Here is a 255,387-nt window from a genome sequence, read left to right on the forward strand (position 1 = left end):
CAGCCCCTCAGCAGCTGAGTTTCCCTGGACAGCTTCTCTCATGTGTGCTGACTTTGAGACTGAAGTCTGTGAAGTGTTTTGGTCTCCTGGCTGGGCAGAGCTTAATTGCTGATTTAATTGAAGAAGATACAATGCATGTGTATGGAAGAGGGGGGGGGGACCTCAAAGCTTCTTAAGCTTTTCTAGAAGTCGTTTTCCACTTGTGTATTGTACCCTTCTTTTCCCTGATGCAAATAAGGTGCTCCACCTTGGGAATATTGGCCTAGAGTATTATGGGTAGTATGCCAGGTTAATTATGAAGGGGGCAGGAAAAATAGCCTGTGCCGTTTTCAACAATATCAAAGGGATGCTACCTAATGATTTTCCTATTAGCTCTTTTCCCAGCCTGCCAGAGTCACTGCAGAAATGTCATTTACAAAGGCAGTTTGCAACTCATTACCCTGGATTTTCACTGTAGTTCTGCTCCAGAGAGCGTGGGCTTTTGCTGTGTGCCCCAACCTAATGAATTGCCTGATTCAGTTAGCACTGCCATCCTTTCTGACAAGGTTAGTTGCTGACTGACAGGAAGGGGCCTGGATTCAATTCCCTTTTTGTTTTCGACTCATGCTTGTGTCAAGTGCAGGCTCCCTCTGGAAGCTGCCCTGTGATCCTTTCCCTTCGTTTTTCTGCATTCTGAAGGAAGCAGCCCATACTATGAGAAGCCCTGGAGCAAATGGGGGGTGGGGGTGTGTGGCAGCCCTCAGCAGTCCCTACTCAATGCCTCAAGTCCCACGTCAGATGGAAAATTCCACCGCTCCCCTGCTCTGTGGTTCTGGGCTTTTCTTTCTCATCATTGGCTTGGGACTTGCTGTCACCTGAGCTGGGCTTTGTGACCCTCCAGCAATAAATACCTTGGAAAAGCTGTGGTAAGGGAAGAAATGTGCATTGTGACCTAGGAGAATAGAACAGATTTGCCACGTGTGGGAGGGCAACTGTGCCCTTATTTCTGGGAGGTCCTTCTCTAATGTCTGCCCTGTGCTCTTTGGCCTTTGCAAGGCACCTGTACACAGCCCTAGAAAGAACTCCTGTCCTTTTCCACCAGCCAGCCGTGTGCTTTTCCATGCTGTGGGTCTGCAGCTCCTCTTATGGTAGGAGTATTTCCTGAAAAGGAGAAATCAAGGCTGTTCCTCTGTTTTGTATCACAGTGCTCCCACCTGAAAGCCAAACGGGGCTGCTACTCGTTCTGCTGCTGGAGCTGGAGGTGTGCTGTGTTTGCCAGGTGCCCTCAGTGTGGACAGGATCCTGGGACTCCAGCCTCCCTCATTTCCAAGCATGCAGACACGTGTCCACCTCTGCTAAATGCCATTCTCTGAGCTCACTTTTAAGAAGTGGCTGCCACCCTCCTGTGGCTGCAGCTTGCATCCAGGGCAGCTCATGGTGTTCAATCATACTGTGCGTGTGCTGGGATGTGGTGAGGAGATCTTCCAGTTCTGGCCGTGGATCCTTTTGATGGATGTCATGAGGATTTGATTTGGTTGGACCACGAGAGGGGCAGCAAAGTCAGATCCATTTGTTTCTGCTGCACGTGATGCCTTTTTCCCTCTTAATTGGATTCCTGCATCCCCTCTTTCCTCCTGGCCTCATTTCCTACCGAGCCCCTGTCAGGGGGACCCAATTGTGGCCTTATCAGATGCTCACTATGCTCTAATGAGCCGTTTCCCTTTCCCATTTTGGCCTGTGTGCCAAACCAGGGCGGTGCTCTGAACGCTGACCGTGGCTCACCACGCTGCTCTGCCCTGCCGACCCTCCTTCCTGGCTGTGCCACGTGTTGCTGAGTTGACCTGAAGGTTTTCCCAAGTGCTCTTTCAGCCCCGAGTGCTGCCTTCTTTCTTCTGCATCAGCTGGCATCCCCACGTGGGCACAGTGTTCTGTCCTGCAGGTGGGAAGACACTGTGCTGAGGGACAAGGCAACTTCTCTGTGGTCAGAGAGGAAGCAGCAAAGCAGGGAGCCAAGCTGTTATCCCCTCCCTTGGCATGGGGAGCTCTCACTGTTGGCTGTGCTCCTGCCAAACTAATATCCTTCTGTCTTCCTCCTTGGGCTTATTCTTTCCCAGAGAGCCCAGGGGAGAGAAGGGACCGGTGCTCTGAGGCTGTGTGTTTCCCCTCGGACTGCACTCTGCAGAGGAGAAATGTGAATCCAGAGCGTGGGCAGCCCTGGGCTGTGATATCTGGGTTGTCCCCAGCCTGAGCTCAGGCTGTGCTCTGCTCAGGTCATCGGGATTTGCAGAGAGAGGTGAGCCAGTTCACTCTGTTGGACAGAGGCTCTCTGGCAGATGGTTCCATCCTAGCTCTGGGCCCCTTCATCTCAGCCTGGTGCTGTTAGCATTGTGCTCGAGGACCAGGAGCCAGCAGGCAGCCAGCAGGACTGTCTCCTTACACTGCTGCTAGACCTGTTGTGTGTGATCTGAGTTACAGGTGACACCTTGCTCTCTATCCCTTAGGCTTGCTGGGTGACACAGTCCCCTCTGATGGGCATCACTTCAGGAGCACCTGGCACAGCCCCTTCTGTCCCGTGGAGGTGTGCAGAGCTAGTAGGATGTGCCTCGTGGGCACACAGTTTGCCTTACAGGGCCTTGAGGGCCGGTTGTCATCACATGGGGACATCTCTGCCGGGCTGAGCTGAGGCTGGGCATGGAGCTGCCTCCATCCCTCCCAGGATGCACGTTTTGTTCCCTGTAGGCAATGCCTTACGTGTCCATAAGCTGCTGCTGTGGGCACTGTGAGCTGGATACCAGCCTCTGAGCAGAGAGCTTTGTATGAGGCTGGAAATGCTGCATGCACACTTATAACTGATGGTTGAGCTGTCGGGGGGGGGTCAGGATGAATCCTGCTGTAAGCTCACGTTGCCTAATAGCTGGGGAGAGCATGGCTGGATGTTTCTATGATTTCCTGGTGGTTGCTGAGGGGAAGGATCTCTTTGCCCTACGTGCCAGAGCACAGCAGCTCGCAGCACCCGCTGCAGTGGGGAGGGCACAGTGGGTGCCTCCCGTCGCAGCCGGGCTGGGCACCTGCTGCTCTTTCTTGGGCCTCTGAAGAATGAGACCAAAAAGCCTTCATGCGGGAGTTTGCCTCCTTGCTGTGCTGCTCACCCCCTCGCTGGCTGTGCCCTTCAGAGCACAGAGATGTTTTAACAATTGATTTCGTGCGCTTTACATAGCAAGAACCTGTATCCAGGAATCCTTACCAGGCAGCTTCACTGTATTTTGGTGTATGGTTAAATACATTGCTGCTGCACGAGAGGACTCTACATCTTAGCAGCAAGAGGGAATCTCAACAGCTGAGCAAACGGCCGGGTCCTGCAGTGCGAGCAGCTCCAGCACACAGCTCTGCAGCGCGGCGCAGCCAGAGCTGGGACAGCAGCTCCGTACAGCACCCAGAGCTGCACGGCATGGAACAGGGACTGCAGCCCAGCGCCGTGCTGTCACACTGCTGCTGTCACACTGCTGCTGTCACACTGCTGCTGTCCCATCTGGGCCAGGCACTGCTGCCACAGCCTTTGGCAGTGAGCTCAGATGGTTGCACCGTGCAGAATCCGCTCGGTCTGAGCATGGCAGCGTGAGTTCACCGTGCAGGCAGGATCAAAGCTTCCCTCATCACGGCCTTTCTCTGGCTCCTGCCTTTTCTAAAGCATCCAAACTATTTCTTCTCTCCGCTCCGTTAAAATCAATCTGACGTTTCAATTGTACGTGGGTTTGATAAATAAAGACATGTTACCAAATGCTGCACCGAATGATTTTTTTTTTCTTTCTTTTAACCTTTTTGTGAACTACTTAGGACAAAAAATGTTACAATGCTTGACTTCTCATTTAGTTACATAAATAATTTTTTTTTTTTATAAATATCTCTTTATAAACAATATATAAATAGCTTTACAACATAAATACATTTATGCATGACATGAATTTACAAACAGCAACGTTATACAGCCGGCTTCATCAGTCTCTCAGAAAAGCACTGTCCCTTGTCTCGGTGAGTGTTTGTATATATAATATATATAAGATAGAGAGCGCTTTTTAAAAAAATAACAGAACCAAAACAGCTGGTGCCATGACTCCTCGTACCGAAAAGAAAAACACAGCCACATCTTTTGTCCGATCCGGGGAGGTCTCTGCTCTTCCGGGCGGTGCCTGGGGGGCGGCCATGCCCGGTCCTGGGGGAACAACGGAGCCGCTCCGGCGCTCTGCGTGGAACGAAGGAGAGCCGTGAGCGCCCGCCCTGCAGGGCCCCGCTGCCGCCCGAGATGCGTCCCCAGCGGGATGTTCTGGGTTGGGGTGCGGGTACGGAGCTCGGGCGCTGTGCCGGTGCTACGGCAAGGGGAAATCTCTCGCCCTGCGCTCGCCGGGGTTGGGTGCTGGTGGATGGACTGAGGGACGCTGACTGCTTGTCCCGGGTCCAGCAAGGACGAGGGGGGCCGCCGGGGGTTTGCAGCCTTCTCGTCCTGCCCGCCGCTGCCCGCCGCGCTAAAGCTTTATGGGCACGGGGAGATCCGGGAGCAGAATCCGAACGGAGCTGGGACTCGGGGAATCCTCCACCCAACCCAGGCCGAAACTTTCTGTTCCTCGCACCCGGTAAGGACGCGGGCTGAGAAACCGCCCCGAGCCGAGCCGGGCGAGTTGGGAGAAAGTTCTCATCAGAACCCAACGAGAGAGGGCGATGCCCCGGCGATGCCGAGGGCCGGGCGCCGGTACCTACGGGACGCACAGCCCTGCGCCCGGGTCCGGGCCGCGCTACGGGCGGGGGCAGAGACCGAACCGGGGCAGAGCGGCGGCATCCTCGGACCCCTACGGCGCGGAGGAGCCGCCCTCGTTCCCGGTGCCCGTCGCCGCCCCCCCCGTCCGTCTCTCCCCAGGCCAGTGGGCTCAGAGGATCTCTCCGCGGCTCAGCGCACGGCCGGCCTCGACGAGCGGAGCCCCACGGCAATCACTGGCAGCGCGGTGGACGCGCCCCTCGCCCGCCCCCTTCACGGGCACGCGGACGGGCGCTGCCCTCCCGGCGCTCCCCCGGCGCAGCCCCGCGCCCAGCACCGCCCCGCGCCCAGCACCGCCCTCGGGCCGCGCCGCGCCTCGCACTCACCGCCAGAGGTCCCTCAGCAGCCGAGGCCGCTCATGGCGCCGATGCGGTCCAGCTTGAGGCCGAAGCAGCCCTTCCCGAGCCCCTTCTTGTGCAGCCCCTTATTGCGGCGGCCCGACGGCTCCTGCAGCAGCCGCGCCCAACCCGCCCGGGGCCGCGTTTCTGCCCGTGCCTCCCGCGCCTCCCGCGGCCCCGTGCCGCCGCCTCCGCCGCCTCCTCCGCGGTTCCGCTCCTTCTCCTTCTCCTTGTCCCGCTCCGCGCCCGCCGCCTCGGGCGGACCCGCCGCCGCCGCCGCCGCCGCTGCCGCTGCTCCACGGGACGCCTGCGGAGAGACGAGCGGTCATTGCGGGCCGGTCCGCGCGTCCCGGGCTCCGTGCGTCCCCACTCCGCGGCGGAGCATCCCCCGCCTCCCCATCCCCGCGCGGCCCCCGCTGGGTCACTGCGCCCCGGAGTGGGGCTGGGGCGGAGCTCCCCCAGCCTGCGGTAGGGGCACCACCAAACTGGGATCGGAACACCCCCAAACTGGGGTCACTGCACCCCTAAATTGAGGTGACTGCGCCTCCAAACACGGATCGCCGTGCCCACCCCCCCGCCTCCCACCAGCCCTCAGCCCCTTCAGATTTGGGATGGTCCCGCTGCCCAGCTGCAGAGTCACTGCCACTCTGTGCTGATGCCGCTGTCCCCCCACTCTGCAAAGTAGGGAACAACTGGGACCCCCACTTTCCCAGGTCTGCTGCTCACAACTAGTTAACACGCTCTGGGCACTCCCAGTTCTGCCTCTTCCTCACTGCCCCCACTGTCCTGTTCGGGGCTGCTGCTCACCCCCTCTCTCTCCATCACACCCCCAGCTCCCCATGCTGACGCTCCCCACCCATCCCCCCGGTGTCCCACTCCGGCTCCGTGCCACATCTCTGGCACAGGTGTCGGTGGCCTCCAGGACATCCCTTCTCCATCCCCGAGGGACACCATGGGTGCCCACCCCCGGGCTCCGACCTCACACCTACACCCGGGTCTGACTCCGGCACCGTAGGGTGACGTGGAGACAGCCGTGTCCCCGCTGGCTGCGGTCCCGCAGGGTGAGGGCACGCAGCATCCCCTCCAACCACAGTTCTCCCCGACACGTGGGTCGGTGGTCTCCTGCCACCCAAAAAACCCCATGGGAAGGAGGGCCGAGCGGTGCCTCCCCCTCACCCTAAGGACTCTTTTGGGACACAGCAGCGGGGCAGAGGCAGCCTTACCTTCTGCGGGAGCTGGGACGCCGGCTTCGCCTCCAGCCCGACGGAGAGCAGAGCGAGCAGCAGTCCTCCGGCCAGCACGGGTGAGATCTGCATCCTGCGGTGCAGCGGGAATGGGGCCGGGGGGCAGCGGGGAGCCCCGGGAAGAGGCCGGGACGGAGGGAGTCAAAGTTCAGCGCGGAGCCGCGAGGTCCCTCCTGCCGCCCGCGCAGTGCCGAGCCACTGAACTTGGGCTTTCTGCTTCATTCATTTTATAACCCAACCTGCTCGGTGATGTCATCTAAACAACCAGGTCCAGCCCGGCCTCCCACTGCACAATAGCAGGAATTTAAAGGGGGGGGGTCCCCTCTCCCCTGGCAGGAACAAATGACACATCAGCCCAAGGCAATGGGCTCACGGAGTTGCAGAGCCGAAGAGCAAAGTGAGGGGCATTTGGCTGAGCTCTCCCAACCCCCCCCCAGGGTGGCTGTCGCCTTATATCCCCCCACCCCATAGCCCCTCTGCTACCCCCCCATCCCTGCTGACCCCAGGAGGGGCACTGGATGGCTGCTGCACTCTATGGGGGGCATCCTGGAGGGGGATTGAGTCCCCAAAGCAGAAATGAATGCAAAAAGCACTTTTTTTTTTTTTTTTTTTTTTTTTTACCCCCTCCATCTAGGCTTAAAAATCAGAATGAAACTCCCAGACCCCTGTTTGCCAGGAGAGGGGGACACTGCCCTGCACAGCAGTGACATGGGGACACGTGGGGACAGGTGACAGTGGCGCTGCTGGTGGCACACAGGTGGATGCTGTGGCTCAGAGCGGGGACCTGGTCCTGCTTCCTGTCCCTGCCCTCCCACTGGGGGTCAGAATGCTGCCCTCACCCTGGGGCATATCACAGCTGCTGGTGGCTTCTTCTGCAGAGCATGTCAGTGTCACCCGGCCCCTGCAGGGACTGTCCTGGTGCAGCGTGGCTGTGAGTGCTCCCACCTGCTGCTGGGGCTGTGATGGAACCCCGGATGCTGGTGGCAGCTCAGAGCACGCAGCTGAGGGCAGGATTTAGGATTTGTGGTGCCACTACTGCTGCCATGCATGGTACCGGAACAGCACCGACCCCGTCCCTGGCACCCCAAAGCACAGGGATGCTCTTAGTGATACAGTGCCCCCAAATCCTATCTGTGGGACCAGGGAAGAGCTCTAGGCTCTCCCCAGGTTGGTGCTTTCCCCATTCTCTGGGGCTCCCTGGTGCTCTGCTCTGCCTCCAGCAGGATCAGGGCTCTTTGGGGGGCTGTGGTTTCCCCCCCCTGCAGCCGCACTGCTGGGCACGAGCTGCCTCGCAGGGAACCATCCCTTCAGCTCCATGCGGCCAGGAGCTGGAAAGAGAAGGTCTCGGTGGTTTTTCCATTGTGCCTGCCAGGTGGAGACAACTTGGGCTTTTTGGAGAGCGAAGTTGCACTCGGGCACTCGTCTGCATGCAGGCAGATAAAGGCGATGGAGGCAGCCGGCCCCGCATACCAGGTGACCACATGCACAGGCGTGGGGCACAGAGGTCCCTTCTGTGCTTTTTGGGGCTCAGAACTCAGCCCCATGCAGCCCTGCGCCAGAGCATCCTGCACATGGCACAGCACAGCTGGATCTCACCGCCGTGCTCTGCTGGGTTTCTGTGAGCATGTTTGCTTTGTCCCAACGCTTGCAGCCTCAGTTCTGGGGGCTGTGCTTTTAAAATCCAATTAGTGCTGTTATTCAAATCACCCTGCCCTTAACCAAAACCAGACCGCATCCACCCGTGCTGCTTCACAGCAGTGAAAAGCTCTCGGGTGGGAGGGTAGGGGGGAGAAGGGATGGAGAAGGGGTTAAAAGCAAAGGAACCTTTTTGCTTTGTGGGATAGGGGCTTGGAAGCCTTTAACCCTTGGAGGTATGTGCTGTACCACCCTGTGGCTGAGATCTGGCAGAACTCAGGACATGGGTGGATGATCTCTCCCACAAAGCGTAGGGGATGGCACTGTGCAGGTGGATGTGTCACCGTGTCACCATGCGTGGTGACAGCACGGCTGTTCCTGCAGAGGTGCTGCCTGATTGTGCTGGTGATTCCTGGGGGTCCTGCGTCCTGTGAGACCCTGTGGATCTCAGCAGAACTAGGGAGCCAGGTTTCAGGAACATCCTGCATCTCAGTGCTGATCTGGGGCTCGCTGCCCCGATTTGGGTTTCTGTGGCTGCCATGGGCCAAGGAGCAGCTCCCAGTGGAGGGAAGTACTGCTGCAGCATGAGGACGATGCTGTGCTCCTTGCATGAGAAATCTGTGTCCACAACAGCGCAGGCAATTGCCCTCTGGCAGTCCCATTGCCTGGGAGCGAGCCGCAGGCTGGCATCTGCCAAGAGACCTCTATGGGGGCTTTGAGGTGACACAACAGCAAGTTTCATCAATTCACCTTGTTTTACAAGATTTCAGCTCTGGCCCTAGAGCAGAACAGACAGCCCTGGTGACACAAGGTGCAGCCGACCCGTCTGGCTCCACGTGATGCCCCAGGGGAGGCTGCACAGCCACGTTTGGGGGAAACACCACCCCAAGGGGGCTGGGTGCTGAGAGAATTCCCGTCGCAGGACTCCTCCTGCGGGCAGTGGGCACCTCCTCGCCCACTGTGGCCCGGGTTCTCCATGCCTGAAGTGCTGATGGCAGCCCTCGTCCTGTTTGAACATCCCCGGTGTTTATTTTGGATGGTTCTGCTGAATGAGGTATTACAGGAAACGCTAAGTGGTTTTACATTTCCCCTGTCTCCTTTGGGTCTAAGAAAGGGCTTAGATCCAGGACACACACGTGTCCAACAGCCTCTCGTCCCCATGTGGGATTGGGATGAGGATCGGTTCTGATGAATGGGATGGGGACACACTGACTGCCTTTGCTGGATCTGAAGGAACATTCCAGTCTCCTCCCCAGCACCCTGGGCAGCAACCGTGTGGGGACAAAGGAAAATCCCAGGCAGAGAATACTGGTTCTTTGCTGGTGTTGGAGGCAGAGCCCGACACCATGTAGGATTTGCCATGTCAAGGTACCTGGGATGCTCCAGCATCCTCCAGACTTCCTGGGCGTTTCTTTCCCAAGGGGATGGCTGTGCTCCAGGGCTGGAGTGGGAACTTCTCAGACTTCTGTTTAATATATAAAAAAAACTACAAGTTAGGCAATTAGGATGTGCTGAGAGCATACGCCATGAGTCTCCTAATGTGTCAGCTGTGGAGGATGTGAATTGCATCGCCTCCAGCTGCCGGCAGTGAACGTAGGAGCAGGTTGTTGGGATTTTCCAACCTACATGCCACGTTATTCTTTGTCTTCCCTTTCCCAGACGCTGCTCTGAAAAAAAATGGGGGAGGGTCTGGGAATACTTCACTGCAATAAGGCCCCCAAATCAGCCCCATTCTGGTGGTTTTGGTGCCGAGCATCGCTTTGAGAAGAGCTCTTGGCCAATGAATGGTGGCTTGGAATGATTGATACTGGATTGTCACCACCACACTGGTCCCAGAGAGTAGGAACGAGGCCACAGGGAACTGAGCTTCATGCAGAGACCATCTGTAGACCACAGTGGGGACAGACACCCAGCCCGCTCCCAATGTCCCCTTGGTACCACCCAATACCCCCAGTGCCATGTCCTGATTAGTTGTGGATTGGACACTTCCTGGCTCAGATGAAGCCCTGAAGCTCCAGCTGCTCTGCGACGATTTCCAAGGAACTGCTGGGAAATCCCCTTTGGCATCGGCCCATGGGGTAAAACCATGGGTGCACTGTGGGCTGAGGTGGACGTGAGGGGTGCGCAGAGCCGCGTCCCTGCTGCTCTCAGGGTTGCAGAGGTCAAAACCCTGGGAGTGGCTCCTCCTGGGGCCGTGGTCTCACTGGAGCCAAATTTGGGCTTTCTGTCCTTATTTTGGCACGGGGCCTGGACGTCTCCCATGGGGGGGCTGAAGGCAGGAGCCAGTCCAGAGCTGTGGACGTGCGGGGCTTCACAGCCCCGGCCTCCTGCAGCCAGGCAGAACAACAATGCAAGCTCGCACGGACATAATGGCCAGGGCTCGCTTGAGATACAAAAGCTCAGGGCTTTCACATGAGGTAATACTGATAAGTTACACTCTCATTCACCACTCTGTCTGCCAGCCGGCAGTAGAGCTGCCGTTCCCTGCTTGCCTTCGCTGGGACGTGCCCGGCTGCTGTGCCCTGCTGCTGCCTGATGGGAATGGGGCCGTGTCCTGCCCACACCCCAGCACACCGGAACCCTGGGATTTATCACTCATTTTTTCTCTGAGCATCCCTAGGAGGGTTCATCTTGCTTCTGGAATGGGTTCAGCCATCAGCAAGTGAGGTGGGTGCTGAGGATGGAATTGGAAGGCATCCAAGAGGCAAAGCTTGAAGACCCCAACCCTGCTGCTTCACCCAACACACGGCTCTGGCTTTCCTCGATGTCTCCTTCAGCTCTTTCTCAGCTCTTGCCTTCTGGGGTCTGCGTATCCCTGGACAAACAGCCACAGCAGACCCCTCCCCGGCCTGGGGGGAGCTGGAGACATTCCTGCAGGTGCTGCTTTGTCTGAAGGAGATGGAAACCCACCGGTCCTGATCTTTGGTGATGCATTTCCCAAGCAGAGGGCTGGGAGAAGACTGGAGAAGCCGAAAGACAGGTGGGGCAAGACCATGATGGTTGTGACACAGTGAGCAGATGAGTATCTATTGAGGAGAGAGATGGCTTTTAGCTCATTTTTGGCTACACATCTGTCTACCTCTCCCTGAGCCCTCCAGCTTGTGCCCTCAGGCATAGTGCCCACGCTGTAGCAATGGCAAATGATCATAGAATCAGAGAATCGTTATGGCTGGAAAAGACCTCTAAGATCACTTAGTCCAAGCAATGATGAGGCTCTGGCCAAACTCTTCAGGTGCTGCTGCTATTGAGATATTTCCAAAAGAGCTCAGAGACCACAGACCCACAGCCCCGCTTTGCCCAGGTGGGATTTGGGAAGCAGGACTGCTTGACTCTCACCCAGGGTTTCCTCCATGCATCACCCCAGGGCGGCCCTGTCCCCATGGCCAGTCACCCCTGAGTAACACTGATGTAAATGAGCACAGGGTGGGCCTTTGCTCTAGCAGCAGAGGAGCCAAAGCCTTTGTAAGGTGATGAGCCACACAGTTTGCTCCTTGGCTGAGGTGCTGCAACACGTTGGTACAGCCACCAGTGAGTGCCCGGGGGAAGATGGTGAGATAATGGTGTGCTGTGGGAAAGCAAGCCGGGACACCGGGCTGGGCCTGCTGCTACAGGACCCCAGGGAATGAGAGCGCAGGGGAAAAATCTGCCCTTTGAGAAAGGCCGGGAGGCACCGCGGAGGTGAGCTTTTGTCTCTGATTGACAGCTGTAAGGGCAGCAGAGAGAGAGGAGTGAGGCCTTTCTCTGCCAAGGGAACACTTGGGAACATCCCGTGTGAGGTTGTGGCTCGCAGATGCCCCTGCTTCTTCCCGCCATGGTCCATCATCTCCTATGGAAGGAGCAGGGTGTGGTGAAGCTGTGGCAGCCGGTGGTGCCACCTGTTGCGCCAGGGAGCCGGGCCAAACTGCCAGCCTGGCTCTGTCCCCACAGGGGTGACGAGGAGTGGAGCCACAGCGTGATTCAGTGGCACAGAAGGGAGCTGCCTGCATCACATGGCTTCACAGCAAGGGAGGCTGTGGGCTCCCATGACCCCCAGCCCCATCTGAAGGGATGGCTTGGGGCAGCCCTGCACTGCTGCGATGCACCGCTGCTGTGCTGCTAGCAGAGTGCATGGCAGTTGCTTTGCTCTGGCAGCAGCTGCGAGGGAGAAGGAAAACACAGAGAGGAGCACCCCGTGTGACGGCACGTCCCCCGGTGCCACCTCTGGCTGGGAACAGCGTCCTCCCTCTGTCTCTGGGGCTGGAGGACCATCAGCTGTGCTAACACAGAGGGGTGCTCGCCTCCCTGCTGCGCGGCGCCCGCTGCCTTGATGGTGACATCCCAGCTCACGGAGAGATGTGACAGCCCTGCAGAAGGCATCTCTGCCTGCTGCTCTCGGCCCGCACAGCAAAAGCCCTCCGCTTCTGGGCAGCTTCCTCGGCCAACCGAGGGGGGCTGGAGCCGGCGCGCTCTGCGTCTGCACGTATGCCATAGGAGCGTCCCCTTCGGCAGCTCCGTCGTGCTCCGTCGAACGCTCCGCGCGGCGAGGCCTTGCGGACCCTGACGCGACCCGTAGCCGCTCCGACCCGGAAGCAGACGGCGGGCGTACGGACATTTAAACGGCGCGGAGCGGCGCGGCGCGGCCGGTGAGTGGGGGCCGGTGCGGGCCTGGTGCGGAGCGGCGCCTCCGGGGGCAGAGCGGGGCCGGTCCGCGGCCTGGCGGCGCTCGGGCCCCGCGGGCAGCGCCGTCGTCGCCGCGGGTGGCGGTGGCTAGGGCCGCGCGTCGCGGTGTAGGGGCCCGGCCGTGCCGCCCGGCGGGGAACCGGCGCTGTTTGCTGCGCCTGATGCTGCCGCGCGGGGCCGGCCGGCCGTGGCGCGTTAATGTCAGCGGCTGCAGGTGTTTGTTCTTTATAGATAAAGATGGCAAACTCCCATCTGCCGGAACTGCCGGTCGGAGAGCCGCCGGCGGCGGCTTTGTGAGTGTTATCTGCCCCTATTGAACCGGCAGCTGGCGAGGTGACGTTAAAAGAGAACTCGCTACAGACCTCCCCGCGCGAGGGTTTTGTAACAGCCGGTCAGCGTGTTAGAGGAGCCCAGCTATTGGCCGGCACCGATGGAAAATCTTAGGAACGAGGATTGCAAACCACACAAAGAATTTTTCCTATTTATTCAGGGATTTTTAATTTTTGCTTTGCATTGTGCATTCTGTTCGCATCCGTCCTTAATTACTTCAGCAAAGCCCATCGCGGTGCGCTGCTTCCCTGGGAGCGTCAGAGCGGGGAAGAGGCAGTGCTGAACTCTGCCCTGCCAGCAGCGCTGAGCTCGGAGGTGTGAGAAGGGAAGGTTGAATGGGCAGTGTCCTTGTTTGAGCTTAAAGGCTGATTTTGGTGGAGGAAAGGTGAGACTGAGGCCTTGAAGTCTCACCGTAACGTCTGGGGTGAAATTGAGCTGTTCTGATGCCTTGGGGGAAAAAACAAGAGACCTTTTTAATGGAACCCTGCAGGATACCGTGGTTGCCCTGGTGAACAGCCACATTGTGGTTTTCAGTTCCTCTTTGGTGGTAGATACAGCAGAAAGAAGTCATCGATATATCCCGTCCAAGTCAACGATATATACCTTAGCAGTTTAGCAGTTTAGCAGTTTAATAGGTTGTTTTGCTCCAACAACTTACACTGCAGCAGCTGAGGTAGGGATACAGGCTGATGTACTGAAGTCCCATGTTTGTGCTTGCAAAGGTGGAGAGGTCATACGCTGTGTAGAGACTGGCGCTGGATGGGATCGCAGCTAATGCCTCTCTTTACTGAGAATTAAGAGCTCTTGCAAGATACTGAGGTGTGCAAGGGAGTGTGTTTCATGTCAGTCACAGTGGGGGCAAGTTTGTGGCTAGAAAGACAGGCTGAAATGGTCAGTGTTGGTATTCAGAGCAGCTGTTCTATATAATTCTGCACTCTGTCACTGCGAAGGTGAGGTAACGCGCAATATGTGTTCTTTACTCGAACCTGTAAGGACTCAGTTATTTCTGAAGGCTTGAAGTTGAACACAAGATCTTCCTGTTGATGACCTCTGGACTGACACATCTGGTAGTCTTGTGAGCTACTCCCTTAATTTACCTGGTTGTCGAAAGGCAGGGAAGGGAGGATTAAAGGACTCAGTCTTGTAATGGAGGTGTGAGCACTGGGACAGAAGTCCTCACTTCCTGTGGCACGTGCATTGTGGTCGCTCCTTGGTCACCACCAGTGGTTTGGTATGGGGCAGGTGTTAACGGCACAGTGAAACCCTTTCCACCAGTGGTTTGGTATGGGGCAGGTGTTAACGACACAGTGAAACCCTTTCCCCCAGTGGAGCAGTTAATCGAACTGGTATTTGTGAAGAGGTCAATATGTTCTCATTCAGTACGTTTGTGTCTTTAGCGTAGGTAATTATTTGATATTTTGTTTGAAGAAAATGACCCTCTTTTTTCCCCGTGTCTATTTATAACTCTTTGAAGTCTGGCCCTGTTACCGCACTATGGATCCACTGGGGCATGCAAGAAGTGCTCCTGCCCAAGGTGCCAAGGAAGGATTAAGCAAGCCCGCCGTTCCCCAGAAGAACGCTTACGCTCGGCTTGTGCAAAAGCACCACAGCGGTCGGTTCCGGTCTTACATGAACCGAGTTGCACAGAAGATGCAGTTGGAAGAAAGCATGTCCAACGAGCACAGCTCAGACCTGGAGCTGCCCCTGCGGAGAGGGCTGGTGAAGGAAAACCTGGCCAGGAATGGGTTGAACGTGCGCAGCTATTCCCCAGTCAGAGCATCTCACCTGGAACAGCCTGGAGGGTTTGAGAACGATAAACCCCAAACCCTTTTTAACAGATGTCTTCATAGGAAAAATGCCAGCGTTAACTCGGAAGGAGACTTGGAGGTGGAGGAAGACTGCTATGTGCATCGGCACGGGGCTGCGGCTGACTCGTTAAATCTGAGTGATGCCATGGGTAGGCGAGTGTCGACCGGCCTGAGACACAGCGCAGCTCTGCAGAAGTCTTCTGGTTCTGATGAAAAGGATGAGGAGGATGTGTGGAGGAGGAGACATAAGAAACGAGGCAGGTGTCCTGCCAACACTGATATGGCGGCTGGACACTTGTTGACTGAGCACTTTAGTGGGGATGTGCTGGCAGCAAATGCCAGGAGAACCAGTCTCTTGTCTGCAGGTCAAGTCCAAGGTGAGTTCAAAGTAAAGAACTGCTTTGTGCCTTTGCTGCAATTACCCTGGAATTGAATGTGATGTTTTAGCCATGAGTGAGTTAACAGGAGTCGCTTCTACTCTGTCCAAGTGAGTCAGCCCCTACTTACCTGTGGGTGGCTTCGTTCTGATTTACAAGTAAGCCATAGTCCATGTGCAAATGGCTTTGTGTGGAGCCAGCTTGGTGTTGGCAGGACCTCATCCCCCTGGCGTCGGTTCTATGTGGCTGTGTTGCTTCCAGCATCAGCTCAGGACTAGGAGAGCCCAGTTTCTGTGATGTGCAGTCCAAATTAATAAGACTGCTGGATGTGAGCTGGCTCAAGGCAGAGGCACAGCTCCCTCTGCATCTCCTCTTTAGAGTGCTGGTTGGCTTCTGCGGAGTGTCCGAGTCTGTCCGATACTCAGCCTAAGATGCCTGCATAATATCTAATCCCTGATAGAGTATTGGCTGTAGTAAATCTTGCTGTTAGTAACAAAGCAAACACATCTTGCAGTAGTACAGTGAATGTCTCTTAAATGTGATGGTCAGGGCAAAAAGCCAACTAACTTACAGAGATTTGAAAAAAGTTATTAAAACACTCCACAGCATTAACAAGCAACCAAAGCCAGGCAGTTCAAATTTCATCTTCCTATGTAATGGGTTAAAACTTCCTCTGAATGGTATTTATGGCAAAATACTTGGACTCCCTGATCTTATGAGCTACTATGGAGGAACTCATAAATGTCACTGCATTAAATTCTCTGTAATAAGTCTAAAAGAAATGGATTTCTCAGCTGGGTACAGGGGGCCTGAGGTCTGTCACAACTTTTGGACTGGAAATCAAGTATATGCTTAACTCAGTCACTTGCAAAACTATGCCCCATCACTCAAGGGTGGCAGTGTGCTTTTTACAGAGCTTGCTAGATTCTCAAGAGTGTGGCAGTAGATTATGTGCTAAAGATGGTAAACTCTGATGTGTCCTTGCAAGGCAAATCATAATGAGAGATTAACACAAGTAGGTTATGTTAGTATTTGTAGATAACCCTGATTTTGGGGAGTGTTTTTTTTTTTTTTGCATGCTTCATTGTAACACTTCTGTATTTATCATGCTAGGCTGTTACGATAAACTTCATTGCCTTTTGCCTTTAGGGGTCTAATAGCTTTTGGAGATTAGGGAAGAGCAGCCAACAGATTCCATGCTGATGTTAATTGAGACTAGTTAGCTTGTTGTGTTAAGTGCTGTGCTTTACAGAAACCGAATCCAACACCACACAAACTAATTGTGTGGGTACAGCAGGAGGTGTGAGGTGCACACAAGGAGCCATCCAAGCTGATCTGCATCAGGGCTGCTGCAGGCCTGGGCTCTCTGCTCTTCCTTCTAACTCACTGCCAGATGCTGAGGCAGTGAGAAGTTCTGCAGGAATGCAGGTTGTAAATCTCACCGACAGCAGTGTTTTGTACGTGTACTGTCTGCAGCACCCTGAAGGATCGAGGCAAACTTCTAAACCAACATTTGACACTCTAAAGTTTGGCCTGAATCCATGAATGTGTTCACTGTGGAGCATCGTGGATTTGTTTTGTTCGTGGGGTGAACTTCGGTGGTTGGTTTGGGCATTGTTTCCTGATTCTTTGAAGCTGGTTTGGGATTTGTGTCTTTCTGCCGTGGGAGGAGTGCAATGCTGTCACCTTCCCAACCCTCGTGGAAATCTTTCTGGTGTTAGGAAAGCAACAGCACCTGCCCAAAGAGGAAGTGTGAGAAAGGTGTAAGTGGATTAGGAAGGCTGCTCACCGTGAGTGTAGGGATCCCGGGTTTCAAGGAAATGCATTTGTAAAAAGCATGTTCGATGGGAAGTCTGGAGAACCTATGGTTGTAGCTGTGAAAACGATAGGTGCCTGCATGGATTTCAGTCAAACGGGAATAGCCTGGCTTTAAAAACAAGCACCTGCAGTTCCTTCCTGCTTTTTTGGGAGGGAGGTTTGCAGACCCTTTGAAAACTAGTCATTTATTTAGAAACTTAGTACAGAGACCGAGAGTAGAAAATGTTGGCCCTTGTGTTTGACCTCCCAGGTGGAAAACTCACCCTGTGGGGAAGATTATTGGAAAACTATTTACTTAAGTGACACCCTTCCTTTTCTTCCCCGTGCATAACTGAGCCTGGTTACGCTCCAGAACGCTTGCAGGGATGTAAAAACAGCTTCCTGGGGAGGAAAGAAATAGGAAAAAATAGATGTAATTTGATTCAGCTAAATGTCTTCTGTTTACTTTGAGTACATTTTAGCACTCCTGTCTAAGTGAAATGAAGGCTTTGTGATATGCGAGCACTTAGATATAAGATCTCAGACATCACAGTACCAGATTAATATTTTCCCACTTCAAAGCTTGCCTCTTTCTCTTGATGCTGATATAAGTCATATTACGTTGTGCAGGCAGGTGTCTGGTTTGATCAGTTTAAATCAAGGCTTGTGAGGCTGTGGTGGCAAGAATTGCTTCTGTCATAGCAGTGAGGCATATCATCTCTTCAGTAGTGAGATTTCCTCACAAATTGACTCTGCTTGGGCTGTAGCACGCTTTCTGAAAGGCTCTGAGCTAATCTCAGAGCCCAGCGTCTCTCTTTGTATTGCTTTGTTTCATTGTCCTCGTGTTAACAGCTCTTCAGCTCAGGTTCAGCTGTGACCCTAAAACTGAAAGTGCCAACGTGGAGGGCTGAAAATCTCCTTTGGGGCTCTGTGCAGCAAGGAGCCGGTCCCTGTTCATGTCCTTTTAGTGGTGTTGCAGTTGCTGTAGCCCTGTGGGGATAAGGGGGAAAGCGGAGGGGTTTGTGTGGCAGATGAGCGTTGCTGAGCCCTGCAGCTCGCTGCCAGCAGTACTGTGCTGTCTGTGGGAAGCAGTGAAGAGCCCTGGCAGTGGTCTGCTAGTTCCAAGAGAGCCTCATCTTACATGGAGCAAAGCTGCTGGGGTAGGAATGCACTGAAATAATTCACTGGCTCTTCCAAAGAAGCACGTCTTGTTTGCTTCTCCTCTTACCTTTGTCTGCTAACCTGCTGCAGTAGGACAAGAAGCTGAGACCCAGAGTCTGCATCTGGACGGCTGCCTTGCAGGAGGAGTAGATTCTAAATTGCATGTACAACATCGTTGCCTTTGTCATCCTGTACTCTACGGTCCCCACTCTTGGGGGGTACAAGTAGATCTGTAGCAACTAATTGAGAAGCTGATGGTGACAGTCTCCTCTTTGGCACCTGTTGTTATAAAGTACTGGTCTGTCAATGCCCTGTCCAGCTGTACTGACATGGTAACTGGAAAAAGTAATGAATGATAGGTGGAAAGGCTTCCTCAGGAGCTCTGGATTTGTGTGAAATCAAGCAACATGTTTAAACCTTGAAAATAGCACTGTCTTGGTGTGAGCTTTATTAGCAAATGGAACCTGCTACTGTGCAATAAAGATCCCTTGTCACAGCAGGCTGAAATGTTCTGTCACTCATCAGACTGGTTCCTTGTGCACTGGGTTTGCTGTTTCTTTCTTTGGACCTTTCCTCCCTCCTTAGCTGGTGCTCAGCTGTGGATTTGGGATCCAGGCTTAGAGGTACAGCATCTGGCACTGTGCTGGTTGATGTCCTCAGGATCAGCATCTACTGCACAGCTCCTGCTGGCATCTTATATATATATATATGTTTTATATAAAAGTGTGTCTGTGTGTCCTGTAAGGTATTTCATTCCTTAGAGCTTCCTGAAACCAAAGTATCACTAGAGGCTTTGTAAAATCCTGGAATAACTGGGATGAAGATGTTTTCTTCTCTGTTCAGAGAAATTCAGAATCCTATGTGGCTGATTTATTTCTTCCTTGGTTAAGAGAGGTCTCTGCTGTGTCAGGATGCCCCTTATCTGCTTTTCTGCCTATGGGGCTTTCATCACAGAGTCCTACCTCTGAGCTCTATGTGGCTTTGTAGTTTTTCAGCCTGTACCACCAACTAATCACAGAATCACAGGATCACAGAATTGTAGGGGTTGGAAGGGACCTCCAGAGATCGTGTCCAACCCCCCTGCCAAAGCAGGTTCCCTACAGCAGGTCGCACAGGTTGGTTCTTGGTTCTTTGGGGGACTTTTCCACCTCTCTGCTCCAAGCTCCCTGGGGTTATGCAGAGCATTAATGTAGGCTGTCACCATCTGCTGTGTCCAAAGCTTGGGTTTGAACAACCCTCTGTTTTCCCTTGTCTGAAACATGTGACATTGGGAACAGCACATGGCATTTGTTGTGAAGGATCCTCAGGCTTCTGGAAGACAAAGCTGCATACAGACACGTTCTGTGGCTTTTTCCTCGTGTCTGTAAGCATAACTGTTGTAAAGCCTCCTGTTCTGAAGCTTCTTAAACTATGATAAAGCAGAATATCACTCTGAAATGTCGTTTTAAGTTATGTGTATAGATTTTTATCTAATAGAATTGTCCTCCAGTTTTTTTTCTCCCCCTCAATCTCCTATCCATTAGGCTGGTTGTTTAAAATTTGGTTTTCCTGAACAGAAAGTCTTTCATGAAGTCTCCTGGGTTGTTTTCTGGTTTTTGATCAAAGACTGTAAGGGTTTTCCCACTTCAATCCTGTGTTTGTTATCAAAATCTGTTTTCAGGCAGGCTACTGACTGATGTCTCTATCATAAAAGGCCTTTAAAGCCTCCTTTTCCCCGAGGACAGAAGTATGGACTCTTCCTGCAGCATCTGTCTGTCACATGGCTGCTCCATGAAGCTTTGTCTTAAATATCTGTGGTGTGTCACTTTGTTGGTAAGGAGTTTAGATCAAGCTGCCTGTTGACAGCGAGGTTTTGTTGCTTATTGTATGTGTGTTCTTCAGCCCGTTTCTGAACGATTGTTGCTGTTAGCACCTTCCTGAGTCTGCAGGGAAGTCTGAACAAATCTGCAAAGGTGAAGGGCCTCCAAATGTGGGGTACAGCATGATCTTTGGGAACGCCGTCTCCCAACCAGACTGTTTCAAAAGATGTCAGAAACTCCAGTGCATGAGAGTGGGGTGGTTTTATTGATGCAGAAAGCTTGGGTGGAGCAGGGTGCTTGTGCCCCTTTGAAGGCTGATTGCCATGAAATAGGCAGGGCTGTATCTGTACCTCCTTGGGAAGAACATCAGCACCAGCTTTGCCAGGTGCCCCCCTGAGGCTCCTCTCGCTGAGAGCTTTGCAGGGTTGTGATGTAGTAGAGCTGTCTTGCCCATCTGCCAGGGTCAGCATGGCCCCTGGGCAGAAGAAGCCAACTCCTGGGTAGCAAAATGCTTTGCCTGTAATGGCATGACATTTCATGGCTCTCTGATTTGTCACATGTCAGACATTTATTAGCCCAGTCTATGATACTTAACCAGCTTGGGCAGCTTCCACAAAGGAGTGTTTCTGGCAAGCAGGCTGGTGTTTAGCATCACAGCTTTAAAAACAGTTGTTGCTGTCAGATGGAGTCGTGTTTGTGGCTGCAACCCTGACACTTGAGAGGTTCAGTGTGGGTAAAGGAAATGTCCTGGGATGTTTTTCCTGTATGTTTGATGGGCACAACTGGTCAAGAAATCCCAGGTGAAATCCCAGGGGTTTTGCCTTTCCATCCTGCTCTGCAGTAAGTGTTGTTTGTGTTTGTTCCTCAGAATGAGCTCTGAAGGAAGAACCATAGCTTTTCCCTTCTTGCAAGGCAAAAATAAGATAACGTTACCTTTAGTGACGAGTCTTCCAGCTCTTGTGTGGAGCAATTCAGTGTTTAAGAATGCTGCTATCTCCCTATCTGGCACCGATAAACATGAGCCAGCGACCGAGTAAAGGCTACAGAACCGGCTCAATAAATGGAGAATGCTGGTTGCTGTGGAAATCTTTTACATGTAGCAAATCTTGCCAAGCCCCATGTGACATCTGCGTGATGTTAATCATTGTAATAAGATATGGGAGAGGAGGGAAAGCTGAATTTACTGTATTGCTCCATCAGAGAAACACTTGAAAAATAGAATGCTCCTTTCTTTAATGGTTTAGCAACGTCATCACAAACATAAATTTCTGCGTTGCTTTTGATAGGAAAAAATGCTGCATTCCCAAAGCTTGTGCAACTCTGTTTTTGGCTAGCATCAGCTGTAGTATGTGAGTTAATATCTGATGCGTCCTCTCCTGGGGAGATGAGATCCTGCCTTGCAGTGGCTGTGGTTTTGGTGTGTGATCTCACAGCTCTGTCTGTGCCTGCCGACAGTTCACCTGCTTTTCTTAGAACTATGTCTTTTCTTCTTTTTCTGTCTTCATTCTCTGGGATCAGACCTTGATTGTGTAGCTCTGGTTACTGGGCTTGCCAGTGCGATGCCTGTCCAGAGAAACAATAGTTAGTCCAAGAATTGATGTAAATTTTTAATTAGTTTTAAACCCATAATGCAGCTTGTCATCAATTTATGTGAGCAAAGTCCTGTTGAGTTCCCTCGGTATCAGTTTCTTTGCAAAAGGGTTTGATGATAGCTGTGTGGGTATTGATGGTAGCATGTTAGGATAATAAAATCACAGTGCGTGTGTAATGGCTTAAAAGCTGCTTAGCCGGACTAATTAAATGCAGCTGTAAATTGAGAATGGTTACCAACAGGTGTGGCTGGTTCTTACAGTGTCATGTTCTGCTCTGTTCCTTCAATAATCAGGAGGAAAACATGCAGGTATGGCTGAAATTTTTGTATCTTGGATGTCTCAGAGACAGCGGGGAGTGTTGAATAATGGGGGCAGTTACTGGCAGCCGTCTGCATCACTTGGTGGACTGGGATCAGGCAAAACAAAAGCCATTTACTGGGCCTCCATGGAGCAGCGCAGGGAGCGCAGCTTGGGAAGCAACAGCTTGGAAAAAAGTTTGGAGTTTTTGATGGATTAATCAGCTGAACATCTCCCTCCTGTGAAATGTGACCCAAAGGGTAATGTATGAGTATGGGGAATTGCAAGATGGAGTATGGGCTGCGTGTGTCTTTGGTGCAGCAGCAGCAGCAGCTTCTGGAGTGTTGTATCCTGTGGTGATGCCCTCTGTTTGGGGAGGATGGTGATGAATTGATGGATGCCCATAGGAGGGCTGCGAGGAAGATTAAAACGCTGGGAGCGTGAGTGAATGATGTGAGGAACCCTGCTTTACTTATCAAAGAGATGCTGGGGGGAAGGGAGCTCTCATAAATTGCCTACAAGGGGAACAGATGTTCCATAATAGGCTACTCAGTTGAGCGGATTATGATATAATGCATTTGAGGCTAAACAAATCCGGGCTTGAAATAAAGTGCAATTTAGCAGTGAGGGTAAATGACCGCTGGAACAGTTTTACCAAAGCTTGTGGTATGTGTGCTGTTACTGGCATATCTGAAAACCTTGATAACAAATTCTGTACACACAAAGCAAGCTGTGGCTCAAACAGGAGTGAATTTCAGAAAGCCCTCTCTCCTTTGCTCTCCGTGAGGTCATCCAGCCCTGCACCCCCATCACCTCTGTTGCTCAGATAGTCTCTGCAATGTCACCTTTGCCTCAAGTACCAAGGTAGAACCAACATCAGATGATTCCTCTGCTTGCTGTCTGCTGGTGCCCGGTGCCCCAACCTCTGCTCTTGGCCCTGTCCCTGGTGCTGGAGGCCGCTTCCCTCCTCAGGCCCCCAAAACCTGGTTCCATGTCCTTCGGAACTCACGGCCCCAACTCCCTCTTGTGGGGAAATCCAAGCTGCTGAGAGCGCTTGACTGGGGCAGGATGGAAAAGAAAACGTTGGGATCCACTGAGTAAAAATAATGTTTTCAGTGACAAGAGCAAAAATTTCCAAGGTGCTGATGGAAAATGTCAGTGCATTGTCAACGCATCTGTGAGCTGCAGCCCACAGATGTATGGGGCAGGTCATGCCTTGGGACTACTTCTGGCTTTCTACGGATAAAAGCTGGCAGCAGTAGTGTGTTTTGTTTCATTCGTGTGTTTTTAAGGCACTTTTTCCACCACAGCACTAAGGACTACACGATGTGTACCTACTAGGTTGAATGGGCAGTATGGGCAATAGCTCTTCAGCAGGTTGTCTTATTCTGCAGCACAAAGGGTAAGCTCAAGATATGTCTGAATCTAGAAGCAGTTCTTTCATTTCTTCAGCTGTTATCACCTAGTGTGTTGGCACCTCCTGTCAGGTGCCTTTCAAAGCCTCTTGACTTCCTCTGATCTCCGAGCGACTTGCTTGAATCCCAGAGAAATCAAAGAGAACTTTAACCGCATAATGTTTTCTAAGTATTTCTCTTGAAGTGTTGAACAAGCCTGTTCACAATCAGGGCTGCTGGATAAGAGGTCTGGCGAAAGATAATTTGGGCAAAGGAAAGGATAGAGGTCAGGGAAGCAGCCCTGACCCACATCCTGGGATAGGAGGGGTGGCCTGGGGGAGTGGAGGAGCGCAGTCATCAGGCGGAGTAGGTGCTTAGGAGGTCATGAGCAGGGTGGAGCAGGTTCACAGAGAGTCCTGAAAACCAGCGGAGCTGCATCCCCTCCCTGACAACGCTGCTGTGCTTCTGCACGCAGCTGGAGCACAGTAACTATTTTGATAAACTTTTAGCCTATTGCTACTAAATGAGTTTCATCACCAACCCCTAGTTCAGAGCCTGGAATGGTATCTTTGGCTCTTGTGCTTCTATAGTTTTCCTACAGTACAATCCTTGCTGAGGAATTGAATAAAACTGTGATTACTGCCTACTGAAGGCAAAGTCTTGCAGGCATGAGGATGTATCGGAAGTGTTTTGCAGAGGACGCATGCTGTTGCAGGCACGTGATCTTAGTGTTTGGGAGCAATTTCCACAGCACTGTTTTCCTCAACAGAAAGAGTCCATTTTGCGTTTTTTTTTCTTTTTTTTCCTGAAGCATAGGCACTTTCAGGAAGCCAAAGTCAGTGGAACCTTTTCATTTTTCCTAGATCCGTATTCAAATCTAAGGAAATGCAACATAACAGTTTTAACTGAGAATACACAGTTTAAAGTAGAAAAGGAGTGGCCACATGAGCTTCCCACAGCTCTGTGCTGAGCTGGGTGTGGGTCTGGGAATGTGCTTCTGTCTCTGCTCTTTACCATCTATGTATCTATGGACATGCCGCATCACTTACTTACTGCCTCCATCTCTTATTGGGGATGTTTCTCAATGACATACTCCAGTGACTGAATTCTGCGAGCCAATTGTAGGGGCACAGAAGCAGCTGGTGACCCTACAAACTTGCTCACAAGCCATGACTGTGTATTTTCCCATCCTGGGAGTCACTCTTGGATATTAAACTTTTCTGTGCAGATTTTGACACTTTCTGCCAAAAGTGTTTGGAGTCATCCTTTCCGGAGATGCTGGACAGGAGTTCTCTAGATTTTTCTCCTGGGTGCACAGATGATTCCCAGCCAGTTTGTAGCCCAGTGTGCAAACACAGTTGTGTTCTCCAGAGGAACTGGTTGCTTTGAATTGCTTCTAAGATCATGTTTAAGTGGTGGGACGACTTGCTTTATATGCTGCTTTGTCTTGCTTTGTTTTATCTAGGCTATGGAAAGTTATAGCTTGGGTTTATGCCGTGCTGGGCCCTGATGGCCCATCCTAACGGGTCAATTAAGGGAACTTGGTGGGCATGGGAACTAGACCTGGAGCTGAATTTCAATACACTTTCCTCTCAGTTCAGGATATTTGCGTATAATTTACATTTTTTTGAGTCCACGCATTGAAGTGTAGGTCTGCGTTGTTTCTCCTCTTTAAATGACTGTTTAATTAACTTTAAACTTAATTATGCAATCTGCTATCTGCCTAAATCCCTACAGTGCTGTGATGTCACCCTCCTCTTCCACTTCTGCCATGATGCTCCTCTTCCTGGAAATTTGCCCTACTTTTAAATTGTTAAGGTAATTTGAAATCACCTGTATCCTTAATTTTTTCTGAGCAGGTCCTACAGTCACATTGTAGGAAAGGTTTTTTATGATAAGGGTAACGAGGCACTGACAGGGGTTGCCTGGGGTGGTGGCAGATGCCTCATCCCTGGAGACACCCAAGGTCAGGTTGGATGGGTCTCTGAGCACCTGATGGAGCTGTAGGTGCCCCCGTTCAGTGCAGGGAGTTGGACCAGATGGCTGTTAAGGGTCCCTTCCAACTCAAATGGTTTTATGATTCTACAGCCTGTAGCTCTGCGGTGCATTCCTGGATTTTGGGGGTTGTGGTACAGCACAGGGGTGTGGCAGAACCTTCAGTTAGGGATTATTTGAGTTTGTTTCATCAGAAAAGAATCTTTTTTATTTTCTTGTGATAAGGAGAACGTGCTCTCAGACTTTTTCTTAGACCACGGGTTGAACATCTGAAGTACTGCCTGCCAGACTTATCTCTGCAGCAGTGAAGCCTCAATGAACTGATAACATATCTCTATGTCTTGCCTTTCCATTCCTAAATTTCTAATGAATTCTTTCCAGTGACATCCTTATTTCTCTCGATTGCTTTGTCCTTAATCTCAGGCCATCTACTTTATTTAACCTGTTTGCTCTGAGATACTGTAAAATGCATTTGAGACATTTCTGTTTTGCGGCCCTGAGTTCTGAACTCGGGATTCCTGCTGAAGCTCCCAGCATAGGCTGCCATGGAGCTGAGCTCATGGGCAGCATGGGAGATGGGATTTGGTCCTGCTTGTGTTCCTGAGCCACGAGCACAAGATTCTGCTTGAGCTATCTTCCAAGGAGTATCCTTTTTCTTCTTGGTACAGAACTCTTTCTCTGAACAGCTACACCAACAGCTGTCTGTGTTTTTCCTTCTAAAACAAAATAGAACAGAAAAAGTACTTGGCTGTTACCATTAGTGGGACATTTAATCTCTTAAATCCACCAAATATTTTTGAAAACATAAATAGCTAGTTACTTGTGACCTGTCTACGACCAGCTTTTTATTGTCATTGCTCGTATTTGAGACGGCTTTGCTGGCGTTTGTTGTTTTTGCCTGTGTGCAGTAACTTGATCCTACATATTAGAGTAGTCATTGAAGTGCTTAGAGTTCTTGCTAGTCACTTTTGTATTATGGCACATACTGAATGTCACTGGTGCATTAGGAATTAAAAACAATATAACAAGCGTTTCAGCTTTTGAATTTTGAGATGAAATTTTCAGAAGCTCCCGAACAGCAGAACATATCAAATAGCCACTCCATCGCCTATTTTAGACCACGAGAGGGGAAGACACGGGGATCCTAGCAAAACCTGCCTGATGTTAACACAGCTTCTGCTGGCAAAGTATGCTTCTGTTAGAAGAGTTTATTTGACTTTGGAGAAACAAATGAGCCAGTTGCCTGGTACAGCCACATCAACATTAGCTGTGTGCCTAGCTGGAGCTACCAGCCAGAAACCGCATCCCTCGAGCTGACAATTGTTCCCTTGGGATGGGTCGTTCACGGGCTGGTAGCTGCCGTGCCTTCTGGTCCATGGGTGTATCCTCTGTGGTGTAGTGAGTGCATAGCTGGGCTGTCGTAAGGAACTAAATGTCAGGGAACCTCTTGGAAGGTTTGGAGGAAATTGGCTTAGGTCATTGAAATGTGTCAGCAATAAAGTGAAAGGTGGTAGGAATAGGGGCAAATATTTGGTAAGCATGTGTTGAGAGTGTCTCGTTAGCTGATAACAAATTGTTCTATTGCGCTTTATCAGTTCTGGGGATGTGCTTCTGTTTCTCTTCACGCTTACGCTAGCTGGATAAGCAGTGGTATTTGAAAGATTCCTTTGCACATCTAGATCGTGATCTAATGCTGGGAAGCACTGGGAAAAATCCCTTTAGCAATAGCAGAGCCAGCAGAAGGCCTGATGCCCGGTTGTGGGCTGATAATGGTAATTAGTAGAAGGAAGTATTTAGTGTTGAAAAAAGTTCATAAGGTTATAGTTCCTTTCAATTCTTTTGAGAAAAAGGAGCTGTGTTGGGGTGGCTGTCAGTGGTGTGAGATCCCTGGAGCTACGGTGCCCAGGTAGGAGCCAGTTGTTGTGGTTCTGCCTGCACCAGGGGAGCTGGGGTAGGTACAAACCACACAGATGGGGACACAGCTGGAAGCTCAGCTGGAGGCTGAAGTGCCAAGTGATCTGGTAAATGTCCTTTGGCAGGAGAGGGAGCAGAGAGGTGTTCAGGGCTGGGCTGAACGGGGCCTGGGTCAGCCTGGACTGGTGCCTGAGTGGTTGGCAACCCAGCCCATGGCAGGGGTTGGAATGAGATGATCTTTGAGGTCCCTTCCAACCTGAGCCATTCTATGACTCCATGGTGTCCAAGGAGTCACACGTGTGCTGATGACAATTCAGTAAGAGGTACGGCCCTTCTCTGCTGGTAGGAGCCAAATAGCTTGTCACGTGTTAGCGTGCAAACTGAAGATGTTTTATTTTTAGTCAGTCAAATTTAGGATCTTGGTCCTTTCTTATATTATCCAATATGCAAATTTTAGTATAAAAATCAGAGACTTTGGCCTTGCTAAGTTCATGATTAGTTGACCATATTTGTTGATTTAGTTGTCCATCTAGATGATCAACTGACTAATAGATACAAATTTAATGAAATGCAGGACTTTTCCAAACATAAACTATAGTGGTTTTCTGTGAATTATGTTGAAATAAGCTGATTTAAAACATCTAACCTCCTTTCGTACTGTAAGGCAGATCAATTATTCTGGGAATCTGTTTGATTATTTTTTTTTTTCCCCACTGCACTTTAGTCTCCCTTCTGCTGCAGGTTTTTTTTTTTTTATTGTATTTATTAAGTCACTGAGTATTTGAATGCCTAGAATGCATTATACTTTGTGTGACATCTGCATGTTGCTCCTTATCCTAGAAGATTTAATCTTACAAATCATGCGTCTGTAGCAACACAGGAAAATGAAAACTCTTGCCACACCTGCTGTTGGTATAGTTTAATTAATTCTGTGATTGCAGTTATATCTGCAATCTGGGGTATTCTGAATATTCCCCATGCTAGCTATAGAGTTTTGCAGTCTGTGGTTTGCTTTATAGGATATTGTCTGTTTGTCCATTAGAGTATTAATGCTCATCAACCAAGGCAGCAGGAAAGCTTATGGGAAATGTTTCTGTCTTCCAGAAGTTTTGAGGGACAGGTGTGTAAAAGAGGCAAATGCTGAGTGTAGCTGAAACAGATGGCAACCTGTGGTTTTCTCTTTCCCTTAAAAAGAGAAACTCAAGAAATTACACTCATGCAGAATCAGGCACGTTCCAGTTGAGCGCTAATTGTGACAGTTGTCTGTGGCTTTATAACAGCAGTGGTTTTGTTTAGCCAGAAATGTCAAGGTCAACACGGTCAGACATTTATCCAAAGTGTCTGTGTGCAGACTGGCTTGCAAGCCAGCTACGTTGAAGCACACTTTGTTCATTTGAGTAAATTGTTTCTCTGAATTTGTGTCCAAGTCTGAGCGGATGAAAAAGACTGCTGGAGAGTGAACCAAAGACTCGAGTGTTGGAAGTGTGTGAGTGCCTCTGGTATCTGCCTTGCATGGAAGGTGCTTCTCATCTGCTGCTGTTGCTGTGCATGAATTTGGGCAGTTGTGGCCCAGGACTTGCTGATGTAACAGCCGTGGTGAGTGCTGGGGCAGCTCTGCTCCACCATGGCCGATTCTGGCTCTCACCTCTCTTCCAGACTTACAGACAGTTGTGCTCTTTTTGCTGCATTTTGATTTTCTGCTTTTTTTTCCCCAGCTTAATTACATGTTAAGATCTAGCCTCCTTTTTATCCCGAGCTCTTTAATTCATTGTAGTATTTTCTGTGACTTGCTGCCATAGAAACGAGGGCTTTAGAGGACCTCAGGAGCTTGTGTAACCCATTGCACTACCTCAAGGAAAAAACTACTCCTGGAGCAGCTCTGACAGACATCTGTCGCACCTATTTTTAAGAACCTGCAGCAAGGCAGATGGCATGACCTCTCTGGTGAACAGCCTCGCACCTCTCTTCTTAAATAGCTTTCTTAAGACCCCACTTCTTTTGTTGCAATCCAGGTAAAATTCCTTCTTGGAAGTGCCTGAACAGCTTCTCCGGGACCAGCGGTGCTGCCGGTTCGAATGCTTTGCTGCTCAGTTCTCCAGCCCATATTTTAAGTGTCTTGCTATCAAACTTAATCTTTTGACCCTTAGGGCATTTGCAAATCAGGTAATTTTAGTTCCTTGTAATTGGGTCTGTACAGGTAGCACTGCCTCCCCTGCATCTGTGGAAATCTCAGTCTGCAGTTGTGCTTGTTGTTTTGCAGCTGAAGCTTCCCTCAGACTCCTCCCTTTCTTGCCACTGCTTAAGTTTAATTCCATAAAGCAATTTCCAATTTAGTTTGTGAAGGATATTGTATTTTTTTTAATTACCTTGTAACTTGGACAGCCCCATAGCAAATAAGTTGGCATTGCACATTTTCTGACTTGCAGGTACAAGCTTGGACCCAGGGAGCGTAGCCAGGAGGGGCTGGAAGGCAAAGCTGTGATGACATGTTCAGTATCCAGGTGGAGGGCCAAGAGGGCAGCTGCACGGCGCTGGGTTGCATTCCAATGTGCTGATCCGTGGAACAGCGTTGGCATACGCTTTGGAAGCTGCTGCTTGCTCTCCTGGCTGTAGGGAAGGGTCTGAGGTGATGGCAGGGAAGGAAGGGGTGAGTCTTTGCAGAATATTTTTGTATGATCGTGACCTATTCTGAGCAGGCTGGGCGTTTGGAGCCTTGGCATTTCTTGGCAGTGCCATTGTGTACAATGCTGCCTCTGGTAGCAAAAAAAGTTCATTAGTCCAGGGTGGGTTGTTGTGATTCTTTTTCTTTGTCCCTGAACTACTTTATTTTAAATGCAAGTTGCAGAGAAGTTTACATTTTCTCACTATTTATCTGGGGGCTTACTGGGGTGGAGGTAGGGGCTTTGGAAGCTGCTTAACAATTTCACATTTCATATGCTCTAATGAATTTCCCAGGATTTTGGAAGGGTTGTATCCAACTTTAGGATCGTAATTTCCAGAGTTCCGTTTATGCTAAAGTAAGTTAGTGGTGGATTAAGAGGCACAAAGAGCCAACAGATTACAAATGAGCTAATGAAGACATCATTTCTTTTGGATAAAGAGCATGACTCACAGTTGTGACTGGTATTGAGACACTGCAGACCATGAGCTTCACCAGGACCATGAGCTGGCACTGAGGTCTTTCCTCAACCCCCCTCCCCCCCCTCGCTATTTCAAACTTGTGTTTGATTTCAGGTGCAGAAAAGAGAGGGTTTGCGAGGACCAGAAACAACTCGGAATCCGCGAGAGCTCCCCAGAACTTCGATAGGAAGAGACAACTTTCTGAATCGCAGACAGAAACAATGAGCAATTCAGACAGCAGAATAAATCCTAGACAACTGGGAACTCCCAGAGGTATTAAAGCAGAGCGCGTACACGCTTCAGGAATAAGCTGCCTTGAAGCATGTGCTAAGTGCTATTAAAAGATGGGCTGGGATGAATGCTCTTAACTCTAAAATGAGCTGTAAAAGCCGTTAATTATTTGTAAAATATGATCAATCCAGGATTTTCAGTGCTCTGAAGCTGGGTGCCAGTATTTCTAGGCAAACCTTTCCCGAAAGTTCAACTTCCAGTACAGAGCATCTGTAGAGTTACACAGATACATCTGCTGTTACATAGATACACAGACAAATTGGGTGGGCAAGATAACATTTATTAATTTCTGTTTGCAGGAGGACCCTATGCTGCTGTCCCAACATCTGGTGACAGAAAGAATCGAAATAAGCCTGCTCGAGGGAAGAAGAAGAGTATATTTGAAGCCTACATGTCAAAGGAAGATGTTTCAGCAGGACTGAAAAGGAGAGAGCTTATTCAGGTGCCTGGAACATACAATGCTGTTGTGCTAAATCTGTGGAAATCACAGGCAGTTGTTAGAAGAAGTCAGTATCAGTTAATTGCTTGGCAAGGCATTGATGTACGCCTTGTAAATGCTTTCTCTGGACATTTTAGAAATGGAATGAAACTTTTTACATCCAGCTACAGCGCAGTTTTTGGTTTGACTGTAAAATTCCTGATCCACAATCACAAATTGCAGGGTTGCATGGTCTGCTAGCCATGATTGTGACTTTTGTGGAGTCTTAATTACTTTTACTAGTGATAATCAGAAACACAGCAGGTGCTGGCAGCCTCTTTCTTAGTCAGTGTAAGTGAAAAGGAATGCCCTTAGCAAGATGCTTCTTGCTAAAATTCTTTGCAAAGACAGATGTTAGTTCTCACCAATGAGGTGCAAGTGCCTTCTCATCCAGCTGTACTCATCTCCTTTTAATTTGTCTCTGTGAACTCTTCCCAGAAGTCTCCTTCCCATAAAAAAAAAAAAAAAAAACCACCACAGGAGAGATGCAGGTAATGATGTGGTCCCTGAAGTGTCATAGGGCTGTGCCTATGGAGGCATTACAGTAAAGTGTTGTAAACTAGAAATTAATATCAAGCAGCCAGCTAGCAGTGCTGAAACTTGAGTTACTTGCATGATTTTCTTTGTGCTCCCTTAAGGACGTAGGGCTGGCCCAACCTCTGATGACAGCATGGCTTAGTGAAGTAAGGCACAAATATTAGATGGAGCACAAGAACCCAGGACCGTACAGAAAATCAGCTGCCTGTGTATTTGTAATTATTTGCCCTGAACAGGTAGCATGTTCTCATTTTACAGATTCTGTGCCCATCAATCAAACGTTGGACTTCGTGCTTCCATTTGCAGCAGCAGATTTGGAGCTGTAATTGGGCATCAGTTCTTCCAGTATCTGGCATGATGTAGGGTGGACCTGCCGCATGTGTGGGTAACTGGATTGTGGAAGGAGTTGTACGTGAAAACAAGCAGGACTGAGGTTTGCTGAGATGCAGAAGTGGAGAATGTCATACAGTAGCAGCTGTAATGCAGTCCTCATTGTGGTGTGGTGCAGAGGACACACCCAGCATCCCAGTGAGGTCAGCCTGGCTGAGGAAGAGGCAGGTGGAAGTCAGTGAGGGCATTCCAGTCACTCACACTGAGGCATCGTTTGCCCAAACGCCCACTGGTGCGTTGCTGTTGTAATGCTGGTTAAGGTTGTGATATTTTCATCAATACATCAAAGCTGCTGTTGGCATCACCTACCTTTTTGTCTGATAGCATTAAGTGCAGAGTGTGTAGACTCCTGGTGAGGTCAGCTGCAGCTGCAGATGAGGCACATCAGACTATGGCCAGTACCTGAGAATTCCACGAAAATGCCAAGTCTCAGAAGGCCTGTGATTACATGCTATCTGGCAAAACAGTCCTTCGTTCTTGTAAGTGCGTAGTGTCTACTCTGGGTCATGTGCTATGTGACTGAAAGAGTCACATACGCTTTCTTAGGCTGTAGCTGTTTTCCTTTCACCCAGTCTCATGTCTCAGGGAAACAGCTCAGGCTGTACAATCTGGATTTAATCACTTAAGGCTGAGTGTCAGATCATGAGCATTTCAACTCAGCGTCTCTCATTTTTGACTCATTCATCCTCATCTCATCAAGAGCATTCATCACTGCCTTCAAGGAGGAATAGGTGAGATCCTGAAATTCAGCGAATGAAATAATGTTAAGCACTGCTCTGTATAGTGGCAAGAGACACAGTCAACAAATATGTTGTGTTAATCCCTTAATGCAAATTTGGTCTGCAAAGATGCTCAGTAAGAACTTGCAGAAGAGGAGAAGATGCATACCAGTCTGAACCTCATGGTCCTGAGCAAACTTAGAATCATTTCAGTTGGAAGGGACCCTTAAAGGCCATCTGATCAAACTCCTTACACTGAACAGGGACACCTACAGCTCCATCAGGTGCTCAGAGGTCCAGCCTGACCCTAGGTGTCTGTAGGGATGGGGTGCCCATCGCCTCTCTGGGCAACCTGTGCCAGTGCCTCACCACTCATAGTGTAAAAAACTTTTTCCTTATATCCAGTCTAAGTCTCTCCTCTTTCAGATTGAAACTTGATTGCTAGCTGGTCAGAAACATGGCTCTGAGTGGGAGAGTGCCAAGATGGTGTAGGGGAATGCCGGATGTGGGTGGCAGGAAAACACAAGATCTAGTAGGAAGGAGAGACCCTGCTGTGAACTCCAGGGATGCTGCTGGGCTCTGGTAATGGAGCAGGGCAACTAAATATACCTGAAAGCACAAACTATTGGCAGATGTGGGAGATCTCTTAGATGAAACGCGAGTGCAATGAAGATTAAGCAGTCCTAGATCAGGAAGGACAAAAGTGTATCTTGATGGGCGTTGATGTCTGCCAGTAGCAATAGCCTTAATGACTTCTGGTACTGTATCTGATATAATTCAGTTTTCAGTAAGTAGCATGGAGAATTGTGCCCTGCAGGATTCCTGGATTCATTTAATCAAGGGACGGGTGCAGAAGTGTCCTTCCACAAGATAAAGGATCCGAGTGCAGGTGCTTGAGAGTGCACGCTTCCCGCTTCCACACCCATAAAGCTGTCTGCAGTGAGCAAACACCAAACGTATCAGGTTGACTGGAATCAGAGGCTGAAGGCAAACAAGATTGAATAACTTCTACACGGTTACGTAACCGGATGGTGTTGGCCATACACAACAGATGAAGTCAGGTTACGTGTTAAGGAGCGTTGACCCAAAGGACCGTGGTCATCTGATGAAGCGCCAGCCAGAACCTCACGTCTGCCCCACGCCTCCAGCGTCTCCCAGACCCTCCCTGCAGGGCTGCTGGGGTCAGGCGGAGCGAGAGCTCGCAGCACAAAGGCACTCAGCTTGCTTTGCCACCTGGAGGGTGTTTTCATTTGGAGAGCTGTTGCTTTGTGTGTATGAAGGCTGGGAATCCCCTGCTTTTCATGGGCTGTCTTCTCCAAGGTGGCTTGGTAGCAGGCAGGCACTTGAATCCCGACCTTTAGTTTGACATGTATGGACCAAGTGAGCTGTAGGTGTTATAACTGTTGCAAGCTGCTAGACTTGAGATCCTTGAAGTACCATCTGAGTATTGTCTGTCTGGTTCTAGCTGAAGAACTTGAGAAATGCTAACTTTTTTGTATCTTGCTGGAGGAGTTTAATAAAGTTAGGAACTTTTTTTGGCTAGTCTGTGCAAAGCTGACTTAAATTGTCAGAAAGTGTTTTAGAAACCTTCCGCCAAACCTCTATCTTCCTTCTCAAAACAAAGGCTCTACTGCCATAATAATACTGATAAATATAGCAGCTATTATTTGTGAGGTATTGTAAAATAATACAACATTCGTGTGACATCATGAGACTCTGCAGCCAGATCCTCACCCCCTAATACACATATGAGAACAGTTGTTCATTGCAGATGGGGAGAGAGACTGGTTCCAGATATGATATCACAGCGTGAAATGTACAACATTGTAAATAGGATTTTCATAGGCACAGATAATAGGGCCCATCTGCTTTCTAAGATAAATTTTGGGAGTTCCTTGCTTTGAGGAAAGAACCGAAGTATTTTAATGCTACTTGACGTAAGAATTCTAATGCTGATCATAATTAGGTAGTGCATATAAAATGCAGAGAAAGCCGTTGCACTGTAAGCATGGTAACACTGCTGTGTGTTTGGAGCTGGCTGTCCATGCACACGTCGCCGCTTCGGCGCCTTCTGGGCCGTGGGCACAAAAGGGGATTTTTCACGCTCAGGATGGGCATCTGCACCTGCCTGATTGACAGCTGTCCCACACTGTTCAACAGGGTTCTCCAGAGTAACTCGAGATACCCCCTCATCTGCTTTGTGCTGTTGGGCAGATCCTGGGTACGAGAATTATTTGACTTATCGTCAAGTGGAGCAATCGTCACTTTTATTTTTTTCCTTTCTCTCTGTAGCGGCTTCCTTTGCTGATGGTGTGTTAGTTTTGATGGCTGCTTCTGGGATATGAGTGGGGAAAAGACCCTTGAGAGTTCTGTGAAGTATCCCCATGCTTTTCTTTCTGTTGTCCCTGGTCACTGGCTAGCCGTGGGGCTGGTGTGCTCATTGATATTAGCTTTATAAGGCACAACACGATGTCACAGCAAAGTAATCAGGTAATGCCTAAGGAATATAGGATATATGGTGCTAGTGTTTCCAAACCCAAACAAATAAAAACAATGGAAAACCTTCATAAATCTGCAAATTCCTTTTCAAGGCAGCAAAACTTCCTCATGTAATCAGCTTTATTTTCCTCTTGTCTGAATGTTTCCTAGAATACATAAAAAATTATATGGTGCAGTAAATTTTAAGGAGGCAATCCCTGGGAGAGAGTTCTATGATTACTTAACACAGAAGTGCAAACAGATGGAATCTGTTCATGTAACAAATTGGCCAGCCTTGTTTCAAATACCCAAATGGAGGAAGTTTAAACTTTTCAGCACAAGGCAAAAACCTGTGTTAAAGCAGATAGCTAATTAACAGGGCTGTGGTTCCATAAGAATGAAGTGCTGTCAGTTTTAACTGCAGCCACCTGAACCCCAGATCCTGGGACCCTCTTGGGATGGAATCACAGTTGCACCTCAGCAGGTCAGCCTTTCCTTCTTTCTCTTCTCCAAATTAAGTGAAGCCAATGCTCTCCTTTTCCAAAGCAGAGCAAAACAAATTCTTTCAATTGTCCATTTTTTTTTTTTTTTGTAATGAAGTTGGTGGATGCTCTGCAGGAAACGTGTGAAGGAAACAGGAGGACTTGTATTCACAGTTCATGCAGTAGCAGCAACAAGCAATGATTCAACATCTCCTCTGTGACAGACTGCAGTAGATCAGCTTAAGCCTATGATGAAGGTTCCTTTTGGCTAGAAATTTCTCGGATGCTAAGTTGTCAAGACTTAAAATGTATAATGGAAATTTGGATGTATCTCTCATGTTTCACAGCAGATATATTACCCGCAGCTCTAATTTAACTGATGTTATATAAAATTAATAAGATTCAGGCGTAATCTTTCTCTGTCTCCTTTTTTTTTTCTTTTAATTTAAGGGACCCTTGAGAATAAATCCTAAGAAGTACCATGAAGCCTTCATTCCATCTCCAGTAAGTGTAATTTTAAAATGCTCTGAAGTTCATAAGTAAAGGTGCATTAATGTAGGAGTTATGCTGTGTATGAAAGGTCACTCAGAGGTGAGTGAGCTGGAATAAATGAACATGATCTGGATTTACTTTTAAACCAGATACTCCCAAACAAATCTTGCTTTTTTATCCTTCAAAGAACAACCGACTTTGCTTCTGCTGAAGCTGGGGATACTGCTGGGTCCCACAGAAGCCAGCTGAACTCAGGTTTGAGGACCACCACATAGCGTAATTGTAAACCGCTGGTTCATGGCTACAGAGGTTTTATAGATTTTCCACTGATTTAAGTTAATCTTCCCTAAACAAATACGCTCTCCTTTCTCGATCTGCTGCATGAGCTAATTTGAAAAATCATTCCAGAAATAATACGCACGATTCCTTTTCATGTGCCCGCTTTTGCACTAGCTGGATATTGGTTGGCTTGGGATGTGCTTCTGTCACGTGGGACTGCTTTGTGCCTTTTCTCCCTTCTTTCTTTATGTGCACCCAAAAGAGGGGCTCTTGCAATTAAAAGTACTTCCAATTGGGAAGGTGACCTCACAGATGGTACAGCTAAAGCTTTTTATCTGGGTCTGACTTGGCCAAAATGTTACTATCAGTGAGAGAGTTTCATATTGAAATGTTTTGTAGCTGTAGGGGATAGGCAGTGAAATGCTGACACTCTTGTCCCTGCTACTGACAGCAGTGATGTGTTGAAGCTTGGATTGAAAGCCTTGAAATGTGTGCAGTGTCAGTTCACTTTATTCATTGCAGATGATGTTTCACAGCCCTCTGTATTGCAGGAGGCTGACGTGGTTGAAACCCAGGGTGCGTGAAGTGGGTTCTTGCTATGAATTAGAGGAAGAAGTATGGAATAGCTCTCTGGTACCTCAGTGAAGTAACACTGAACTTGTAAGGGAGAAAGGAACTGTGATTCCTTTCTTCTTGGAAGTTACAAAATACAAGGTTACATGTAAAATCCAGCTACTGATATGAGTTTCAACAGATGTGAAGCTCTACCTCTGATCATCCCTGGTGTCCTGTGCAGTATACTGCTTGCTGCTCTGCAAAGGAGGGTTAGCTGAGGTTATCTCATTTACCTTTCTACTTTGCTTTCCCTTGTGAGGCTGAATCCTAGAACCATTTTTTTCCTTAGTATCAAGCAGAATTAGCACCTGGGTGAAGGTGGATCTGGTGTGGGAACTGTTCTTGCTCTGACAGATGCTTTAAGAACTTCTCTTTCATGTAACTGTATTTGCCACTGGGGGTAGCAGGAGGGTTTGCAGCCTTAGTGTTCTGCAGGGCTTCCCATCATTACCAGATGCTGCAAGAGCTACAGCTGTGAAGAATCACCCCATGTCCTCTGCTGCTGGCTAGGGCACCAGCCCCTCTGCTTGCAGCTCTCACTTGGCTACAGCTTCAAATGCCAATGGATGTTCAAATGCAACAGCTGTTCACCTTTTAACACCAGAAGTCCCAGCGTGTTTCTTGCTGTGCATGCTCTGTCTGTCTGTCTCTTTGTTGCAAGGCCCAGAGCCTTTCTCTTAAAAACCTTGGGGAGAAGGAAGACAGGAGAAAAGTGCAGAATAAACAAATTGTCCTGAATGCCAGCTTGCGTCTCACAGCACAGAGCAGCTGCGTGTACAGACAAAAAAAAAAAAAAAGGGCATTTTCTTTAATAAATGACTCTGATGAAGTGGTGGATTTAGGTGAGGAGGTTGGGCAGAAGGCAGAGGGTGGGGAGGAATGAGGAAAAAGACCATGTGTAAAAAATCTGGCTTTTTGAAAAGAACAGCTTCCAATTTGAATTATGTTGGTCCAAGAGGCTCTGCAATTTTTCTGCATCTTGTCATGGGAGGCAGCTTTCACGCAGCTGTTGAGCTGCTGCTGCTGCTTTTCTTTCTAAGAGTAATTTGGTCTCTTGGAGGACAGCCTTGGTTTCACATCACGGCAGGGTTCTGTCGTTTCATTGTTTTGGTATCTAAGCAGAGTAAGATATTTATGTGATATTAAGGCCTCGTGTTTTCAGGTTATAAAAAGTTTTTCTTGGAGGCTGATTGTGCTGGTAGTTCTGATTGGATTTACTCGAGCGCTTGAGATTCGGGAGCGCGTATCTGAGAAGCCACTAAGGTTGTGAGTGAGAGTTTAACTTCTGTGAGGCAGTCTTTTCATTGAAAGACAAGGAAGTTTTGCTCTAAAGAAACTCATCCTCTTTTTTGTGTGTGTGTACTTCAAAATGACAGGATAGCTCTCTGTTGGAAAAGTCTGCTCACTGCTCACCTTGAAACTAAATGCTCACGTTGTTTGTTGCCTTCATGCGTTCATGGTATATGAAGAATATAAATTCTTCATATACCAAATTGTGAGAGGATAGAAATGAAAGCAGCAAGAGTGCTATAACTAATTAGACAAAAATAGGGACAAAATTGGCAATACCTTAAAAACTAAAACATCTGCGTTGGCATCTTCAGAAAACTTTGTCTTTGTTCACCCCATTAAGAAAATCTTCTGCTCCAAATCTAGATTAGCAGAATGCCAAACGTGTCTGGGGTGCATGATTGTAGTGTCTGCAATTAGTAGAAGCTCTTGTGCAAGGATGTTAACAAAGAGTATTGAGAAAAGATGTCCTAACACGTCTGCTTCAGCAGATGATACTCACGCTTGCTTCTGTACAGCAACGTACAGTTGGCTTCTGTAGTCCCCATTTCTTTCTGAATTTGTTCTAACATCGGTTGTGCCAAATGTGGGATATACCGTGTTTCTTCATTCAAAGGAACTGCATCCCCAGCCTCTGTCCAGGCCACCTCCACAGGCTGCCTCGCTGGTCCCTTGCCCCTGCTTTCCCCCCTCCTGCAGGACAGCAGCAGGCAGCTCTGCGCAGGGCACTTTGCAGAGACTGCCTTGCAAACGTGATCTGAACAACAGCTTTTGCGGTGCTTCAACTGGGAACTTAATACATGGAGAGCTGTGGCTGCGGAGAGCTCTCTACCCATTCCTAAGAGTAATTGCAGAGGAACTGAGCAGAGTTAGCAGACAGTATACTTGGAGAGCTTGACTCTGCCTTGGATAAATACTGTGCAACTACTGTGCTGGCACATGCACAGCACAAAGAGCTTATTTGCTGAAAGATGTTGCATATTGAAGGGCATGTGGTGAATCCATTTTGCTCCTGTGCTTGACTGCAGGATGTTTGTCTCACTCGGGTGTGCCTTGTTGATGACAGCGTTTTAAACCTCATAACAACTGTAACTTAATACGCTTTGGTCCGACGTTGATTTTTTTTTTCTTCCTCTTTGTCCAGGATGGGACTCGCGATATCTTTATTGATGGAGTGGTTGCTCGCAACAGAGCCCTGAATGGTGACATCGTGGTGGTGAGACTGCTTCCCAGGGAGCAATGGAAGGTCAGTTCAGTGTTTGTGATATGACAGAAAGATCTTACTGCTTTTTTTCTTCACTGAAGTTAGGGCCTAAGCAGAGAATTTCCTACAAATCAGAGTAGTTAAACTGCAGTTTGCACTGCTGTGGATTAAAATATTTATCTATTACAATGCCTGGAAGGAGCAATACCTGGAATGTTGAAACATTACTCTTTGCATGGAGTGAACTTTGTTACCACTGTGTGAAGTCTGATGACAAGGCTGATTCAAAGTGCAGTTGTCAGAGGTTACTTTTGATATCTGGTCTTCGTGCTGTGGCACTGGACAGCTCTGATAGGGTATTTGCAACTGTTGTTGTTATTTCACAAAGCTTTCGTAATGATGAACCCTTTCTACTTTGTGCGTCCTCCGTCCATGGAAAGCTCATTCTGACACAGCTCCAGATTTTGTAGTAATAGCCATCCTCACATGATTGAGGAATGTGTAAAGCAACCAGAGCAATGCAAATGGGAGATAATCTGTTTTTCATTGTAATGGACACGAAGCCCTCTCTGTATTATTTTTTTTCTTTCACTAATCAAAGTCAGTTCTTTTCAAACATCAGAACGATTTTATTTTGTTTGCAGATTTATCTTTAAAACTTTTATGCAAGAAAAGTTCTTTCTCTTCTAGAGATGTAAACTGTGGGAAATGTTAAGATACAGTCAGCACTCATAACTTGGGTTTGTATGTGTGAGCATGACAGCACTGCTACAGTTTGTTTCCCACACTCATAGTTTTCAAATTCTTAAGAATATGAAGGTATACTGTTTGGACAAAAGTAATGAGGGTGATTCCAGCAGGGTGGGAACTGTTCTGGACTGTTTTGGCCTGGTTCTTTTTATGGATTCTAGCTACTTTCTTTGTCTGAGGTTGTGTGATTTTAGACATGCAAATGCAAGGTTTTCAGTCTGGTCATTTATGGAACTTCTTATCTTAAACAATAACAATTGGAGTGATGGTTTGAAATGCATTAGAACGTGTCTCTTCCTTTTAAATCTGCATGAAGTGAGTAAATGAGCTATGTGTATATTGGCACATGTAACTGCAAAACTGTCTTATGCAACAGATCATCATAAGTGGGAACTAAAACATTATACATATATCCATATACAGTCAAGGCATCTGCTGCAGTCCATGCAGCCTCTGAGAACCGATACTGAAGGTTGAAGCAAAAGTTCTTTGGTAGCTATTGGAGAGTCCAAATCAGAGTTCAGGAAAGCTGTGCTGACTGCTGTAAGTTTGGATCATTGTACACACTTTACACACCCTGTGAGTAAATTGCGTTTAGTATTAGACTATTTCATATAGTTCATATAGTTTCATATAGAAAAATGGAATAGTTTGGTGCTTAGATCCCTTGCCAAAACCTGCCAGCACAAGGGCTTCTTTGTAGGCCTGGTGCAGGTTGCCTGAGCTGGCAGTTTTGTAGTTTCACAATTTTATCACTGGCTCTAAACAAAGATAATGCCTGTCTCACTTATCCTCATACCTTCGTATGTTCTACACTAATGGTCTTTTGTGAATAGGTGAGCAGTTTTATAAGAGGAAGGTTTTGAGTATTTTCTCTATTCTGGGCAAACGCTGAAATAAATAAAATTGCTGAAGAAATGGTGTCTGACTGCAAGGAGGCAGTTCAGAAGGCTTCAGTGTTTTGTAGTACGATTATGATCCTCCTGTGGTGAATTTAAGCTTGCCAAATGAATTAGCTGGAACATGCCAGTCATGTTTTTCAGCCACACAGGTGCTGCCCTATGTAGTGTTATTTTTTGTTTCTTGCCATCAGCAACTTACTCAGCGATGACATCCCTTTTCCCCTATTCCCTGAATCTCTTGCTATGTGCTCGTGTTTGTATTAGTTCTTTGGGAAAGGTGCCATGAAGTTGCACTGAAAGATACTGAATTCTGCCAAGTAATTCCTACTGATTAATGATAAACTGTCGCAAGCTATTTTAGGTTTTTCCATTTGTTTAGTCTCATGCTGCTGCAAAGCTGCCACATAGGTATCTTGAGGATTTTCTCCTTCCCATTGGGCCTTTGGAGCAAGCTGAACAACTTCAATTATTTCCTTGAAAAATGTAAATCAGACGGGTGGTATAACTGATGCTCTCGGAGGAGACTTTACAGGCTCAGTACATATCAGTTTGTTAAGATGGAGATGTGTGGGCTGATCGTTTTTATGTTCACCATCCCAACCCATTAGTCTGCGTTCTGCAGGGAGCTGAGCTGCTTTTTTTGCTGGTGTATCCAGCAGAAAGATTTTTTGCTGTATCGTGCAGAAGGTAAGGCTGCAGATGGAGCCGTGCCTTCAGCACGTCGAGCGCCCTGCTCATCCTGTCTGTCTGAAGAGAGGTTTCCTCAGGGGTGCACTGCGTTCTGCTGTGCCTGTGGTATTGATGCCTTATCCACAGGTTCCGTTGTCACAGTGAAACATATGGGAACGTCTAAATATTCTGGACGCTTTATGTAATACCTTCTTTGAGAGGCAAAGCACCATTTTTTCTTCCTCCAGCCATCCACTCCCTGGCTCAGTGGTAGGAAATTGATCAGGCTTGAGTTTCTCAGCATCATGTCCTTCCCAGCTTGTGCACTGAGAGGTTGGATGAGTGCTATGGTCCTTGCTGGGCTTTTTCTGCCTGGTCACACATCCTCTATGAGAGCTGCTCACTGATCAGGGATGGTCAGTTTGTCAGTCCATATTTCTGTGCTTGCTATTGGCTCGAATCAAGAGCCAACTAATTCAATAGGGAACTGAAGGAGAGACTTTGTGTCCTGGGATTTTTGTTATCTTGTGCTCCAGTGGAAGGTAGCCGCTGTCTCCCTGCCAGGGCAGAGCGGCTGGCGTTGCTGTGACCACATTTGGAGGCTGTATTTCAGAAGTTCCTCTCCTGTCCTCTTGTGTTACATCTTGGGAATACTGAGGTACTATGGTAACTTTCAAATATTTAGCTGTTGCAAAGTAAGGTATTTGACTTAGACTGTTTTTCCAGGTACTTAACCTACTCTTAGCAAATGAAGTCAGAGTATCATTGCAGTCAGTTTGACTGTCCCCCTCCTCATTCGGGCTGTAGGGCTTCCCTGAGTCTGTGCCTTGATTCTGTGGAAGAACGTCATGATAAAAGATATCCAGTGATGGAGAACTTACCTCAGACCTTGTCAATTATTCTGATAAGGAAGAAAAACAGCGCTTTTATTTCTTGACTGATTTTCACTACTTTAAGTTCCAGCCGTGGGTTTTATTATGTTTTATGGACTTGTGCTTACATCAATTTCAGGAGCTTCAATTATACAGTGACATAATTACTGGAAGGCAAAAAAAATAATGATACGATGATTACAGCAATATTTCTCAAGCTTGTCAGGGAGGGAAGCAGCGTGTCAGTATAAAGGATAAACCCAACACATCTTTCCTTGCAGCCTCTCTTTGCTCTTTTACCTTCTGCTTAATTGCCAGATAGAATTTGTTCAATTTCAGATAGCTGTTTTGGTTTTTCTTGCGAGATGTAATTTCTTTGGTTGAAGGAAATAGCATAATAAGTCACTTGATATCATTTAGGGCTTGGATTCCTGGCCCGATCTCTGGTGCTTTTAGAATAGTGGTTTATAACGTGGAATGTTTTTCATGACAACCGTCTCACGCTTTGCATGCTGTGGCTGAAACTTCGGAGTCCTGCTCTGAAAACAGTACTCACAAGGACTTTATGCTGCATATTTGACTTGCACTGCTCAAGGTTATCTGAGAGGATCTTTGGGGTTCAATCCCTCATCTACAGGAGAGAGCTCTGGCTCTGCATCTTCTTGCAGCAGTGATATATTCAAATGATAATGTATGCTATGTATGTAATACTAATGTGTATTAAATAATAACATATTATGCTATTATATGCTACAATAATAAGAGATTAACCTACTGTTTTCTTTACCTGCTGTGTTTGGTCTGTCAGAAGGTCTCCATGGCCGAGGCTGTGGTTTATGTATAGTGTGTGCTGCTGGATGACAGGTTCAGCATTTTGGTCACAAAGTGCCAAAATGTTAGCAATAGTCATTTTCATGAGAACACGCTCTGTTCAACAGAGGTGTCAGACAGAATACCCACAGCAACAGATCTTAGTACTGCCTCTTTCAGAGCTGTATATCAGATAAATATTTAAACACTTTCTGTACTGAAGATGTAAACTGCAATTCACTTTTCCCAGCTGTGACTACTGTTGGCATAACTACAAAAAAAAAAAAGCCAACACAGAGTGGGAACAACTTGATTCAAACGCATCACGAATACCATCATGTATAGTTTGAGCAGAGCTACACATCCTGGCGAGCCACGGCTCCAACTGTTGGTGTGAACCCCTGAACCATCGGCTGGCCAGAGGGGATGCTAGCTTTGAGTTTGCCCCAGTGAATAATGATTCGTTTCCACCAAATTCTTCTGAGAGTCAGTTTCTTCTCAAAATCTCCCAGCTAATGTAAGGATAACAGTAACGCAGGAGGAGATAGGGTTCTTACAGGGTTATCACAGCAATACTGTTTGATTCTGACAATCAAGAATGTTGTTTGGAAACATTACATTCATAATAATAATTATATTTAAAAAAAAAAAGTTCTGGAGAAGCCATTATTGAAATAGTGTTTTGGCATGTTAAAAGTGTTCAAGTGGAATTCATGATATCCAGGAGTAAAGTGGGAAGCCTTGGAAGCCAGCTAGGAAGGTGTCCAGAAAAGCAGAGCTGTAGCAGATGTGAGGATTTGATGGATGCTGTAGGGAGGAAGGGCAGCTGGTGTTTTGCTATAGACTTTGTAGAGAGGGCTGTGAGCTGCACACAGGTGTGTGCACCCCCTCCGTGACTCAGAAAATGCCCACACACAAATAGGCAGGAGCTGGAGAAGCCTCACTGTGTGTGTACTTTCTGACTGTGCCATTCTTTGGGTGACTGTGCGTTGTTCCACGATGTGGGGTCTGGTGAGCCTCCCCTGTTTGGGCTGGGTGTGGGATGGTGACTGTGGGCTGATAGCAAAAATACCGAGAACATAAGAAAAGTTGTTCAGCAAGGGATCCGTGGCATGAAACTACTTCTTCTGGATGTTGCTTTCATGACTTCTTAATCAAATATCACTTGAATTAATCAATGTTTTAATGCAGTGAATTTTAATAGAAAGACCTGGTATGTTTTTTGGTAGTGTCCTTCTAATCCTTCCTCCTTCTGTGCTGGATGAGAGTGATATTAGAAGGCAGAATGTTTAGGTGGGGAGGAAGGTAAGTGACTTATTGACTGCATGCTCCCTTAATGGCACAGAATTACATCATGGTTTGGCTGCTCAGATGCAAGGTGTTACCTTCGGTGAACTGTTGAGCACTGAGTAATAGTCAGTAATAATAATCACATGGTTGTTAAATCTCCAGTGCTATAGCAGCAGAGAAGCCCCTAGTGATGGGGTGACTTCAAGCTGAATGGCACCACTGAATTCATTCTGTTCCTGGAAGAGCTGTGTCTTGAATGGTAGTGCTCATGAGGACCTCGGATCCCACTTCAGAATAGGGCTCCAGGCAACATTTAATACCTGATCTCTTTTACTGCTCATTTTTCTCCTCGCTCACATGAATATAACCTAGTACAGCAAATTGTTTCCTTTAACAACTAACTTTTCATCAAATGATTGTTTGAAACACTGTTCTTCCAAGTCTTCTGTAAATATGCACACATCACTGTAGATTATCCTTAATCCAATCTCTTATATAACCACTATCATTTTGGACTTAGTCCTTACTTCCTGTGGAATTAGTATTTCTTAGAACTGTTTGCTTTTTACCACTTTGGAGACACACTTGATGATATCACATGAGTGTTTGGAGCCCACACCTTCTGAAGGAGGGTCAGATACCTGTTGTTGTGATGGTGTTGGATTGGGGAATGTCACACATGTTAAACTCACACAGCTTTTTAATAAATGCTCCTTGAAAGACCGTCCAGATTTTCAATAGTCTGGGCTTCTTTCAGATCCACACGATTAGACATAAGTTTAAATAGTGTAGTGTAGATCCTCTCTGGCCTAAGCTTTGTACAATGAATATTATACTGTGAAGAAAAGGCCAAGTGAGTTAGAGGCATTTTTAAGGAGATTGCCCCTTTGATTTGAGATCCGGAGAAATGAAGAGCTAACATGACACCAGAAAGCTGTTGATCATGAACATCCCTAGATGTTTTGGATAGCATCCTGGGTTCTGAAGAGAAGTGCTGCATATCTGTGGCATGTTTGCTCTTGCTATCGGCTGCCAGTGATTGGCTGCAGTATTTGCATGTGGCCAAAGCTGCTAAGCTGGCTCATTAAGTCTCTCTTATTTCCTTAATTCATGTCTATTTTTTCTTAAAACCATAAATCAGAGGGACAGGGAATCTGAAATAGAGGTCATTTATGTAAATGAACGATTGCAGCAGCTGGTGGTGTGGGGGTGAGAGGGTTTTTTGCTACAGGTTCTGTGGGGCAAGATGTGGAACCTCATTAATAACCAGCTGGTTCTTGAAGATAAGGAAGATATTTATCGTTAGTGATGAAATGTCTTAAATTTGTGGGCAGAAGGTAATTTGTAACTCAGAAAAGTTGTGCCAACCTAGCAGGTAGGTTTAGAATCAGTCTGTTGCTAGCTGCCAAGTGCTGGGATGGGTGAGCCTTCTCCCCAGCAGTGATCCCATGTTTGTGTCTAGACAAAGCTAAGCCCTTCCAGGCTGGGGCCTCCCATCATCCCTGTCGTACTTCCATGGCATCATTTGCTATGGTGGGGGGGAAGGGGGATTCCCTTCTGCTCAATCTTTGAAGCAAATGCTAGGCAAATCACAAGAACTGGGAACGAATCTATTCTAGGTGCAGTAACACAGTGGAAGGTTGTTGTGCTGTATGCATCTAGACTGGTTTTCTTAACACTGCCAACATAAGAAATCTTACTTCAGCTGCTGCCTGACAGTATCGTTAACCTGATTAACATACAGATCAATGCACTGGAATCTGTATCTGTGGCAGCACCTCTTTCTGCAACATCTTGAAGAATTGCAAGCGATTCTTTTAAAATGCAGCTTCTTGTTTAAGAGCTGTCAGTCATAAGACTGGAAGGCAAATTAAACTTCTTCCTGATTATCTTTTCAACAAATTCCTCACTGCTTCAGTAGCTGTGCACTTGACATCATTTCTCAACGTGTGCTTGCTGATAAGACAACTGGTGTTTGCAGTTTTGAAGGTCCCAGATTCTATCTGCATTATCCAGTTTTTGTCCCAGTCTCAACTACATGGAAAATCTTTTAAAAAGATTTGGTAATGACTCAAAGAAATTAATGCTGGGCGCACTGCTGATCTTCTGAATATGCTGAAAATGGCATTGCTTATTATTTTTATTGTTGTTTCTATTGGCTTATTTTTGTTTTCTACAAGTTAGGCAATAACTGGTTCATAAAAGTAGGTCTACATCTTTTATGATTTTGTGATTTATTTGTTTTAGGCTCTCCAGCGTGCTAAATATTCATCCATATACAGTTGTATTATTTTCTGGGGATGGAGTACTTATTTTTACTGTTTTCTAATTTATTCTAAAATAGAAAGTGCCAAAATACATATTTCTTAATTGTTGAGCAGCTCTGGAAGTGTGAAAAGGAAGAGTTGGCACAATGGAGTTGGCACTTCTGTATTTTGGTTGTGAAAAGTGACTGGTGAAGAATTCCCCAGGCGTCATTCTGTGTTCTGTCTGAAAAACATCCTCTTCTGGGTTTCTGCATGAACCGTGTATCCTGTATGGTGCTTGTTGGTGCTTGGAAGTCCCAACTGCTTTTGCTAATTACCTTGCAGCTAGGGCATCCTCATGGTTTTGTTCTCCTTGTTTTTTTTTTTATTTTTATTTGTTTGTTGCTGGGATGAGCATTGACCACTGTTGTTTGTACACTGTGTTTAGGTTGGATATCAGGAAAAGCTTCTTTACAGAAAGAGTTGTTAAGCACTCAAATAGGCTCCCCTGGAGGTGGTTGAGTCACCATCCCTGAATGTGTTTAAGAACTGTCTAGATGTGGTACCCCAGGGACATGATTTAGTGGTGGGTTGTTAGAGTAGTATGGCTATGTTGAGGTTGGACTTGATCTTGATGGTGAAGGTCCTTTTTAGATGTGATGCTCAGGGACATGATTTAGGAGGGTTGTTAGAATTAGGATAGTATGGTTAAGTTGAAGTTGGACTTGATGATCTTGAAGATCTTTTCCAACCTGAGCAGTTCTATGATTTTACGTGCATCTCTTTTACTGAGGCCTCCAGCTCCCTCATGGCAGGGATATATACATATATATCTCTGTGGTCTGTGCTGAGCCATGTAGGAATACCCAAATTTAATGGAGAGCCATTAGTTCAGCCAGGTTCAGTTCCAGTAGCTATGCTTCATGCACAGAGCCATGTTTTGACAGCACTGGCGCTACGTTATCTGCTCTTAGAACTGTTTATTTTTTTTGTTTTTCTGCGCAGTCGTTGAGCTGTGGGTGTAATATGTTTATCAGCTTAGAGTCGCGTCTTGGAAACTTGGTTTACCTCTTTCTGTAATAGTTTATCACTAACGCATGGTAACGTTTCCTGGCAGGATATGCATTGTTAAAGTTCATTAGTAGAAGGGGAAAAAAAATCAAGGAGCGGAAGGCTACCCTCTTGTAAGGTTCAGAAGTTTGTGAGGCAAAGGAAAAATGTTCTTCATGGCACCTGACATCATTCTAGGCCCACCGTGCTACTTTCCCATGGGTGACTCCTATCAGTGACTGCGTTACAACGGAGCCCAAAGAGTAGGTGTGGTGGCAGCTGCAACTGTCAGATGGAGGAAAGGCTGGGAGGGGAAAGCTGGCCTTGTCAGGGCAGTGTCTCCATCTATACAGTAATTTCCTATGAGCTGACCGAGACCTTGGGCGGTCTTTTTGCTACTGTTCACAAAATCGTGCATCAAAATTCATATTTTGTTTCCCCAATTCTCTTTTGATCGCTGAAGGAGTTCTGTGTTGTCCTGTAGCCAGTTTTAGCTTTCCGCCCTTCTGTTCCAGCAAAGCCACTTCAGTGAGTTCACAAGTAAGTGGCACATCGCTGTAGCAGCCAACTTCATTGACATGGGAATGGATCTGGGGCCTGAGGGTTGACTTTGGGAGGTAAGCTGCTGTGAACGTAAATAAACTGTTATCCTGTGCTTCAGAGCTCCACTTTCCAAGCATTAATTTCTTGTAAGTGCTTTGTGAAAGCAGAAAAAAATAATAATCTGCAGTTAAACTAATCTCTTCTAACAATGTATCGTGTGTTCTGAGGATCAGCGCTTGAGCGAAGGGCGTTGTTCAAAATGACAGACAGCAAAACACACAGAACTGTGCAGTGCTGTTAGGAAATGGAGCTCCCAACCTTATCACCCTCTGATTAAACACTGTGGCTTTACCTGCCAGGGATCCATTACTGTAGAAAGCCATAAGTATATGTCAAATACTCTTCATTTGGAAATTTTACATCCTGTTCCTTTTGTCTTCGCAGACTTGCCTCAACACCTCCTGTTGCTCAGCAGGCTGGGGTTGCTCCATCCTACCCCACCTCAGGGATTAAATGTCACGTGTCGTACCCTTCCTCAGCTTTAACTTTGTATAAAATCACTGAGGTTGGAAAAGACCACTAAGATCACAAAGTTCAACCACCATCTAACTCATCCCAATCAACCATTTTTAGGGTCAAGCTAAGGCATTGAAACAGGCTGTCTAGAGAGGTGTTGGAGTCACCATCAGTGGAGATGTTAAGGAAATGTGGAGATGTGGCACTGAGGTACATGGTGAGTGGGAATGGGTTGGGTTGGACTCGATCTTAGTGATCTTTTCCAACCATAATGATTTGGTGATTCTAGCTGCGTTCATGGCTGGACATTTCATGTATAGTATAGGATTATGATATTAAAAACTGCAGTGAAAAACATCAGTGTGGGGTTTTAAATTTGCCACGTGTTATTTATTAATTGCTGCCACCTTTTTAAATTTTCAGGCCTTTTTCAGGATTGGTTAGAATGGCATTAGGCATCCTGCATGCTCTGAAATGAAAAATACTATTGGGTTATCATCAACTCCGTTGCTTCCTGGGACATGGCCAGGGTAGTTTTATTTATTTCTTTGGCCACATACGCGTAAGCTTTCCTTCATGATAAAAAGATGAAAGCTCTCTTCTGCAAACAGCATTAATTACTGCGATACATAGTTGTGAAAAAGTTATGCCCCAAACCAGTGAGATTTTCCCACCCCATACTTCCAAGAATTCTTACTGTGCAGAAGTAAATCCAGACTAGCTGAATGAGTTTAAAATGAGAAAGTTTAGTTCATGTCTCTTTGATAAAAGGTAATGAATACAAATTAGATTTTTTTTTTTAAGAAAATCACTGAGGAATGTTTAAATCATGCCCTAATATACTATGCATGAAAGTATATGTACGTTTCTGTAAGCATTGTAGTTACAGTTGGGCTTAGTCAACCTTTCTGTGTTACAAGCTTAGAAAATTGAATGCAACTCTACTGTAAAACTTGGGTCTGGGCAGAAAACTGGCTGTAGAGGTTTGTTTAGAAGCCAATGCTGTGTGGACAAAATTTGGTGAGTCTGTTTAGTGATTTTTTCCAAATTATGCACACTGAAGTGGTTTCATATCACTTTGAACCCATGGAAGGACTTAACTAAATAATTTTCTTCTAGAATGCAGTTTTGTAACTTAGGACTTCAGGATAAAAACTTGATGTGTATTCCAAGGGTAGCAAACAAGAGGAAGTGTTTAAACTTTTGCAGTTTCTTTGGAAAAGCTTATGCTCACTGGAAGTGAACCCAGTCAATCATACAAGTGCACTACAAGTCACTATTCCAGTGTGATCGATGGGGAAATCTCATCTTAAGCAGCTGTTGGCATGATCCACAGGAATGAGACACTCCCTGGGGGTCAAGAGTACAGTGGTACCTGTATGACAATTTCTGACTGTGTGAGAGGAACAAGAGTGGTGTAAATTCCCAAGAAATGAATAGGTCCTGGAACTGTAGCCTACAAAGTTTCTGGCTAATGTGCTTGAGTAACTGAGACTTCTAGAAGTTCTGTATTTTATCGTTAAATGAAAACGAGACATACTACTTCTTGTATTGGACTGTAACATGCTTGTTTTACTGTGCCTCTGTTGCAATATCCATATGTTTCATATGACATGATGCAAAATATTTGTACAGGTGAGAACAGTGTATCTACGTATAGCTTTGTATATTAATTTGCTTCAACCCCTACTTTTAAACAACCATAGCAAATTTCTGTTTTCCTTTTAGAGATCTGGTGGATTCTGAGGGCTGGTAGGTTTTGCTGTCTGAATGGTTTATGACATTGACAGTTTTGAAGCTACTGATGTTGAAATTGTGTCTTTCAGTTATAAATTCATAACTGTCTGTAATATCATTTGAAGTAGAATTTGACGGGGGCAGCTCCTGAAGTCATGGGTAAAATGAGAGATGCACTTAAATCTGTAAGGATTGAAACTGTTTTTCGTCTAGGTTTTGAATTATCAGCTTTGTTCTCAACTTGCCTAAAGTAAGGGTTTGAACAACACGAGTATACAGAATGCACTGGGCACGGAAAGCAAAATTCTTTTAAGACCTCATAAAAGCCATTTATACGGTAAAGTTTGGGTAGAACATTTTAATTGCACTTGTAGGACTGTGCATAAAGCAGTGAAAGAACTTCTGGGAGGTTTCAAGGCAACTTTACAAAGTGGTCAAATTAGGAAGAAAATTATGAGCTAAGAACTGAATAACTCGCTTAGTTTTATTGTGGTGGAGTCCTATTAAGTTTTTACAAGGAAGCAGGTTTGATCATGCACTTGGTTTGAAGTCAAGTTTGCATTGCATGTAGTCTTCGCTCTTCAGAAGCCCTTCTCAGTTGATTTGAAGGTGCTTCTTGAAGGGAAGATGCCTGTGATGGTGGCTGTGTGTGCCCGTGGCAAGCTGCACAGGTGCTGTGATGCAGAGCAGGGAGCTGTGGTGTGAGCTGGGAGGTCATCGATAACCTTTGTGTGTTTAACAGGACAAATCCTTCCGTTTCATTGTTCCACTGCAAGCAGACGCTTATCTCCGGATGTTTTCAGACTTGTATCCCTTTTAATTTGTTTTGGATCATGGACTGCAAAAGCCATTTAATCATCTGCAAAGCGCAGAAAGAGCATTAAAAAGTGGTCAGAAATGGGAGCGAAGGTTTTGGGCATGCTGCCCCAGCAGCGTGCCTTGGCAGCCACGGTGCCATGCAGTGGTGTCTGTGTCACAGAGCATGCAGCGAGCCTTCCACAGCTTGGTGGAATTGCTTAAGCAAGAATTGTTAATGTGCAACCTCTTGGTGTCATCTGTCCTTTGGCCCTCACGTAGCCTGGCTGAGGAAGTGCAAGCAGGGACTTTGGGTCCCAAATGGAGAATAGGGTGTGGAATTTGAATCCCCAGCTGCCCCAAAACAAACTGCAGTGTGTAGTATCCCTTCTTTAGATAATGCTGTGATGGACAAAATAACCAATTATCTTGCAGGGCAAATAGCTGCTTCATAGGAGCACAGAATCATTTAGATTGCAAAAACCTTCAAAATCATCCAACTTTCAAAACAAGGCAGAGAATTTGAGGTATTAAAAAAACAAACAAACAAAGGAAGTGAAGGACTCAGTGTTTTACTTAAGAGAGCATTAACTTGCTTTTCATGTCTTCTTAGCTTTCCTAATAACTTAGATGCTTTGGGTACTAATAGTCTTTGATGGAATATCGTCTATGGATAGAATAAAAGCAGCAAGTAGGAAGTTTGCCTTGTCAGAGCCAGCAAATACACTGGAGTTGCTGGTGAGAAAGCAAATGAAAGGAGTTTCCTAAAGCTGTGAACTGCCTGGATAGGAGCTGGGAACTTTCTCCTTCCTGTACTATCAGCTTAAGATGAATGGTGAGTCATTGTTCGCTGCACATCGTATTTCGTTAGTGGAGAACTGTCAGAAGATTTGATTAATAATCCACAGTGTTTGGATTCATTGTGATAAAAGCAATCATAACAAAGGACTTTAGTGCCTAGCTTGGCACTGAGGGGAAAATCTTCTTATCTTAGAGGTGTATGTATATAGAAGGACAACTTTTTTCTTTTTATGACATAAATATAGGCTCACTTGGTGAGTTGCAGGCTCGTGGTACTGTTTCTAGAGGCTGCTTTCCAGGCTTTCCTGCAATGAAGCAGAGATTTAGTCCTGTCTTCTGTGCAGTTTCTAGAATATACCCTTTAAACCTTTTAAGTTACGTGATGGAAGTTGGTATGAAAACAGCTTGTTTAAATGATGCATAAATTATAGTGATGGACACAAATTTACTTTCTTCCTAGTTTTATGGAATGATTAAGGTTGGAAAAGACCTGTAAGATACCAGATCCAACCACCAGCCCATCCCCACCATGCACAGCTACCACGTCCCTCAGTGCTGCACTTCCACAGTTCTTGAAAACCTCCAGGGACAGTGATTCCCCATCTCCGTGGCCAGTGCCTCACCACCCTTCTTGAGAAGATTTCTTTTCCTAATATCCAACCCTAACCTCCCCTGCTGCAACTTAAGGCCACTGCCTCTCATGCTTTCTCTGGTTACATGGGAGGAGAGGCTGACCTCCACTTCATCACAATCTCCTTTCTGTCAAGAAGCCTTCATGGAAAGGTACAACTTTTTTCTGGGTGCAGATCTTTGAGTTTTTTCTTTTTTAATGTCTTTTTACTAGTTGCTTATAAATACACACATATAATTTGCACATTTATTATATTGCAGTTTGCTTTTATGGATAATCTTGAAATAATTTCTCCCGAGTAAGGAAAGTTGGTAGATGCCATCCTGTAACAACTTTTACTAAGAGGGGAAAATTGATCTAGTGAAGATTGCATTGATTTCAGCAGATCTGAACTCAAGATGAAGTAGCTTCGAATTGATCAGGCTTGTTTAACTGGTGAGGTGGCAGACACCGTCATTGCCTCTCTTAGTCTGCGGAAGGAAAGAGGCTCCCTCCTTTCTAGTAGAGAAGATTGGCATGCTGTAATTTTTAGAAAGGAATGCTCACAGGTAGCACAGCCCAGATGCACTGTTTGGGCTGGCTACCTTGCTGAGGTTGGATTTGATATCCTTGTTCCGTGATTTCCAGTGTTGAAGTGAGAGCTCTTGTTGGATGACTAACACATTTCAACACTGGTAAGCGCTTTTGAAGACTGAGTGCTCTTAATATATTAAATATTTTATTAATGACATAAGCAGGTGTCAAGGCTGGTTCACAGTCACATGTTATTGAGCTGTGCTTCTGAATTTGGTCATTCTCAGATTTGTTTTGCAGGAGTGTGGAGTGGGGTTAACACTTGACACTGCAGAGGCTGTGGCTTTTTGCCCACATGGCCTGTTAGCAACTTGGCTCTGTACCTTTTAACACAACCAAGCACATAATTCTTTTTGTATTTCTACTTTCCATTGCATTTCATTGCAGTGTTCACTGTGCGTTTTGAAGAGAAGTGGAAGCGTGTTCAGGATATTAAGAGGACTGTGTTGCACAGTGGGCACCGATTCATTCTATTGGAGGTACATCTCTTCCAGTGACTCCAGCTAGGCAGCTCGTCAGCACTTCTGCATAGCCTATGAGGTGTGGGTTGTGATGGTATGCAGCCATGCATTTTTTACTGGAAAGCAAAGTTTATCTGGAGGGGAAGATTCCTGGCCAGTTGTAAGGCAGAGGTTTGGGCTGTCAACAGGGAGGAGCTGGCTTAAGTGTGGCCGTCTGAGCTGCATCTTGTCATGGTGGGCTTCACTGCCCTGAGCCAAAAGATACAATAGACAAAACTGAATATAGATCAGTGGATTAATCATTTCTGGGAACGGCTGTGGTATTAGAATTTGGAAGCATAATTCAGAGATTTGCCAAGTTAGCCAGTGATGGCCACTGGGAGAAGAGTTTGCCCAGGAGGAATGAGTTACAGAGTAGTTCAGAACTTTCTTAATAATAAAAAAATCTTGCACTTTAGTAACCGAGGTAATGGCTTTGTACTGCCATCGTCACTGCTTAAATCTTCAGTGTTATTTTTTCTTTGCACCTGTTTTTACTGATCTCATAACTGGCCATTGTTGCAGAATGAAAGTGGAATTTGGTGGAGCGACCAACTTTTGCCTTTGGATGGGATGCAATCTACCTATCGCAGTCATGTTTCTGTGCTTGTGATCGTGGGCACTGTCAGTATTTCCATTATAAATTTCTGGATTTTTTTAAAAGGAGCTTAATACTCAGTTGTAAAAATTTGTTCTTGGCAGAAAAAGTGTATACAAAATCTCAGCTTAAATAAGGCTTTTTAATGAAGGGAGAGGAAGAGAGCCCAGGCTCCTCTGGAAGTTGAAGTCATAGAAGAGAAACACACCAAAATATCTCTTTAGAGACAGAAACGTAGAACAGAAACCTCCAGTGTTAACTCTTTGTCCTGTGTTCAGTTTTAATTTGAATTATACCTTTTGGTTCACTCTGTGGAAAGGTTTCGGTGGAGCAGCATCCATTGCCAGGCAGGAAAAAGCACAGCAGAAGGTGGCTGGCATTACAGAGCCGTGAGGTCCATGGTGACTTCTGAGTGCTTGCTGCAGGGTTTGCTGTTTGCAGAGGTGGGATGGGTTGTACTGTGCTCATGGTGGGGGGGAAACCTTGTTCTGAAGGTAAGGAGCAAGAATTCGCTGTTGCTACTGGCTGACTTTTCTGATGCTGCAGGAGATGCTCAGAGACCAAGCTTAATCAATGTATATTTTCGCTAGGTTAAATAAACCTGAATACTGATGTCATGAAAATAAGTTGAGGAGCCTGGTGAGGAGGCTGATGCATTTTACCCTTCTAATAAACACTGTTTCAGAGCTTAATGAGGGATACCATATTACTAGAGGTTTACGCAAGCAGACAGAGCTATAGACGTCTAGCTTGAAGCACTTGCTTAAGATTCATCCCCAAGTAATTTGAGCAGATCCTTGTGACGCAAATGCCAGCAGTCATTTCCCTGTCACCGTTTCAGGAGGAAATCTGGTCCTACTGATTGTTTTCACCAGGTGGAGAGAAAACACTGCAGCAATACGCATCCTCAGCAAAATACTGAGCATCTCCCATTTGGTTTGAGGGATCTTTACTGCACCTTGGGCTCCCAGGTGCAAATGCAAGCCCAAGTGATTTCACTTTAACTCCGTAAAATGGGCTCTTTTCCAAGTCAATCTGTGCCCAACCTTATTGTTCTCATCTATTCCCTCCTGTTAATGTTTTATCTTTAATAAAAACTTCCTAAAAGTTCTGTGCAGCAGCGTTGTATGGTGCTGAGTACAGCGTGTCCCTGATTCAGACCGGGGCAAAAGTGCACAAGTAGAAAACAAATGTAGTCATCAAAGTATGAATTCATTTCAGATAAGTGGGGGTATCCAAATTGTCCATAATTCTTATTAATATGTTTGAAACTTCCAAACTTGCTACCGTCAGTTGTAAATAAATTGACACAGCCCTTCCACCATGTTAGTTCCTGTGGTGGAAGGCTGATCTGTATAGCTGTGAGCACCTCAGTACATTCTTTGTGGTTAACAGAAAGTGAGTGGGTGTGTTGGCGCTTCTGATAACCCATAAGCTAACATAATGCTCTGAGCCTGGGTGTGAAGTATTTGGGAATGGTAATCCTCCTGTTTGCACGTTAACCAAATGCTGTCCCCATTTAGTGAGTGGAGAAGTATCCCCTCACTTTGTCTTGGGGCACCTGCCTGCCCATCTGCCTTAATTTGCTTTTCCTTGACTTGTGCTTGCTTTGACACCCGTGAAACAGAGCAACCCAAGACATCTGATCTATGAAAACTGTTTGAGTATTTATACTTGTGGCTTTACCACACACAATCTTGCAGCCACTTTGCTCTTTTCAACCTTCTTCTCACACTTGGCTTCTGTCTTCCTAGCTGTGTTAAATTCAGCTGTAACCTCTTCAGGAGTGAGCAGGTCTGCCCAGCACGGTGTCAGGCACTGGAAGTTCATAGGATGGTTGGAATGGCTTACCTGAAGTCCTGGTAGCAGATGGCAGGATTGTTTTCCTTAAGCTTTTCCATAAAGGACCTGCTGTGTGCCTTAGATAGGGCCGGATTCTGCCAACCTATGGCAGGGATGGGGTCTGCGTGGGCTTTAAGGTCCCTTCCAGCTCATCCATTCTGTGATTCTATGACGGTAGACAAAGATTGCAGACATCTTTCTAATTAGGCATTGAAAACCCAGTTGTCTGCATGCTTGGCTGAAATGATGTCTCAGTCGGGAAACCCAAAGAAAAAGGATCTGTAGCAGGTTTAGGTCACTTGTGTGGAAACCTTCCAGCCCAAAGCCCCCCGCTGTGTATTTGCAGGAATCTCAGAGCAAAGCATGCTGCTGGCAGCTCCCTCCTCCTGCCCACAGGTGCTGTGTGCTTTGTGTCGCAGTGAGATGCTGTTGGAACTTGCTGATATCAAAGGGTGAAGGAGTGCTTTTGGCTTCTCTTCAGAAGTGACTTCGGGCACAGAAAGCTCTCAGCGTGAGAGGTGGCTGGGGTGCCCCTGCAGCACCTGTCAGGAAATCCTTTGCCTTTACACCAAATGGTGGGGATCGATGAAGGAAGCGCTGCTGTGTGTGTGCAGTTCACCGTAATAGCATCACGCTGCCTTCGGAGGTGGCTGTTGTTCTTGGCTGGAGCTGTGTTTTGATGTGATTGAAATCTGCTTTAGGAATCAGTGGAGGTGCCAGTTTCCTCGATGTGACAGAGGTTGGAGGAGTAGCACGCAGTTCTGCCAAGCTCACCTGAAGGACCGGAGGCAGCACGGCAGGATGCAGGCAGTGTGCAGCTGTGCTTTGCTGCCTTGTCCTCCAAGTGCACTGATGACAATGTATGTGCAGGAATGTTTCTGCAGAAAATGAAATGAAATAAGGACGGGGCAGCCAAGCCGTTGACTGAATGCAGCCATGAAGATGAATGACAGAAGGGGCTGAGAAGCGAGGAACTATGTGAAGCACTCCTGGAGTGGGAACCTCGGTGGCACTTCAGCAATGACTTGTTTAGGTTCCTGATGCTCTTCTTTCGCTGCATGAATAAATAAGCAGACCTGGGCTGATGGAACACATCAAAGGAGGCTCCCACTGGGCCATATATACTGTGAAAAGTTCCATAAATTATTCTGTAATATGACAGTTTCCAATTATGGATTTTCATAATAAGAGACTTATTGGCAAACAGTAATGAGAGTTAGCTGTGGAAATTTCTATTGCTTTTCTTGGCCCCGGCAAACTTCCTGAACAGTGTGTGCTTTGTCCCAGGTGTACCATTCTGGGCTTTGAAAGTGTGTCAGAACATGTGCGGGGCTGAGACCCCTGGGAACTGGCACTCAGAGCCCAATCAGAAGGGCTAAATGAGAAAATGAGGGACTTAAGGAGCAAGCTGCGACGTGTTAACTCCCTGCTGAGTTGTTTGTTTCCTGCCTCCATAACTTCAAGTGCTGATCGCCAGTGAGAGATTTTCATAGACACGTAAGGAATCATTTTTACATGATTCTAAGCAAAGCTTCCAATCTGTACGGCCTTAGGAGATATAGAGATGCAAATATCTTGGATAGCCCTCACGGGCACGTTTTGATCAGTTAGTGTTGTCAGCCCACTTTCCTCATATGGGCACATGTGGGTGCAGGCTTGTTCTGCTTGTGAAATGCTGAAAATATCTTCAAAAAGTATTATTGTTTCCAGGAAATATGTTTTTAATACATAGTTGTATTGTGAAAGAAAAAAGAAGAGGCATTTAATGGGTGATGCTTTGGGTTTGTGTGAGCCAGTGGTGTGGATTTGCTTGGCATCGAGGCTCTCAAATGATACACTCGGCACAAGTAGATTCTTTTCTGATTACATGCAAGCACTATGTAATAATCACATCTTTTTAAAGATATTGATTCATGGTATTGTTTGGAAGTCGCAGGCGATCCAGAAGCCTGCCTGCTTCTCTGCACCAGCTTCATGCTGAAGGGCTTTTTGCAGTAGTTTGCAGAAAATGCAGCGATTTCAGAGAATCGTGTCTTTTGAAGATGTAACCTTACGTTGCTCTCCTCCTCTAATCCACCCCTCATGAGTGATTTATTCTAGGGACTGTGCATCATAGGCTTTGTCCTGGCACCCGTTCCCGTGGTGTTGCAGCGCCTGTCCGCATTACCAGAAAAAAGATGGCTGGGAGACAGTTTCTAAAAAATAAGTTAAACCAAAAAGAAAAGAACACACACGCAAAGAAAAGAAAACCAATTCCAGTTAGCAGAGAGGGTTTTGCTGCCAGTGTGGATGGGGCATAATTTGATTTAAATGACTTCTGAAAAACAGTTCTCAAAATTGTTCCATGCATTTTCTTCCTGGCTACTGTTGAAAATATGGAGCCGAATATTTTCTGTGATGTTTCAAACCAATATGTTCTGGCAACCTCAGAGCTGGGCCCTGTGCATTACGCTCTCGTTTCCAGTTTGCTGTGGCCTGGAGTGCACCGCACAGCTCATGAGATGCACCAAAGTGGGAGGTCTTGTGAGGAGCAGGCAATGCAGAGCCCCAAGGTACAGGGAACATTGTGCTGGGGTCCAGCAGGGCGGCTGCCAGCCCGGAGGGCCTCTTTTATGAAAAGGGTTTGCTTGTAGATGGAGGAACTGCGTGTGCCTGATGGGATTTTTGAGCCTGAGTGTGGGGTGAGAGTGTAGGAAAAGGTCAGTTCCTGCATGTTAAATGTTGGATGCTGAACTGCATCTTGTGCACCTCCCTGGGGTCAGAGTTTCTCACCAGGGAGATTTGAGAGGATGGGATAATACTGCTAAATATTCATCGCTGCTTTAAATGTGACAGCTGCCCAGGAGAGCCATGTGTGGGCTGCGAGGTGTTTGCTGCATCACTTCTGCTCCGGGGACTCCTGGAGAACATGTGTGGGAAGGTCAGAGCCATAGCTGTAGTCATTCTGAAAATAGAGGCTTCATTTTCAGCCTCGCACCAGATCCTGGGGGTGGTAGCTGGAGTGGCAAGTGTGGAACGAGTCTGTTGATCTGGCTATAATAATACACAGCTCTTTGTAGTGCACTGGAGGCCCAGGACAGGTTGGGCTTGTCCACCATGGAGATTGCAGTGTTCCACGAGCCCCCAGGATGCTCTGCTGCCCTGCGTCTCCTTGATGCTCACAGCCTCCACGTGTCCAAATATCACACGGCTGCTGTGAGGTGCCCTCGTGCCCAGAGCTGGAAGAGAATCAGGAGCATGCTGATGGAGCTGTCTGATTTACTGAGTTACAGGACAACCGGATGATGAAATGAACTCAAAGCAGTGGGGTGCTGATCGCAGTGCTGTATATGCTACTGCCAGAACTGGGAGAGATGGAGAGCCCAGAGGCAGGCCTGGAGGCAGGAGGGACTTCAGGAGAAATGGGGGCAGAGGAGAGCGGCTCCTGCCTGGTGATAATGAGGTGTTGCTGGATGTGTTTGGAAGCAGACCGGAGGTATGGGACAAGGGCCAGGCAACGTGAGCGTGGAGCTCTTTGGGAAATGATAGGTCAGAGATCAGATTGGGAATGGAGGTGTGTGGGGAGGAGGCAGTTCTTGTTTTGACTGTAGAATTCAGAAAGGTCAGACTTGAAAATATTCCTTTTTGATGCTTTTCCACTTGTTGCTCTGGGTGTTTGTACAAGGGGTATGAGAAGGACTTGGAGGGGACGTACTGTAACCTGTGATGTTTAAGTACAGACCGAAGCAGAGAGAAGATGAAAGAACAGCTCAGGAGTGATGGAAACAGGGTAAAGTAGCGAGAAAAGGTGACTACTTGGCAATGACTTTTTGTTTTTCTGCAGTTAATTCTGTTACTTGGGTCATCATTCCCTCCCTGTGGCCAGACTCATTGCTTATTTCAGGCAGGACTGATAATTACTTGAGGTGCTGGAGGCAGCCTGAGAGGAGAGGATGCAGGATGCTGGTGAGGGAAGGTCAGGAGAAGGCTTTGGGGATTTGCTAGGTTTGATGAATGTATTGCAGATTTGCCTCTGTATTTTGTTTTGAAAACACGTGCATTAGATTTCATTTGTTTCTCTCCCACCTCTCACCTCCTGCAGTGAAGAGCTCTGAAAACACTCAGCAATTAATCGTGCTGTCTCCCCTGCGCAGCTGGGGCTGGCTGCTTCTACGGAGCCTTTGCCTACTTGTGGAGTTTACTCCTTGGAATCTGCAGGATGGGTTTCTTGCAACTGTGTGACACCTGAGAACAGCAGAGTCCACTGGGGAGCAAGCACCCTTTGCTTGTCAGGAGGAGAGATTTTTGGTTTGGATGTTTGTACGATTATTGCGTCCAGTGCGATGTGTCTGGAATGTAAACCATAACGTGCTGTATAATATAAAATAGCAATCCTGCTGGCTGTTAGCAAGTGTTTCCAGTGACTTAGAATTTAAGATTGCTTAAAAAAAGCAAACACAACGCACACACAAAAACAAAACACAAAAGAGCAACTTTAACACTAATGCTATAGTTATTTTAAAAGCAGCACCATAACAGCTCCCACAGAGACTGCTCATCTGCACCGAGTTGTCATCTTTGCCAGAGTGCTGGGTGTACGTGAGATTGCAGAGAGAAGGGAAGGTGCCTGAGACAGGTGGTTTTTCTCTTATTGGAAGTACCATCCTTTCTTTAGCCAAGGAGGAGCTCGAGCAGGCCAGCCTGTGTTTGGTTGCTCTTTTCAGAGAAGCAAAGCTCTTCCTTGTTAATATTTATGGTAGCTTGGCTCTAGCACGTATGTATGAGCTGTGACAGCATCCTCACGCTAGCCAGGCTCGCTCCTACTCCCTCATGTGTGAACATGAGGGAACCTGGTTTAAGTGAAGCCTGTTTAATATGGCAAACGCTGAGAGACTAATAGATGCAGGTGTTCACTGTATTGGTATGAAATGTGTTGTTTGTGTTAGTGTTGTGGTAGCAACGGTCTTTTTAAGGCTGAGATGGTAATTTGGTCTAAAGTCCCTGTTTTCATCTGCCTTTCTTCCTTTTGAAAATAACCCCTTTTAACCTGTTTCTCTTTTTCAAACCTATTGCTTAACTGAGCTCAGCACCAGAGAAGACCAATGACTCTGCCCCAAACTTTGTCTCTCTACCATAACTTGTCCATAGCTAAAGCAGAACTTCTGTTTGAGCAATGTATTTTTTGGAAGGAAGGCATCTTACCTTGATTTGCTGGTCTCGGGAGATAGACTTGGGCTGATGATCTTATTTCCTTAGAACTGTTCCTGTGTTTTGTGCTTCCTGTTCTTTCTTTGCTCCCTGACCTTCATTTCCACGTGCTGACAAATTGACAGCACCTTTCTGTAGCACCTCGAGGAGCCCCTTTGGACCTCACTGAAGGCAGTTAGCACAAGTGAACCGACACTTCAATCTTGCACATTCTGTGGGTTTGATGAGGTGCTGTGTCAGCTTTTCAATGACTTGAGGCGAAGGGCTGTTGTACTCTATCATCTCTGACTTTTGTTCTGTATCGGTATGAGGAGATGCACTGCACAAGCCTGCTGTCTGCCACTGGTGAGATGTTACAAAGCCAAGATTGCTTTTACAGTTTGCAGCAGAAGGGATCCCAGTGCTGACATTTGTGTTAGAAATCTTCCATGTGCTTTCCAGTCAGCAACTTCCAAGGCAGACCCATTCACAGGCATGTGCTGCGTATTCTGAGATATTTGAGTTTTCTTTTGGCTGTTCTCAAACGTTCTGAATTCTGATCAGCCTTCTTCACCAGTTGGACTTGACTGCTCTGCAAGTCTTTGTCATCCACAAGTTTTATTACCAGTGACTTAATACGTAATTTCAGATTATTGTGAATGCTTGGCCAACTGCAGACCTCCGTGGAATCCCACCAGAAACCTAATTCTCGATGAATTGTTTTGTATTCTTGTGGGTTTCCTACCGCATGTTCACAGCAGGACCTCTTCTGGGGACTTTGGTGAGTTCTGGAGCAGCAGAAGGCTCCTCCCAGGGTGTCTGGCTGACAGAGTTTGACTAATCTGATAAATATCACGAGCATACTCCTTCATTGTCAAATCTGAACACATTTAAGCACTTTTCTTTTTTAAAGAATGAGTCATGTTCTATTTGTTGTTTCTTTCTAAGTGAAAGCAAATGCTCTCTTTGAAACTTTTAATCAGTTCTGCTGTGGGAAAGGACAGCAATTTTGAAAACCGAGCACAATTAGTGAGATGTTTAAAGAGTATTTTAAGATGCTCTCTGCTCAAAGTAGCGCTTGATGTCTCAGCATGGTGGAGAAGCCTCACCTGAAGAATCTCAGGAAGAGTGTGTTCTGCTGGAAATGTCTAAACTTTAATATCTTAGTCCTTCTGTCTAACGCAAGCATTCTGAGATGAATTTCACTTTCTTTTTTTAACCCCTGTCCAAAATACTTGTAGTAAGGATACTCTGCCCAGGGGGGTGGTGGAGTCACCAGCCCTGGAGGTGCTGAAGAACCGTGAAGATGTGGCATTGAGGCTCGTGGTTAGTAGGCATGGTAGGGGTGGGTTAGGGTTGGACTTGGTGATCTTGGTCTTTTCCATCCTCTATGTTTCTGTGATTCTACTTCCCTACCTGCAAGGTGCTGGCAGTGGAGGAGAACTCTGCATGAGCTTCTGTTGAAAACAATGGCACTGTGTGCAGGTTTTAGCCACGCAAGGTGCATACCTCCAGCAATGCCTAGTCCAGCAGTCATCTGTATCTGTGTCTCCTGGATGATGTGGTTCCATGTGTGGCTTGTAAGGATCAGAGATGAGTGAGAAGGAAAGGCAGACCTATTAGGATCAAGGTTAAGTATTCTGGGGAGTTGGTACATGTATTGGTAAAAGCACTGGGGATTCGTAGCTGAAAGGAGATTGCAAGTCACTGCTCTAACTCAGTAGTTGGAGATGGAAGACACGTGTGAGTGGTTAACTCTTGCCATTGAGAAAGCAGCAGTAGAAACACCATGCCCGGTGTGTGAGAGTAGACAGGCCTGTGCTTTCTCCTATGGACAGGAGGCTTAAGTGGAAAGTCTGTTAGAAGTCTGGAGCTAACGGGGCAGATAGAAGATTGCTGCTGGCAGAGAAAGCCATTCTCTGCGGCTCAGAAGGCAGCCCTCAATGCTTTCAAATCTACGGCTTCCTGGTTCAGTTTTCTGCTGGAACAGATTCCTCCCAAGTAAGGACAATCATTCATTTGATGGCTTCTTCAAGGCTGGCCTGGATACAGCGAGGTAATTGCTCTGCTGTCCAAATTATGCATATTCATGCCAGGATGCACTTGCCCACTAGCTGTTTTTTATTACGTTTATGTTTGAGATGGGATTTTCATTCAAAGATCTTGTGTTCAGTCGTCTGTGACTTTACAAACCAATCACTATGGGGCAGAAACTTGATGCTTATTCAGCAATGGGTGTTTGTTTAAAGTTGGAAGAAAACTTATTCAGCCATTATCTTAAGGATCAAACATTCAAATAAGTGACTGAATGTCAAGAAAGCGCTTCTTGAAGGGTATTTTTGTTTTAATTAAGGAGCGTATGAAAATAATACAACAGTGAGGTTGATGTTTAACTTCCCGAGTTAGAAAGTTAAGGTTCTTTTGTGGGTTTCAACCATGCATCCTGGGATGTCTGCATGACAGTAGGGTCATACACTAGAAGGGAATCCTCTCTTTGTGGGTCTGTGCAAAGTGCTGAGTGCTCGACTGCATGTGTGGCTGTATGGCAGACATGCACAATTGATTTGTTTGACATTTCTGATGAAGTTCTGATTTATTCTGTCTGTATGCATTATTTCATGTATTAACTCCAATAGCACAGTGAGAAACAGGAGAGCAGAATAATGAAAGTGTCTATCTTCCAAGATGCTGCGTACAAGAAGAGGTCAGTCTGCTGGTCAGATAGGCTGCTGCTGTGTTTCAGACACTGAGTGATGAGCTCATGTTGGCCAGTGCCTCTTTGATCTTAATTGGAATTATTGTATCCATTGAGCTCCAAATTTTGTGAAGTGTAATGCAACTTTCCAGCTGTGTGATGTACAGCTTCCCCAGGTTTTTGATGTGATGTAAGAATTCTTGTGAAATTCCCTGCTCTGTTATGTCAGCCTAAGTGATCTGTCTTGGCCTTACAAAGATAACCAATCCTATCACCCATGCTTGACAGCATCTAAACGTTTTGCTGTTCTGCTCCGTGTGTAGGCTGCGATTTTGCAGACTCTGGAAAACTTTACTCAAAAATCCATTTGCAAATCTGTAAGGAAATGTGTGACTGGGGGCTTAGGTAGTCACAGCTGGAGCATCACACGAGCTGGTGGCAGTGGTGTGTATCCTAGCTTGGGGGAAGCATGCTAATTTTAGTGTATGGCATTTAAAAGGAAATGAGTATCTGCTGCTTTCTTTAACACAACATAAACTCTTCAAGCATAAGCTTGTCAGTGCTGCATCTTTAGAGGAGTGCTTCCTAGCATTCAGATCTATTTGATGTTGTTAACTGCATTAGATATAGAAAGATCTGTGATTTAGCACCCAAAACACATCCCACACTCCCAAAGAATGACTTAAGAAGAGAAAAAAGAAACACCCAGGCAAAGCGTGAAGGGGTTGAAGAAAATGAACTCCTGCTGCAGTTGCATACTTGCACACATCTGGTGCAACTGAAACTTAAGAGCTGAGTACATCCACATCTGACCATAGCAGGGTCCAAACATTACTGTTGACACTACTTTTCTTTTTGGAGAGGCACACTGGCAGCATCACTCGCGTGTGGAGCCTTCTCAGCTCTCTAATCTAATAGACTGTTCTTGCCCAGACCATTGTGTGTCAGTATTTTGTGTACTGAATGTAGCCAGCTTTAATAATAGGCAATTTTCCCACCTTCTGCCAAACCTTCTGTCCCCTCCCCCCTTTTTTTCTTTCCGCAATTGAATGTTTGATTCAGAATCTGCCATGGTAACGAGTTATATACGTATTAAAGAAAATAAAGAAAATAAAGATGGAAAGCAGAGTCACAAAAGGTAACAAGAGTTCAGGGTAATGTCATCTTAGGTTTTTGGTTTTTTTTCTTTTTTTAAGACTTGAATTCAACCCCATTTTAAAATTGATTTTCTGTTACATATTGTGGAAAGATTACAAAGAAACGGGTACTGCTTGGAAGCACAGATGTAGCTTTATATATTTAAAGTTCTGGAAGTCTTGCTTGCATAGGTCTGATTTGATCTATTTGCTTTTTAGTTACTGGACAAAAAAATGTGGAGCTTTCTGGACTGTACTTTTCCTCATTTGGAATGGTTGTCTCCAGCTAGGACCTCTTGAGGCTGCTTATGCCTTATTGCTGATGACTGCACATTATCAAAAATCTGTTACAGGGAAGCTTTTTCCCATATTTTTAGAGGTCCCTTTGCTTCGGGACGGGGGATGGGAGAGGAGCACATCCAGCATGCGTCGTGCCCAGTGATCACCAGCAGCAGTGGTGCCAGGAGGACTTTGGGATGGGGTTCCCCAGCTTTTGGTGCCTGCAGCCTCCAGTGGGTTTATTCCTTTTCCCACCCTGATCTGAATTTTGCACTGATGTACTGCAGCTTGAGGGAAACTTAAACACGGCTTTGAATCTGGGCTCCAGGATTGCTTGGGTCGGTTACATGGTTGGGTTGACTGCAGCTCGCTGTTGGTTGTGCAGAGGATGCTAGGAGAAGCAAACTTGTCCAAGGTGTGAACTGTTTTGATCAGTGTAACCAAGACAGAGCAGTTCCTGCAGTGCACAAAGAGGGATGTCATCCAGGTCGGTTGTTGGCTTTACCTGGACAGGGTTTCTGCATACGTTGTATGGTTTCTCCTCCCTGTTTGCCACTGCTTTGTACCAAAGCAGGGATAAATCTGTAGCAGTGGCCAGTTACTTGTCTGAACTACCAGGTAGTTAGTTACTGGTTAAATGCTCTGAATTCATACCCCGTGGTAATTTATTTAGGAGATCTGTGTAGGTAGCAGCAATAATGGTGTGCCTTTAACAAAAAGGCAGCAGCCTACAGTAAATGTAGACGTTGGTGCCTTACTGAGCTGCCACAGTCCAGTTCCTCCCCAGGTCACAGGGCACGGTGTTCTCCTCTCTGTTCTTTTTCAGTCCGTTCCAAATCATGTGCTGGGAGCTCCCTGGGTGGGCACTGTGTCTGTGGACAATGGCTGAGCAGCTCCTGCAGCTGTACCGCATCCTCCTCCATCGCTGTGCTCACTCCCAACTTCTGGGAGCTGATTAGAGGCTTGGCAGGAGCCGGATGGTTATGCTCTAAGTACATTTTGGATACATGCTGTTCCCATCTTTATCCTAGCGAGGTACTTCTTTTGATTGTGCAATATCTGTGGCTAATTACATGGCAATTGCAGTGTGCCACCAGCCACCCACAATTCATTGTCAGATCCTCGGGGATGCGCATGAAAACAGAAAGATAATGTTTTCTTTCTTCAGTCCAGTGATTTAGCTCGCCTCTTGTTTTTAATCCCCTGCTCCTCCAGGTAATAAAGCCAGATGGTAGTGACAAAGAAACAGAAGCCACGCATGAATCAGATGTCCCTGAGGATATGCTGGGGACTTGTGTTCCTCGAGAGGCGGCAAAAGGCGGCGCTGAGGGTCCGGATGTCATTATCGAAGCTCAGTTTGATGATAATGATGCAGAGCATGGACAAGACCACTTGCCGGACACGTTGGCTCATGACATCAAGAAACTTTCCCTGGATACCACTGAAAAGGGTGAGTAGATCAGAGTGCTGATTTAAACCTTTATTTGAGCAAACTGTTGAAGTATTGCTTTGTTGCCTCGCTTTGTTGCAAGATATAAAGTACAGGCATAAAATCTTAATGCCTTATCGCTTCTATCCCTTTCTGCTGAGCCGCCTTCGTAGTTCTGAATGGATATTAAGGACTGGGTTTTATGTAGTTGTGATTGATGTAAAGCAAATCTGTGAAACAGAAGTCACACCTTTAGATTTGCAATTCTCAGGGCTGTCTGGGGACGGCTGGTTGCTATTTTATTCAAGCTGCTGCTGTAGCAGTTTTCATCGCAGCTTGGCTGGCCAATCTATGTATGTCAGTCTGGGGATAAGAATATATTTCCTTAGGGGCAGTGAGGTTGTTGCTGTTTTCAAACAGTTGAGTTATGAGCAACTTAAAGATTTGGTCCATTTAAAAAGAAAATTGCACTAAAACCTAAAGCCAATTATGTGATCTGTTTTGAAGGCAAACCTATTTTATTCTGAATCTGAATTCCATCCAAACCATCAAATGTTGCTTAGGGCAAAATAAAATAGGCTCCCCTGTCCCAGAGTATTCCATGCTGTTCTTTGCATGCACTTTCTGGTACTGAATCTCTGAAGATTTCTTCTGAAGAGCTGTGTGTCGAAAGGATTCTGACAATTGGTGCAGCAACTTAGGTTATAAGTAGTTGTTGGTCTCTGACAAATCTTGGTGGTTGTTGTAAAGCTATTCTATTTAATACTTTGCATTTTCCTGAGATATTTTCCTGCTTTTGGAGGTGCGCAGACCTCTGCTTATGCTGTTGGTAGGTTTCCATTTCTCACACCCATCTGTTAATAGCAATGGAAATAGCATTTATGTAGAAGTGTTGCAGGTTTTATGACAAAACACTGGTTTCAGCTCGCGACTGGAGTTGCCACCCCACCAGTTCATGATGCTGTTTCCTTCTGGTACTTTCTCTGGCTTTCATTTACTGCCAAAGTATGTGAACCAACTTCCGTCTTGTTCCTTTGCTTTCCAGCGTAAGTTTTGCATTGGGAGTTACTTGTATTGTCCACAGCTGTTTTGTGTAGCTAGCAATTGACGCCATCTTTTTGAAATCTTGGACCCCATGTTAAAGTTGTATGCTGTCAAGCTGCCGCTTTGACTTGGCAATTCTCATTTCCTGATGTAATCCTGAGTCACGTGTCTGTTGAGTTTCTGGTCTTGCTTTTAATAGCAACGGCAGTTTAAAAGTCAGAAACAGTCTCGTTTGGGACCAGTACCTAAAATAAGTATAGACTTGAGCCAGTATTTTATTTCACCTGTATAAGTAGGCTTGGGTGTAAAAGCACAACGGGAATTATTTTTCTTGGTGTGTCAGGGTTCTCAAGGTGCCCTGGAGTGACTGCTGTTGGAGGCCTCAGGTTGTCTCTTAAAAATCTGAGGGAGTTTTGCCATTCAGTTCTATCTTTGGATAGTGTTTGTAGGACAAATGTTAGATCATAGTGTTGTCTACATGGTGGAAACCCAGCCTATTTCTCCACTGTGGTTTTCTTCTTTTTTCACGGTCTTTTCCTTGTTCATCCTCAGGCCCCGTGGTTGGTGTGATTATGCTGGTTAGATTTCTGCTGAGTTTGTTTTGCTATCAACTCTCTTAATAGCTGTTTCAGCTTCTTTGGCAATACAACCCATATGGATTTTTCTCCACTTTCTTCCTCTGCTATTTAATGCCCTCCTTTTTTCATACATATAAAGTTTACGATGCTGCTTTTTCTGAAGGTGTTTTTGAGCAGCTAATGATTACTTTGGCTTGTTTCCTGCCTCCATGCAATTTCTCATATCATCACATATATACATTTTAAGTCTTGCCTGGAAAACAGCTGTAGTTATTCTAGCATCAGTGATAATTGTCCTGAAAAAAGAAGAGACACTGCCAAATTCTGCCCTCAGGACAGCCAGGTGTGGCTCAAAATGCTTTTTTAAAAGGACCAAACGTGCACTTTTTCAAAGCAAAATTTAGAATTTAGAAGTTTGCACTTGCTAGGGCCTTCCAGTGGAACAAGGCAGCAGTGCTGGAAGGCAGGGTGGGCCTGCAGCAAATGGAATTGTCCATAGCTACCCTAGTATAATAAAAAGCAAACCCTGCTCACTCTGGGTTGGGGGGTAAAAAGATCTAGGGGAAAACAACAAAGCCAAAGTTGCTCTAGACATTACTGGGCAATGCTCAACTCTCTGTGCACATACACAGGCTTTGTAGATAACTGTCTCTCAGTTGCAAGATGACTTTTGTCCTTTCTGATGGAGTAGAATTATGCAGTGTCTTTGGTGTATTTGTTCTGCTGCTGCTAATCAGGATGAACCAGGAAGAATAAAAGTAGATGAGTCATTCAAATAAGAGCACTCTGGTTCATGCTGGGAGTATGGGCTGATGTGATGCCCTTTCTGCCCTGGCCTGTTTCCCATCTCTCCTCGTGGCTTTGTTCTTCGGAGCACAATCCTCCCTTCATCTCCACTTGTGCACCGGCACGAATAATTTTGGGTTGGACCTTGCTGTCAGAAGCTCTGAAGCATGAAACTTTGTGCACACTTGATTGTGGCCCAGGTCTGAGCAGGCTGAATTTCCTGAAGTTGTACATTGGGATTTCTGTGCTTCTGCAGGGCTTAAAGGGAGCCGAAAAAGGATGGGATAAACAAGAAAGAAGTCTGCAGTATGAAAGAGACAATGAAAGAGACAATTATGTTGAGCCTAATTCTCAGCCTATATAATTTCTGGAAGTTTCATACTCGTAGAAGTGCTCTCAAGGATCTTTACATAAAAGCTTGTCACTGACATCACTATACCAGAAGCTGTTTTGATCAGGCGAGTTTGTTCTGCTTTGCCGAGCAGTTGGGTTAAAGATTGTCTTTAGAAAGGTCTCTGGTTTGGGAAGTGATGAGCCCTTTTCCTCTCCAGCAAGCTGTTCCACACGAAGAGCAACACGATCTTGTTCCAAAGTTAGATCTTCTTAATGTTAAGTGCTGGTCACTGGATGTAGGTCTATTTTAGTAAAGTTGGAATCCCTTTTCTCCTTTCCTCCTGCGCTTTCAGCTGTATTTCCAGGGCACAAATATTTCTACACGCTGAACAAACTTTCTGTTCTTTCCTTGTGAGGACTGTACAAATTAGCACTGTGAGTGTCCAATCTGAAGAAAGCCTCTCAGTTCACTCACTGGTGGCTTTGAGCCCTCCAGGATTTCATCTATGTCCTCTTGGAACGCAGGCAAAGACAAGGCATAGTATCCTGGCGCTACTCTGAGCAATACTGCGTGCAGAGAAAAGATTAATTCTCCGTAGTGCTTGGTAAATCCTCACTGTTTTACCCTGTGTTCTCAGGGTTACTCTGTGTCACTGCTATGCAAAGAAGTCATCCACCAGTGGGTACGACCTTTGCCAGATCTGTAATTCTTTTCCTCAATCGTCATTCGCATTCACTACTGGAACAGAGGTGGTGTAACTTGTATCGTTATTACTGAGTTGGAATATGTTACTTCTGTGACTTATCACTGCTGTAAAAGGATTTTCCTTACACTGCATGTCAATATGTAATAAAAAATAGATTTTTTTTTTCTGAATCCTCCCAGCCTAGGAAAAAAGGCAAGATGTTCTGTGCAGAATACCTTACGATGGTGTATCCTCACACAGGCTTGTGTGTCACCTGAGTTTATACAAATGTGAGCTGTCTCTTGTTAAATATAGGTATCGTTTTGCTCTGATAAAGAGAAAGTAGCTGTGCAACAGTAGCAACTACTTGTGAGAGTGGCAGCTGTGCTCGTAAAATGCTTCAGCCTTTCTTTGTGAAAGGATGTTCAAATAAAAGTTTGTAAAGCCGTGTCACTATGCCAAGAGCTATCTTGGTCAAACTAATTTGCTTGGCTTTTCTCAGCTCTTCTCATGAGAGATCTTACTTTCCCAGATAGGCAGAATATCCTGCTTCCCACAGTGTGGCTCACAGAGGTAATTAGGTCGGTGGACTGCCTGCCCTGGCGGCAATCAGATAGCTGTGTTTGTTCAGGATTTCCCCTTACACCTACGCTGCTGCGGATCAGAGTTTAAATGTGTGAGAGGTTTGCTCACTGCCTTGACGTCATGAAGTTTGAATAGAAATAGCTCGCTTACGGGCAGAGTAAACTGACAACCAACTCAGCCACTTGTGGGATGGAAAATTGAAACAAATAGCTGATGGTTAATAGGTAGAGTCAGCGGAATTTGGGCTGGAGGTGCTGCACAGCTTAGTCCTGTCTCCCTGCCTGTTCAGCATTGGTCAGGTGGACTCTGGTCCATCTCTTTTCAAGTCAGATGTGACTATCTCAGTCTCTAATAAACTTGGTGAGGTCAGCAATTATCACCTGAAATTGCTTGGTGTCCATGCTGCTGACCACAAGATGTTACTGAATACCTTGGGGTTGCTTGGTTCAGTAGGAGCAGTGACGTTTGGTACCTTTGCATTATGGCCATGCAGTAATGCATTTTTTGCTTGAGGTTCTGCTCTACAGTCAGGGCTCAGAAAGGCTTTTGGATCCTTCTCACAAACAGGAAAAATGTATCCATGATCTTAGGTTTGGTTTGCACTTCTGCAACTCTCCAGAGCTTTTGTGAGTCTTCTCTTTTTTTCTTTCACGTGAGCAGGTGCTTCTATGCTCATCTGGAGCCCTTCTGCAGTCAGCAGTGTCTCATATTGGCATAGGCAGAGCTTAGAGCAATATTCCCATTTCCCTGCTTGGCCAAGGCCCCTGGTAGGGAAGGGTGGTGGTGATGAGAATCTGGACAATGTGCTCGTCCCTCTGCTCTGCTCAGGTCCCATTCTTTTAGTTTAGCTGACATTAAGTCTGTGACAAATTTGGAGCCCACCAACCTCACTGGCTGCTGGAAGGAATAAATGTTCCTCTCTCTTCTTCAGAGGTTCCTGTTTGTTCTGAGTACTGGTAAGGAGCCTTCATGGTTCTTTCCTAGCCTGCAGCTTTCTGGAGATGGATCATCTCCACTGCATAGCTCTGAACATTTCTAGGCCGCAACAGAGTGAAAGCTCACCAGGAAATCTTCTCAGTTACACGGCTTTTAATAGAAATCCTTGAGGTGGAACTGTCAAAAATCAGATCGGTTTCACTCTGCTTGAAGCCTGGAAAACCAGCAGAGGAGCTGGAGCCATTTCAGCTGCTCAACTCAGCTCTGTATTCGTTCATCATAAGTTCACGTTTGCAGGTCTCTGGATCTAGTTCTTCTGGTTGTTGCTGTAACTTTTTGTATACAAGAGCATAGATGTCTTGAAGAGTAAACAGTACAGCAACTTAAACGTGTTCAACTGGTGTTGGACAAAGTGGGCTTTAAAGTAGCATTGAATGAATGCTACAGACTGGCTAAGCCTCTGTTGTTCTTCTGTTGCACAGCTGATGCCTGCAGTGGAAGTTAATGTTGCGGAAGCTTCTTATGCTGTTCTTTCCCAGTAAGTTATCTTGACCCCCAAATGACTTCTTAAACAAAGAAAAAAAAAATTACTTTGGCAGTTAGTTAATGGGAATTAGATTAAGTTCAGCGTATTACCATATGTTCCTGAATTCACCTGTGTTTCTCCTTTGAGTTAGGAGTCTAGGTCAAGAAAAAGGAGAGGTTATGGTATTGCAACTGAATGGAGGGTGTGAAGATAAACATGTTAGAGTATGGTCATTGTTAGCAGTGTGATTTCCAGGATGAATCAGATTAGGGTTCATTTAGTTAACATATTTTCCATGCAATTGTAAAATTGGACACACAGGCTTTGGGAACAAATGCACGTACAGGAAGGAAGAACATTAAGTAGGCAAAATAGTTAATGGAAATGTTTTTGTAACATTTTAATTTTCCTTGTTGTTAATGTAATAAAACTGTATTTCTGTAGACTGTCGCGCTGCCTGAGTTTTTTGGAGATTTAATTCTGTTGCAATAGAGCTTCCAGCCCCCCTGTTGACTGGCAGCTTCTCAAGGATGGAAAAGGGTCTGAGGTCTGATTACCAGCGCTGTGGTTGCAGTAATGTTGTGTGGCTACTGAGAGAGACACAGTTTGATCTCCTGGGTGAGATGGCAGCTTTCCAAAAGGATGTTGAATCTTTGTTGATCAGCCTTAGAGGGTTCTAAGGAGCACTGACACTTCTATCTCATCATTCTGCCATCTCCACTCTCCTTTCTCGTGGAGGTGGCTAAATGCAAGTAGATGGCTGTGCTTGGCTGAGCTGTGTGTGTAAAGAAGCTGGCTGTACTCACGTCTCCACGTTGCCTTTGCTCTGTGTTATTGCAGATGGTCGTTTTTTTTTGCTGTACATATCTGTTATTATGCCCTTCCTTTCCCTCTCTGAGGGTCTCCTCCCATTTGTGTGCGTCTTCATAAATCTCCTTGGTCATTATCTGAGTCTCCAGGTCAGCATGCCATTGGATATGCAGATGTTTGAATCCAGGTGTTCAGACACGAATGGCTGTGGCAGGATGAGTCTGCTTAGAGTGTTCAAAACCAGCATCTCTGGGAAGTTACTTATGTTCTGTTGTCACACTGCTCTGCGGTGAGGCAGCTCAGGAGTGCTGTGTGTTTCAAAGCTGCTTTTCTTTTATACCTGCACAGCCTTCCCATGTTGCACACAGGAGCAGTTAGGCTGAATTTGGACAAGCTGCACTTGTTGAATTCCAAAGCTGTCATCTTAGCAGTGTTGTCACAGCCAGCTGTGTGCTCCCTCCATCACAAGTGGAAAGCTCTATGTGTGTAGGTATAAATACTTGCAAAATGTTGCTTCTTGTGTGGCTTTTTCCCAAGCAAGGCTCGTAGCTTATTTAATGTAAGTTCTAGTTCTGGATTGTGTCTGGTGACAAGTGAATTGGCCCTTTCACCGCCCAAGTAGTGACTGGATTTCACATCAAATTGTGTTGTCTACCTCTCTAGGAACCAAAACAAGTTTCTAGAAGCTGAAATCGTTTGACCAGGAACAGATCTTTCTAAGAAACCAGATTCCTATGACCCTCAGAAAATTGCATTTTGGTTTACTTGGTGATGTGTAAGACCAGGTATGGATGTGAAATATTGCTTAGTACCAGTGGTTTTGCATTCTGGAGTAGAAACCTGCTCCGTGCAAATGAGCACTAGTGACTGAATGTGAAGAACCGTGTAGCACCATTAGCAGAAATGTGTTTCTTTCTTATCCCTTATCTGTTATCCCTGATATTAGGATCAAAGCACAATGGCTGTGATCCAGCATGTGTGCATGCATTTAAATGTACTCGATTTTGGTTTCGGGGAGTTTCCCTTTCCACGTGTCTCTTGTGTTAGTGGGCAGAACTTCCAAAACCGCGTCGTTTCAGCGTGGTGTAGCACACAGCCCTTGAGGTGATATTTATCATCAATTGTGTGTTCGTTTTTAAACATCGATTTCCCTGTTTTGTGGCACTAAAACAAAATAAGCCGAAAACTGCTTATTGAAACAGACAGCAGAAAACCTGAATTTTGCCACTCGGTTAGGAAGTAATAAGCTTTGCTCTTGGAAAGTTTACAGATGTTCTGCTACCTGAGCACCAAACTGGAGAGTCCCATTTTCATTTTTTACAAGCTTCCTACCACGGATGCCTTCTGATGAGCTGTGTAGGTATGCCCATGTAAGCCAGCTAACTTCTCAAGCAGATGGTTCTTCTAGCTGAAGTAGCAAATATTAAACTATATTTCTTTAAAAACTTGTTTCTTTCCATCCAGAGAGAGAAGACTTTTCTTTTTTTCCAGTGAGTTGTTTTTGAGATCTGAAACTGTGATATATTTTCATTTGCAAGTGGATATTGCATCTTTAATTGTATTCTTTTTGGACAGAATTGCAAATTTCCACAGTGACCATAGTGAAAATAACTTTGGATCTGTCACAAGTAATCAGAACTCTAGTCTGATGACTTTTGGTCCACTTTGGCCATGTCTTAATGCCTGGTAATTTAATTGTAGAAGGAAATTTGGGGGAGCTTAAAAAAACAAAAAAAAAAAGGGAAAAGTTTGAGCTAGAAATGCTGTCAGACAGATCTGACTGTGCTCTGAAGCTGCCTCTATCCATCTGTGACAGAGGGAGGCAAATTCCACAACGTCCTGGATCAATTTTTTTGGTAATAACATAACTAATTTGACTTGCTTTTTGTATCTAGTGCCTAATATGTATTTTTTTAAAGTAAGACTGTTACAGTTTTGGTTTGTCAGATAATCGCTGAAAGGAAAACACTGAGATTATAATGCAGTTTCACTGGATCCTAGTTGCTGAAGTGTGTTTTCACTGTAAGATAAGCTTATGAAGTATTGCCCAAGCTAACATAGTAAATCTTTCTCAGAAAACATGTCTTTGCCCAGGGTGGAAATATTGAATGGTCATTGGATAACCACTACAGTAAAGGGGTCAGAATAATTCATTTTCAGTTTGGCATAATGCAAGGAGTTTCTTCCCACCTCCCCTGCTCAAAAATCTGCTTCTCTCACAAGTTAACTCTCCTTTAGAATTGCCTCTATGGCTCTGCTTTGCTCTGTGAGCTGTCTCCCAGCTCAGATCTTCTGGACCACCAGCTTCTGCAGGAGCCCCGGTTCCTCTCTCCACCCACCCATCAAATTCCAGCTTCAATGAATAGAAAGACAGTGAATAGAAAGAATGGCCTCAAGTTGTGCCAGGGCAAGTTCAGGTTGGGTATTTGGGAAAAGTACTTCCCAGGAAGAGTGGTGATGCATTGGCACAGGCTGCCCAGGGAGGTGGGAGGGTCACCATCCCTGGAGGTCTTCAAGAAGCATAGAGATGTGGCACTGAGAGATGTGGGCAGTGCTGGTGGTAGGTGGATGGTTGGACTAGATGATCCTAGAAGTCTTTTCCAACCTGTATGATTCTATGAAGGCAGATGTGCAATACTGTTGGACTGTTTAGAGGACTCGGGTGACAGTTTTCTCACTGCCTTTGTTGTAAGGAAGCTGTGCTGCTGGTGTAGACCTTTGAGCATTAGATGTAGCCCTGTTATCAGCAGAATGTTGACTTCAAAGGAAGCAGCTATGAGCTATCAAAAAGTCCACATCTTTTAGCCCCAAGAGTACAGAGCTTCTTGTGCATCTGTTTTCCTGTCCTTGGTTTCAAGAGTGTTGTCCAACAGTGAATGTATGTGTTGGCCTTTTAGATAGTAGAGAAAGGTGGGAGGAATAAGTAGATGTCTGGGATTTACTTTCTTTTTTTTTCTGTTAATGTTGCAGATCTGACCCTCCTTCTGATGGAGTTTCTACTAACTCCAGGATTTTCTGGGAGGGCTGCTGTAACTGGAGAGACCCCTGAGGAAGGAGGTATTCTCCAGCCAGCCAAAGGCCCCTGGTTGATTTTGGCTGTGAAGGCAAGAGGCAGGCTCTGCCATGTGTCAGAGTGGGACTTCATATGCCTTCTGGTACCTGTCCTGGGTTTGCATAGGCAGAACTACAGCAGTCCTGCCTGTTCTTTGTCCCAGGTGAAGGACGTGCTGGTGACCCATTTGCTGGGCTCCAAGTGACAGCCCCTGCTGGTGGTTCTGTGCTTTTCTATGTGTGCATGTGATACCTTCCAAGGACGCTGCTGCTGGCTCCTTTTCTTCCTGCTTTTGTGAAAAAATGCAAGCAGCTTTTTAGAGAAATTGGAATTGGAAGGAAAAGTGGAAATAAGTCAGCGTTAATAGGGACATATTCGTCGAGCATGGTGCTCTTCTCATTCTTGTCTGATGTGCCTCAGGTCAGTGCTGTCATTCTGCTATGCTGGGAAAGCAGTGAGCGCAAATCTTGCTTTTTCCAGACACGTGTAGGTCTGGTTCCTCTTCCATCCAGCATGTGCTGTATGGTGGCAGAGTTCACTCCAGCAAAGCACTGAGCTTGCGTCAGGTGTGCCTGCATGGCTGGCCTTGGAAGGCTACCAAGCTCCCATTGCCCTCCCTGCCTGCCAATTTTTCCTTGTCTCGGACCGTCCCGTTCTTTGTCCAAGTTGTCTTTACGGTTGGCACACCATAAACCCTTTCCTATTAACTGATGGCTTGAAAATTTTTAAGAAAATAGAATGGCTCCTTGCTTTTATTCTTTGCTGACCAATTTCCTGGTCCAGCCTCTAGCTGACAGCGATCTTAGAGGAGAAATGCAATGAGGTGTGTAACTTGAATATCTCCACTTTTTAAGCTGTGTATAATGATCCCAGCGGGTTTTTTTCCAACTTGTTCATAACAGTGAGGTTCCACGGGGGATTTATCCCTCAGTAACCCTTGTTGTGGCAAACCCAAGTTCATCCAGCAAGAGCGAGGGAGAATCATAGAGTCACTACGGTTGGAAAAGACCGTAGTGATCATCTAGGATCATCTAATACAACTACCACCAATGCTGCCCACTGACCACGTCTCTGCCACATTCTCATGGTTCTTGAACACCTCCAGGAGCGGTGACTCCACCGCTCCCTGGGCAGCCTGTGCCAGTGCATCACCACTCTTTATGGGAAGCATTTTTCCCAAATATCCAAGCTGAATGTACAACCTGAGGCCATTCTCTGTCATCCTATCGCTGTTACATACAAGAAGAGGCTGAACCCCACCTCGCCACAACCTCTTTCCAGGGAGTTGTAGAGAGCAATAAGGTCTCTCCTGAGCCTCCTCCAGACAACAACCACGTCCTAAAGCTGCTGTCAGACCAGTAGCCACGGGCTCTCAGCAGCCATTTGGCTCGCAGGGGGCTGCTCCAAGCCGTCTCGATGGCAAGGATTGCGTTGGCTGTTTGTAAATACAAAAAGCATTGGCATGCCGGCTGCCTGTAACAGATACTTTCATTGTGAAAATTGTGAACTGGAATTTAGCTGTCAGTTGATTTAAATACTCTTGGCATCTGGTGAAGGAGTTTCAAGGGGAAGGAGCGTGGCTGTTTGTCATACGCAGCAATTACTTTCATAAGGCTCTTTAATAATCCTGGTCTGCAGCCGAAGAGGGTCAGCTTAGTAGATGTGGTTTCAATGTCTAAGATAAACATGTGTTTTATAACCTTGCATAACATTTGTTAAGGAAATTAAATATTAAATGAATGTGTGTACTTAAAGGACTGTTTATATAATGTTAATGACTCCAACTAAGTAGTGCCAGGAAATTAATATATTTCTTAGTATTTAAGAAATAGTGTGTTTTGCACCATTTTGTTTATTATGGCTGATAAAATTGTACTTGTAAAGTTTGGATTTGTTTTGACTTTTGTTGTTTTTCAGCAGATCTCCATGGTAAGTGAACATATACCTGCTTTCTTTTGTAGTCTGGAGAAATAAAGTTGCTTAATACTTGGCTATGCAAGCACTTTCAGATGCATCAGCACTCCTTTCAGATAAGTCTAATTCATGCACCTCACATTGTATTTTAATGGAAACATGCTACAGTAACGGCTGTGTTTCTCGTTTGTTGCAGTGAAAGCTGGTGGGATGGGTGCTGTGCACAGAACAAAACAAGAGGAGGTACCCAAGGTGAACGATCCCAGGCTCCTCCCAGATAAGTTCCTTCAGAGGACAGCTAAGGTAAGTCCATAGAAGGTGGCAGCATGAGTGTGCTTCCAGAGGCTGAAGGAGGACCAGCATTGGCTTCCCTCTAGCCTCCATTTGTTGATCTTTGAATAAACATTCCCTGTTTCAAAGAGAGTAATTGTCCGATCTGATAAAAATGAAGTGTATTGTTATTTTTTCCAATTATGCTAGTTTAAATTCCCTTTCTTTGTTAGGCAAAATTATTTAACAAGAATCAGAAAAAAAAAAAAAAAAAAATTGGATACTAGTATGTGTGTCAGAATATCCAGAGTTGTCAGATTTAATACTTAAAGACTTTGGAAGGGCTGTTAGTGCTGTTGGTTCAAGACTTGAGCCAATCTTCGAATGTCAGGAGACTGGTGGGACAGGCTGGGTCAGGTCTTTTCCATGTCTTGTGCTTTCCTGTGCAGCCTCTCATTCTGGTCCCCGTTCTGGGCTGCGCTGCCCACTGGTCTCCTCCAGCGTGGCAGTTGCAGCGTTCAGAATCACACAGAGGTGCAGCTTCTGAAACCTTCAGGAAGGACTCGTCTGTATAAGTTTAGGAAATCAGCTATAGTATTTCTGTTATCCAGTTGATTTATTATTGTCTACAAAAATACAGCCTGGATGAACACCTCTCTGGAACAATTATTTAATGATATTGTAATTTATTATTCTTTTCAAAGCAGTCTTGTATAAAAGGTAAAATAACCCCTAACTTCAGAAAGCACAGAGAGGAGAGAACTGCCAAATTCTCCACAGCACATCCTTTCCTGTGGTTAGCATTGGATCTGCCAGAGGCACCGTTTTTGAACTGGCCTGTTCTGCACTGAATGTCAAAATCGCAGGCCGAGGATACAAATGAAAGATCTAACAGGAGTTGCTTGTATGTTGTGGCTAATTCCCTGCATTTGGAAGCATCTGCTTCATGTCTGGTTTTGTTCTGTAATCAAGAAAATCGCTGTAGAGAGCTAGCACTTGGAAGGCACATAGCTCATCTATAGCCATCAGCAAGATGGCAAGGAAAATACACTGTAAATAGGTGCTCAGTTTGAAAATGCACACAAAAACATATGCATACGAAAATATAGGATATAGGCGTTGTGATTTTCCAAGGTATTCTGCTGAGCCTCTGCGTACCCCTATTCTGCTGCAGAAAATAAGTTTATCTGAAGGTATTGACTATAGAAAACCTTGCCTCTTGCAGGTGGTCTATATTTTGGAAAAGAAGCATTCTCGAGCAGCTACAGGCTTCATCAAGCTTCTGGCAGACAAGAACAGTGAGCTCTTCAAGAAGTGTGCCATGTTCTCACCTGTGGACCACAGAGTGCCCAGGGCCTACGTGTCTTTGGCTGATTGCCCCTCAGACTTTGTGGCCAGACCCGAGGACTATTCTAATATGCTCTTCATTTGTCGCATAGTGGATTGGAAAGAAGACAGCAACTTTGCATCAGGGTATGTGGCTGCTATTGAAAGCAGAGATAAATGAGATTCACTTATTTTGATATATGCAATAAGGATGTGAATCTGTTATCTGCCCAGGGAGGTTGTGGATGCCTCATCCCTGGAGGTGACCAAGGCTGGGTTGGATGGGATCCTGAACAGCCTGGTCATGTATTCAGTGTGGAGGTTGATGGCCCTGCTTGTTGAAGGGAGGTTGGAGATTCATGATCCTTGAGGTCCCTTCCAACTCAGGTGATTCTGTGACTAACAAGATACTTGACTTGCATACCTCCTATGGCCTAGTGGAGAAACTCAGATGGGGCTAACGACTGCTCACTGTCAGTTATCTCTCATGGCAATATAATATTAATTTCTTTTGGTGCTTGCTCTGACTTGCTGGGATATCACAGCATTAATGAGTGTGCAGTCCTTGCTCAAATAGCTTACAGTCTAGAGAGAACACACACGGGTCCATAGCCCAACCAGCACAAGCACTGCAGGGTGCTAGACTGGACATCTTTCAGCCTGTTATCTACCAATGTAAGAAAAATGCAAAGTGTGTAAGCAAATTCACTTCTGCCAGAGGATGAAGGTCAGTAGCTGTGGGGCTCGTCTTTGGTTTTCTTTTAAGTGGAAAGAAGTCACAACTGTTGTGATATTTGAATGTGCATTGCTTCAAGGAAGGATGCTAGAAATCACAAAAGGATTAATTGACATCTGAAACATGAGATTGATGTTACACTGTGCTTTTTAGGAGGCACTGTAAGGCCATTGCTGTCCAGAGTTCAAATCAGAGGTGTCATTGTGAAGATTTTAAGCCAGTGTTGTTCACATGGTCTGTGCAGAGCTGGATCCAGACTGCAAGTTCATCTTACCTCTCCCTGGTGAAGACCTTGTAGTCCTTAGCATTTTTGTTTTTTCTTGGGAACTGCTGCAGTGCACTAAGCACCCACCTGGAGCAACCACACTGTTTCCTGTTGAGTGGGCCTTAATAAGTAGTGGTGGGCACTGATAAATCTGCTCAGTCATCTTGGGAAAAATGGAGAAGTCCTCATTTAGTTGGTAATGTAGAGTAGGTAGCTTTGACATGTGGAAACGATGTGGCCAAATGTTAAAGGTGATTGGTATCTGGATGTAGTCTGGAATATGTACAATAGTGGGAGTTGGGTGGGCATAAAGCCACTTTCTCTTCCTCTTGCAGACCTGTTCTGATGGAGCATTGGGACGTTTTTAGAGTTCTCAGCTCAAACTCCTTGTAAAACTGAAAACTTGCATGAAAACTTTTGTTCTGAAATGTGCTGGCACAGACCTGTCAGCCCTAAAACTAAAAGCAACTGAAGTCCCTTTTGCCCTGCGGATTTTTTTCTATTTTCCAAAGCTTATTATCAGTTATGGCTGCTTTGTAACAGCAAGTTTCAGATGTACTTCTTGAGAGACACATGAGCAGTTGGGTCACTCTGTATTTTAATGCTAAACTGTTGTGTGTGAACTGAAGTGGCCTCCCTTTGAACTTCACTATGACTAAGTTGCTTGTTGGCAGGAGAGGTTTTTTTTTGTCTTTGACTCCAACACAGAAAAGACTGGAGGGTGATTGTGCTGCTTGGTATCGTGTCCCAAACAACCCAAACTAATTAGGATGGGCTAATGTCTTTTTTTGGGAGGGGGCTAATGCATTTTTCTTTAATTATGCTTCTGACAGCATTGCATATTCTCATCTGGATATTTTGGTAGTTTCCAAGATGTGTAAAGGGTGTTGTCAGGAAAGAAAACTTCCACGATTGTCTTCATACATAATCGTTTCCTCTGCAACTCAGTTGCACTTCATTAAGTTCCTTGTGGAGATGGGAGCGTAAAACCTTGTGACCCATTTTGTTTTTAACTATAAATACATGTTTGCTTAGAGAGTGCGATTCAAGGAAACCTCTTGAAAGTCCCAAAAGTTCCTGTTTCTTTTGGAGCGCGTTGATAAGCTGGCTATCTTGCTAGCTGAGCCTGCACCTGAAAGAGATGAGCAGCTGAGCAGCAACTCATTGCACACTTGGTTTTCTGAACTTGCTTGGCCAGGTGACTAGTAAAGGAAGCTGAATGTCCAACCTTGGTTTTGTTGACTGGAGACTTGTCACTACATCCTTCTGTGTCTGTATCTTCTTTAACACAGGCTCAGCTAATGTGGGGCCATTAGTTTTACAGCTATATAGAGTTTTACAGCTATCGGTCAAGTTTTCCTTCCTGCTCTTGTCATCCCTTGTGGCACTGTCATGCTGCTTGGCCTCAGATACTTCTTTCCACCACAGCCTGCTCTAGGGGAGTTGAGGAAACAAGCTGCTCATAGCTCTAGGCATAGTCCCTGCTGAGGCAGTGCACCCCTTCTGTCCACAGACTTCATGATATGCCTTTGGCAGAACTGCCATCGTTCTGAAGATGTCTGGACAGAAGACCTGTGGATCTTCTTAATGCACCATGCAAGTCTGCTGGAAGTACAAGGAAAAAACTCCCTGTGAGGTTGTCAGTAATTTCTTCTGAATGTCTTAACGTGTTTTCAGCCACTTTTTGTCATGCAGTTGAACTCCTGCAGGCTGGTTGTGCCCCTTCATCAGCTTTCCTTTTCCCTTGGGAAGCTTGGTGCTGTGTTTGGAGTTCACAGGATGTTCTGATCTTCCTGGGGACCACACTGGGATGTCCCAGCTGAGGGCCTGCTGGTGGCACTGGTCAACCAGAGTGGTCACCTGCCTAGCAGGAAACCCGGCAGCCCCTGGAGGTCCCCTTGGGGAGGGGGTGCGTTTCTGTGTCGTGATTGCCACCTGGTGGTCACCACTGAGACACGGTCCCCTCTGAAGGCCACCTCGTGTCACCCTGACTGCTGGAAGGAGCAGGGAGGACCCAACAGCTCTGCATCTCACTGGTGATGCTGTGAATGCATGCTGCCGTACTCCTTTCTGCATGTGATGTGATTTTTCTGTGGCAGTGAAATGCCATTTCACTGAACCTGCTTCAGGTCGCAGATAAAGCAAAACAGCTACAGAATATTCTCCTGTTTCAGGTCAATATTACAAGTATTGCTGTGTACAGTTGTTTCCTGGAGACCTCTTATCAGCGATGAAATCTAAGGCTGTTTGGAGCATTAGTTGAGACATCCCTGCATGTTTGGAGATGGTTAAGGGTGGAGTCTTTACTTTTTGCCACCACAGTATGATGATGAATAAAACTATTAAAAAAGAATAGAAAATTTTGCATTTGTAGTTTTTCATCAAAGTGGTGTGTAGTTACTGATGTGGAGGGTGTTCAGGAGGCTGGAGCATTCCTGCTGTGAAGAGGGGCTGAGAGAGCCGGGGTTGTTTAGCCTGGAGGAGAGAAGGCTCTGGGGAGACCTCACTGCAACCTTCCCATACCCAAAGGGGCCTATTGGAAAAACTGTGACAGGATAAAGGGTAACGGTGTTTTAAAATGAAAACAGCATGGTTTAAATTAGATAGAAGGAAGAAATACTTTACTCAGAGGATGGTGAGGTATTGGCACAGGCTGCCCAGAAAAAAGTTGCCCCGTCCCTGGAGGAGCTCAAGGCCAGGCTGGATTGGATTTTGGTCAGCCTGATCTGGTGGGAGATATCCCTGCCCATGGCAGGGGGTTGGAACTATATGGTCTTACTAGGACCTTTCCAGCTCAAACCATCCAGTGATTCTGCTGCTGCTGAAAGAAACCCTCTGTATAGAATGGCTGTGGGTATCTCTGCTCTAGGGGGAGACTGAGAATGACTATGAAGTCCCTGGGGAAGTTACTGACTTCATCTGGGAGCCTGCCTGGCTTTCTAAAAGAAACAAGCCTTGTGTAATTATGCATGGTCTTTTTTGGAGAGCTCTTATCATGTAACCTTTGACAACACTGGCTGGTTTTGGCTGGGTCTGGGAGATGGAGAGGGTTCCAATGTACGTTTGTGGAAACGGCTGGCTGAATAGATTTGATCAACATCCTTGTGAAGGGGCAGATGGCAGCGGGAGTGAGACTGCCTCAGGCATGCAGTTGTGCGAGATGAGGCCATGGTGAGTCGGCAGCTCGGAGCAGCTCAGTGAGCTTGGAGCCATGGCTGGCTTCCCCACACCCGACTGCACCACGTTACCATCCGTGCTTTCCCTGGCTGCTGCTACCTGGGCCCGACGTCAACACGAGGGCATTAAAGCAGCCCCCCAGGCTGTTCTAATGCTCTCCCATCAACGTCACAGGCAACGTCTGATTCATTTTTCACCTTCTAACATTTGGAGAAAGAAAAAACATGCGAGCCTGGGGTGCCACCGATGCCGTGACCGCTGCTGGGCCCAGTGCCTGTTGTTGTTTATAAGCCTCTTGAACTATTCTTGCTACCCTCGGTGGCCGCAGAGCCCATGAGTGAGCCTGGCTGTTACTCCAGGGCCGTTGGTGATCCTATATGCGTTACCTTTGATCACATGCTGTCCTGTCAGATTTTGCTCTGATGCAAGTCATCATGTCTGTGTGACTGTAGCATGGCCCCAATTAAAGCCACTTGTACAGTTTTTGTTTCAAGGTACTTGGGAAATGTTCCCTGGAACACCGTAAATCAAATGTTAATTACTATTAAAAAATATTAGTCCTATATCAGACCTCTGGGTAAACTCCTTATGGTTCCTAATCTAATTTCAGTAAACGGATCAAGAAAACATGGGTTTCAAAACTGAGCTGGAAAGCACTCTGGCATTAAAAGGTGCTTTCCATGACTTATAGTGTGGCCCTCCAGCCACCCTCCTGCTTGCTGCCCTTCTGAGGAAAGGGGCACCCAAGACTTAAGCTCTTGCCCTTTCTTTTTGGTAGGGCAGCGTGTCCTTTTTCCTCTTCTTTAAAACTTCTGTCTATCCACCTGGTCAGGGAAGTTGTCTGGGTCAAGGTACTTCTTCCTGTGCTTTATGGAGTTGGGTGCAAGGTGCAAGGTTTGAGCATAGATTCCGAGGGCCAGCAGACCCATAGACCCATCCCTGTGAAGTCTCCCAGCTGCACATTAGATCCTGGAAATGAAGTAGTGATTTCTCTGGTTTATTGTTACTGCTGAGAGAGGAGGAGATAAAACTGATGCCTCGTTTATTTACATTAAAATAAAGATCAGACTGGGACCAAGCTGCAGAAGTGGAGAATTAAGCCTCAATGCCAAATGCGCACGTATTTCTGCCATAGAGTTTGCACATAAAATTGAAACAATGGAGGGAAATATCTTTTATCCTTGTTTTCATTTTTATTTTAAAGCTAGGCAATGTGAACTCTACAATTTACCACACCACGAGGCGCACAATCCTTTTCAGTGTATTACACACTGTGACAGGTTTATTACTCAGCCCTTCCCATTGTGGAGAGGGAGCTCTGCTCCCATAAGGAAGATGGGCTTGCTTGCACTGCACGGATGGGGTTTGTTCTGTGGGTTTATGGCACGTTTGAAGCACTGAGAGCATCTTGCTAGTCCAAATGACAAGTACGCTGCTTTGGCCCAGATTTTGAAAATCCATTAGTGCCTGTTCTCTCTCATTAGAATTAAAGCAGAAGGATCAATACTGTTATTGTGTATTTTATGCAGTGGAAAAACACGTATTAGAGTGGCTGTATTTGCACTGTGTTATTACCCCTCTCTTTTGTGTCATATTTTGATGGATTTGCCTTAATTTCAGTTGTAATTTTCTTGGACCGGCAGTGTTATCTCTATTGTCTGCAATGTTCCATTCACCCTAATGGCATATTATTTAAAAAATAATATATATATATACATATATTTGCCTCTGTGTACTATAGAGCATTCCAGGGATGAGAAAGGAGAGGAGAGGCACTGTGGGACTTTGATTCTCCTGTAATGTTTGTAAGCAGACAGGGAGACAGCAGTTCCCCCCTCCCTTGGAACCCCCCTTGGTGCACTGCATCCAGAACCAAGCACTTGTTTGACACCAGAGCTCTGAACGAATGTGCCATGGGGTTTGCAGTAGGACAGATGGAAATTTGCTCTAAGCGTAATAGAGCAGCCGCCTCATCCACACATGTGCAGATTACTGCAGCAAAGACTATTAGCATGTGGGACAAGTTCCCTTGTCTATGATTTGCTTCTAGATCGTGGTTCTGAGATCTCTGTGTTGCCAGCAGAGGAGGAACAAGCTAGTAGGAGCACACGGGTTCTGAAGGGAGCCTGGGCAATGAATGGAGAGGCAATCTGTGGGCATGTCTGTTCTTGCAGGCCCTTGTAAGGAAGGCAGTAAGGGCTCTTTGCACCTCTGCTTTATGGGGCAGCAGTTTGCCCAGGAGGGGAGGTGTGTATCTCTGGGATGGAGAGAGCTATGCGGAGCATCCCAGCAGCTCAGCTGTCTTCTGCAGAGCTGCCCAGGATCAGGTGGGATCTTACTTTCCATTTCAGGTTGTGGGACTGAATCACTTTTTAAAGTAATAAGGGGAGGAAGGCGGATCTCAAGGGAAAAAGCTTTTGCAACCCTTTCTCTCTTTTTTTGCAGGCAGTTGGCCAAAAGCCTTGGTCAGGCGGGGGAAATCGAGCCGGAAACAGAAGGAATCCTGACAGAGTATGGCGTGGATTTCTCTGACTTTTCCCCCGAAGCCCTGGAATGCCTTCCCCAAAGCCTGCCTTGGGTTATCTCACCAGGAGAGATGGCCAAAAGGAGAGATTTAAGGTAATGACAAAAAGCCTGGTCTGTTGCTCCTCCTCAGGTTGGTGCAGCATTGCTTTGTTTTTGTTTTGTTTTGATTTCATCGCATTCTGAAGAGGCTCTGATGTTGTTACAGGTAGCGTATTACATGTTACCTTTGCTAATGTGGAAAGAAACTGCTTTTGAAAGTGCCTACAGACCCAAAAGACAAGTTATTTGAAGAAGTGTTTGTGAGGCAAAGTAGGCTTTTTCTCAAAAGAACTATTGAAAACTGAAAATTTGGTGTTTGGCACCTAATCTGAAAGCTTTATGTTTTTGTCTGGAATGTATTACGTATTTTAAGGGTAGTTTTATTGCAGAGATTTTCTGAATGCTTGGCAGATCAAATTATCTTGGACATTGTTACTTTGAAACTTAAGCGCAGGTAGAGACTGTCCTATGTTTTCCTGTCTAGTCTCAGCGTTCTTCTGCTTTGAAGAACTGGTGTCATGGGGAGTTTGTGGCGGCTCTTGGTCAGGTTAGCAGCTGGCAAATGCATTCTCTCCCTGTAGCCTGGCAGCTTCATGCTGTCCACCCACTCACATTGCTCGTCCCTGCAACTTTGTGTTGCTCCCTTCTACCAGCTTTGGGGAGCTCTGCGGTCTGTTAGGTGACAGACATTCTGACCTTGTTGGTCTGCCTAAATGTAGCAGGCAGAACTTTCTAGACATCACTAGTAAAGATATAAAGACAAAAGAAGGGTAGTTTGAGACCTCAATTTGCAATGAAGGAAGGAAGCTGCATGAAAGCAAAACAGTACTTGTATTACTAAGATGATAGGATGTGTTCCACTCCCACATCTGTTGTGCTTGAGCATCCTGTCTCTCTTGGGAGGTCTCACTGTGTGGTGGGTAACAGATTCAGTGGCTCAGTGTGCTGTTGCTTTCTTGCCTATCACTGAGGTGAAGCAGACCCACAAGTTTGATTCTTCAAGATACCACCTGCAGTAGTAGAAGCTGCTCTCTCCCTTAGTCTGTCTGTTACTGGCATGAAAGCTAGCAATTGGAGAGGGATAAGCTGATGAACTGCACCCATTTTTGTCTGTGCTCCAACTCCAGATGTTCCTTTGGATTTAATCCTGCACTGCAGCCTGTGACCTTTGTGCTGCTTCAGCTTTACTGGCTCTCAGTTGCTATACAGTGGGATAGTTCAGGGGAGGACTGCACTTCTGTTTGACCTGTGGTAGCACTCAGGTACCAGATCCACACTGTAGACTTCAACTAGCTTAAAAAAAACAAAAGATGCTGAAACCTGCAGTTGAGAAGTCACTGGAAAGTGATTATTTTTATATTCTTGACTACATTTCAGTAGCATTCTCTGCTTCTTCTGACCAAGTTCCTTCAAGCAAATAAAGAGCTTGACTTGTCTACAGTCAGACAATCATTTTTGGAAACAAACTCCAAGTGGATTTCTTGCTTTTATTGCTGAATTATTGCACTGGGACTTATCAAGGTGATAACAGTTTTGCAGTTAAGCCATTTAAATCCCTCTCTGCCCCTTCCTGACCATAGTGCACACTACAAAGAAGATTTCCTTTTGATCCTCTCAAATATAAACATTTAACAGTCAAGGTTTTTAAGACAATTATTTGAGCTTAATTTACTAATCCTTTTAATGTCAACTAGCACACTGCTGACTAACTAGTCTGTAGTCTAAACACGAAGATAGCACGAGACTTTTGGTTATGACTAGGCACCTGACCTGGGCAAACCCATCTGCTGAGGCTGAGTGAGATGAAGGACAGATATCTTGTCCATGCCATCTTGTAAATGTGTTCCTTATCTTCCTGCAACTCCTTCAGTTTTACAGAAAGCCTCTTCTTGCCATACGTAGTCTGGATTGCAGCTGTGATCTCACCTAGACAGCCTGTGCAGAATTGCTTCCAGGAGGTTTTTCTTCTCGTTTCTTCAGCAATGGCTCACAAAGAAAGCTTTACTTAATATTTTTATAGTACTTAAGGCTGAGACGATCCAAGATTCAACTCTCTGCCAGTCATGCAGTTTCATCGTGGACAGCTGCTTTTTTTACCTGCATGATTTTTTCTAACTGTGAAATGAGGCGAGTATTTAATGAGCACTCCCAGCTTAATTGTTTGTAAGTAGCACTGAAAGCTAATGAAAGGCACTAGGCAAATGTTAGGTACGAGCATTGCTTATTGCAATTGTATTTTACAGAGGGCATGAAGTTTTGTAAAGTATCACAATTTGTGGTTGAAGAAACTTCCCTTCCAGAGACATTAAATGTGTTAATACGAACAGGACCAGAGTGCTTTCTATTATTCAGGGGGATGGAAATTGATATTTTTTCACTGAAGCTTGAGGAGTGATCTTTTGTTTTTGGAGCAACATCAGAGGATTAGCATTATACAGACAGATTTTGGTGGGTGCAAAGTTTCAACCGTTCTCCCATCTTTTCTATCATGCAATCATCATTTCCTTGTTTGCTTTGCTTTCTACTCAGCGTTTCAGTGGTACACAGCCTGTGCCCAGAAAAGGGTCAGGGCAAAGTAGGAAATGCAAATCTCTGGGGTAGATGCAGCAGAGCACCGGAGGAGTCCGTTTGAAAAGGTGTAGCCAAGAATCTAAGAAACACAAAAGCTATTTATTTCTACGGCTTGTTCCAAATGTTTCTAATTTCATTCATATCTTTTTGTTTCCTTCTTAACTGGGACGAGAAACTAAAGCCAGGAAAGTCCGATCAGAGTGGGAAACGAAAACCTAAATATTGGAGAGAGAAAAAAGGCCGTTCTGTGCAAAGCAGTTCTGCCTTTTGCATGTCTCCCATTGTTGGTGTTACTGTGGAAAATGTATAACATCACTCTTTTGGAAAGCACTAGAGCCTGTTCAAGTGGAGATGGTTTATATAGTCAAACATGGAAGAACTTGAAGATATCTATTTCTTTACCATTTGCCTAATAACAAGTGAGCCTGTTGACCTCTGCTGGACTATTACAAATGTGAAACTTGGCACTCAAAATTGCTTGCTCTAAATTTTCCAGTTGCTTTCTCTTTTTCCATTTGATGTCATCCTGCCAACTAGTGATTTTATTATTATAAACAGGACATTGTATTCACTTTTAAGAAGAAATATGAACCTGAAGGTAAAATTACAAACTGCAGTTTCTCAGCTGGCAAAATACAAAACAATGAGCTAAAAATACTGAGCAGAGAAGGGGTGCTGTGGCAAGAAACTCTGAAATATCTGCAAGATGGATGTGATCTGGAGAGCAGAAACTGATGGACTTCAAATGAAAAGCTCTGTACTCATGAGAATCTCTAATGTTGACATCAGAAGGGATCTCTGGAGATCTTGTACTCCAGCCCCTCTGGTGAACGAGAGCAGGACTCAGGGCTGCTGATTTTGGATATCTCCAGAGATGGAGGTTCAATCACCTCTCTGAACAACCTGTTCTGGGGCCTGATCACCTTTACTGGCTTTTGTTTCATTTATTATATTTTCTTTAATCTTTCAATTGAACCCTAGATAGCTTGAGAACAGAGTCTGGCTTGGTCACCTTTATTTCTGCACATCAGTATTTCCTGACATTGATAAGATGTCCCCACCTGAGCTGAGCTTTCTCCTTTTGAGGCCAAACAGTCCCAGCCCTCAGCCTGTCCGTGTAGGTTATGCGCTCCCATACCTTACATCATTGAAGTCCTTCAGCAAGCATGCTTTGGTATGTTACTGGTAAACCCAATGTTAGACACAGCACTTGAATTGTGGTCTCACCGGTGTCCAGTGGAAGGGAAGAACTGAAGGATTGCATGCCTTGACCTGCTGGCAGTACTTCTTACTGCAGCCTAGGAGAGTGCTGGCCATTGCTGCAAGGGCATGCTGTTGGATTGTGTTCAACTTGCTGCCCACCAAGACCCCAGCCCCTTTATTGCCAAGCTGCTTTCCAACTAGTTGGCCCTCAGCTGTACTGGTGTGCAGTGTTATTCCTCTTCAGGAGCAGGACTTTGATTTTTCCGTTGAGCTTCATGTGGTTCCCACTGACTCACTGCTCTACTGAGATCTCTCTGAATGACAGCAAAACTGTCTGTTCCTCCTTTGAGAAGCATGAGTCTTTCAGCAGCCTCCTGGGGGCTGGAGAGCATCAGACTGGGGACAGCAAGGATCCACAGCATTGGTAGGGAGCAATTCATGCTCACTTGCTTCCCTGCTAGGGCACAGCTAATGAGTTAATGAACTTTGCTCTTACAGGCAAAGAGCTCTGAGAGTACAACAAAGCTTTCGGCCAAAGTTTGCATCTTGGTATTTCAGTATGCTGTGACCTAAATTGCAACTGACCTAAAGCTCTCAGAATTACTAAAAGCGAAATTGTAATTTTGGCTGCCCATTCAGAAATGTAGCATCCTGTCTTTGGCTGATAAGGAAGGAATGGTAGAGATGCTCTGCTGGCTCTGTTCTGCTCTGGAGGGAAGCACTGATCTTAGCACTGTTTGTAATGGGAAGGCGCTGGCAATGGGACAGTACCTGCACTGTGGTTCTGCCCAGTGTTTCGTTCTGACTTGAGGTGTGGTGCAGCTAATAACAGGGATTAGCAGTGCTTATACTAAAGGTTTGACAGCGTGCTCTTTGCAGCGGTTGCCCAAGAAGATTATTGGCTGATAAAATGAAAGGTGATGGCAAAAAGTGAAATACAGAAAATGGCAGCCTTGAGCAGAGCAAGGAGTGGAGGAAAGCACTCGGTCTTTGAAACAGATGCCTTTTCAAGGCAGGTGGAATACTTTAGCTTGAAATGAGTGCAAGTCAGATAAAACATCATTAAACAGCTTGTTTCCTGGAGATTTTCCACTACAAAAAGCTAGTGTTAAGTAGAGCAGGTCTTACTCAGCTATAATAGGATACGTGAAAATGCTCTGGTTTCTGATGGAAACTGAAAAATGGCTTGTTTAGCTAATGTATAAGCAACATTGCTACAGACCTGACTGTTATCTTGGCGTGGAGCAGAGACGCAAACAGGGCCAGATTATGATCTCTGCCCTGTCACTGGGCACTGAGCTGCTCTGTGACTAATTCAGTGCTCTCCAAAGGGAGATAGAAGGCACACGGAGGATTACTCAGTGGTGTCCAAGCATGTCAGATCTAGTCCCTCTCTAACAGGATGGATTCCAGAAGAGCGGTGATGGCTGTGCCTGCTCTGGGTACTTCTGCTGCCCTTGGATCAGTGAGGAGAGCTAGCATTAGTTCCATGCTCACCCATTAGCCGAGTAAGTAAAACCGAATAAAACAGCGCTCCTGTCAGAGTGATGTGATTCAGCTCCTTGCTTCTGACGTTCAGTTGGCTTCTTCAGGTCCTCCGCTCTGTTTTCATAACATTTTCTACTACACTATAGCTACAGCAATTGTGGTGACACTGTTTTGTGCAGGATGATGCATGGTGTTTGCTGTCAGATGCTGCTGTTACCAGTGGCTGGTGTACACAGACGCGCTGGCAACTTCACTGCTGTTTTTCCTTACAGGAAAGCGCGTGTGGTCACTGGAAGTGCAGCTTCAAGCGGAATCAGTGGTGTGCAGTTGGACAGGGTTATTGTGTTCTCATATTGTACACCATCAAAACTGAGCTTGCTTAGTTAAGAGTCTGTTTTGCTGTGGAAAACAGTAATAACTTTTGCAACTGGGTTGTTATACATACGGTTTTGTTCCTGTCTGCCTGCCTGTTTTATGGAGAGAAGAACAGAGGGAGATGAGAGTTAAATCTTTAATCAGTTTGGGAACGTGTCCATTTCTTTCTGAGTTCTGCTGGATGACAGGGTGGGCTTTAACTGCATGTGATGAGCAGAAGAGAGTGCCCTCTCCTGTTGTGTTTATACGTGTAGGTGTTGCCAGATACTGCCGCTTTCCCTGGTATCACAGTGCTTTGCTGGCACTGAGATGAAGGATCCAAGGCTTGGTATCGGGTGGTGTGTCAATCTGTTGCTGTGGATGAAAAAAACAGAACTTCAGTAGGGGTATCTACACTGTGGCTGATCATTATAGAGAACAACATTTTCCTTCTGATTTCCTTCTGATTCTGAAGACTAGGGGGACCTATTTGCACCTTCACAGAATCCGATGTTTGCATTTGAGTCTCATCTCAGTCCGCCTTTCATATCTCTGCAGAGCTCTTTCCTTATCTGTGGCCTTTATGAAATGAGTTTTCACATACAAATAGGAAATGGTGCCCGTAAGGCAGAACACCAGCCACTGTCCTAACTACATGATTCCTGTGGTTACAGGAGAGAAGGGCACTTTTGTGCCCTTGTGCAACCAAGAAAATGGGAAGTAGAAATCACTTTTTTCTCAAGATCTTTGCTCTAAGCTGTCCAGTGTCCAGATTGTGCTGTCTGACCTGATTGTTTTGGGTGATGGATCCTTGTTCCCAACTGATTCTTGGATCCTCACTCTCTAAAAAGACAGCAATGAACATAATATAGGTGGGAAGTGATGGAGGTGGTTAAGAGATGGGGCAATCTACAATAGACCAACTATGGTCTTCTGGGAGCTGAGGGACTGACTTGGAAGGGAGGAATAACCATTCAGTGTGTGTTTGCCAACAGTGAAACTGAAAGTCTGTGAAAGATGTAGTACTGAACAGTTAAAATGTGTAGACCAAAAGGAAGTGAGAATCATTTATGGTGGTGGGAGGACACAAAGGGGTATTATGAGGACAAGTAAGGTGAAACAAAGAGGGAGACCTTTCCCGTCCAGCCTAAAATAGAACATAGCTTTGAGTGCTAAAGAAAGTATTGGAAACTCCATCACTAAAGATGCTTAATACTATACTGGAGAAAGTCCTTGCAAATGTATTGTCAAGTGTAGCTCTGACCTATGAGGGTTGGATGACCTAATGTCTCTTCCATTTCTAGCTGTGTGCATCTATGATTAAAGTAGTTTATATAATGCAAGTGCATTTTCAATTACACTCCACCTTCTTGCGTGGGATAGTGGTGGTGCAGAGACCTCATTATATTTGTGGCACAATTACAGCATGAGTTGTAGGAAGTATTGCTGGTGCTCGGTCTCCCTGACATTCTGATCTCTTTTATATATACATTGGCTTTTCAAACCGTTTAGTTATGTTACAAGACTGCAGTGCTCTTTTGGAGGCCATAAATATATGGAAGGAATAATTGATTCTGGTTCGGCAGTCCAGGGAGCAGTCCTCAGTGAAAATATAAACGTTTATGGTTGTAAAAGTTTAATTCATCGGGAGTCACTGTCAGCCGTTCTCTTGGACCGAGGTCTGTTTTCTGAACCAGAACAGGACGTCAGCTCAAGCATAAGCACAGAGAAATTAAAAAGAACAGGACGGGTTTGATGTACAAAGCCGGGCTTTTGGTGCGTTTTTATGCTGCGCTGGGTTTTTGTGGGGTTTGTGCAATTAGCCATCGGAGCAGGCAGTTTTGGCTTCCCGTTACTGTATAATTTCAGTGCGTTTTGAAATTCATGCACCATGCAAAAAGAGCTTTGTGCTGCGTGGATTTCTGTCAATGTGTTACAGTGCAATCAGGGTGCCTTCAGAGATTTGTCAGGGCGCTTCTACTGCATGCGTGTGTTGTAATGTATTCCTTTTAAGCGTCTGTCTTGGAAGCAGCCGCTGGGGTTTTAAGTGAAATCTGCCAGCATCAAGTGTGACAAATGTGGTAGACGCTCCACGTAATAGATGTCTTTGGGAGTGGGATGTCGAAATCTCTGAAAACGTTCAGGCACTGGTTGTTCTCTGAAATTTCTGCCTGCAAAAGAGTACTTCACACCCATGTGAGTGATGAACATGGGTGGAATTGGTCCCATGCTTGTTGGCGCTGTGTAGCAAACCTGTGCAGACAGCGTGGTCAAGTTGGGTTTACTAGTGATTGAAGAATGAGATTGATTTTTGTGGTTGCCATAACAATTGGACTGCTGTGTGAAAAAATGTTTATAGCTTTCACTGGAGTGAGTTGACAGCTCTATAATGCCTATTTCCAAATTAAAACAACTGTTTCCAGCTCTGAAAAATGATGTATGTTTAACTTTTCCAAGGTAGAGCTCAGCGGGGTCTTAGAAATGACCTGAAGAGCTCAAAGATTCTTAAAGTGCCTCTGCTGCTTAATTTTAAAAAGCCAGCTTTGAGCCGGAGCTAATGAGGGAAAATCAGGATGCTGAGCTTTCCCTCCCACACAGCTATTGTGCACACTCACAAAGTGAAGAGAACAGGACAACCTAAAGAGTCCCTGGAAGAATGTAAATGCATAGCGAGTGTCTAGACATGCAGTCACTCTCACTGTAAATGTCTTACCACTGACATATTCAAGTTTAAAGCAGACTTGCAGTGCCTGTACTTTAATAAACAAAATGATGGTCTACCATCTCACCTCGAGCTGCAGCAGGCTGCATCCTCTGTCCTCAGCCTTCCAAGGTGCCCAGAGAGCTGGTCTGCTTGCTTCTTTGTCTGGTAGGGAGAACATCTTGCTTCATCGAGGGTTTTCTCATGCTGCGTTGGGTACGTGCAGTTCTCCTAACTGCTATTTCACGGTTGCTTGCATTTGTTATAGCAGTGGAAATCTGGGCTCTGTGTCTCTGCTGATGGGCTGCTGGTGGGAAGGCCATCCAGTTGTGCCTGGAGGGTTTGTGTGGCTGATTTGGTTTCCGTCGAGCTTCTCATCAGGCTGCTTTTGCAGAAACCATCTTGATAATGCCCAAACTTTGCCGAGCTGCTGCCCATGCCAGGAACCCTGGCCCTAGCGCAGCCTGAGGCCGCAGCTTGCAAATACAATGCTTCATCTTGGTCCAGGTAGACTTCTACTTGAGAGCTGGAGCACTGACCACTGGGATTGTCATAGCATTATAGAATAGCTTAGATTGGACGGGATCTTCAGGTTCATCCAGCCCTAACCCCATGGCAGGGCAGCCCCCCACCAGCTCAGGCTGCCCGTGGTCCCATCCAGCCTGGCCTTGAGCGCCTCCAGGGATGGGGCACCACAGCTTCTCTGGGCAGCTGTGCTAGCTCATCTTCTTGTGTTTGGGTGCTTGGGTGCTTATGTTTTATGTCCAACCAATGTGTTGAACTCTTCTAGCTGGTAAAAAGCTGATGTTGGTGTATTGTAGCCAGTTCTGTAGCACCAGCTGTATGCTGTTCTCTCCACTAATTCTCATGAATACCTTTGCACAGATGTATTTATTTACACACAGAAAAACAAACTGCTCTTGCAGCCCCATGATCGGTGAACATTTTAATTATGATGATGGTAATTCTAGCTCACTAACAGGCTGTTTATCTTACCTCTACTCCTGCAATAGCCATTTATTTTATGTTCTTTTAAAGGTAAAAAGACTAACTGCTCTGCAGATATGCTTGTCTGCTTTAATTAGTCTTCCTTAAGCTGTACAAAGAGAAACTGCACTTAATTAGCTAACCTGAAATTAGGATTGATATTCCAGCCTATGTGCATGCTGTCATTACTGTCCAATAAATGGAGCACTCTGTTCTGCAGATTTTTTTTCCCCAGATGGTTGATACGCAAGATGGCAGATGGAGCCAGAGCGCGAGCTTTGCCTTCAGCAGTGTTTAAAGGGCTTTACAGGGTGTGGGTCCACCCTGGTCCTACTAAACTCTTGTAGGCATGGCCCACTTCCAGTACACAAACCTCTGACCATGGGGAGGAGGGGAAAAGATTTAATTTTTTCTTCCGTTGGCAGAAAGTCTGTGCCAGTGCAAGTCCACCTCTGCAGGCCTGCATTAAACATATGTTTTGGACCCAACATCTCCCATAAAAAGTGGAAGTTTCCACCTTGGAGTGTTTGTGTTCAATCAATCTGTGGAGGCTGGGGGTTCTCAGAGAGACATATTTATCTTGAGCCCTTTTCAGCGCGAAGGCTAGAAAATCTCTTAACTCTGTGTGTGTCTCTATCTCCTCAACCAGTTTCCTCTAACTAACCAAGTTGTGTGTATGTTGGAACGAACAGACTTGGAACATCTCATTACTTTTACAAAGTATGTTTTGACAATTTGAAATGAGTAAAACAGATTTTTTATGAGGTGCAATGACAATGAGAGATGGCTCCTTCAGGGCTTTCAAAGAAGGGGGAGGGAGGAAGAACGATGAGACTTCTTAATCCACACAGTCACCTTGGCAGCCCTCCAGGAGCTGGGGACAGCTGCCAATTCATATTTACCTGTGGTCAGTGCAAATATGCATGCGTGCAGCCATGATATTTGCTTATGCTTAAGCAACGTCTTTGTTAGCAGGTGCATAAAAAGTTCTGTTGCCTTGAGGTTTGGTCACACAATCACGGCAGATTGGGTTTGTTATTGGTTACGCTCAGAAATGTGGTCTGATCTTTGAGCTGCAGCCTTGGGGGTATTGTGTGGCCAGTGGAGGAATTTGAATGGCTCCTTCCCCTTCACAGGGCCACATAGCTGGGAGCAGTGCTATTTCTTCACCCCAATGGCTCCAGATGCTCTGCACTGCAGCAGGTGCCAAGGGAAGGGGACATTTTGCAGTGCAGGGACATCCCTGGAGGCGTTCAAGGCCAGGTTGGTTGAGATCCTTGGGCAGCCTGAACTGGTGGTTGGCAGTGCTGCCCACAGCAGGGGCTTGGAACTGCTTGATCTTCAAGGTCCCCTCCAACCTAAAACTTTGTATGATTTGCACTGCCCACACCCAGCCTTTCCTCCCAGCCTGCCCCTCACGCGCCCTGGGACCAGAGGTGGGTCTGAAGCTGTTGGAGATAACAGGCGATACTGGTAGGGCTGCAGGAAAAGCAAGAGCTGATAGCAGAGTATATGCCTTCCTCTGGGAGGAGCACATGCAGGGCTGCTGCACTCGTGCCCAGCGCTGTGCTCCCATCACTCGGCAGATTGTTTTCTTTCCCACATGCCAGTTCCTATAGCCATCTGAAACCTCTCCAGCCATAAAATCTGAAAACCAGAAATATAACTCATCACACTTAATAATGCAATTACTGGTAAGCAGACTTCACTTAGAAGACTTTAGTCAGGTGTACTGCTTTGTGCCAGAATTATCTCACTGCTGTGAATTTTGAGCTCTGTTTGCAAATCAGCTTCACTTGTCCCGCTACCTGGACGTTGGCTCTGCAGTATTTCTGCAGTCCTCATGCCAAGGAGTATCATTCCCTGTGTTACTTGCTTGGTGACTTTCTTACCTCACCTTCTGCAGTCTGTGCCCAGAACAAACTGCCTGTGACAAGCTACAAGTTCAAGTCCCTTGAGCAGTTTTGAAGGAGGAAGGGAACTGTGCCTGGTGCTAAAGCATATCCCAGCTGTGCAGTGAGCAGAAGTGCTGGTGAGAAATGCTACATCAGGATTTGTCTGGACCCTACCTCTATTCTGCATCTGTGAGCTTAAGTATCTCCGGCTGAGAGCTGTGGCTGTGCCTGTGTGCTATGCAGCTGGGAGCAGGGCCAGTGTGTCCCAAACACAGCAAACCATGCCCTGGGTGCTTTGTGGGGGGGCCTGGTGCCCCCCAGCCCACTTCATGCATTCTGAACGAGCCACCACCATCCTCTGCAGCAGGCTTCCTTGGCCAAACACAGCTCAGTGAAGCAGCCCGTTCCTTGCTACCATTGTATGAATGTGTTCAGAATTTGGCACCCGCAGATTTATGCTCACTTCTTTCCAGGGCAGACTGCAAATATGCGCTTTGTTGAAACCAATCTGCTAATCTTTAAACTGCCTGGAGCTGCAATTCTCAATGGGTGGCAGGCGCTTGTGGTTACAGGCCCGAACATCTGGGATAAGCTATCTATTCCACTGACACAGGAACACATGCTCTTTGAAGAAGTTCTTTAACCTTTTTCTTGATCACTTGTCAGTGTAAAGCAAGCCATTAGTTTCTGCTCAGCGCTGTCTGCTTTTCTAAATTGGGTAACTTAAAGGAAAATTTACTAGATGTGTCACTGACAGGTTGCTGTTGCATTTATACCTGGATTTGGTGGGACCTGGAGCATGGGCACATGCATGCTGGCACATATGTGCCTGCAAACTACTTCTTCTATGTGTCTGTCTTTGTATCTGCATGCAGACTTACGTCCCTGGAGAAGGCAGTACTTTATGGAAAAGGTATCCCGAAATTCCAGCCTTAAGTGACTTTGATAGCAGCCTTTCAGTGCCTAAGGGGGCTGTAAGAAAGAAGAGGACAGAGTCTATAGCAGGGTTTGCTGTGACAGGACAAAGGGAAATGATTTGAAACTAAAAGAGGGGAGCTATAGACCGGATGTAAGAAGTTTTTTTTTTACACTAAGGGTAGTGAGGCGCTGGCACAGGTTGCACAGAGGGGGTGGGTGCCCCATCCCTGAAGACACCTGAGGTCAGGCTTGATGGGGATGTGATGGATCTGTGGGTGTCCCTGTTCAGTGCAGAGAGTTGGGTTCTATGAGGCTGTGAAATATTTACGGAAGCGAGGGCGCTTGCAAGCCTTTAAAAATCAGTTGATTTCCGCTGCTGGATAGCGAAGCAACAACAGATCAAAGTCCCGGTGTAGTTGAAAAGATTTTATATCTTTCAGCATCACAATCTCTAATTTGTTTGGATGCATGAGAAGGATCAGAAAGTAACGTGCATCTGGGGATTAAAGCCGCTTTGCTACTCATTCTAGCTAGCATATCCTGAAAGATTTTCAAAGTCTCAGAAGGGAGTGAAGTGCTTTAGTGATTTTTATGTCTTTGAAAATCTCTGTTTAGTTTCCCTGGTGGAATTTCATAAATACACACTGCTAGGTGTCTGATGCCAATAGATCCCACCCAGGGCAGGTAAGCACCGAAGTGACAGGGCTGCAAAGGTAGACATTGCTGTCACCGTGTGAGCAGCCACACGCAGAGGTGAAGACCTGATAATGCCTTGTGACACTTGCTCCTTTATAAGTTTACTGCAGTTTTTGCTCCCACCTCTCCTACCCTCTAAGTCTGTTGGTGGCCATGCAATCAGAGAAAGAGATGTGTTCTCTTTGTACTTCTCCCGAAGGGAGTTGCCACCACGAGCCATGACTTTCCGCCTTGAGATATGACATGCAACATAGGTGTTATAAAGTACTGCAACCTTTGAGTGTCTTTACACGCTCTCACTTGTTCCTGTGCAGGTCACTTAGTAAATGTGTCACTTGCTCCATGCTAGCGGTGCTTGTGGAGTTACTGATGTCCCAGAATGTGCTCTTATGCATGGCAGTGTGGGTTATTTGTGTTTAATTTAGCTTTGCAACTGGGAAGCATCTATTCTTCCACTAGCTGCAAGGCACAAAGACTTTTTCTTGCTTGTTTCTTTAGAGAGAACTTGATGGGATCAGTTGTTTACTTTTTGTGGAGGAAAATCAGTAATGAGATGAAAGCTGTTACAAGCAAACAGTTCTGCCAAAAATAAAAATTAAAATCAACAACCAAAAAACCCACAACATCAAGGAGTATCACTTCTCCAAAACCTTATTTTAGATTAGATCTAGGCTTTCAGATTAGTTTGAAGGTGTTTCAGCAGTCTGAGTCTTCTGAAAACGACGTTATTGTTGTCTGGATGTCTCTGGGCTGTGTGTTTTGATGCCTTCTTCATGACTGGAAGATAAATTTTCCTTTTTTTTTCTTGGATAGGAAAGAATGCATTTTCACCATCGACCCATCAACTGCCAAAGATCTTGATGATGCTTTGTCCTGTAAACAACTCCCTGACGGTATGAGATATATTTTACAAAATATTGCTCAGTGTTTATATTCAGCAGCTGACACACTCATATATGTAATTTGTCATGAAGTATTCTTTACCAAATATGAGTAAATGTTAATCTGGTTTTCTCCTATTGTTTTAACTGTCTGTTTTCAGAAATTGTAGAGCAGATCTCTTCAAACTGCAGTCTGCAGTAATATTGATGTCAGGAAATGCAGAAACCACAGTATTTTGCATAATCGAAGCTGTGATTTAATTTGAGCAGATCTCAGCTGCCTCCTGTCACTCCTGGGCTTATAGCAGAATAGCTCATGTGCCACTCCTGCATACTGAAGCCTAGGAGAAGTTTGACCTGGAGTGCATAGTCCCCGAATAAAGGAACCTTGTTTTTGAAGGTCACTGGGGCTGCATTGCTTCTCAGTGTTTGTTTATGGGATGCTGAGAATAGTCAGATGAGCAGAGTGTGCCTTACAAGTTGTGCTCTTCTTCTCATTGCCTTTTAAGTTTTCTGTTCTGCCTTATTTGTGCTTTTACTATGTCATAAGCCAGCAGAACAGAAAGTAAAGCTTCAGAAGCCAAGTCTTGATGATTCCGACTGAAGGAACTTAACTCGTGTAAGCTTACATTGCTATCCAATTCTGCTCATTTAGTTTGATGAGATCCAGTAACAGGCTTGGTTTAGAAATAGTGCACAGTTTGATTAACGCATCTACAAATAATGAAGAAGATAAAGTGACTTTTTTACGTGTTTAGTTTTACTTGTTATTAGTGATCATGATATGATGATATCAGACATGGCTCTCTGGCTTTGATTGCTTTCATTCTGTGTAATGTGGCCAATGAATATTCATGTCATTTAGAGCTTGTTACAGAATAGCATTACAGGGCTATAGAGATGATTCAAACAAACAAACAAAAAAAACAGTTGAAAGAAAATTTGAGGCTAATAAAATTATTCCTAATTGTATTGTATGATAATTCAATTTTGAGGCCAGGTTAAGGAAAAATTGTTGTTCTATCTCACTGAAAGTTTATACAGTCTCATTGAGAGTTCCTAAATTTAACTCTGCCCTTCCTCTTTGCATTTTATCATCTCAATTATCCATAGATCTATGACTATGTTAGTGATCCTGCAGTCACTCAGAACAAAGACGCTGAAACCCTGACATCTGAGACTCTACCAATCACACCTGCATGGGTTTTAGGTGCAGCATGAGAACGTTCGTTGAGCTTTTTTGTGGTGCATACGTCTGTGTTTTTCCCTTATCCAGCCTTATTTCATCCCTTGGAGAACATGTTCAGGGAAAATAGCTGTTCAGGCAGGAATTCTTCCTTTCCAGAGACTGTGTTGCTCGTGCCTGGGACTTGGTGCCAGTGCATTAGGGATCATCGCCACTTGTAATGTCCAAGGGGCTTCTAGACATGATTGGGCTGTTGCCCGTGTGTTCTTGATTGCAAAAAAATCCCCCTGTAATTTGTCAGGCTGAGTAATTTGTCAGCAGTGCTGCCGCACATGGCTTCATCTATGGAACCTCTTTGGAACAAGTGGATCTCATGGAATCAAACCAAGAGAAAAAGAAAATGGGATTAAAAGAGAGAGAGAGAACACCCACCCAAGTTTTCATTGGCCTTGTTATTTCAAAGGTCATCTCTGATGTATTTATCTGCAGAGGACAGAGGTTGCGGACAAAGATCATATTTCCTTTTTGAAGAGACCTGAAGAAACCCTGGAGAAATCAGGGGCAGGGCATAGCTGACCTTCTGAGAGTAAAACTGAAGGTTTGTGTGGCTTGTATCTAAAATTTATGGAGTGGGAAACCTGCACTGAGTGACGTGGCTTGGTGCTAGGGCGGTGATGGGTTGGTGGTTGGACTAGATGATGTTAGCGATCCTTCCAACCTCAGTGAATCTGTGATTCAGTGAAAGTTTGCATCCCTCCCAGGAGCACTGTGCACATTCCCCTTTCCTGCAGGTGAGCCTCAGATGAGTAAATCCAAGAGGCAGATAAGTAAATTCAAGAGCAGACAAGTGCATGCCCCCAGCAGAGGCAGTCCCAGCCCATAGGCCCTCTGTTAAGCCCCATGTATTGTTTTCCACAACTCATCAGATGTGATTAAGAGCCCTCTGGAGGATCAAAACTAGTGCTGGAGGTCCTTTGGGTTCACTTGCTTACAAAGCTCATTCTGTTTTGCAGCCCTTGTGTTAAGGAGAGCTCTCCTGGGAATCTTAATCTTGTGCATACTGGAGCTTCTTGATGCATTTTGGAGGATTTCTGGCTTTAAAAGTTGTTATACTAGCTGCAATTATTATGACAAAGAGTTGTTTTAGAGGTTAAGAGCTCATCCAGGGCTGGCAAGCTTTCATGTCTCATGAGGACAAAGTTGTGTTAAGAGTTAACAGAGCTTTTATTCCAAACGTAAATCTGGTTACAAGAAATTATTATTTTTTCCATCTTTTTTGCCCATATGTTAAACACTTAAAAAAAATTAAAAAAAAGAAAAGAGAAAAAAAGAGAGAGCCAGCATGAACAAACCGCATATCTGGCATCCTCATGATGTCAGGAGATCTCCAGAAATCAACAGAAAATGCAGTACCCGATTCAGAAAATGCTCCCAATGACCCAAAATAAATGCAAGCAAAAGACTTTACTCGCACTTTCCCTATCAAGCACCAAAATGAATGCATTTTGGCTGATTTGGAAGAATGAAATTGTCCTCAAACATTAATTACTGATTTATTCAATACTGTGGCAGTTTTTTTGCCCTGAAGCAGAGACGTGGGTCTATATTTGCACCTTTTCTTAGTTTTAAAACTTTTCAGTGTAACAGTTATCTGTTCTGGTCACTGGATGGAGGACTTCCCTATGCTACATATTCAGTAAAAGATGAACCTTTTTTTGCAAAAGTAATCCATAAGTCTGTCATAAAGTACTACCCAGTAGCAAAGGAAGCATGGGATGACTGTGGGAAGAGCTTTATTTTTAATGGAGCTCATAGTAAGATACTGCAGCAGTTGGAAACTTTACAGGGATATATGTCATAAGTGGGCCAATCTGGTTTTGAGAGGATTTTATATTGAAGTCTGCTTTTGATTAACTGTCGTGTTCCTCGTTATTGTTTAATGATAGGAGTAGGGAGGTACGCTTGCTGTTTGCACTTGTGAGTGTATATTTTAAGAGATCAGCTCCAATAAAGAATGAAAATAGGGTTATTTATGTAACAGCTTTAGAAATATGAACGAGCTGTACTCCATTTAGATGACTCAGCATAATCTTGGAGTAGGAGATGGATCTGGACGGCAGCAAGTTTCTGCAGCATTTGTAGAGTTGTTTCAGGATAGCCTGAGGTTTTAAGCAAGTTCATTTCAGTCAATGCTCCTTTGTGATCCTTTCTGCACGTATTCTAGTGAATGACTGCAGCCAGGAGTGTGCCACAGAGCAGCTCTCAGTTTGAACAACGGCTGTGGAGCGTTCACAGAAAGCAAATGTATGGCTTTGGAGCCTGAGTGCTTTCCTCTGGGGCGCAGAAGTTTGAAGATTTATGCTGATCTTATCGTGTAAGAGCATGCCATGCGACCTGCATGTCCCAGTGGAACCAGGCAAGTTCCATACGCCAAACTTCTCCTGGGAATTGCTTGTAGGTGTCATTTGATGTATTTCTGGTAACGTACACGACTGAAGCAGTCATATTGTGCTTGAAAGCTTCTAACCAGTAGAAACAGAGGTGAAATTTGACAAATTTAAAGTCAGCCAATTCCAAATTCCATCTATTGAAATTTCAGGCCATGACAGGAAAGGAGTTACCTGGAATTATTGGGTGCATTTCAGAGGAGTTGTCTCACCTACGTGCGCATCTTCCAGTGCTGATTTCAAAGAAGTACTGGCAGCATCTTGGTACATCTTTTTGTGTGTTTATTGATGACTAATGTGGTCCTTGCCTTTCTTTCATTCCTGTATGCTTACCATCTTTCAGAGAGTAATTCCAGTTTTAAGTAATTTAAATCTCACTGTGGGAGGAATCGTTGTACTGCAGAATAGAAATACATTTTGCAGGTTGTTTGTTTGACTTCTTTTTTTCCGTAGTGACGTTGGTCTTCTGTATTTTGGAGTGAGGTCAGATACAGATACGTTCATTGAATTCATATTTTTACCTGAGGACCTAAGCAAATGAGCTTTCTGCAATATGCCACTCCCTGTTTTTTCCCTTCCCTTTAAATTCATTCACCCTGTTGGTGAATTCAAATCAAATATACCTAAGGGGAATGCAAAGACATTGTGTTTCTTCAAGTATCATGAAAATGGGATCTGAGCAAAGAGGAGAGATTCACTTAGTGACCCAAATCTGGGAAAAGTGCATCATGACCTTTGTCCTTAGCAGACATCTGAGAGTGAGATGTGTGACTCACATCTCTGTTCAAGGAATATTTTCCATGTATGATAGTAAAGTTATCCCTTTTTTACTGCAAGCCTAAAGAAAAAGCTTGCTTTCCATGGACCTCGTGGACACATTAAGACATCCCTACTGCATGAGCTCCAGCGTCTTGCACTGAAATAGGCCTGTAGAGCCCTGGTAGCCCCAAGATGTTCTCTGCCATTTCAGGTGAACACTTGCTTTTCCTTTCCTTCCATCCTTGTTCTTTCCCAAAGCACATTACAAACATGTGAGGACCAAGTTGGTTTTGTTTTGCAAAGTTATGCGCACTTATTGTTTTAAGTTGTGGATAATCCCTCTTATTTAGTTTTGTCCCTCTAGCCACATAAATACTGTAGGATGAAATTTGCTGCAGCGACACTTGATGCAGAACCTTTCAGCTGAGCCGTTTGGTTTCTGTGGCATAGGCTATAGGAAGAATTTGTAATTAGAGTCTTGTGAGCTGATTTGCTGAAGATAAACACTGAAGAGTGGACTAGTGTTGAATCAAAAGTTATGTTATGGATTAGTATGCTTTCTTCTCTGTAAGGTAAGTGTGTAAGATGAATAGCCACCAGACATGGTTTAGAGAGAAAATGACAGAAAACCCACGTCACTGTATGAGTCAAATACAAAATGACCATAAACTGTAATTTCCTTAAATTTATAGCAGGAGTCAAGTGGGGGAAAAATAAAGAATACATACAAGGAATGGGATTGTGTGTAGTATTTGGTTGGTTTTTCCTTTGCTACTGTACATAATTAGCTGAGCTCTACTTTTACTTGCTGATTAGTCTGGTGCCTTTTTGTTAAGGATCTACGTTTTGTCAGTAGAGAAGTGGAAATGACAGATTGCAGTGATTAGAAGCAGGTACATTTTTCCTTTTCTTTTTTTCCCATCAAGAACTTGTGGTTGCAGATTCTTTGAAATACGCAAAATACAGTCAGGTCTCTGCCAAATCCAGATCAATGTTGTGTCCCACGCTGTGGTCCCATGCATTGCTGGTGGAATTGCAGCATGTACAGTATATTTTACCTCTTACTTTAAAATAACATGGGGTTGTGTCTGCGGAAGCACACATCACTTCCAATTTCCAAGGCCAGAGTTGAATGGAATCAGAGGGTTGAATTGCGTCACCCTTCCCCTACCAATTTCATCTCTTTTGAAATCAATGAGAGAGCTAAACAGTGTCATGCTCTCTTTAGCTTGACTGGAAATAGAGCAGATGGTGATTGAAAGGGTAATAGAGTAAGCCTAATTCCTGAACAAGTGCACTAAAATAATAAAGCTCTGGGATGCAGAACAAGAAAGTTTGGATTTGGTTTGAGCATTGATTGCTGGAACATAATTTTTTAAAGCATTTCTTGCATCTGTGTGAAAGCTACTTGTGGGAAGATTGTGGGTTTTTTGTTTTGATTTTTTTTCCCCCCACAAAACTTGGGCAGAATTAGTTGTTGGTAATTCATATCTGTTGCACTGGATTTTTGTATTAAGTATAGAAATTTTATAAAGATTCCACCTCTGTTCCAAAAGCCTTGTATTTGGAAAACAGAGATCAAATTGAGACAGTACATAAACAAATTCATAGAGGAAAAGGATGTTAGGGTTTAAGCAATATGAAAGGTAGGTTGCCTATAAAGGGCTAATCTAATAAAGATCGGCTGCAGAACATGTGATCGGACACACAAATACAAGTAGAAGAATTACTGTTTAAAGTGAATGTATTTTCCTGAAGTGAAGAGAGGTGCTGCAGGCAAAATCTCCTTTTGAATCGTTCATAAGTTCAGGACCTGGGACAATTCCCCAAGGATTTAGAGGCGTGGGTTTTCCTGGGTCAACAGATATCCCTAGTTTAGATACTAACTTAAAAATGGTAGTGCCCAACTTTGTACTGAAGAAAAACCCTACAAAAGATCAGAATTCATGTAAGGAGTTGGGTAATGAGGAGAGGATCAGAAAATCCTGATTTAAAAGCACTCTCTCTAGGATTTATTTTCACTGAAGAGAACTCAGAGATGAGGAGGGTTGTTAGAGAACCACAAAAGGTAGATGATGACCAAACCAGAGCTAGAGAAAACAGGATTTCCCAGCAAATTCAGCAGATAGGAATCCAAAGATAATTGAGGGTACAAAAAGGGTACAGATAGCTAGGAATAAGTTCCCACACAGTTGACTTCGGTCATATGTTCTGTTGCATGCAGGCAGTAAAGATACTGTTGCTGTATATATTTGTTGTCAATTTTTCAAAATGACAGGATCCCTCAGAATCACTGAGCTATTGTTGTAACTAATAATTTATTGCTGTGTATGGATTTTAAGAACCTAACTGAACAGGAAGAATGTCTTCTTACAGTGCAGCTCGCTACAGTACTTCTTGATTGTAGACTATTGTGTTGGTTACTCAAAGTGTAAAACAGGGCGCAGATGGAAATGTTTTGGAAACGTTTCTGAACATAAACAAAAAGTTGGATGGCTGAGAGTGAAATCTCAGCAACGGCCTTCTATTCTCAAAGAAGCTGAAATGTCAAGGCTGCTCAGTAGGGAAGTAATTTGTTATGTGTTTGGCCTAGCACTGAATTCCAAGGTCTTGTTGACTGCCCAGGAGCAGCCTTGGATTTCTGTGTTCAGCAGAGATATCACAGAAGATTGACCTAGGAGAGAGGCAGGTCCCTTCCCACTCCAGACCTTCATTTCAGGAAGAGGATGACATCCTACACTCCCCAAAGATTGTGATCCATCTTGAAAGCTTCTGGGTGCCACTTCCCTTTTCTTCATATTCAACGACTGTTGATTTCCTGATAGAGTTGATTTCCTGATAGAGTTAACCTCTTGGAATAGTGATAACAACAAATTGTGACGTGAATGCCAGAAATTGTCCTTTTGATTTTGTCACTGTGGAAACATAGCTGCTAAGAGGGTGCTTGATAGAGCCAAGCACAGACTCCCTTGGCAACTTCTGTCTACCGGCGAGAAGTGCTTTCTGAGCTGTAAATCTGAGTTCACCTTGGTGACCTGCTTTGACAACTTGTCTTGGGAAAAGGTTGAACATCTGTCTGTGGAGTGGTTGGTTTAGACTGAGTAGCAAAGATTCATATTGAGCATAAGTCACGAGCAGTCATCTGGAGGTTCTCCCAGAGATGGCCATGTGGCAAGCACCGTCATCCAGTGGAGAAGTTAATGTATCTGAGGTTCTTATCCTCTTCACTCATTACACTTGTATCTTGCAAGTAAATTAATACAATTTTTAAAACTTCTCAGTGGAACTTGCTGTTTTGGCACCTCACAGTCTGCTAGATCTTTGTGCAGACATGGAGGAAATCAGCTGACTTGTTACCTTTTGCAGGACGTAGACATCACTGCATAAGAAGCTGTTGTATCTGGTCGCAGTCTTCCAGCGTTGGCCAAATTTGATATATGAAAGAAATGGCATGTTCTCTTTATTTTCCATTGTTATCTTTGCTGTTCCTAACTGTCCTGTGTCCTGCCTTAATGTTTTCTATTAAAGTACTTCTGCCTTACTTCCATCTGTATTTTTCTGTGTGATTCTTGTTCCGCAGTGTGAACAAATCCTTATCCTGTGCACTTACTCTGTTGGATATCATTCCCTGTGTCCTTCAGACTGCAATTAAATATTTTATCTTGTACATGCTGCGTAAATTCTGTCCTTCTGAGTATTTAGTGCTTTTCCCCCCAGAGTAATTCCTTCTTTGTTAAAGTATCTGACTTAACGGTGCAGTGGTAACATTTGCACAGAAGAGCTCTTCTGTTCTCCTCCTAAGTTATTGCACCTGGTTGGAAGGCAATTTTCATGAACAAGAGAGGCAGTAGCTGTGGTCCGGATGGCAGCATCTCCCATCACAAGGTGAAGAACTGACATGGGTTTGCCGACAACCCAGAGGACAGGACACTTGCTTATGGATTTCTCTGCCTTTGTACAAAAGGATATTCTGTGAGATCTGGAGATCTGACTTCTGATCATCACCAGCTGAGATGCTTCCAGCATCTACTCTGTGTTCCCATGATAGGACTGACTCCCACACTCCTAGGAATTTGGGGATAGTTTGTGATGATATTTTGCCATCTCTGAACTTACTCCTCAGTGTTGGGCAGGTTGGGTGGTGTGTTGCTTGTGGAGGATTTAAATGCTAGCCTTAGTCAAAATATTTAAGTGCTGAAGTTATTTGGGTTATGCTGTTTTGTGTATAAAGCTCAGGGCTTTGTAATGCATGATGTGTGAAGTGCCTTGTTATGTCAGTATTCTGGCTTTGTTTTTCAGTATAAAAGGTAGCTTTTACATTCTATTAGGAAGTGAGTTTAGGAAGTTGCTGAATTTATTAGCTGCTACGGATAGAAAACTATGCAATTCACATGGAAGAGCTGCTCCCAGAATTTAATTTAGTAATAAAATCTCCTCATATTCTGAAAGTGTTTAAAGATTTGTTTGTTGGTCATGGAAAAAAAAAAATATTCTGCTATGAACTACTCCTTTCCTAGTAGATTTCTCTGTTTCACATCTTCACTTGTCCATCATTGCTAAAGGCACTTAATGAACACGAGTTCTGTTTTGTACCTTACCTGGAGCCAATCCCAGATTTGTTTGTAAAAGCATGATCATCTCCATAACATTCAGTCAATGCCAGAGACTTAAGGTCAGAGTGACTGTGAGAATTGAGTAGAACAGCACTTTAAAAGTCACTACAAGCAGATAGGAATTATTCTGGATTTTAGACTCATTAAAATCTTGCTTTGACCTTTTGACTTAAAGAGGAAGAAGGAAGAAAAAACGCACAGATAACCCATTGCCATCTGTTTTTAAGAGTTGAGCTGTGAATGTTTTCAGGTTCTCTTGGGATTGCTGAGGGCATCACTTTCCAGCACTGCCATTTGTATCAACGGTTTCTCAGAAATCCATAAGATGCTGAGATGCTCTCAAAGTCTCTCTGTGGCTGGTGATCACTGGCAGTTGTTCCTATGGGTTGTTTCTCATGTAAACCAGAGGGGCTCAATAGGGATATGTCCTAGAGGCGAGGCTGGCAGTGGTGCCTGGTGGTATGTAGTGTAGTGTTTTGTGGATCATGACTCTTTAGAGGTGCTTATTGTTTGGGTAGAGAGTTTTTCCTCTTTTCAAGTCATTGCAACTTTCCTGAAGTCATATTCGTGGCTGGTTGGAAAACTGCTGCTCGGTGCCCTGGGGACTTGTCCTGCTCTCTTTGAGGTACAGAATTCTGCTTCCTTTTGCCAGAGACTTTTCATAAGGTTATGTTGAAGAAGAGACCTTTTGAGAAAGAAGAAGATATGAACTGCTTTTAAGAAAAGTGTAATTAGTTGTATTTCGGTTAGCTGGAGCAGCATCATATGATAATTTAGAAACTTTAGTTTCCTGGTAAACAAGATAATGCATTTATGCTCAGTTGCGCTGTGCTTTGAAAAAGCAAAATGGCCCTGGGGCACACAAGTAAAATTTAAGCACTCTCTTTGTTATTTTAAAATAACTGAAATAAAGCACACTGATTTTCTGAACAATAGCTTGGCTTCCTGTGCTTGAAGAGTAACCTCAGCTGAGAATTAAAGCCACCCACCTGTATCTTCAGACTCCCGAGCAGACAAATAACTTGCTCTTCCCACAGTTCCACTTGTAAGTTTTGTATTAATCTCTTCTCCTCTTCTCCATATTGCTCTTTTTTTTTTCTTTTTTTTTCCTTTCCTTTTTCTTTTTTTTTTTTCTTTTTTGCTGTCATTCTCTCTGCCCCCGTCCCAACCTGAACGCTGCCATGCCTGGACCATCGATGTACCCATGTAGTACATGCATGTCCTGAAGAGAAACATATGCTTGTGCATGGGTCAGATCTTTCATTTAAAAGCATATGCTGATGATCTGCAATGATCCTTAGCTACTTCCAGCAGCTTTTTCCTACTTCTGCTAGATGCTAAGCACTGCTTTGCCAATAAGTGAGCAGCACCAGCTACCCCCAGGGCAGAGAATGAAGGAGAGCTGTAATTATTTGCTGCAGGAGTTTGGCCTAACCTCAGAAAAGTCAACTGCCTTTAATTGCTGGAAGCAGCTGGTTGTTTTCGTCTGGAGCAAATTCTTTGCAACCTGCTTTGAACTTTCCTGTATCTCCCTAACTGAGAGGTAACAGACGTCTCCAGAAATAGTTGTTAGCACAAAAAACTTGGTATTGGATTTGAAGTTGACGTAACACTCTGGTTGATTGTAGGGTGATGAGTGAAGGTGAGATGGAAATAAAGGAGTGTGTATCCATGTGCTGGAGAATTACCTGTTGCTGTCTTATCCTCAAGGAGTAGCATTTTTAAATTCCGTGGTCCAAAAATTTACATGTGCCAGAGTACGAAATGAATGTGCTTGGCCTTCCCCTCTGTGTTTGTGACTAGGGTGCTGAAGACGGAGAAGGGTTTGCTGCCATCGTGTTAACTCACTGCTGTTCTGATACATTCAACCCAACTTTCTGATTCCTGGAGCAAATTCTTGATACAGCTTGCTGGGTTGACAGTTTTTATGGAACGTTTACAGACTCAAAGGTCTTTCTCCTTTCTTCCAGTTCCTTCTTGGTAATCCTTTTTGTTTAGAGTTGTCTTTCGTGCAAAAAAGAAAAAAGGTCTTTGAACTCTTTTGCTGTAGTACTTGAGATCATCAGTGAAGAAAAAAGAAACAGCTTGTTCTTTGTTCTTCTGTTAGGTGCCACACTTGAACCATTGTCCTTTGATTTTTAGCATCGTATCAGTGTTACGCACACAAGGTTTTGGAGTGAGTTCAAACAAACCAGATTCTCAGGTCAAGGAGCTGAACCTTCTCTAAAGAAGCACAGCATTGTGCTGGGGGATGCAGCTTTGCCATTTGGTAAGCATCCGGAGGAGATCCAGGCTTCAAGAAACTTGGAGAATTTCAGGTCCGTTTCATTCTGCCATTCCAGCCACTCATGCTGTGGTCAGCAAAAAAGGAAATGGTCGTCTCTGCATGTAGTGTCACCACAAATCCCATCCATCTCTTTTGCAGAGAGTTTTGGCCTGGGAGTTTGTTTGGTCAGCGATTTGGCCAGCTATTTCCCTCTTCATACTTGCAGACCTCCTTTAAAATAATATTCCCCTCTGCTATCCATCTCTGCTGCCTGGTCTGCCTGTGCAAACTAGGCAAATAGGGTGCAGTTGGCCAATATACCACATGTTGCTCAATTCTAAACTGCATTGTCTATTGCTAATTGTCTCCCACTCTTTAGATTCATAGTGATGGAGTTCTGCACCCACCTTCAAATGAAATGATTTTAAATGAATGAAATTATGAGATCCTGAATGAAAGAAGCCCTCCGAGCACGTTATTACAATAGATGCTCTCTTTTGCTCTTGCTTAAGTGTATCAGCTATATGAAGTGTCAGGCTTAATCCCCCACATATTCTTAAGTAGATACTCTAAGAAATTAAAAAGGTCATTAAACTAGTAGTGCGTATCTAGTTTTAGGGCTTGTTGTGCAGCTTTAGGTTCATTGTAGAATTGTAAATTGGGTCAGACAAATGTGTGGTTTGTAACATACACCTTTCTGTGAGAAATTTAGATTGAAATCAGGATGGAGAACTACATGCCAAGATATGAAGCCTATGTTTGCTGGGGAAGTAGATTTTGTCATCAGAATGCACGTGGAGTAGGCAATGTAGCAGTGTGTAGTGTCTGGTCCATGCATTGCCGACCCTTTCCTCTCTGTGGCAAGACTTTTTCAGTGTGGGAGGGTTTAACTCTCTTTTCCTTTAATTCAAGGCACATATTCTTTTTTCCTTGAGAAATAGCATAGGACTTACAATGTGAAATGCTCCTTCTGTGTTTGTCATAAAAATTAATGAGACTAGAAAAACTGTTTGTGGACCTCGAAGAGAATCCTAGCGGAAGAACTTTGTAGATAGAGAAATGCTATTCATTTTAATTGGCAAATAAACCAGGAGAGCACTAGAGAGCAGGTATTTCTGTGCAGGCTTAGGCCGGTATTTTCTGCAGCACATCCAGGGGAAATCAGATTAGTTGATCACTGTTTGTATCTTCAGTTTTTCTTGGTCTGAGTTTGTTGGGGGATGAGGGAAATGGGGTGATTCATACTTGAGCAAGGCAAACCCAAGAGCTGCCAGTTTGCATTATGTCAATGTATGTAACAAAATATTTAGATAGAATTTCCATTAAAAGTTCAAAAGCAGGGGGCTTGTGCTGACCCCAGCTTTTAGAACCTCTGGTGGGAAACCTGAGTGAAATTCAACTCCGCACGACGTGTTTTCGTTGGCCAACTCCATGTTTTATTATCTCATGCAATGAGATCTTTTTTGGTTTGTCAATTTTCTACCGAGGACAAAAAGTTCATGTATGTAACAGCGCACATATTGAATTAAAGTGCGATTAAAGGCATGATGTAATGACCCCCTCTCCTTTCCTTTGGTCAATATTTGCCTGCAGGGTCAATACATTACAATATTGACTTCAAAGTGTTCAATATTTTTTTACCTTCTGAGTGTGTTGGCTTCAGGAGTGTGTAATATTAGACCTGTCGGTTGAACTGTTAGTCTAAGACTTACTGTTTAAGTAGTTTCAGGCTTGGATGCCTAATCCACGTAGAGCAGCTTTCAGGGCATCTGATAATATCACAACACAGCTGTAGGCAGCTTTCTGAGGTGAACCATTTAATCCGCAGCCTTTTCTCCCAGCTTTCTGAGTGGTGGAATTTGTCCCTTGGTGTGCAGTGGGATTACTGCCCTCTCCTCCTGCTGCCATGATATTTACTCTCTGCAGGACTTTCCAGCAACTATAGGTTATGTGGAAAAACCTAAACCCCAGTGCTCCCATCTTCCATGTGATTTTCTGCTCTATCAAGGGTACGAAAGCAGCAAGAAAATACTTTAGAGAGTACTTTGTGTATGTAAACACAGCTTAATCAAACTGACTGGAGGAGCTGTTGCAGGTTGTCCAGGAAAGTGGTAGAATCACTGTCCTTGGAGGTGCTCAAGAACCTTGGCGGTGTGGCACTGAGGGACGTGGTCACTGGGTCCAGTGGGGATGGGTTGGGGTTGGACTTGGTGATCTTAGAGGTCTTTTCCAAGCGTAATGACTCTATGATTCACCTCTTCCCATTCCTGCTCTGCTGAAATCCAGCACTGTTACCCATTGGGTGCGCACCGAGGCAGATACACTGCATAGTGACATCAGCTATTAACAATTTGTCCTTCAAAAATGTGACACTTGAGAGAAAGGCTTTGATAATATCCTTCGCAAGGTGTATAAACAAACAGGATTAGAACCAGGATGGTATCTTATTATGCTGTCTTTTTGGAAAAAATAGAAGAAAGAAAAAATATTTATAGATACCACAGAGTTAGTGAATTCCTCTAAAGAACTGAATGTTATAATTAGGAACCCGCCACACTTAGAACTATTCTACAAATAAGCACCTCAAATCTACTCTCGTTCTTCCAGAGAAAACAAAGGTCAATGGGCTCCTTTGAGGATTAGCAGACCAGAATTTTTTGGACTGAAGTACTAATTACTTCCAAGGCTGAGGATGATCGCTACTTCCAAATTCAAATTATTGCTGAAACCTCGCAATAAACTCAGTAATACTCCTCTCTAGCCTAACTTTTGAATTAAGATACTTTTAGAGTAGACTGTAGTTGCAGGACAAAGAGCCTAATCTGAGGATAAAGCAGGATAACAGGGAGAATATTCTTGTGGAAGGCTGCATTTCTGCATATCCTGATACTAAATTATTTAAGACTTCTGTGGACATCAGCAGCAATTTGCACTTGACCCAGAGAGAATTGGAAGCAAGTACAGCTCTGAGATCCCAAGGCAGGCTCAAAACTTGTGTCCTGTACTGCCTGTGGGGTTGAAAGGTGGGGTCCCACATCCCATATCTGGTAGCAGAGCTCACTGTTATAAGCTCTTGTCTGTGAATACTTAACCACATGGTTTTTAAAGGCTTGCACGCATCCACCACTGCCTGAGCACTCATACATGGATGTGGGGTGAGGTAAGCTGCGGTCACAGTGGTGGTGAATTTGGTAGTTCTGAGAAACCATAGTTTTCATCTTAGACGGGAAGAGATGGATGGAAATACCATTTTTGTGAGCTATAGGCACAGCATATGGGGGAGAAGAGGAGTCAGAGTATTTACATAGAATAATACAGAGAGATCAAAATGCAAAAGCATTCAGACTTGTCAGAATGATGAACAGATTTGTGAAAATCACGTTGTCATTCTCTTTTCCTTTTCTTTACTGTCTCACTAGCCCTGGTGGTACAGCTGGTATAGGACTCACACATCCCAAGAAATGTCTCCCAGAAGTGATCCAGCAGAAAATGCTGTGGTCATAAAACTGTTTATTTTTATTTTTTAATAATTTTCTTTTCCTCGGAAAAGTAACTTCTGGATTGAATTATTCCCTATTCCCCAGTTCCCTCAATGCCTGAATTTCTACCTGCAGCCTACTGACTTCCTTGTACGATTTCAGGGAACTTTGAAGTGGGTGTTCACATTGCGGATGTAAGCTACTTTGTACTGGAAGAAACAGCACTGGATAGAGTGGCGAGCGAGAGGGCAACGAGTGTCTATTTAGTGCAAAAGGTAGGAACAACTTTTCTTCTTTTCTTCTGAGCACTGTTTTTTCCTTTTACCTTTGCAAGTTTGTTTTCAGTTGTCATCAATCAAAATCTGGCTACTATTGCAAGAAAACTACAAAAATTGATGAACCGGTATAGTCAAGCACAAGACTTAATGCTATGCACTGGCTCAGAGCTCATGAAAACAGCAGTGCGTGAAGCAGCAATCCGTGGGTAGAAACTCAGGTATGCCAGGGCTTGGTAGCTTAGGAGCAGCTTAACTGGGAGGGCTGTGCTGACCTGGAGCTGGTTCAGGTCCCATAGCTTTAAAGCTATGTTTATATCATCACAAGCTGGAGATAACCTTGACACGGCCCTACTTGGTTTCTCTGCATTGCTGTTGCAGGCTCGAAATTTGCAGATCATAGGATAATAGAATTATTAAGGTTGGAAAAGGGCCAAGGTCACCAAGTCCAACCCCAGCTGACCCCCATCCATGCCCACTGACCACATCCCTCAGTGCCACATCTCCACGGCTCTTGAACGTTTCCAGGGACGATGACTCCACCTCCTCCCTGGGCAGCCTGTGCAGATGTACCACCACTATTTCTGAGAAGAAATGTTTCCTAACATCCAACCTGAATAGCGGTAGTGATGGAGATAGTGGTAGTGATGGAGAGTTTTGTCATCTCACTTCTTGAGGAACCACAGTATTTCAGTTTTCTTTCATCTTGGTATCCCACATATGGAGGAGCGATGCTTTCTCACCATGTACTGAAAAGATTTTTTTTTAATTGTAGAGATTTTAGTACAACAGAAGCAAATATTAAACTCAGTTTTGAAGTTGACTTGTAAACCGTAAAAAAGTTCAAGTTTGAGCATAATATTAGAGCAGAGGAAACATCCGTGTTTCATCCATGGATGATTATTTTTGTCTCATTTTTAGGTGAACGTGCAGAAACCCTTTCTAGCTCATGAACTATTGCAGGTACTGTGTATGAATTGAAGCCAGGAAGCTTGGCTCTTGGCTTCAGGTAGTAGAAGACCTTACCAGTGCAACCCTTCCTAGATGTTGGGGCGTCTTTGTTGATATAAACAAGCACATCCTAATTGCTGGGTTGTGTGGAGCAGCCATGAGAGCAGCACAGAAGTGTCTGAGCTGGATTGGTCATAGTTGAGACCAAGGAGTGACCTCACTGAATGATCACCTTGCCGGAGATTGACTTCTCCAGGAGTGGGAAGCAATGTGTATCTCACAGAAACAGCAGTTCTTGCACCATAGTCTTCCCAGCCCTACAGTCTCTGTCAATAAGCCTTTGGCTCTGTGATGCTCTGCTTCCACCTCTGGTAGGGGTGATTCCATAGCTGTCGCTCACCATGTCACTCGTGCTTGAAGGCATGTAGTTTTTTGGAAAGAAGGATTTTTTTTTAATAAACATTTTTAATGAAAATGTAGCTGAATTCAAAAGTTAATTGTTCCTTCTAAGTGCTTTTTTTCCCCAAGCACCAGCCATGTGTGATGCCTACAATAAGTTACGTGTTACCTTTTCACATCCATTATCTCCAATTGCTCTTCACCTACCTTGGCCTCAGCCAGGGATAGTGTTTTGCCCCCTCTACTGCCTTGCAGAGAATGCATTTTAAGAGTACAAACCAGGTTAGATTGTTAAAGCACAACGTTGGTCACTATTTTAATTGCAGTAGATGAAAAGGAGCAAGAGGACGGGCAAAGGAAAGCAGCCAGCAGTCTGAAAACAAGATGGTAGTGTGACTCTTGTAGAAAATATGCTTTCCTTTGATGGAATTGTTTCCTAAGACAGCTGTGATTCTGCTAGAGGTTAGCACCATGCTAATCCTCCCAAAGAAGTTAAGTGAGCCACATATTTAATTTTCCTGAGACATGTATCCAGAAGGGGAGTTATTGTGTAATTGCTAGCGGTCTATTTAATAAAAGTCAAAAGTTTTTGAAATAAGAGTGTATCAAATTTTAAGAAGCAAGAAAACCTAAACAGTTTCCTCTTTTCTGGCACATCCCTTAGTGTTATTTTAGGTGTGAAGCAGCTCGAATGAGAGGTCAGCCATAAATCTGTGTAATATTTTATTGGTACTATTTTATACTCGAGATCAAAGATGTGATCTGTAAGTCTATCTCCGTGCTGAGTCCCAGGGCTTCGAGACATTCACTTCTGACACCAGCAGGTTGTCAGGGTGTTGATATTTTGATAATCTCAGGCTGAGTAACAAAGAGTTGCTCAAAATCTGAATTCATGGAAGTGTTGATATAACTCTTAAGCAGAAATCTTGGCTCATGAACAAATTGCCTATTTCCTCTGAGTGTCTGTTAGTGTGTAAGCAATAGGCTTGCTGAGCCCGCCCCATTGTTAGACCTTGGCACCCTCCTCCTGGTGCTGGAGTGGGTGCTCCTGGTTGATGCAGTCCCTCCCCATAGGATCCATGGGAGAGATGAGGTCACCCCAGGGAAGTCAACAGTGGTTGTACCAACCAGCAGGGCAGTTGCAGAATGGGATTATTTGAGACGAGCAAAACTGTCTGTGTGGCTTTTGAAAATGAGGAGTTTGTTCTCTATTCCCTGCTGGTCTGATTGATTTTTCCTCCTCTGTTCCTTGCAAAACTGCTCCACAAGTCCAGTGAGCAGAGCCGCCCTGGCTACTGGGCTCTGCACTTGGCCAGTGAGTGTCGTCGCTGCAGCAGATGGTTCTGATTTCAGAGGCAATGTGAAGTTTTATCACCCCAGTATTTATGCTCCCAAGGAACAAATCTAAGGCTGGAAATTCGCACTTGGATGCTGGAAATGCTTTGCTAGCCTAAGAGGCAAAGCAAAAAACAAACAAACAAAAAAACAAAACAAAAAACAAAAAAAAAACAGCCCAAAGGGCTCTTGCAAGCAGGAGGTTGCATAGATGTTTCTGTGCCTGAAATGACTCCTCCATCTGAGGTCTAACTGTTAAGTACATTGCAGGCCATGGTAAGAAGGCCAGGTGTTTTATAAGCCCAGGGTGACGGTGCTGTAGGAAACCCCCTGCAGTGCCTTGTCCAACTTTGGCTTTTCCCCTGCCTGGCTGTGCGAGGGGCTGGCAGGGCTGGAGCTCTGCTGCTCCGGCCAGGTACAGCAGCAGTGGGCCTAAGGAGATTTCACACAGAGAGGAATGTGGTCTGATTTGAAATGCAGACTTGCAACTGTGAGCCTGGTGGATATCAGCCTTTTGCTGGAAGAAGTGCCCATTTCGTGTCCCTTGGGTCCTGCTAGGCTGGTGGGAAGAGATGATGTCTTTTATTGGTCTGAGTGAGAGATGGGCTTGGAAACCAGACAGCACAAGCCTTTCTACAGCCCTTGATTCTAGGATATGTTCAGTAAAAAGGATTTCCGAGGGCTGTGGGTCCTTTATTTCCCTGGTGAAAGTTTTTTCCCTAGCCCTTCTGGACTGCTCTAACTGCACTTCTAGGTCCAGCTACTTTTACACACCCCCTGCTCCCAGCTTTTTTGAGGTGATGCCATGCAACCCTGCTATTTTGTAAAACTTCCATGGGCATTACAGGCATGCTTAAGGAAGTCTCCTCTCATCCTGCGTCTCTTTCAGAAAGAGATGAAAATAATCCTATTGCAACGGTTCCTTCGGGGCAGCCCCTGGGATAACATCTCACTCTCTGAATTTGACACAATTGTGATGTCTTTGTACATTAAATGCTGGGCTTGCAACTACTAAGAATCCTTTTTGACTGTGACTGAATCACACTGAGGATCAGGCCAGAAGAGGAAATTCTTGCTGTCTTTGGAGACTTCTTGCCTGGGTTAAGTTGCTTTGCCTGAAGTTTCTCCCCTGCAAAACAAGGGTGACGTGGGTTGGAGCTTCTCCTTTTAACAGTAGGTTTGTTATAGCTAATTTCTCGGTGAGCACTTAGCACTGTAATTATGATCTGAGTTAAAGCTTTGCTTGTGTTTCACATCATTGAAAGCCCTTCCGTAGAATTATAGCCTCTTGAATTGGATATTAATCCTGCTCAAGTACACTTAAAACACGCATCCTGTTGTTTCACTCGGGCTGTTCTTTGTGGATGGGCTTTCATGTTTCATGTTGGCGTTTTGCTAGCAGACTGTTGTTGCCTCAGGAGAAGTGAAGGGAGAGGATGTGCAAAGGCATGAAGATATTCAGTAAGTACAGAACATCATCTCTGGGAGCCAAAAAATTAATCATAAGGCAAATGGGGAGAGATGGAGGCAGATGCTTGTAACAGCATCCTTAATTTGGATGGGAAAGGGTTGGGAGCTTTTATTAAATTGCCAGCACGTTGTTCACTGTGACCTGAGCTTCGGGGTCTCATGGAGGTCATGGGCAATCCTAGACAGGCAGGGATTTCCGATAGTCTAGAAAGCTATTTTCTCTCCTTTCTGCTACGGGCTGGCATCGCTTGGGCTACATTTATAACCCTGTGGCGTGGGCCCTTCCAGGCAGCATGGCAGCCCTCACGTACCAAATCTGTCAGTTATGAATGTATGAGTATTGTTAATGTGCTTTGCACAACTGGAATAACAGAGCTGACAGCCTTTGTGTTGCGGGAAACAGCTTATCATAATGTGTGCCCTGTGACCTCCCAGCTGAACCGGCGCTGCTGATTCATGTTGAAAGGGACTCCTTGATAGTTGGAGACCGTACAGTTAACCTCTTGGCATTAATATACAGTGCAATTAGAATGGATTTATGGCCATCACCCGGTGCCAAACCACAAATGTGATTAAATATTTTAGGAGTCTTTTCTTCAAAGCAAAAGGTAAATATCAACTGTGTGCACTTAAGGAGAAAATGGGCGTCTGAGACTTTTTTTTCTTCTTCTGTGTTGAAGAGCAGTTGTTTCCTTCACACCCAGATGTAAAGTGTTGTCTGTGAAATCACCAGGTCAGTGTGACAGAGTTTGGAAGAGCTGGGGTTGCTGCTGTTCCTGTGCTGTGTGGCGCACAGTAGAGCAGTCAAAAGTAAGGTGAATTAAATAGCTGAAATATCTTTGTGGCAAACTTGTGTAGAGCATTTCTCTCCGTGCTTGTCTGGAAAGTACCAGCCCACCTTACCACCCAGAGTAGAACCAAGAAGCAGGTACTTCTTCTTTGAGGGCACTTACTGCTTCCTTATAAAGGTTAATAATGAGAAGAGAAATGAGAATGTTGAGCTGTAATAATTAGGTTTGCTTCATTAAACTGCTTCTAAATTTTAGGTTTACTTCTGGCTTCACCTGGGAAATAACTCAGGGAAGGCAGAAAGACTTGGAGCTCCTCAGCTTTGCTATAGTGTGAATATGTGATGAGGCACTGGCACAGGCTGCCCATGGAGGTGAAGGAGTCACCATCCCTGGGGCTGTTCAGGAAATGTGGAGATGTGGCACTGAGGGACGTGGTTACGGGCATGGTGGGAATGGGTTGGGGTTGGAGTTGACCATCTTAGAGGTCTTTTCCAACCTTAATGATTCCACGATTATACGTTCTGCACTTTTGCTTTGCTGCTGCAGTCATGTGAGTAATACGTAGTTTGGAAATTCAGTGATCAACAGCTGCAATATTGATTGGTTGTAAGGAATTAGAGCGCAAGCGAAAACATCTCTGCCAGGAATTTCTGTTGGCTGACATTTTGTTCAAGCAGAGCTTAACACAGGAAAATAGTAATTGTTCTCCTTCTGTTTGCAAACACCGTGTTCAGTAGTCACAGAACAGGTGCTTTTGTTTATCTCACCAACATCTATGCATTCCTGTCTGTGCTGCAAAGCACAGCTCAATCCTTATTAGAGCCGTGCACGCTCCTGTGATGTGTGGGAACAATTTCATTTACGCTTTGCAGAAAGCAGCCTCAGACTTGCATTACTTGCCTGGTGCAGTCATTAGTGGCAAAGCAAAAGGTGCAGTTCCCAAATCCAAGCTCTTCAGGTTCTTACTGACACCACGATGCTTCTTCAGCACTGAGTTTCCTCTTCTCTTCTAGGTGATCCCAATGCTTCCCAAGCTGCTCTGTGAGGAGCTGTGCAGTCTCAATCCCATGCGAGACCGGCTGACGTTCTCTGTGATGTGGAAGGTGACTCCAAGAGGCAAGGTAGGTCAAGCAGCAAAGCAGGCATCCTGCTCAGCAGTCCTGCCTCAGTGGCCAGAACCTAACCTTGCAAACAGAGTGGTAAAAATGCCACGCCATAACTGCCAGCTGGATAGCAAGGGACTTATTGGAGAGCAGTAACAGAGGATGTAGGACTGTCCCTATATCTTGTCTTACTGATGACTGCAAAAATTTCACAACGTGGTAGGAAAAGGAAGAGCATTTGTATGAATGTTAGAAATGGAGGATTTCCAGCTCCGTGCCAGGTCACTCATACAGTTAATATCATATTTCCAGCAGTCAGGCACAGCTAATAGTCTGGGACAAGATGTTTCTCCCTGAATCCAACCCCGCATAGTGCTTGCAGGCAGTTGTGCTCTGTGGTGGATAAGGATCCCTCTGTGGTCTCCCTGGTAAACAGAGTCTTTTATTCCTCATCTGTGCTGCAAATTACATTGATACATGTAGAGTGTGATAGCTCTTCAGCAAAGGCACAGCTCCATCCTCTACGTGCTGTATTATTCCTGGAGATCAGCTTTGCAGCAAGCTGCCTTCAACTCTCTTGATTTCTCTCCCTCTCCTACAATCTTAGTAACAGCCCGGCAGTCTCCTCTGTGGTGATCGTTGGGTCCATGCTGTCCTAATGGATACTGAGTCTTCTTTTATGCTTTAACAAAATGTGGTTTCAGTCCTGTATCTGTGTCTCTCCAGCTCTGGCACTGAAGTGGATTTTATTTGTTCACCATGAAAAAGATTCCGCTTCCTGTAGCGGCAGCATGATTACTCCTGGGACCTTCTAATTGTTGCTACTTGGTGGGGCTTTTATTGACTCTGAGTGCTCTTTGGACAGCTAATAGTCAAGTCTTAATTAAAATAAGCTTTTAATTAAATTCTGTCTCTTATTCCCTGCAATGTGCCCACTATTTGCTTTTCAAATAGCATTTGTACTGATCCTGTATGGCCAGTAAGGAGGTAGGAGGATCGCAGCACCAAGCTTTGCCTATGGAGGTGACTGATCCCAGCAGAAGCAGTGCTCTGGGACATGACCTGGGGAAGCAGACTGCATGCAGGTGTCTGAGCAGCCGGGTTTCTCCTTGGAGGCTTTGCAGGGATGGCAGCCTTGGCTGAAGTCATTTGATGCGAAGAGGAGCTTGTCTCTGAGGTGGGACAGAATAGATCTCCTGCATTTCCCCTCTGAGCTCCCACTGTCAGTGCTCCAAAGCAAGTAAGTCCAGAGCCTGTGCATCTCCCAGGGAAAAGACAGCAGGTTCCTCTCCTGAATGCAGCTGTTAAGTTGGTAGAATTTTTGTTTATTGTTTCTTATAGAAAAGTAATGCCAGGCTCAGCTTTTGCATTCTGGAGTTGTCATCAGGAGTGTAACACCAGGAGTGTAACAAAATTTTGCCTGAGCAGTACTCCATGTAGCTCTGTGGACTCCAGTGGGACAGTGTGGTGTGATGTGTCTGGGATGACTTTCCAAGGGCAAAGGCATTAGCTGTATTGCTGAGCCTGTGCTGTTGTTCAGATGCAGAGCTGGGCGTTTTTAGGAACAGCGTGGCACGTTCCTGTTTGGAACCTGTTTGCAGTCACCAGAAAGATATTACATCTTTCTTTATATATTATATTACAAACAAACGATGGAACTCTTCTTTTTGTTACTGTCTGCTGATGTTTGCAGCACAATCTGAATGTAGCCTGAGATCTGACATTCTTGTTCTGTTCCTGGGGCTCAATATGCTGCATCTCTCATCTTACAAGGAAGTGAGTGGAGCTCTGAAATATTTGGCCTCATCTAAGCAAGCAGAAAAATAAGATTTTGTTGAAAGCTTCAAGTTCAGGCAGCAAAGTGGAAATCCGGTTCATTGCCTCCTGCTAGGAACAGAGCAAGTTCTTGGAAATAATGACCAAAAGCGCCGTGTATCTTCAGACCTGGCTCACACTGCTAGCCCAGGGACTGGAGAAAGTGCTCCTTCTCAGAGAGTTTGGCACACATGAGCTGATAGTGCCATTTGGTGCAGAAGTTAATAGCTGGAAGTGCAGAAGTTAATAGCAGGAGATGGAGCAGCTGACAGGAAATAGGAGCAGCATCTGAAAGCGTTTGAACAGCAAGTTGAAAAGTGTTGCCTATTGCAATTGGAGGTTCTGTAGAAGTGCTCAGCTCAAGTGAAGGCTGCTCAGCCTTTCTCAGCAAGGAACCTTCTTGGTGCCTGACTACCATCCCTGCACTGTAAGTCTGAAGTAACTGTTACCAGCTAACTAATAATTTCAAAAGTCAGTCTCAAAGTGCAGATCAGCTTCTTCCATATCCCAACCCTTCGTTGTTTAATAGCAGGAGATTTTGGGTATCTGGCAGATGTCATCAGATGTTGCTGACCTTCCAGATATGGATCCCTCATCACTGCCAGAAGCCCAACCACACTGAATGGGATGCAACAGAGCATGGAGCAGGTGCTGCCAGGAATTTTGCAGCAGCTTTCTGACCAGCTTGGTGCCTTTCTCTTCCTTTGTTTGTCCTTGTGTGTAGGTAGGGGTCACACACGCAATAACCATGAGCTGAGGATCTGAGCACTTCACATCACAAGGTATCACTTGCTGCATCCTGTCCATCAGGACACTTTCTTATTGAAAATGAGCTTAAATGTCCTGAGACTTTCAGAGATCTGAGCTGTACTGTACTTACGGTAGGAGGCACGGGGAGGGAGACAGCAGAGGTGTCTTGGGGATTCAGTCCTTTCTTTTTAAGAGAAAAAGCAATGTCCTTGAAGAGTCTGTTTTACAGATGGCTGTGCTTCACAGACACTGTCACTTACAGGATTTACCTTATTCTCTTGTGCTGATGAAGTGGTAAGGTGGTACTTGTACCTAACACAGAATTACAATTCTCCACTCATTCGCTGAGCACTTGTGCTTTGAATGGTTGATCACAGACTGCATCCCTCTCCAGAGCCCTCCTCCTGCCAGTGCTCTTGACTTTTCTGAAGAGCATTCAGCCCTTTGTTTCTCTGCACCTTCTCACTGGTTAGATGAGCTTTTGAGTTCTTATATATCCCTTCTGCACTAAGGAATAATTCTGAATCGCTTCTTTCACACTGGTTTTCTCGTATGGAGCTTAAAATGGGAGTGACTTCTGCTTAAAATTTTGTGATTTTTTCCATGATTTTCCTCTAGATTCTGAAATTATTCTGGGAGCTTAAAACACTTCCTGGCTTGAGTTTGGTCTCACACCATAAGCTTATTAGGAGAACTAAGGGATCAGTGACAGTCCAGCTTTCCTCCAGACCCACCAAAATCCTATTCATGCACTTTCACAAGTGCCAGGCAGATGCTACAGTCCCTGTAGCTTTGTGTGAATGTGACCACACAGCAGTCCTTTAGGGCCAGCCCCTCGTTCCCAATCTTCAGGCAATCTTCTGTTTTCAGATAAGAGATCCTTCTTTGCATGTGCAGGTATCTCTGTCTGTTGCCACCCCTGCATTTATTGAACTTTGAGTCTGCTAGCTGGTTTCTGGTGTAGTTCTTTATCAAAGAGGGAATCCAGGTAGGGGGAGAAGACTGAGGCCATTTCCAGTGTGAGAGAAGGACTTTATCATGCCTATACACATTGCTAGAGAATCTGAAGAGCCTTCTGATTGCTTCAGTATGAGAAGATCTTTACTCAGCAATGAAAATTAGTGGCGAGGTCTGTTGTCATTCTTTTCACTGTTGGTACAACTTCTCAAGCTTTTGTGCAGTGGAAGCCTTTAGATCTGCCTATACTTTCCTGTGTTGCAGATCCTTGACGAATGGTTTGGGCGGACAGTCATCTGCTCCTGCGCAAAGCTGAGCTACGACCACGCACAGAGCATGATAGAAAACCCCGCGAAGGTGTTCTCACCTGAAGAACTGCCCCCTATCTCCCCTCAGCACTCAGTAGCCGAGATCCAGCAAGCTGTGCTGAATCTGCATCGCATCGCCCAGCATCTCCGCAAGCAGCGCTTCATCGACGGTGCTCTGCGCCTCGACCAGGTGGGATTTGCTGCTGTATTCCTTTAGAATTTCCTGATAGAATAACAACTCCAAGGGAAAGGTGGGCTGGAACAGGAAGGTGAGGTGGTGTGCTAATGGCGTCTGAAAAATGGTATCAAAATGGTGTCAAAATATAAAAACGTGCACCAAAAGCACCAGGTAGGATGAAAGGAAACAAATAAAAAGCTGTGTTTTGAGGAGTGGTCCATCTTCCAGTATTTTTCAGAATCCTGAAACTATAGCAAACTTGGCAAGTAACTGGTGCAGCAAAACCGATCACAGCAGTGTCGTTTGGATATCCATAGTGCACATCACACTGTGAACAGTTATCCTCCACATTTATTGTGGTGCTTGCAGTACTTGTGTTTTCCACTCTTTCATAGCAGTTCTCTGAGAGGGAAAATGACTAGAATGTTATCTAAGCTAATGTTTATAAGTGAGTGTGGTTCAGAGGGAAGAAATGAGAGTGAGGAGGTTTTGTGTCTGGGACAATTTAAGTAGCCTTGTATTGGTTGTAAAACAGAAATGACACACACAACAAGTGGATCCAGTTATTTTAGATTACTACAGCAAAAATACTCTGCATTTGAGGTTCTGCTGCTCTGAGGTGGCTGCGGACAGGTTTTGTGGATAGGAGATTCCTGTAATTTATAGAACCCAGTGGCCTTCCCGACCAGGAAACAAAGTCATCTCTTGATATAAGGAAGCTCTATTGTTTCATATTGCAAAAGGAGCATGAGTCAACATAATTGTATTGCTGAGAAAGAAGCTAGCATACCGAGACGTATAAACAGGACTATTGTATGTAAGAGGTATGTTGCAATTCTTCCATTTTATTCAGGGCTGTAGAATTGTCTCCAGTTGTGAGAAAGCATGATCTGATTGTAGGGAGGGAGAGCAGCCAGTGTCTGCAATCGGTGAACTTCCTTGGCAGAGCATATGGCTTAATCTGGTGGAGCTGCTGTAAAGAGGAGGCAATGCAGTCTCACCATTCCAGGACAGACAGGATGAGACATCTGTGTTTTGAATTTCAGAGATGGGGGTTATACTTTAAGATGAATGTTCTGGTGTAAGAGTTGTGGTGGCAGGGCTGTTTTGCCTGCATGCATTGAAGGTCCTTAAGGATTGGTTAGAAGCTCACAAGTAAGCCTGGAGACAAGAGCTTTTGGTCAGGGTCCTCCTTTGCTTGAAAGAAGCAGTCTGTTCCTAAACTATTTTTTGGAAATCAGACTCTCATTTTGAAATCCTGCAGAGATTGTTTAAAACTTTTTAGGAACAGAGGTTCACCTCATTGATATTTATCATGCAGTGGCTAATAAGCTGGGCTTTTGTTTCCAACCATGCTGAGAGCTAGAAAAATGCAGTTTGCATTACACAAGTTATTACACAAGCTTAGTGTGCTGAACAGAAACCCTATGTGCTTGACTTTAGCACCTGTTATCAAACTAACCTCAGGATATGTTTTAAAAGACTTGTGACATTTTAAATGGGAGAATTTGGCCAGGGAAGCATCCTGTTCCAGTGATACCCTGTAACAGATTGGCGGTGCTTTGTTTTGCTCTGTGCTGTTGTGGAGGAGCCATGAAAGAGGAAGTGTTGAAGCATCACTTGTGAGATTTGGGTTAAAAGCCACTTCTAAAGGGGCTCATTCCCAGTCAGCCTGCTTCCTGGGTGGTGTGATGAACTGAATTATACTTCACAAGCGGCATTTTACACTGTACAGAATCTGTCTCCCCTGGCAAGAATGTCAGGGTGAAAGTAATGGTCCTTGAGAAGGAGTGTATTCTAGTTCAAGGAATACTCTCACTGTACTCACCCTTTTCAAGTGCTGCCATGGTAGCTACATTTGATAAACTACGTCCTGCTCAACGCATGGGAAAAGCTGTTAATGTAAGGCCTGAATAAAAGCAGTATTTGAGGGGTGTGTATGTGGACACGTCCAGTGTATGGTGGTGGGACAAAGCAGTCTGTAACCAGGAGTAGAATGAGATTAGGCCGTCTCCCTTTGTTTCCCCACTTTGAGTTCCCATGGATGCTGCTCTGATCTGGGTCTGACTTCCAGCCTCAGGGGTGGGCCCGAATGGGAAACGCACCTTTCTAATCTCTGGACCTCTCACTGATTTCCTGTTGAGTAATGTAAATCCTGAACAATGGAAGACAAACTCCAGCAGGAAACTAGGGGCAATGAATTATCTGATTCCAAATAAATATGTGAGGAAAGGAAATGATCGTCCCATAGTATTAAGGGAGGGGGTGGCTGGGCATGGGTGACTCCTGTGCTTTTTTCTTTCCAAGGGATGTGAGCCCTCTTCCTATACATTGCGTTATGTTTGAGTTCTGCCTAGGGGTCACTCCCTACTGAACAGTGATGAGCTTTTTTCCTAACTCCCACCCTGCCATTTTTCAGCGTGACGTGCTCTTGTGCTTCCTGTTGGTATGAAGAAAATCATTAGGAGAAGAGTCTCCCTTCCTGCTTTGCCATTGGCCATGGTGGCCTTGGGCTGGTGCTCTCCCTGCCTGCCTCAGTTTCCCCTTAGCGATGATATTTATTTCCCCTGTAGCATCCATATAATTTGGGATCAATTCCCCAAAACTGAGAACATCTCTCTTTTGAAGCAGTTCACGTTGGGTATTAGGAAAAGTTTCATCCCAGAAATAGTGATGGTGCAGCGACACAGGCTGCCCAGGAGATGGGGGAGTCACCATCCCTGGAGGAGTTGAAGGGCTGAGGAGTTGTGGCACTGAGGCACGTGGTCAGTGGGCATGATGGGGATGGGTTGACATTTGGACTTTGAGATCTTTGTGGTATTTTCCAACCTTAATGATTTCATGTTGTGATGAGGGGAAAGTTTCCTGTCTGAACATTGCTACCGCATTTTTGTGACCTAATGTGAGAGCAGCATTTGCTTTCCCATAGCTCTCCTTCAGCAGTAGTTTTAGAAGCAGGAATCTCTGTAGCTCAACAGTTGAAGAATATTTTTTTGGATAATGTGGGAACAGCACATCTGAATCAGTCAGCAAACCTTGAGAAAAATTACAGATGCAGTCTTGAAAGCTAAGGATTTGTCAATGCAGTATCACTATAGGGTTGTGAAATTTTGAATTCCTGCTCCAGTTTGGTCCTGGTCATGGCAACCTGCAGACCTGCCACTCTTTTTTTTTTCCCTTGTTTCCTTTCAAAAGTCTTTAAGAGGGGAGTCCACCTCCATTGGACCTTGAGTCTGAGGACCTTCTGTGCAACCTGAGCCACATATCTGATGCTCTTTGGGATTGTGCTGTTCCCGTAGTCCTCTTCTGGGGCTTTTTCCCTAGCATATAGTTATATAGCGTATATGCTGGCTTGCTAGCTCCAGAAGGCAGCTGAGCACTGATTTTTAAAGGTTTAAAGTCTTTGCATCTTCAGCAGCTAAGGAGCTTACAAAACTTTGTCCATGCAAGCAGAGATGAAGGTATTTCTTTTCTTTCTCCTTTGGAGCTGCAGCTTTGAGATGTAAAGGCAGGACTTGCTTTATGCTGTGGCTTTGAGCCAAAGTATTTGGGTATTTATGGCATCGTCTGCTCCTTGCCTCCCTCCTGCCCCAAAGCACAAAGTGCCACCCCTCTGCTGTCCTCTTGCAGCTCTCAGTGCACTCGTGCTATAAAAGTGGAGCAGGGATTTGACCTGGTTTAAAAACCAAAGTGAGCACTCCTCACAACTTTTCTTTTTTTCCTGGCCGCGTTACTTTCAAGCTGGATCACTTCCCCAAACCACAGCTTTTAGAAACACTAGCCAGAGAATCAGATAGAAACTTGCTGTTAAAAAAGAACCATCAAGTTTATAGAAAAGCTCCTTAGCTCAAGCCTGCCTAGAGGAGACCTGCTGATAAATGGTTCTCTTTTTGGCTTCGGCAGTTTATAAATGAATCACAAGGACAGATGCCCACAAAGAGACAGGTTCAAAGGGATTTCAGTGCGTATTTAAAATGAGAATGCCCCGAGATGCTGATCTGTCTCTATGACAACTGTGTGAGCTGTGAGAGGTGGTTGTGCCGGTGATTCTGCCTTTGCCAATGCACTTAGACCTGTGTGCTCAAAATGTTGGCTTTGACCAAAGTTCGTTGTGTGAAGAACCCAAAGCACATTTGCATTGCACATTATTTTGTTGGTGGCTTTCAGTTGTTTGATAGAATAGCTTTTCTCCTTGTTTTCTGCACAAAGGTGTTCAGCTTTGCAAGTGAATGTGAAAAAAGAAAGAAAGAAGGATAAAGATGGCAAATATGAGACTGTTATGCAAATGCAAGGACTGAACTGGTAGTGAAGTGGTCTGGCTTCTGCTTGTTCTGGGCTGTGTGCTGGGTCAGTGTCACCTCATCTGAGCAAGCATTGCTTTTCCCTATGGGTTTCTTATTGTTTTGAGTAACAGTAAAAATTGTGGTGGTGTACCTCTGCACCATGCTGGAGACCTTGCTGGTGTTCTATGCAGTGGCTGCTGGGGATAAGGAAATAAGTGATCTTGAAGAATAGCCGTGTTTAATTAGAATTGGTGAGACTCCAAACGTAAAAGTGTTGCTGCTGCAGGAAATGTGTGACCCCCAGTACAGGAATGTGTGCTAGCAGCATGCCAGCACCAAAGCTCCCAGTTGTATTCTGTACTGCATCAACTCACCACATCTGTATAGCTTTTGAACCTCTCAGAATAGATTCTGCTTGATTCAAGCAGTTCTGAGAAGCCAAACACATAGAAGGTGAGGAGGAGGCACATTGTATGTGCAGGATGTGATCTTGTATGTTGGGAAATTGGGATTTTGTGGCTGCTGGGATGGGACAGAAACACATTTTTAAAGAGTTAACTGCTGCTAAATGCTGTTAGCTTGGAAGTCTCAAAGTCAGGGATTAATTACCATCACCACTGAACTATTCTAATATGAGTAGTAACTAGAAATAATCATTAGACATTTTGTCGTATTTTCTACTTTGTGTTTGTAAGGTAAGCATTCAGATCATGTAGTCTTTTTGCTGCGTGGAGGTAGTAAATGTTTCTGTGAGGACAGCCAGTTAAGCAGCCATTGTGCACTGAGTGCAGAATATCTGTATAAGAACAGGAGGTGCTTTGGCTTGAGACTGTGCTTGGTTCTGGTGGGAACATTGGACAGTGGGTACCAAATTCCTCTCGTATTCAGTTTCCTTGGGATAGGCTGAGGTGTGTACACAGCCACATGGGTTGGCTTGGGAGAAAAAGCAAAAGGCTCATTTATAAAATCGCAGGAATTGCCATGATGCCTCCTAAAGATGCTGCTACAGCAATGGTGTGTATGAGTGTTGTGAATGGTGTGATGAGGCAGGATGGGCTGTGCGTACAGTGCTGTGAGATAAATGGAAATGCAGACTGACAAGGGGCTTTCACTATTCACTTCCTATCACAATTCTGCCATTGTCTAATGCTTTTCTTTGATGTCTGGTTAAAGAGACGTTGCTGATACCCAGAATGGGGACAGCAGGTGCTGTGCAATCATTATGGACAGTTGCTTATACTGTGTGATACATTAGGCAGCTGGGGGGATGTTGGATGTATTTGGAGATTAATTTCCTTTGGGATTTTAATAGTCTTTTGCATAGCCCCAGTTAATACATCAAAATGAGCATCGAAGGCCATAGCTGTCTTCTGGGAGCTGCTGCTCTTCCCTGCAGGAGTAATCAAAATGCATTTGCAAAGGTGAGTTAGTGAAGTAGGAAGGATTTTCAAAATGCCTTTCCTACGATACCACAGGGAAAGTGGTCCTTTGCAGGCCAGTAGGAAATGCCATCGCTGTCAGGAGCAGCCAGCAGCTCAGGTCAGGCAGTTTGCACACACACTGGAGGCATTGTGAGGTCATGTTATGGAGCTGGGTCTGTGTGGGCTGAGCAGCTTTCTGTGTGCGTGGAGAAGTTTGCATTGCCAGTAGGCATTACAATATTTTGTTGAAGTTGGGATTTTGAGTAGAAAGCCTTCAGAATCTAATCATGGAGGGTCGTTTACCCCGGGATTTTAACAAAATGTACCCGGGAGTGTGAGTAGGATTGATGTCCTCACACATGTCCTGCCGTTCCCTGATCGTTCTTCTGGAGCTGAGCAGCTGTGTCACAGCAAGAGCAAGTGGCCAAGTTGGCTCCAGCAGGAGCAGGGAGCGGGACACTGGAGTGTAGGACTGGGCTGTAGAGCATTGTGCTGGGAGCCACTGCAGCCAGATGTCCGGGCAAACACATCCAGGAAAGAGCTCCTCACACAGTGGTGCTCCAGCACTGATTCACCACCTGTGGAGCTAGAGCGCGTTACAACTTCTGCTATTCTTATTGGAGTATTCCAGCTTCTAACTGATGTATTCACATTCTCTGGTCATGTGCAAGTGGTTTTTTGTAATAAACACATCTTGACCTCCTAGCTGTATTAAATCTACCATGTACCAGAAGCTCCTGCAAAGTTCGCACATGGAGACACCTCTTGTGTTCCTGGACTGTCCAGTCACAGGTGGGTCAGCAGCCTGGGGTGAGTCGCTCTTGGGGACTTCAGACAGCGCTGAGTGTCTGTAGATGAGGGAGAGGGCATCTGTTGTAGGTGCTGCCTTGGTGTGAAGGGATATGGCTCAGACATGAAGCTGTTAGCTAGGGGTGAGCAGAGGATTCGGTGCTTCATCTAGCTCTCAGTGCTATTTTTCAGGTTAGTGGGAAGAGAAGAGGCTTCTGCTGGTTGTACTTCAAGAGGTTCAGAACAGACAAACTGGTTCTAAATGTTTGTGTAGTGCTGCATGTGGGCTGAGTGTTAGAACAAAATTCTGATTTTGCATTTCTTATTGAGGAAGCAGTCCTTGCTCTTGGTGTGTCTTGCTTTCCAGTTGATTGTTGGTGTTTTTCTTACCCAGAGATGAACAGACGTCATCAGAAAGTCCTCTGTTGCTTCAGATTGCATTTGTCACATATTTGAACTTGACAAGGGTTTTTTTTTCAGGTATTAATTATTGCTGACTGCATGGCTAATCCATCATTCTGTTTAGATGGAGTCAGTGTGTGTTGAGTGATATAAGTTCAAATGTGATCCGTCTGCCGTAGGTGAAGATGTAGCAGCTCTTTGTCAGAGCCAGTTCTGTTCCACCTAGCAGTAAATGGAAGAAAGGCTAATTGTATAATGACAAAAGACGTTTGGAAGGAGTTGAAAGATTCAGACGTTGCAGTTCTGTGATTCCTCATTTCAGTTCCCAAGTGAGAATGGGGGGTGGGGGGGAAGAATTCTTTGTTTCCATGACCACAGCTCACTTTATCAAGTGTCTGTGGGCATGATCATTTCTCCTGAGCTCTGGGGCACTTTATCTTTTCTCATGTAACATATGAATGCTGGAATACAAAGGAGCTCAGAGAGCACCTGTGCTTTCCAGGGCCCTCTGAAATGAGACTACAAGAGTTTTAGGCAAAATCCCAGCAGCAGAGCTGAGAATGGAGCCCATTTTGCCTGATTTGAAGAAGCCAGTGCTGCTCAAATCCATTTTTGGGTTTGTCTTTAAACTTTCCAACTCCAAGCCCATGTCTCCTGGAATGATATGCCCTGCTAAAGTTTGCAGTGATTCATTGGGAGTGCATTTTGTTGAGCAACCCATTGCTTTTGTTTTGAAAGCAAGTGACTGAGAATCTGTCTTTAGTAATCTAGATCATTTATCTTGCACTTCTCTGCATCTTCCTGTGGTAATAAGGAAGTTCTTCTAGCATATGAGTGCAATTCAGAGTGTAGTTTTCCCCTGAATATGTAATTGTGTAAAATGGGACAGTGAAACATAACTTCCTAGTTGAGATTGTTTGTCCACTTTGCACTTTGTTTTTAAGATTTATCAGTACTTCATATTTTGTAAAGACCTCTTTCCTGCATGCACTCCTTTGTGTGGTGCTTTGCTGGGTTGTAAAAGAGGCAGCGTGATGCCTTGGTGCTGCCTGTTCCCATCTCCAGACACAGCTATTGATTCCTCCCCAGATATACATATTCATAAGTTGCATTGTCAACATCTGAAAACTTGATGATAGTATTAAACTATGCCCTCTGAAGGTATTTTCTGGTTTGGATCTGGGATGGTAGCAGATTTATTGCCAATTTTGTGCCAATTTATTACCAACAGAATCAGTTGCAGTCCATTGCCGGTCCGTGATGGGTTTCTGTTAAATTGATGGTCACTTGAAAATGAAGTGGTGGCGAGAAAGTAGTCTCAGGGGTTTGCTAGGCTAGAGTGGTTTGAGAGACTTCAGACATCTGGAAGAAACCAACCATGCAAAATCACCATGCAAGGTTTTTGTGGGTGACTCCTTTAACTAGAATTGAAAAACTTGTTCCTGTCTCAGAAGTACAGACTTACCAAGCAGTCACGTTTGTTTGTTTGTTTTAAAAGCCAGCCTAGCCTGAGTGAAACAAATTGTGATTTGTGCCTTCCTTGACAATTGAAATAAACTATTTGCATCATGGGATTTGATCCCTCTGATCTGGCTTTTCTTGGGGACTGCAGAGCTGCAGCTTATTGGGTGTCCTGTGGCAATGCTGGGATCAGCCCTCTGACAGAGACATTCTCACTCCCATGCATCAACAGGAGGTTTTGCATTAGCTTGATGGCTGCAGTTTCACCTCAATTTCAAGGTCTCTGTTTTAATCTCAAGACTCTCCTTTCTTTTCTGAGAGAGCTCCATTGATGCAGCTAGCGCTTTGCTTTTAATTAGCATGTTAGGGTAGGAGCTCACCCACAATACTAGGAAATAAAATGCTTAAGTGGCTAAAATGGGATTTAAAAGATGCCATTTATTAAATGGTTTCTCTCAGTGATGTGTTTAGCAGGTATAGAAGAGAGAATGAACTAAACCAGGCTTTGGCATTTAGAAAAGTGAGTCATTTTTTCTGTTGCATCATGTATAAACTTTTCCCTTCTCATGTATGGTATGGTTGAAATTACTTTGAGGTTTTGAATTTTCACTTCAACTCTCTGTTTTTTATTATTTTCAAACATTACTGAAAGTGATGGTTGATAGTCTTTAAACTGTGCTCACACTGCCTTGCTCTTTAGGGCTTTTGTTGTTGGTGTTTTTTTGTTTCTTTTTTAAAGTAAGTCAATAGGCAACAGATAGGTGGTTAACTAAGGTAGAGAGTTAATGGTGAGAGCGAGAGGCAGCCACGATGATGGATCTGTAGTCCATGGTGGCAAGTAGTTCTGCTGTCAGACTGCTTTTACTCAGAGGACCAACGTTGGATTCTTTGTACATTATGATCATCTCTTCAGATTCTCAAGCATTTGTAAAGGTTCCTTGAAATCGGTTTAAGGGTCATAAGCATGATGGTATTGCAGCTTGTTGAGGCAGCAGACAGATGAGTCTTCTGTTCAAAGAATGCAAAACAGCATGGAACCTGTGAGATGAACATCCGACTGACACAGGACCATCACAGGGAAGAGTGGTTTCTGCCACTATAACGTCTTCCACGCTTTGTGAAAACTTGGTAGTCTTCAGTATCTTGAAGCCTTGAACATCTCGAAGGCATTGAATGCTGAGAGAGGCCAGATGGAAATCTGGTGTCTGAATGGAGTCTCCCCAGATTGGATGCAGCACAAAAACAGTTGATGTCCATGTGGTGTGCTCCCATGATGTACAGGCTTCTTGGGGTGAAGAAATTCAGCAGGTGGAGTTGTGTTAAACCTTCCCTGCTCTGCTTGTTTTGTAGGGAGAAATGGCTGCTCCACCAAGGAAGCTGCCGGATAACCTTCCTTCCCTTGAGCTGAAGGCTCCCAGCTGCAGTTGGGCATTGCAGCAAAGAGGGGACTTACCCAGCCCCCAAGTGACTGGGCACACTAACACCATCTGGACTCAGTAACACCATCTGGGCTTCAGCCCTTCAGGAAAATTGTTGAAGAAAAGGCAGCTCTTACAACCAAATTATTTGGTTTAGTGGTTTTGGATTTTTTTGCACAGTTTTGGCTTGGTATGCTGTTGGGCCTGGTTTATCCTTGCTCTTGCTGTTTGTAGCTTGCTTTGGACTGAGCACTGAGAAGCAGTGTTTTCTAGAGTAATATTTGCAATACTGGTAACATAGTGATGGGTACAAAATACAACTCCAAGGGGGAAGGCTTGATAAAAAGTGCCATCAAACGGGTGCTACCACAGGTATATCACCCAACCATCGTTAATACTTCACTTGTTGCTTTATGTTAGAGGAGGGCATTTTTTGTTTGCCCAAAAGAAAAACTTTGCCCTCCTTTATGGAAGTGCCACCCCAGATATTTTTGAGCACTAACATATGAATCATAGATCTGTAGGGATTGGAAGGGACCTCTGGGGATCATCAAGTCCAACCCCCCACTAAAGCTGGTTCCCTACAGTGTTGTGCGCAGTCTGCTTTGTCTGACAGGGAGGAGGTTTGATCTTCAGCGCTGACAGGTCTTGTCAAAGTCCATGTGATCCTCCTCTGTTAGATCTCTTAGAGAGATCTATGAGAGGACAGACATTTCACAGCTTGCTGAATGTCAGCTGTGACTGTGTGCCGATGCCTGGAATGTGCTATGCCTGGATGCCGATGCCTGCAGCTATGGCATCCTGGAAATGTAAATCTGGAAAGAGCTTTAGGAGAAGATTCTTTCCTTTCCTTGGCGACAGGAGGAGCTCAGCTGGCAACGGTTCTGAGCCACATTTGTCATTGCTTTGTAGCTGCTGGGGCCTGTAGGAGGTGTTTCCTTCAGGAGATATGTCCATGACTTTCAGCCATGCAGCCATCTACAAGAGACATGGAAGAAATTTGCCCCTGGACCCTTCCCTCACGTGTCCCTGATTAGTCATTGCCTGGAATCTGAAACACCAAAGGCCTGCAGACACTTAATGAGCCAAGGTCCACTGGGGAAGAGTTCAGCAGTCTGCAGGGCTCACCTGACTTTAGCCCACTCATCAAGCAGGGTGACTCACACGAGGTTATCTTGAATCTCGTCCAACATTTATGTTCATTGCAGTCAACAAGACAACCTGCTGGCTGTTGTAATATGCGTTACTGCACCTAGCTGCAGTGCTGCACTGTGCTGGGGAATGCTGGGGTGTGAGATGCTCTTTTATGCAGGCCAAGCAAGTCACCTTGAGCTCCCCACAGATAATTAGAATCACAGAATCGTTAAGGTTGGAAAAGATCTCTAAGATTACCAAGTCCGACCCCAACCCATCCCCACCATGCCCACATCTCCATGGTTCTTGAGTGGTGATTGGGATGGTCACTGCCCCATCTCCCTGGGCAGCCTATACCAGTGCACCACCACTCTTTCTGAGCAGACATTTCTCCTAATATCCAACCTGAACCTGTCCTGGAGCAGGACCGTCATCTCTTGTTCTGTTGTGGTGGCAACTGTGTTTTTTTCACCCAGCTGCTGTGGTCACAGCCAGACAGGGGTCTCTGCCCTTCAGCTGTAAGTAGGGATTTCAGCCCTAGGTTGGGTTGATGGAAAGAAGTGTGAGGCTTGATTTAGGGAAGAAAAAAATTAGTCCATTCGAAAAGCAATTTGTTTCTGCTTTCTGTGAGCGAGGCTTCCAAATGAACTTTTAGTCAATTCTGCAGTACAATCAACAGGACTGGAAAAAAATACCAAGTGAAGTAACACAGTGGCTGTGGTAAACATGAACCGAGGCCTTGGAAGTAACTAATGGCATACCACAAAAGAGTCTCCTTTCACCCACCGCCGGCCGTGCCAGCAGCAAGTGCTGCCAGCGCTGGCTTCTCTCAGAGGAAAGCATCATTTGGCTCCCTTTTGGATTTCATTACTCTTCCTGCGCTCCCTCCTGCTCGCAGCAAAAGCCTTTCCAGTTGTAAAGAAGTGAATTAACTCCCTTGGTGTCAGTGATGGATGAGGCGCTTTCTCCCTCTTCAAAGAGACGAGCCGTGCCGGTGAATGCAGGCCAGCCGAGTTGAAAAGTCCAAGCGGAACAGGGGAGCCCACGAGGTGACCCAGCTGCCACACGGGCACCCTGGGGACGGCTCCCACCGGTGCCGTGCGGGACGGGAACAAAGCCGCTCTCAGCGCGCTCCCCTCCTGCCGGGCTCCTGGGTTTTGTCCCCTTTCAATGGCCTTGGGCACATGGCTTAGCACACAGCAGCCGTCGGCACAGGGCTCGCAGCCTCAAAGGCTTTCAGGGTTAGCGCGCTGGTGCTCGGAGAGCTCATTCCGAGCGTCCATGGCTAATCATATTAAAGGTGACCTCGTGGGCAGTGCTTTCCATTGTTGCCATATGTTTTGTCCAGTGCTTGAGTGATGTTGTGCATTGGAACGTATTCATGCGTCACCTAATTTAATCACCAGGCTTAATCCCTTCTCCTGTTCTACACTCTTAGAATTTACTGGCTCTTTGTGCATTGTCTGGGTCTCCTTCACAAGCCGATACAGACTCCTGCAGATATTTTTATTTACTTCCAGAATCTATTTAAAAAAAGCATCCCAGCAACAAACCCAGTAAGCTCTGCAGAGGGTGAGTGGTGTGGGTGCTCTGGAGGCTGATCCTTATCCCTGCCCTCTTCTTCCTCCATCTTTTCCATAGAGATATTAAGGATTGGGCTCATGGGTTTAAAAAAGTACAAGACAAAACAATACGAATGGAAAAATGACTGAGAAAGTTGTGCGTCTCCTTTTAATATTGTTGGAATAAATAACTAATTTTGAGAACTTTACTGTCTCTGTAAAATATGGTGTTGGTTTCTGCCTTTAAAACTTACTGCTTTGGTATGGACAGCTCCAATTCCAGCACTGAACTGGACACGATTAACCCAGCAAAGCCACGAGTCCATCACGCTGGGAAACTGGAAAGTCTGATTTATGCAAAACTGCTGCACAAGGGAGAGAATAGAGCTCTGTGAGAGCTGACATGGTTCACAGAAGCCAGACGTTTCTAGGGAGCGGCTTGCAGGATGATTTCTAAAGCTTTTCCCTGCCCCAGCTGACGCTGCAGTGTGGAGGTATAGGTTAAAAATTGGGACGAGAGATCCAGTTGTCTTGTGACTCGCTTTAGGAGCGGACGGGCTCAGCCTTGGCAGGGGAAGGCAGTGATGAGATTTTAGGATGATACATGATCAGGTTGCTGCTGTGCTGGACTCCCAGAGGCAGGAAGCCTTTTCGTTTTGTTACACTTGCCGAGGCAGATTGTTGAATAAATAGCTCATGGTGCGGCTCAGTTCTTAGATTCTCCTTCCCTGCCTGCAGTGCTCTGGTACCCACAACTCCAAACAGCGGAATACATCCCGGATGTCTTTGAAACCTTAAACATGGCTCGTACCGATCTGGCTGAATTGCAGCTTTGAGCTTTCCTCTGTGTTAGCATGCAGGCTTTCTTGCAGCTGAGCTTGCACGCGTGGATTTGCTGATCTTCTGCGACCGCGTGTTATGGTTTAGGCTTGATAGGAGGAAGGAGGAATGACGTAAAAGATTGCAGATTTGTGACCGGTTTTAAAAATAGTTTTAAAATATTATGTATCTTCATTTTGAAGAAATGCAATACTGCTTGGAAACCACAACTACCGAATATAAACCATGTCAGGCCCTTACATATGTTAAATAACAGTGCGGAATGGAGGGTTATAAACAGCCTGCTGCTCGCTAGTGCTGGAAGAAGATCACTGATTTGCCCCCAGCAGTCAACAGCAACATCACAGGCTCTGACTTCGACTTGGCTGACAACACGACTTTACATTTTATACTGCACCTTTTCAGAGCAAACCTTGCCAGAGCCCTTTCCGAAGCGTGTGCACACGGAACTCGCCTCTCCGCTGGACCGGAGCCGCTGCAAGGGAAGCGGGAGGGCAGGGTGCCCACCCAGCTGCCAGCGGGCTCTTGGCACCTGGCTGGGACAAGTCACCTGGCCCCTGTCCATCCCCGCTTCCGCCTTTTCACAGGCTGTGACAGAGGAGCTGTGAGGTACCTAGGAAAGAGCGAGCAGGAACAGGTCACTGCCAGAGGAATTCCAGCAAGCCACAGCCAGCCCGTTCCTGGGAGAGCCCAGCAGCAGCCCGCTCTCGTCGGCCATGGAAGGGGCAGGAACGTCCTCGAAAAGCTTGGAATCTACTACTTTGAGAGAGCTCAAAGCAGCAAGATTGCGGCTGGGCTTTAGGGCTGCCTGGTATTTCGCAGCAGCACCTTGAAGGATGAAGCAGAAGAACGTGGCTTTTCAGCTGAGATCACAGAATTATTAAGGTTAGAAAGGACCTCTAAGATCACCAAGTCCCAACGCCAGCGCCTCCCCACTGACCATGTCCCTCAGTGCCACGTCTCCATGGTTCTTGAACACCTCCAAGACAGTGACTCCCCCACCTCCCTGGGCAGCCTGTGCCAGTGCATCACCGCTCTTCCTGAGATGAAGTTTTTCCTAATATCCAACTCATCCACATGATGTGATCGAGGCATTCTGCATCTTCCCAATCCCAGCTCCAGTTTAACTGCCTGCAAAAAGAACTAAACCTAGAAATACTGTTGTGATCTCTCTCGTTACCTGGCAGAGCCCTTATCATCTCAGCACAAGGGCTGTTCATATTTTAATGAGTTTGTCTCTTGTTTGGAGATTATTACAAGCTTACATCTGTTTTCTTGTGCAGCTCTACGGAAATCCCTCCAGGCATGAGATAGTACCTGGACACTAAATTAATCTCTGCTCCTGGGTTCTCACAGCTCCATTAGGGGCTTAGCAAGGGAAGCAGCAAGCATTAACAAACTTAAGAAAATAAGATTTGCTGTGTTCGATCTGCCCTCAGCTCCTTGTATGCTCCCAGCAGCAATGACAAAGACTGGGCATGTTACAGGAGGACCCAAAATCTGGGTCTGATTTGCAAACTGCGCATCAACATTCCCCAAAGGGAAAAAAGGTTGAGCTGTAGAGTCAGACACTGTAAGAAATGTGGAATCACTTCTCCTCCTGCCATGTGCCCAGAGACATCTGCACCCACAGCTCTTACCTTGATTCCATGTGTCCTGAGCCATGTAAAGGCAGTGCTGTGTCCCATTCTCCTGCCTGCTTCACTCAGGTTGCAGCAGCCCTTAGAAACCAGTGCAGACCAGGCCCTTTGTGATGGGCACTCTGTCCTGTTGCTCTTTGTTGAATGCATGTATTTCCTTTCTTTGATCTGGAACTTCTAGCGTAGCTGGCTTTCTTGTTGTTTTCCCTGAAACAAGCCATGTGCCATGTCTCACTTGTGTTATGTTCCTGAGCAGATCTGGGTATCAGTCAGTGTCCAGATCTGCTGCTGCTTTGAGAACTGCTCCCTTCTGCAATGTTGCTCTCTCCTGGCTTTGGACTCTCCCAAGCTAGCAGTGCTGAGCCTAAAAATAAGCTGCAGGCTGCTTGAGCTTAGGGCCAGTAAATTGAGACCTGTTTTCAGAGATGACTGTCAGGTGGATGAAACAGAGCAGCTGGGGATAATGATGGGCTGCCTGCAGTATCCACTGGTAACAGCATACCGAGCAGTGGGGTTAGGGAGGTTTTCCACTTGGTTGTGTCACTTTTCATCTAAAGCAAATAGAGAAAATACCGATGGCTTTCCTTTAGTTTTTCAGGACTCACGTTCATATCGTCTTTTGGGACAGAAATACCTTAGTGATGCCCTTCTGGTCAGGTTGTGCTTCGTCAGGCCAAAATGACCCATACGTGGCTTAGAGAATGATTGATATCATCTCCTAGCTCACTGTAGGCTTCTTTCAAATTCCTGATGACACTCAAGCCTCTTACTCTTGGTCATCCTTCTCTCTCAAATTCCTGCTTTTCCAAGTGAATTTCCATAGTTCACGTGGGGAAGAGTTGGACAGTTGGGTTGGGTGATACCCTGCCTCTTACCTTTTGTCTGAGTAGAACCAGGAAGTCAGCATTGGTCTTCAAAATGCAAGAGCTTTCTGTAGCCCCCAAACTCCTCTCTATTAAGGCTGGCAAAGCCCAGTTGTGAATGAGGCATTCTTCACACAACAGAGTCAAGTTGTCTTTCGTTGTTTGTAGAGCACCAGAAGAGCTGGGAGAAGCACTGGGAGATAACAGGAGCCAGGAGTGCTTTAAGGGAAGGCTGGGAGTAACATGAAACAGCCAGGCAGTGAAATTTGGCACAAATCTTGTTGGTGTCACTATTTTTTTATGCGGCGTTTCCTAGGGATGTTTTGCTTTTATTTTAAAATTGATGTATGTGTAGCAAATATTTTAAATTCATTGACAGTTCCCTAGTGGTCTAGAGCATACGGTGCTGTGTCAGAATTTGTTAGTTTCTGAAGAAGATATTTTTAATCTACCAACATAAACTCTTTGCAATTGTATAATCTTTATTTTAGCCCTGTGGTTTCTTAATCATGCATCTAAAGAATGAATCATCCAGTTTATAAATTATAAAGAAAGCGAGCAGAAATGTTCAACTCTTCTTTCTAAATAAATCTGGTTCCGTTTTCTGTGTTCTAAACTTCTAATGCAGGCAAGTGTGAATGCTTAAAAATGAACTCGTTGGAAGTTTATATTTTTGCCAAGTGCCTTGTCTTCCCAGAAAATTTCCTCAGCTGTCAGTTGCAGCTGTGAAATAGAAGTCAAGGGTACGACATCAGCTTGCTGTTCTGGTGACCACATCTGCGTCTCTTTGCAAAGGATGCAGTAGATGCCATGCTTCTCTCTGGTTTTGCTGTATTACCTGATTTGTAGCAGAGGACATGTTGCCATGAGACCATGGAGCAGCCCTTCTGTGTGCTAGGGAGCATGACTTGGTTGTTCTGATCCCATGATGGGAAAACCCTAGGATCCTTGCTGTGTACCAGGGTGGATTATTGGAGGATTACTGCTGCAGACTTAGGAATCATTTAGTAATAACTTATAGTGGCTTTAGGTCCCAGGCTCAGAGTCTCTCATCAAGGAGGTCGATGGGGGAAAGGCATGAAAACTGCTGGCTTCTGTTTTTCTATTTGCTAATTATTTGCTGGCTTTTTGTGTATTTTATATTGTTCTTGGGTGAATTGCAGGCAGTAGCAGAGGAATAACGTGAGTGGAACAGTGGGATTGTAAAATAGAAATGGGCAGTGGGATTCAGGCCAGAAGTAATGCCCCAATGAGCTTCAGCTCCTTTTCATAGACTAGAATAGACTAGATTGGGTTTTAGCCCCATGCGTGAGTCTTGCAGCTTAATAACAGGGTTAGCATTGTGGCTAATGTCACAAGAAGGAAAAGGCATGACAGAGCTGTGCTGCTTGGGTGGTGCAGAATGAGTAAAGCCCGCAGTGATAATGTCGTTGCACAGCAAGTAAGAGAGAACCTGTCTGCTCAGGGGACCTTGAGACTGGAAAGCACGGTTGGATGGAGTTTCCATCCCACCAAACAAGAGCCCCTTTGCTGTGTTGTCTGTTTGCACCCAGTTGTTCTGCCCTTTTCTATCTGGTGGATGGGAAGCAACATAGAATGATAGAATATCCCATGTTGGAAAGGGACCCATGAGCGTCATCAAGTCCAACTCCTGGCTCCACACAGAACCACCCAAAAGCCAGGCCGTAAAATTAGCCTGGACCAAATTTCTGTCAAACATGCTACTGTCGCCATGAGACGGGACCAGTTTGGGATTTCCAACCAGTAGCAGCAGCAGTCCCATGACCAGGTGCTGAGGTTGGCCAAACATTTGCTGACTGCAAAGCCAAACAGAAGGACCACCCCAACCAAGTGCAACAGGTAATTAGTTTTGATGGCAACAAGCTTCCATGTCTTTCCTCTTTTTCCGCTGTAGGACTTTTCCTCTCTTTGTTGTTACTCCATCCTATCCTTACTACATTCTCTTCTAAAGAAAGGGGCAACCAGGAAGAAGTGCAGCCTCTACCTTTCTCCAGCAATTCTGAACTGCAGCACAAGTAGAAAAGCTCTCTGGAAGAAGTGCTTTGGGCTCAAGAACAGCTTCTTTAAGTGAAAACACAGCTGTGAGGTTTGCAGGCTGTGCTTCTGTAAGGGCTCATCCAGTCAGCACAGCCAGCAACGCTGCAGCCCTTCCAGCACGCAGGAATTGGGAAATCCATTGTGAACAAGATTGAGTTTGATGGCCTGTGTGCAGGCAGATGGATGTATTTTTAAGGGACGAGGTGCCAGAAAACTATGTGATTACGTTACTGGAGCACGGCTCGTTTTTTGTGGTTTTAAAAGTGAGTGTCAGGACTTCAGGGCTTTTTTTTTGTGTGTGTGTGTGCGTGTGTGGGTCAAAACCGAAGTTTGGGAGGGGCATAAAAACCTGCTTGATGACTAAGTTTATTCTTAAAAAGCTTTCTAGAGCTTGCTAGAGAAGGAAACCTTCATCTGTAACCAGTCTTTTTGGACCTCCATGTAGGAGGGATTGTAATTGAGTGAGTGCCACAGGTAGCAGAGTCCCCCTGTCCTTTAGGAGATTGTTTTCAGAGTGATCTTTAGATCCAGTTCCCTAGGTTTTGTAACGCAGGCTTATTCTGCTTCTCCTTGCTGTGAGTGATCTCTTTCTGCTTGTACGCCAGCGCATTGGTGGATTTACCTTGAACAGCATAATCAAGGCTGGCAGAAGCATGCCTTTACGTTGACCCAAAATGGGAACATCTGAAACCTTTGACCTGGTTGCTCAGCTGAACTGATAATATCTCTCCGGACCAGTGCATGTGTAGAGAAAACTTTCTGTCTGATGACAGAGGTTTGATAGTCAGAGCCAAAGGGGGATTCAAGCCAAACCATTTACTCAGGGGGCACGTAGAATTTGCCCAGTCAAGTCAATATCAGTACTGGCAGTGTTTTAGCAGCCAGAAGGATTCTCACCTCCTTGTGCTCTCTCCTTGTTGGAGCTACCAGACTGTCACATGACCGGGCTCCTAATTGCTGCAGGCCTAAACCTTGCTTTAGAATGAGGGCTGCTGCTGGCTGCACCAAAGCCCAGGCAAGCCTTGAGGTCCACAACAGCATCCCTCAGGAAGGTGGCGTTGCCTTCAGCTCAAGCTTCTATCGTGCGCCATCCGACATAACTGGTGGTCAGCCATGTACTGTAAGTACATTCTCTTCCACCCCCCACCAGTAGCCAGATCATGAGCCCACCTCTGCTGGGTACCATGTGTGCAATGCTCTCCTTTACTGCGGAGTCAAAGCCCAACCCTGTGAGCTGCCCAGGGAAGCGGTGGAGTCACCGTCCTTGGAGTTGCGTAAGGAAAGAGTAATTGATGTGCTTAGGGACGTGGTTTAGTGGGCGATACTGGTGGTAGGTGGACTCTTAGACTAGATGATCTTCAAAGTTTTTTCCAACCTTAATGATTCTATAATTCTTCTGTTTGGGTGTACTGCAATTGCATCTGGCAGCGAGTGAGCCTATCCATCACTGTATGCGTACAGATCCCAATTACTCCTTTTGACAGCTCTTATCCATGCACCTCCCTGTGCCTCTGACATCTCAATTATTGATGGGGCTCTCCTGGTAAGCTGCGCTCTGTTTGCAGCATGGCTGTGTTCCAGCTCCCTTTCCCATTGAGTTCATGCACGCACCGCACCAAGCGTTTCTTTATGTGCAAAGCTATTGAAGTGGAAAGGGATCTTTATTAGCATGTGAGCTTTGGGGCTGTGCTACTGAAGAGGGCAGTGCAAGCCAAATCGCACGGCTCAGCGCTGGGAAATCTCCCCCTCCTCTCCCTGCGAAGCCCAGCAGTGTCTTGTAAGATGAAATGATCTCGTATGTTTAATGCTGAAGATTGCTTGAGCTGATGAGCCTTCCTTGTGACAGGGTCACCCTGCACTTTCATTTCTGTAGGAAACCAGCCCCCCGCTGCCCCTACAGACATACAGTCCTGTATTTTGAAGAGCAGTGGCCTTTGCTTTGTCTGGATATTTGTTTGCTGGCTTTCTGGCAACTCTTTGCATTCTGATGAGGAGCACAAAAAGGGAGCTTCAAAGCAGCGTGCGGTGTTGGAGCAATGTTGTCAAGTTGGTTCAGAGTTAGAGCTGTGCCAGAGGGGGTATTGCAGAAGCCTGTTTGTTTTGTAGGTCTGCATGTACCTGGAGGCTTGGGATGTCTCGTGACATTGCTGTAGCAGAAGTCAGATAGGAGGGGATGATAAAGTGGTTGTTCAGTTGCTGGCATCTCTCCTATCCCCAGCAACCTTTAATTCGGAAGGAAGCAGATGTTTGGTGCTTAGTGAATGAAGGTAAAAGGAAAGGACAGCTGCTGCATAGCAGTACAGTCCTCTTAAGACTGGCACTGTGGATATGCAGAGATGGCTGAGCCTGCCCAGCGTGGTGTGTTTTGTTTATCTGGATACCAGATCCAGAGAAAGAAGGGTTAAAATAACGAAAATTGCAGCTGTGGTATCTCAGGGAGCTGTCATCTTTGCTTTCTGGGTAGGCAGGATCTGTGGGACCCCATCCCCCAGAGAGACACCCTGCCCTACCTGATAGCTGTCCCCTGCAGCCTGTCCAAACACAGCTGGTTTCCCTCACAGCCTTTTTCCTTCCTTCCCATGCCCTGGACTCACCCCTCCCACAGAGCAGTGCTGCAGAGCCCAGGTGAGCTGTAACTAAAGGTGCAAGCCCAAAGGCCACTTAGCCACGAGCTGGCAATGGGAGGCTAAAGCCATCCTCACTGTGCCCCGATCAGAGCTATTGTTACAAGCAGCCAAAGCCACACATACCCAATTTTGTTCTTTCTTTTGTTTTCCTTCCCTGCAATGTGGTCCCTCCCCTCAAAGCACAGGGCGTGTGGGGCTGCGATAACCGCTGTCCCTTTTGGCTCAGCAGTGCTTTCTGATATCCCAGCAGGAAAGCTTAGGATAACCTGACCTGGGAAAATGGCTTTGGGGAGTTCCCAGCTCCTCCTGCTCCCAGAGGTGGGTCTGAGCGATACTGTGGGCTGCAGCAGGTCAGAGCTCACAGGGCAGGTGCAGTTGGGAACAGCCATGTGCAGGTTGCCAATTGGACAGCAGTGTGAATTGCTGTACCTCTGCCTCGAACACACACAGAGCATGGACGCATGTGCTGCATGCTGCTGTAGGAGTGTGTTTCAGAAGGGCTTACAGGGTTGGGGTGTGGAAGTCACAGGAGATTGGTTGGGTTTGGCCTCAGCGTTGCTCCTGGTTCTGGACTCAGTGTCCAAGATGGTGAAGTTTTCCATGATTTCATGGTATTCGGTTTTATTTGGGTCATTGAGAGCACAGTGTCAGACTTTGCTCCTCCGTAAGGAAGGGAATATTGGTGCTCCGTGCAGTGATTCAGCACATAGAGTTTCTTAACAGCCTATGGGAGAAAGATGCTTTAATTCACTATTTACTCCTGAATAGGCCATCAGTTTGAGTTAGCAATTTCCTCAGAGCCCAGAGGAGAGAGTGTGATCAAATGGAGCGGCTCAGCACCACTCTCCTCCTCTCCCTGCTCAGCGAGGTCAGGCTGAGTGTTGCTAACATCTCAGCCTTCACTGTGGCCTTCCAGGCCCACTTCAAGTCCTGAATGATAGCAGAATCATTAAGGTTGCAAAATACCACTAAGATCACCAAGTCCAACCCCAACCCATCCCCACTGCAGTGCTGAGCATATCACTCAGTGCCACATCTCCGTGGTTCTTGTACTCCTCCAGGGATGATGACCCCCCCACCTCTCTGTGTAGCTGTGCCAGTGCACCACCACTCTTTCTGAGAATTTTTTTTTTTTTTTTCCTAATGTCCAACCTGAACCTGGCACAACTTAAACCCCTTGTCCTACTGCTCTCAGCCACCCCCTCTGAAGGATGTGGCCCCTGCCACCCGGTCCTGGTGAGGGGCTGCAGCCCTCCTGCAGGGCACAGAGCTGCCCGTGGGGCACACACATGGCCCCACCAGCCTTCCCTGGGGAAAGGGGCTCAGCTCAGCCCTTTTTCAGGGCTGTTTGGAATATCAAATCACCGGAGACGTTTGCACCAGAAATAAAGTCTCCTTTCAGAACTGCTCTGTGAAAGAGGATTAGCTTTTCCCCCTTAAATAAATGGAGCAGAGCAGTGTCTGCAAGCCGCCAGCCCTCGTTGAGTGCCTCCTTGGAGCAGCAAGGAAAGCAGCTTCCAGGTCCCATCGCAGCCTCCTGCCGGACGCCGATCCAAACTGCAAACCCTCCTAACAGCTCTTTAATAACTCCGCGCAGAAGGAAAAATCTGTCACCTTTCCTTCTGCGGTTTCTCCTCCGCTCTAACGCGCTGGGGGAATGGGATGGAGCCGGGAAGGCTTTCAGAGAAAGGCTCGTGGGAACTGCAGCGAGCGCTCCTCTCTTTGGTGTCTGAGGGGAACCGCAATCGCTTTGGTGAAGGGCGGTGTGTGTGGGTGGGTTTGGAGGGGTGAGCCTCTCTGACCCATGCATTGCAGAGCAACCACAAACACTTTATAGTAACAAAGGGTGGAAAAAGCGAGAGCCTTTCTGCAACGCATGTGACTTTTCCCTGAGGTTTGGAACCCCGCGCTATGTTCCAGGCCACGGTGTTTGCGTGTCAGGCTCGGTGAGCTGCTTGGAGTTGCTGTGATGACTGAGAACGCAGCCTAAAATGTTGCTTTCTTTTTTGTCTCTCCCTTCTCATCCCCCCCCCCACCTCTTCTCTGCAGCTGAAGCTCTCGTTTACCTTGGACCAGGAGAGTGGGATGCCTCAAGGCTGCTATATCTATCAGTACCGGGACAGCAACAAGTAAGTCCCATGGGTGTTGCACACAGCAGATAAGGGAAGGTGCACCCTTCCCCTGGAAGAGGGGGACTGCACTGTGTCAGGCACAGGGAGCACGGCTGCTTGTACCACTTAAAAGTAGGTTGAAGCAGGCTTCAGGCTTGATCTGAACCTGGGAACAGCTCCTGCAAAACCAGCTCCTTTAACATGCACGAGGCCCTGCAGCCCCTTTGTTCCATAGCTCCCTGAAAGGCCAACCTTTGGGTACTGTGGTACTCAGCCAGGCTCTGTTCTGGGCTGTTTGCAGCTGACATCCCACTCTTCTGTGTGGGAGAGTGGGCTGGGATAAGCATCCCCTCTGCCTACCTACACAGAGCTGCAGCCCCATATTCTCTCTGCTTGAGCTTCACTAAACAGCTTTTCATTTGTAGGTACCGTAACCCAAATGCAGCCATTCTCTCTGTTTTTATGAAGTCCCTTGTGATACTCAAGTTTTGGAGCACAGTCCTCCATTTCTAGATGCCCTGCCTGGTTTTGCTAGCTGCCTAGTGAATTGGTCCCCAAGATGTTTTTATTTCAAATCGCGTTCTCATTATCAAATTGATGGCAGCAGCACAGTTGAGGATATTTCTGTGCTCGCGCTAAGTTGCTTTGCGTGAATACCAGTGTGTCATAAATCCATAGCCTGTTACCTCCACCCTTAGAGCTCTGCTTCTTGCCAGTTATTGAAGGTTGGCCTAAAATAGCAAGGTATGTGAAATTGTCAATGAGTGCAACACCCTGTAATTAGATCTGCTTTGAAACGCTGAGAGGAGCAGCCCTGACAAGGAAGAAATAAATCTGCAAACAGCACCTACCCCTTTCTGAGCTGAGAAATTTCTGTTTGAAAGGCAGCTGCACACAATGGGCAGTGAGGAAAACCCCCAGGCTTGTTGGGTTTTGTTACAGATGTGTGTAGATCCCATGTTTCTAATTGTGGGGATGTATCTCCAGAGTCAGCAGACGTGTTTTCTGCACTGATCCTCCTCTCCTCTAGCCCTCCATTGTTGGAAGAAACTCCTGGGATGGGAATGGAGCTGTTTGGTGCAAGTGCTGAGGCCAATAGCAGCATAGTTGCAAACATCGCTTTTAGCCGTGAGCCATCCAACAGGAGACAAAGTCACTGCAGCATGTTGGCAGCTGTTGCTGTTAGAGATGTATGGCTGTGACCTGCATTTCTGGCAACCATGAGAACTGAGACACCCAGAGCAATGTCAGCCAGGATTGTGCATTTATGAAACATGGTGCAGGCAGGAGGAGTGGAATTGCAAGCACACTGAGACCTGTGCACATCTGACAAATCCAGGCTACAATGGCATCTCCCCACGAGGCCCTCTGCTTTATGTTTTACAGCTGTCCTGAGCAGACCTGGGGCTGGGGAGGAGGATAGCTGTTCCCGGGGAGAGCCCAGCGAGGTTTGGGCATGCACTCACCCCCTGCACCGCATGCCCTGAGCCCACTTGTCTGATGGAGTGGAGCGTGGAGGTCTGTGCTACAGCTGTGTATTGCTGCAACCCAATCCCTGTGTCCACACCATGCTTTGGAGCTGTGTGCAGCCCAGAGAAGAAATGCCATGAGATGCTGTGCATCCCTGCCTGGTGAGGCTCTATGCCACCAGGGTAGTGTCCCTTCTCTCCAGGTGGCAAATGCTGTTCCAGGCTGCAGCCAGACGGGGCCACCGGAGCACAGCATATGCTGGCCTCCGCTCGCAGAACAAAGGGCTGAGTGCTGCTGCAAGTGTAATTACCAAAGCAATTAAAATTTCTATTGCTTAGGCTAGCAGTGCAAGTACCGTGCAGGCTCCTACAAGGGCAATCAATTGGAGTTTGGTCTCTTTAAAATGATAAAACCTTACCAAGGAATTTATGCTTCTGGCCGCTTTTTGCTCCCTCCCTGCCTGTTGTGCTCCAGCAGTGCTGGTTGGCACTGTGCTTACTGGGAACAGTTACTTGGGGAAGACTGGGATCAGTGATGCCACCTCCCCAGCATCACTCAGGGCATGGAACTCTGCACCTTCTTCTGCGGAGCTCTGTGTAAACTCCAGGTTTGGGGGAACTTTTGGCCTTTGGGAGCCTTGGACTGAGAGCAGAAATAATGCTGAGCATCCAGCTGGTCTGCCCTTGGTCCTCTGCTATGGTGTATTGCTATTTGATGGCACTTAATAGTCCCTGCAGAGCTCAAGGTGCTGTGCTCCAAGCAGGCTGTCAGTGCAGCCACAGGGGGGACCAGGGACATCACTTCTCCCCTTGTTCCTGCTCAGACTCAGACACTTCCCTCCCTTTGGCTGCCAGCCCTTTGAGCCTTCCTGGCTCTACAGGAAATTGCTTGACCTCACATAGATGAAAGCCGTTTGCTTTCTCATTTTTAAGCCATGGCACTTAAATTCTCCTTAACGGAGATCAGTCAGTACAGTGTGCAGAGGACAGGCTGCTGTACCTGGCTGCTCTAGGAAGGCAGTTCCCAGCTGTGACATGGGGACAGCCTGATGATGCCTGCACAGTGACATTCTGAGCAGGAGAATATTGTCAGCCTCATGTTGCCCCAGCACAGTCACATCCAGGAAAGGAGAGCCTTGCCATCCTTCCTGCAGTGTGAATGCAGCATGTCTGGTGCTTGGCTGCTCCCTCCTTCCTAAGCTGAGTTTCCATGTGCAGGATCCAGTGGCAGAACCCAGACAGGCAGTACAGGCCAGCAAGGCCAATCATATCCACCATGGCCCATGAATCTTGTCTTTTGACCCACTGGTCCCCAACGTAGGAATACAAGACCAGTTGTGCTGAAGAAGTGCCTAAAATGCAAGCACTGCTCCTACCCTTGCAAACTGCCAGGCAGTGGGAGGGATGGAGCTGAAAAGGTTGTGGGTAATTATGGAAGCCTTTCAGCCCAAGTACAGGAGGAACTGAAGCCATCTTGGGACGTCCCCTGGAATTCTTCTGGCTGCATCCAAGAAATGGAAGATCCTGTCTGTTCTCTGCGTTCATTGTCACCATCCAGACACTCCCCAGCTCTACTCACCTGCCCCCAGCAAACCTGAACCTTCACATGCGTAGGTCTTTCCCCAGGGACTTTTATTACTGCCCCCATTCTCAGATGTGGATTTCCTCATGGTCCCCACCATCCCACACAGCAACGAGCTGTAAATTCTAGGCAAGATTTTTGCTGTTTCGTAGGCCATATTTGCAGGTGCTGTAGTGCTACCTTGTCCCCAGCTGGCTCTCCTCTAGCACAGCTCCCCTGCTCCCTTAGCCTCCAGGTACTGCTCTCTTTCTCAGGTCATCAGGGGTGCTGCCATGGCTGATACACCAGCTTGCATTGTGCCATTGAGTTGCATTCTAATTCCTCTCTGCAGCTGGGTTTTGTGTCAGGATTATGAATTTGCGGTGTGGGCTTTCACGTTCTTTTTGGAACAATTTCTAAACCCAAAGGAGCAGCATCTCACATGGAAGCACTTAGAGACCTCTCACAAAGGCAGCGTTGGAGTCTGGACCATTTCTGCCCTGCAGGGACACAGAACATTACAGGTACCACTGCTGTGCAGGGTAGCCACTTGCGGGCAGCACCACACAGCTCTTCAGGATGAAGAGTGAAAAATAGCTCCAGTTGAAAGGAGAAGTGGTGCCCCCTTTTATATGAAGATCAACGATGCCTGGTACATTGGATTATCTCTTAAAACACTAGGACTTCAAATGCCAGGGTGCATGCACTCCTTCTGCTGACAGGTTAGTGATATATGATGTTGTTTGGGTTAGCAACTGAGCTCCTTTGTGCAAGCTTTTCATAAGGTGAATATAATATCTGCAGTGATGTACTCAACATTGCATCAGGAGAGCCAGCCTATAATTATGCTTGAATTGTTGGAATGGGTTATTTGTCATTTGCACATTAGCTCACTCCATTTATTGCTACCACTCAGGGCTGCAGCAAACTTGGTGTAAACAGAGCTTAGGTGGAGGTTTTGGTCCTTTGATTTTTTTTTTTTTTAATGCAGCAAAGCAGAATTTCCTTGGGTTTCTTCCTGTTTTCTGGAATGGCTGTTCATTGGCAGTGATAGGAACAAAATATCTGAACCAGCTGACTCAGCGTGACTCCTTTGTTTTCAAAGACAGCTCTCAGGTGTACGGCTCAGCTTGGACTTTGGCATGGACTTGGTGGCTTTGGAGTGAGCCAGAAGGTTCTCCACTGTATGTTTTGGGGTCTTTTGTCTGTTTGTTTTGAGGAACCAACTCTTCTTTGTGCTAAGAACTACCTTATTATGTGGTTGTTTCAAGGCGTGCATCTTTGCTCAAAGCAGCACTGCTTGTCTTGGGGTAATCAGAGAATCCTTAAGATTGGGAAGGACTTCTGAGATCACCAAGTCCAACCCCAGCCTACCCCCACCGTGCTCACCGACCACATCCCTTAGAGCCACATCTCCTTGGTTCTTGAACACCTCCAGGGATGGTGATCCCACCACCTCCCTGGTCAGCCTGTGCCAGTGCATCGTCACCTTTGAGAAGCTTTTTTCCCTAATATCCAATCTGAACCTCTCCCGGTGCAGCTCAAGGCCTTTACCTTGAGATACCTGATGATACCTAATTTTCTTGCTAGTGATCAGCAAATACATACCCTGTCTGCTCTGAGCTGCATGGCTCAGGGCAGTTGCTGAAGGTGCCATCTTGTTTGCCTTGTGTTGCAGGCACGGATTTCATGGGGGAAGTCCGTATACATGTGGTCCCTTGGCATCTCAGCTTGGATGAGTGCCGTCCAATAGCAGTTATTCACCTGAAGCTTATAAAATGCCTTGTTTAGATTTCAGATCAAAAATAAAATCAATTCCATTTGCAGAGCTGGATCTACCAGCTAATGTCAAATTCTCCGGAGTGGGATTTTCGCTTCAGGGTGCCCTGTTGGACACATTGGCTTAGTTGGCACAGGGCACATCCTACTGTTCTGTAGCCCCTGGCTCAACTCTACGCATCACATAACGTTTTGCAAGCATTTCTGAAGTCTTATTGGATTGCAGGCAGCTGAGCTGCCCTGTCACTCTTTCCTGGTGAGCTGTAGTAGGGTTTAGGTATTGTTGGAGGGCATTTGAAGCTGTTGGGCTAATAAAGCTTGTATTTTCTTTGGAAAATAACACTTTGGTTGTAAGGAATAAATTAAGGAATAAAAATAACACTTTGGTTGTAAGCAGCCACTGGATTTGAGGCTGCATAAGCCTCCCTTGGGCTCAGAGCACTAGCAAGATTTGGTGGAAGATGTCTGTGTGGATGAGAACAAGACTGGAAGCACAGGGCAAGCCAGGCCATAAAAGCAATATTGCAGAGCTGACAAAGCAGGAGGGAGTTTGGAGTTTTTCTTTTGATACCATATCTTGTCTTTTGTTTGACTTTTTGGTGCTGAACTTTATCCAAGTCTGCAGGTGATGCATGTCCTTCACCTGCCAAAGAGTAAGCATTGGAGTTGGCCAAGCAGTGCAGGTGAACTGTTCTGTCACCAAATGTGGAGATAAACCAGTCCTGGTTTAGCATGTGCTCAGTGTAGGTGAAATTGTCCAGGAGACTAAGAGTGCACATTGACCTTTAAGACTCCAAAAGATATGTAATGCTTTCTGCCTTAAGATAGGCACAGAACATCACAAAGGCTGCTGGGATGTATGCTGCAAAATAGCCTTTGCCACCCGAGACCTTGGGCAGCGTGGAGTTGTTCTTTCTTGTGGAAGGGACCCCTGGCCATTTCCAAGTGGGAAGAAGGGTTCTTACGAAGGGCTTTGCCCTGGGTACTGCTTATGTGCTCTTCTCAACATGGACCTGTCTCCTCCTCTTTCTGCCACCCAGCTACTTCAGTTGACAGGTTGCCAGTCCTCCAGTGCTGTAGAAATAGTAACTCTCAGCTCCTTGGAGTGCCATTGTCATGTGGAGACTGCTGATGGAAAAGGAGACCAAGGAAACCTGCTCTTCCCCATTGTGAGCCAATAGGATTTGATGATCTGATTCCTTCCAGATGAAAATTTGAGGCTTTCCTTGATGTCGTACACAAATCCCATGTGCACGAGTAGATCTCTCTCTAAAACCCCGTGAAGTACCAGGTCAGCCACCCTCCAGAGGGGTGTGTGAGCCCTGCTCTCCTAGATTTCAATCCTGAGTTTATTGTTTGGCCTATTTCAGTGTTTTCACTTGGTGAGGAGCTGTTAAACCTCCTCGTCAGTGCTGGATACCCGGGTGTTCAGTGACAGTCAAATAGGAGGGAAAATCAGCTGCAATAGTAACTGAGTCAGAGATGCTGTCTCCATGTGTCATCCCTGGAGATCTGTTTACGTATCCATTCGCTTAACAGTCTGTTTGGAAGCTTTGGTAGCATTTCAGCATCATTTCCCTGGCTTATATATATCTGTGTAATGCCCAAGGCACTGAGCTATATCTGAGTTAGAATTGTTAACCTGTGGGTCTGGATATTTTCAGTAGTGCTGAATCACACAAGTCTCTGATTAGCCCTTAGGTACATGGGGTGCAGGTTTGACGTGGGGAAGAACAAACAATCCTTCCACGTGTTCAAGGGCAAGTTAAATGGACACCTGATTGAGTGGGTGACCGCCCTGCCCCTGTCAGAGGTTTTGAACTGGATGATCCTTAAGGTCTCTTCTGAACCCTGCTGTGCTATGATTCTAGATGAAGCCTCTCTCACTTTTACCTAAAAACCAAGTTGCTGGATTGACTTTGTGTCCAGGAAGACCCTGTGCTGAGGATCGTCAGACCCCCAGCCATCCCTCTCCCAGTGGGATTTCTAGGCATAGTTTTTCATATTAAATATGGAAAAGAAGCCTTTGTTTTGGCTTGTTCTCCACATCCTTGAATGTGCAGCCATGTTGCAGTGACTTCTGTGGTGAATCTAGGTTGTGTTGTCCACTTCACTCCATGATGTTACAAGCTTGGAGCACTGGGACCAGCAAGCAAAGGTGTGTGCTTTCCATCACTTTGTTAGGATGTGCTTGAGATGCAACCAAGCAGTGAAAAGCTGCATGCAGCATCAGGCAGTAGAGGAAGACCAAAGGCAACAAAGGGGATGCTGGGGACCCAGAGCACGTGTTGTGGTGGCAGTGCCAAAAGAGGCTCTGCTCAGAGACACCTTCGTGCTGCTGCCTGCTGTTTGAGCTTTGGGTTTGCCATGGGCAGTTGTACAGGGTGTTCAGCACGAAGTACTGCCGCTCCTCTGGGGATCAGCAGATCAGCAGTGTAAGTTGGAGTAAGCGGGTGGATCGTCAGCCAGGTGGGGTTGTTTGCTCTCAAAGAGCTCACGGCTGAAGTGATCTATCTAGGAATAAAGCACACATTTCAAAGGTGAGAGAGATTAGCCACTGGGTAAAGTATCCCAGGAGAACACCAGCGAGTTCTCCCTCTTTCAAGGACAAGAGTGCACTTCCTAGAGGTGTTCTTGGAAATCAGAGGGTGGGAGAGGAAGCACTTCTCCTTACTTACTCTTGGGCACCAAGGGTGAGTGGTTTTCCTTTCTCCATAGATGCCATGCTTTGCTCTTTGGGTCCTGCTGCCTTTTCAACTGTACATATTTTTTTTCAAAGTTCAGTGCAGCTAAATCAATCTGGTGATGGACTCTGTTCCCTCTGTTCCCTGCTTCTGTATTGAAAGGAGCTTCATATCACTACTATGTTTTGTGTGCTCATTTCCTCAGGTTATCACGGTCACCCTAAATGAGGTTCTCATTACAGCTTAGTACTTTCACCTCTTTCAATTTGTCATGTGTTAGGCATTCTGGAGCCAAATGGGTTTGTTACCTGGCTTTACCTGTACCATTGGAGGCGGTCACAGCAATGTAAGAGGATTTGGTCACAACTTCCTTTCAAGATAATGGGAAGATCTTGCTTGAAAGATCTTGCTTGGCAGTACTAAGGTCCACAAGTCCATGGGACCTGATGGGGTGCATCCACGTGTACTGAGGGAGCTGGCGGAGGTCATTGCCGAACCGCTCTCCATCATTTTTGAGAGGTCTTGGATAACAGGGGAGGTCCCTGAAGACTGGAGGATAGCCCATGTCACTCCGGTCTTCAAAAAGAGCAAGAAGGAAGACCCGGGTAATTATAGGCCTGTCAGCCTCCCCTCTGTCCCTGGAAAGGTGATGGAACAGCTTGTGCTGGATGCCATCTCCAGACAACTGGGAGAAAAGGAGGTTATCAGGAGTAGTCAGCATGGGTTCACCAAGGGGAGGTCGTGCTCGACCAACCTGGTAGCCTTCTATGATGTTGTCACATGCTGGGTGGATGGGGGGAGAGCGGTAGATGTAGTCTATCTTGATTTTAGAAAGGCATTTGATACTGTCTCCCACGACATCCTCAAAGCTGAGGAAGTGTGGAATAGATGAGTGGACAGTGAGGTGGGTTGAGAACTGGCTGACTGGCAGAGCACAGAAGGTCATCGTTGGCAGTGTAGAGTCCGGTTGGAGACCTGTTACCAGCAGTGTTCCTCAGGGGTCTGTGCTGGGTCCGGTCTTGTTCAACATCTTCATCAATGACCTTGATGAGGGGATAATGGCCACCCTCAGCAAGTTTGCTGATGGTATGAAGTTGGGAGGATTGGCTGACACGCCTGAAGGCTGTGCTGCCATTCAGCGAGACCTGGACAGGCTGGAGAGCTGGGCAGTAAGAAACCGGATGAGGTTCAACAAAAGCAAGTATAGAGTCTTACACCTAGGGAGGAATAATTGCATGCACCGGTACAGGCTGGGGGATGACCTGCTGGAGAGGAGCTCTGCGGAGAGGGACCTGGGTGTCCTGGTGGACAACAGGTTGGCCATGAGCCAGCAGTGTGCCCTCATGGCCAAAAAGGCCAATGGCATCCTGGGGTGCATTAAAAAGAGCGTGTCCAGCAGGTCGAGGGAGGTGATCCTCCCCCTCTACTCTGCCCTTGTAAGACCTCATCTGGAGTACTGCGTCCAGTTCTGGGCTCCCCAGTACAAAAAGGACAGGGATCTCTTGGAAAGAGTCCAGCGGAGGGCCACCAAGATGGTGAAGGGCCTGGAGCATCTCTCCTATGAAGAAAGGCTGAGTGAACTGGGTCTATGTAGCACTGAGAAAAGATGACTAAGAGGGGACCTGATCCAGTTTTATAAATATCTGAGGTGTGGGAGACATAGTGGTGAGGCCAGTCTCTTTTCAGTGGTACGTGGAGACAGGACAAGGGGAAATGGCCAGAAACTGCAGCATAAGAAGTTCCACACAAATGTGCGCAAGAACTTCTTTATGGTGAGGGTGACGGAGCACTGGAACAGGCTGCCCAGGTGGGTTGTGGAGTCTCCTTCTCTGGAGATATTCAAGTCTTGCCTGGACGCCTACCTGTGTGACCTGGTGTAGGGAACCTGCTTTGGCAGGGGGGTTGGTCTTGATGATCTCTAGATGACCTCTCATCTCTAGATGACCTCTAGATCTCTAGAGGTCCCTTCCAACCCCTACAGTTCTGTGAAAGAAACCTTCTTGGTGATTGGAGCATGCTTTGCATTAATGTTTTCGTTAACTTTAATGGGAAATGGTACTAAATTCTTCAAATCAGCTTCAAACATCTTAAGTTTTATGTCCTTCACCTGCCTCACCTAAAATGGGGCTGATGAGCAGAAGCGCTCTTAAGTGAGCAGTACCGTTATTGACACAGGTGTCTTTGTTTTTCCACCTTTGCCCTCCTTGGAAATGCTTTGTTGTGTGATGTCCCTGGGGGGGCCCCAATTCCCAGCAGTTAGTGAGTCAGATGGATCTGCACTGATCTGTCTGTGCAGGGTGAGCCAATACCAGCCAGAAATTCTCCTTTTCCTCTGCCTGCACGTTACTGTCATATGATAGATAAATGGCAAGTACAGGGCAAGAAGGAAATAAATGCTGTACTAATGCGTAGGAAGGATCATTAGGACAGAAAGACATTGATATGGCCAGGCTGCAGCTGACCTGCATCTCTGTGCTGAACATTGTGCCCTGCGGAATAGCCACTGCAGAAGGCAGATCTCAGCAAGGTTTCTGCTGTTGGCTTGTTGCAGGGAGTGCAGAGACACAGAGTTTGGTTCAGAGTAAGAACTGGTTCTTGACAGCAGCATAGTGATGCCTGCTGTAGGAAATGCCTCCTGGTGCAGCTACAAAACTGTGGAATCATAGACCTATTTGAGTTGGAAGGGACCTTCAGAGGCCATCTGGTCCTAATGAGCAGGGACACCTACAGCTCCACGTCCTGCCTGATAGATGTTCTTGGGTCACTCAGGTCTGTGCGGTCCTTGCCCCAGTCAAGGCACAACAGAGGTAATGGGAAAGGAGAGAAGGCATGCGTTGCTTTAGCAAATACACAAGAGGAGGAGCATGGTACTTGGCTCAGCTTGTGTCTGTGGGTCCCTTTGGGGATGCGCATTTGGGAGGGGGGAACAGGACGAGCAACCTGCAAGCTGCCTGGCTGCTTTGGAAAGCGGAGCCAAGAGATGCTGGTCACAATATCCACAGTGGGCGCAGCTATCCCTGAGCTCCTAAGAGTGCAAAAGGGGGGCAGAGGGGCATTGCTTTGAGTGTGCTCATCCAGGGCTTTCATCTGCAGGGTGCCACTGCTTGTACTTGACAGCTCAGTTATTGTTGCAAAGTATGATTTAATAGTGAGACTTGATTACAACATGCAAATGTAGCGGCTGGGGGACTATCTCAGAGGTTTGTGGAGATTAGCTGTTAAATTGGCCAGTGCAAAAACATTATTAAGCAGAGAACATAATTACTCATCTTGTGCTTTTGTAGTGTATGGAAGAGACAGATTTGTTTAAAAGCCAGCGAGTCCTGTATAGAGAAGGAACTCGTGTAAATGCCACATCATGTACTGCTGTATGTTGCAGCATATTTTATTAGAGAAGCAATACTTAATAACAGCATTTGGGAACTTGTGGAAGAAATCCATTATATTTTTCTGCATCGTAAAGGCAAACCTAATGTCTGTTCTGCGTGAAAGCTGTGCAGATATTGAAACATCTCCTTTTGGTGGAGGTTGATTGCTTTTATGGAGATTGTATCATATGGATATAAATAAATCCAGCACTTGATGTGGGATCTGGGAGCAGAGCTTCAGACTGAAGCATCTATCTTCTGTCTGCATGCATTTCCTCTGAAATGCATCAAGGTTCCCATTAACACCTTAAGTGTGGGAAATAGGAATAAAGAGAGACTGTCAGCACATGGAGAATGAAAGTCTAGGAGTGCACTTGTCTTTATTTTTCACCTTTCAGTCCTAGAGTAGTGTGTGGGGCAGTTGTTTAGTGCTGCACACCTGGTTCTCAGAGCAGTTGTGGTTGAGGGATTTCCTCCTCTCTGAGTTATTTGGGGTTGGGGAGCAGGGGATGGGTCCTGAGCCTCTGCACAGTGAGCATCCACACACAGGAAGCCCGGAACGCCTCTCCATTCTTTCTTTGCAGTTCAGGAGCATTTGTACAGCAGTCACTGCTCCCTGAGCTGGATCCTGTGTGACTCAGAGCTGAACACTGAGCTGCATGAATGTCAGCATCCCAGCACAATCTGTTCAAATCACTGCACATCTGGATCCGCAGCCCATCCTGCTCCCTGCTTCACTGTGTGGCTGTGCACACACACGGGCACACCGCCTTTCTCCCTTCCTGCTCTGTGCTGGTACATCCATCATGGCTGGGGCTGGCAGCAACTATGGGAGCTCACTGCTGCAAAGTGCCTGAACCAGGACCTGGCTGCTCACTGCATCTGCACTGTGGCTGCATCCTTGCAGCAGCATCTGCATCTCTGCTTTCATTATCAAAAAAGGTAATCCTAAAAATACCTGTGAGCCAAGAGGACAGCTCTGCAAAGGTCTTGTGTCACTGTGTGAAGAGGAGATGATGCATGTCACCACCAACAAGCACGAACGGTAGCAGCAGAGGTCAGAGATCAGCTGGAGGTGGATGGCTCAGCCCCACTGGCAGCAAGGCACAAACTCAGTGGGTGCCAAGTCCAGGAGCACAGAGTGGCTGAGGTGGGGCACACTGAGTGCCTGTGCAGGCACGTCTTGGTACGGCTGATTTTTTTATAGTGATCTTTGATAATTTGTATGGAGCCCAACAGTGGGAGGAAGCACATAGCAATGTTTCACAGTCTGGACCCAACTGCATGAGGGCTGAATGCATGCAAGCTGCTCTTATCTCCCTGAACAACTCATTCACACTTTTAAGCTGCAGATGCAGTGATCAGTGCTGATAAGCACAATAAACTCCACGTGGTGGTAGCGTTGCAGTAGCAGTCCCTGGTAAGCAGAGAACAAGCAGGAGGGATGTGTTCCTGTCAAGCTCCATTCTGGATGTACAACAGAGATGTTTGCTAAATGGGTGTTAACCTGTTCTCAGCCTAGAGTGCAAAGAATCGTTTGTGAAATCCTCTTCTCTGGCAGTATTGGTATGCAGTGGCTCTCAGCTGCAGGGTTGCTGTAAGGAGAGTTGTGCTGGCTCTTTTATGAATGATGGAGTTGTACTGTGTTAAGCTGAATAGCACAGTTTGAGGTAAAACCTGCTCGTAACTGGTCCTAAGAGTTTGCCATTGCTTCTCTGAAACCCTGGAATAAGGCAGTGATAATTAATGGAGGTTAAAGTCCTCCTTCTGTCTGTGAGCTGGTTGGAAATGGAAAAGAAGAACCTGTCACAACTGTGACTGGCTCTAAACTGCTGTCAGGCTCTCCTCCTTCCCTTCCCTTGCCCCAAGTGGAAAATTGTATTGGAAAGCAGCAGAGAGAGCACTTAAATCTTTCCACAGTTCATTTCAAGCTCCCTTTCTTCTTCCCAGCCATTCCCAGGCCAGTTCGGGGCACGGATGGGAGACTGCATTGCTGGCTGAAACTTACAGGATGTTAAATAACAATGGGAGAGTGGCTCTCACAGAGGGCATGGTGTGCCTGGGCTGCACGTACCATGAGCTGCATTTCCCATGCTTTGACGTTCAGCCTGTTTGTACATCAGTTCTGAAGAGCTTTCTTTCAGTATGAGATGTATCTTGGTGTGTTATGGAGCAAGCTCAGGCCAAAATGGGATTGGTGCCACCTCTGTGGCTGAGGGGCACACTCAGTTGTTGAACAGTTCTTGATGGAGAGTTGGGGATCTTCTGGGGTCAGACTCCAGAAAGGACATGGCACTGTGTTTGGCTTCCCCAGATCTCAGTGTGTTCACATGTGTGTGACCAGAACATCAGGGACCTGCAGGGAGGCAGCAGGCATTGTGCACCCTTGTTTTTTCCCCATCCCAGGGTATTTTCAGAACTTGGGAATGATAAGGGACCTCACTGTCCAACCTGATGTTGGAGGATGCAGTGCACTCTGTGCACATGGGCAGTTTCAGGTTGGCGCTACTCAGATTTGCAAATGGTTAGCCAAGTGGATAGAGCTGGTGGCCAGAGTCATTCCCATTGCTGAGCAGTGCTATGAAGGCTGAGCTGGGCTGCCAGGAAGGAATATGGCTGGTTGGGATCCAGCCACCACGGGAGCCTGAGTCACTCCATCTGTAGTACTGAGGACATGCGAGGCCAGGGCTGGAAACACTCTTGCACTTCCAATAGCAGGGTCTTTGCAGTTGACTTTCCATGGTGGTTTCCCAATGTGGAGCATCAGATCCAGGCACTGAGGAAGAGGAGGGCATTGCCCTCCAATGCAGGATGGCGATGTAGAAACAAAAAGCAGATTTAATATTGTGCTTCTTTCTGAACTGTTCGTTCGAGGGTTAAGCTGCTGGAGAGATGCAGCACTCTGGGCCAGGTATCTGTCAGGCCTGGACTGGAGGCTTGCCAAGACGTGGGGATATATGGCTTTATTTCTGTTTTGTCATGTGGAGATTACTATTCAGTGTCTGTAGGACGAGAGGGCTCTGGGGCATCTTAGGATATGCCCCATGCTCCAAAAGAGCTTGTTGTTCTGGCTTTGCAACACTCAATGCAAAGGCAAGAATCGATGCCTGAAGTGCTCCTTTTCCAAGGATTAAAAGACACTGCCAAGGCTCTGCAAGATGCCTGTGTTGCAAATCTTATCGTGATCCAGTGCTGAGATCTGTTGATTTCAGCCTCGCAAATGTGCTGACAGATCTGTGTGTCTGCTTTTTGGTGATGGTAGATTTTTTCAGAAGTTTGATCTGTGCTATTGAACTCTGGAAGGTAGCATTGCAAGGGCTCTCCTTCATCACACCTGTGTCCTTTATCAGCTGGAGGTGCTACAGCCATGCCCCCTCCTCTATACATCTCTGTTCTTGTGCTGCTGGGCGCTCTCAGTTCCGTGCCCAACATCAGTAGGATGTTTAGCTGCTTCTTCACTATCCCACTGTGTAAACAAGGCTAATTTCAGCCTGCTGCGATGTGTGGGCTTGCTGGAACGTGACTATAAATTCAAGCCTGAATATTTTCTGGTAATGGATGGGGTGGTGATGCTGCATTGCTGCCTTTAATCTCAGCCTGTCCTTACACCAAGTTAACTTCAGGCTGTCCTCAGAGCAAGCCAGGCTCTTCACAGCCCTGTGCCAATAAATCAAATGAAGGCACATAAATGTCAAGAGAGAGAAGTTACAGATGGAAAAGACCTACTGTACCCCAACCCTGTCCTGCTGTAAAGGGAGGTAAGGCGCTGTCAGGGGTTTACAGCTCTGAGCCTGACCACTGGGGCCAGGCAGGGGAAATGTGGGGTGGGGGGGGATGGCCTCCATTTCCTGCTGCTTTTCCATCCCACTCATTTCTTTGCATTTCATTCCCTTGGCTTTATTTTTAGGAAAGAAAACAGTTGTTGGTTGTATATTCAGCAAAGCTGATAACATTCATTTTCCTGCTCATTGTTTTTCACTCAGAGCTATGCCTGACTTTTCTTCAGAAGCATGTTTTTCTCACCTAATATTTAGTTTAAGATTGTAGGAGCTGGATGTAAAACCTTCTGGGATGTTTACATCTGCCAAGAGGTTGCCTGAAAGCAGAAGTTATCTGAAGTACTCCAGTAGTCCCTACTTAGAAAACAGCACCCCCAAATCCCGCGTCGCCTGTTTCCTTTTCATCCTCTGGCCAACTGTTACGGGTTGTTTTAACCCGATGTGGACGTACCTTGCTCCCCTCCCCCTAGGGTTTCCATGTCTTTGAAAGCCTCTGTAACCAGAGCGTTCATTTGTTGTGCTTCACCATTGCTGCAGACCAAGAATAACAGCTGCGAGGCCAGCTGGATCCCTCGCTCTGTATTGATACAACTGTTCCCCTTAACCTGCCCACACTCAGTGCTACAACGGCAGCTCTGAGGTTGAAACAGAGCGGCGATGGGCAGCGCTGGGAGCCCTGCTCCGTGCTTGTTTTCCTATAAGCTCGAACAACACTTACAAGCGTGGTTAGGAACTGGATCAGAGACCCAGAGGGGCTGTGGGATAGTTATCCTTGGAGACTGCTAGAACTCAGCTGCAAAAGGCCAACCTGGTCCAGCTTTGAAGTTATCCTGCGCTGAACAGGAGAGGGGCTCACTTGGCAAGTCACTGCCTGGCTTCATCAGCATCAAGGGGCACGTGTTGGGTTGTTGTTCCACTGCTGCCTTTGGCTGCCATATTATTTAGATTACTCTGCATGATTTTGGTCTTTTAAAACTTTTTTTTTAGCTTGCTTTTCTTGTTCATCTCCTCATGAACTTTCTCACTCTCCTGCTTGTTTGTCCCTGGGTCACGTCCAGGTTGAATGCCCAACCCAGACACTGCCCATCTCAGGGTATGCTACCAGTCTGGGATGCCTAACACATCTGTTTTATTTTCCCTTTGCCTGTGAGTTTGTCTTGTTCTTTGGAAGTAATCAACTCTTCAGTGTCAAGTAAGCTGGGAAAAAGCACAGCCAAAGGCTCAAGGGAGAGATGCACGTAAGGTCTACGTCTTCTTAGCTGCAGGGGCTGTAGAGCATTAACTGATGGGGATGTGGAATGGGAAGGCATTGGTGGCAGTTCCAGGTGACTCCCTGTTGCACTGTCTGTTCTGAAGGTGTTTTTCCCCATACTGAAAATTTGTCTCAGCTTAAACCACAATAATAGAAAGCTCACTTTCTGGAGCAATCCCAAGAGAAGGTTAATATTTACAAGCTCTTAGCTTCAGGTTTTATCTCCATCCCTTGCTAGCACAGAGATAAAATCCCTTTAAAAGTCCCTTTTGATCTTTCTGGTTCATGACACGGCGTTAGTAAGACACGTTCCATATGGCAAATATCTTCATAGAAATGCAAGTTTTTCTCATCCTTCGAGGGCCCAGTAACAGATCAGGAGCCCCCTGCATACAGGGGCTGTGGCTTTATAATGGAGCATCAGTGATGGACAGTGTACTCCTGCTTGGAAATGTCAGAGTGTTATTTCTGCCTCAATGGCTTAAGATCATCTGTTTACCTAATGGACTTACATTTGCATTTTGCAGGTGTTGTGTTAATATTAATGTGTTGTCTGAATTGTTAATATTCCTTCACTTCAGCGTTACATTAATGAAGGCTGCAGGGGATGGAAAAAAGACCCAACTAATTAATTAAATGGGCAAAAAGCATCTTTAACTTTCCATCGTGCTGCCCTTTGCTTCCCCCTAATGGGTCTTGGCATTTCTGGTCAGCAGCCATGTAACACATGCTGCTGTACGGAGCACTCAGCAGCAGACTTGCTAATTTTTCTGACCCATAAATCATTGGCATAAACTTTTAACTGTGAGGAAAAGTGCCTTTCATTCCTGCTTCCTCATTTCAGTAGGAAACACAGCCTGATAACAGGCCGTGCTGGGCTGATGCGTGGGGCTGGAGGCTCTCACGTCAGGAGAGGGGCTGTCTGCATTTCTTCAGGAATTCTTTCCATTCCCCTCTTAGTCGGACTCTGGATGACATTAATATTATGTGTCTATGAGAGGATTCGTGTCATAAGCTCTGCTTTCAGAGCCAGTCCTCTATCAGGCTGTAAGTTTCAGGAATGTGGGCCGCCAGTCCTCAGTCCTCCGTCGGGATCCGGTCTGTAGGGTGTTTCCCCTCTCCTGAGCTCTGTCCCAGACCTGGCCCGGCTCTGCGTTGTTTTGCTGGGCACCACCTCAGCTCAGGAGCATCCTAATGCATTTCCAGCAGTGAGCTTTTCCAGCCCAGGTGGTGATTGCTCCCCATTAGACCCATTGGCTGAACGCAGCATTTAGTGGTAGGTGTTTGTGGTCCCTGGTTGTCCCTCCCTGCAGCTCTGCAGGGCTCTGATCATCCTTTTGCAGCTCCTTGGAGACTTGAGAGCTCCATGAGCCAGTGGCTCTGTGCACCTGGTACAGCTCAAGGTGCAGTTTTGCACAGGAGGACACATCAGTTCCATGCAAGGAGCCTGAAGGTTGTCACCAATTTGCATGAGAAGGAGCAGACTGCAGTCATATTAACTTTTAATGAGGAGGCGCAGCCCGCAGGTGCCGTGTCCTCTGCAAGTCTCTCTTCACTTCAGCACTGTTTCCTTCCACGCTCAGCCCAAGGTGGGATGTGGGGCCATCACCAAACCCACAGATGAGGCTGAGGAGCTCCACGCCAAGGCATTTCCCTTCTACTCAGCTGAGCATCAGTGGATGCTGGGCGTCGCATGGCCACCGGTGCTGTCTGCTGCACCCCAACGTCCATCGCGACGCGGGGCTGCCGGATGAAGTCAGCTTTTTATGTAACACTGCAAAATGTCAATAATTTCAAAGGAACTTAGGCAAATAGGTCTGGCGGTCTAAATCCCTGTGTGCAAACCCAGTGCATCAGGCTTTAAGCAATTAATTCCTAATCGTGCCCAGTGCCTCCAGTAGCCCAGCTTTAGGATTGGGAGCTTAAACGGTTTTCCACTGTACCGCACTTAATTTGGATAAAGTGAAGTGAGCGGTGTCATGGCATTCCCAGCCTGAAGGTGTGAGAGTGGCCAGTGAGGGACATTTGTATTCAGAAAACCCTCCCATGCATTTGTGTTCTAGGCATCTATTACCAAAAAGGCACCGTAGCTAATAAAAAGGACATTCATTATGCCCCGGAAAAGGAGTTCATTAGAGGGAAAAGCCATTCTAGCTTCGTAAGAAATGAATGTGAAACTGCCTCAGAGCTGCTATTCTCATCAAGTTTCAGTGTTAACAGTTTTAACCAAGAGCTAATTGAGCAATCTCAGAAAGTGGAGTAATTCCATTATTCAGCTCAGCTTTGTTCAAGGCTACTGCCAGCTGTTAAAGGAGCACAAATGACTTTCATCGGGCCAGGAACCACCAGCCTTCTTGCCTGTTGCTACTTTTTCTTTCAAAAAATGTTGGGCTTATGGTCTTTTGGCAGTTGTCTTTTGCAAAGGAAGATCCACACCGGCATTGCAAGCATTGTGTATAATGCAGCAATCCAACTTTTGGACAACAGGAGATGCAATGTTCAAAACTCATCAAGCAGCAGTGCATGGCTGAAGATGCTCCTCTCCATTGGGCAGTGTCACAGGAGGACAGCAGACTGTTCTCATAGGATTTCGAATAGAAAAGGGCCATTGCAGGCTCCACTCTGCCTGCTGGTTACAGAGCACAGTTCTGTCGTTGGCTGCACTCTCAGGAGATGAGGGCTTAGCTAATGTTGCTTTCAATTTCCTTTTCTTCATGGAAGAGTTGTAATCAAAAACAAATTTACATGATTTAAAGAAAAGAAGAAAAAGTCATCACATGTTCGGTGTCTTTGGACTTAAAGCTTTGGAGAGCATGTGCTGGCTGAACTGTGCCGTTCCTTTGCTGTTTTCCCTCAACAACTGCTGCTGCTGTTGGATGTGCACCGCTCTGTTTGCAGCCTTTCGTGGAAGGTGACTTTCTCCTGGTGAGCACAGCAGGATTTAGAGTCCCACTCCCAGGAGGTGGCTGTAGATCTGTTTGTTATGAGATTGCATTGCAGCGATAATCCCCTTCCAGCCAGCGGAGAGTGTGGGCTCTCAGTGATGCACTGCCCTCAGCAAGTATATCCATCTGTGTCTCTGGGGACCTTTCAGGTACACACAGACAGGCTGAGGCTCTCTATTTTGAGCACTAGCTTCCCATGGCACTGTTCAGTTCCCTGCCTCATTCGTGCACTTTAGTGGATTGCAAACAAAATCCTTGTCTCTCTCCTTTGCAGCAAACCTTGCTTTGCTAATGTCATTTGTCAAGTTAATCAGGGAGAGTGGGCACTTCTACGGCTGCTGTGTAGCCTGGCCACATTGCTATGGAAACAAGCAGCCGAACAGGCATTTTACTTGCCCTGCTTCACTCTGAGGAGATTTGGCACGAGAAACCAATATTTTATTTGCCATCAACAAAACAGCTCACTGAGGATGCGAGTAGTTTTTCAAGGTTGATATCAAGAGATTGGAGAGGATCAGAGCAAATAATAATCTTGCTGCTACCACAGTTCCAGGGAGTAGGTGTGCAGCTCTTCTTCTCATGCCACATGGATGTTTGGTGCTGACAGCAGCTGTGCAAGAGGAGTTCCAGCTCAGCAGCCTGGCTTTGGGGCTGCTGACTGGTGTCATAGTCCTGCCCAGCTGGACTCAGAGGTTCATAGAATCATTAGGATTGGAAAAGACCTCCAAAATCACCAAGTCCAACCCATCCCTGCCAAGCTCACTGACCACATCCCTCAGTGCCACATCTCCACGGTTCTCAAACACCTCCAGGGATGGTGACCCCAGCACTGCCTGAGCAGCCTGTGCCAGTGCACCACTACTTTTTCTGCAAAGAATTTTTTTTTAATATCCAACCAGAAAAGCACGATGGTCTGTGATTCTGTCTGCGTTTGAGAGCATCTCAGAAGCCCGGAATCTCGGTGAGCTGTAGGAGCTGGCGTGCCTCACTCACGTGTGAAACTTGAAGGCAAATTCTTTTGGAAACTGTACACTCGATCTGACCTCTTACATAAGTTGAGGTATAGAGTTTCACCCACTAACTCCTGCACCGAGCCCATAACTCATAAGCAAAATCCAGGTATTGAAAGAGCCGGCAGAGGATGCTTACGTACTTTACCAGGCTCTCCTCCCTCTCCCGCGTGCACGTACTAAATGATGCGTTGAACAGCTTTGGAAGCACTCCCCACTGCAGTGCAGGCATATAGGGCTGGTGGTACCTGCAGGCACCCACATGGGGACAGCCACTTGCCTGCCCACACGACAGGGCAGCAGAGGAAACCTTGCATGAGCTCGGAAAGGGCAAAAGTTCAGATCAGTTTGTTTATGGGATTTTATGGAAGCAGGAGCCAAGGATAGCTCAGCTAATCCAGAGGAAACTGTAGCGATGGCGTTAGGCTGCCTTTCACATGGGATGCAGTCAGCGCGCGTTCAGACGGACCCGTCTTTCTGTCTCCATTTTTTTTAGCCATGAAATATTTTTCTTTGCACTCCTGTCTGCCAGCTGCATTGAGCCAAGCTCTGGGCTCAGCTGTCTTAAGAAAAAAGGGGCAAAAATAAGACAGACAGAAAGAACACCTTCTTGTCATTGACCTCCTTCTTGATCTCCTGGCTGTTGGGTGGCAGTGCTGTCCCCAGTGCCACCAGCAGCCTTCAGTGGCTGTCTTTGATGCTGTCTGGGAGCTCATGCTCCAGGTGTGAAGGTGTGGAATAGACGGAAGAAGGGATTTGATGGAACAAAACTTGCTGCTTGTTCTCCTTCAGGTGTAAAAGGCGCTGCCTTCTGCCTCTGCTGCAGCCCTGTTGGTCTCCTTGTCCCTACAATCTGTCTGCAGGCATGGTGGCTGAAGTGCATGTAGGAGATGGGGATGCTGCAAGCTGGCCAGCCCTGGGTTGGGTGCCCAGCACCCTGGGGCCATGCTGTCCCACAGCCCCCAGGCACTGGTGACCGTAGAGGGACTGATGTTGCCATCTGGTGGCTTAGCTGTACAGGAGCAGCAAGGTTTTGCTCAGCCTTCTTGGAAGCCGCTCAAACAAGTGGCTGTGGATGCCACCACCACGTCCACAGCACCTAGCCCTCTTACACCAGGCTGTGGGTGCACTGTCCACCCAACTGCCTCATCCCTTGGCCTGCTGGATGTTGCCATTCAGTGTTAGGGGACTGGTGGCCCCTTCACACTTGTGCTGTGCTGCTGTGCCATAGGGTCTCCCTCCTGCCCTCCTGTTGACCTCTCCACAGCAGTACGCTTCCCAGCCTTGGCAGAGCCCACAAAGATCTTGTTAAGGGATCTCCTTGTTAAAGATGAATATTTCCACTGCTTACTACAAGCAGCACGTGCACGTCCTCCTCTGGGCTCGTCTTTAATTATTTCTTTTCTCTTCCGAGCCCTTCTCAAGTCCTCCCTGACTGGGAGCACATTGCAGCTGGAGCGTGCATACCCTGCACATCACACCCATGCTCCTGGGGCACAGGGATTTGCAGGATTCAGGACCCTGCCCCACGTCTTGCAGCCAGCCCTGCAGAATTGCTGCCCTGCGTGCAGGAGGGCTGAGCTGCCCTGATTTGTAGTAGCTCTCTTGGGCATTGTGTGGAGTGTGACGTTACTACTGTAAATCTATTATCTTTTGTGGCAATTAAGATCAATTAGGAGCCTGGAGAATACAAGCAGCAAATAACTGGAGGCCCAATTAAGCACATCTTGTTGCTTATCTGAGCCCAGATAAACAAGTCTCTGGTGGCACAGCCCCTTGGATGGGAGGAAACCACAGTTGGTGGCACTGGGATCAGAGCCCTAGAGATCCCAGTTCATTGAGCCCAAGGGTGGCACAGCACCCCACAATCCAAATCCAGTCTTCATTTATAACTCCCTGGTTCACAGACTCACAGAATGGCCAGGGTTGGAAGGGAACTCAAGGATCATGAATCTCCAACCCCCCTGCCACATGCAGGGCCACCAACCTCCACGTTTAATGCTAGACCAGGCTGCTCAGGGCCCCATCCAATCTGGCGTTGAACACCTCTAGGGACGGGGCAGCCACAACCTCTCTGGGCAGCCTGTTCCAACACCTCACCACTTTCTCTGTAAAGAACATTCCCCTGACATGCAACCTAAATCTTCCCTCCCTTGGTTCCCTCAGTCCTGTTAGCATCATCTCTCCTAACCCTTCTCAACTCGGAGTTGTGTTTCTTGCCCTACAGGCTGGTAGAGGAGTTCATGCTGCTGGCGAACATGGCCGTGGCCCATCAGATCTACCGCTCCTTCCCTGAGCAGGCGCTGCTTCGCCGCCACCCACCGCCCCAGAGCAAGTTGCTGAATGACTTGATGGAGTTCTGCCACCAAGTCGGCCTCGAGATCGACTTCAGCAGCGCGGGCAGCCTGCATGTGAGTGCACCAGAGAGCGAGGACACCCAGATTTCCTTTCTTAGTTTTCTTGGGAGATCCTGGGCAAGTCAAGGAGGGAAGGGTGTGGATTGGGAACTGGCAAGGGCCAGAGAGCAGTGCTGGGAAAGGTCACGTGTACAAAGCACAGGAAGCATGGAGTGATCCTCTGCCGAGTGTGTCCTGAGGCTGAGCTCCAGCTGAACAGCACAGTGCAGCTTCCAGGATTCTCCTTCCTCACTGCAACCGCACTGTGGATAATCCGCTGTTAATCCCATCCCCTCTGGTCTCCTGCATGCCACTCTCCCTACTCTCTAGCCACGCCAGAGTTATGCCAGCACTGCAGGGCTGTTCACTCAGCTCCTCCACTGTATCTTGAACTCTTCTTCCAACCCTTCTTTACCGCCAGCTCTAGGCAGTGACCACCCATCCCCATGTCCCTCTGGAGTCCCATCAGTGTACACATTGAAGCTCTTGGTGTGGATGGGGCCTGGGCACAGATCAGGGGAGGGGTTCTGAGCACTGTTTGTCAGCCTGAAAACTGTCTCTCTTCTCCTTCAGAAAAGCTTAAACGAAACATTTGGAGCTGACAAATACTCCGAAGCCAGGAAAGAAGTGCTGACCAACATGTTCTCCAGGCCCATGCAGGTAAGACCCAGACATCCGTAGCTCTTTTCCAGGGACCCATTTCCATCTCTGACTCCATCTGCATTACCTAAGCTGGTCACTACATAGGGAAAGAGTGATTGGATGCAGGGGATGATGCTGTAAGGTCAGCAGGGTCAGGCTGAGCCTTTTCTTGCACTCTGCAGTGTCCCTGTGGTATTGGGATATATCACAGCGGAGGTGATGTGCAGGATGCCAGCAGACTCACAAGTACACAGCCTGCTCCATGAAGAACTGGTGACAAGCTCTGTGGTTCATATTCATGCCACCTCATGTCATGGTATCTAAACTTGTTTCTTGTCCAAGAAGAAATCAAGTATCAGGGCAATGCAGGGTTGTGGGAATCAGAATCACTAACAATGGAAAAGACCACTAAGGTCATCTAGTCCAACCATCAGCCCATCACCTACATCCATTAAACACATATCTGGCCACAAATCACAGTGTGGTACTCAGGCACATCCTCTTAGAAGCAGGGAAGCTCTGGAAACCCTTTGGTCACCTTCTGGACTGAGACCTCCTGTCAATGCCTGTGCATTGGAGGCTCGTTGTGCTCCTTACAGTGATTGTCATGTTTGATGCATCTGCAGCTCAGGACATTACTTGGGTGCTTATCACCATCAGAAACCTTTTTATGAGGCATCTGTCTTTTTGCATTTGCTGCTGGGCATAGAACAGCCTCTTCTGAGGGAAGTCCTACCCCATAGGGAAAGGAGCATGTTGCTGGAATGGTCTCTCTGCCGTGGTCTGCCAAACGCTGCAGGAATGAATCATCTTTCCTACATTGCTCATTTGACTGTCACTCTTCTAATTAGCTCATTTGCTCCATTTACTCATTAGCAGTTGCCTGAAGTCCTGCTGTACTTTAGTCACTTAATGCTTGCAAGCGGAATTGGGGACCAAAACCATTTAGTAAATCACCTGCTTGCATATGTTTTCAGCTCAGGAGTGCTGCTTTCTAAAGTGCAGGGAGTGCCTCTGGAGCTGGCTGTGTTCTCTTGAATCCCATGTTCTGCTCCAGTTTGTCCTGGTCCTTTCTGTCATGTCTTCCTTTTCTGGTGGGAGGCACCAGCAGGTGGTGTGCATTCCCTGGGGTCCCTCTCCTGTCGTGCTTTGGTGCTAGCCCAGACTTTGTTGGAGGATGAAATCTTCTGAGGAGCAAATAGCAGGCAGTAGGCAGTTCAGACAAGAAACAAAGGAGCTTTCAGAAGAGATATTCCATGAGATACAGGATTTTGGCAGGAACTCAACTTGCACTATCCTTAGAAGGTGAAGGTGTCCTTGTGCTCAGGTGCACAGTGCAGCCCACTCTCTCCTGGCAGACTGACTGCCTAGCATCTCACATAAGAGACAAAACCCAGCTTACAGCTGAGCTCATTAGCTCTGCAGGTGCCAGGAGATGCAGAAATCCCTCTTGGTCTGGGGTGAGCTTGTGCAATTGGATACACTGTGGTGTATCCTTATGATCTCCCATCCATAAGGAAGGGCTGTGGAGCTGCTGGGGCGAAAGATACCAGTGTTGCCCTCTGCACTCCATATTTCCTCCTCACACATGCCGTTGGCTGGACCAGCTCCCTCACACCCTGAGCAATTGAGATTCCCACTGTTGTTCCTGTTCTAGGAGCAGAGGATTGGCAGTGCAGGGCCGTCTCAGTGCCCCTCAGAAAGGGCAGTTTCCAAGTGGGAAGAGGACTTTTCGCTACCTACCCCTGCTACTGGAGCAGATGGGAAAATGAGCCCCGTTCACCCATCCCCACAGCCTGTAATGGAGGAGAGCACAGCTCTGAGCTGGCAGCTGCAGAGCGGGATGACACAGGGCTGGGCCGTGGCTCTGACAGATGGTGCAGAGAGGCCCCATGTCCCAGGTGATGGAGCGGGTGTCTCGGGGACAAGGCCACATTCAGCCAGCTGTAACAAAAGCGGGTTGATCCCATGCTGATGGCACGCTGTGTCGTCCGTCTTGGCTGCGTGCTGGTGGCCATCAGCCTCATGGAAGGAGGCAAGCAGTGGGTAACGCGTGTGTCTGCCTGGATTGCTGCACCAGGAGCTCGTAACAGATGAAAGAGCAGTGACATATCATTTTTCAGGGGCTCAGTCACTCGGGGATTCAATCTGTCCGCAAGAGCAGAGCCAGCCTGGGTTGGCTGGGGCTGATTTATTTCCGGGCTCCTTATTGTTCTCCTGGGATTGTGGCAGTCAGACCCTGGGGCTTTGGGACCACTTACTAGTCAAATCTGCTAATGAGAAAACATCTGCTCTACATCAGGCTGGTATTATTGTGGAGTGCTGTTGTGGTAGTGAGGACAGGTAGCAGGCAAGTGCCAGCGTGTAACCCTACCATGGCCCAAAGGAGCATCCCATCCCATCTCCCATCCCTGGAGGCACCGAGGCCAGGTTGCTGGGGGGCAGCCTGCCCATAGTGGGGATTTGGGGTTGGATGGGCTTTAAGGTCTGCCCCCAACCCACACCATTGTAAGATTTTATGATTCTGAGGTTTTGCTGTGACATCGAGTTGTTCCCAGCCTCAGCAAGGGTCATCACTTGCCATCACGGTGTTGAAAACTGGACCAGCAGCTGCTGGGCTTGGCACATCCATCAGGAAATGCCCTGGATAACAGCAGGCAGCATCTCTCTGACTTCTCTGAGCACGTCTCCCTGCCTGACCGTGCAGAGCCACGTTCAGTGGGAGCTGAACTAATTGAGTGGAGACCATACTTCGTGGAGTCCATCAGAAACAATTTAGTTCTGGGTTGTGGAAATTGGCAGCTCCTAGCCCAGCTCTTGGGTCTCATAATAAGGCCGGGACCGACGCTGCTTTTTTTAACCTGCACTATTTACTTGCCCGGATCAGTGCGTTGCTGCTCAGCGGGAGCTGGCTGCGCCGCCGTGCTGGAGAGTGGAAGATGCAGCTGCCCAAACCGTGGCTCCCACGACAGCTCTGTAATCAGAGCTGCCTACTCCTGTTTGTTTTAAATCACTTGCTCTTATTTTTAAACGGGTTCATTCAATCGCCACCGTGCTGTGACCCTGCTGCCACCCCCTGACCCCACAGCCTCCCCTCCCCGCCTGGGCTCGGGCTATGTTGTTTTCCCAGCCCCGAGGGCTGCTGTTTCACAGATGTAAAAATAAAAGCTGTAACATGTGAGAGCATGATGATGAGAACAGGGGCGGCAGAGCCTGCAGCCAGACCCAGAACCCAGAGGCTCCGTCTTGCTGGCTGAGATCCCTTCAGCCTCATGGTCCTGCACTGTCCTCCTTTCTCACACCCTCCCCTTGCTTCTCACCGCTTTTCAGATGGCTCTGTACTTCTGCACCGGCGTCCTGAAGGACGAGACCCTCTTCCGCCACTACGCCCTCAACGTGCCCTTCTACACACACTTCACTTCGCCCATCCGTCGCTACGCAGACGTCGTTGTGCACCGGCTGCTCTCCGCGTCACTTGGTGGGTGCTGTGAGTCCCATGCAGGTGGGGCTCCTGGGTTCCTGCCTTGAGTGCTTGGGATCCATATCCCACCAGGCAGCTCTTTGGCATGTGGGGTGTCCTCAGTGTGCACAGGGGGAGCTGGGCATCGGGCTGCTGTGGAGTGTCTCTGGAGCAAGAGAGAATGTGAACCCGTCGTTGTCACTCATCTCCTTCCCAGGTATCAGCTCTCCCATCAAGATGGAGAAGGAGGCCATCCAGCGACAAGCAGAGCACTGCAATGACAGGAAGATGGCTTCCAAGAGGGTGCAGGAGCTCAGCACCGACCTCTTCTTTGCCGTCTTTGTCAGGGTAGGAGCAGTGGTGTGTTCTCTTGAGGGGTTTCTCGGATTTCCCCATAAGTGCTCAGTCTGGGATAGAGAAGGGAACACTCTGTGACCATCCCCAAGCTTCAGGACCTGGTCACCAGCACAGTGAGACAGGGCTCCCCTTGGGCATGCTGGTGTAGGATCAGAAGTGATAGAATATCCCAAGTTGGAAGGGACCCCATAAGGATCATGGAGTCCAACTCCTGGCTCTGCGCAGGATGACTCAAAAATGAGACCATATGTCTGAGTGCATTGTCTCCTAACAGGAGTGCGGTCCTCTGGAGTCTGAGGCCATGGTGATGGGTGTCCTGAATGAGGCCTTTGATGTCCTGGTGCTGAAGTTTGGAGTCCAGAAGCGAATCTACTGCAACGTAAGTGTTCCCAACACTGCCAGTGCACTTGCTGCCTCAGCACACTGAACACTGGGTGTCCCTCAGCAAGCTGGAGGGGCTTGGGGGCCCAGAGCAGCCCAACTCTCCCCACTGCACGCTGTGGGTAATTTGTCTCCTTAAAAGGAAATGAAGGCAGATTTGTGGGGACAGAGATCAACATGGGGCTGAAGCAAGGAAACAGAAAGGAGCTGGCTTCCATTTCATTTAATCACGTGGTGTATCTGGGGCTGTGACAGCACTGCCATAGGCCAGCACCTGCAGTTAGTGACAGGAGCTTCTCATAATAACCGGGTTATATGGCTGGCACTGACATTTTTAAGCAGAACATATAGCATGATCTATGGGCTGTTTGTGTATAGCAGCCGCCCCTGATTTACTTACTTAGCTCAGACACATGGGCTGCTGCAACCTGGTTGCTACAGGGCTGCAGAGGGCTCTGTGCAAAAGCAGTGTCATTGCCATCCGCAGTCAAAGCAGGGAGTGGGGCTGGGGGTGCCAGGGGCCACAGGCTGCTGCTCCCAACATCTCCTTGCCTGCAGGCACTGCCCTTGCTGGGCTTCCACTTCCAGAAGGTGGGGAGGAAGCCAGAGCTGACGCTCATGTGGGAGCCAGAGAGCCCAGAGCAGGAATCTGTGTCTCAGGTAAGACCCCAAGCACAGGTTGGACTCATAACCACATGGATCCATCCCGTGATCTACACAGGGATGGATCTGGGAGGCACGATGCACCCCCATTTCTCCCAGCACCCAGCCCTACTCTATCCCATCGCTGCCCCCACGCCTGACCCCACCACTGCCTTCAGACTCTGCCCTGCCCGCTATGTGTACTGCCTCCCAATCCAGTTTCCTCCTGAATTTAATTAACTTGCTGTTTACTTCCTTCTTCCAGATCATCAATTAAGATGTTAAATAAGAACAGGCCTAAGGCAGCTCCTGCTTAGCCCCTTCCCCCCCATTCTGGTATTTCTTGTCCCTCTTGCTGATACAGCCCTGCCATCAGGTTTCCACCCATGTGACAGGGCTGAGACCCATTTAGAAGGATTTTTTTTTAAAATCGGACTTCCTGAGATGCAGCGTCAAATGGTTTAACAGCATCTAGAAATCTCTCTCTTGTGTCCCTGTCATCTATTAACTTGGTAACTCAATCAGAGGGAGCAATCGCATTTGTCTGGCTTGATTAAGTGGTGCCTCTCTGCCAACGTTTATCTGGCGTGGCTGTAAAATCACAGCTGTGTTGATTGCTGTGATCCCTGCCTGGTGCCTGGGCGGGGATGGGAGGGCTCAATCCAACCCTGTCCTCGCACTGAGAGCTCCGTTCTGGGAGAGCATTACTCCTGATAGAGCTGACCTGGAAGATCCCTTCCTGCCCAGGGAAATGTTGCTCAGCTCAGGAGGGTCAGAGCAGAGTTCCCTGGGGCTGCTGCAGGCTTTCTCCTCTTGAGCTGTGCTTGGCTCACAGAAGCCTCTGCATGCATCCTGAAGTGGCCTCGGTTCCTCCTTCCTTGCAGGAGTGGGTATCACTTACACCCTAGCATCCTGAAGTGGCCTCAGTTCCTCCTTCCTTGCAGGAGTGGGTATCACTTACACCCTAGCAGGAACCTGCATTGAAAAATGAAGCCCCCAGCATGAGCAGAGCACGTTTTGGTTAAGCAAACACTCAGCAATGGAGGAAACTCCTCCACACCTCCTAAGAAAACATGAGAGCCCTCCCCTTGGGAGCAGCTGTGAGCTCTCCTCAAGCACATCCCAGAGCCTGGAGCACAGAGCTGAGCACAGGATGGCTGCAGAATGGCTTCCCTCTGCTTTGCTCCTCACTGAGTGCTTTGATGCATTTAAATCTCGGTGAAATTTTCTTGCTCGAAGTGATGAATCTGGAGCAGCAGGTGTGGGAGGAGCAAGAAGGGTTGGACTGGGTTATTCCGAGAGGCTTTCTGCCTGCTCCTGCTCCCTAAAAGCCAGACCGTGGGGACAGTGAGAAGGAGCTGAGGGCACACACCAGGGCATGATCCCCAGCACCACACGTGTCCATTCCAGCTGTCCCGGCCATCTTGTTGTCCTGTATTGGTTGCAGAGTTGATGGATGATTTATGTCCCTAAACTGCACCATTGCACGAAGTGATTGATCTGGGGGCCGGCAGGCAGCGTGCATTCCTGAGCAGCAGACATTGATTTTCTGCAGTCTCTATTCCCTTGCGTATCCCTTATCCAATCCCTTCTCAGGTCTCCTTTCGCTGTGCGAGCACCAGCGGTCATTCCCTCATTAAAGGATGCTGAGAAAATGCGACTCAACCTAAACCCTGCCGTGATGGCAACCCGCTGCAAATCCCCTCTCCCCTCTGTGTCCTTGCTGCAGGAGATCACCATTTTCACACTGGTGGAGGTGGTGCTGAAGTCGGACGGGGTTCCCCTGAAATACAGCGCTCTGCTCAAGAGGCCCAGCACTGAGAAGTGAGCGCGCCCAGCCACAGCTCTGACACTTTGTCACCAGCGCCGCACCAGCACCCACGGGGACAGAGGGGACCCGCCAGGAGTTTGGGGATTTGAATTTTGAAATTGACGTCATTTTATTTCTGGTTTGGATTTTAACCCAGGGATCGGGGTTGCCCCAGATGGGGCAATTTCTACTGGCAGATATTTTTAGCTTTGTGGTTTGTTTTTTTTTTCCTTTATGAGACTGTGGGTGCCCGTCCCTTGCCACTGGGGGTGCCTGTGGTGGGGGCTACATGGAGGCTGATGTCCCTGAAAGCAGAGGGGCTGCTTTAGGCTGGGTGGGCTGACCGGGCCTCTCAGAAGGGCTCCCAGCTGGGCCACGTGTCGTGAAATAAAGCAGGTCAGCAGCCGTGATGGGGACTGCGCGTAGGTTTCATTTTGCCTTGTTACCCGGGCAGGAATCTGACCGTAACTCATCTCTCAGGCTGCCCTGTGTCTCCCAGGGCCTTGTGCAATCCCAGCCTCTCTGTTTGCTCAGCAGAAGGTGGGGGTCAGGAGGATGCACGTGCTCCCAACCTGTGCTGCTTCCGCTAATCCCCCAGTCTGAGCCACCACTGACAAGCACTGGGTGTCTGCCCCAGCCTCCAGCCTAACCCCACACCGGGTCCCTTCAGCCACAGACAGGACTGTCCCTGGCTCTGTGCCCACCCAACACTGAGGAGCATGGGGCATGTCCTCACTTCTCTCTTCTATGTGGAGAGAAGCACCCAGCCTCAGTCCTTCACAGAGTGTTTCATCTGTCTGCTCCACTGTTCCTACGGTGCTCTGGCAGCATCTGTGTCATCACCTTTATACAGCTGGGATAGGCTTCTGGCAAGAGGGAATGCCATTGTGCTGGCATGCAGGGAGGGAGAGCACTGTGCTTTGCTCTGTGTTGCCAGTGGTGACAGCTGTGGCCCTGGCATGAACACAACTGCCATGCACTGCAGCAGGGACCTGGCTGTGCCTGGGCTGCCTGGCTCAGCACCAGGGGTTGGGCCCTGGGATGGGTCAGAGCTGGGTGCTACATGCACGCCGAGAGCTGGGAGGTGTTGCAGTCCCCTGCAGTCCCCAAAGGATGGGCTGGTGGCATCCTTCCAGTTGCGTCCGTGTGCCATGGCCCTGCCCTCCACTCATGTGGGATGTCACTTCTCCCTGACTGTGGACACAGCAGCCCGTTCCTCTGTGGGTTTCCATCTCTCTCCTGCCTCATGGACACAGAAGGCACTGTATCACCCTGTCCCTTGGGAGAGGTAACCTGAGGACACTGACACAACAGCAAGCTGTCCTCCCCTACCCCTCATTCCAGCATATTCTTCTTGTGTTTTTTCACTGGGGAAACAAGCTCAATCCAGCCCAGCCCAGCATGTCTGCAAAAACAGCCCTTTGACCTACATACTCCTCACCTGTTCTGGGGTCTCTGCAGGTGTGGAGCTGTGGACCCTCAGGTACAGCCTCAGGGACACTGAGTGCCTCAGGGCAACCCCACTCCCCAGGAATAGGCTGGAAGTCCTACCTCACCTTGAGGGGGAAGGGATGGCCCTGGGGAGGGCTGGGGACACCGGGAGGGCAGGGCCAGAAGATGTCCCTGAATGTTATCAGCCCATCGTCTCACCCACAGCAGGGGCTCAGCCCTCTGGCTGGACAGGGCAGGGCATAAAGGGCTGTGTCCCCGCCAGCCCCACACACAGGCGGCCATCAGGAAGGAACGTGGGCTGGGCAGCATGGGATGGCTGCTCTCTCCCAGGATCTGCTTCCTCCTTCTTTTCCTCGTCCCGCTCACTGCCATTGCGACCTCAGGTGAGAGCTCAATGGGAGACGTGGTGGGGTGGGAGCTCTGGGGCTGCTCTGGGGCCCTGCACACCCCTAGCTCTGCTTTCACATCCAGACGCCGAGAAGACCCCACACTACTGGAACGAAGGGGCCAGGAGGAGGCTGGAGGCAGCCCTGGCCTTGCAGCCAGTGGCACAGCGAGCCAAAAACATCATCCTCTTCATGGGTGATGGTGAGTGCTCCATGGGTGCTGCCATTTCCCATGTCACTGATTTCTGGGTACAAAGCTGTCCTCCAGCAGCTGCTGGGTCCCTCTTCCCCTGGTAGCATGGCCCTGGAAAGGGAGGGCAGGACCGTCCCCAGTCACAGCTCTTTGTCACTCCTTGCCGCAGGCATGGGGCTGCCCACGGTGTCAGCAGCCCGGATCTACAAGGGGCAACTGGCCGGCAGCTCGGGTGAGGAGAGCATCTTGGCCATGGAGACATTTCCCCACGTGGCCCTGGCCAAGGTGAGCAGGGCAGCGCTGAGGGGGCACAGTGCTGCCCCCAGCCCCCCTGACCCTTGCTCGCCCATAGACCTACACCATCGACCGGCAGGTGCCCGACAGCGCTGGCACGGGCACGGCCTACCTGTGTGGGGTGAAGGCCAATGCCAAGACGCTGGGGCTGAGCGGGGCGGCCGTCTATGGCAAATGCCGCACAGCATTCGGCAACGAAGTGGACTCCATCCTGCACCGGGCCCGGCTGGCAGGTATATGGGGTGGGTACGCTCATTGCAGAGGCCAGCTCGGCACAGGTGGGCTCCCCACAGACCCTGTGCCTTGCTGCAGGTAAGTCGGTGGGCATCGTGACCACCACACGTGTACAACATGCATCCCCTGCTGCTGCCTATGCACACTCGGCCAGCCGCAGCTGGTACGCCGATGCCAACATGCCTCCGGAGACCCTGCGGGACGGCTGCAAGGACATCGCCTACCAGCTGGTGCACAACACCGACATCAACGTGAGCCGGGGACATCGTGGTGGCTGCATCCCTGGGTGCTGTGTCCCTGTGCTGGTGACAGCCCTCCCCCCCTCCTTGCAGGTGATCCTGGGTGGTGGGAGGGCCTACATGTCCCCCAGGTGGACCCCAGACCCTGAGTACCCGGACGACCCGGCGCAGAATGGCACCAGGAGGGACGGGCGGGACCTGGTGGCCGAATGGCTCAGCACCAGGGAGGTAGAGCAGAGGGGACGCAGCGCTGGGCACGGTGTGTGTGCCACTGCCACCGCTGTGTCCTCGCTGTCAGGGCGCGCGCTACGTCTGGGACAAGAAGGGCCTGGATGCGGTTGATGACACCTCTGTGAGCCACCTCATGGGTAAGAGCATGGCTGGCTTTATGTCGGCAGTGCCACTCCACTCTGGGTGGCACGAAGCAGCCCTAACCCCTCTCCCCCAGGCCTCTTTGAGCCCAAGGACATGAGGTACGAGCTGAACCGCAACGCCACCACGGACCCCTCCATTGTGGAAATGACAGAGAAAGCCATCCGCATCCTGCGCAGGAATCCCAACGGCTTCTTCCTCTTTGTGGAAGATGAGTGCAGGGCCCCGGGCTGGGACATGGGTCCGGGCAGCCAGGTGGGATCAAGGTGGTGATGGCCCCATTCCCTGTGCAGGTGGAAGGATTGACCACGGACACCACAGCGGCCGGGCCAAGCAGGCGCTGACGGAGGCCATCATGCTGGACCGGGCAGTGGCACGGGCAGGCGAGCTGACGGAGCCCTCTGACACACTGACCGTGGTGACGGCTGATCACTCACATGTCTTCACCTTCGGGGGCAACACGCTGCGAGGAGCCTCCATCTTCGGTGGGACTCAGGGAGAGATGAGCATCCCTGCTCCCACCCTGTGCTGTGCCTCCATGAGAGGCCATGGGAGCTCCGGGGAGGCTGCTGACTGGTGCAGGGGGTGACAGTACACTTCTCCATGTCAGGGCTGGCCCCTAAGAAAGCGAAGGACAAGCGAGCCTATACCAGCATCCTCTATGGCAATGGACCGGGATACAGCATTCGTGATGGGGGCCGCCCAGCCGTCAGCCTTCCAGCTGTGGGTAGGATTCTACTGGAAGAGAAGGAATGGGGTGGTGCCTTTCTGGGGTTCACTGGGGCCGGAACTGCCCCAACACCAGGGTGGTGGGAGCTTCTTCATGCAAAGGGCAGAAGAGCTGCCCCCAGCACCATTTCTCCTACTCTCTCCACAGAGGACAAGGACTACAGGCAGCAAGCGGCTGTGCCCCTTGACTTGGAGACCCACAGTGGGGAGGATGTGGTGGTGCTGGCTCAGGGTCCCATGGCCCACCTCTTCCATGGGGTGCAGGAGCAGCACTACATTGCCCATGCCATTGCTTATGCTGCATGCCTCAAGCCTTATGATGCCAGACCCCGCTGTGGTGCACCCCGTAGAGCCTCTGGCAGCAGCCAACACTCCCCACAGCCTCTACTCGCTCTCCTGGCCCTCTGCATGTCTGCCTTCATGGTGGTGGGCTGAGAGACCCCACTGAACCCTGCTTCAGCCCCCTGTTGCGGGCAGGATCACAGGATGCAATAAAATGTGGGATGTCTGGGTTCGTGTGCCATGAGAGGATTTGTAGTGGCAGTTGTGCCTCAGTTTCCCCGGGTTGTGACTCCTAACTGGGGCCTGCACTGGCGTGAAGCAGAAGAAGAGACAATGGTGAGGGGTGGCCATGAACCCACAGCTCCATCCCTGGATTACTGGGAGCCCGCAGTATAGAGGAGTTTGCGCAGCTTTGAGGTGCTGTGCACAGCCTGGTACAAGAGCTGGTCCTGACATTTAGTCCCCATCAGTGCCTTTATCGCTCCAGGAAGTGCTGGGTGGAGCCACCAGGAGCACCCCAAGTCCCTCCTTCTGCACCCCATGTTCCCTCCCCTCCGCAGCACCTAGCAATAAGGTGGCAATGAGGTGCCAACAGCCCAGCCCCACGGCCTTTGAGCCGATGGCCCAACAGGATGCCACACTATCTGTGAAATGCCAAACCCCTCAAGGGCAGATCCTGGTCCAAAGTCCCCCCCTCTGAAGTCTGCAAAAGAGGCAGGCACAGCTGGAGCTGGTGACAGCTGCTCCAGTTCCATCATGCGGCTGCTGGTACCCCTCACCCTCTGCCTTGGCCTCTGGGCAGAGCTCGGCACTGCCGTCATCCCAGGTAGAAACAAGGATGGGGATGGGGGCAGACACCCCTGGTACCAGTGTAGTGCTGGCCTGGCTGTTCACAGCACACGACCCAGGAGGGAGCAGGAATATCAGGGAGCATTGGGATGGGGCTTTGTGTCTGCTGGTGGGCTGGTGTTGCCCTGTGGGATTGGGGTCCTGCTTTTGTTTGAGTCGGGAGGGGGTGTGTGATGTGCCTATAGCTCCTCTACCTCCATGCATTTGTCCCTATCCCACTTGGCAGCTGGTTTCTCCCACTGCATCCCTTCTTGCTGCACACGCCCTTCCTGTCAGGGTGTACATCTCTGTGTCCTCCCCTCATCCCAAACCTGTGGGTTCATCTGTATCCCCCCCCCCGTGGAATTATCCCATGAGTGGGAGCCCAGCGATGTCCTCAGTCGGGGGTGTCCACCATTGGGTGTCCTGGGGGAGTGGGTGCCGTGAGCTGATGTGGGCAATGCCCCTTCCCAGTGGAGGAGGAGGATCCAACTTTCTGGAACAGGAAGGCAGCTGCTGCCCTCGATGCCACCCTCAAGATCGAGCAGAGGACTACTGAAGCCAAAAACCTCATCATCTTCCTCGGAGATGGTGAGTCCCTCTGGTCCAGTGTACCATGAAATGGGGATGGGGAGGGCATCTGGGCTGGGGGTGACCTGAACCCTCACTCCTTGTCCAGGATTTGGGGTCCCCAGCATCACAGCCACTCGGATACTGAAGGGGCAGTTGAAGGGGAACCTGGGACCCGAGACCCCCCTTGCTCTGGATTCTTTCCCCTATGTGGCTCTCTCCAAGGTAATTTCCTCCAGTACTGCACTTGGGACCATGCTGCAGGCTGAGGGGCTGTGGGGGCAGACATATGGCAAGAGGTGCCAGTGCGCCCTGTGCATGTCCTTGGCAGACGTACAATGTGGACCGGGTGGTTCCCGACAGCGCAGGCACAGCCACTGCCTACCTGTGTGGGGTGAAGGGCAACTACAAGACGGTGGGACTGAGCGCGGCCGCACGCTCTGGCCAGTGCAACACCACGGAGGGCAACGAGGTGATCTCGGTGCTGGAGCGAGCCCGTAATGCTGGTACTGTGCAGGGCATGGGGTGATATGGAGCAGGGGCTTCACACCACTGGGGGCTGCCCACCATGGTGGGGTGTGTTGGGGCAGGGAAGGCAGTGGGCATCGTGACGACCTCGCGGGTGCAGCACGCATCGCCCTCGGGGACCTACGCGCACGTGGTGGATCGCAACTGGTACGCGGACGCCAGCATGCCATCTGAAGCCATAGCACAGGGCTGCAAGGACATTGCCTGGCAGCTGGTGCACAATGTGGACATCAATGTGAGTGCCTGTCCATGGGGGGGCAGCCCCTGCTGACCCAGACATCCACGCACTCTGTGCCCATCTCATCCCCTCCAGGTGATCATGGGAGGCGGTCGGATATACATGACCCCCGCTGGCACACCAGATCCTGAGTATCCTGAATACAGCTCCGAGAATGGGATACGGAATGATGGGCAGAACCTCATTGACAAGTGGCTGTCAGAACGGCAGGTGGGTGACAAAGAGAAGACAGCCCTCTGTCCACCACCCCTTGTGCATGGGGTCAGGCATCACTGATCTCATGGGGATCTACCCACAGGGTGCCCGCTATGTCTGGAACAAGACAGAGATGCTGGCTGCTGCTGCAGACCCCAGCGTGACTTATCTGATGGGTAACAAATGCCCCATATGCCGGGACGTGGCACTCCGGGGATGCCTGCAGACACTGAGGCTGTGCTCACTGTGTCCCTCTGCCAGGTCTCTTTGAGCCCAAGGACATGAAATATGAAATGGTGCACAATTCCACCCTGGATCCCTCTCTCACTGAGATGACAGAGGCAGCCATCAACATCCTGAGCAGGAACCCCAATGGCTTCTACCTCTTTGTGGAAGGTAATTCAGGGCTGAGGTCTCAAGGGTGGGCGAGAGAGAGGTGGTGGGCTCTGCATTACAGGCCACTGCCGTGGTTTCCCACTGTGGTTACCTGCCTGGCAGGTGCGAGGATCGACCACGGCCACCATGAGGGCATGGCACAGCGGGCACTGATGGAGGCGGTGGAGTTTGACACGGCCATTGAGCGGGCAGGCGAGCTGCTGGACGAGGCGGACACGCTGACCGTGGTCACTGCCGACCATTCACACGTCTTCTCCTTTGGTGGCTACACCCTGCGTGGCACCTCCATCTTCGGTAGGGCTCAGAGCAGTGAATGGCCCCACACTGGGTGCTGCCCCTCTCTCAGATTGTGGTGTGGGTCTTCTTGGCTGATCCCCCCTCATTATTTTCTCCCCAGGCTTGGCCCCTGAACAAGCCACCGATCAGAAAGGCTACACCTCCATCCTCTATGGGAACGGGCCAGGCTACCCAGGCGCCACCCGGCCTGATGTGAACAGCAGCATCGCTGGTGAGGGCACAGGGCAGCAGTGCGGTGGTAGGATGGGGCTGGGGGCCACCTCCCGACTCACAGGCTTCTCTCCCCCAAAGAGGAATTCAGTTACATGCAGCAGGCGGCCGTCCCCCTCAGCTCGGAGACCCACGGGGGTGAGGATGTGGCTATCCTGGCCAAAGGCCCCATGGCCTACCTCTTCCACGGGGTGCAGGAGCAGAACTACATCGCCCACGCCATGGCCTACGCCGCCTGCCTCGAGCCCTATGAAAACTGCCGCCAGCGCAGCAGTGCTGCACCCTCAGCCCACCTCACCCTGCTGGCCTTGCTTCTGCCTGCTTTGCTCTTATCCCTCTTCCACTGACCCCACAGCTTCCATCCCCATCCCACAGTGCACACCCATGGACGGGGCTCTTTGGAGTATCCTTGCTTTGGATGTGGTGCACCAAATCCCGGGCATGGACTGCTCCTTGCTGCCTGCACAGGGTACTCATTGTTCAATAAACCTTGGTGTGATGCTAGCACGTGTGGCACTTGGTGTGTGGGATGGGAAGGATGCTCCTGCCCCATGAGTCTGCCCACGACTGTGCTGCCTGCAGCCACCTGTCCCCATGCCATACTCTGGCACATCTGGCATATCCAATGCTTTATTGACCAGAAAGAGCAGCAAAAAATACAGCACGTTTGTGTGCACTTCCAGACAGGCCGGCATCAACCCAGCCCCCAGTGACTGATGGGAAAAGGATTGGGCTGGCACAGGGATTGGTACTCTTGGTACACCCAGTGCCTCCAGGTCCCCTCCCTGCCCTGAGCAGCTGGATGTGGGAGCTGGGAGCTTTGGGGTAGTGTGGACAAGAGGGTGCCACTGGGAGAGAGCTCATAACCCCAGTGTGTCCCCTCTGCCTTGACACACCCCACCCCAAGTGGTTGCCTATTTTGGGGTGCACCCTTTGCCTGTAGGGCAGATGGGGAGTGGGCAGAGAGTGGCACTGGTGCAGGGATGGGGTGCCAGCCTGCAGGGACAGCAACTTCACCACACTGAGCACTTGTGCACCGGGTTCATGGGCGAGTTCTTGGGGCAGTGGAAAACCCGGCCAAACTCCTCAAACTGTGAGACACTGCCCAGGACCCTGTGGGCAGGGGGAGAAGCTCAGAGCTGTCCCAAAGACCCTGCCCCTCACCCCTGCCCACCCCAATGGCACCACACCCCACCCATGCCCCCATTTCTACCTGTAGTGCTCCGGGGCATGCTTGTCTGTCAGCACCTGAAGGTAGATGGATTGGGATCGCCTCTTGATGCACCAGTTCTGGGGGAACAAGGTCCCATGGGTGAAACAGGCAGGAACTCCAGATTTTGACACCCATCAGGATCCCCAAGGGCCTGATCCCCACCGGGATTGGCCCTTCTGGTTGCTGGGGGGTGAGGACAACAATGCTGTGTTTGTTACTGAAGGGTCTGCCAGGAGCCTACAAACGTGGTTCAGACGGGTTGGGAGCATTGTGGAATGTTTGTTGTAGGGTCATGTTTGTTTGTTACTGCAGGGTCTCTTGGGGCTGTGGTATGTGCAACTGTGGGGTCCTCCAGGTTCATGTGAAGTTGTTGTAGGGGGGGGTGTCTCTGGCAGAGATGGGGGAATGTGGTTGTTATTGTAGGGTCCCCAAGAGCACACAGGCTGTGCAGGTGGTCTGGTGGGTAGTGGGGGTATCTGCAGTGCCCAAGAGCTGCTCATAGCTACAGACACCACCTCACCTGGGCAAAGGCGATGAAGAATAGCTGGTCGTGGGTGTACTTCAGGTGGTGCAGGGGGTGCTCGGGGCCATGCTCCCGCACCCACTTCTGGTAAGCCTGGAGAATAAGAAGTGCCAAACTTTGCCACAGAACCCCCAGAAAGCAGGAGTGCCGTGACCCTGCCAGGGCTGTGACACCCCAGGGTGGGGGACACTCACATAGTAGGCGAGCTTGAGTCCCCCCATGTCAGCGATGTTCTCCCCCAGTGTGTGTTTGCCATTCACCTGCCAAGAGAGGGGCAACGTGGGTTGAGCAGAGGTGTCCCCTGTCCCTATGATGGCATGAAAGCAGTGCCTCAGTTTCCCCCTCAGGGCTCTGAGGGTGTTCTCAGCGGAGGTGTGCTAAGTGGTGGAGTCCCTGAACATCGCTGTGGTGAGGTCTCACCCGCTGGTTGTAGACAGTGAAGTTGTCATAGAGGTTGACAATGCACTGCGCCTTCTTTAGGAACTTGCTGTAGGACGTCTCTGTCCACCAATGCACCAGGTTCCCATGTCGGTCATACTGTCCCCCTGCAGGCACCACTACTTGTCATGCTGAGGGAGCTGGGTGGCCCCAGGACCCCCTCCCCTACCCCAGCAGGGTGGAGGTCTCTCACCCCAATCATCGTAGCCATGGGTCAGTTCATGCCCGATGATAGTGCCGATCCCACCATAGTTCAGCGACCTGTCAAAGGGAGCAGTGGTCACCCCCGGAGCTGCCTCCACCCAGAGCCCTGCCCTGGCCCCCCTCCCCAGCCCCACACTCACTGCGGGAACTCAGGATCATAGAGGGTTGGTTGCAGGATGCCAGCGGGGAACACTGGGAACAGAGGACAACATTGCAGGGTGGGGACAACCCTTTCTTACCCCGCAGCATCCCCTGGTGCCAGGGGACCCCACATTGTGCCCCCATCCAATGCTGGGTGATGCCTCACCCATCTGGTTCTTGTTGGGCAGGTAGTAGGCATTGAGGGCCTGGGGGGGCAGGAGCCACCTGCAAGGAGAGATGGAGGCTGTGGGGACATGGAGGGACAGGGAAATGCCACCCCCTCGCACAGCTAGGATGTCTCATGGCCCCTCTCCCAGATAGAGTGATACCCACGCAGACTTGTCCACCTCCTGACGGATCTTCTTCACTGAGAGCCTGATGCTGAAGGCGATGCTGTTGAGGATGTTCTTGAAGTAGGTCTTTTCATCCACCTCAAACTGCGGGGGACATGGCCATATCAGAGGGGACTCCAGCCCCAAATTCCAGCCCTGTGAAGTGTGGGGAACAGAGCTAAGGTGTCCTCCCACCCCTATGAGCCTTGGGGACAGAAAATGTAGAGTTGTGGTGTTGCGCTGGATGGGGTACAAGTGCTGTGTCCTCATCACCTCCCTAGGTGATCAGGGGTAGGGACATCTTCAGTCCTGCCAAGAATGGTGTGCAATGTGGGGAATGGCTGCACCTATGTGGCTGTGGTCATGCAAGTGATCTACTGGGAGTTGTATTGAGGTAGTATCTTCCCATCCTGGTCTGCCTGCACCTCAAACTAGCCAGATGTAGGGCCCATCTCCCACACTGGGTGCCCCTGTGTGCCCCTTGCCTCGTACTCCTTGTCGATGGCTTCTGGCTTCAGCAAGAAGTCGGGGTACCCAATCATCACCATCATGTACTGGAGCTGTGGGCAATGCAGGCGGAGGGGTCAGGGCCCCTGTCCAACATCTCCCCATGGGGACAAAGACAGGGGAACATGATGGGGATTGCCACCTTGGCCCTGGCAGCTCTCCGTGTCTCCTCGTCCATCCAATCCAGCTCATCCAGGCGCTGGTCCAGGATGTATTTGATGTCCTCCACCAGCTGCTGCACCTACAGTGGGTCACCATGGGTGATGGGACAATGTTCCAACCACCCATTTGCAGGATGGCACCTTGACGAAGGGACAGGAGGGCACCTACCTTGGCCTTGCTGGCACTTGAGAAGTACTCCTCAACAAAGAGAGCACCTAGGGCCATGCCAAAGTGCTTGTTGGCTTGGCTCAGGCAAACCTTGCCCAGCTCCAGCTGCTTCTCATTGCCCTCCATCTCTTTGGAGAGCTCATGGATGGCATCACGGAAAGGAGTGGAGAGGTGCTCACTCAGCACCACCACAATGCGCCACAGCATGTAGTTGTGAAGGATCCTGAGGAAATGGGGTGGGATCAGGTCCTTTTTGGGCATGTACCAGAGAGGGGACATCCCAGCATGGAGTACCCATGTCCCATGGCACCCATGGATGAGATGGCTCTGTTGATATCCTGGCAGTGTTCACAGCATGGTGCAGGGTGATGGCTTTGTTGGCAACCACGATGGGGAGGTTCTGGTGGGGACTCATGATGCTGCCCTCCACCAAGGTTTTGAGGGTCCATCCACAGCTCCCCTTGTGCCCACCCCACTGTGCCTTATCACCCCCTCACCTGCTGGGTGTCACACGAATGAGGTCAGACACCTTGTGCATGTAGTCCGTGGCCAGCAGCACCACCTCTTCATCCTCTGAGAAGTTGTCATGGAAGATGCGGTCCAGCAAGCGCTTCCACTTGAGCTGGCAGCAAAGAGCACATCAGGGTGGGGACCCCATTCATGTCACTGGGCTTTCAGCCTTCACCACCCCTTCCCATGGGACCAAGTCTGGTCCTGACACTGCACCCAGCACCAGGGAAGTGCAGGATGCACTCATCACCATCCGGAGTGCATTGATTTGGGGGAGCAGTGCAGAATATTTCTAGGGACATAAGGGCATTGCAGCACAGGGCTCTTCTTACCAGGGGACATGGGAGTGGCAGCAAGGAGAGTGATGGAGCAAGAGGACAGGGACAAGCAGGGGCACAGGGCAGGCAGGATATGTGGGTAGCAGGGTGCTGGTGGGGGGGAACGCACCGTGGGGGTGATGCGCTGCAACTCGCCCAGAGTGACTTTGTGGTACATGCTGCTGATGTCCCTCCGCACATCGTCGTACTCGGACACCGTGATCTGCATGGGTGGGTACAGTTGTCACCTCCCCACTTCCCATCCAGGCGATTTGGCATGGGGATAGGCACAGGTCTGGGGCAAGAAGGGCTGTGGGCCCATATCCACCATGTCTCACTGCCCAATGGGAGTCCCAAGGGCTGACACAAGTTCCCTCAAAGCTGCAATTTGTGTTCCCCAAGATAAGGGCATGGGGCCAGCAAGGAGCTGGGGCACCCAAGGACTGGGCATGGAGGTCCCTGAAGGTTGAGACTGAGGTTCCCTAAGATATGGGCATGGGGTACTTAAGGGCCTTGAGTGGGTTCCCAAGGATGGGGAATGGAGCTCCCCTAGAGTGGAACTGGGAGTTCCCAACATGGTGAGGCTGGAGTCCCTGGGAGTCCCATAGACAAGACATGAAGGTCTCCAAGGCCTTAGAGTGCCAGATGTCCAAGGGGATGGAGTCCTCAAGGGCAGGGCAGGGGCATCCCAAACCCAGGACCCCCACTCACATTGGCGAGATGCTGCTCCAGCTGGAGGATTTCCTGCGCCTTTTGCTCCACGTGCTCAGCCCCCAGGAGTGTGAGCAGCCTCTCCATGAAGACACGGTAAGCAGCCAGGATCTGTGCCAATGGAAGGGATGTGTGTGCCACCCGTGCTGCCCCCTCTCCCCCTTTGTCCCCCACTCCTCACCTTCTCACTCTCCTCATCCTGCCCCAGGTACAGGGTGCGCTCAGGCAGTGTCAGCCCATCCTGGTCAATCTGTGGAGAGATGGGGGCAGGGGATAATCAGATCTCCAGGGCGAGTGGGGAGCTGCACTGGTGGCAGGGCACTCCCTGACCCCCCCAATAGTGTCCTCACTCCTTTGTGCAGGATGCCCCATGGGGAGCACAGGGATGGGCAATGCTGCACAACCGAACGCATCGCACGCCTGCATCTTCCCCATCACACAGACCCAAAGCCTTTCCTTGTGACACACGCTCCCTCTAGTGTACACACACACTCCTTCAGCACAGCCACTCTCCTTCCCGTCCCCTGCCTCACACACAGTCACACACACGCCTACACAGTCACATCCCTCATCCGCAGCACCACCAGGCAAGGGGATCAGAGAGACTTCATGCCCACCACTACCACTGCCATGCTCATCATCTTGTCTCCACCATGCTGTCCCCATCCTCACCATGCCATCTCCATCCCCAATATGCCATCTCCAACTCCACCATGCCATCTCCATCCCTACCATGCATCATCATCCCCATCATGCCCCTTGGTGTCCACCTTATGTTCCCACATGCCAATCCACTGTTCCATTGCTGTGCCCCACAACCATGTCATCATCATGCCCACCATGATGTCCCCACCATGCCACTGCCATGCCCCAGCTGCGCCCACTGAAGATGTTTGGGGCTTGGCCACTTGGACAGAACCCACCCATGCCCTGATTGCACCCTAGGGTGAGGGACGTGGGTGGCAGGAATGGGGCTGCTGTCACAGCAGTGCCCCTGAGATGAAGATGGGAAGATGTCCTCACTCCGGATGACGTAGCGGGAGGTGTTCCCTGTCGTCCAGGCTGACAGTGAGCGAGAACAGCACAGCGGCACTGTAGACCCCCTGCGTCTTGTAGAGCAGCTCATTGAGATCTCCGCTACCGGCGATGCATCCCATCCACCACACTCCCCAATCACCTCTAACATGGCCGCGGCCCCAGGCGGTCAATCTCAGCCCGATTGAGGCACGAGCGGAAGAACTCCTTCACCTTCCTCTCGGCTGATGTGGCGGCACGGCGGCGCACCGGGCGGCTCAGCAGTGCCCGCAGCTTGGCCTCATTCTGCTCGGCGATGGCCCCAATGGTGCCGTACACCAGTTTGTCCTCAGGGATGCCGTGCCGACGCAGCCATCCTCCACAGGCAAAGGAATAGAAATCCATGGCAGGGGTCGATGGTGGCGTCCATGTTGGCACTAAGGAAGCGTGACGGCCCGTAGGAAAGCCTTCTTCTCCTGGCAGCCCTCCAGGCAGTAGCTGTCCCCCTTCAGCCAGCCAGGTACTTGAGCACCAGCATGCATGTCAAGATGATACAGAGCCCGGCAGCAACACCAGCCCTGAGAGCAGGCAGATCTCCCTGCGGCTCCAGCGCGGCAGCCCCCCACCGCCACTGCGCTTCTTGGCCCCAGCACCCAACTGGAGAGCAAAGCCATTGGGCAGCGTGCCGCTCTGATAGCGGCTCACGTACTTCACCTCCTGGAATTCGTCGTAGTGGGCAGTCAGTGAGTATGTCTTCTCCATGCTGGGGGCTGCAAGGGGGGCTCATGGACCCCAGTTCATGCTGGAGATGTCCAGGTAGGTAAGATGCTCCTGGAAAAGGCAAAGGATTGGTGTAGGGAGAAGCAAGACGGGGGGATGTTTCTTGCTGTCATCATCTCCCATGTCATTGTCCCCAGCAGTGCAACATGCTCATGGCATTGGTGACCATAATGCCAGGAGCTCAGAGGCATCCCAACCCTGCTGCTGTCCCCTCCGTCCCCTTTGTCCTTATCTAAGTGCTCTGGCAAGGTTCCACCTGCACCCAGCCCATGGCTCAGCTCCATCCCACCCATCTGGAGACAGCGCTCCAAGTGCAAATCCAGTGATCCAGAGAGCTCAGCAATCACACCACACACCATGGATTGAGGGGGTTAGAGGCTGCCAGCCACTCCAGGCGGGGTTGCAGAAGGGTGAGAAGTGCTCTGGGGAGATTTTGGGGGAGGAGGACACAGCACAGGGTTGGGTTGGGTGGTTGCACACCGGGTTCCATAGCCTTGCACTGCGTCGTGTTGCGTCGTGCCGTGTTGCATTGGGTTGGGGTGGGTCACGGCGCTCTGCGTTGCAGTGCGTTGTGCCCGATTGTGTTGCATGCAGCACACTGCGTGTGTGCAAAGTTAGCTGCTGTCTGGAGGGGTCCCTGCATCCCCCACAACCCCCAAAAATCCCTCTCCGCCACCCGATGTCCCGTGATCTCTGTTCTGGAGATGGGGGGGCTCTGCTCATGGGGAGAAGAGGGATAGAGGGTGGGGAGGACTTCAAAAGGAGACCCCAGTCCTTGCTCAGTGCACACTGACACCAGATTTGCAGGTGTGGGCAGGACATGCTGGAGACAAAGGGCTGCTCAGTGGGGGTGTGGACCATATTGCTGCAGCAGGACCCCCTCAGCACCCCCAAAGCCCACTGCCTCTGCTCCCTCTCAGCAACTTAGGTGAAGTTGTGCCTGGGCATCACAGCCCTGTGCTGGGGAAAGGTTGTGTGGCTGCTGCTGCCACCGGAAAGTTTGTGGGGTGAGCGGTGAGCACAGAATTGGGGGCGGAGGTGGGCTGGAAGGGCTGCAAGGAATGAATGGACCCTGGGATGGTGGTCCCCGGCATGCTGGAGAGATGCTCAACCAAATGCTCGGGGGCTGCTCGGGGGATGCTCGGGAGTGCCCAGTGAATGCTGCTCAGGATGCTTCGGGGATGCTGCCCAGGATGCTCGGGAGGTGCTCGCCGCGGTGCTCAAGGGATGCTCGAGGGATGCTCGGGAAATGCTCCCCGGCATATTCGGGGGATGCTCACCGGTAGGTTGCGGGAGGGTGCTCGGGGCTGCTCGGGAGATGCTCGCCGGGATATCCGGGGGTGCTCGGGGGCGCGTCCCGCTTGCTCACCGCGGCACTCGGTGGCTGCTCCGGGCTGTGCTCAGGGGATGCTGCTGGGGATGCTCTTGAGGTGCTGCCCGGGATGCTCGGGGGGTGCCCGGGGGTGCCTGGGAGGTGCTCACCGCCGTGCCGGGAGATGTCTGCAGGCTGCCCCGGCGCTGCTGTCGGGTCGGTCCGGCGGTGCTCGTCCGGCTGCGCGCCCCGTGCCGAGCTGAACGGAGCTGCGGGGCCGGAGGGAGGGAGGCAGCGGGGCGGGGAGGGGGTGGCGTCTCCAGCCCGGCTCTCCCGCAGGCCAGGCTCCATTAACGAGATTATTATGCAAATAGAGCAGCCCTGTGCCACCCGCCTGCCTTACCTCATCCCCGGCGGCGGGGAGGCAGGGCAAGGGGAGGGCGGGGGGATGCCCGGGACCCCCACCCCCGGGGGACTGGCGTAGGGTTGGCAGTGCCACCGAGGCTGGCACCGCTGTGTGGGGACGCCTGTGCCACATCCGACAGTCTGGCACATAGGGTGGGCACTGCCCTTAGGCACACCGCGACTGTCGGACCCCCCCCCCCATGCGGTGCCTGATCACCCCCGGGTGCCCGTCCGGTCTTCCCAGGGGGGATGCAATGGGATGGGCAACAGATGGAGCTTGGGAGGCTCCAGGTGAGAGAGAGTGGGCATAGGGGTAGCACAGGGAGGGGGGATATGCTCACTCATACACACGCACACACACACACGCAAAGGTCCAGGAATATTAAACTGCATTGCAGATAAATCCCCAACATAAATATCGTGAGCTGCTCTGCCACTGGGGGGGGGGGCAGCAGAGAGATTTATGGTCCATACATTGCAATGGCCCAAACAGCAGCTGCAGACCCCCAGCCCCACTCAAACATCCTTCTGGGTACCATGATACCCCCATCCCACTCAGTTCTGGGTGCTTTGGGTGAGCACTGGGTCTTCTAGTGCTGGGGTAGGTGCTGTGCTGTGCTGTGCGACATGGGAACACTGCTTGGCATGGGGACTGAGTGGCTCAGCCATGGGACACACTCATGCACACTCACACCCACCTCTCGGTGACACAGTGACGCTTTTCTTGGCCTCACACCATGCTCCATGAATCCCATCAGATGCTTCCAACTGGGCATCACCAATCCCAACAGGGCACAGCAGCATCTGAATCCGGCACTCAGACTAGTAGGTGGGCAGGGGATGCTCAGCCCTGCTGTTCACCAGGGGAGGATGAAGGGTCCCAGACCTGCTTGGCACCTTGGTGGGAGCATGACAGATGCATGCAGGAAGAGGGGGGGCGATGTTATTAACAGCCGTGGGTACTGCTCCAACAGGGCCGTAAAAATTAAAGGCGTGTGGATATAAAAGAATGGATAAATCTGAGCCGGCCGCAGAGCACTGCGGCGTCCCTGGGGGGTGGCAGCTCCAGAGAATGGGGTACAGCAACCATGGGATGGGCACTGCATGTAGATAGATCCTGGGGCTCAGGCCATCACCCATCCCTGCTGCAAAGTGTGATGCTCCAGCAAAAAACACTGTGGGCAGTGCCAACCTGTGGAGCTGGTGCTGCAGAGCAATAGGCTGCTCCTAAGCAGGGCTGGAGGGAAAAGGGGTTGCATTGGCTGGTGACGGGCATGGGGTACCCACAGCCCACACATCCAGCCCAGCCCCAAGAACGGTAGCAGTGGCCCTGTGCCATGCACCCTGATTTGGCCCAACCTGGTGGGACTGGGGGTCCTGCAGCCCCCAGCTCTGACTCCCCCTCCCCACCAGCCCCAAGGGCCACCCCGCCAGCATCCTCATTTTCCCTGAGATTAGCTGCGGCGCGGGAGCCCCTGTGCACTGCCAGCAGGTGACAAATAAGATTTTTCCACTCTCCCGAGCACCCGGCATGGGTCTGTCATTGAAAATGCAAAGCAGCACAGTGCCAACCTCCATCGCTCACCCTCCCCTCCGCCCGTCCCTCAGGGCCCACATGGCTGAAGACATCGCCCGCTGCCGCTGGGACCCCAAAACGCCATTCGCTCCCAGCTGGGTGTGAGTGTGTGCCTTCATGACTGGTGCAGAAAGATCCTTGAGAGGTCTTAGGAAGGGGATTGTTTGGCTGTGTCAGGCCAGGTGGGTGTTGAGCCCTTTGGGTGGGAGAGTGACAAGGGGGGGTGGCTGCTGGGGGTCTCCGTCAGCTGGGTCGTTGCACCCTGCCAGTGGTGCCAGGCTCTCACAAGTGATAGCAGCATGAGGGTTTGCCCCCCATAGGAAGCATGTGGCCCTCAGGGCGAGCACTGCCCAACATACCTATCCCAAGTGACCCCCATCCCAGTTCTGAGTGGAGGAACTCAGTGGACCCTCACCCCAGAGCTGGGCACATCTACCCAACACTAGTTACCCAAACCCCTCCATCCCAAAAACCTATTTCCCTCCCCCAGACCCTTCCGTTCCCTCCAGGCCCAGCCCTGGGCCCTATTATCCCACACCTCCCAGGTTGAACAAAGCCCCGCAGCCCCATCCCTGCGTCCCCCCCCCCTCCGCTATTGTTACAGGGTTGCCTCTGCCTCTGTTTGTGAAATTAATTCGGAGGTGGAGAGGGAGAATTATGTAAAGTGTGGTTATTCTGGAGCGGCGGGGGAAGCGCGGCTGATGGCAAAGTGCCTTTTTGTGTGTTTAATATGCATTTTTTTTTCCAGCGGTGCATTTTCAGGCGGGTAATTTGCTGTCTTTTCAGACCCCGATCAGTATCATTTCTCCGGCAATGACAGCTTTTATTTGCTCTGAAATGAATGCTGCGAAATTTCCAAGAAATAGCCGAGGCCCCATTGCCTGCCCACCCCCGCGGGCACCCCGCAGCCACGGCCCCATCCAGCGCCAGCACCGTGCACACACGTGTGCACAGCCTATGTGTGTGCTCACACATCTACGTGCACACCAATGCACATGCCTTTAACGTCACACCTAGCCCTCCCATAGCTGCAGACAAGGCTCCCATTGTGCTCTGGGGGGGAGGGTCCTGATAAGGGTCCCTCCTTGCACCCCCCTCACTCGGCACAGCCCAGCTATTGGAGAAACTGAGGCACGGATGGGTGCTTTCACCCCAATCCTTGCCCCGGTGCTGCTGGGTGCCCCCCACCCCAATGCTTGGCACTGTCCCACTGGCCCATTCAGCACCTGAGGAGCACCCAGGGAAAGCCAAGGGCTGGAGGTGCCAAGAGCAGGAACAGAGGGCGCTGGGACTGGGAACAGCCCTGGGCACCAGGAATATGGGCACGGGCAGCTGTGGGGGTGCAGACGGTGCGTGCATGAGGAGGGAGGAAAGGATGCTGTTTGTGTAGGTGTGCATCGAGTGGGCGTTGTGCTGGCTTTGCAGCAAGCTGTGCGTGTGTGTGCACGTCTTGGAGTGTGCGTGTGGGACTGCATCAGCACCCCGGCCACGTCCTGGTACATGTGCAAGGTATGCAGGGTCACACGTGGCCGTGCGATGCGCTCACGTGTCATGCTGGATATAGGGGTGCACACTCTCAGCACGTGTGCACCGTCCCACATGTGATGAACGGTGTTATGGTGTTGTGTGGATAAGGCATAAACCCCAAACGCTGCTCCCTAATACAAAGCCCACTGGGGGTCCCCACCTCCCTGGTGCCAGGGCCTGGCATGGCCAAGGTTAACTCTGCCAGAGCCCGGCGGCGTGGCACGGCGAAGCTTTAATTTAATGAAGTGTGAGGCTTTTTTATGGGCTTTTAATTACGTGGTGATAATTAACATTATAGGCTGCTGGGTCCCGCTGGTGCCCGGCTGCCCTATGCCAGCTCCTGACTGTAAATAAATGCAGTGGGCAGTCGGAGCCGTGTGGTGCCCACGCTGAGGGACCAACCTCCCACCCCCAGCAGCAGAGCCAGCCCTAAGTCCTTCTGGGAGGGAGGGGGGGAGGCACAACCCCCTGCAAGAAGTGGGGAGCAAGACTGCCCCCCTCTATCTCCCCAGAGAGCACCCAGCTATCCGGCCCTCTGGCTGAGCACAGTTGCCTAATAGCACCTTGGTGGTGATGGGAGTGGGAGGCAGTCTGACCCCATCCCCTCTCCCCCCCCACCCCCTGGCCCTAAGCAGCCTCCACACCCATTGGGGCTAATAGGAAGCAATTCATCAGGCAGCACCCAGGCACGCTGCCCACCTGCCAGGCACCCAATAGATTTATCGCCATCACCCAGGCAATTTCCTGCCCTCCCCCAGTCAACACAGTTGGGTTAGGGGATGGAAGGGGGAGGATCATGGGGGAGCTGGATGTCAGGGCAATGCCACTCTGCCACTGCTCCCTATAGGCATGGGGCTACAATGCCCCACCCGGGCAACCCTTCATTTCCCCCTCTCTGGGGGCAGCAGGACCCTCACCCCACAGGGTCACACATCCACGAAGGGCTGCCGCCTCCTTCCCCAGCCTGAAGCAGGGAACTCAGCCGCACGGGCTCCCATCCCCCACCCCCTTCCCATTTAATTTTCCCTAATGAAAGGCACGGAGGATGGCAGGGAGTGGGGGCACCAAGGTCGAGGCTGCCTTTAATCAATCCCCACTGCTGGCTGGGTGCCCGGAGGAGCCTGTGGAGGAGAGCACGGGGGAGAGGGCTGCAGGCAAAGGGCTCCCTGTAGCAAAACGGGACTGTCCTGAGGACCCAGAGAAAAGGCAACAGTGAATGCATTAAGTGCCCGGATCCTGCCAGGGCAGCTTGAAATGCTGTGCCTCCCCCCCAAAACCAAAACCCCCTACTCTCCTTCCAGCACAGCCCCTATAACAAGGCCTGCAAATGGAAATCACGGCCGGGGCCAGCTCCCCCCTAAGCCCGTACCCAGCCCGGAGCTGTAAGGCACTGACTACAGGAGGGTTGGGGACACGGGGACAATCCTACAGCTGGGTGCTGGTGACAGCGCTCACCCCGTGCACCAGCACAGTAGGGCCAAGGTCGCGGGTGAGCAGCTCCAGCTGCCGCAGGTACAGCGGGTACAGCCCAGTGTCAGCCGGGGGCCGTGGCAGATAGAGGAAGCGGACAGCAGGCGCCGGGCCCTGCTCCAGCACCATCTTGTTGGCGGCACAGACGTATTCATCCGACACTTGGGTGGTGTTGGGGGGGAAGTTCACCGCCGCCTCTTCCTGCTCAGCGGACGCCGGGCCGCCCGGGGGTCCCCGTGGAGCCTGCCAGTGCAGGCGGACCACCCCATCCCACGGCACCAGCTGGATCTGGGCCTGGATGCGCAGGTCCTTGAGGAGCTGGCGCAGCTTGTCCTCCTGCGCGTGGGGCATGGCGCCCGCCTCCACGCACAGGAAGAGGCGCAGGCGGGCCCGGCGCCAGGCCCGCGCCATGTTGAGCACGCAGGCCATCTGCAGCAGGAAGAGGCTGCACGTGTCGGCGTAGCGGGCGCTGTCGGGCCGCAGCAGGTTGACGGGCCAAACGTGGATGGAAGGCGGAGGGCTGGCGGCCCGGCGCAGCTCCCACACCTTGTCCAGGCTCTCCAGGTGTCGGACCAGCAGGACGTTGCGGAGCATCTTCAGGGCGTCAGCCACGATGCCGACATACTCGCGTGGAGACAGCAGCTTGGGGGCGGCGGCGGCCCGCAGCGGGGGGAAGCCCAAGGGCAGCTCCTCACGGGTGCTGGTGAAGGCAGGGTGCTGGGCCAGGCTGTCCTGCGGTGCCGCGTCATCATAGAAGCCCAGCACCAGCGTGTTGGGGCGCATGCCGCCTGAGGAAAGACCACAAAGGTGTGGGGTAGGAGCGAAGGATAGGACCCTACCGGCCACTCAGGTAGCCCCAAGCCCCAGCTAGGCTTTGACATTGCTCATCCAGGTACCACCAAGACCCACCCTAGCCCACAGCAGTTACTTTGGTACTGCCCATCCAGGTGCCTTCAAACCCCGCAGCGTGACCCATCCTAGATGCCTCCAAGACTCAGTTTGGCTTTGGTATTGCCCATCCAAGTGCCTCCAAACCCTTCAGTATGACCCAGCCTAGATACCTCTATGACCCAACCTAACTTTGGCATTGCCAAGTGCGTTAAAAACACCTGGTGTGGACATCACCCACCTATGTCTGCAAGTCCCAGCTTGGCTTTTGCACTGCACGCACAAAGGTGCCTCCAAGCTCCAACCTGGCTTTGGGGGAGTCTCTCCACAGCCCTCAGCACCGCTCACTCTGCAGAGAAGGCAGGGTGGACTCCCATCAGTGCCCAGCCCAGTGACACTCACCAAGGCCAGAGGTGAAGAGGAGCTGCCGGACGCCGTGCCGCACCGAGGGCGCGAGGGTGAGGCTGATGAAGGCCTTGACATTGAGCTTGTCCACCAAGCTCAGCCATGAGTCCTGCTGGGGCTGCAGTGGGTCTGAGGGCAGTGTGTCTGGGTGGGAGGACAAGGACAGCATGAGTCACGGGGTTCCCTGTGCTGGGGGTCTCTCTGATGTCTTCACAGCTCCCCAGCACGGCACTGAGCACTCCTAGCACCATCTTCCCCGTGAGCAGCCCCATCACCTCAGCACACATGAGCATAAGGAAGGCATAAGCAGGTGCTTCCATCCAGAGATATGAAATTATACATAAATATATAAAAAATACTTAGCCCCATCCCCCTCCCCAATTTCAGGCCATTAGTCACCACGGCAACAGTGACAGGAGTGGGGAGGGGGGGAGCAGAGCCCATGCATCCGCTGGGGGTGGGGATGGCCATGGCAGGGTGAGCACGTGTGTGAAGGAGCACATGTGCAAATGAACGTGGAAACACATCTGAACCATGTGGATGGACACAGGAACACAGGTGTGCAAGGCTGTGCCAAGAGTGCACAAAATGCCCACACTTGCTGGGTGTGCATAAGACCAGTGGAGTTGGGGTGGCACATGCCATGGTTGTGTGCCTGTACCAACATGCAGGAGCTCCATGTAGATGTGCAAAGACGCGAGTAGGATACACGTGTGCACATAAATTATGGGACAGAGATAAGTCACCTACATCCCTTACATTACGCCAAGCTGTGGATATGTCCAAAATGCTGTTATCTCCCTCCCTGGATCCAACTGGATGCCCAGCTGGGAGGTGGTGTCACCCCAGCCAAGGAGCAATGCTGAGGGCCACAGCATCACAGAAAGGGACAGAGGCCACCAGTGCTGGGACAGGGCAGATCCTCACCCAAGTCTTGTAGCTCCACGTGGCCCAGGACATAAAGGCCACTCTTTTTGAGGTCGTTGACAAAGTCAATGAGGCGGGCGCTGCCCCGCGGGTTCTGCACCATCAGCAGCATCTGCGGGCGCCAGAACTTGACGTGGTCCTTCCGCACATCCAGCATCAGCAGGTACTTCCGCACCTGGGGGCAGGGAAGGAGGCAGCTAAGGATTCCTCCAATGTGCCATCCCACGGGGATGCCAGCCCTGAGGACATGCAGCTGGGACAGGACTGCCACAGGGATGCCAGCCCCAGGGACATCAGCTCTCCAGCCCACAATGGGTGAGAAGAACAGGACTCACCTGGTGGAATATGAGAGCCTGGCTGATATAGCCCCAGGTGCTGCTGGGTGAAAGATAGTGGAGGGCAAGGAGGAGGATGAGGAGGAAGCCCAGGCTTGCAGAGGCTGACACGGGGCTGATGAGGAACATCATGACGCAGCAGCCGGCAATGCCCAGCAGGCACGTGTGCCAGGTAAAGTAGCGAAAGGTGGGCCTGGAGCAGGAAGAAAGGGACATCTAAATTAGCCAGTGTGGCTTATGGACTCCTTGCAGCAGGGGGGTCAGCCCAAATGAAGCTTGGCCTGTGGTTTTGTGCCACTCGCTTCACGTCAGTCATGTAGACTGGCTATGGGCAACCCACATCAGGCACAGGCAAATTGGCATTACCTCTGTCCTTATCGGTGACACCATATAGTCCCTGGCACTCAGCTGTGCTCAGCTGACCCAGGAAAACCCCCAATGAGAGGCAACAGTTATGCACCAGGCTGTCAAGGGGATCGTGAACTAATTACGCTGGGACAACTACAGCCTACATCAGGGCTGAGTATAGAAATGGCAATTTCCATCCCCTTCAGCCCATTTCAAGGCTTGAGGGAAGGACAGCCTGGAAATGGCACCCAGGAAAAGCCACTCCAGACAACTATCTCCCCCTGTGACAGATTTGGTGACACAGAGAGTAGTGGCACAGAGGGGGACAGAGCACTCCTCTGTTGTAAGGCATATACTTCATAAATGGAGGGGAGATGGCACCACACAGGGTACTGGGCAGACCCACACTGCCTGCCCCTGGCAAACAGGGATGACCTGAAGCAGCAGGGATGGCCTGAGGGTGGGCAGAGGGGGGCACACAGCAGCACTAACAAATGAATACAGCACCCACTCATCCCAGCACAGGGAGGCGGAGGCGGGAAGGCGAGATGCTGTTATTTTCTGTAATTGTTGTTTTTGCTGAAAGGTAATTAAAATCCTTTTCCGCTGCGCTTGATGGGAGACCTCAATGGGGAGGGGGGGGAGCACTGAAGCGTGAGATGAGCAAGGGATCCTTTGCCACCCAGTTCCACAGCCTCCCCACAGGCACCAGTCCATGCCCCTCTGTGCCCCACATCCTCAGACACAGGGAGGGGGAACGTGGGCCGAGCTGGGGGGTGGCTGTACCCAACCCAAGTCCCCCAACTACCCTGCCTTGCTCCCCCCAGCTTAGGGCAGCCCCACACCCACCGCCCCACGCTGCAGCTGCCTGTCACACACTGTCCTTCCTGGAAGATCTTCTCCTCCCCCCTTAGACAGGATCCCCCATCCTCCCCCTTTCCTTGTTAGTTTAATTAGCGCTAATGGAAAGTGGGCTCCATCACTGCTTGGCAAGCTGCCCGGGGGATGCCGGGCTGCACAGCCTATAAATTACCTCTGGAAAGCCTACAGAGAGGGGACCCAATGGTGCTGCATTTATCTGTGCCCACTCAGTAGCACAGTGCCAGGGCAAGGGGATTGTCCCCTTCTGCTTCCTGAGTGGTCTCTGCCCTCCTAATGCTCAAGGTGGTCAGAGGATGGACAGATGGCAGATAGATGGACAGACAAGTGGGTGGACAGTCCATCCCAGAGCAGGCAGCAGATACCTGAAGTTGGGGGCCGATGCCCACTCCAGTGCCAGGCAGGCCAGGTTGACAGTGGCATAAACCAAAAGAAAGAAGGTAGTGACAACCCCTGCAATGGTGTTGAGCTTCCCAGAGAAGAGCACCAGCTGCAGGCAGAGCACACAGGTCACAGCAAATAAACAAATCAGGGAAGTCCCATAAAGGGACACACAACATGGGCACAAAGCCCAGTGACAGGGACAGGAGCATCACCAGCAAACTCACCTGCACCACCAGCCAGGAGAGGATGACTGCCATGATGGGGTTCCCACTCGCAGATGTCTTCTTGGCAAGCGCCAGCGCCCGGCCTGCAGGCAGAACAGGCAGGTTGGACAGGCACAAGGCAGGAGGCAGCCCAAAGGCCACCAACTAGTTTGGCAATGAGCCCTGCCCCCATCCTGAGTGCTGGCATTGGGGCAAGTGCCAGGGCACAGGGGGGACTCAAGTTTGGCATCCCTACAGGCACACTGGTGTGCAGGCACGTCCCTAACCTGGCAAAACTACGGTATGCTCTATAGACCCCACATCATCTGCAGGGGCACTGCCAACCCCAGGTTGGAGTGGGTATTGCTGGGCAGAACAGAAAAGCAGCCTCAACACCCCAAGTCCACACTGATTCACAAAGCATCATCACCCCAACCACAAGGGGAGTTCATTTTGTGGGAACAGCCCTGGCACCATTTGGGTTCAGGCTGATGCCAGCACGCTCCAGGCACTCACCAAAGAGATCATCCCGTGCCAGAGCATAGAGGATGCGGGATGCCCCGATGAGGTTGCTCATGGCTGCAGAGAGCGTGGCAGCATAGATGCCCACCGTCACCAGAGGTGGGAAGATACTGATGTCACGCAGGAAGCCGTAATCTTTCTGCAGGAGGGTCCTGGAGAGGGACACACACACGATGGCACTCACCTTGGCTCATGTCAACACCAATAACTCCAGAAAGGAATGGTGGCTGTACCTGTTGCAGGTGGCACACATGAGGAAAGCCAGCAGGTTGTAGACGAGGTAGGTGAAGAGCACAGCAGAGATGGTGCCCCGTGGGATGGAGTAGCTCGGGCGCTTCAGGTCCCCTGCAGGCAGAGCAGCAGTGTAACCAGCCTGTAGGTGCAGCACTCCCTGCACCATCCAGCTCCATCCCAGTGCCACCCTGCTCCCTACCTGACATGTTGGAGCCTGCCATGATGCCGGTGCAGCCATTGAACATCACTGCGAAAACAGTGCTGAAACTCATCATCTGCCCCGTGGTGTAGTCCACTCCATACCCACCTGCAGGACACAGAGGCACAGGCTGTGACGGCTGCTTGGGGTGGCACAGATCTGCCACGTGCCCTCTCCTTAACACCCCTGCCCGCAAAGGAGGACCACTATGGGACAAACCACCCCACAAGCCCACAAGCCCACAAGCCCCCCATACCCTCCATTGAGCCCATGCTGATGCAGAGGCAGGTGCCACCCCTCCCCATCCCAGCAGGTATAAGACCATGATGAGGACCATGGGAAGCCCTCAGTGTCCTCACCGCCCAGGTTTTCTCGCAGAGTGGCAAGCGAGAAGCCAGTGAAGCTGCCGTTCTCAGTCTCCGAGCTGTTGAGGTGCGGCATGCGGATGGGCACACCGAGGGGCCGCGTGGCGAAGAAGCTGACAAGGATGGTGCCCAGCACACCCGCCACGATGAGGAAGATGAGGAAGGTGGCTTTGGCATAGATGGAGGCACCCACCAGGCACACGACGAGACACAGGGCCAGCAGGATGGTGCCGTAGAGCAACTCATACCAATAGCTCTGGGGGAGGACGTGGATGCCTGAACCCACTTTCTGCCCTGGGCAGAGACACACGGGGATCAGTAGGGCTCAGTGCAGGCACCAGGGGTTGGCCAAGCCGTGCCAGGCACAGTGCTAGGCACAGTGCTAGGGCTGCTTGGGGAAGGGATGCCCGACATCCCCTGCTGTGGGGTAACTTACCTGGCGGGATCCCAAAGCTGTCCACCACCGCCTCCACCAGCCCCAGCACGTAGAGGGCACTGCCACACACGTTGGCCAGGAAAAACATGATCCCAATGCTGCCCCCAAACTCCGGGCCCAGGGCACGACTGATCATGTCTTGGTGGAGTCAAGGGAATGTGTCAGCAACCCAAACTAATGCCCATCACACCCACGGCCCCATTGTGGCACCCAGGTGCCACTGAGCACCCCCCAGGATTTCCTGCACACAGCAAAGGATACAATAGGCTCCTCCAGCATCCAGTGCACCGTTGGTGGCAATGGCACACACCGACAGCACCGTCATGCCAATGATGAAGTAGGCCACCGCAAACATGGCCAGAGCTTGGTACAAGCCAGCATGGCCCACCACGAACCCTGTCGAGGTCAACCTACAGTTAACTGGTCATGAACAACCCCACAGAGCTGCCCTATCCCCATGCATGCCAGCCCAGCCACTGCCCCCAGCATCAGGGCATCCTCCTGCTGTGTCCACAGAGCCACACACCCAGAGAGCAAACAAACAGGGAGGGAGGAGACAGCAGGGTGGCCCACTGCAAACCAGGAAACAAAAGCAGCCCAGGGAGGGTGTCCCTGTCAGCCAGGCACCAAGCCCAGCTCCAGCAGCCCCTGGGGGTTCAGTGGGACACTTGGACTCCTGCAAGTCCCTGCCCAAGGCACGGTTAGGCTGCAGACAGTGAGGGACTGTGGGCAGGAAGGGGTTGCCCACAGCAGCAGTGGGAGATGCCCTATCTCAGCCACGAGATTGGCCACAGAGATGCCAAGGGGAGGGCTTGGGGAAGTGGGGGGAGCAGCAGGGAGCCCTCCTGGGTTTTCTCCCTCCATTCCAGTGTTAAAAGCTGGGGGTAGAGATAAGAGGTGACAAGAGAACAAAGTGGGTGCAGCCAGGAGGGGCTGGGGGTCTCCAGGTCATGGAGACACAGAGGTATGTTTGATTCGTGCAGGAAAGGGGGAGGGCAGCTGCCTGGACCCCCCCGAAGTGGGAGTTCCTCTTCCCGGCAGCTCCCCTCCCACCAACCCCAACTTCCCCTATGCCCTTCCCATAGGTAACACCACTCCTGTGAGGGTCTGGGCTCAGTGTGGGGCTGGAAGTGCCTTAGAGGGCAAAGCTTGTGGGGTGGGAAAGGATGAGGGATGGGGCTGTGTCTCCCATCTCACAGCTGGGATATCCCATAGCCACAGGAAGTGGCTCAGGGCCCCCTCCAGGCCCCCTGGCAAACAGCCAACTCCCGCCCAAGGCTTCCCACGGGCAGAAAGCAAAAGAAGAAAAGCCTTCCCTGTTCCTGTTTGGGCCTCTGCCTGAGATGGACCAGGGCATCCCAACACCGGGGTACCTCCAAAGGGCTGCTGCCTGCCCCTGGTTGGGCCCAGCCTGCATGCCCCTCCAAGGTCCTCCATACTGCCCAGTACCAGGGTTATAGCTCAAACTGGGACCACACTGGGAGCCAATGTGTGTCTTCCCAACAGTGTGGGAGAGAGGTCCAATTCTGGGGCATGACAGATGGGTGCAGCCCTGGGAACACCATAGGGAACACAGAGGGCACTGGGGCGCAGCACTGAGGGATGCTCAGAGCAGTGGGATCCCGGTACTGTGGCGTGTGGGGACACAAAGGCATTGGGATCTGACTTACAGAAGGGATATGGGGGGGCAGAGGGATCCTGTCCCAGGGACAGGGGCCTTCAGATTAGGGGTGCTGGGTTCCTGCCCTGAGGGTGCCACTGGAGCCCTGAGACTGAAGGGGCGTGTGGTTGAGGAGCATAAAGCACTGGGACTCCAGACTGGGAGAGACCTGGATGGAGTACAGGAACTTCAGCTTGGGGTTGGAGGATGCAGAAGGTGCCGGGAGCCCCTAAACAGGAGGCCTGGTGGAGAGCACTGAGATTCCAGACTGGGATGCTCATGGGAGGGCACTGGGAAGACATAGGGAGCTAAGTGGGGAGCACAGGGAGGCACTGGGACCCAGACCAGGGGGAGCAAAGGGTCCGCAGCAGGGGGAGCTCGGGGTGGGCACTGAGGCTGCAGAGAGGGGATGCCCAAGGAGGACCCGGGACCGGGGAGTCCAGGAGATACTCACCGAGGCGCAGGAAGAGGACGACGCTGAACATGGAAAGCAGCGTGGGCACCACGACGCCCAGGAACGTGGGCAGCTTGCGAGGGGTGGCGGCGGCGGCGGCCCGGCCACGTTCCCGACCCCGCTCGTCTTCGCCGGAGCCGCCGCACAGGCGGTAGGTGAGCAGCGCGCTGCGCTCCGAGCTCGCCATGGCCCCTAACCTAACCCGGCCCGGCTGCACCAGGCCCGCAGCGGACCCAAACGCGCCCGCTCCCCGGCCCGGGCCGCGCCGCCCCGCCCGCCGCCCCTGCACCGACCCCCGCGCCCCGCCCGCCGCCCCGCCCTCTTCCTGGCCACGCCCCCCTTGTTGACCACGCCCACCGATCTCCCATTAAACCACACCCCTGTCCATCCCATCACTGGCCACGCCCCCCCTGTCGTGACCACGCCCCCATTCCGCGCCAGGCTTTTGCTGCTGGCTTTGCCCCAGTCCCGAAGGCGACCCTCCAGCCCCAAATACCCCCCTTTAGACCCGCAGTCACCCCGCAGCTGCCCCCCCCCGCAGCCCCCGGACTCCACACCCTGGACTGACCCTTCGTCTCCCACCACCTTGCCAGCCCACAAAGGACCCCCCATCATCGCCACCCCCACATCCAGGTGGGAACCCCAGAGGATGTCCCGCGGTGTCCCCCCCCGCCCCGGCCAGGGCATGTCGCCATGGTGGCGGCCGGGCTCGGCTGCTCACGCCAATTATCGGACAATTGGGGGCCTCGGGGGCAACGTCCCACCCGCTCTGGGGTCCCACTGCCACTGCCTGCGCCAATTAGGTTAATGGGATTGGCACCGGCACCGAGGCTGGGGGGGGGGAGAGCGGGGGGGCACAGTGGTGCCGTGGGACCGGTGAGCAGCACCTCTGTGGGTACCAAATGCTGACCCCATTGCATGACCTCACATCACCCAGGGGCGAATGGGGACAATACGGGCATGGCCGTGCAGGATGGGGGGTGGGGACGCTCCCCGTGGTGGGGTGACACTGTGTCCCCCCGGAGCGTGTCCTTTCGGTGTCCCCATGCCAGGCAGGCAGAGAGGGGGGCCGAGGTGGGAGCTTTCACGTGGGGCTGTCCCGGTGCCAGCGGTGCCCTCGCACGCCGCCAGTGCCGCTCCTTTGATGTGCCACTGAAGCGGCATTGTCAGCGCCCCGCTGGCACAATTAGGACCGGGGGTGGAGGGTGGGGGTGGGAGGGGAGTGCAACACGGCTGTGGGCACGGGGGCACCCCTGTCCTTAGTGGGGATGGGAATGAGTTGCGGGCACCCCTAAGTGGGCATGGGGACGTGGGCACCCCTTCTTCTAATGGGGATAGGGGCACAGGAACATGGACACCCCTTCCTCTAATGGGGACCGAGAGAGAGACGTGGGCAGAGATAGGGATGTTAGTATTGCCAGACCCCAGTGGGTTTGGGGACACAGGCACCCCAAGTGGGTGATGTGGCCATAGAACATGAGGAGGGTGGCAAAGGAGGCACCTCCAAAAGCTTGGGGCTGCGGGTACTGGGGGGAAGGGTCTGTCCGGCATCGTGGGCTGCGGGGACACAAAGCCACCCCCAGCTCCATGGGCCCCCCATCTCCTCATCTCGGTGCCCGCCAACCACCTTTGAAGCACCCGCCACCGCCGCCAATGCCGTCGCGTTCCCACCCGCCCGCGGAACCTCCCCCCCCTCCTCTTCCTCGCTCCCAGCTGCCCCTTCCCCGGGGCCCGGGGCCGAGTTCGGGGGGCACCGTTGGGGAGGAAGGAGGGTGGCGGGGCCGAGATTGGCGTGAAAATGATCAAGGGCCGCGGGCAGCGCCGGAGCGCAGCGCCCGTCTGATGCTGCCCGCCCAGAGGCCCCGTCGAACAAAGGCAGCATTGAGGCCCCGAGCTGCGTCCCCAAGCCCGGACCCCCCCTCTGGGCTGGCATCTTGGCGCGACATTAATGAACTCGCCTGTTTGTGCTCCCCTGGCCCCTCTCTCCTCCCACCACCCGGGGGGCACTGTATATATCCGCGCCTCCTCACCCGCCTCGGGCACTTTAGGGCTCACACCCTAAAACCTTTGCCTGGCTGGGATCGAGCAAGGAGGGAAGAGGATGTGGGGTGCTGTCCCCATGGTCCGGCTGTCCTCCCCTGTGATGCTGCTGCTCCTACAGCTGGCTGGGGGTGCTCCCATGGGCCAGGAGCTGTACCCCATGCCAGCTAGCGTTCTGCAAGGTCAGTGCCAGCGGTGGGCATGGGGCATCATTTGGGCAGGGTTTTTAGGGGGGAGCTGTAGGAGCTGGCATTATTCTTTTATTTTATTTTAGGGGGTGGCACAAAGAGGATGCTCAGCTCCCCATCACATCCATGCCACCTCCACCCACCCATGTGCCAACCCCATGGGGAGGTGACATCACCCCAAGCAATGCCAATGGGACTGCCAGAGCCTTTGCCCACTTAATGCCTATCATGGAGATACTGGGGCATGGGTGGTAGGCTGGGGGCTTTGGGGGGGGAGGGCGTCACAGTGTTCTGAGTGAGCCCCCTGCAGCACTGTCGAGCCGGGGGACGCTGGTGTTGGAAGCGGCACTGAGGAGCGCGCTGCTGGCACTGGAGCAGGCACTGGCTGAGCAGCAGAAGCAACGGGGTGCCTGCGGGCTCTGTGCTCCCTGCCTCTTCCCTCCCTGTGCCAACATCACCCAAAGCTGCCCACGTGAGTCTCATCTCCCCGCAGCCCTACCCCATCCCTTATAGATCCTACCCAGACAATATCCCCCATAGCTGCCACCCCTATAGGCTTTACCAAAACAGTGCCCTTTCTGCTAGAGACCCTACTGAAACACTGCCCAGAGACCCTACCCAAGCAGATCCCCATCCTCTTGAGATCCTACCCAAACTGAAGCCCTACCCAAAACACTGCCAGATCCTTTCTTCCCACCCCAAATACTCCCCCAGAACATACCCTGAGATCCTACCCCACTCTGGAGACCCTACCAAAACACAACAGCCCCACCATGCCTCATGCCCACCCACCCTGGGATGATCCAGGCAGGGGTGGGCAGGGGACAATGAGAATGTGAGGATGCCCACAACCTCACTGTCCCCACAGCCCCTGCCATGCCCCCTGCCGTGCCCCCCAGCTGCCAGGCCCTGCTGGATGCCCAGGATCTGCCCGAACTGCCCCAACGCCACTGGGCTCTGAGCCAGGCATGTGCCTCCTACCTGCGCCTGTGCCCCCCCCAGGGCACTCAGCCTGCCTGCACCCTGCTCAGTGCCCAGCGCTGCCAGCACCGCCTCCAGGAGTGCCGTGAGTGGGCATCTCCTGGAAAGGGGAGACCCTACAATAACAAATGAGGCATCAGATTGCCTGGAGGGCATATGGGGCAGTGAGGGTGGGATGGGATGGGATGGGATGGGATGGGATGGGATGGGATGGGATGAGATGGGATGAGATGGGATGGGATGGGAGGGGGAGGCTGGGGGGGTGATGGGGTGAGAGGGGAGAGGGAGGTTGGAGGATGGAGTATTGTGTGGTGAAATGAGGGAAAGAAGAACTGGGAATGAAAGAGGAATGTGGAGTGAGATTTGTGGGCTGGAAGCATTAGGATGGGAAAATGGGAGTGGAGGCATTGAGGGGTGATTGGGAACATGAGTGGGATTAGGAGGAAAAGAGCTGGGGATGAAGGAGGGATCTGGGGTCCAGATGAGATTTGTGGGATGGAGGTTTTGGGAGGGATGGGGAAATGGGGATGGGGCATTGGAGATGATACAGGGGAGGAGGTGGGATGAGAAATGAGAGTTCAGAAGTGGGATGGAGCACTGGAAGGATCACAGAGGGATCGAAGTGGAACAGGGCAATATGGGGTGGAATGGAGAGATTGAGGGCACAGACACACTGAGGGGTGAAGGATCTGGAATGGGACAGGACAACTGGGGGTACAGACTGGGGACACAGAGCCATTGGGGACAAAAAGGACATCGTGCGACACTGAGGGCAGCGGACACATGGCCCCCACCCACCACACCAACTCATTCCACAGTGCTGACGAAGGCAGCCCCAGATCCCAGCATAGCAGCAACGATGCCAGGTGAGCCGGGGACAGCAGCCCCCGCCACCCCCACAGCCCCCAGCCCCACGCTGTGCCGGGGGCAGAGGTTAGCGTCGGCAGCTGCCGGCCCGCGGGGTGCCCCCGGCTCACCGCCCGCTCGCCTCCGTGAGCACGATGAGGCTTGACAGCGCGTCCTACCCCCGCTGCCCCCTCCCTCCATGGCCACACTCCTCACAGCTTTATCCCCTCAGAGCGCTGCGGGAGCCGGGCGGACCCCTCCACCAACAGCACAGCCCCACGAGGACGCATCATGGGCGGCAGCGCGGCCCGGCGCGGGGCTTGGCCATGGCTGGTGTCAGTGCGGCTGCACGGGGAGCTGGTGTGCGGTGGGGTGTTGGTGAGCCACACGTGGGCCCTCACTGCTGCCCACTGCTTCAACGGGTATGGTGTGGGGATGGGGGTGTGGGGCGGCGCTGCTGTCTCACCAGCCTAAATCGCTGCTCTCCATCCTTGTGCCAGGAACCAGAATGAGCTGGCATGGACGGTGGTGGTGGGTGACCACGAGCTGGGCAAGGCGGACCCTGGGGAGCGGGCAGTGCCTGTGCGACGCATCGTGCCTCACCCCAAGGTTGGTGGAGGTGGGCACTTCCAGATCATTCCTACGCTCCCCATAACTCCTCACTTAACACTTCCTTCATCTCCCTCAGTTCAATCCCAAGACGTTTCACGGGGACTTGGCGCTGCTGGAGCTGGCGGAGCCGCTGGCGCCATCAGGCACCGTGAGCCCCGTGTGCCTGCCCAGCAGTACCACCGAGCCCAGCCCCGGCACCCCCTGTCACATTGCGGGGTGGGGGTCCCTGTATGAAGGTAGGTGCCACCCAGCACCCATGGGGTCTGCGCTCGGTGCTGAGCCACCAAGCCAAAGGTGGGCATTCCAAGCATGGGATACCCCGTAATGGGCACCTTGCCTGGCAGAGGGGCCGTCGGCCGAGGTGGTGATGGAGGCACAGGTGCCCCTGCTCAGCCAGGAGACGTGTCGGGCAGCTCTGGGCAGAGAGCTGCTCACCAGCGCCATGTTCTGTGCTGGATATCTGTCTGGGGGCATCGATTCCTGCCAGGTAATGCCAACCCACAACACGGCAGTGCCCTGGGCATGGGGTGAGCACACAGCCTGTCCTGCTTGGCCTGATGTGCAGCTGTCCCCCCCCAGGGTGACTCAGGTGGTCCACTGGTGTGTCAGGACCCCTCCTCGTACCGCTTTGTCCTGTATGGCATCACCTCGTGGGGTGATGGCTGTGGTGAGCGGGGTAAGCCAGGTGTCTACACTCGCGTGGCTGCCTTTGCCGACTGGCTCAGCCTGCAGATGGACTGTGAGTGCCAGTGTGGGGCACGGGATGACATCCCAGGGGGCTCAGCATCTCACAGCAGCACTGTGCCCTCGCAGCTGTTCCTGGCAGCTGGGAGCCAAGCTGCTTTGACCTGCTGGCCCTGTCCCAGCTGCCCCCTGAGCAGCAGCCCCTCGAGCACACCCGTCTCTGCTCCTTCTATGCGGGGTCCTGCCGGGCTGCCCCAGGCCAAGCCAGCTGCACCCACCTTGCCAATGAGACGTGCCGTGCCCGGATGAGGCGATGCGGTGAGATGAAGTGATAGCACGGGGTTGGGGGACTGAACTGGGTTGGCATGGGGCTGGGGACACAGCTCTCTTGCTGAATCCACAGAGCTGCATTCCTACGCCCAGACCCTGGTGGGTCTCCTGCGCCGGGCTGGGGATTTCATCCGAAACCAGCTTGACTTCTCTTTCCTCACCCGCACCCTGCCCCAGCTCCTGGGCAAGATCTATGGTCATCTCTTCCCTGTCCGCATCCGTAGAGGTGCCCCAGGTACCCACATGGGCTGTGCCTCCCTTTGGAGATGTGCCACCCCTGTGCTGATGGCTGGAAGACCAACACCCTGCTCTGGACCGCCTGACACCCTGTCCCTCCTGCTTGTCTCTGCAGACCCAGTGATGGTCGAGCGCCCCACATCTGAGGGACCCCTGAGACCAACCCACAGGTAAAGGGGGATGTGTGGGCATCATGGGTTATGGCAGAAGAGGGGACAGGTTTTGAGGAGGTCAGCACTGATATGGCTTCTTGCATTAACAGCAGGGTCTTGCTCTTCCCAAGACCCACCAGGGGTGCATGCGAGGTGGCAGTGCCCAGGGGATGGGTGGCACCAGGCACCCACCTGAGCTCACCCTCCTGTGCTTGCAGGCAGCTGCCCACCTTCAGGGAGTTTTTTGGGTCTGTGGGGCCGCGGCTGCAGGACTGGGTGCAGGCTCTGAGGGCCACAGTGGGGGGCAGCACTCTGACACTCACCCCAGATGGGGAGCAGCTCCCTGAGGAGACATGGCTCTTCTTACAGGTACTTGCAGAGAAATGGGCTGAGTGGAGCACTGCCCCCATGATGGTGCCAGCAGGGACCATACCCCTGCAGCACCCCATGGGTGCCCCACTGTCTGCACTGTCCCCCTCCCCTTCCCTATAGCAGGGTGAGGAGCTGGTGGAAGAGCTGGTGGGACAGGGCAGAGCCTTCCTCACTCAGCTCCGGGCAGAGATGGACCTTGACACACCGTTGGAGGCCATGCAGGCACTCAGAGAGTCAACTGGAGAGCCAGTTGGGAACCTTGTGCAGAACTGTGAGCCCTGGGGGGGAGGTTTGGTAGGGTACGGGGCTGGTTAGGTATGGGACTGGTGGAGCGTGGGGATATCCAGCACTGAGCTCCATGCCCAGGCAGTGCCCCCACTGAGAGTATCACCAATTATGTTTTCATGCAGGGGCAGTGCACAGAGAGAAACGAGAGCTGGTGCCCACAATGCCGGGGCTGGAGGAAGAGGGGGAGGAGGCAGGCACAGGCAGAGGTAAGCACCCTGCAGCACCTGTGCTATGTGATGCTATGGGGATGGTGACAAATCCAACCCCAGCACTGCACCCCAGCCTGAGGCTGGCTGCAGCACGGTGCCCCCGCACAACCCCTGACACCCCCCTTCCATCTCTCTCCTATTTCCCCCCAGTTGCAGCTTGCCCCGGCCTCAAGGCTTCTGCACTGCGGGTTGGCGTGGTGCAGGAGCTCTACGCCTGGGTGCTGCAGGTGCCAGAGCCAGATCTGGCCATGACCTTCCAGGAGGTGCGAGCAGTGCTATTGGCATCATGTCAATATCTCCCCAGCTGCGGGGCTAACAGCATTTTCCTCCTCCTACAGATCCTGGTGGACCTGAGCTCCAAAAACACCAAGGGGTTGTACCGGGCGCAGGTGCGGGCCACGGTGGGCGGCCGGCCCACGGCTTTTGCTGGGCTGGTGGGGCTGGAGAGTGACTCTCTGGCACGCAGCATGCCTGGCCTCGTGGCCTTGGCACTTGAGGCTCTGAAAACCTAGGGGTGCTGGCAGGGGATGAGGAATGACTCCTGTTCCCCATGCACACTTCTTATTTATTTGTACAGAGAAAGGTTTATTTTTCAATAAAGAAAGGCTCTATTTTCTGGTAGCTGGTGAGGATGAAACAAGTGATGTGCCAAGCGGTGCCAGTGAGGTGGGCATCAGCAGGATGTGACACCTGTGTTACCCCCATCATTTTCCACCCCCAAGAAACATCCCCCATCCTCAGGTCCTGCCCCTGGCACCGGGGGGGAGGGGAGGGGGTTGTGTACTCACCACTCACAGCACTCTTCACCCCAGAGAACAAGCACCCTGTGCCACCCAAGTGAGGACCCTCACCAAAGCTCACACCAGTGTCAGACCACATGTGCCATAGGCACTGATTAGGTGCCAACACCTCCACATCTCCCAGCAGCATCTGCTGAGCAGTGAAGGGACTGCTCCTCCAAGCACTCAGGTGACAAGATGGCACTGAGGAGTGGTGAGCCCAGCTGTTCCTGCCTGTCTCCCTTCTCTGGGCGTGGGGGTGCCGGAAGCAGGGGGGCCAGAGTGGGTATCCGGAGCCGGCAGCCTTCCCTCCAGCACCTGGCACCATCCATCTCTGCGGCCGGACATCCGCTCAGGCAGGCCAAGCAGGGAGGTGGCGAGAAGCTGGCACGGCACGAAGGCACCGCAGGCACCGCATGGGGGACATGGCAGTGCTGCTGGCCTTGTTTGGGGCACTGGTGCTGTCGGGTGAGCGGAGCCGTGGGGTTTGGGTACAAGGATGCTGGGGGTTCCTGGGTCACTGCAGTGAGGTTGGGGCTGGGGTGGTGGTGTCTGTGTCCCAGATGAGCACACGTGTATCCTTATGTGTCCTAGTCTATGTCCATGTGTGCACCTACCCCCATGCCCAATGCCATGGCTTCTGCACTGGCATCTTGTACTAGTTTGTCCCTACATGGCTCTATATCCATGTGTTTGTATATCCCTGTGTTTGTGTCCGTGCATGCGTATGTGTCCTCATAAGTGTGCTATTCCTGTGCACACGCACCACATCTGGGTGCCCATCTCCCTGTCCTTGCATGGCATTGACACGCTGTGCACCCATACCCTCTGTCTGCCTCTGCCCAACCCCTCTGCCTGACCTCGAGCCCCCCAGGTGGGCTCTGTGTTAACCAGGAGGAGCGGCTCATCCATTACCTCTTTGAGGAGAGAGGCTACAACAAGGAGGTGCGCCCCGTTGCCTCTGCCGATGAGGTTGTGGATGTCTACCTGGCCCTCACCCTCTCCAACCTCATCTCACTGGTGAGCCCCAGTGGGCAGTTGTACTCCAAGGGCTGCCTTGGGTTGAAGGTCTTGGTTTGGTCAGGGGGTATGGCCATGGCATCTCAGTGTCCCCCATGTTATTGCAGAAAGAGGTGGACGAGACACTCACCACCAACGTATGGGTCGAACAAGTGAGTAGGGATAGGAGGGGTTGAGGGGACTGGGGCCATCACTGACAAAGTCCTGCCCAGACCCCTCTTCCCTCTCAGTACCGTCATCCCCATGCCAAACCCATGGGCAAGGGGTGCCACTGGCGTGGTCATGGTGAGGTGACCCAAGCGTGTCTCCTACCAGAGCTGGACTGATTACCGTCTGCAGTGGAACACATCTGAATTCGGGGGTGTCGATGTGCTCCGCCTGCTGCCAGAGATGCTGTGGCTCCCTGAGATAGTCCTGGAGAACAAGTGAGCAGAGCTTGGTTCACCTCCCCAATTTCCCTGGGCAAGCATCTTCAGCCAGAGCTGTGCTCAGTGCCCAGGGCTCTCCCTTGCCTTGCCATCACCTCTGTTTCTCTCATGCAGCAATGACGGGCTCTTCGAAGTCGCCTACTACTGCAACGTGCTGGTCTACAACACCGGCTATGTCTACTGGCTGCCCCCCGCCATCTTCCGCAGCGCCTGCCCCATCAACGTCAACTTCTTCCCCTTTGATTGGCAGAACTGCACCCTCAAATTCAGGTATGGGGTCTGGCACGTTCCCAATCGTTGTGCCAGAGGATGGGAAGAGAGGACAAAGAGGTAGGCACAGACCCTCACTGCCTGTATCCTACCACATTTCAGCTCACTGGCATACAATGCGCAGGAGATCAGCATGCACCTGAAGGAAGAGAGTGACCCAGAGACCGAAAAGTATTACCGGGTGGAGTGGATCATCATCGACCCTGAAGGCTTCACGGGTAGCGCTGGTGCTCCTTGCTAAGTCCTGGGTCAGTGGGACATCCTGTACAGGGCTCAGGATCCCCCATGCTGTCCCATGTGTCCCAACAGAAAATGGCGAATGGGAAATCATCCACCGCCCGGCCCGCAAGAATATCCACCCCAGCTACCCCACTGAGACCAGCGAGCACCAGGACATCACCTTCTACCTCATCATCAAGCGCAAGCCACTCTTCTACCTCATCAACATCGTCACACCCTGTGTCCTCATTGCCTTCATGGCCATCCTTGTCTTCTACCTGCCTGCTGACAGTGAGTGGCACCTACACTGGGCATGGGGACACCCATGTCCCATACCTATCCTGGAACATGTGGATACCCCAATGTCCAACACAGCACTATGACAACTCTGTGCAGGACACCATCCAACCACCCCTGAGCAGGGCATGGAATAACCCAAATGGGACCCTAGGCTACCCCTAGAGCATAAAGCCCTATATGCAGCGATATAGGGTGGGACACTGGGAAGGGGACATGGGACGGCTCCCTCTGCTCTCCAGGTGGTGAGAAGATGACTCTGGTGATCTCGGTGCTCCTGGCCCAGTCTGTCTTCCTTCTGCTGGTCTCCCAGCGCCTGCCTGCCACCTCCCATGCCATCCCCCTCATTGGCAAGTGAGTTTTGGGGCACTTCTCACAGTCCCAGGGTGGCAGAGAATGGCTCTGCATCTCCCCAGACCCCTGCAACTATACCAGCCCCAGATCTGTGTTCTCCACCCCCACAGGTACCTTCTGTTCATCATGCTGTTGGTGACGGCCGTGGTGGTGATCTGCGTCGTGGTCCTCAACTTCCATTTCCGCACCCCCAGCACTCACATCATGTCCGATTGGGTCAAAGAGGTGAAGGGGTGATGGGCAAGGGAGGGCAGCCACTGTGCGTCATGGCACCGGGGTGTCCGATCTGTACTACTGCAGGCAGCTGTATGCTTAGCTGAGGACAGAAAGTGGGGACACGGCGGCATGTCCTATGCCAGGTGTTCCTGGAGATCTTGCCCCGCTTGCTGCACATGTCACACCCAGCTGAGAGCCCAGCAGGTGCCCCGTGCATCCGACGCTGCAGCTCGGCCGGGTACATTGCCAAGGCAGAGGAGTACTACAGCGTCAAGTCCCGCAGCGAGCTGATGTTTGAGAAGCAGTCAGAGAGGCATGGGCTGTCCAGCCGTGTCACCCCTGCCCGTGAGCCTCAGCCCCCCTGTGGGAATGTGGGGATATGGGATGGGTGGCTGCTGTCCTTGGGAGCTCAGGGTCATCCCGTCCCCAGGCTTTGCACCAGCAGCCACAAGCGAGGAGCAGCTCTATGATCACCTGAAACCTACCCTGGATGAGGCCAATTTCATTGTCAAGCATATGCGGGAGAAAAACAGCTACAATGAGGTGGGGACCATGGGCACAGTGGGGAATGATGGGGCAGAGTGGGATCCCTAGGCTCCCCATGCTCTGCTCCTGGCTCCTTCCCCAGGAGAAGGACAACTGGAACCGTGTGGCACGCACCCTGGACCGCCTCTGCCTGTTCCTCATCACCCCCATGCTAGTGGTGGGCACTCTCTGGATCTTCCTCATGGGCATCTACAACCACCCACCACCACTGCCCTTCTCTGGAGACCCCTTCGACTACCGGGAGGAGAACAAGCGCTACATATAGGGCAGCCCTGAGAGTGGGGGTAGGGTCCTTTCTGGCAGCCCCTCCACTCCTTCCTGCCTACCTGCTGCGGCTAGGAGAAATAAAGCTGGGTGCTTCACAATGTGGGGTGCAGAACTGGTGGTTAAATGGGACCCACAACCCCCATTCAGACCCACAAGTGTCCCATCGCTCAGTGCCCCACTGGCTCCCGGAGGGTGCCTCCTTCCCTGCACAGCTCCGGTTTCAAGGGACGCAGCTGATGTCCCCATGCCGGTGGGGGCCCAGGACAGCTGTCACATCCTCTCCTCTAAGCCAGGAATGCACTGACATGGGGCTGGATGGGACTCATAGCCTTGGGATAGGCATTGCTCCCCAGACCGAGCTGGGGACTTCCCCACCCTGGGGACCACTAGTGGCCACTAAGGGGGACACAAAGCACTGGCTGGGGGGGGTTGCAAGAGTGCACACATAGCTGCAGATTTCTGCTATGAAGCTATACACATCACTGCAGGGGATATGGGGAAACTGAGGCACGGAGCTCCTTCGGTCCCCAACCCCACATCCAGCCCTTCTTCCTAGCACACTGCTATCACCCCACCAGCACAGAAGGGGAGACGTGGGTTGTCACTCACCCCTCCCTTATCCCTCATTGCTGCTGAGAACAGCTGATGGGATCAGGGACAGCTGTCCCATCCCAGTGGGCGCCAGGCCCAGAACGCTGGTGCGCAGGCGACTGAGCAGAGCCCCAGCCCTGCGCCTGCAGCTCCAACATGCGCTGCTCCGATCTCCTCCTCCTCGTCCTCTGTGCCCTGCCAGGTAAGGTGTGCCCACCCCAGGGAGAGGGGCAGCTCCGGGGAGAGGGGAGGCTGAAGAGTCCCTGGTATCCCCTTCCACCACCTTTTCCCTGGGGTTTTGTCACCCGTGGGTGCACAGCATTGTGTGCTGTCCCATGTGTGCTGTCCCCATGCCCTGCTTGCACACCACCGAGGCTTTACATTCACCCCCTCCCCACGCACGCCCCCCAGCCATATCAGTACTGCCCCAACGGCAGCACTAAGCTTCCCGTCCCCTCCCGGGGTGCCCCCACCCTAAGGCATAAGCTGCAGGAATCAGGAGGAGAAGTTGCTCCAGGACCTGATGACCAACTACAATCGCCACCTGCGCCCAGCGTTGCGTGGGGACCAGGTCATTGACGTCACCCTCAAACTCACCCTCACCAACCTCATCTCCCTGGTGAGACTCCCTCAGCACTATGGATTTGGGGTGCTGGGGTGATGCTGCTGGAGCTGGGTGGCGCTGGTGGGATGGGATGGTGGAGCTAAAGGTGCCTCCCTCCTTCCTTCCCTGTCAGAATGAGCGGGAGGAGACCCTCACCACCAATGTCTGGATCGAGATGGTGAGATCTCAGGCAGGACACCCCCTGATCACCCCTGATGGCAATTTGTGGTGGGCTGGCACCATAACCTACACTCCTTGTTGTGGATGCTCCTTTTGGGGCAGCCCCAGGGAGCATCATGACTCCCACGCTTTGCTCCCCTTCTCCAGCAATGGTCTGACTATCGCCTGCGGTGGGACCCTGATAAATACGATGACATCCAGCAGCTGCGGGTGCCCTCCACCATGGTTTGGCTGCCCGACATTGTCTTGGAGAACAAGTGAGGACATGCTAGGGTACAGCAGGGACACTTTCCCACAAGTGGTTGGCCTCACTTTGGAGTTGAACCTGCTCTTTTCCCCCCAGCATCGATGGGACATTCGAGATCACACTCTACACCAACGTGCTGGTGTACCCTGATGGCAGCATCTACTGGCTGCCCCCCGCCATCTACCGCAGCTCCTGCTCCATCCACGTCACTTACTTCCCCTTTGACTGGCAGAACTGCACCATGGTCTTCCAGTGAGCACAGCTTGTGGCGTTGGGGGTGGTCCCATAGGGACAGATGTGAGATGTCCCAATTTGCTCCACAGTAGGCATCTTTCAGTGAGTCCTAGAATGGGTGAGTGCCATTGACCTGGCACCTGGCTAACCATGGGTGACAAGAGACATGTTTGCCCAGTTAAACTCCCATACAACAGGGACAAGAGTGACCGGCGTGACACAGTGTCACTTTCATAGAACAGCTTAGAGGGGAATGGATCTCAAAGACTGTTGAGTTCTAACACCTCTGTTGCGGGTGGGGTTGCCAACCTCCCCTGCTATTTTCTCACTGGTGCCATCCCTCTGCCCCTTTCCAGGTCCCAGACCTACAGCGCGAATGAAATCAACCTGCTGCTGACAGTGGAGGAAGGCCAGACTATAGAGTGGATCTTCATTGACCCTGAAGCCTTCACAGGTAACCCCATGACCTCCCCATGGCATCCCAAGGACAAACATTCCAAGGACAAGCGTCCCACTCTATGATGCCCCACAGCCTGCACCAATGCCGGTGGCTGCTGAAATCAGGCAGAGTCAGAGGGTGGGGGCTGTTAGCAGCCCTTGCCATTACACGGGCACTTAAGTTATTAGTGGAAGAGGGAGCAGGGGGGGAGAGATTTGTTTCACCAGCCCCCCCGGCTCGCAGCACTCACCACTTGGCAGTCCCTCCCGGAGAGCTGCTCCTGGCAGTTTGATTGATGCTGGGAACGTATCTGTCACGGCCAAACGATGACGTTTTCCATCACATTTTAATTGCATATTGAAGGAACAAAATGCTTTTTGGGCAGTGAGATTTATTTTTTCATTACCGGCCCAAGCTGCGATCTTGATTGGGAAAAATCTATCGCTCCTGCAGACAGCGGGGGAAAACAACGTGCCTTAATAAAGCGTCACGCTCGGCTTCCCCACGGCTGCCTGGTGGCAGGGAGATGGGGGACTCCCAGCCCTGCACATAACTCATCCCCAAAGGGCTGCAGGTATCCCCTCCTACAGCTTCCAGGGGAATTCTGGAGCACCCTTCGGTGCTCAGCTCTCTATGGTGGCTATGGCCTTTTCCTCCCACCCGGTGCCACTTCAACGTGGGGACTCAAATGGTGGCATTGCTGCATGGCAGAGAACGGAGAATGGGCCATCAAGCACCGCCCTGCACGGAAGATCATCAACTCGGGGCGCTTCACCCCAGATGACATCCAGTACCAGCAGGTGATCTTTTATCTCATCATCCAACGCAAGCCGCTCTTCTACATCATCAACATCATCGTGCCCTGCGTCCTCATCTCTTCTATGGCTGTGCTGGTCTACTTTCTGCCTGCCAAAGGTACTCTAGCTGGTGGGCACAGAGTGCAGTAATAGGAATGTGGGTTAGTGGGCATGGTGGTGATGGGTCAACAGCTGAATTCAATGGTTTTTGTGGTCTTTTCCAGCCTTAATGATTCTATTATACTTGGGATTTGAGGTGGATTTCTGGGCATCTTAGAGTTAAGCTCTCTTGTAGAACTTGGTTGGGTCAGTGCTGGGGCATGGCAGCCCCTTTGGCAAAGCAGTGTTATGCCCGCACCATTGTCCCCCGCCAACCTTACCCTTTGCTTTGTCAGCGGGGGGGCAGAAGTGCACCGTCTCCATCAACGTCCTTCTGGCCCAGACTGTCTTTCTCTTCCTCATTGCCCAGAAGGTGCCCGAGACCTCCCAGGCAGTGCCACTCATCGGGAAGTAAGTGATGCAAGGGGATGGGGAGCACCACACCAGCAGGTCTCCAGGTGCCACGGGCAGGTGGAAACCACCTCCAGTCTGCCCATACTCTAGGCAGACAGGGGAGAGGGAACCAGGACTCACAGACAGCCACATCCCATCCCTCCATGTGCAGGGCTGGCATAGGGCTATCACGTGTCCATGTCCCCCTGCTAATCTCCAGTTTCTTTTGGTATCAAAATGGACTTATCACAGCTTGTAATCCAGTGGTTGCACTGCCTGCTGAGGCCCCATGTTCCCTCCCCAGGTACCTGACCTTCCTCATGGTAGTGACAGTGGTGATTGTGGTGAATGCTGTCATCGTCCTCAACGTCTCACTGAGAACACCCAACACTCACTCCATGTCGCAGAGGGTGCGCCAGGTAACTGTCTCCATTCTCCTGCCCCGTGGGAAATGGGGTCAGTATCTCTGGTCCCCCCTGCAGACTGGGGACCCCTACATGTCCCCAAGGGACCATACAGAACCACCAAGCTACTGAACACTGGGGAGCAGTAGTTGCCCATGGGCACGAGTGTACCCTAATGGGATGCTCCCCAGCGGGGGGAACATAATCACACCTGGACAATTTGGGGGGGGTCATGTCCATGTTCCCAGGTGTGGCTGCACCTCCTGCCCCGCTACCTGGGCATGCACATGCCAGAGGAGGCCCCAGGGCCGCCGCCAGCCACCCGGCGACGCAGTTCCCTGGGGCTGATGATGAAAGCCGATGAGTACATGCTATGGAAAGCCCGGACTGAGCTTCTCTTTGAGAAGCAGAAGGAGAGAGATGGACTGATGAAAACCGTGCTGGAGAAGATTGGTGAGTGAGTAGCACCCGGGCAGGGATGTGAGGCACTCACCAATGCACTGAGTGATGCTGGGTCATGCAGGACGTGGCCTGGAGAACAACTGTGCTCAGGACTTCTGCCAGAGCCTGGAGGAGGCGAGCCCTGAGATCCGGGCATGCGTTGAGGCCTGCAACCACATTGCCAATGCCACGCGAGAGCAGAATGACTTCAGCAGCGTGAGTTGGGGGCACGTGGCACACAAGGGCTGGGGGCGGTGGGATGGGCCCTCATCATCACCTTGGTATGAGCCAACAGGAGAACGAGGAATGGATCCTGGTGGGGAGAGTGATTGACCGCGTCTGCTTCTTCATCATGGCTTCGCTCTTTGTGTGCGGCACCATTGGTATTTTCCTCATGGCTCACTTCAACAAGGCGCCTGCCCTGCCCTTCCCTGGGGACCCCAAGACGTACCTGCCCCCGTGACAGGCCCAAATGGCAGGATCCGGGGGTCTCCAGACCTACCTCCCAATGCCAAGAGTGGTGACTGGAGCATGGGGTGGCTGTGGTAGTGCTGAAAGCAGAAGTAAAGCCCGTGGTGGTCTCATGAGCTCCTGACCATCTTTGTACCCATTGGTGTGGTTACTCTCTTTGGACAGCCCTGGCATGACCCTGAGGGTCGCAATTAACTGGGGACAGGGACGGTGCCACAGACCTTTAAGCCACGCAGCACTCCATGGAGGCACTGAGGGGTGGGAGAAGGGGGAACCAGAGCAGAGTTGGGCATCTGATGGGCCATGCACTGCAAGATCTGCCAGCAGTGAGATTCACATTGCCCCCCGCAAATCCACAGCCTCAACGCTGTGGGCAAATGCAGGCCCTCGTATCCTCACAGCGGCAATAGGGCAGCAATGGGGCCGCAGGTGAGAACAGGCAATTCCTCCTTCCACTTCTATGCCAGCCACAGCAATTCAGCTGCCGTTGCTCCCTGGCAAGCTCCAGCAAATGGCTTTGAGTGAAAAGAACAGAGCACCCAAATATTCTTTGGGAATGGTGCTATTACAAGCAGCACTTCAGTGCCTCATCTCATGTACTGAGCACAGTCCTTTCCCCCTGCCCCCACAGTGTCACGTCCCCTCTCCCCCCACTCCTCCCTGACCCCTGGGACCTGCAGCTTTGTCCCTGCTGGCAGGGGGGGTGCGGGAGCCAGCTTGGGAACGCTGGCAGGCAGTACGTGTCACCAGCAGAAAGGCACAGCAACGTGGCCTCATTTTGCCCCTGTGCCCCCATAGCCATGCACATTGATGTCCTATCACCAGGCCCAAGGTGGCTGGAAGGATGGGAGTGCCCTGGCCAAATGCCGCCAGCCCTACGAGGGACAGGAGCTGATTTCAGCTGCCTAAGCCATAGCACTAGGCACATCCCAGCCCCTGGGCTTTCTCTCCCTAAGGAAGTGCAGCATTGATGAGCTCTGGTGGAGGAACACTTTGCAGGTCACCCTGCTCAGAGCTTGCACAGCATGTGCTGTAAAAGGGAAAAATCTCCTCCAGCCCAGCACCAACCCCAGGTGCATGTGCCCCATCAAGAAGCACTAATAAGGGCAACATCTCCCCCTGCCTACCACTACTCACCTGCTCCACCTCCAAAATCGGGGACTCTTTTCACCTCTTTCTGAGTCAGGAAGCAGCTTTCCTCCTTGGTTCCAGATTGGAAACACCCCATAAGCTCCCACCATTATTCTCTGAACCCCCAACTCAGCCATCATCCCCCATGTGATTAGCTGTACCCAGACAGCCAAAGTTCACAGCCTGGCACAGCCCAGCATCCCCTGCCCAGGGAAAGCAAAGACCTGGCAATGACTCCATGGCTTGAAGGAGTTCCAGGCACTGGTGGTTTACTCAAAGGCTGCTGCACAGAGATCTGGGCAAGCTTAAGGGTGGACAAAGCCTTGAGGATGAGAGCAGGGAAGGTCATGACTCAGCACAGATCTGGGGCTCCTACACAGGCTTGCTTCCTGAATGAAGCTGTGAAGCCCTTGGTCGAGAATGACAGGTTCCTTCCCCTCCCAAACAAATTATGACCATCTTTTCACCACTCATACTAGCAGGACTCAGCTCACTCCTCAACTAACAGGAACCAGTGCCTGGGTTCCTCCAAACCTCCACCACAGTGACAGCAGGAAGGAAAGAACAGCCCCAGGGAAGGGCTCTTCTGCATTTTCCTTGCAATTATTATTTAAGGGCAAGCACAGCAGGACTGCAGCGTTTTCAGATTTAATAGCAAGCCTGCACTCATCAGCCCAGCTTAGACACAGGGTATCAGAGGCAAGAAGTGGGCGAGTACATGAAATAGCAGAGGTGGACGCGACGCACAGCTGGGCAAAACAACAGGACTAAAGCCCTAAGTGATGTCATCTGCAAGGAGCTAAATGCACTGTGGATGAAAGGAGCCTGCAGCTAGTATTTCAGCCTTGCCTTGCAAGGCTATTTTTGCTTAGATTGCTAAAATGTAATTACAACTAAATCCCCCTAACAAATACCAGAGAGCAGCAGGGGAGAGCTGTATTTAAAAGGAATTTTAAGTAGCAGCTGTAGTAGTACCTGATCACAGTGGGGAAAACAAACTGCGCCTGTGAAAGATCATTTGGTTGAAAGCTGGTGGAAAACGAGTGGCAAGAACAGAAACAGGGCGGTGGGGTCTTAAGAAACACGAAGAGCGATGCCACAGTCAGGGAAATGGCCTCTCCCCCCTGCCCAGGCAGATGCCAGGAGGTACAAGCTGCATGGCCGTGGGGAGGTGGCCGCAGGGGGCAGTTAGTCATCGCTGTCACTGCACTGAATGCTTCCAGAGACCGCCTGGGACCGAAACCCTCAATGCGGAAAACAAGCCCTTCAGAAGATTGAATTATTTCAGGCTGTCTTCTCTGCTGGTCCTGGCTGCTTTCAGTCTAGACTTCAATAATAACATGGAATTTGCAATTTGAAGACACGAAGCTGAAGGTCTCCCGGGCCCCAAGGCCAGAACTTGTCCCAGACACAGGTTGCTGGTTCTGCAGTCACTCCCGAATAGGTCCCAGCAGCCCCTTCTCCTGGGGGATTGTGCAGAGAGCATAGGGCAGGAGGGGTGCCCCAGCTCCGGCCGCAGCCTCCCCCTCAGGCCCATGCAAAGGCTCTATTAAAAATGAAAGGCAATTGTGCGATTCCCTAAGGAAGAGGGGAAAGGCTAAAGCTGTTAATGAGTACAATTAGTGTTGTAGTCAAGCAGAATCAGAGGAAATAATTAGCTCCTATTGTTTCCGTGGCATCTGAATTGCAGCCATGCTGGCTTCCCAAGCAGCAACACATCAGTCCAGCCTTACCCCAGAGCACAGGAGACAGGGGGTCACAGCTTCCATGCAGCTCCAAGCAGCAGTCCAGGCCATCACCCTCTTTCACTACAGCCACTGGAGTCCATTTCGCAGATGGCTGGAGACTCACAAACAACAGCACACCCCAGCCCAGCTGCCTACAGAAGCATGCACAGCCCCACATTCACCCTCTCCTGATGGTTCTCCAGTGAGATGGCTGGAGTACAGCAATCAAGTGACACCAAATACCTCTTTGTCCTAGTTTATAGGCAGCTTGCAGCCCTCTCCCAAACATGGAAGGCTGGGTGCAAGGCACCGCTAACCAGGGAATATGAAGAAGCAAAGACAAAGTAATCATCTAATTCTTCAAATGAACCATTGCACTACTGCGTGTCCACATAACTCCCCCAGTACAATGAAGTTTGACCACCCTGGCATTCGGAGTGCTTTGCTGCTGCAGGGCTAAGGGTCACGGAGGTGGGTAGCTGAGGGAAAGATGGAGCTATCAGAAACAGCCCTAGGGCTTCACCGCAGACTAGAGAAGTACTATTTTAGACAAAGCAGAAGAAAAAAAGACTGAAAGAAACAAAGAGACCCAATAATTTATTGGCAGAGCTGAAAGTGGGCATTTGAAAACCATGGGGCTGACTCTCAACTGGGAAGCTCCTCCCAGCTGCAGAGAGATTTATAATACTGGTATCCCTCAGCGAAAGGCTCTGACATCAAGGCAGAATCCCAGAGATCCTGCATGCCATGTACAGAAAGAGAGGAAAGTGCTGCAAGATGCGGCCCCAAGGGCACACTGCTAATTGAAAGGTTGGCCTCCCGCCCCGCTGCTAAAAAAGTTTGTGTATGACAAAATCAGCCTCTATCATCACCACTGCTGGAGGGCTTCAGATGGATCCTTCCTCCGAGAAGGAGTGCGAGAGTGGCCCATGAGTCCCTTCAGAGGTCAGAGAGCACTGGTGGAAACCTCTCAGTGCTGTCAACACGGAGAGAGGAGCTTAGTGCCAACTCTTGTTCTCACAATGTGATTTTTGTGTTTCGAAAGCTTGAATTATCCCTGGAAAACAGAGGAAAGAAAGAGGTTAAATATGTGCGCTGTTCAGATCCCAGCACCCCATGATCCCACCCACCATGGCTATCAGTGTTGCCAACCCAGCCTGTCACCCAAATCAACTCTTGTTAAATCTCCTTAGCGGATCTGCTTCCTAACTAGAGACTTTCCACCTGAGCCAACCTGCTGCTCCAGAACACAAGGAGATCTTGCTTCATCATCACTCATTGGGAAGAAAAAGGTATTACCTCTTGTTGTCAAAGCATACAGTAGGCACTGCACACCTCCCTGACAGATTCTGGGATTTAAATTGCAAGATCTCTTTCTTCTCAAATATTTATCCTCATGGACCTCCAGGTCCAGTATATTTTGTTCTCATTATCAATAAGTTCACTCTTTTAAGGCAGGAGAGACCAAAGGACTATGTAATCTGAAAATGACAGTTCCCCTAAATTTAAATAGGAGAGTCTCCTCAGCAGCTTTTACTCACATGAGTACAGCCATGGGGCTACCAACAAAGGAGTGCTGGTCCACCATCTTCATCTGTGTAGTCTTGTAGGACGCAGCAGTGATTGAAGATGGGGCAGATTACAGAAATTTGTATCTGCTTACTGCTAGCTTGTGAGCAGCAGCAATAGGCAAAGCATATTTACTCATCAATAGAAAGGTATTGGTTTGTTTTAGTTTGTTTCCTTTCATATCCAAATGGAATTAAAGGAGATGATGATTATTTTGGGAGAATGGGTTTGGTGCCTTCCCCTAAGCAGGGCAGGACAGTAAGTTGCCCAAACCGAATACCCAAGGATGCCTGAGCACACACTGCACCAAACTGGCACAGCTTTGTTGAAGAGTGAAGGCAGCTCATAGCTTCAGAAGCAAGGTGCTTTGCAGGACTGTAAAACCCTCTTTAAAGCCTTGAGCTAGGTTTGTGCACTGCTAAGAGCCACGTGGCAGCTGTAACATCACAGTGCATGCTGGAGCAGCTCCAGGAGGCAAGCTGGAGGAGCAGAAGGAAGTCAAAAATAACTCTTCAGGAGAGTTAACCAAGTTATTCTACTTTTACTTGACAGCAAAAACCATGCTGGAGGCTATCTGTAGAAGACTGGGGTTCACCTTTGTACTTGCAAACAAAGCAGGCTGTGCTGCCATCTGGGAACACGATTCAGAATTCATTAACTGGATTCCAGTTAATTTGCAATAGCAGTATGACTTTTCATCCCACAGTGTACTTTCACCTGTGCCATCTACCCCAGGAGGATGGCACACTCTGGTTAGCTCTTGAACAGTTTTTCCATCTTTTGTTTTCTCACCATTATCACAATGCCCCCATCCCTCTGCTCACCACTGCTCTCCCTGGTTAGCACAGGTAACTCAATATAGTGGAGAACTAAATCAAATCTGTCACTGTCTTTCTATCCACTCAGCACACATACTGCCTTCTGAGACTGGTATTTAATGAAGTGAGGTGGTTTTCTCTTCTGGAAGGTCACCTGAACGTCCTCTAACAATAAAAATACTGCTAAGTGCTTGTGAAATATTTTGTAAACACTGATCCTCACAAAAGCCCAGATCCGTGAGGAAGGAAAGACTTCAGAGCAAACTATGAAAGCACTGCTTGTCCAAAACTGTGGAAGGTGGTTTGGGAGCAGCGGGACTCCCAGCAGCTCTCCAGAGCTCAGCTGTGTTGGAGCAGCTATATCCCATCACAAGGTGGGATTCAGACAATAGATTTGCTTCTCTCAGTGGGTTCCTCTGCCCTGGCGCTTGGCAACACAGCAACCCCACTTGGCTACAACCAAACACAGCCCCCATCACAAGGCCTCATGCAAGCCCTTTTTAGAGAAAGTGCCTGCTGTCAGGAAACTGGGCCCTAGAGGGGAAAAAACAATCACAACAGCACTGAGCTCACCTTGCCTATTTTCTCTGCACATGGCTGGTTGCCATTACCAGAAGTAGCAGGCGGTTTCATCCCTTGGGCCACAGCATTATTCTTATTTCTAAATACAGTAGCTACTGTGTCTTTCCTGAACAAGCTTTTATTGACAGACTAATTTATTCTGCCCCAGCCTACTGACAAGAGCAAAGGCATGTATGCCAAGCTCTAGGCACCTCTCTCAGCATCCATTGCACGGATGTGCTCAGCACTCATTTACCACTTCATAGCTGCTAACAGACAACCCTAGGCAGCAGACCCAAGCTGAAGACATACCTCTCAGCCTCCTAGGACCAGGTCTGGGATACAACTGGCTTGCACAGTGGAAGGACACATTAACAAAGCAGCACACAGCACTGCAACAGAAAGTGCTGAGTGAACGCAGACCACTGTGAATGTTGGTGCCTTTGGTCACAAAAAACACACCACAACAACAAACAACCACAGCTTTTTGATCTTTGGGAAAAAGCCAGCGGTGGAACCACCACCTGGACTACAAGGCAAGAGGAAAACGTGCCAGACCGTGGGAAGAGGGATGGAAGCTGAGAGGTATGCCATGAAGTCACATAGGAAGAAAGATGAGGCCCTACCCTGGGTGTGACAGAGGGGGGGGAGCGTTCGATCAGCGGCCACTGCTGTTCACCAGGCCATGAAACTCCTCCCAGGCCCTGGCAAGCCAGAGGGAAAAAAAAAAAAAGAAACAAAAAACAAAAAAACAGCACTTCAGATCAAAGGCTTCTTAACTTTTAACAAGAGCAGAAACATTCAATGGCGTTTGAAAGGCACTCGTCTTCAGAGAGCAAGGCAATATTCTCTGATAGCCCTAGTGGATAGAAGCATCCTTAAAACCCAGCCAAACATCTGACAGCGCAAGGCAGCTTTTACGTTCTGCACAGACACGAAGCGTTCCCACTGGCTGCTGGCGATATAGCCACATTAATACCCAGAGACAGGTATGACCTTCCCAGTCACAAATGGAATATCCATTTCCTATCGCTAATAAAATAGCCAGTGTTTTGTATTTCTAGAGGATTACCACATTCCTTGGCAGGTTAAACTCAGCTAGCTTCTGGCCTCGTGCTTCACCACATCTCTGCAGTAATCCCTACAATAGGGTCTTCTTTTAATGCTGTATGGCTCAGTTAATAGGCCAGTCCTCAGTCAGGCAGCAGAATCCAATTGTTTATAGAAAATCTCACTTCCTATTGCAAACCTGCACCGTTAATAACAGCCCAGTAAAAACGCCAGAGCTATCAGAAATGAAAACGCTTTCAAACAAGTTGGAGGGACAGGCCTAGCGCTGCATTCCCTGGTGGAGAATGTTACTGACGTACAAAGTTAGCAGACTGAAAAATTGCTGTCTGTTTTACAAAGGCACCATTCTGAAAGCCCCTCTCAGGGAAATAAAGAAACGATGCTGAGGTTAATGTGAGCATGACTACTATCTTCCAGGATCAGAGACATCAAAGGACCTCATCGTTTTTCATACGCAGCTGAACAGTGCTGGAGGCTACAGCACATGCCAAGCCATTCACCAATCCAAAGTTCCACAGAGCCAGAGGGACCCTAAAGGGAACGCAGGTCAGCCATAAACCCAGGCGGTCTTGCTGAGTTTAGCTGCTAAGTGCCAGCCACACCTCACATCCTGTTTCCTGCACTGCCTCATCAGGCCAATGCAACGGACAGGAGAGTACAGAGATGGAAATTCCACAGCAGTTAGCATCTGTGCCTAAAATGGACCCTCAGCCTGGCTGCTACCTGTGCCTCACAGTCAAGCTCCTCATCAGCATTTGCAAAAGCAGCTCAGCTGTCACGTGCTCTTTCCCAGCAAAGGCCCAAATAAACAGAGAATGTACCAGCAGAGTTAATGTCATGGGTACTGTGAAAGACTACATCACAAGCAGGCAGGCTTGCTGGGGACACAGCAAACAGGGCATGAGCAAGAAGCTTGTTACCACGATGTCTACCTTGGAATTTGTGACACTACCTTCCTGTAAAGTAAGATGGCAAATCCCTCTTTGAAAGGGATCAGAATTCACCTTTTGAGAATCCCCAGGAGCACAAAAATCTTCCTGATCATGACTAGGATGGACAAGTAACAGTCATCCACAGGAGTCCCAGAGCTACATCTAATCTCTGAGCTGACACTCAGACACTTTAAAGCAAAGAAAACATGAAGAGAAAAAGCAGACAGCAAAGGTGCTGTAAATGCTGCAAGGACAGCTCTCCAGACAGCTGGGGTTCACTAGCACATCAGTCTTCCCTCAGCACTCAGCTGGGAAAGTGCAAGGCAGAATAAAGGGTAAGTTAGCACAAGGTCTTGCTAAGGGATCTCACAGATGACTGCCACAGATGATTGCTGAGGTCAGATCTGCAATCCAGCTTGACACACAGCTTTGTCAGAGACAAACCCACCAGTGGCTCATTCTAAACAAGGCACCAGCACAGGCTCCTAAATGGGTGCATTTCCTCCAAGTCTTCCCTGATAAAGCCAACACAGAGTACCCTGAAAGGCCACAGAAAATTGCCTGTTACCCAGCCAGTGCACAGCACCAGAGGCTGCAGGTACTCTCCAGAAGAAAGATGGGTGAAGACAAATTTGCAGCCACAATCCTTCCCAACTACTGAATACAAGTTGGAAAGCTACCCACGTCTCCAGCTTCATTCCAGTCTCTACCTTCATATCCTCCCTTCAATCTCCCATTCCTTCTACTCCTACCACATTTCTGCTACCACTAATTACATCTCTTTGCTTTCCTGCAGTCCCCCTCAAACCCACAGCTTCTGTCCTCTCCGCAGAAGGGACACGAGGGCAGATTATCTGCCTACATAATCAATAATGTACTACCCTTCCAAACCAAGGAGTTCTCAGTTCCAACATCTCATAACATCACACACACAGTCCTCCAGCTGCCAAGCCCTCCTCACACACAGAGAAAAGGATCTTCCAGCCAAGAATTTTTAAGCGAAGACCCTCATACATATTATACTGCTAATTAATCCAACTATCTGCTGACTTGACTGAAAAAATCCACCAAGATGTGTCTGCTCTAATGTACCTAAACTGTGCTAGCGGAGCAAACTGCTCTCCATTTCGTACTGAATGAGGCTGCCAGTTAATTTTGTCTGGCAGAATCTTTATGACCTGTGATGTGCCAAGGGCACAGTGCCAGCGAGTCTAAGAGGTTATTTTTATGTACAGACATTTTTAGTACCTTAGTGCTATACTGTCTGTGTGACAATCAGATACTCAGTGAATTGATCCCCCAACACTTAGGTTATTCCCACTGAACAGATGGGAAATGGAAACATTAGCAGGCTAAATAAAGCCAGCCAGAGCTGCTCCTCCACACTCATTCCTGACCCACAACTGTTGAAGTTTCCCACTGTCTCCCTCACTCCCAGGGTCAGGATGCAAGCAGAGCTCCCTTTCAAGTTGAAGAAAAAAAAAAAATAAATGCAAAAAGAAGCCACCATCACAGACTTCAACAAAAACGGGAAGAACAACCACAGCTGCTTCAAGGGACTTTCTAAATCTAAACTGTGAAAGCAGCACCAGTTGTTTTCTCAAAATCCCAGCAGTTCCCCTTCGGTATTTTTCAACATGGCTCTGCTTCCCTACCATCTCCTTCCCCAGATAAAATAAAAAAAGGAGATAGAGAGCTCACAGCACATGCTGTCTCACAGCACTCACCGAGGTCTGTCCCTTCCACCAGTCTGCGTGCAACCTGCCAGCACGGCCACCGCTCACTGCACACTGCATACATGGTGCCAAGAGCAGCACTGACTCTTCTGGTGCTCCCCACACTCTAGCAAAGTGCTTAAAGGATTTATCCAAAGCCAACCAGGAACTCTGTGATAAGCCCACAGGCCAACAGCTTTTAAAAAAATAAATATCTAGGATATTCTTGTAGCTTGAAATAATCCTTTCGCTTAACAGGCAGTATCCACAGCTAAGGCCAGTGGGGAAGCCATCACAACTATGGAATCAACAATATCTGAACTGACCTCCTTAAAAAGAAACATGAAGTGGATTACAGCAGCTTCTTTGCTAAGAGACAGGCCACCAAGATATGGGAGCCTTTTACACAGTCACAGATGCTTCTGAAGAATTGACAAAGAAAAAGGCAGTGAATCCATCACTTCAAAGCCTGAGTCTACGGAAGTGCTCTTAACTTGCAGCACCAAGAAAGGTTACTGGAATTGGAGAATGGAGTGATAAATGGATTAAGCCAGCACTGCAGAGCCTCAGGAGAAGAGGACAGCTATCAGATCTGGAACCTCACCGCTTTTTTTTGTCTTTTATTCCTGTTCTTTGACTTGATGGAATGAGAGTGAAGCAACACAGCCCTCTAGAGCTGGCAAGATCCAAGACAACCCATTACTCCATCGACAGGCATCAGTGTGCATGGGGCCCATTTGCAAACTGAGCAACTTCAGACAAGGTACAGCTGAAGACAAAGATGACACAAATAGGACAGCACCACTGAAGAGTATCAACTCCTAACGTTCCTGGAAATTAGCAAGCAAATGGAACCTAGTGCTACGAAAATGTGAAGTTTACATAACAAGGAGACTTCTCACCAGCACACCATCACCATCTTACTGCTTCAGAAACACTCATCTGGCCACACATTTACCACTTCCCCTGAGGATTTCTTCTGTCACATCTCCCTTGAATTCAAGACTGCACTGCCCACTCCACCCCCACTTTATTTCCTTTTTTTTTTTTTTTTTTTTTTTTTTAAAATCTTTAAAACACAATAACCTTGTTCCTGCATTCTTCTTACTCTTATTCCCTCCCTAGGATTATCTGCTTGCTTCCTAACTAAAATATTGTCCAAGGCCATTTCCTCCAACTGCCTGCAGTGAAATGAACCCAGTGCCAGCCCTATTAAGATCAACTATTCTTCTCATTTACTCGAGCCATCCCATTAGTTATCAGTAGTGACTTTGAAAGGAACAGAGTTTTATACCCTGCTCAGCTCTCACTGCAGCAGGCACTTACAAATAACTGAAGCTTTGTTTTCAGAAAAAAAAAAAAAAAAAAAAATAGCCTTGCTTTTGAGCTGACAGGACGATCCATAAAGTCACACAGCAACCAAAATATTTCCAGACCACTCAGCTCAGTGGAAGCTCACAGTACAGCTGCACAGTGAATGCCTGATCTCTCCTGTCACATGAAGCAAAGCTGTTCAGCTCTCGTGGGCATCCTGGATGGTGCTGTGGGTGGGAGCTCTCAGCACAGGAGATGGTCATTGACCACACAGGTATCAGCAACGAAAAGTAAGGCTGAAAACCCCAGACAGGGCTTTTCAAAAACAAAACAAAAAACAACGCGCAAGAAAACACACCACAAACCACAGAGCATACGTTCTAAAAAGATTTGTTTTTCCATAATTCCAAACCACACAGAGTGCTGCTGCCCATAACCCAATGTCAGTGCTGAGCCACATCACTTCCAAGGTAAGAACACTGATGACAGAACCTTTTACACTGTCTGCTTCAGGTGAGTGCACGTCGGAAGGAACAAAGAGAAGCAATCTCCTTCCAGCTACTGAAGAAGGCAGCCCACAAAATGTGGTGTTCTCAGGTACTGAGTGAGCACTGTAACGTCTAAGGTACTATAAATCCTCTGGAATTAAGAAGAGTACAAGAGAATGCTCGAGCTCTTCCAGTAAGATTGGTAATTAATACAGACTAGGCCGACCCTTCCACTTGCAGGGATTTAGGCAGCTTGTCAATATAGCAAGCAAGAGAAAGGATGAATATGTGAATACTGCAATGAAAGATCTGCTTATCTAGCTAAATGCACAAGTCCCACCACTGTGAGCTGAAGGGACAGAATGCAGAAGAGCTCTTTGGAATAACTGTGAAGCAAGAGATACTTTTCAAAAGCAGCCTGGCAGTGCCACCACCTTCTGAAACAAAGGAGGCTGCAGCCTCACTGACAACTCATGAAAAATGGTGTCTAAAAACAAGTTAATATGAAGTGCAATATCACAAAGGGAATATATAAAACCTGAAACACAGTGCTCAGCTTCCACAGTGAGGGGCACACTACCAATTTCTACCAAAGTGTTCATTTACAGTGTGTCAAAAGCTAATCCAGGTCAATTCACTACCTGAAAGTCAAGGTTTTGAGAAACGCCTGTTCTTTTCTTGCTAAGCATGCTCCCTTTCCCAAAGCACAATCAATGCCAATCAAACCCTGCACACGAGCAGAGCTCTAGAGGAGAGATGCAGCCCATACAAATGAAAAATGCCACAAGCTCCCCTAGAAAGGCAGTCCTGACAAAGCCTACAGCATGGCTCTTCCATTAGAGCCTTTCATAAAACACAGCCAGAGTGTGAATACTGAGCGCTGGCTAGAAAGCCCTCTCGAGCCATAAATCACATGGTACATGCACAGCATAAGTGGAGTTTATTCATGACGGACAGTATTTCAACAGGGCTTGATAGATGGCCGAGGAAAAGGAGCCAGACTTCATGGAGGGTAGAACTAGTTACACAAGAGATTCTTCATTAGTGAGAAATCCTTAATGACACGAAGCTTAGCCAAGCGGAGTCAGCCTGAAAGCTGGGGCTGTCCTGCTCTTCTCTGTCAACAAAGCAGGCACCATCGCCTCCCTGCAGCTTGCTGCCTGCAACTCCTCCGTGCTAGCACTGATACTGAGCAAGAAAAGCACAATAAGTCAGTCCACGCACCACTACACAGAAACTCCAATGACAAGCAGCTCTGGTCTGCATTTACACCAGCACCATTAGAAGGAAATGCTGGACTGCACTAAAAGCAGAGTGCTGCAGCTCAAGCAAAGCAATGGAAAAAAAAAAAAAAAGTTTCATGACACCCTACATGATGGAAGGTTAATTGCTCAGACCTACTCCACTAGGACACCAAACCAACTTCTGACAACCACTCCTACCCACAGAAAGGTATGCGGGAGACAGGCCAGCCTGCTTCTATTTAACAACTGCTCCCAACTGTAATCTGAACCACTAAATTTGATTCCTCAAACATCTGTTATTCTTGGACAAGCTCCTCTTGCACCACACATCAGAAGAATAAAATGAAACCTATGCTACAGAGAAAGAGAGGACAGCCAACACGGTCTGATAGACTACAGTAGGGAAATAAGACCGTGACACCGGATGCACCATCACTCCATGACTGATGCCTGCCTGAGCAAAACCAGACACAAACATTGCAACAGCAGCAGTGTGACCTAGGAAGTGCTGATGGGGATAGCTTATAAAGGAAAGGCCACATCACTTCCTGTCTCAACTTGCTACACAAACAAATATCACAGCTGCAACACAGGTTTGGGATACAGCTTTCCTTACAGAGTCTGGGAGAACAGAACAATCTCCTTCCTCACATCAGAAAGCCGCAGTACCAGCTTGCAGTCTTCTACTGCAGAACAGAAGCAAAATATCCTGGAAAATGTCCACATGAGCACCTTGCTACCTCATAACACAGGTAGAGAGTTGACAGTGCCCTCTCCTGGCAAGAAGCACATGAGAAATGTTACTGGCAAAAATCACAAGATTTCAACCTAAGTAGGAACTTTCAAAAACACCAAAGCTTACTGGAAAAAGACAGGGTTTAAGAACAATAATTTCCCTTCTCCTTCTCCTTCCCACACACACAGGCAGGAGGGCCATGTGGAGCACTAGATGCCTAAAGGCAGTTTAAACAGACTCATGTATTATTGCTAGTGACTCACACCCCAAATCAGGTGCTACTAGTAGCTACATTTCTCCTAAAAGCAGGACTGAGCTCACCAAATTCTCTGCCAGCACACCAAAGAGATGGTGTTTATGCAGAAAGGACAAGCCAGCACAATGAAAATAAGTCATGAAAGGTACTTGGACCCTGATTAAGGTTTGGACTAGAAAAAAGGTCACTATCTTATTAATTTGTTTCACTTCTTCCAAGTGTTAATTTAATCAATATGATCTAATTGGTGAATTGGTTCATAACATATGTCAGGGAAAAAAAAAAAAAAGCTAAGTGATTCACTATAACCAATACTTGCACATGCAATTCTCTGTCACACTATGGGAAATAAAAGTCACCCTGAATGGCCTGGTATGGTAAGCTATAATAGGTTTATTTAAAAATACAGTTGTCCTCTCTGTGTACCATGATCTTCTAGTCTTGTTAAAGACCCTCTGTCACCAGGGCCTGGAAGACTTAATATACGACGTTTATTATGATTAGAAATCATTTGTACAGCACTGTAAATTCACACAGCTCTTTCCCAAGAACATTTATAAGTCTAATGGCACTATAAATCCCTGTTAGCTTCCGCACTTTATTCCCTTGAATCTCTATTTATTCAAATGATCTCACATCCCCCCCCTACACTGCAATCTTGTGTCTGAATATATGAAGCCACAGTCCCACTCTGGGCAGCCACCTCCCAAGTGACAGGCTGGGTGGATTGCTAACAAAGCCCAGGACTATACACTTCAAAAAGAACACTATTAGAACAGAACGAACCTAATAACAGCACAATAATGACACAGACATTTAGCTTTCAAAGCACACTGGCAACAATCGCCGCTGTTTGTCTTACTGTTCGCACCGAACAGCCCCGATGCACACGAGCAGTTCTCTCCATTCCTGTGATCTGCATTAAATTGCTCGAGCACGCATGCAACCTGCAGCAGGCCCTCCCCCTGCCACCATACGTACTTGATGCTATCGGTGTGTGTTTTATATTCCATGATGGTGTTGGGAGGTAGGTTGAGCACTCTTCGTAACGTGTCGCGTATCCGGGCTGTCGTGGCCTGGTCGCTGGCTGTCTTGTTCCATATCGAGATAATGTCCTCCTACAGAATTGCACGTAAGGAAGGGGTAAGCAGATGGCATTTTCTGCAGCCCTGCCAAATGGAAGCACATGCCAGCTCTCAGAACGGCTTACCTGGAATCGGACAGAGACGACTGCCCCACAGATTTCTTCGCCCACCATAAACTGTTCTCCAAGCATAGCCAGAATGAGATTCTCCCAACATCGTGACGCTAAGCCCTTTCGCAGACGGATAATCCATTTACCACCATTTTTGTTGGCATCATCCTAGGAAGATGTGCAAGAAATCAATTTGTTTTCTTCTAGTAATTTTTCTGCTTCCCACAAGACAGCGAAGCCATAGACAGTAGCAGATATTGATTGGGTGGAGCACCAGGATATCTGGAGGTATTTCAAAGCAAAAGCATTTCACTGCTCCCCCATACAAGTGGAGAAAGAGGAATGCCACTTACTTTGAATACAAAGTATTTGAAACAATGACTCTCAACATTCCAGAGGACACTATACACCGAAGGCTTGAACTCCAGTATTTTAATCCCACTAGTGACGACTACAACCTATCCATCTGCACACAGAATCGGAGGCAAGAACCCTAAAATTATTCCAAACTCTAGCCTAATTCCACCTTTGTTTAATCCCTTGTATACGTAGCTCTCCTCGTTAGAAGAGGAAAAATCCCTTATCACAGAACATGGAAGGCAGAGAAACAGTTTGAAAAAATCATGTTTAAAAGTAAGGGGAAAGTAGGAATACACTTTCCTTCAGCATTTCCAGGAATGAGCTCACACAGCAAGTTAACACAGAATGCCCTTTCTCTGAAAGCCACTGTCATTATCACAGATACAGATGAACTGTGCTGAGCCAAGGAAATACACAAAAATTGGGGGAGAAAAATTTATGCTAAGTGCCCAACCCATCACCTCAAAACTGCAATTCTGTATGTGGAACTGAAAACTGCTACGGACTGCCCTGCTTCACAGAACACACAAGCACATCAAACAGCAGCTCTTCCTTTGTGCAGAATTCTCACTGTGGCATTTCCTTGTAGCTGGAAACTCTTAAAGGGAAACAAACTCCATCCAAAGCCCACAACTGAGAAGTAGGAATAAGTCTAAGAGGAGGTGGCAGTTAGGAAGGGAATGAACAGAGGTCGAGGACAGAAACTGAGAAGAAAAGAGAGTTCGTAGAGAAGTGTATTACACAGAACATCCATGGCCAAATAATTAGCAATCCCCTTTGCCAACCTAAGTTACACTTCAAAGGTGCTAGGCAAGACAGCCCAATCCATCTTAATGGAGCAAAATTAACTTTATTTTAGCTATAAAGCTAAAGGAAGCTATAAAGCTTCCTTAGAAAAACTAAGCATCTGTGTGCTCTCAGAGAAAGCAAATGCCAGTGAAGCAACCCTGAGCAAACGGGAAAATGTCAGCACAAGAGCAGCACTCACCAGACCCCCAGTCTTCATGTAAGTGTTAGAACCCATAATGCAAGGGTAAGGTGTGAGCTCTGAACAAACCTCAAAGCATGAAAGCAGCCACGTGCAAGATGAAGAAGCCAATCAGCAGTAGTTCTAGGAATGTGGTACATTCCCATGAAATGCAAAGTGCTTTCTGATTAAGCATCCTTGTTTTCCAAGTTGTGGACACCCCCACTCTAAGAATTAAGTTGCCCAGAGTTCAGCCTTTGGATGTTGGATTTAACTCCTCAAACATTCCACGCTGACTTACAGCAGGAAGAAGATAAATTGGTATAGCTCTAAACACCTTAAGCATTGTTCAGGAAGGTTCAAGGCTAGAAAGAGAATGGTCATTGGGAAGCAGATGCTGTACTGTGTGTTTTACGGTTATTGTTAGTTTTCTCTCAGGTTAAACAAGCTTTGGTTCAGTCAAGCATTTCATTTCCCTTTACCGGAATAATAATGATCCGCGGCCCAGAAAAATCACATGGGAACATTATGCTTACTGCTATGACTTTACCCAGAAAAGGCACAGATGGATACTAAAAGAGATCAGAACTACATATATGTATACATGCTCACAGAAATTACAGTAACTAAGCTTACTTTCAAAGAGGAAGGAACATAAAGCCCTAAAAAGAGTAGCAAAGAGAAGGGAAGCAACAAGGGCCTTTTTCCACACGTACAAGAAGGCAACCCGAGCAGAAATAAAAAGAGCCTCTCCGTCCTCATCTTGAAATGGCTACAGGGAAATTCTCTACAGAAATTCTGCTATCATTAACTTGTGGACTCTCTGGTGGACACATTATCAGCACAGCTGATCAAGAGCTGACTGGAAGTCCAAAGAGGGTTAAGCGTTTTATATAAATTGTATTTGCAGTAACTGGCTATAAAACACCTTGCTTAAAATAATTGCCAACCAGGGTCACATATAAATTTCTCAGGACCAAGCAGCATAATTAGGTACTGCAGAGCAACACATAAAATTCTCATATTGCAAATGGTATTGGTCATTGCTGGAAGCCAGCCAGGAACTGGAAGAATGATTTGTTGGGCAAAGATTTTTTTTTTTCCTCTCTTTATACAGATTTGGACAGAAATGAACAAATGCAAACCAAGTGCTTCATAGAGAAAAAAGGTGAACAAAAGGCTAAGTATTCTTTCCATTTCCTGTTCTGTGTACAGCTGTAGGCTTTTAAGCATGTGCATCTCCTTGCTTCTTATTTTCTTACTTCTTCCCTTATTGATAGGTTCAGTCCCTTTTAGAGGAAAGCTCCACGCTGCCACCATAGGACAAAGGAATAATAAGGGGTAAAAGTTAGTATGCAGTGGCTTATCTGGGCTACCCTTTTTACTGAGCTGCAGGCAACACTGCCCAGAGGTATTTTCTGGACCCACAGCAAGCACAGCTAGAAACTCCCTTCATCTGCCCTCTCCCCTGCCAGAACATCACAGAGCCATCAGGTTCCACAAAACAGAGTTTTGAGAATAAGTTTACAGCAAATTCAGAAGAAAAGGCTGAATCCAAGAGTGCCATTAAGCAACAAGAGTCTCTTCTTCACAGAAGGTTTCCTCCATCATTCTCTGGGGAAGTATCAAGGCACACATGAGAGTTCCAACTCACCTCCCACATGGGTTTGATGCCCTCTTTGAAAAGATGGAAGTCACTATGGCCTGTCAGGTCCCCAGGACGTACCATGTGACTGTAAAACCTCCAGAACTGCTCCACCTGCAATGACATGAACCACAGAGTGAGGCTGCTCAAACTGTTCAGAGCCCTTTCTACAACAGCTAGCCAGACACACCTTCCCCTCTTCTCTTTATTTCTTGTCATGAGGGTGTTTATTAGGATAGCAATAGGATCAGAGTTTGAATGCCTACTTCTCATTGGCTCTATTAGCAAGTGACCACCTGGAACATTCAACAAGTGCCTGCAAAAATTATTTGGTGCAGTCTGCGCTAAGACAGCTTCTGCTCTAGAGAACAGTTGCCAGATTCTAATGCTCAAACTTTAAATTAGTGGACATATATCAAGTGCAACAGCTACAGCCAAGCCTCCTTGCACTACAAGAGAACTCATTCCTGCACCAACCACTGTTCTCAGCACTAAAGGAGACTGCAGAAGCCTCCATATCTGATATATCTTGGATTGATTTTTACTATATCCAGATTGTAAGACAACAGAAACATTCTGGTACTGTTTTAAAATCTTTAGGCACCACTCAGAGCTTTTGTTTAAATCCCTCTTATTTCCCTTTACAGCCTGCTATGACATTCTGGCCACTAGAAAAATACCATTTTCCATCATGCCACCCCCTGTGTCTACTTCAGATAGCCTGGCCAGAACTTTTAATTTCTAAAAATAAAGCATCTATTCTTTTAAATTCTCTAGATGAAAAAGGATTTTAGAGAGGCTGGATCTTTAAAAGAAGGCATTGGAATTGATTATACTAATTACCACATTTTAAGAGGACTCCACTCAGTAAGACCACAGCTATTAATCAGATCAGCAGTGAAGCTGGAGGGGTTAGACACCATCCCAAGTACTCATCAGAGACCTCGATGACTTGGTCAGCACTTGGAATTCTGCTTCAAACTCTGATCTCTGCCATCCACACAGGAATTTGCTTTTATAGCCAATATAATTATGAATCAAGGCTGAGATGGGGTCAGAAAATCTATTTCTGCAAGATAATTTCTATACTGCATTTGGATGTAAGTTCTCACAATGCGTGCACCTGCCCTCTAGTGGTTAGCATTTAAAAGCTTTGAGTTAGAGCTTTCTATTGAAAAAGCAAAGGACAAAATGAACCCAGGCTTCACATCAGACAGTCCTTCCTAGAGCTTATTCTCCCTTCTTCTTTAACAGAATTTGGAAACAAATCTTCTGACCAACCTCCTTCCATCCTACCTGAATTCTAGCATTTCCAGCCTACAATATCAATCAATTTTTCTTGTGTACCTCAAGATCTTAACAATGGTTTTACATTATCAGTACCATAAAACAACCCAATGCTGCCCTTCTAGTACTTAGTTCATTCTAGGAATAAGCAACCACAAACAGCAAAAAGGTAAAGGAAGAGCAGTTTGCCTTCCAACCAACTTCACTGCAACACCTAACTGCACCTCAGTTATCACTTCCACAGCAACAGTAGACACCAGGCCAACAGCTGCTCACACACCAAGCATACCAGATAAATGTTCTTGAAACATTCTTTGTGGTGCAAATACTGGGGGGTAGGGGGAAGTAGCTGTACAATCATTGCTTCACAGCTCTTCCTTTCTTCTCTTGCTCACCTGTTTCTCTTGCTCACCTGTTCTCTTGCTCAAGTTACGTTGCACCTAGCAGGTTACAGTTACAAGAGTTCTCACCATTCTTCCATTATTATTCAAGCTGTCTAGCATGGGGCAAAAGAGAACTGCTTAGGACATGCCATTTGCTCTAGGCAGTTCAAGAACTCACCTGTAAGTCCTCTGCTCTCAACAGCAGAAGCGCAGCATGCATGTGTATACAGTCAATGCACAGAAAGTAAGCCAGCCACAATGACTACATCATGCCCAAATGATACAAGCACAACAGAGATATACTCACCGAGGCAAAGGTGCCAATCTGTTTGATGTTCTGTTCATAACTCTGTGAGCTGGTAGGCCTCCCAGGTGTTCGTCTGGAGTACCAGAAAGTGTAATTATACTGCAAGGGATGCTCAGCTGGTCCCGGGACAACTGCCTGCAGAACAAAAAACATTGCTTATCTCTAACGTGCTCCTCTACAGCAAGAATGGAAAAAAATATATGCACAGCATCAGAAATGCACATGTTCCCATCCTAAGAGGGTGTAAAACAAACAACAAACCGTAATTTTCACTGAAAAATGCCATTGCTGCTAGTTGTCTGACATGGACCATTAGGCTAACAGCAGCTGGTTATTTCAAAGAGTACTAGAAATTTGCTGAGTGGGGATGGTTAAGGAAATAACAACTTAAGCTCTAAGAATTGTCACATAAAAACAAGCCACGTAACAATCAAAAACAGCATTATTAAGTTTACCTTTTAATTCCATACTGTGACTATCTCAAAAGAAAATGACAAACTAAAAATGGCAATATCTTTTTCCAAATGAAGAAAAAATGTCATTCTTCCCTACAAAGAATAAAACTCATTTATACTAAACCATGATTCAAAAGCAACTACAACTCATTGATGACTGCAGCTCTCTTAAGCAACCAACACCCCCAACACTCTGGGAGGATTATTCTGTCTTCTAATGAGTGTGAAAAGAGGTTAACGAGAACTTATTATCCAGGAGTCAAAACTGACATGACACAAGATGAGGGCTTTGGGGCTTTTTTTTCCACTTGGTATTGCTGCAGGAGTAAAGAGCTTAAATCTCTATTCTATTATTGTCTATGGTAAATTTACAATGACTGTATTACTTCAGACACAGTAGTGTGTCTGAAAAAACAAAACAACAACAAAAAAAAAACAAAACAACAAATAAGCATAGAATCATAGGAACATAGAATCATATCCACCTTCTCAACACAGGAACACTGCACTCACTGAGATCTGAGATTACTCACTGAGTAATGTCAATAACAAGACAAACACAGCTTGTAAGCCAGCTAAAAGCCACCAATCCTCTGTCAATTACTCCTTTCCCCACATCCTCTTCCAAATTTTGTTTTCAGGGATCAGGGAAATAAAGCTTCATTTTTTCTAATCTAAGCAAAAGCCTGGCTGCACTTAGATACAATTGTGAAGGAAGCACTCCCTACCCAGATTATGCACCTTCGTTCCAAACTGAAACTTCAAAACCAGAGTAACACAGTTCTTCTGCCATCTTCACCACAATAACAAAACATAACATGACCACAGTCCTCCAAGACATTTTCTTTATCCTTAAACTGAGAGCTCTAGAACTCTCACCTCATGCCCTGGTGAGGGAACACAGCCATCAGCACCTTACCTTCCTCTTGGTGGTACTCTGTGGTTTCTCTCGATCATTCTTTTCCTTCTCACTGTCTTTCTGTGTGTTATTCTCCTCGTTCTGGTCATGGTCTCCACTATCATCATCTTTCAATCTGGTAATGAAAAAGAACAGTGGCAGTGAGCATTATTTCTTGGAGCTGATTAGTTTCAAACCAAGCAGCAGCAGCCTCTATTTATACACTCCTCCTGTTAGCAGTGCCACCGGTGGTTAGAAATCTACACTTGACAGCACACACAGACTCCTCAGGCACATGCAAACGAATTCAAGCACTCTGATCCGGACCACAGACCCAATGCAAAAAAAAACCCCCCCGCGTGGACCCCCAGATCTGCAGTCAGCAGCCACAGAGACACAGCTTTCTGACCCTTTCCCTGGCTCTCCACAGCCCGGGCCAGGCGCGGCAGCCATCACCCCCTGCACGCCTCAGGGCTCCCGGCCTGCCCCACTCCCTGCCGAGGGCAGGAAAAGCCGAGCGAGAACCGTGGCCAGAAGGCCGGCCCGTCCCACGGCGATGCCTTCCGCCAGGGCGCAGGGCCGGGCCGGGAATGGGAAAGGGGCTGCGCGCGGCGCCGTGACTCATCGCGGATGGAAGCCGCGGGCAGAGCCAGAGCCACACCGCCGACTCACGCGTCGAATTTGTTGTTCATCGTCGCTCGCTGCCGCCACCCCCGTCCACCTCAGCGACTTCCGCTTCGCCGAGTCCGCTCTCCAAAGCCTTCCGCCACTTCCTGCGGCGACAGCGACGCCATGCTCCCCGCCCCGGCATCGTGGGGGCGGAGCGCGGCGGAAGTGGAAGAACGACACTTCCGGCCGCCATCTTGATCCTTTCGTTCAATTGCGTGGGGTGGGGTGGTGACGTCTCGGAGCTCGTGGGCCCTTTCTGCAGTACAGAAATGAGTATTCAAGAAGGCAAATTACGTAGACTTTCATTTAGGAACTCGTAGTGCCCGAGACAGCTTGCACTGCAGGATGGGGGCTGCTGAGTCAACTGCATTTTGCCTGTTACAGTGCCCGAGTAAGGACAGTGACACGTACAAGTACAGATGCGTGCATTTCTCACCCTTCCCTTACAGATACACCATCATGTGGAGGGGAGGCCATCATAAAGCGCTAGTTGTAGCATCTGAGGCTGTTATGAAGAAATCTGTGGTCACTTGGAACGTGTTGGTGTCTGAAAATAGATAGCCGGTCATCCTTTGCCTGCAGATATGAGAGGTGATGAGCTTTAAGAATCTTTTAATGCTGTAACAGATTTCCAGCAAGTGAGATTTATCCATACGTGCAAATCCACATAATCCATACTGAGTTGGTGAAGTTGGAAAGACAGCAGCTATGTAGCTCTACTAGAAAAATAATATTACTGACTGAGGAACATAAATCCAGCTTTGTTCCAGTTTAGGGTGAAACTGTTTCTATGTCTGTGGTGACTGTCAATGAACACCAATAAGTACTAGACAAAGTACAGGGCTTTTGAAGTGCAATTAAAATAGATAAACAACAATCTCTCAGAAGAAAGAGGAAGAGGATGTGAGAAGACAACTAGAAAATATCTGAACTACAAATATTTTAAATATGCTGCAGCTGCACAAGAGACAAATACTCATTACCTTTAATTTCCTGAGCAAAGTATGCATCATTGAGGATCCATGACTCTCCTGGCGCCCAGCTCTTCTGGTGGTTCCTGGTCTCACCCTTATAAGTGTTTGCAGATCCTGCAAGTGTGTTAGTGCCAACAGCAGACTCATTAACACAGGCTGGAATACTTCGACGGTGGTGGGAAGGTTTGTTAGAGCTGCATGTGGAAATACAAGCACAAGCAGCACGATGACATGTTGGCTTTATAGCTTCATTTAGAGCCTGAATTGTCACAGCTGAGATATGTCTAACCACATCTATGATCCAGTTGTATTACTTATCTGGCTATAGGAAATAAATGCCCACATAATTTTTTAAATTTATTTTGGAGGCAAGACCTGTGAAGGATGACCATTAGTATACAGGTATTTCTCAGATCACTTACTCTCCTGTACTAAGTTTGAAATGTGTGGCGTTTAAATACCCTTGGATACAATTCTTCTTGTTTTCTAAGTGAAGCCTTGCCCAAAATGACATTTCCTATATTGATGTAAACAACAAAATCATAAGCATTGCTTTTATTACTTTCCTGTGTTTGTTTTCCAATTGTTCAGCTGCCTTTTTCAGCATGTCATTACTCACACAAGGAAGTGCCTTCATTGTTAAAATAGAAATTATAGTTGCAATTAACACTAGCAGCCATTAGATGGTAATGTTTGCTCACCATTACGCTGAGTATTATGCTTGCCAAGTCTCACTCAGTGAGGCAGTTGAGACAAAGAATAGGCACTGCCTGGGGTATCTCATTTGACGTGGGTAGAGCATCACAAGTGGCCTTCAAAGTACTCACATACTACTGATAGCTGCTAGAGTTTGGGTTCTTCATAATTCTGCACCCATAAATCAGAGATCAGTTTTGAACTCTTCAACCCTGGGTAGTTGAGAAAGACTTAATTACAAGGAGGGAGGGAAGAAAATGTGGTGTTGTCTTGCACAAAGGATTAGGATTTCAGATAGCAACAGCATCAGTTAGAGCTTGTGACTCTATGGAGTAGGAGATAAGAATTTCTGAACATCTGTTCCAGGGACGAATAAAGATGTTGGCACGTGGTTTTTCATCTTCTAAATGTATACTTCATACCAAAACTTATGTAACTATATATGTACACATATGTAACTGTTTACACAGAATATGTGATCTTTTTTTTTTCTAAGCTGTTGTAGCACTTTGTATGATGAACTCTCAAAAGATGAAGAGGCATCTTTCTGCATTTGTGATTTCCAGGGAACTGGTGAAGATGGACTGTCTATAAAGCTGTGAAGAGTTTGGTTAGGCACAGTCTCCACATGTGCACTGGCTTCTGCAATTTGTTCTCAGGAATCCACTGTCAGTGTTGCGCTGCTGAACCCACATCTCAGGAACATCTGTAGGCAGGGCTGCGTCACTCTGGAGGTAGGTGCAGGCCTCCTCCTTTGCAATTGTTGGAAACAAAGATGTTCCCAGGGATTGTGAAATATGCTGACCATACTGACAACTCATGCAAATATGATCAGGTGCCTGGTTGCTGTCACTTGATTTGGCCAATGGCTGCTTTCTGTAGGCGAGAGTAATTTGAAGAATGGATTTCACAGCATTTGGAAGTCTATGCTTTTACCTTAATTAATAGCCCAAATAAGGTGGAAAAAACAAACAAACAACAAGTGCTTGAATCCATGAATTGGATTCTGTCTAGTACCCAACGAACTGCAGAATCTGTGGTTTTTTTGTATATGCAGGAAAATAGGAGCCTTGATGATCATGATCTCACACTGTAGTACATGAAATGTCACCTAACCCAGTTCTGTGCAGCTTCTTACTTATTTAGACATTGAGATTCTAAACTATCCACTTCATTGTTTCACAGTGTGTATCAGCTTAAATAATAAGTGACACTTGCAATGCCCTCCCCAGGTCAGCAGAATTCTGTGGAAGAGAACTGTTGTCTCAGCCCAGCCTTTAAAATCTTAATACCACTGGTAACGAAGCTTTTCTTTGTCCTATCCACTAAAAGCAATGTAATTCATTCCTGTCCCCAACAGCAAGGATGGACCTGGAGCAGGAAGAGCTCCAGCGTGCTGCAGTTTCTCTCACTTCGCTGCACTTACAATGGCCAGGCCTCTAAGGAAACCTTCCAGAGCCTCAGTGTGCCAAGACATAATCAGCTGATGGCAGTCTCACCAAAATAAGGACTACAGCAAAGATTCAGCCATCAAGGAAATAAACTTTGCTGCCTCTCTTTAATGAGTTTTGCTTATTCCTCCTGTTTCCTTCCCTTCTACCTTGTAGCTTGTACTGTAGTTACAGGCTTCCCAGGCACTGTCTTTGACTGGGTGACTGTCCAGTGAATTGCAGCATTTGCTACTATTACTACAATCTCTTTCCATTCAATGCTAATCTTTTCTAAACTCCCACTGGGAGACACATGGTTGGAAGTTCTAATTGGAAAGGTCATTGTTCAGACTGAAGCTGGGGAAGAGCAGAAAGATACTTTTGCCTTTGAGCCAAGATTATATTAGGAACAATTCATGAGTTTGGAAGTCCAGTGTCCACAGAATAGCAGTGAAAGGGAGAGGTGTTGATTCTGGAGGCCACCTGGATGTTTAAAAATGTCAAAGAAATCCAGACAAAATGACAACACCCACAAAAATTCGACTTCCAGAAAACATTGCTGTTCTCTCCCTCCTCACCCAGCTGTGACCTGCTATTCCCACAGCCCTTTGCTACCAGGTCTGCTCCCTCAGGCCAATCGGAGCACTTGGACAGTACGTGCAAGTGAACCATGTCCAGTTCCAAGCAAACACAGATGGGCTGCAAAAGAATGCACCCCTTGGACAATGCACAGAGTGAGCAGGAAGAATGGAAGAGGTATCACAGTGAGGATAAGACTGATATCCTGCTCTGAACATTAGAAAACTAGTTCAGTTCCCTGCTGAGCTACATACAAATCTCGTGTGATTCTGGGAAAGCTGCTTCATGTGATTTCATTTTATAATCAATCTGCAATCTACCTAGAAGCAAGATGCCTTGAAAACAAATGGTTCCATCCCCTTGTTTCTCTTTCACCAGGGTTGCATCTTGCGACCAGAGAGCCATAAACTGGGTGACTTCATCCAGCTGATCTAAGGGAAAGCCTTTTGTTATTGGTTGCAGGAATAGGTTTCTGCTAGCTCAGCAGTCTGAACACGCTCACCTCCTGGCTGTTGTCTCACTACTGCAGCAGAAGCAGAGTGAGAACACAGTCAAGGACAAAGTTAGCAGAACCACCCCTTTTGGCACACCCTGGTTGATGGTTTTAGCTGCAGCATGAATCTTTATTGGAATTCCTTACTCCTCACAGTCCCTCCTACTTGAATTTTTCTTGTGAACGCATTCTCAGTTAAATGCTCCGGTAACCAGAAGCAGAGAACTACTCTGAACAGAAGTTATATTAAGCACTGGTGATGGTTTCTTAATAATGCACTGAAACATTCTCAGCTAATTGCCTCTCACTTAACTGCCAAGTAGCATAAGGATGGATGTAAGTTTGGTCAGTATCCCCATGATGGGTGGGAGTCAGGCTCGACCTTTGGGCACAAATGCTGTCATGCATTCCCAGCTCACTTTCTGCAGACACTCACCTTCAAACGGGAAATTAAAACTCCATCCTTTCTGCAGATTTAACCACTGACATGTAACCCTTCCTGTGATCAGCAGGAAGTTTTCTCCTGTGGGCTGTCCCTGCACTAGCACCCACGTGGGGCACTTTAGTCATGGATGGGAAAAATCCCTCCTCTTTTATAAGAGATGCATCTTTTTCCAATAATATTCAATGAAATAGACCACTCATCAGTAGAGAAGGACCTCTGTGACAGCTGTTGAAAGCAGCATTTATGCCACTTTGACTGTGACTGTTTCTGAATTAAGTGAGAGTGTCCTCTCACAGTCCTGTTACATGCCACTTTTCTTGGCCTTCCTTCTGACTCTCAAAGAATGGAAAAAAAGAGTGAATACTTTGTGCAAGGGTACAGTGCAACAAGATGAAGCTAACAAGCCTGGATGCATCTGTGATTCTCAGCAAACCAAAGATGTGTTTGTCTACTCGCCAAGGGTACGAATTTCCATGTGGATGCAGTCTTACAAACGTTTACCTTTGCACTTCATTCGTAATGTCTTTGTGCTGACCTTGGTGTGCTCTTTGAGAGAGCACCATCCAGATGGTTTTACGTGGGACTCGTTAGTTTCTCCTTTTCTCTTGGCTGAGACAAAATATGGAGCCGTGCCCACTGCAAAGTAGCCAGTGTAGTTCATCTTGCTGCCAAAAAGAGGTCACGGAGAACCCAAACCAGATTGTCTTCATCAAATCACAGAACTGGGGTTGCCTTTAATCTTTAGGCAAGAAAGGGGTGAGACAAGTACAGCAGACGTGACAGCATGTGCAGCCATCATCCAGATGACTTCAAGCTGTGGTTCACAGAATCTGTGTTTTTTCCAAAGTGTCTGAAAGATCTAACCTGAAAGACTGCAAATGAAAGAACCCTTTGAGTCTCTTGAGTCTCTTGACCACTGGCAGGCTGTCTGTAGACTTTGTAGAGACAGTGCCATACAGTCAGCTGGGATCTAATTGCTGCTGTAGCTGGCTTGCAGCCTTTTCTGCTTTCATGTTTTGTCCTGTGGCTCATTCCTGGATTCTTTGTATTTTCTATTGATCATATTCCATTTGTGGTGTTCATATTTTTAATTTTCTGTCCCTTGGAGGACTCTTTTGTATTAGGCTTTTTACATCTGCAGGGTACAATCTTCAAGCAGTTTCTTCCTTGGTTCTCCTGCAAAGAGCTGCATACAACCAAAGGTGCTTACAGGAGACTGGGAAATAGTACCCAAATTAAGCATATCATTCACTCTTCCTCTGAGTTGTGTTCTCCACATGTTGCTCATAGGAAAATAACTGCTTTGAGGGCGAGAAAAAGTCTGAGTAATCAGTATTTTCCAGACTCTGCTATGTAAGGCCATACCAATGCTTCTTTTGAGAGTGATAACAGACGAAGAAACCCAAATCTAGTGAAAGCATGCAGAAATGGCAGTTTGGGTGATAAGCAGATAGGTAATCCTCTGTCTGAAACACAAATCACAAAGAAATAGAAACAAAACTTTCTAAAGTAGGGGTGAAACTGCGTCTTTTATCTTTTTCTTTTTTTTCCTCCAAATAATCTTGCTGTATCATTTCAATCAGTATTTTCAAGAAAGTTTATTTCCTCATTCCTCTGTAGTGATATGATCAACTCTGCATGCTCTGCTACACATCAGCATTTCAGAAGAAACTACCTACAAGAGCCCCCTCTGCGGGAGTTCTGAGTGCTGATACGTGACAGTATGGGCTGTTCCCTGGTTCACCAACCTGTTCACACTCAACAACACTGCAGGTGGGTAAGCTTCTCAAGTCTTACCTGGCACTTGATCATAAAGCCCTGAAAACTCCTTGCAAACTAGTGGGGCCTCGTGGATGCCCAAATTGGCCTACTGGCATCCCACAGGGCTGATATTTAATGTTACCTGGTGTGGATTTGTCCCTGTAAAGACATGTCTGATTCACCTGAATACACAGGAGTTAGCAAAGCTCAGGATTAAAAGAAAAATGCTGAATTCTGGTGATTGCAGTTTTAGAAATGATCGCAGAAATCATGAAGGTGGAGAAAACAAGTTAAGTAGATCCCTTGTGCAGTCTGATTCCAGGTCTCCTCTGGGAGATCTCAAACAGATGTCTTTGCTTTATTCTGCAGTGCATTTCTGCACATGCAGCTATAAACCTCTTGTTTCCACTGAGCATTTGAGCTCAGTGTGATTTTTGCAGGTATATTAACTGCATTTTTCCCAAGTTGGAACTGAAATATTCTAACACTTGACCTATCTCCAGCTCTCCATTAACTAGTTCTTTAATGACACTGAAGCAGGTTGTTTCCTGAAGTTTAAGTCAGCTGCAAATGGTATTAACATGATATTTCACAACAGTAAGAAACAATGGGCATAGTGTAGAAAGAAGAGGCGGGCAGACAATGACATTTACAGCATATTAATTTTATGGGGAGGAATTTCCTCATCTTGGGTTATCCTCAGTTCCCAGTTCAGGCTGCTCTGACAGCATGAGCTTGAATGCAGATCTCACATCTGATGATTCGTGGCTTCTTAACAAAGCATTACAGGAAATGTGTGCAGCCCCGATTCGATCAGCGCATTATCTCTTGTTTTGACCAGAAATTTCACCGAAGAAAATCTGATTTGCCATTCACAATGTTTTTTAATCACCTGAAGACATCTAGCAAATGAATAAATTAAGCTTTGAAAAGAGCCAGCAGCAAGACTTTCACTCAGAGGAAAGTGGATAACATTAAGTGCATTTCAGCTCATGCTTCAGGGTTCCCAGTTGAATGACCATCTCTTTCCAGTCTCAGCTATGTTTCAGCAGGCACGTGGTCAAGGTTTTGCTTGGAAGTAAGATTTTCAAATGGAAAATAGAAGATTATGGCAACAGATTGAAATGTGGTATATTGAACCATTTTAATGTGGAGTGAATGGCAGAAAGCATAAGCACAGCCATTCTGTGCCAGGTGATAGTTCCACTAGTCAGTGCTCCATTTTGACAGCACACAATAGGCATTAAGAAAGGTTGTTAGAACGGGACAAATGAGAAGCACTGCGTCGGTGTGAAACAGCCCAAAGGGAATTTTCCTGCTGAAAATTCATCCGATTAAATTTGAACAGAAGCAAACGTTCAGAACCTTCGGCAGTGAGGAGTTAAACAGCTTACCAACAAGACGTGCTGTGCCACTCCTTCTGGTTCTTTCAAGCCATCTCCGTCTGTGTTGCATTTGATACCTTCCATTGGAGAGATGGTGAATGTTTCTCCTTCTGTTGGCTTCTGTGCGCACAGAATTTTTTAGGCCTCAAAACTACAGAAAAAATTTCCCAAATGTGCTATGGTTGTACAACAGAAGGATTTTTCAAAGTGGAATCCCATCAACGTCAGTTTCCCCCACTACAAGCAGTCGATTCACAAATTCATACGCAGGAGCATCAACAGGGACAACACACCTGAGCCTTTGACACACACCATTTTCCTAAACAGCTTGTTGAACAGAAGAGAAAACATTTGGTTTTAATCTTCGGAGGGATGCAAACTCTACCAAGCTTTTATACAAGGTTCTTTTTGTCTCTACTTGCTGCTTTCTCCTTTTGCCAGGATAAATAGTTTGCCCTGAAGTTCAACACACCAGCTGCCGTAAGGTTGTTAGGCTAATCATAGTATCATTTAGGTTGGAAAGACCAATAAGATCATCTAATCCAGCCATCAACCCATGCATGTGACTGCTCTAGACCACATCCCTCAGTGCCACATGTCCATGGTTCTGGGTCACAAGCAGAGACAGTGACCCCCCCTCTCCACCTCCTGGGGCAGCCTGTGCCAATGCACCACCACTCTTCCTGAGAATAAATTTTTGCAAATATCTAGCCTGAAATATTGGTATCTTGGAAAACCCTCCCATGAAACAAAAACAGAAGAAAAAAAAAATAATTAGTAGAGTATCAGACAACTTGGCAATGTTGTCCTTAACTGAACTTTTGCAGTACTAGGCACCATATAAAGTTGGGCAGCTCTCTCCTCTCATGTCCGGCAGTATAAATCCTGTAGGCTTCTGCTTTCAGACTCCTGCTGTCCTGCAAATACTAAGCAGAGCAGCCACCTCCTTGGTTCTATGACATGATCTGGCTTTTTCCCAAAGGAATTGTAGTGGTTTAAAAAACAATAGATCCAGCTGGGGATCTTTCACTTGAATAAATGCCTGCAAACTGGTTTCAAACTCTTCTAAACCATATTATTAAGGATGACAAAGCTACCACAACTCGGAGACTTGAGGCTGTGGTTGACATTGATAATATTAAAAAATAGATGGGGTGGAGGGTTAGTCACTTCACTTAAATGTTACACCACCCCAGTCATCGGCACCAGGGTGTATGCCTTCCTACCTGGCAGGTCTCTGATGGTGTAATGCAGGTGTGTGCCTAGGGTCTGCAACCAGCGATGACAAGGGGATCAGGAAATAATGCAGCACTTGAAGAGGCAGGAGGGGAATGGGAAGGGCTGTGGGCAGGGGATGAGGGAAGCCAATTGAACCAACTCAGTTTCCTTCAGATTGGTTTGTGGGTTTTTTTTGTGCCAAGCACAGCCAGGCACAAAGCTCTCATGGCTCACCGTACTGGGGCACATGGAGTCCACCTCTAGGAGCCACCAACAGAGTGCTAAAGGACAGTAGTAACCAGGGATGCCTGAAAATAACACGGCTAAAAACCCTCAGCACAACGTGGAAGCAGTGGTTTCTTCCATGGTCCCACCACTCACTGCTATTCTATCTCTCCAGCACCTGGGTTGGAATTACTTCAGCTGTGTCCTCATATTCTGCACATCTCTCAGCCAGTCTAGGAGCTGGGTGTCTGCAACTCTGGACAAGTACAGGAAAATGATCACTGGGAGGGAAAGCAGAGCTGTTCTCTAAGAGAGTCTCAGAGGACATAATGTTCCAGTCCATGAGAACATCTCTTCTCATTAAGCCTCTTCAGTGAGTAGCAAGATGACAAGAAGAGTGGGCAAAGGCAGCAAGAGATGCAATTCATACAGCATGTAGTCAGCAGGCTGGATTATTCATGGCAGTTATTGCTATTGTGAAACCCACTACTGTTCTGATTTCCTTTCCAGCCTGCTGATACTGGGTTGCAGTGGAGCAGTGCCAGGATCTGGTCCATCTCAGCATGACTTTCAGTAGCTATCACTTCTTTTTAGTAACATTCTTCTCTATTTTAAACTTAGGAAGTTCATATGTACCACAATGATTTAATTCCAAATAATTTATACCCCAGTATAAAAACACTTGTGGTCCTCATACGAGTTTAATGCTAAGTTTATAGCGGGGATTATAGCTTTACTGAACTCCAAGATTTGAATCCTTTTCAAAAGTGATTTGGACTCAAGAACACTAGCAATTTGCCTTGTCATAGCTACAGATGAACTTGGCTGTCACCTCCATGCTTAAACTGTCTGTCTTGAATAGGATCAGTGCCTGTAAGCAACTACGTTAGAAAAAAGATCTTTCAGAATTCCTGCATCAAATCTTCATTTATATTTTCTTACTCTGAGCTACCTCCTGTGCCTCTGTAGTTACTATGGTGTCCTTTTTATGGTGTAGAACCACAAAGAAGAAAAAAGGATATCTTCCAAACGCCACCTATAACTCACTGGTTGTGGTTTTCAGCTCATCACTGATGTGTTGGTAATACTTGTGCAGAAAAGTGTAAGAGGGCACAGAATCTTGGTGTGATGAAAGGGTATGTAAGTGGTGGGAAACCGAAAGAGAAGGCAAATCCTGAAATAGAGTTTATGTGGGTAAGGAATGAATGGGAGCAGGAACTGAAAATTGTGAGGGAGAGATTGCAATGAGATTGAATGGAGGACTGGAAGTGCAGTACAGGTTATAATGAAGAGAAGGGCCCAGAAAGATGGGAAACATCTGCGTGTTCAGAAAGGCTCCAGATGTTGTCTTCCAAAATCTCTGCATTCCTCTGCTATGAACAGTTA

At 48.5% G+C, this 255,387-nt stretch overlaps 9 protein-coding genes across 13 annotated transcripts; 5 read left to right on the plus strand and 4 right to left on the minus strand.

Moving 5' to 3' along the window:
- Window positions 1–5,125: 5,125 nt before the first annotated feature.
- On the minus strand, window positions 5,126–6,440 carry NPPC (natriuretic peptide C; the record flags this gene model as incomplete). The annotated part of the gene is made up of 2 exons (XM_079539765.1): window positions 5,126–5,431; window positions 6,348–6,440. 2 exons carry the CDS (start codon window positions 6,438–6,440, stop codon window positions 5,126–5,128), a joined length of 399 nt encoding a protein of 132 aa, XP_079395891.1.
- Window positions 6,441–14,486: 8,046 nt separating this feature from the next.
- DIS3L2 (DIS3 like 3'-5' exoribonuclease 2) lies at window positions 14,487–177,858 on the plus strand (the record flags this gene model as incomplete). The annotated part of the gene is made up of 21 exons (XM_079540028.1): window positions 14,487–15,177; window positions 30,361–30,519; window positions 30,837–30,979; window positions 36,072–36,125; window positions 39,442–39,543; window positions 67,118–67,352; window positions 78,778–78,884; window positions 80,077–80,324; window positions 86,801–86,974; window positions 100,547–100,626; window positions 115,527–115,639; window positions 121,599–121,706; window positions 125,475–125,708; window positions 148,244–148,323; window positions 170,380–170,563; window positions 171,122–171,208; window positions 174,521–174,668; window positions 174,868–174,998; window positions 175,282–175,386; window positions 175,947–176,048; window positions 177,760–177,858. The coding sequence occupies 21 exons, from the start codon at window positions 14,487–14,489 to the stop codon at window positions 177,856–177,858; spliced, it is 3,384 nt and encodes a 1,127-aa protein (XP_079396154.1).
- Window positions 177,859–179,599: 1,741 nt separating this feature from the next.
- LOC306949896 (intestinal-type alkaline phosphatase-like) lies at window positions 179,600–182,174 on the plus strand (the record flags this gene model as incomplete). The annotated part of the gene is made up of 11 exons (XM_079539945.1): window positions 179,600–179,675; window positions 179,764–179,880; window positions 180,041–180,156; window positions 180,224–180,398; window positions 180,478–180,650; window positions 180,732–180,866; window positions 180,937–181,006; window positions 181,087–181,221; window positions 181,304–181,495; window positions 181,621–181,737; window positions 181,888–182,174. The coding sequence occupies 11 exons, from the start codon at window positions 179,600–179,602 to the stop codon at window positions 182,172–182,174; spliced, it is 1,593 nt and encodes a 530-aa protein (XP_079396071.1).
- A 603-nt stretch (window positions 182,175–182,777) lies between these two features.
- On the plus strand, window positions 182,778–185,630 carry LOC306949609 (intestinal-type alkaline phosphatase-like; the record flags this gene model as incomplete). The annotated part of the gene is made up of 11 exons (XM_079539589.1): window positions 182,778–182,847; window positions 183,324–183,440; window positions 183,529–183,644; window positions 183,751–183,925; window positions 184,010–184,182; window positions 184,261–184,395; window positions 184,484–184,556; window positions 184,642–184,776; window positions 184,879–185,070; window positions 185,174–185,284; window positions 185,365–185,630. 11 exons carry the CDS (start codon window positions 182,778–182,780, stop codon window positions 185,628–185,630), a joined length of 1,563 nt encoding a protein of 520 aa, XP_079395715.1.
- Window positions 185,631–186,296: 666 nt separating this feature from the next.
- ECEL1 (endothelin converting enzyme like 1) lies at window positions 186,297–192,285 on the minus strand (the record flags this gene model as incomplete). Its single annotated transcript, XM_079539497.1, is given in 24 exon segments — window positions 186,297–186,396; window positions 186,497–186,573; window positions 187,017–187,112; window positions 187,214–187,279; window positions 187,440–187,564; window positions 187,651–187,718; window positions 187,802–187,853; window positions 187,969–188,027; window positions 188,136–188,239; window positions 188,620–188,694; window positions 188,784–188,882; window positions 188,972–189,194; window positions 189,469–189,593; window positions 189,929–190,021; window positions 190,510–190,620; window positions 190,691–190,759; window positions 191,534–191,557; window positions 191,559–191,657; window positions 191,660–191,694; window positions 191,697–191,928; window positions 191,930–191,974; window positions 191,976–192,037; window positions 192,040–192,093; window positions 192,096–192,285. Coding segments are annotated over 24 exon segments (2,283 nt in total).
- Window positions 192,286–198,548: 6,263 nt separating this feature from the next.
- On the minus strand, window positions 198,549–207,019 carry SLC12A9 (solute carrier family 12 member 9; the record flags this gene model as incomplete). The annotated part of the gene is made up of 13 exons (XM_079540079.1): window positions 198,549–199,381; window positions 199,884–200,030; window positions 200,814–200,988; window positions 201,149–201,341; window positions 202,741–202,865; window positions 202,984–203,066; window positions 203,479–203,636; window positions 203,718–203,829; window positions 203,918–204,025; window positions 204,277–204,576; window positions 204,719–204,856; window positions 204,980–205,114; window positions 206,833–207,019. 13 exons carry the CDS (start codon window positions 207,017–207,019, stop codon window positions 198,549–198,551), a joined length of 2,694 nt encoding a protein of 897 aa, XP_079396205.1.
- A 7,947-nt stretch (window positions 207,020–214,966) lies between these two features.
- On the plus strand, window positions 214,967–218,165 carry CHRND (cholinergic receptor nicotinic delta subunit; the record flags this gene model as incomplete). The annotated part of the gene is made up of 12 exons (XM_079539541.1): window positions 214,967–215,018; window positions 215,425–215,570; window positions 215,678–215,722; window positions 215,886–215,995; window positions 216,113–216,268; window positions 216,371–216,486; window positions 216,578–216,778; window positions 217,027–217,138; window positions 217,249–217,363; window positions 217,498–217,699; window positions 217,785–217,897; window positions 217,983–218,165. 12 exons carry the CDS (start codon window positions 214,967–214,969, stop codon window positions 218,163–218,165), a joined length of 1,551 nt encoding a protein of 516 aa, XP_079395667.1.
- Window positions 218,166–218,914: 749 nt separating this feature from the next.
- Window positions 218,915–223,059, plus strand: CHRNG (cholinergic receptor nicotinic gamma subunit; the record flags this gene model as incomplete). The annotated part of the gene is made up of 12 exons (XM_079540092.1): window positions 218,915–218,960; window positions 219,238–219,377; window positions 219,496–219,540; window positions 219,690–219,799; window positions 219,886–220,041; window positions 220,380–220,477; window positions 221,174–221,377; window positions 221,655–221,769; window positions 222,056–222,170; window positions 222,404–222,608; window positions 222,679–222,812; window positions 222,892–223,059. 12 exons carry the CDS (start codon window positions 218,915–218,917, stop codon window positions 223,057–223,059), a joined length of 1,536 nt encoding a protein of 511 aa, XP_079396218.1.
- Window positions 223,060–226,942: 3,883 nt separating this feature from the next.
- Window positions 226,943–244,818, minus strand: EIF4E2 (eukaryotic translation initiation factor 4E family member 2; the record flags this gene model as incomplete). Of its 5 annotated transcripts, none has more annotated exons than XM_079539835.1 (7): window positions 226,943–226,982; window positions 237,611–237,747; window positions 237,840–237,992; window positions 240,806–240,910; window positions 242,774–242,908; window positions 244,148–244,262; window positions 244,799–244,818. In XM_079539835.1, the coding sequence occupies 7 exons, from the start codon at window positions 244,816–244,818 to the stop codon at window positions 226,943–226,945; spliced, it is 705 nt and encodes a 234-aa protein (XP_079395961.1). The 5 variants fall into 5 exon arrangements, with proteins under 5 accessions (XP_079395961.1, XP_079395963.1, XP_079395960.1 ...); XM_079539834.1 differs by lacking the exon at window positions 226,943–226,982 and adding an exon at window positions 229,532–229,577; XM_079539833.1 differs by lacking the exons at window positions 226,943–226,982; window positions 244,799–244,818 and adding exons at window positions 229,532–229,577; window positions 244,536–244,579.
- Window positions 244,819–255,387: the final 10,569 nt, after the last annotated feature.

The sequence above is a fragment of the Tetrao urogallus genome (genome assembly GCF_951394365.1).
Source record: "Tetrao urogallus genome assembly, chromosome: 9".
Taxonomy (NCBI): domain Eukaryota; kingdom Metazoa; phylum Chordata; class Aves; order Galliformes; family Phasianidae; genus Tetrao; species Tetrao urogallus.